The 270,248-nt window shown below is 35.0% G+C and overlaps 14 protein-coding genes, 2 long non-coding RNA genes and 5 other non-coding genes across 40 annotated transcripts; 10 read left to right on the top strand and 11 right to left on the bottom strand.

Moving 5' to 3' along the window:
• Positions 1 to 37,665: 37,665 nt before the first annotated feature.
• LOC148253484 (uncharacterized) lies at positions 37,666 to 39,372 on the bottom strand. Its single transcript, XR_015821234.1, has 2 exons — positions 38,823 to 39,372; positions 37,666 to 38,127 (listed from the first exon to the last, which is right to left on the bottom strand). It is a non-coding gene; the product is annotated as an uncharacterized LOC148253484 (long non-coding RNA).
• Positions 39,373 to 39,428: 56 nt separating this feature from the next.
• Positions 39,429 to 42,005, top strand: LOC110812902 (HAD superfamily, subfamily IIIB acid phosphatase). 4 transcript variants are annotated; one of them, XM_088221710.1, is made up of 4 exons: positions 39,429 to 39,584; positions 40,751 to 41,146; positions 41,416 to 41,628; positions 41,795 to 42,005. In XM_088221710.1, the coding sequence occupies exons 1-4, from the start codon at positions 39,565 to 39,567 to the stop codon at positions 41,970 to 41,972; spliced, it is 807 nt and encodes a 268-aa protein (XP_088077836.1). In that variant the 5' UTR covers positions 39,429 to 39,564; the 3' UTR covers positions 41,973 to 42,005. The 4 variants fall into 4 exon arrangements, with proteins under 4 accessions (XP_088077836.1, XP_021895503.1, XP_088077838.1 ...); XM_022039811.2 differs by having other exon boundaries at positions 39,545 to 39,612; XM_088221712.1 differs by lacking the exon at positions 39,429 to 39,584 and adding an exon at positions 39,998 to 40,222.
• Positions 42,006 to 42,480: 475 nt separating this feature from the next.
• LOC148253483 (V-type proton ATPase subunit E2) lies at positions 42,481 to 44,394 on the top strand. The gene is made up of 6 exons (XM_022039809.2): positions 42,481 to 42,858; positions 42,941 to 43,041; positions 43,130 to 43,286; positions 43,367 to 43,560; positions 43,672 to 43,771; positions 43,984 to 44,394. Exons 1-6 carry the CDS (start codon positions 42,757 to 42,759, stop codon positions 44,017 to 44,019), a joined length of 690 nt encoding a protein of 229 aa, XP_021895501.1. The 5' UTR covers positions 42,481 to 42,756; the 3' UTR covers positions 44,020 to 44,394.
• A 285-nt stretch (positions 44,395 to 44,679) lies between these two features.
• Positions 44,680 to 48,759, bottom strand: LOC110812901 (putative CCR4-associated factor 1 homolog 8). 2 transcript variants are annotated; one of them, XM_088221709.1, is made up of 3 exons: positions 48,260 to 48,759; positions 45,643 to 48,126; positions 44,680 to 45,274 (listed from the first exon to the last, which is right to left on the bottom strand). In XM_088221709.1, exon 2 carries the CDS (start codon positions 47,732 to 47,734, stop codon positions 46,853 to 46,855), a length of 882 nt encoding a protein of 293 aa, XP_088077835.1. In that variant the 5' UTR covers positions 47,735 to 48,126; positions 48,260 to 48,759; the 3' UTR covers positions 44,680 to 45,274; positions 45,643 to 46,852. The 2 variants fall into 2 exon arrangements, with proteins under 2 accessions (XP_088077835.1, XP_088077834.1); XM_088221708.1 differs by having other exon boundaries at positions 45,643 to 48,759.
• A 5,277-nt stretch (positions 48,760 to 54,036) lies between these two features.
• On the top strand, positions 54,037 to 63,862 carry LOC110812900 (TSL-kinase interacting-like protein). The gene is made up of 8 exons (XM_088221706.1): positions 54,037 to 54,266; positions 60,430 to 60,565; positions 60,779 to 60,993; positions 61,404 to 61,636; positions 61,713 to 61,962; positions 62,079 to 62,492; positions 63,310 to 63,426; positions 63,544 to 63,862. The coding sequence occupies exons 2-8, from the start codon at positions 60,445 to 60,447 to the stop codon at positions 63,640 to 63,642; spliced, it is 1,449 nt and encodes a 482-aa protein (XP_088077832.1). The 5' UTR covers positions 54,037 to 54,266; positions 60,430 to 60,444; the 3' UTR covers positions 63,643 to 63,862.
• A 5,078-nt stretch (positions 63,863 to 68,940) lies between these two features.
• LOC110812923 (large ribosomal subunit protein uL30y-like) lies at positions 68,941 to 71,856 on the top strand. Of its 2 annotated transcripts, XM_088206278.1 has the most exons (7): positions 68,941 to 69,094; positions 70,228 to 70,407; positions 70,522 to 70,619; positions 70,703 to 70,760; positions 71,010 to 71,089; positions 71,172 to 71,274; positions 71,358 to 71,856. In XM_088206278.1, exons 2-7 carry the CDS (start codon positions 70,228 to 70,230, stop codon positions 71,571 to 71,573), a joined length of 735 nt encoding a protein of 244 aa, XP_088062404.1. In that variant the 5' UTR covers positions 68,941 to 69,094; the 3' UTR covers positions 71,574 to 71,856. The 2 variants fall into 2 exon arrangements, with proteins under 2 accessions (XP_088062404.1, XP_021895537.1); XM_022039845.2 differs by lacking the exon at positions 68,941 to 69,094 and having other exon boundaries at positions 70,198 to 70,407.
• A 137-nt stretch (positions 71,857 to 71,993) lies between these two features.
• LOC110812920 (putative serine/threonine-protein kinase At1g54610) lies at positions 71,994 to 78,423 on the top strand. The gene is made up of 7 exons (XM_088206276.1): positions 71,994 to 72,969; positions 74,089 to 74,373; positions 74,743 to 75,060; positions 75,281 to 75,502; positions 75,948 to 76,042; positions 76,994 to 77,099; positions 77,882 to 78,423. Exons 1-7 carry the CDS (start codon positions 72,592 to 72,594, stop codon positions 78,212 to 78,214), a joined length of 1,737 nt encoding a protein of 578 aa, XP_088062402.1. The 5' UTR covers positions 71,994 to 72,591; the 3' UTR covers positions 78,215 to 78,423.
• Positions 78,424 to 79,767: 1,344 nt separating this feature from the next.
• On the bottom strand, positions 79,768 to 91,676 carry LOC110812911 (crossover junction endonuclease EME1B-like). 3 transcript variants are annotated; one of them, XM_022039821.2, is made up of 12 exons: positions 91,264 to 91,673; positions 90,630 to 90,764; positions 90,416 to 90,483; positions 89,318 to 89,488; positions 89,079 to 89,232; positions 88,877 to 88,986; positions 87,707 to 87,882; positions 87,430 to 87,493; positions 87,230 to 87,348; positions 81,551 to 81,640; positions 80,611 to 80,725; positions 79,768 to 80,202 (listed from the first exon to the last, which is right to left on the bottom strand). In XM_022039821.2, the coding sequence occupies exons 1-12, from the start codon at positions 91,526 to 91,528 to the stop codon at positions 80,032 to 80,034; spliced, it is 1,638 nt and encodes a 545-aa protein (XP_021895513.1). In that variant the 5' UTR covers positions 91,529 to 91,673; the 3' UTR covers positions 79,768 to 80,031. The 3 variants fall into 3 exon arrangements, with proteins under 3 accessions (XP_021895513.1, XP_021895515.1, XP_021895514.1); XM_022039823.2 differs by lacking the exon at positions 81,551 to 81,640 and having other exon boundaries at positions 91,264 to 91,676; XM_022039822.2 differs by lacking the exon at positions 90,416 to 90,483 and having other exon boundaries at positions 90,634 to 90,764; positions 91,264 to 91,674.
• A 15,816-nt stretch (positions 91,677 to 107,492) lies between these two features.
• Positions 107,493 to 122,000, bottom strand: UBP27 (ubiquitin-specific protease 27). Of its 3 annotated transcripts, none has more exons than XM_022039784.2 (10): positions 121,481 to 121,982; positions 121,153 to 121,279; positions 120,684 to 120,784; positions 120,367 to 120,600; positions 119,535 to 119,603; positions 119,282 to 119,410; positions 118,895 to 119,026; positions 110,009 to 110,071; positions 109,548 to 109,880; positions 107,493 to 108,530 (listed from the first exon to the last, which is right to left on the bottom strand). In XM_022039784.2, exons 1-10 carry the CDS (start codon positions 121,763 to 121,765, stop codon positions 108,258 to 108,260), a joined length of 1,746 nt encoding a protein of 581 aa, XP_021895476.1. In that variant the 5' UTR covers positions 121,766 to 121,982; the 3' UTR covers positions 107,493 to 108,257. The 3 variants fall into 3 exon arrangements, with proteins under 3 accessions (XP_021895476.1, XP_021895475.1, XP_021895477.1); XM_022039783.2 differs by having other exon boundaries at positions 118,895 to 119,032; positions 121,481 to 121,981; XM_022039785.2 differs by lacking the exon at positions 107,493 to 108,530 and having other exon boundaries at positions 109,554 to 109,698; positions 109,785 to 109,880; positions 118,895 to 119,032; positions 121,481 to 122,000.
• A 7,268-nt stretch (positions 122,001 to 129,268) lies between these two features.
• On the bottom strand, positions 129,269 to 131,401 carry LOC148253477 (uncharacterized). The gene is made up of 2 exons (XR_015812782.1): positions 131,155 to 131,401; positions 129,269 to 130,246 (listed from the first exon to the last, which is right to left on the bottom strand). It is a non-coding gene; the product is annotated as an uncharacterized LOC148253477 (long non-coding RNA).
• LOC148253482 (small nucleolar RNA snoR1) lies at positions 129,562 to 129,658 on the bottom strand. Its single transcript, XR_015812973.1, has one exon. It is a non-coding gene; the product is annotated as a small nucleolar RNA snoR1 (small nucleolar RNA).
• Positions 129,908 to 130,027, bottom strand: LOC148253481 (small nucleolar RNA SNORD14). Its single transcript, XR_015812999.1, has one exon. It is a non-coding gene; the product is annotated as a small nucleolar RNA SNORD14 (small nucleolar RNA).
• On the bottom strand, positions 130,484 to 130,606 carry LOC148253480 (small nucleolar RNA SNORD14). The gene has a single exon (XR_015812988.1). It is a non-coding gene; the product is annotated as a small nucleolar RNA SNORD14 (small nucleolar RNA).
• Positions 130,679 to 130,784, bottom strand: LOC148253479 (small nucleolar RNA snoR99). Its single transcript, XR_015812976.1, has one exon. It is a non-coding gene; the product is annotated as a small nucleolar RNA snoR99 (small nucleolar RNA).
• On the bottom strand, positions 130,903 to 131,026 carry LOC148253478 (small nucleolar RNA SNORD14). The gene has a single exon (XR_015813012.1). It is a non-coding gene; the product is annotated as a small nucleolar RNA SNORD14 (small nucleolar RNA).
• Positions 131,402 to 145,838: 14,437 nt separating the features above from the next.
• On the top strand, positions 145,839 to 151,034 carry LOC110812921 (protein S-acyltransferase 8-like). Of its 8 annotated transcripts, XM_088222896.1 has the most exons (6): positions 145,967 to 146,266; positions 148,152 to 148,195; positions 148,297 to 148,337; positions 148,934 to 149,239; positions 149,960 to 150,190; positions 150,414 to 151,034. In XM_088222896.1, the coding sequence occupies exons 2-6, from the start codon at positions 148,189 to 148,191 to the stop codon at positions 150,687 to 150,689; spliced, it is 861 nt and encodes a 286-aa protein (XP_088079022.1). In that variant the 5' UTR covers positions 145,967 to 146,266; positions 148,152 to 148,188; the 3' UTR covers positions 150,690 to 151,034. The 8 variants fall into 8 exon arrangements, with proteins under 8 accessions (XP_088079026.1, XP_088079023.1, XP_088079022.1 ...); XM_088222900.1 differs by lacking the exons at positions 145,967 to 146,266; positions 148,152 to 148,195 and adding an exon at positions 145,839 to 145,940; XM_088222897.1 differs by lacking the exon at positions 145,967 to 146,266 and adding an exon at positions 145,859 to 145,940 and having other exon boundaries at positions 148,152 to 148,337.
• A 5,867-nt stretch (positions 151,035 to 156,901) lies between these two features.
• On the top strand, positions 156,902 to 165,103 carry LOC110812898 (26S proteasome non-ATPase regulatory subunit 12 homolog A). Of its 3 annotated transcripts, none has more exons than XM_022039804.2 (11): positions 156,902 to 157,034; positions 157,187 to 157,384; positions 158,813 to 158,920; positions 159,013 to 159,117; positions 159,194 to 159,250; positions 159,384 to 159,580; positions 163,480 to 163,579; positions 163,662 to 163,774; positions 163,870 to 164,023; positions 164,107 to 164,184; positions 164,604 to 165,103. In XM_022039804.2, the coding sequence occupies exons 1-11, from the start codon at positions 157,032 to 157,034 to the stop codon at positions 164,820 to 164,822; spliced, it is 1,332 nt and encodes a 443-aa protein (XP_021895496.2). In that variant the 5' UTR covers positions 156,902 to 157,031; the 3' UTR covers positions 164,823 to 165,103. The 3 variants fall into 3 exon arrangements, with proteins under 3 accessions (XP_021895496.2, XP_021895495.2, XP_021895494.2); XM_022039803.2 differs by lacking the exon at positions 156,902 to 157,034 and having other exon boundaries at positions 157,181 to 157,384; positions 164,604 to 164,850; positions 164,985 to 165,103; XM_022039802.2 differs by lacking the exon at positions 156,902 to 157,034 and having other exon boundaries at positions 157,181 to 157,384.
• A 3,227-nt stretch (positions 165,104 to 168,330) lies between these two features.
• LOC110812914 (ethylene-responsive transcription factor ABR1-like) lies at positions 168,331 to 169,441 on the bottom strand. The gene is made up of 2 exons (XM_022039828.2): positions 168,993 to 169,441; positions 168,331 to 168,909 (listed from the first exon to the last, which is right to left on the bottom strand). The coding sequence occupies exons 1-2, from the start codon at positions 169,225 to 169,227 to the stop codon at positions 168,518 to 168,520; spliced, it is 627 nt and encodes a 208-aa protein (XP_021895520.1). The 5' UTR covers positions 169,228 to 169,441; the 3' UTR covers positions 168,331 to 168,517.
• Positions 169,442 to 173,723: 4,282 nt separating this feature from the next.
• Positions 173,724 to 179,088, top strand: RNR1 (ribonucleotide reductase 1). Its single transcript, XM_022039841.2, has 17 exons — positions 173,724 to 174,188; positions 174,469 to 174,530; positions 174,619 to 174,706; positions 175,048 to 175,311; positions 175,446 to 175,686; positions 175,766 to 175,842; positions 176,030 to 176,200; positions 176,286 to 176,378; positions 176,473 to 176,622; positions 176,709 to 176,795; positions 176,921 to 177,085; positions 177,159 to 177,278; positions 177,459 to 177,661; positions 177,739 to 177,888; positions 177,971 to 178,118; positions 178,509 to 178,592; positions 178,679 to 179,088. The coding sequence occupies exons 1-17, from the start codon at positions 173,961 to 173,963 to the stop codon at positions 178,775 to 178,777; spliced, it is 2,430 nt and encodes an 809-aa protein (XP_021895533.2). The 5' UTR covers positions 173,724 to 173,960; the 3' UTR covers positions 178,778 to 179,088.
• Positions 179,089 to 189,584: 10,496 nt separating this feature from the next.
• LOC110812906 (protein LIKE COV 2-like) lies at positions 189,585 to 215,640 on the top strand. 2 transcript variants are annotated; one of them, XM_088206375.1, is made up of 7 exons: positions 189,585 to 189,884; positions 191,326 to 191,378; positions 191,474 to 191,583; positions 203,199 to 203,366; positions 207,313 to 207,410; positions 207,718 to 207,927; positions 214,520 to 214,646. In XM_088206375.1, the coding sequence occupies exons 1-6, from the start codon at positions 189,768 to 189,770 to the stop codon at positions 207,910 to 207,912; spliced, it is 741 nt and encodes a 246-aa protein (XP_088062501.1). In that variant the 5' UTR covers positions 189,585 to 189,767; the 3' UTR covers positions 207,913 to 207,927; positions 214,520 to 214,646. The 2 variants fall into 2 exon arrangements, with proteins under 2 accessions (XP_088062501.1, XP_088062500.1); XM_088206374.1 differs by lacking the exon at positions 207,718 to 207,927 and adding an exon at positions 215,152 to 215,640 and having other exon boundaries at positions 189,592 to 189,884.
• A 2,344-nt stretch (positions 215,641 to 217,984) lies between these two features.
• On the top strand, positions 217,985 to 233,398 carry LOC110812892 (Splicing factor, CC1-like protein). The gene is made up of 13 exons (XM_022039782.2): positions 217,985 to 218,822; positions 219,427 to 219,505; positions 219,648 to 219,704; positions 220,303 to 220,358; positions 221,346 to 221,571; positions 222,440 to 222,526; positions 222,604 to 222,681; positions 222,798 to 222,881; positions 228,956 to 229,020; positions 229,101 to 229,299; positions 229,401 to 229,489; positions 232,192 to 232,306; positions 233,076 to 233,398. The coding sequence occupies exons 1-13, from the start codon at positions 218,221 to 218,223 to the stop codon at positions 233,115 to 233,117; spliced, it is 1,779 nt and encodes a 592-aa protein (XP_021895474.2). The 5' UTR covers positions 217,985 to 218,220; the 3' UTR covers positions 233,118 to 233,398.
• The last annotated feature ends 36,850 nt before the right edge of the window (positions 233,399 to 270,248 follow it).

Here is a 270,248-nt window from a genome sequence, read left to right as displayed (position 1 = left end):
TAAGCATGCACAATGTAATGGTAAGCAATTTAAGCAGTACATAAAAATAAACTAGAAATTAGGACAAATGTGTACTAATCGGTTTCGGCTCCACTAGTAACTTGTAATTACTTTTAGAATTTTTTAATTTTTTATAAAAATATAAAATTATACAACGTTAAGCTTCAATTTACCGTAACGGAGAATAGGGTGAGGAATCCTTATCCGGATCGGTATTTTGAAACGTTGCACTACCTACTACGCCTCCTAACGAGTACTGGATTTCATGAATTTTTTCTGCAAAATTCAAAACATTCGTCACGTACATAAAAGTACCATAGAAATTCAAAATCGATATCCAAAACTCATTATGGCCAATTTAGTGTTCCGACACTACAGCGCTAGCTCTGCCACCCACAGCGGTGGTTCTCCTCGGTCTATCCGATTTTTGGTCAGTTTTGACCGATTTTGATCATATCCCTGCAAAAAAACACGTTGGGGGTCTCGGTTGGCCGAAAAATAACAAAAACAAACCTACCTGCGTAGGGGGGAGGGACCTCCGGGTACAGTCGCTCCACCAGTCCTCCTTCACGGTTGAGGTTCTTTCTTCGGCTAATCTGCACAGAAAAGGGTAGTGAACACAATGATAAAAAATCAAGTGAAACGAAAATCGGGAAGGGGCTCATCAGAAGGGTTTTGGAGTTTTGGCCGCGGTGGCTTTGTCGGGATTTGCCTGCAGTTTACGACTCACACACCATCCCTTTTGCTCTGATTTGGAAATAGGAATGCTCAGAATCAAATTTTGAAAGGGTATGGAGAATTTTTACCTTTTTTGGCAGTCGGTGGTGGTTCTGGTGCGGTGGCGGTCGACCTCATTCTCCGGTGTCTAAGTTTTCTTCTCCAGCGGGGGCTAGCGGCTAGGGTTTGGATTCTCGTGTGATGCGAGGTATTTATATCTATCCCGTGTTGATATGAACCGTACATCACGATCGATCTCATTCGTCCGATCACGCCTAAGAGAAAATAAATCTTGACCGTCCATCCTGATTTGATCTCAGCTGTCCGATCACGCTTAAGAGAGAAACTAATCTGGCTATCCACGCGCGTGGGATCAGTCTTGGGCCGTCCGATCACAGGGCACGTGGATTGCCCACGTGGCCTCCCGTGTGACACCGATGTCATCGTGCTTTATTACGTGGCGTGCTCCGATTCATCGGGGCTGCTGACTGGGCGGTCCTATGTGACACAATTTTTTTTATTTGTACTTTAACTCTCTATTTCTAATTTTTTTTTCTAAAAATATCTGCTGAACCCAAATTGTTACCCATTTTGCCTAAAATTATTTTCAATTACATCCCTAAGCTATTTTTTTAATAAATTCAACAAAAATTAGATTAATTTAATTATAAATAGATTTTATTTATTTTTAAATGCTAAAATTGATCCCAAGCCAAATTCTGGGTCCGGATATTAAAAGTCTCCCCATCTTAAGAAGAAATTTAGTTCCTCAAATCTGTCGCTCTCTCACTTAGTCGAACAGTTGGAGATATAGCTCTGAAGTCAGATTTCAGCTCCTATGTAGCCTCTTTCTGCGTGTAATTCTGCCATAGGACCTTGACGAATGGAATTTTTCTATTACGGAGTACTTTACTCTTTCGGTCTACAACGTTCACTAATGGCTCCTCATAGGATAGATCCTCATGGAGTAAAAGGGGCTCATGGGCCAAGATGTATGAGAGGTCTAAGTTGTTCTTACATAGTATGGACACATGAAACACATTATGAACCCTGAATAACTCTAGAGGTAGTGTCAGTCTGTAAGCAGCGACACCAATTCTATCCAAGATCTCAAATGACCCAATGAACCAGAGATTTAGTTTCTCCCTCTTGCCAAACTTATTGATTCCCTTGAAATGGGTGACCTTGAGGAACACTCGATCACATTTCTTAAATTCCAAATCCCTCCTCCAGGTGTCTGCATAACTCTTTTGTTTGGTCTGAGCCACATGGATGTTCTTCCTGATCTTAACTATCTTGGCTGTAGTCTCCTCTACAAGATCTGAGCCAAACAATTTTCTATCACCCTTCTCTTCTCAATAAATAGGCGATCTACATGGGTGGTCATACAATATCTCATACGGAGCCATGCCGATACTTGTATGGTAGTTGTTATTATAGGTGAACTTTATTAAAGGTAAGTGATCATCCCAATGGCCTCCAAAGTCAAGAACACAAGCTCGAAGCATATTCTCTAGTGTGCGAATCGTCCTATCTGATTGTCCATCAGTCTGAGGGTGAAATGCGGTACTAAAAGATAGTTTCATTCTCATGACTTGTTGAAAATTAGACCAAAATCGAGAAGTAAATCTGGGATCTCTGTCGGATACTACTATTACTTGCACTTCATGTAATCTAACTATCTCTCAAATCTACATTCTTGCTAGCTTGTCCAAGAGATTGGTCATCTTGATAGCCAAGAAGTGAGAAGACTTGGTGAGCTAGTCGACAATTATTCAAATGACATCATGTCCTGAGCGTGCCCTAGAAAACCCTATTACGAAATCCATTGTGATATATTCTCACTTTCACTCCAGGATTGGTAATGGCTGAAATAGCCTGCTTGGACGTTGATGCTCTACCTTAACCTGTTGACATACTAGACACTTGGAAACAAAGTCGACTACCTCTCTTTTCATCTCGTTCCACCAAAACTAGGGTCGCATACTTTGATATATTTTAGTACTTCCGAGATGCATGACAAACTTTGAGCTATGGGCCTCTATCATGATGTTTCTTTTCAGTTCACTGTTACCTAGAACACACACCATGTCCTAAAATCTGAGCAACCCATCAGTAGAGACTCAGAATTCTGAATTTACTCAATGTTCTGCGTCCTTCTTGAGCTGCTAGGGTGGAATCGATGGATTGATTTTCCTTTATTCTCTGGATCAATTCAAGTTGAACAGTCAGGTGGGCTAAGCATTTAACTCTCTTCAAGTCCTGAAGTCGTATATGTTGTGTGGCCCCTATTATCCTGCATTTCGAAATCATTAGGTGAACTAACATACCTGCACTTTTTCTATTGATTGTGTCGGCTACTACGTTGCCCTTTCCTGAGTGATATAAAATATTATAATCATAGTCCTTGAGGAGCTCTATCCAACGTCTCTGATGTATGTTGAGATTCTTCTTAGTGAATATGTGCTTCAAGCTCTTATGGTAGGTATAGATCTCAAAAGTCTCTCCATATAAGTAGTGACGCCAGGTCTTCAAGACATGGATAATAATGGCAAGTTCTAAGTTGGGGGTGGGGTAGTTTTTCTCATGACTCTTCAACTGCTTAGATCCATAGGCTATGACTTTCTCATGATGTATCAAAACACAATCGAACATCAGGTAGGAGGCATCACTATAAACTGTATATCCACATGTTCCACTCGGTAAGGCCAATACGAGTGCTGTAGTAAAAAACTATTTAAGTTCTGAAAAGCTCATTTCACAGTCCTCGTTCCACTCAAACTTAACTTTTTTCTTTGTGAGCCGGGTCAAATGAGCGGTTAGGCTAGAAAATCATTCCACAAACCTGTGGTAATAACTTGTTATTCTCAGAAAACTATGAATCTCTTTGATCGAGGTCAATTTCTCTCAACCAAGTACTGCCTCAACTTTTTTGAGATTCACTGACACTCCTCCCCTTGATATTATGTGCTCTAGGAAGGTAGTCTGCTCGAGCCAGAACCCACAATTATTCAACTTTGCGTACAACTTCTTTTCTCTGAGAACCTGCAAAACTTGAGTCAAGTGATGAACGTGTTCCTCCTGCTTTTGAATGGACTAGGATATCATCGATAAATACAATGACGAACTGAAAAAAATTTGTCTGAAAACCTTATTCATCAAGTCCATAAAAATTGCTGGTGCATTGGTTAGTCCAAATAGTATGGCCAGAAACTCATAGTGTCCGTACCTAGTTCTGAAGGCTATCTTAGAAATGTCCTATGCCTTGATCTTTACCTGATGGTAACCTGAATGCAAGTCTATTTTGGGAAAGACTCGACACCCTACAATTGGTCAAAAAGTTCATCTATAATGGGATGGGGTACTTGTTCTTGATCGTGACAATGTTTAACCATCTATAGTCAATACATAACCTTTACGTCCCATCCCATTTCCTTGCAAATGTGACTCTAGCACCCTAAGGGTACACACTATGTCGAATGAACCCACTATCCTGCAATTCGTTTATCTATTTTTTCAGCTCTTCTATTTCAACATGACTCACGTAGTAAGAGGCCACTAAGATAGGCTGGGGTGTCAGGCTGAAGGCTTATGGTGAACTCAACTTCCCCATCCACTGGTAGTTCGGGTAGTTCATAAGGAAACACATTAGGAAAATCTCAGACTATCAGGGTCTCTTAAATGTAAACTTTTTTTTTAAGTTTGTCTATGTAGGAAAAACAACCGAGTTAAAGCGCTATGTAATAAGAAAATTGCTATGATGGAATAATATTCAAAACTTTTATTACTTGTAAATGATTCTTTATTAGGAGGGTTGAATATAAGTTTCTTGTGAAAACAATCTTCATCTCCTTATATTTTTGTACTTGTATTGCATAAGGAATGGTTGGACAATTGTGTGTATTTGACATTTTTAAGTCTGTGTAAAGTGTAGTTTAGAGTAACGCGGCTCTGATACCAACTGTAAAGGCTCAAAAATTAAATGGAAATAAATTCATAAATTAAATGTGGAAGCGATTAATAGAGTCAGAGTTTATATTCTTTACATAATAATTTAGAATGCTAAATAGCATTATGAGAATGTCCCTTCTAAAAGACAAACGGTAATTAAAGAAAAATAAATAAATAAAAATCTTAAGATGACCTTCATTAGCACTTAAAGGGAGTCGGGGTAGTGAACTACTCACAACCTTCTTGTTGATCGGGATCTGGATCCTGATTCTCTTGATCTGAAATAGTTGATGAAAGGGTGAACTACATTATCCTAGTAAGAATATCACACTAATCACATATACGAAAAATTAAAAATTGGTAAAAATCAGAAAATAACTAATAGAACTCTTAATTTAATATAAATTCATTTAATATAAAGAAAGTCATTTATTCTGTATTTACTTAACGGGTTTTTCTAAAAATAATATATGAAAACTCATATTCATAAACTTTTTATTTTCACATATAAGATAATAAGAGACGATCACTTTCTATTTTTTTACCCGCTTACCAGTACCCTTGAGGGTATATAGGGACGCTCTTCTACTCGTGAATTCAATATCCAATTAAATAATTAATCGATCATCCTCATACCCTATTTGGTAATAGGCGTTAAATATTCCATCACCTCGATATTTCGTTCGGTATGAGGGTGAACCATATCTCACAAACCTTATTGGTAAGGGACTTCTCAGCCCTATCCGACTGAGGTAACGTTCACAGTAGGGTTCCCTATGTACTGGGCCCGTCCACCCTTTTCCGGGTACCCAGTAAGTCTTTCACATACAAATTTCTATCACTATAACAATCAACCATGCAATACTAATATCTCATTTTATATTCACATATCAATAAAATGACATTTAAGCAAACAATTAAACTTATCACAACCAATAACTGAGTAATAAGATAACTAGATAAATCATGTAAGAAGGAACTAATTAACCTAGATAATCGAGAAGACTATAAAACTATCAATATAAACACGCACAATGTAATGGTAAGAAATTTAGAAAGTACATAAAAATAAATTGGGAATCAGGATAAATGTGCACTAATCGGTTTCGGCTCTACTATTAACCTGTAATTATTTTAAAGATTTTTTATTTTTTTATGAAAGAATGAAATTATGTAACATTAAGCCTCAATTTATTGTAACAGGGAATAAGGTGAGAGATTATTATCCGGATCAATATTTTGAGACGTCACATTGCTTATTACGCCTCCTAACGAGTACTAAGTTTCCTAAATTTTTTCTACAGAATCTAAAACACTCGTCATGTATCTAAAAATACCCTAAAAATCTAAAATTGGTGTCCAAAACTCATTTCGGCCAATTTTGGTGTTCTAACACGGTGCCACCGTCCACGGTGGCGGTTTACCTCGGCCTAGCCGGTTTTTGGCCGGTTTTGGCCATATCTCTGCAGAAAAATACGTTAGAGGCCTCGGTTGGCCAGAAATCACAAAACACCAACCCTACCGGCTGGGGGGGTGGACCTCCGGGTGCGGCGGCTCCAGCGGTCCTCCTTCGCGGCTAAGGTTTTTTGTTCGGCTAACCTGCACAAAAAAAAACAATAAATACAATGATAAAAAAATTACGTAAAACAGGAATTGAGAAGGGGCTAATCGGAGGGGTTTTGGAGTTTTGACCGCGGTGGCTCCGCCAGGCTTTGCCCGCAGTTTCCGATTCACTCGTCGTACCTTTTGCTCCGATTTGGCTACAAGGGTGCTTAGAATCGAAATCAAAGCGGGTAGAGGAAATTTTTACATTTTTTGGCAGTTGGTGGTGGCTTCGGTGCGGCGACGGTCAACGGTCAGCAGTCAGCCTCCTTCTCTAGCGTCGAGTTTGTCTTCTCCGGCAAGGGCTAATAGCTGGGGTTTGGGTTCCCGTGTGATGTGATGTATTTATATCCATCCTGCATTGATCTGAGCTGTCCATCGCGATCGATCTTATCCGTTCGATCGCACCTAAAGAGAAAATAAATATGTATCGTCCATCATGATTTGATCTCAGTCGTCCGATTGCACTAAAGGAAGAAACAAATCCGGGTCGTCCATGTGCGTGTGATCGCTCCTGGACCATCCGATTGCGGGGCATGCGGATCGCCCCCGTGGCACCGATGTCAGCATGCCTTGCCATAGGTCATGCTCTGGTTTGTCGAATTTGATTACTACGCGGTCCTACGTGGCATAATTTTTTCTATTTACAGTTTGACCGCCTGTTTTCAATTTTTCTTTCAAAAACACCCCCGAACCCAAATTTTCACCATTTTTTTCTAAAATTATTTTTAATTATATCCCTAACCTACTTTTTTCAATAAATTCAACGAAAATTAAATTAAATTAATTTATGAATAGTTTTTTATTTATTTTTAGATGCTAAAATTGATCCCGGGTCAAATTTCGGGCCCCGGTATTACATTAAGAGCCTTTTTGAATAATGGTTCAGTAAGAATTGTATAGTTTTTTCATGACTTTTTTTGTTTGTTTGCATTTCCAAACACATAGTATGGTTTTTTGCTGGTTGAGTCATGGTTCTCAAAACTATTTTTTTTTAATTTTTTTCAAATCACCGATTTGATACTTTTAGGATGGTTTGATAATTTTTTCTCTTTGTACTCTTAATATTTTTTATTATTTACAAAATTATCTTTCATTTTAAATCAATTCTGCCTGATACTTTTTCACTCTTCTTCTTCTTCTTCTCTAGGGTTTCTTTTTCTTCTTCTTCTACCCGACACTGATTCAAGAAGAGTCGCACACCTCTTTTTCTTCTTATTTGATTGTATATATTTCTATATATATATATATATATATATTTAATTATATATATTTTTTATATATAAATATTTATATATTCAATTAAATACATGTACTTATATTTTTAATTATATATATGTATATAATAAATTTAATTATATCGATTTTATTGTATATTTATATATTTAATTATATATATTATTATATATACATAAATTTATATATTTATATATGTATTTATATATTTAATTATATATAAATACATGTATATAATATTTTAATTATAAATATACATGTATGTAATATTTTAATTATATATATATATAATATATTTAATTGTATATATATTTATTTAATTATATAGATTTATATATCTCTATATTTAACACTATATTTTTTTTAATCTTTTCCTTTTTTATTTTTCATTTATTACTATATACAATAAAACATGAGCAAAATAGACAATTTGCTTAAATATACAACCATATTACACTGTCAATCCAAACAAAAATAGCTGTCACTACCAGATATTAATAAATCATCATCCAAACATGGTTAAATTTAAATATTAATGAACCTTGCATGTAACACCCGAATAAAAATAAAGATTTTATTTATTTATTTTTATTCTTATTTATTTATTTGAATTTTTTATTTAATTTAATTTAATTTAATTCAATAAAAATAAAAATAATAATAATGATAAAATTGGGTAAAAATATTATTTGGATTTAATTGAAATTGATTTTGGGAAAAAGGGGTGAAAATTTAGATTCTGTAGGTATTTTTGAAAAGAAAATCGGAAACCGGGAGGTCAAAATACAATTTAAAAAAGTTGTGTCACGTCAGCACCACGTCAGCAGCCACGTCAGCGGCCCGGTCAGCAGCTCCGGCCAACCAGAACGCGCCGTGTGACAATGCAACACTGACCAGAGAACGGGCCACATGGGCGATCCGCGTGCGCGCGATCGGACGGCCCAGATTCGTTCCCGCGCACACGGACGGCCCAGATCAAACGTGCGCACGGACGTCCCAGATTCACGCGCACGGACGACCCAGATTCAATCAGGCACGGACAGTCCAAATTGCATCGCGATGAATGGCCCAGATATAATCCCAATTAAATCGCAATCGAACGGCCCAGATTCAATCTTGATGGACGGTCGAGATTAAAAGGCAAAGGGTATAAATACCCCCACCCACACCTGACCAAAGAAACCCTAGCCGACAGTGCTCGCCGGAGAAGCCGGAGGAGCCGGCCGCCGCCACCCGCCGCCGCACCGGGGAAGTTTCCGACTACCGATCGAGGTAATTTTTCTCCTCCTTGCTCGTTTTTCGACGCTGAGTCCGCCTATGGCCAAACCGGAGCCAAACCACCGGCCAAACGGCCAAAAATGCCAGCCGAAACCCAGCGATACCGCCGCGCCCCTCCTCAGTTTTTGCCTTCGATGAAGCCCTTCCCGACCTCTGTTTGATGCAAATTTTATACCACTGTGATCACCGTTCTGTTCTCTACAGGTTGATCGAGCCAAACATCAAAACGCGACTCACACCGAAGGAGCCGCCGCACCCGAGAGCACCGTCGCCGGTAAGTTTCAGTTTTTCGTGATTTTTCGGCCCACCGAGGGCCCTAGGGTTGTTCTATCGCAGGGACCGATGCAAGCGTGGTCGAAAACGGCCAACCCGAGGCGAATCACCGCCGCGCCGTCGTCGGAGCACGGCGGAGCCGCCGTGCCAGAATTGCGATATTGGCCGAAAGGGGCCCTAGGTCTAATTTGGGATTTTTTTGGGACACGTGCAGGTACCAGTAGTGCGTTTCAGTTCCCCGAAAAAAAATTCATGAAAAATTAGGGACAGCCTGTAGGCGCACTGTAGAGCCGTATTCATACCCCGAAACAAGTAAGGACCTCTCACCCTATTTCCTATCACGGTATTGAAGCTAAATAAATAATTAAACTGTACTGTGTGACTTTATAGATGTATAATTGATTAAGGTTGCCAATGGAGCCCAAGTCTGATACTGCGTTGGTATGTTATTGTTTGATTTAATTTTTTAGTATTAAATGCAGCATGATGTTTGATGTAATTATATTATGGTCTCGTATGCATGAATCATAGTTTCCTTATTATGGTTGGTATTATGCTTAACCCGATACTGTGTTGTCTTGGTTGGTGTCCATTACTGGTTTACATGATGTGTGTGTGGATGATTGAAACCAAGAAAAAGGGCAAAAAGGTTATGTGAATTGATAAGTGGATAATGTGGACTAGCTTGACTAGATATCCTGGGAGATGGTGGACGGACCGGATCTGTAGGGAACCCTATCGGGAACGTGGTCTCTCATACCGGACGGGGTATGGAGACCTTATGTGTTTTGGCGCCTATACCGGATGGGGTATTGAGGTTTATAGTTTTGGTGCCCATACCGGACGGGGTATGGGGACGGCTCTGGAATCTGGATATAAATGTTAAGGGTTCACAGGTAGCGGGACCCCTATGGATCCCCATGAATACTAGTAGGCTGGTAAATGACGAAAATGTGTTGTTCAATGATTGAAATACAAAGGCGTGGTAAGTATTATGTCATACAGTTCATATCTTTTGATGAGATGATGATAATGTTATTGCTTTCATATGTTATTTTATGGATCTCACCGAGGTAAGTGGACAGTAAAGATTTTTATGTTAATAAACGAGTTTATTGTAAATTATGCTCCATTGGTTTTTTTGTGTTTTCTACCCATCTTTACTACCGTGGCGGTGAGATGGTGTGATGTCTTTACTGGGCTGGAGTAGCTCATTCCTTATTTAACCATTTCAGATCAGGAAGACATTGTTCCCGAGCCCGTTCCGCAGGAAGACGGCGAAGGGGACGCCTAAAGACTCCGTAGTTATATTTATAGTTCTTATTTTCGAGTATCTCTCTTTTAGTTAGTTTGTTCTTTTATATTTTGAGCACGTTTTTAGTTTTTGTATAAGGGATGTTAATCAAAATTTTTATTACGCTTCCGCATTTGACATTCTTAATACACATATTTCATTCTAAATTTTCGAGGCCATTACAGTTGGTATCAGAGTCGCGTTCCCCGGACCCATCCCTTACACAATAATGCTTAGAGAAATATTCACCGATAAACCGTTATTCAACCATTCCTTATGAAATACAGGTGCAGAGAGATGAGGAGAGGACGACCTCCATTAAACCAAGCAGCCCAGGATGATTCCCTTCGGGAAGATGTGAACAGAATATTTGAGATACTGGAAAGGATCATGGCCGCCCAGCAAGGTCGAGAGGAGAGAAGGGAGTTACCCGAACCTCCCCCACTACCACGGGTTGAGCCACCGCTATAACAAGCAGATCCCGAGCCACCCCAGCACGAGCCTGCTCTACCACAGTACCACCCGGCACCACCGCCGCAGTATGAACCGGTGCCCCAGTCACCGTACTGCCCGGCACCGCCACAGTACAATCTGTTGCCCCCACCATTTCAGCAGGTGCCACCACAGGGCCCCACAGTCTATCCCCAGCCGGGTCCAGTCCCTCCTCCACGGGACTCCGCTTCTTCCTTGATCGACCCGGGCTACATAGAGAGGTACAGGAGACTGAACCCCTCCACCTTTGCAGGGAGATCCTCTTTTGAAGAGGCGCAGTATTGGCTGGCGGAGACTGAGAGAGCTTTCAGGATCTTGGGAGTAGTCCCTGAGCAGAGAGCTGCCCTTGCTTCCTTCATGCTGGTAGGGAAAGCAGGACGTTGGTGGGAGCTCAAGCATGCCACCCTGCCTACACCAGTCACTTGGGAGTAGTTCCTAACGGCCTTCCATGCGGAATATCTCCTTGAGCACATCCGACACCTAAAGGAAACGGAGTTTGTTCAACTGGTTTAGGAAAACATGACAGTATCAGAGTATGCTGGTAAGTTCCTCAAGCTGGGCCGATACTCCCCGGAGACATTGATGGATGAGGGCCAAAAGCCCAGGAGATTCCAGTTGGGTCTCCGCTCAGAGATCAGGCAACACTTGGTAGTACTGGAGCTCAAGACATATTCAGCAGTCCTAGCAAAGGCACATATCGTGGAAAGAAGCTTTAGCACCCCTCCTCAGCTAGGAGGGAGTTCCCGACCCTTAGCTCCGTTCCGCAGGCCAGCACCCACGGCGCCTGCCCAACCAAATAAGAGGCTCAGACCAGCCATTCAGGCCCCTCCTCAGGCTCCAGGGGCAGCACGTGGGAAGATCTGTCAACACTGTGGCAGAGATCACGGGGACCGACCCTGCTACCGCCTCAACAACACTTGTCGCATTTGTGGCATTGCCCAGCATTATGCCAGAGAATGCCCGAGGAACCAGAATCAAGGGAGGCCTCATATCCAGGGCAGAGCTTACAACCTTACCCAGCAGGATGCCGACGCCGACTCGGATGTGGTACAGGGTATGTATACTATCTGTGACTGTATTGCTTATGTTTTATTTGGTACTGGTGCATCGCACTCTTTTGTTTCACATGTTTTTGCTTCTAAAATTAATGTATCACCTGATAAACTTGAATCACTGTTGTTTGTGTCTACTGCTGGGGGTGAAACACTACTAGGGGAAGCTATCTATAGGGCTTGTGCCGTGGAGATAGCAAATAGGAAACTGAGTGTAGACCGATAGGGTTAGATACGGGGGATTTTGATGTAATCTTAGGAATGGATTGGCTAGCGGCGTATCACGCCACCATAGATTGCTTCAACAAGAAAGTTGTATTTAATCCTCCTAACGAGGAGCCATTTACAAATTAATAAAATTATTCAGTACGTATTCCTTGATTGCAAGTTTTCTTAACTTCTAGTGCCTTAATCTTGTTGTTTTCTCTGACTAGGCAAGCCCAAGAGGAAAATTTGTATTCAAGAGATTCCTGTAGTCCGAGACTTCCCAGATGTGTTTCCGGACGAACTGCCCGGTCTGCCAGTGGACAGAGAAGTCGAGTTTACTATAGACCTACAGCCAGGTACCCAGCCCATTTCGGTTGCTCCTAACTGCATGAGCCGCATTGAGATGGAAGAGCTGAGGAAACATATCACTGAATTGCAAGACAGTAGTTTTATTAGACACAGTGTGTCCCCTTGAGGTGCCGGAGTCACTTTTGCAAGGAAGGGAGATGGAACGTTGAGACTGTGCATTGATTACAGAGGATTGAACAAGGTCATGATCAAAAACAAGTATCCCATTCCCCGGATTGATGACCTCTTTGATCAGCTGCAGGGTGCACAAGTCTTCTCTAAAATAGATCTACGATCAGGTTACCACCAGGTGAAGATAAGGACAGAAGACATCCCCAAGACGGCCTTCTGAACCAGGTACGGACACTATGAGTTCTTGGTCATGCCATTCGGGCTAACCAATGCCCCGTCAATATTTATGGATCTGATGAACAAGGTCTTCAGAGAGTTATTGGATCAATTTGTCATCGTGTTCATCGATGATATCTTAGTCTACTCAAAAAGCAGAGAAGAACATGTTCACCATCTGGCCCAGGTTTTGCAGGTCCTTAGAAACAAGAGGTTATATGCGAAGCTAAGTAAGTGTGGATTCTGGCTTGAGCAGACTACCTTCCTAGGACACATCATATCGAAGGAAGGGGTATCAGTGAATCCCGAAAAGGTTGAAGTGGTACTTGGTTGGGAGAAGCTGACATCAGTTGAGGAAATCCGTAGCTTCCTGTGAATGGCAGGTTATTACCGCAGGTTCGTTGAAGGATTCTATAGTCTAGCAGCTCCTCTAACCCGACTCACAAAGAAGAATGCCAAGTTTGAGTGGAATGAAGACTGCGAAAGAAGTTTCTCAGAATTAAAGAAACGGCTGACCATTGCACCCGTGCTGGCTTTAGCGAGTGGATCGGGAGGATACACAGTTTATAGTGATGCCTCCTATCTGGGCCTGGGTTGTGTCCTGATGCAACATGGAAAGGTTATAGCATACGGGTCCAGACAGTTAAAGAATCATGAGAAGAACTATCCCACCCATGATTTGGAGCTTGCCGCAATCATTCATGCCTTGAAAACCTGACGCCATTATCTGTACGGAGATACCTTTCAGATCTATATCGATCACAAGAGTTTGAAACACATATTCACTCAGAAGGATCTCAACATGCGTCAGAGAAGGTGGATGGAACTCCTTAAGGACTATGATTGTAACATCTTATATCATCCGGGTAAGGGCAACGTGGTAGCAGATGCCCTCAGCAGGAAAAGTACAGGTATCTTAACCCATTTGATGGTTTCAGAATGCAGACCAACTGGGGCCACGCAACAGGTTCGACTTCATGATCTTAAGAGAGTCAAATGTTTGGGCCGCCTGGCAGTCCAGCCCAAGTTAATCCAGAGAATAAGGGAAGCCCAGACAGTTGACCCCGCCCTGGTAGCCCGCAGGAAGGAGGCAGAACAGGGAGGAAGCTCAGAATTCCAAATCTCTGCTGATGGATTACTTCGTTTCCAAGACAAGGTGTGTGTCCTAGATGATAGTGAGTTAAAAAATGACATCATGATGGAGTCCCATAGCTCGAAGTTTATCATGTATCCAGGAAGTACCAAAATGTACCAAAGCATGCGACCCCGGTTTTGGTGGCATGGGATGAAGAGAGACATAACCGACTTTGTATCTAAATGTTTGGTATGTCAACAGGTCAAGGCAGAGCATTAGCGCCCAGGTGGGTTACTTCAGCCTTTACCGATCCCGGAGTGGAAGTGGGAACATATCACCATAGACTTCGTATTGGGGCTACCCAAGGCACGTTCAGGACACGATGCCATATGGGTAATCGTTGACCGACTTACCAAGTCTTCCCACTTCCTAGCCATTAGGATGACCGATTCATTGGACAAGTTGGCAAGGATGTATATCCGGGAGATAGTCAGATTGCATGGGGTTCCAGTGACAGTAGTGTCCGACAGGGATCCCAGGTTCACTTCTCGATTTTGGAGTAGCTTCCAGCAAGCTATGGGAACAAAGCTATCTCTTAGTACTGCTTTCCATTGTAACGACCCCGGAAAATATTAAAATGAAATGAGTATTTAAATATATCGAATGCGGAAGCGAGATCAAAATTTCAGTTAACATCCCTTATACGAAAAACCAAACAAACGTACTTAAAATATAAAAGGTTAAACTAACTAAGAAAGAAAACTCGAAAATAAACTATGCGTATGACTACAGAGTCTCTAGGCATCTCCTTCGTCGTCCTCCTGCGGAACGGGCTCGGGAACCATGTCTTCCTGATCTGAAATGGTTAATTAAGGAGTGAGCTACACTAGCCCAGTAAGAACATCACGATATCTCACCGTCACGGAGATAAAGGTGGGTAGAAAACCACAAAAAGACCAATGGAGCATAATTTACAATAAACTCGTTTATTAACAACAAAACCTTTTATCAATAATAAAACTTTTACCATCCACTTACCTTGGTGGAATTTATGAAAACAATATGAGAAAAACAATAACATTATCATAATCATTGAATAATCTAAGCTGTAAAACATAACACTTATCACGCATCTTGTAATTCAATCATTGTACAACATATCTTTTTTCTCATTTACCAGCCTACTAGTATCCGTGGGGGTCCATAGGGGTTCCGCTACCCGTTAACCTTTAACATTCATAATCAGTTTCCAGGGCCGTCCCCATACCCCGTCCGGTATGGGCGCCAAAACCATGAACCTCAATACCCCGTCCGGTATGAGGGTGAAACGGGCCGTCCCCATACCCCGTCCGGTATGGGCGCCAAAACCATAAACCTCAATACCCCGTCCGGTATGAGGGTGAAACGGGCCGTCCCCATACCCCGTCCGGTATGGGCGCCAAAACCATAAGATCTCCATACCCCGTCCGGCATGTGAGACCACAATCCCGGTAGGGTTCCCTACGGACCCGGTCCGTCCACCATCTCCCAAGATATCTAGTCAGGCTGACCCCCATAATACAATTATCAGTCTACACAATCTTTCATTTTTCCCTTTCCTCAATCAGCATCATCAATTCACATTTAAACAAGCAAATCGTAATTCATACCAAACAGACAACATACAGTATCAGTTTTTCAGTCATTCAACCCATAATTAAAAAAAACGTAGTACATGCACACAAATCTGTAAAATGAACACATCAAACCTCATTTTGCATTTAAAGCTGTAAACAGGCCAAATAACAGTAAATCATCAATCACACTAGACTCGGGCTCCATTAGCAACCTTAAGCAATTTCACACATGCGTTAATTCAAGAAATACTGTTTTATCATTTTGAACTTTAATACCGTGATAGGAAATAGGGTGAGGGGTCCTTACTTGTTTTCGGGATCCGAATACGATTCACAGTGCGCCTGCAGGCTGTCCCTAATTTTCCCTGAATTTTTCCCGGGGAACTGAAACACGCTAACAGTACCTGCACGTGTTCCAAAAAAAATCCAAATTAAGCCCAGGGCCTCTTTCGGCCCAAATCGCAACTCCGGCACGGCGGCTCCGCCGTGCTCCGGCGACGGCGCCGCCGCTGGCGGCGGCGAGTCACCTCGGGTTGACTGTTTTCGGCCGTTTTTGGCCGAATTCGGCCACACTCGCATTGGTCCTTGTCAGAAAACAACCCTAGGGCCCTCGGGGGGCCAAAAAATCACGGAAAAGCGGAGCTTACCGGCGGCGGCGCTCTCGGGTACGGCGACTCTCCGGCGAAGTTCGTGTTTTGGTGATTTGGCTTCGGTCAACCTGTAGAGAAAAGAATGATGATCACGGTGATATAAAAATTGCATCGAACGGAGGCCGGGAAGGACCTCGTCGGAGGTAAAAACCGAGAGGGGGCGCGGCGGCGCCGCTGGGCTTCGGCCGCGTATTCCGGCCGTTTGGCCGGGATTTCGGCTTCGATTTGGCCATAAGAGGAATCAGTGGGGAAAAACGAGTCGGGGGTATGAAATTTACCTCGATCGGCGGTCGGAAATTTCCCCGGTGCGGCGGCGAGTGGCGGCGGGTGGCGGCGGTCGGCCTCTGGTTCGTCTTCTCCGGCGAGCGGCTGGCGGCTAGGGTTTTTGGTCTGGTGTGGGGGTTCTATTTATAACCCCTTGCCTTTTGATCACAGCCGTTCGTTTCGTTTTAATCTGGGCCGTTCGTTTTTGATTGAATCTGGGCCGTCCGTGCGTTTGAATCTGGACCGTCCGATCGCGTGATTGATCTGGGCCGTCGGATCGCACCCACGCGGATCGCCAACGTGGCTCCTTTCGGAGTGACGCAATCTTGCCACGTGGCAGGCCCCGGTTGGCCGGGACTGCTGACCGGGCCTGCTGACGTGGCTGCTGACGTGGGCCCCCCCTTTTTTTTTTTTTTTTTTTCCTCCTCCTTTCCGGGCGCTACATCCATCCCCAGACTGATGGACAATCAGAGACGACAATTCGTACGCTTGAGGATATGCTCTGAGCTTGTGTCCTTGACTCCGGGGGCCATTGGGACGACCATCTGCCCTTGATAGAGTTTGCCTACAACAACAACTACCAAGCAAGTATCGGCATGGCTCCATATGAGGCGTTATATGGGCGCCCGTGCAGATCACCGATTTGCTGGGAGGAGGTAGGCGATAGAAGATTGTTCGGCCCGGAGTTGGTAGAGGAGACCACGTCCAAGATAGTTAAAATCAAGAAGAACATTTAGACAGCTCAGAGTAGGCAGAAGAGTTATGCAGATACCCGGAGGAGAGACCTAGCGTTTGAGAAAGGCGACCGAGTGTTTTTTAAGGTAACTTCTTTCAAGGGAATTAGTAGGTTTGGTAGGAGGAGAAAATTAAACCCCCGGTATATTGGACCCTTCAAAATCTTAGACAGGATTGGTACTGCTGCCTACAGACTAGCACTGCCTCCAGAGCTCTCCAGAGTCCACAACGTGTTCCACGTATCCATGCTACGTAAGTACAACCCGGACCCTTCTCATGTCTTGGCTCATGAACCGCTTCCACTCTAAGAGGACTTGTCTTATGAAGAAGTACCGGTCGGTATCACGAACCGAAAGAGCAGAATACTCCGCAACCAAAAAATATTATTTGTAAAGGTCGTGTGGCATAACCACACGCCCAGGGAGGTTACTTGGGAGCTAGAATCAGAATTTAGAGCCCAGTATCCCCATTTGTTTGACCAAGAGTAAGAGGCAAATTTGGGGGACCAAATTTCTTTAAGGAGGAGAGAGTTGTAACACCCGAATAAAAATAAAGATTTTATTTATTTATTTTTATTCTTATTTATTTATTTGAATTTTTTATTTAATTTAATTTAATTTAATTCAATGAAAATAAAAATAATAATAATGATAAAATTGGGTAAAAATATTATTTGGATTTAATTGAAATTGATTTTGGGAAAAAGGGGTGAAAATTTAGATTATGGGGGTGTTTTTGAAAAGAAAATCAGAAATCGGGGGGTCAAAATGCAATTTAAAAAAGTTGTGCCACGTCAGCACCACTTCAGCAGCCACGTCAGCGGCCCGGTCAGCAGCCCCGGCCAACCAGAATGCGCCGCGTGGCAAGGCAATGCTGAATAGAGAACGGGCCACGTGGGCAATCCGCGTGCGCGCGATCGGACGGCCCAGATCAAACGTGCGCACGGACGGCCCAGATTCACGCGCACGGACGGCTCAGATTCAATCAGGCACGGATGGCCTAGATATAATCCCAATTAAATCGCGATCAAACGGCCTAGATTCAATCTTGATGGACGGTCGAGATTAAAAGGCAAAGGGTATAAATACCCCCACCCACACGTGACCAAAAAAACCCTAGCCGCCAGTGCTCGCCGGAGAAGCCGGAGGAGCCGGCCGCCGCCACCCGCCGCCGCACCGGGGAAGTTTTCGACTGCCGATCGAGGTAATTTTTCTCTCCCTTGCTCGTTTTTCGACACTGAGTCCTCCTATGGCCAAACCAGAGCCAAACCACCGGCCAAACGGCCGGAAATCCCAGCCGAAACCCAGCGACGCCGCCGCGCCCCTCCTCGATTTTTGCCTCAGATGAAGCCCTTCCCGACCTCTGTTTGATGCAAATTTTATACCACTGTGATCACCGTTCTTTTCTCTACAGGTTGATCGAGCCAAACATCAAAAGGCGACTCACGCCGGAGGAGCCGCCGCACCCGAGAGCACCGCCGCCAGTAAGTTTCGGTTTTTCGTGATTTTTTGGCCCACCGAGGGCCCTAGGGTTGTTTTATCGCAGGGATCGATGCAAGTGTGGCCGAATTCGGCCCAAAACGGCCGAAAACGACCAACCCGAGGCGAATCGCCGCCGCGCCGTCGTCGGAGCACGGCAGAGCCGCCGTGCCAGAATTGCGATATTGGCCGAAAGGGGCCCTAGGTCTAATTTGGGATTTTTTTGGGACACGTGCAGGTACCAGTAGTGCGTTTCAGTTCCCCGGAAAAAAATTCATGGAAAATTAGGGACAGCCTGTAGGCGCACTGTAGAGCCGTATTCAGACCCCGAAACAAGTAAGGACCCCTCACCCTATTTCCTATCACGGTATTGAAGCTAAATAAATAATTAAACTGTACTGTGTGACTTTATAGATGTATAATTAATTAAGGTTGCCAATGGAGCCCGAATCTGATACTGCGTTGGTCTGTTATTGTTTGATTTAATTTTCAGTATTAAATGCAGCATGATGTTTGATGTAATTATATTATGGTCTCGTATGCATGAATCATAGTTTCCTTATTATGATTGGTATTATGCTTAACCCGATACTGTGTTGTCTTGGTTGGTGTCCATTACTGGTTTACATGATGTGTGTGTGTGGATGATTGAAACCAAGAAAAAGAGCAAAAAGGTTATGTGAATTGATAAGTGGATAATGTGGACTAGCTTGACTAGATATCCTGGGAGATGGTGGACGGACCGGATCTGTAGGGAACCCTATCGGGAACGTGGTCTCTCATACCGGACGGGGTATGGAGACCTTATGTGTTTTGGCGCCTATACCGGATGGGGTATTGAGGTTTATAGTTTTGGTGCCCATACCGGACGGGGTATGGGGATGGCTCTGGAATCTGGATATAAATGTTAAGGGTTCACGGGTAGCGGGACCCCTATGGATCCCCATGGATACTAGTAGGCTGGTAAATGAGGAAAATGTGTTGTTTAATGATTGAAATACAAAGGCGTGGTAAGTATTATGTCATACAGTTCATATCTTTTGATGAGATGATGATAATGTTATTGCTTTTATAGGTTGTTTTATAGGTCTCACCGAGGTAAGTGGACAGTAAAGGTTTTTATGTTAATAAACGAGTTTATTGTAAATTATGCTCCATTGGTCTTTTTGTGTTTTCTACCCACCTTTATCTCTGTGGCGGTGAGATGGTGTGATGTCTTTACTGGGCTGGAGTAGCTCATTCCTTATTTAACCATTTCAGATCAGGAAGACATTGCTCCCGAGCCCGTTCCGTAGGAAGACGGCGAAGGGGACGCCTAAAGACTCTGTAGTTATATTTATAGTTCTTATTTTCGAGTATCTCTCTTTTAGTTAGTTTGTTCTTTTATATTTTGAGCACGTTTTTGGTTTTTGTGTAAAGGATGTTAATCAAAATTTTCATTACGCTTCCGCATTTGACATTCTTAATACACATATTTCATTCTAAATTTTCGGGGCCGTTACATTGCACATATTGTATCATACCCAATATTAATGAACCATCATGCAGCTTATCCAATCAAGGTCTAAAGGTCCTCTTGAAATACTTCAATTGTTTCATCCAGCAATAAGCATAACAAACTATTTAGTCCCTCAAATATTTAGATGTATTGTCTTTATTCATATACATCATCATTAAAAAGAAAAAATGAATCTCGAACCCTAAAATGTATATTTATGGGGTACTTCTCCACTTAAAAAGTTACAAATGTTACCATCTGCCTACTTAAAAATTCTATGTGTCTGTGTATGTCACATTTATTGAATAAGAATCTTACTTTACTCAACCTTACCTTTAAGGATAACCTATATTTAAAGATAATGATAGAGAATTGATAGTGAATTTTAACCTACTACTATTACCAAATATCTCAAAACCATCATCACAAGAGAATATTCAGAATTCACCAGAAACCATCACCACGAGAAAACTTACAAAATTCATCCTTTTAAAAGATCATATCAGACTCTAGGTTTTATCATGTGCATACAAAGATAAAGAAACTGAATACTAAGGTAAAACGACTCCAAGAATTTGACCCTGATCATGAAACTGAGGTAAGTCCCGAAAAATGTATATAATCCTCTTATAATGATATAATTATTGACTTCATAAAAGTATAAGAGAATGCACTAAAAATCTTCTGTATCTTATCTCAATATTTGTATCATTTGAGAAGTGTTCATCAACTCATAGAAATTTCATCACAAGTTTAAATAATAAGTATATCTCTAACACTATATTTGATGCATTATCTTGAAAAAGTGAAAAAATACTATGAGTATAGAAATATAGGCATTTGAAAAGAATTAGACTTGGGAAATGATATACCTACTAAAAGGCAAGAAATTAGTGGGATGAAAATGAATTTCTTCAATCAAATATAAAACAAATGTCACAATCAAGAGATATGAAGTGAGATAGGTGGCAAAAAACTAGATACAGACATATAAAATAGACTATCAAAAAAGATTTGCACTAATAGATAAGGTGACTGTGTGAATCTTGTTGTTATTAGTTACCCACTTTAACTAATAATTGCAACAATTTGATGTAAAAAAATATCTTTTTTCATGGAGATTTAGAGGAGAGATCTACATGGTCCATCAGGCTTTGACAGAGGAACAAACTTGAATAAAGTATGTAAACTAAAGAAAACTTTCTATGGACTTAAACAATTGTCAAGAGCATGGTTTGGCAGGTTTGCAAGACTGATGATAAATTTGGAATTTAAGTAGGCTCAAGAATCCCACACTCTTTTAATCAAACACTCAGAGGTAGGGAGAGTTACAACTCTTCTAATATATGTTGATAATATTATAGTAACATAAAATGACAAGGAACAACGAATATTAAACCAAATGTCTAGCAAAACAAATCAAAATCAAAGAACTAGGTAAATTAAAATATTTTTGGGAATTGAAGTCGTTTGCTTCAAATTTAGAATTTTTATTTATTGACATAAGTACATTCATGATATGTTAAAAGACACTGACAAGGTTGCATGTAAACCAGTTAGTACTCTCATTAATTCTAATTATAAATTAGGAATAACATAGGAAGATACACTAGTAAAGAAAAAAGTATTTCAAAGACTAGTTAAAAGATTGATCTACCTATCCCATCAAAACCAAACATTGTCTATATGGTAAGTGTTATAAGTTAATTCATGCACAACCTAAAAGAAATGCACATACGATCAGTCCATAGAATACTACAATACTTATGGGTCACCAGGAAAATGAATTATGTTAACAAAGAATGACAAATTGCTCTTAAAAGTCTATATTAATGCAAAATATGCAAGATCAATTATAGATGAAAGAGCTACTGCAGACTACTGTACTTTCTTTGGAGGTTACTTAGTCACTTAGAAAAATAAAAAATAAAATGTAGTTGCGAGATCAAATATGGAATCAAAGTTTCAGGTAATGGCACAAGGGGTATGTGAGCTATTATAGATAAAAATAATTCTAAAAGATCTTAAAATCAAGTGAAAAAATTCTATGAGGTTATACTATAACAACAAGTTGATCATAAGTATCACTCACTGTAACGACCAAAAAAGAAAGAAAAATAAAATAAAATAATAAAGAAACCCTAAGAGAGAGAAGAGAGGGACGGAGAAGAAAAGAAGAAAAAGAAGAAAAAAAAGAATAAGAAGAGGAAAGAGAGTAAGGGAGGCGCAGCAAGTAGCCAATCTGCGTGAAGCAGAGAAGTTGTAGCTGAAGAACGAGACTCGCACACAATCATCGCGCGACAAGCTGGGAAGAAGGAATTGTGTTATAGCGAGAGGGGGAGATATGCTCATGGTGTGCAGCACATCGTAGGGAAGACATATGTGCACAGAAAGACGGATCTACTCTTAGCACGTGACACGACGATGGAGAAGGAAACTAAAAGGTGTTGTGCGCGACTAGGAAGGAGTGGTTGGATTGCGGGGAGGTCAGATCCCGATAGCTTTGGTGAGATCTGTTTCGATTTAGGCATGTCGTGACTTTCTTGATGATTTCTGGTCATTTATGATAGCGTGTGCAAACTCTGAAAGTGGCATGTGCTGACTTTAACAATGGCACGTGCTGACTTTGACAACAGGGTCAGTTTTTAATAGAAAATTTTATCGTTTTCTTAAAATGGTTTATTGCTTCAATATAATTGTTTGAAATTTCACAATTGATTTTTATGTTTTATTTCAATAAATATTTTCTAAAAACGAGCATATATATACTCAATGTGTGTGATTCTTGTAATGGAATTGATATGAATATATATATATATATATAGATCGTTGAAAATGTGCAAGATAATGTATGTAGGTATACAAATGTAAAAGCTGTATATATGCAGATTTAAAGTACCAATATATATATATATATATTCATATATTTTGTATGGATATAAATTGTGGGCATTTTGGGTACTTAAGTATTCAAAGAAATTATATATTTTTAATTATACATATGAATGCATGTTATGTGTTTGCATTTTATATATTTATGAGTATTATGATGCTATAATTAATAGACATGAAATAGTTTGTGTTAAATTGTAATTGTAAGTAATATGTATACAGTAAGAAAGTATATATACATAATTATGGTAAGTTTATGGTTAAATATGGTGGTATTAATATAAATATATATGAGTAATATGTGTAGATATAGATTGTGGTCGCTTATTGTTTATATAATATATTGGGTGTCGATATGCTTGCAAATGTGTATGTAGGTTTACATATGTATGCAAGGTTGTAATGGAAGCTCGGTGTATACACGTAGCATTAGTGTGCATGTTTCCTTTAAGTTCTATTAATGATTCCTTTGGAAATTTCAAAGGTTTTCGGCATGCATTCAAATCTATTCATGGCTTGGCTTTTGTATGTATATAAATGTGTGATTAATGTTTAAAATTAGCAGTGGCATAAATATGTATAAATAATATGAAGTTTGATCTATTCATTAGTACTCATGCCGGACGGCGTATGGGGATGCTAGTAGGGTACTCATATCGATGGGGTATGAGAATGCATAAGTGACCTAACTATTAGTGCTTATACTGAATGGAGTATAGAGACACCCATTTGATACGTTGAGTGAGTTATTTATATCGAACAGGGTATGAGGATGCCCACGTGATATTGATGTAGAACCCAAGATCAATTAATGTGATCATAAACTCATACAATTTCATTCAATGCACCAAAAGAATTTGATCCTATGAAAACTCTCCCTACTTAACCCTCTATCAAGAATGATAGAAACTAATATCACTGAGAAACAAAAAATTAAAAGAAGACTTGAAAAATGCCACAAGAAATTACCTTGATAAGTAGATCCACTCCTTACTCAACTGGAAGAATGAAGACACCTCTCTTGAATAAGATTCACAATATTATTAGTTTTTAATCTTGGATGCTTACAATGAAGACTTGATGGCCTATTTATAGGGTAAGCCATGTGAATAAAATGATAATAAAAATCTTTTAATTAAAATTGTAATTACATAGAAAATTAATTAAAAATAAAGTCTAAATTTCTAACTAGGTGCAATTACATAAGAAATTAGTTAAAATTAAAGTCTAAATTCCTAATTATGATAGATATGGTCTTCCCCCTTTTATTGGCCAATTGCTTCCTTTTTTTACCCATTTCCATCATGTGTTTGAAGACAGTTGATAAGACGGTTGCGTAACTTATTTCCTTGGGCTTCTTTAGTGGACCCAAATCCATCTTCCTCATTAATTCAAACTTGGATGAAGAGTTAGGAAGCTTGTTGTAATCCTTGGGTTTGGCTCTTTGTTATGGGCCCACTTGACATGATGTCTCTTCCATGTGGCCCAAGATGATCCATGCTCACATCAGATATATCTAGTGGTACACATACTAGATGGGGTATGGGGATGCCCATGTGATGTGTTGGTTAGTACTCATACCAGACAAGGTATGGGATGCTCATATGATATGTTGATTGGTACTCACACCAGATTGGGTATGAGGATGCTAATAAAGTTCTCATGCCGAACGGGGTACAAAGATGCCATTGGAAGTGTGAAAATATCTATGTTTGACATGTGTAATGGGAAAACTGTGGTAGGTTCAAGTGTTTGTGAAATCAATGTTACAGATTAGCAATAGTCAAAGTGTAAGTGTATGTGAAATCAACATGTAGTATAAGTGGTAATTCAATTATGTAAGAATTAAAATATATTTTTGGAATGAAAAATGAAAAGGATGATGTTTTTTATTGTGTTTAATTTATACTTGGCGACAATGATGATAAGTATGGTTGTCTTTCAAATTGAATGTTCTTTAAAATGAAATCTATATTGTGTTATCAAATTTGAATGTTTGTTTAGATTTCTCTATCTTAGACACTACTTTATTCTTATTGAGTTCGTGAATATCACTCCAATTCACACCCTTTCTCAGTGCTGATTCATTTAGATTAGGAGTAAGTTCAAGATCAAAGAAGATTTTGAAGAATTGTTTTAGTGATTTTGGAAGTTTGTTGTATGTTAGATCTAAATATATCATAGTGATGTAATTTAATAATTTTTGTGAAACTCATGACTTATAACTCTGTACAATAGATATATTATTGATTTATAAATTTTAGTATAATATTGCGCAAACTTATCAGATTCTATACGTGTAGCAACACTCCTTTTTCTCACGCGAGAATGCAGGTTGTTACACTCACAATCTGGTGTAACATGTTGAAATTGACAAGTATTTCATTAAAGAAAAACACAACAGCTTAATATATATCCCATACATGTCCACCAATTCTCAGCTGGCATATATGTTAACTAAAGGCATAAGTAATTTAGCATTCGAGACTCTTGACAAGGTAGGAATGGACAACATTTATTCTCCAACTTGAGGAGTGTTAATGATGAAACTAAATTAAGGAATTAAAGAGGAAGTAAATTAAGGTGCTAACAAGGACAGAAATCATAGTATTAAAGAGGAAAAAAAATCAAGGTGTTAAAAGATGAGATAAAATAAGGTATTAGAAGAAAAGAAAATCAAATTAAAGGATAAAATTATATCATTTGTAATTAATCGTTTATTTCTTTTTCCATTCTAAAAACTTGTATATATAGAGTTGTGTATTCAATCGAAGACACATCAATTAAAAAAAAAAAATCATTCTTAACAATAAATGTGAAAAATATATAATATTCCTAAATAGTTAAAAATTCGTTGTTAATTTAATAGAGTGACTAACAATTTGAACGAAAGGATATACAACATATTGAAAATCAGATCTCTTATATTTCTTATAGAAGATATATAAATTCATATATATATATATATATATTAAAAGTTTAATATATAATTTATAATAATAATATATGTGAAAAAAATATGGAATAGCAATAAAATAAATCTGTTTGGTTGGCAGGTTGGTCCCATCTCAAAGACTTTGATGGTATGGTTTCACATGAGAAAAAAGGATGCTTCATCCATAAAATTTATGGGCATCCCACCACTCATAACACACAACTACCTTAAACCTTTTCTTTCCCCCTTAGCTGGTTGGTTCTTAATTCAGATGTATTCTAATTCAATTAGTTAGAGAGAACCAAAGAAAAAAATGTGTTCATTAATATTATATAATAAATAATAAGTATGTAATTATTTCTAAATTATTTTTTTTTTATATTTTTATCAGAAATTATTTTATTTTTATAAAACTTTTGTTAATTTAAATAAGCTTTAAAAACATTCAATATGTGAAAATGTAAAGTTGGAATGATAAGAATGTGTGTGTGTGTGTGTGTGTGTGTAAGAAATCCTGAGTGGATGAATGTGTGTGCGTAAGAGATTTGAGTGACTTCATATGAATATGTACGTGTGTATGTAAAACAATATGTAGTATGTATATTTTTTTACAAAATTACAAAAAAAAAAAAAAAGAAAAAATTATAAATTTATATATAAGCAGGGCACAAGCTGAAACTCTAAATAGATACAAATACATATATATATATATATATATATATAAAGAGAGAGTAATTCGAGGCAGATGTATTGAATCTTAATGGGCCATGGTTGAAGAAGAGAGATGTCTATCAGAAAATGACGTCTGGCCCAACACAGACAGCCCAATAACATTGTACTCAAATGAATGCGACGCTTCCTCCGCACAGGATTCTTTTTATTTATAATGGAATAATGAGAGCAACTTTATATAAAACATTTTACTATTTTATAATATTCATCACCAATTTATTATTCAACTAATTATTTTACTACCAATATAAATATCATATCCAAACACAATTATCTTTAAACATTTACGTATATTCTTTAGTCATAATCTTAATATAATTTTAAATATAATTGTTTTTGTTTTTTTTTTTTTTAAATAATAATAATAATAATTTGACAGAGTTTAAAAGAACATATTAGACACGAAAAATATAATTTTCACCAATTTTGATAGGGTATGTACGATTTAGTTTTCAAATTAAAACCAAATCACATAGTTTGTGGTTAAACCAATGGTTGACCAAATTGAATTAATTGTATTTTAATTTATGTAGACAATAAATTATATATTTTTAGATATTCATAATTGTAAAATAAAATTCGTCAAATTAAAAGTATTTTAAAATAAATTAAAATATTAATGAAGCTTAAATTATTTTAAATTTAAAATAAAAAAATATCTTAATTATTATAGAATATTTTATTTAAATATTGCATTAATTACATAAAAGAATACAATTTTAATTTAGCTAAATGTGATTTTCTAAAAGGCCAAAGAGAAAGCCAAGTTATGGTGGTTGGTGGGACAAGCTAAAGGGCAAAAGTTTGTTAATGATTTAGGTGAAGTTTGTTTTTGTGTAAATTAAATCTTGGGCATTTGATAATGCCGTTAGAAAGTGGTGGGATTAATTTTTGCATAACTAACCAAGCAATAGATATTAAATTGATTGTAGAAATCTGTATTATAAGTAAGGAGTCTCATACTTGTAATACTCAAAAAAAAAAAAAAAAAAATTATTCATACCGGCTTCGTACTAGAATTTATTGTGATAATAATTCTATCATCAAACTCTCTAAAAATTATGTTTTCCATGGAAAAAGCAAACATATAAATATGAAGTTTCATTTTTTAAGCAACCTTACGAGTACGAAATAATTGATTTTTTTTCATTACAAAAATAAAAATTAGGTCCCTGACATAATAACCAATGTAATATTCCGGACCGAAAAACGATTCGAGATAAATTTTTTATTCTTTAATTATTAATTTAAAATAATTAATTTATTTATTTTATTTTTATTTAAATGAAATTTTGAGAAAAAATAAACTAGGGACGAAATTGAAAATAATTTTAAAAAAAAATGAGTGAAAATTTGGATTCTATGACTGTCTCTGAAAGAAAAACTAAAAACATGGGTTCAAAGTACAAATAGAAAAAGTTCGACCACGTAGGACCGTTCAATCAGCAGTCTCGACGAACCAGAGCGTGCCGCGTGGCAAGGCGTGCTGACAATGGTGTCACGCTGACAATCTGCGTGCCCCGTGATCGGATGGCCTAGGATCGATCACGTGCACGTGTACGATCCAGATCTGTTTTTTTCTTAGGCATGATCAGACGATCGAGATTAATCTTGATGAACGGTCCAAATTCATTTTTTTTAGGCGCGATCGGACGGATGAGATCGATCGCGATGGACGGTTCAGATCAATACGAGATGGTTATAAATACTTCACATCACATGGGAACCTAAACCCTGGCCACTAGCCCCTGCTAGAGAAAGAAGTCGATCGTCTACCGCCGCCGCGTCGAAGCCGCCACCACCAACCACCAAAAAAAGATAGAAACTCTCCATACCCGCTCGAAATTTGATTCCGAGTATTCATATGGCAAAATCAAAGCAAAAAGAATTACAGGTGAGCCGAAAATCGCGGACAAGCCCAACGGAGCCGCCACGGCTAAAACTACAAAGCCCATCCGATGAGCCACTTTCCGATTCTTGTTTCACATGATTGTTTGATCATTGTATTCATCGTCTTTTTCTATGCATGATAGCCGAAGAAAGAACCTCAGCTGCGAAGGAGGACCAGCAGAGCCGCTGTACCTGGAGGTCCCCTAGCCAATAGGTTCGATATTTTTGTAATTTTTCGGCCAACTGAGACCCCTAACATGTTTTGCTACAGGGATACAGTCAAAACTGGTCAAAATCGATCAAAATCGGTCAGACCAAGGCGAACTGCCGCCTTCGACAGCGAAGCCAGCACTTGAGCACGGCGGTGACACCATGCTAGAATCCTAAAATTGGCCATAATGAGTTTTGAACACCGATTTTAGAATTTTGAGGTATTTTTAGGTATGTGACAAGTGTTTTGAATTCTACATAAAAAATTTAGAAAACTCGATACTCGTTAAGAGGTGTAGTACGTTGTATAATTTTGTATTTTTCTGAAAAATTAGAAAACTTTAAAAATAATTACAAGTTATTAGTGGAGTCGGAATCGGTTAGTTCATAATTGTCTTGATTTCCTATTTATTTCTTATACTATCCTACTTACTTGATTTTCGTATAGTACATGTTCTTAATTTATAGTTCAATAGTCTTATCAACTTATTTGCTTATTTTGGTTATATACCGTCAGCATAAATGTAGTTTAATTGATATATGAATGTGATATGAGATATTTGTATGAGTTTGTTGATTATTTGTTAGTTATTTATTGATAAAAATCTATATGTGAAAGACTTGCTGGTTACCCAGGGAAAGGACAGATGGGCCCGATACGTAGGGAACCCTACCGTGAATCTTACCTCAGTCGGACAGGGTTAGGAAATCCTTTACCGGAAAGGTTTGGGAGATATGGTTCATCCTTATACCAGACGGGGTATCGAAGCAATGGAATGTTTAACGCCTATTACCAGACGGGATATGGGGATGACCAGTTAATTATAAAATTGGATATTGGGTTCATGAGTATGGAGGATACTCCTATGGACCCCTAGGGGTACCAGTAAGTAGGTAATAAAGAAAAGTTATTATTTCTTGTTCTTTTATGTATGAAAGTGAAAAGTCACATGGATATTGGCCTTCATAGGTTGTCTTTGGAAAACTTATTATGGTAAGTATTAAACAAATGTCTTCAAGATTCAAATGTATTTAAATAAAGTAAGAGCTCCATTAGTTATTTTTTTTTTATTTTTTTACTAATCTTCAGTTTTTCGTATATGTTATTAGTATGATATTCTTACTGGGTTAGTGTAGTTCACCCTTTCATAACTATTTTAGATCAAGAGGACAAAGATCTAGACCTCGATTAGTAAGAGAGTTGTGAGTTTCGCTATCTGAACTCCCTTCAAGTGCTAGTAAATGTTGTCCTAGAATGCTTAGTTATTCATTTTTTATTTTATTTCTTTAATTTTTGTTTGTCTTTTATAATGGACATTCTCGTAGCATTATTAGGCATTCAAAATTATTTTGTAAGGAATGCAAACGCTAACTCTATTAATCGCTTCCGCATTTAATTTATGAATTTATTTTTCTTTAAGTTTTGGACCTCTACAGTTGATATCAAAGTCGCGTTCCTCGAAACCATTCATTACACAAAAACTTAAAAATATCGAAAAATAAACTATCGCTCAACCCTTCCTTGTGAAATAAGGCACAAGAAAATGAGGAGAGGAAGACCCCCACTAAACCGAGCAGCCCAAGATGGCTCACTTCGAGAAGATGTTGACCTACTCTTTGAGATACTAAAGAGACTCATATCTACCCAGCAGGCCTAGGAGGAAAGGAGGGAGCTACCTAACCCTCCCCAACTGCCATAATTTGAGCCACCCTTACAGTGGAAAAATCTAGAGCCACCCCAGTACAATCCTACTCCTCCACCGTACCATCCGGCATTGTCACAATACAATCCGGTGCCTCCACCGTATCATCCGGCACCGCCACAGGGCCACTCAATTCCACCACAACATAATCCAATCCCTCTTCCACAGGACCCAGTTCCACCCCTGATGGATGAAAGCAGAAAGGTAAGGAAGTTCGAGTAGAACCTCCGCCCTGAGATCAGACAGTAGCTGTACATATTTGAGCTCAGTACCTACTCACCTATTCTGGCAAAGGCACAGCTAGCAGAGAACAACATTCGCATCTTTTCTCCAGCAGTGGGATATCTTAGACCCTCGATTTCACACCGCATATCAGTACTCACTGCACCGGTTCAGTTGAACAAGATGTCTAGGCTAGTGATTCAGACTCCTCATCAAGCTTTGGTAACAAGATGCGGTAGGACTAGTCATCTCTGTGGTAAGGATCATGCGGATCGACCCTACTATCGTTTCAATAATACTTGTCGCATATGTGAGAGTACCCAACATTACGCGAGAGAGTGCCCACAGAATCAGAACCAGGCCAGACCTCTTATCTAAGGCAGAGCTTACAACCTAACTAAACAGGATGTTGAAGCTAACCCAAATGTGATATAGAGTACGTATACTATCTGCAATCACCTTGCACATGTTTTAATTGATACTGGTACTTCACATTCATTTATCTCACACACTTTTACACAAAACTTAAATGTATCACCGGGAAGACTTGATTTTATGTTGTTTGTATCTATTTTTAGAAGTATGACACTACTAGAGAAAGTTATACACAAAACTTGTATCATAGACATAGCAAGTAGAAAATTAAGTGTGGACATGATAGAGATTGACACGGAAAACTTTGATATAATCTTGGGAATAAATTGGTTAGCAGCGTACCAGACCACCGTAGATTATTTTCGCAATAAACTTGTATTCAACCCTCCTAAGGAAGAGTCATTTATAAGTTAATGAAAATTTTAAAATGTTATTTTCTCATGGTAATTTCCTCATTATATAGTGCTTTAACTCTGTTATCTTTTCTTCATTAGGCAAACTTAAAAAAGAAGTTTGCATTCAAGAGATCTCAGTAGTCTAAGACTTTCCAGATGTATTTTCTGATGAACTACCTACACTGCCAGTAGATAGAGAAGTTGAGTTCACCATAGATCTTCAGTCTGACACCTAATCTATCTCTGTTGTCCCTTACCGCATGAGTCATTTTGAGATGGAAGAACTAAAAAAATATATTAATGAATTACAAGACAGCGAGTTCATCCGACATAGTGTATCTCCTCCGAGTACTGGAGTCACATTTGTAAAAAAAGTGGATGGGACGTTACAATTGTGTATTGACTACAGGGGATTAAATTGAGTTACGATCAAGAACAAGTACCCCATCTCCAAAATTGATGACCTTTTTAACCAGTTGTAGGGTGCCCAGGTCTTCTCCAAAATAGATTTAAGTTCGGGTTACTATTAGGTAAAGATGAATGTAGAAGACATTCCCAAGACAGCTTTCAGAACCAGATACGGACATTATGATTTCTTAGGCATACCCTTTGAATTAACCAATGCACCATCCATTTTTATGGACTTAATAAACAGAGTTTTTAGACAGTTCTTAGATCAGTCCGTCATTGTGTTTATCGATGATATCTTGATCTATTCAAAGAGTAAAGAGGAACACACTCACCACATGACTTAAGTTTTACAGGTTCTCATGGAGAAGAAACTGTATGCAAAATTAAGTAATATGGGTTCTGCCTCGAGCAGACAACCTTTCTAAGACACATTATATCGAGGGATGAAGTATCAGTTAACTTCAAAAAAGTTGAAGCAGTACTTTAATGAGAGAAACTGACCTCAGTTAAGGAGATTCATAGCTTTCTGGGAATGGCAGGTTATAACCGCAAGTTTGTAGAAGGTTTTCCAGCCTAGCCGCTCCTTTGACCTGACTCACAAAGAAGAATGTTAAGTTTGAATAGAACGTGGACTGCGAAAAGAATTTTACAGAACTCAAGAAACAGTTGACTACTGCACCCGTGTTGGCTTTACCGAGTGGGACAAGTGGATATACAATGTACAGTGATGACTCCTACCTGGAGTTGGATTATGTTCTAATGCAGCATGACAAAGTCATAGCCTTTGAATCTAGACAGTTGAAGAGTCATGAAAAAAATTATCTCACCCACGACTTAGAAATTACTGTCATTATCCACGTCTTTAAGATCTAATGTCACTACCTGTATGAGGAGACTTTTAAGATTTTTATTGACCATAAGAGCTTGAAGCACATATTTACTCATAAAAATCTGAACATACCTCAAAGGCATTGAATATAGCTCTTTAAGGATTATGATTGTAATATATTGTATTACCCAAGTAAGGGCAATGTAATAGCTGATGTGCTCAGTAGAAAAAGTGCAGGTATGTTAGCTCATATAATGGTTTCTGAATACAGGATAATAGGGGCTGCACAACAAATTTGACTTCAGGACTTAAAAAGAGTTGGATACTTAGCCCACCTGACTGTCCAACCCGAATTGATCCAAAGAATAAAAGAAGCCCAATTAACCTATTCCACTATAGCTGCCCTCAAGAAAGATAGAGAACAGGAAGTACATCCAGAATTTCGAGTCTCTGCTGATGGCTTGCTCAGGTTTCAGGATAGGGTATGTGCTCCAGATGACAGTGAATTAAAAAGGGACATCATGACAGAGACTCACAGCTTCAAGTTCGCCATACATCCCGAAAGTACTAAAATGTATCAAAATATGCGATTCTGGTTTTAGTGGAGTGGGATAAAAAGAGGTACCCAACTTTATTTTCAAGTACCTAGTATGTCAATAGGTTAAGGCAAAGCATCAACATGCATGCGGGTTATTTCAGTCATTACCGATCCCAGGGTAGAAATGGTAACATATCACAATGAATTTGGTAATAGGGTTGCCTAAGGCACGCTCAGGACATGATGTCATTTGAGTAATTGTTGACTAGCTCACCAAGTCTTTTCACTTCTTAACTATCAAGATGACCGACCCCTTGGACAAGTTAGTAAGAATGTGTATATGATAGATAGTCAAGTTACATAGAGTTTCAGTGTCAGTGACATCTGACAGAGACCCCAAGTTCACTTTTCAATTTTTGTCTAGTTTTCAGCAAACTATTGGAATGAAACTGTCTTTTAGTGCCGCATTCTACCCTTAAACCGATAGACAATCAAAAAAGACGATTCGCACACTAGATGATATACTCCGAACTTATGTTTTAGACTTTGGCAGCCATTGCAATGATCACCTACCTCTGATAGAGTTCGCCTAAAATAACAACTACCAAGCAAGTATTGGCATAGCTTCATACGAGGTATTGTATAACCGTCCATGCATATCGCTGATCTGTTGAGAAGTGGTAGGTGATAAAAAAATTATTCGATCTAGATCTTGTAGAGGAAACTACAACCAAGATAGTTAAAATCATGAATAACATTCAGACAGCTTAGAGTAGGCAGAAAAGTTATGCGGACTCTCGGATGAGGGATTTGAAGTTTAAGAAAGGTGACCGAGTATTTTTTAAGGTCATTCCTTTCAAAGGGATCAGTAGGTTCGGCAAGAGGAAAAACTTAAATTTTCACTACATTGGACCATTTGAGATCTTAGACCGGATTGATACGACTACCTATAGACTAACACTGCCTCTAGAGCTATCCATGATTTATAATGTGTTCCACGTATCTATACTACGCAAGTACAACCTACACCCCTCATACATCATGTACCACGAGCTCTTTTTACTCTAGGAGGATCTATCCTATGAGAAGGTATCGGTAGGCATTGTAGATCGGAAGAGTAGAGTACTTCGCAACTAAAAAATTTTATTCATCAAGATCCTATGGTAGAACCATACGCAGGAAGAGGTCACTTGGAAACTGGAATCAAGCTTCAGGGTCCAGTACCCCCCAGCTGTTCAACTGAGTGAGAGAGTGACTACTTTGATTGACTAAATTTTCTTAAGGGAATGAGAGTTATAATACCCAGACCCCAAAAAAAACTCGAGATAACATTTTTGTGATTTTTCGGTCAACTGAGGCCCTTAACATTTTTTCTGCAGGGATACAGTCAAAACCAGTTAAAATGAGCCAAAATCGGCTAGGCCAAGGCGAACCGCCACCGTGGGGGACGGAGCCGGCATCGGATCACAGTGGCGCCGCAGTTTCGGAACTCCAGAATTGGCCATAATAAGTTTTGGACACCGATTTTAGATTTTTAAGGTATTTTTAAATATGTGACGAATGTTTTGAATTTAACATGAAAAATTCAAGAAATTCGGTACCCGTTAGGAGGTGTAGTAGACAGTTCGACATCTCGAAACACCAATCCGGGTAAGGATCCCTCGCCCTATTCTCCGTTACGGTAAATTGAGGCTTAATATTGTATAATTTTATATTTTTGTAAAAAATTAAAAATCCTAAAAATAATTACAGATTACTAGTGGAGCTGGAATCGATTAGTTCACAATTGTCTTGATTTTTTGTTTATTTTCTGTATTGTCCTACTTATTTAATTTTTGTATAGTACATGTTCTTAATTTATAGTTCAATAGTCTTATCAACTTATTTGGTTATCTTGATTATATACCATTAGCATGAATGTAGTTTAATTGATATATGAATGTGATATGAGATATTGGTATAAGTTTGTTGGTTGTTTGTTGACGAAAATATGTATGTGAAAGACTTGTTGGTTACTAAAGAAATGGTGGACGGGCTCGGTACATAGAAAAATTTACCGTGAACATTACATTGGTCGGACAGGGCTGGAAAGTTCCTTATTGAAAAGGTTTGGGAGATATAGTTCACCCTCATACCAGATGGAGTATCGAGACGATGGAATATTTGACGTCCATTACCGGACGGGGTATGGGGGCGGCCAGTTAATTGTAAAATTGGATATTAGGTTCACGAGTATGGTGGACACCCCTATGAACCCCTAGGGGTACTAGCAAGCAAGTAAGAAAGAAGAGTTATTATTTTTCATTCTTTTATGTGTGAAAGTGAAAAGTGACATGGATATGGGTGTTCATAGGTTGTCTTTGAAAAACTCATTATGATAAATATTAAACAAATATTTTCAAATTTCAAATGTATTTAAATAAAGCAAGGGCTCTATTAGTTATTTTTTTAATTTTTTTTATCAATCTTCAGTTTTTCGTATTTGTGATTAGTGTGATATTCTTACTAGGTTAGTGTAGATTACTCTTTCATTAACTATTTCAGATCAAGAGAACTAAGATCTAGATCTCGATCAGCAAGAGGGTTGTGAGTAGTTCACTATCCGGACTCCCTTCAAATACTAGTGAATGTTGTTGTAGAATGTTTAATTATTCACTTTTCATTTTATTTCTTTAAAATTTTCGTTTGTCTTTTAGAAGGAACATTCTTATAACCATATTGGACATTCAAAATTATTGTGTAAGGAATATAAATTATAAATCTATTAGTCTCTTTTGTATTTAATTTATGAATTTATTTCCCTTTTAAGTTCTGGGTCTTTACAACCAAGCCATTGAAGTTACCCACATTTCATAAGCTACGAAGTTTGCTTGGAGTCTACACACTTGATAAGTTTTATTAAGTTTAAGTGTTCCAAAACTTTCAGTTTTGTTAGATATATCTACTTAATTTCTTACTTAACCATGTCAATTAGGAGTTTGTTTTCAATGGATATAATTTGCTTTTGATTTTATATGGTCTATAGTAGAGGATTTAATTAGGAGATAATGGATGTAATAAAAGTTAAGCTGTTTAATTAAGATAGTTGACTGTATAAAAAATGTTATAAATATATATATATATATATATAAATGTATAGTTTCCTGAGAAGCCGGAATTCTTAAATTGAGCAAAGCCAATGGTTTTTAATTTTTTATTATTATTAATTTTTATTGGAAGGAATTGCCGACACTTGGCCCATCATTTGTATCACTAAGAAGTAAAGAAGGTGGTGTTGGGGATTTGATTGGAAGATGAAGGAGAAGACAATTTTCTATGACGTTCGCAGAATCATCAATTAGTTGCTTAATGGAAATGGGCATGCACCGTCTTCTTATATTATATATATATATATATATATATATATATAAAACGTGCAATAACACGTGCGATCTACATGTACAATAGATTCTGAAATCCATACCAAGTCAAAGTGGGGGAAATACAAATTGAATATCTTATAGAATGATGCGTGTGTTGAGAGGGGAAGAAATTAATTGATCTTAAATCCTACATTTAGATATATGGACATGCAGGTGCATTGCGTGTGTGTGTGAGTGAGTGTGATAAGGCATCCTTCCATTAATAAGGTTTGGCGGTGGTGGGTGGGTGACAAAATTGATGATGCTGGTTTTATCATTAATAGATTGGTTGGTTATGAAATGAAATCTTAAGGTTTTGGAACATTTGGTGAATTTCATTCATTCATCCATGACAATTTAATCACAACCTTACTTATGCAGACACGTTCGATCACAAACACCTATACAAACCAAAGAATAAGCACCAATTATATATATATATATATATATATATTGTGGTTTCCTTTTCTCCTTCTACCTAAAAACAAGGATTTTCTATTTTAGAATTGGAAAGTCAGAGAGAATCTCTCAACTTTTTCTATTCATGTGGCAGCATCTATATACTGAGAAATAAATACTTTATAATAGGTAGACTTAAATACATAATTAATTAATATGTACAATAAAAGAAATGTTCTTTACAATTATAACATCTAATACAATATTAAGATAGTTCATTCCACTAACTTCTTGACTTTAGTTTTTCTTTTTATAAAATTTTTTAATCCAACTAGGTGGATTATAAATTTTTATAATCTTTTACATTCAATTAGGTTACAAAGTTTTCTATTTTACTAATTAAATTATTCCCGTCTATTTAAACCATTTATTGTTATTATACTCGCACGTATGGCTTAATATATAATAAAATATATATATATATATATGTGTGTGTGGAAGCCACAATTGCACATCATCTTGACTATGGTACTAGCGAAACTTAAAAGAAAATCAAATCTATTCCCTCATAATTCTCTAAACTAATGGCATATGCCCTTGTGAACTCCAAATGTATTGATTTGTGAATCCTAAGAGATTTTGAAATGGTACACCGTATTTATGTTTTTGTCAATTATCGTCATTTCTTCCTTTTCTTTCTATCATCACCTCATATCCCTTACTTAACTTCCTCTCATTTTCTCTTTCTTATCTATTCAAAAGCTTGTGTTTTTTTTTTTTTTTTTCTATATCTCATCATTCTTCATTTACCTCATCATCTTGGTTCTTCGCCTCAAGCGCTCGGTCCTTTTTTTTCCCAAGTAAAAAGATCAAAACTATCATCAACATGTTCACGCAAACCTCTCAAGTCTCAGTTCTATCCACCTTCCTTTTTCCAATCACTGGATTTCCCTTACCTCTTGCCACAAAATGAAAAACTGTTCGCCTCAACTTAGATCTTTGTGAATCTGTCCTTCTTTGATCCATGTCCATTTCTCCTCCAAACAATAAATGCTTCCCTCATCTCTTGTACTTATTCGACCTACGAGAATTTCAATGAAGAGGAAACATAAGAGCAACATAAGTTGGAGATAAAACTTTTCCGTAATGGAGAAAACTTGATTCAAACAATAAGAATATGAAGATTAATTTCGTTTAATAATATTTAGATATATTTATTAATTTTAGATAGTTTATTTATACGATGTCCATAAATATATTAATTTTTTCGATGCCACATTAGAATAACATGATATTTATGTGGCTTTCGTATATTACTTACGTCAGTAAATTTTGAACAACACCGAGCAAAATGTCAGCTACATCAACAATCATATTAACAAAAATAAACTACTCAAATAAGTATGAACAATTCAACAAAGGATAACAGTAAACATAGAGTACACTCTGTTAACTTCAAATTTTTACTACTCAAAATGTTTCTACATCAACAATCATATTAACAAAAATAAACGACTTAAAACGAATGTGAAGAATTCAACAAAATATGACGGTGAATATAGAGTATATTGTATTGATTTTAAATTTTTGCTTCTAAAATTCCACATGATAATAGTGATAACTTAAAAGACAATAGATAAAAACTAAAACTAAATCTAAAAGGTAAATAAAATATTAAAAACATAAGTTGAAGAGAGAGTGAGAGTGATAGATGCATGTGATGATGAGAAAGAAAGAAAAGAATGTAGTGAAGTGGAAAAAGAGATAGCAACCAACCAATGGCAATAGGGAATGTTCTTCCACTTTATCACGTAGATGGGCTCTGACTCCATCTCCACTTTTAGACCAAACCTTGGCGGTTGATTCATTCCATCTAAGCTCCTTTTTTTTCTTCTTTCTCATCTTTTCAAATGAAAAAAAAAAACCCCACTTTTATTATATCATACAATTTTCAGTCCTACTTTTTCCACCATCTCTCCTCAGTCCTCGACATACAGACTGTTTTTGCTTTCTGACATAATCACCACTCACTCAAAAATCTGAATTTCCCCAAGTCCCACTCATTATTTTTTTCTTGGAGAAATTTCTTTCTAGTTTTCTTCTAAAATAAATTTCTTGTGGGTTGGGATCTTATATTATGCACTACTTGAAATGGCATGAACAGAAAAAAGCAACATACTTAGAAAAGTTTATTGAGAGCTTTGTAAGGAAGCATTATTATGAAATATACAGAATCAATTTTTTCACATACTAATATATATTAATAATTGATAAGTGATCAAAGAATATGATTTTTAAAGAAGTTTCTTTCTCACATTCTTTTTTTTAAGCAATTAAATAATTTAGCAATATCATCCCATTACTCTCTCTCTCTCTCTCTCTCTCTCTCTCTCTCTCTCTCTATATATATATATATATATGTATATAAAATTCCAAACATACCCCTTGAGCCTCTTTATATACCACTTGGTATCAGTTTGTTGATTGCTCTATGATCTGCTAAGGAAGTTCTTCGGTTATGATATTCATCCAGATGCTGTGAGTACAACCAACACCCTTTATGTAGGTAAATTTTGTAGCCCTAAATTCTGAGAGAGCTCAACCTCATCTACCTTCATCTCCACCTCTATCCCATTCATCCTTTTCCTTCTGGATTTCTTTATTCCATTCTTTTCTTTTTAATTTTTAACCAATTAATAAAGAGTCCTAATTAATTGACTTTTGCCACAGTCAACTTCTTATATGATATTGACCTCACTACTTTTTTTTTTCCAAAAAAAAGGGCACCATGTAAATGTTCTACATCACCCTTGCTCTACTTTTTTTCTCAACACTTCAAAAAATTAAAATAAAATAAAACGTTGTGGTTTCCACCTTCATTATTTGTTCTTCCCCTCTTTCCACAAACACACATTTCCTTTCTTCAAATACCTCTTGCCACTGAGTTTTGCCTATATTCTCCAACTCAACCATACAATCTACTAAACTTTAAACCCAATAAAAGAAAATTTTGGCATTTCCTTCTGACAGTTCTCTTTGGAACTCATCAAAAACCTAGTCAAACTGTATGGAGTACAATCAAAATTTGAAGTTTATTCATCAATCAGAAAAGAAAAAGAAAGTTTTTAGGCCCCCGAAGTCCTAAAGCCATATGAAACGTGGTGACTATGCAAATGGTATGCACTTTATTTTGATTAGTGGTCATCCTAAACAAAATTCTTATCACAAAATGCTCCAACCCAGTACATGCCAAATCCATCCTGACTGCTTTCTTTCTTGTTCCTGAAACATCACTGTCAACCAGCTTTATGCGCTAATCGAGTTCATCTATCAACTCCTTTCATTGTAATTCAATGCAACTTCTGATTACTATAAACTAAATTGCTTCTTACTAGCTCAATTTTTTAAAATCTTTGTAAGCCTAAGTGGACAAACTAAATATGCTTCCACAAGTGTGGCCAAACAAAACATTCAAAGTTTTACTTGCAGGAATAGAATCAATCACCATAGAATTCTATGCAAACCTTCAACTTGTAACAAACCCCTTCTGTTTACTATTGTGCATAATATTTTATAATATCATATACAAACATGTAAACACATTACATACACACACATGCAGATACGGAGAGGGAGAGAGCTCCTCAACATTGTCTTTTTTTTTTTTTTTCATCTGACAATTTTCTGTTGAATGTCTCTTACAGGAGCAAGAAATACATGATTACAGCAATGATGCTGAAAGGAAAGAAGATGCTGATATTCATACTCCTAGTTACCTATTCTAAGACAATGGCTATGAAGCCTTATCCAAGAACTGGCATGCTGTCTGACAGCAACATCAGTTATTGCTTGAGCTGGAGGTTGGCAGTGGAGGCAAACAATTTACGTGCATGGCGCACGGTCCCATCTCAATGCCTACGCTATATCGAAATCTATATGATTGGGGGACAGTATGACAGGGACATTGGACTGATTGTGGAGCAAATAATGAGTTATGTGAATGAGATAACCCTCTCCAATGATGGCATGGATGCTTGGATTTTTGATGTTGATGACACCTGCATTTCTAATGTGTTTTACTACAGGGGAAAGAGATATGGGTATGTGCAGGTTCTGTCATTCTATCAATTGCATATTTCTGAACTAATCCTTTAGACTGAATAGAGCTAATGGCTGTGCAATTTTTCACTTAGATCAAGAGATTTAGCATCTCATTTATAGAGCTACATATCCAACAGTAATGAAATATGCCAGACTAAACTGAAATTGTTGCGTTTAAGAGGTTGTCATATTTTAACTTAGCTATAGATGAAGTTATCTTTCAAAATTTACAGTAAATTAAAGACATGCTTGTGAACTTGACAAATAGGTGTGACCCATATGATCCAAGTGGTTTTACAGCATGGGCGATGAAAGGAGGGTGTCCAGGAATTCCAGCAGTCCTTGAATTATTCAACATGTTAGTTGAAAGTGGCTTCAAAGTATTCCTTATTACTGGCAGGAACCAAGACACCCTTGGCCAGGCCACCATAGATAATTTGCATAATCAAGGTTTCAGAGGCTATGAGCAGCTGATTATGAGGTATGCCTTTTACTGCATCATTATCTAAAGTCCACTCCACAAACATTGTAATCAAGCTCAATCTTCTATCTTCCCAGAAAGCTAAGACATATTTCAAATTACCCTTTGTTTCCTTTTCAACTCCATGTATCTAGAATATAAACATACATATATGTAATACCCACAGGACAGCAGCCAACAAAGGACAAAGTGCAGTGACCTTCAAGTCAGAGATGAGGAGGCAACTAACAGAAGCAGGGTACAGAATATGGGGAAATGTTGGTGACCAGTGGACTGATCTTCAAGGAGAATGTTCGGGAAATAGAAGTTTTAAGCTCCCTAATCCCATGTATTTCGTCCCTTAAAATAAATTCCATGAAATTACCTTTCCTGTCCAATCACGGTCATGATTCTTTCTATTTGTCCTATGTTGTATGAATCAAATGAAAAATTTTATGTACAAGAAGAACAATTTTATGCCAAAAACAATCTTATGTTGTACTAATCTGTACATTAACCAGGCGGGAGATAAAAAAGTAAACCCAACAATGAAGGCCCAAATAGAAGAAGACCCGTGATTACATATAACTTGCCTGCTTGCCGCTGAAAGTAAACCGGAATCTTCTGGTTCAGGAGTATTTATATACTATTTTACTGCCAAGAATGAAATTCGCTGATGAGACATGATTGAAGAAACAAAATCATTAAACTAAACTAGTAATGCATGAAAGGAAAAATAAATTAATAATGCAGATGACCATGTGACTCACCGACTTCCTCATTCATTCCCCCCTTTGCCTATTTTCAGTGAAGGATTCACGTCTGATCAGTCTCTCTCTATTCCTTCGTTTAACTTCAACACACTTTCACTTTCGCCCGCCTGAAAACGGCGTCGTAGAGTCTCGGGTGGGTGGGGCCTGATTGATCCAGAAACGGCGTCGTGTTGTACAAAGTGGCATTTTGGATTTATTCAACGCCCAAACGGAAATTTCGCACAAAGGACGGGATGTTGCTAGCTTTGGACCTACCTTCCTTACCTGCAAAAACTTACAAAACAGAGAAAAATGAAAAGTGCTTGAGAATAGATATATCCTTTGATTTCAATCGCAGGAAGTGAAATTTGATCGAAGAAAATATAAATCCAGAATCATGAATGACGCAGAGGTCTCCAGTCAGATTCAGCAGATGATCAGATTTATCCGACAAGAGGCCGAGGAGAAAGCCAATGAAATTTCTGTTTCTGCTGAGGAGGTTCCTCTCGTTTCTACGTTCTCTCTTCTCCTCTGTGATATCTCTTACATTTTTTCTTTTTTTATTGATTAAAAAAAAACAGGAATTCAACATCGAGAAATTGCAATTAGTTGAAGCTGAAAAGAAGAAGATCAGGCAAGAGTACGAGCGAAAAGAAAAGCAAGTGGATATTCGTAAGAGAATGTCAGTTGAGTTCCATCGTCTTTTCAATTCTTTTTGTTAGCTTTATTCGCAGTCTCAAAAGATCCTATTTATTTTTTGTCCATGCCAGTGAGTATTCTACGCAACTGAATGCTTCTCGAATAAAATTTCTCCAAGCTCAGGATGATGTGGTGAATTCCATGAAGGAATCTACTGTCAATGAACTTGTGCGCGTTTCTGATGACAAAAAAGCCTACAGGAAAATTATCAAAGCACTGATTGTTCAGGTCTGTAGTTATCTGTATAATTTCTTAATTCCTAATACGCCATTGCACTAATTGCTCATTTCGTTTCTTGATATGTACAGAGTTTATTGCGGCTGAAGGAGCCAGCAGTGTTGCTGCGTTGTAGAGAGGTTGACCGTAAGCTTGTAGATTCCATCCTTGATGAAGCTAAGCGAGAATATGCGGAAAAAGCTAAAGTAATGGCCCCAAAAGTCACCATTGATGGAGTATACCTCCCTCCGGCGCCCAAGGCTTTGGATTCACATGAACCTTACTGGTAATAATATTATTTCTACCAAAGCCTCCCCTGTTTCTTACCAAGCTTAATTCACATTGGCATGAACCATGCCTGGCATTTATGCTATGGTTTTTTTTGTTCTGATTCAAGCTCGGGAGGGGTTGTATTGGCTTCTCAAGATGGGAAGATAGTCTGCGAGAATACTCTAGATGCAAGACTTGATGTGGCTTTCAGACAAAAATTACCTGAGGTAATCACTTCATTCATCATTTTCCATTATAAACTTATAAATTTTATTCATTAATTAATTTTTTTCTAAGAATAACACAAAATTCTAAAGTACCGCACAAGTAACACAAACTAAAAATGATGAAAACATGAAACACATTGAAAAAATGATTGGTCATGTGATTTGCTATTTTACTGTATGGCCTGTTTGCTACTCTCTGATGATTCCTTCAGATCCGAAAGCGTCTCCTTGCAAATGCGAGTGCATGATCTGTCTGGTTGTGGTTAAGAGCGGCAGCAGCTTTCTTCTTTCTTTGCCTGAATGGATGTTTCAATAACTTGTTAATTCCATTTTTATTTCATGGGAATCGGGAATTTAACTCTTCTTTCTTCTCTAATAATTTGACCTTGCCGGTGATAATGGACCACACACACACGTGTGTGTGTGTGTGTGTGTGTGTGTCTGTGTACACACACACATATGGAGGGTGAATGCTGGATGAGTGTTGGTATTGAGCTACTAGCTACTCGGATGCTTTAGGACTTCATATGAATAGGGTCTGTTAAATAGGTTTTTTTCTCTACATCCTTCGAGTTCTGAGAAGACAGGATATCATTTATTTCAAAAAAAAATAAGTTCTGTCACGTGCAAATCCCATATAAAAGAATCAAATTGTTTATATATGTATATTTTTTAAAAATAAATTCACAAATTTTGTATTTATAATTTAGTATCTCTAATATTAAAAACATTTTTAAAAATTTTAGTATATGTAAATTTAACTAATTTGTTTTTTTATTTTTTTATATACTCCGAAGTATTTATAGAGAGGAAATGATGATAGAGTAAGGGTTCATTAAACCTTGCTAACTCACTTAACCGTTAGTTATCCAACCCTCTAAACTGGTGACATTAGAAAGATTTCATAATTCATGTAACTAGACCTTAACTCAAATTGCTAACATAAAAGTAAAAGTTGAAACAACATAAAAGATGAAAGAAAAGATCCTACTAACCCTCTCTGTCTTTTTCATCCTCCTTGCCATCAAGAGGAGTGGTCTTTTTCCTAGATTAAGACTCTTAGCCTTCTCACTCGGTTTAGCACCTAAAACCTTTCATTCCATCTTTACAACCATTCTGATCATCAGTCTTCTCCTTTCTTAGATGCCTCTCGTCCTACAAACATCTACCTCCTCCCTAAAGTCTTTCCTAGAAGCCTTCATGTTGATCCATTTTGTCCAACTTTAGCTTCCTTACCTTGAGAACTTCTATTGTCTTCTGTCATACAGTTCAGCTTTCATAATGGGTTTGTCCCTGATATATCATTCAATCCACTATCACCATTATCTGCATCACCTCTGTCTCCAAAAGCCACCTTGGAAGAAGACATGTTCACTCGATTTTTCACCAGTGGGCTCTGTTAAGCTGTTATTATGGTCAAATCAGCATCCACATCACTCTCTGTGCCTCACAATGCTCCAGTAGATGGAAATGTAGAAACATCATAAGAGCTACCTGGAAAGGCTGCAGTAGGATGAAGAACAAAAGATTACTTGGACAACCCATTCAAAGTGTTTTCATGGAAAATCTTTTACCAATTTTTTAATTCAATCGTTTCTTTTTGTTCACATGAATCAAACAAATTGCAATCTATCATGTATTGCCTCCGCTCTGTAGATTTATCATCATCCAAATAAAGCCGGTTTTAACCCCCAGAATTTTCCACTATATTCCACCAGCAGTCTTTCAACAAAGCATCACACCTTACCCAACTCAAATATGCCAAGACAGAATGCTCTACTCGAACAGGATAACTCCTATTGTTCATTCTAGAAAGCATTTATGAATGCTCATGCAGTCAATATTGTGAAGAGTTAGAAGAGAATTAATACCTTTGAGGCTTCTGCCCATGTTCTGTTCCTCTTTCATGCAACCAGAAAAGGCTCGTCATATAACATACTGGACAACATTTCAAGTTGCAGCAGTTTAGCATTCTATCGACCACTCAATTTTTATAACACGCCAATAAACAGTCAGTATATCTTTTGTATCTGGGTAGCTCCCCTTGGTACGTTTAGATCACATTTTATTTTTGTTTCAACAAAGAAAAGAAAAGAAAAGAAAGATAACTCAGCTCAACAACAGAATCTCAATCTGCCATGCCTCTCTTGCTATATGAAAGATAACAAAAACAACAAGCTGCATAGGCGCGTACAAGCAGACTGGATATAGAAAAATCTTTCAAACAGTTCGAGCATGTCTTACACTTCTTTTATGTCCATAATACATGCTCGACCAGCCATTCAATTGGATATTTTTTAAGGGTTAAGCATGAAACATACCAGCCCAACCTTAGAGCGCATGCACAAGTAATTGGTTGTAAATAGATCAAATTTCAGAAAGCTTTTCAGCACATTATCGGAACAACTATAACTAGAACTTCCATAACCAGAACACAAGTGTCATGGCCATCCAAGAACAAAGAAAAATTGAGGCCGTACAAGTCTAGGACTGCAACATTCTGTGAACTTGGGATTCATACAAAACACTGAAAGAAATTAAATAAGAAAAGGGACCCATTTACACAGCAAAATGAATTTGAATAAAACATTTCAACACTCTCAGCTCCAAAATTATTCAGTCAACCTATCTCGGACAAGTTCAATAATCTTCTCAATGAACTTTCAAGAACTAGTAAGCAACACTAATTCGCATTTACAGAATGGAGGCATGAACATTCTACTTCAGCTAAGAATTCTTAATTTGGAAAAAAAGAAAAATCCTCCTTTAATCAAGCCTTGATCAATAAAATACATATTCATTCTTATCACCAGTTTTTACAATTCACATCTCCTCAATCATATTTATTTATATTACCAGTTTTTACAATTGACATTTGATCAATCAGATTTTACATAAAATCGAATTAGATGCTAGCATTTTGTGCCGTAACGGAGAGAAGAGAAGACTGACAAAAAACAAACAGAATAGCAAAAATTTGATCCAGTCAGGACTATATTACCCACAAAATTTACAAGCTAATCCATTTTTTCTTCTATTTCACCTAGTTACAGCTAGTAAGATTCCTTCCCAACAAAAAAACTATATGTGGTAGACCGGATGAGGAGGTGGGGGGTAGACAGGTAGTCTACAGAATTTCAGAGTAGAATTGTAATCGTTGAAACATGGAGGAACAAAAACATGCAGTGTGGGTCTTGGCCTTATGATTCGAATATTGATCCCGTAGAGACATCCACTGTATAATTGATCTTTGATATGAAACTTGTTCTTAATTCTTGCAAAGCAGTTTGCTGTTAACAAACTATCTGAGCCTGCATGATGAGCCAAGCCTGTTCTTCCCACTTCTAGCAATTCTCCCAGCTTCTCTAGTCCAAGCTCACCACTGAGTAGCTGCTTGCAATCTTTGGTCATAATTTTCAAGTCAAAAACTTTACCAAAGACCTTTCCCATCATGTGAGCAAATCCGAGCAGGGAATTGGGCAAGAACCTTCTTGTTGCCAACTTCAAAAGATACCCAAAATCATATAAGCCGTGAAAACTCACCCACTTCAAATTCCTTTGCCGGCTGAAGATACGAATAAATCCTGCTGTAAACTCATAGAGATCGATTCCATCTGCTCTCATTCTTTCAAAATTTAAACCATTTCCCTTCAAGAATTCGATAGACCTGGTATCACAGGCATCTTTGGCTTCATCAAAATTAGAGAAATTGAACTCCCAAGTACCTCCGATTTTGCCCATTTCATCCGAGAGATTGAGACCCAATTGAAGCATCTTGGTGCTGTCAATGTTGTATTTCATGTCACAGTAACGATCTAATTCAGAAGCAAATCTGGGCGTGGGCCGGAGACAACCTGGAAACTCGACATCTATAGAGACGATCGGATATTCAGTGAGTTGCATGGCCAACCGGTTGAATTCTCTTTCCAAATTGTGAGCCCAAACCTCCCGGACCAGAAGCATGATGGAATATTGAAGATTGTTGTTGAAACTAAGGAGAAGATATTAGAATAAAGAAACGGGTTTCTTGTGGGAGAATGAAGAAACAAGTAACTGGGTTCCTCTGTTTCTCGCGGTAGAATGTTGGAGAAGATGGTGGTAAGAGATTGGAGAAAGAAGAAAAGAATAGGGCTTCTCACTTCTCTGTTCCTCGGAAAAGAAGGCTGAAAGAGGTTATAAGGTTTCTTTCTCTGCTACCGCTTGTGAAAGAAATAATGCAGAAAGAACAGAGATCATCGGAGGTTAAACGGAACTGTCCGAATGGCAGAAAACTAGCCGTTACTGATAGGAAGATTTTAGGAAACCAGTATTTCAAGAGTCGATTTTTTGCTTGGAGCGGAAGTTTGACTCTTTGACTAACAAATTTACACGCGCCAGATTAAACCCCGATTGTGTATGTTTAAAACCCAAAAAGAAAAAAAAAAAAAAAAATTGAAGGAGCGGGAAGAAGAAATATCAGAAAATAAAAATTGGAGTTGAATAAGTTACCTGACAACAGCTTCGGCTGAGATGGAGATTACTAAAGCTTGATTGCTCCATCTGCTTCTCTGCCGTCGAAGCCTTCTACTCAAATCTCTATACCCTCTGCTTTTTCCCTCTGGATTATTTTCAATTTCAATGTAAAAGAGATGGCGAAACTGTGATGATCGAGAACCGGAAGAACTTAATGAAGCAAGCTTCTCTTGCGATGATTGTGAAACGAAACGACTATTTCGCTCCATGAGAAAGTAGGGTAGGGTTTCTTTTTCTGGATGGAATGAGGTGGTGGGTTGTGATGGGCTGTTTGCAGTTAATTACTCACGGCAGGTTTAAAGCTCTCTCTTCCTCTTTCACTGTCTCCAAAAATTAATCAAAATTTTTGTCATTCAAATAACACATCAATTGAAGTTTTTCCTCCCTATTTTATTGTTAATGAGATGACTCCTCTACTCTGTCCAAACCGACATGTTCTCTACGAGTGGCTTGTAGAAAAATTTACAAAGAAAAATCATATTATTGCATTCTCCGCTGATATTATTGCTATAGCTTCAAAAGCTACGGTCATCCCTCGTTTAAAATATTTAATAAATCATTAAATTATAATTTTTTAAAAATCAGTTTGGAGGGTCAAAAGTTAAAGTTAATAAAACAAAGTCAAATAATTTACTTGTGTATTTTATTTTAGTTAATTTGGTTTAGACCAAAATTTATAAATAATTATATTTATATTGTCTTTAGCATAGGTCAAATGTCCTTACAATAATTAGTTAAAGTATTTTCTCGTAGTGAATACAATTTGTAAATGATCGGTAAATCATTAGAATTTGCAAATTATGAATTTTTCATATGTGAAAAATATTTTTTAAAAAAAACATTTGGAAAAAACATGTATATCAACTAAAGAATCACAAAATATGACAAGTCTATTAAATTATAGATGAAAATTACATATAGTAGTATATGAAATAAAGTTGAATATCTAAAAATAAATAAAAATAGATATATAAGTTGAGATTGCCGACAAAATTTGTAGTACCGAAGAATGTCTTCGAGGGACAAAGCAAAATAAATAGCAACAATTGTTATTCTTAGTGATGGTCATGCAAAGCATAAACTTTTAATTAAGTTAATTCACTCTAAGGAAAATAATTAGTAAATCATTAGGAATTTATAAATTATGAATTTTTCACACCTCATAAACATTTTTTTAAGAACGAAAATAAATATTTCATTCAACTAAAGATGTAACTATTTTTCACACTTCAAAACTAGGTACATACACTATGAATTTTTCACACCTCATTTTTAGTTTTGAAGGTTGTCTTGAGAATGTCCTTTGTCCTGATCTTTACCTGATGGTAACCCGAGCGTAAGTTTATTTTGGAGAAGATCTAAGCACCTTGCAACTAGTCAAAAAGGTCATCGATCCTGGGGAAGGGAAACTTGTTCTTGATCGTGACCCTATTCAATCCTATGTAGTCAATACATAATCTTAACGTTTCATCCTCTTTCCTTAGAAATATGACTCCAGCACCCCAAGAAGACACATTATGTCGGATGAACCCACTATCCTGTAATTCATTGATATGTTTTCTCAGTCCTTCATCTCAACATGACTCATGCAGTAAGGGGCAACCAAGATAGGCTGAGTGCTAGACTGAAGATCTATGGTGAACTCAACTTCTCTGTCCATTAACAATCTGGGTAGTCATCAGGAAATATATTTGGAAAGTCTCAGATTACCAAGATCTTTTGCATGCAAATTACTTTCTTATGTTTGTGTATTATAGAGAAGACAACCGAGTTAAAGTACTATGTAATAAGAAAATTGCCATTAGAGAATAATATTTAAAAAATTTATTAACTTATAAAGGATTGTTCATTAGAATGGTTGAATATAAATTTCTTGTGAAAATAATATACGGTAGCGTGATACGCTGCTAACTAGCTTATACCTATAATTACATCAAATCTCTCATATCAATCTTTATTAGGTCCATACTTAATTTTCTATCTGTTATATCTTTGATACAAACTTTGTATATAACCTATTCTAGCAGTATCTTACTCCCAGAAGTAGACACAAACAATATAGAATCAAATTTTTCAGGTAATATATTCAAATTTAGTGTAGAAACATATGAGACAATGAATGTGAAGCACTAGAATAGTGTACATATCCTGTATCACGTCTAGGTTGACTTTAGTATTCTACTGAGTGAGGTTGTAAGCTTTGCCCTGAATAGGAGGTCTAGCTTTGTTATGATTTTACGGGCACTCTCTCGTGTAGTGTTGGACACTCCTACATATGTGACGTGTATTGTTGAGATAATAGCATGGTCGGTCCCCATGATCCTTATCACAGTGCTTACAAGTTCTGTTGAAGAGGAACTGGATTATGTTTGGGAGGGACCGGATAACCCTGAAGCGATGCCAGATGATACAGTGGAGGCACCGGATTGTACTGTGGGGGTGCCAGATGATACAACATAAGAACAGGGTTGTATTAGGTTGGCTCCATATCTTCCCGTTGTAAGAATGACTCAAATTATGGTAGCGGGGGAAGGTCAAACATCTCTCTTTTTTCCTCCCGGACTTACTGGGCAAAGATGAGTTTCTCCAGCATCTCAAAGAGTTAGTCAACATCCTCTTAAAATAAAATATTCTGGACTGCTCGATTTAGCGGAGGGTCTTCATCTCTTCATATCTTTGTACCTACATTTCACAAGGAATGGTTGAACGATAGTTTGTATTTGGTGCTTTTAAGTCTTTGTGTAAAGAATAGTTTTGAGGAATACGACTCTGATACCAACTGTATAAGCCCGAAACTTTAAAGAAAATAAATTTATAATTTATATGTAGAAGTGAATAATAATGTTAGGGTTTACATTTAATACACAGTAAATTAGAATGTCCAATAGAGTTAGGAAAAATTTCTTTCTAAACAACAAACAATTAATTAAAGAAAAAACGAATAAATAAACATCCTATGACAACTTTCACTAACACTTGAAGGGAATTCGAAACGTAAATTACTCACAACTCTCTTACTGATCAGAATCTGAATCTTGATTTTCTTGATATGAAATGGTTAATGACAAAGTGAGCTACACTAACCCAGTAAGAATATCACATTGATCATAAATACGGAAAACTAAAGATTGATAAAAATTAAAAAAAATAACTAATTGAGTCCTTACTTTAATTAAATACATTTGTTTGATACATACTATTACGAGTTTTTCAAAAAAACAACTTATGAATACCCATATCCATACCACTTTTTATTTTCACTCATAAGAGAACAAGAGACGACAATTTTTCTTTCTTACTTGCGTACTAGTACCCATGGGGGTTCATAAGAATGTTCTCCTACTCGTGAACACAATATCCAATTTTAACAATTAACCGGCTGTTCTCATACCCTGTCCAGTAATAAGCACCAAATACTATATCGTCTCGATACCTCGTCTGGTATAAGGGTGAATTGTATCTCCTGAACATTTATAATAAGGGACTTCTCAGCTCCTTTCGACTGAGGTAACATTCATGATATGGTTCTCTATGTACTAGACCCGTCCACACTTTTCTTGAATACCCAGTAAGTCTTTCACATAAAGATTCCTATAAAAAAAATAACCAACAAACGAATACCAATATCTCGTATTATATTTATAGATCAAATAGACAATATTTATGCAGATGATATAACTTATCATAACAAGGGATCGAATAACCAGATAATTGAATAAACAAGATAAACCGATAAGACCATAGAAACTATAAATTAAAAATATACAATAGGATAACAAGCAAGTAGGACAGTACAAGAAAATAAATAAGAAATCAGGAAAATTGTGAATTAACTGGTTCCAGCTCCACTAGTAACATGTAATTATTATTATTATTTTTTGAATTTTCTAAATTTTTACAAAACACAAAATTACATCGTTAAGCCTCAATTTATCGTAACGGATAATAGGGTAAAAGATCTTTATCCAGATCGATGTTTCAATATTTCGCATTGTTTACTAGCCTCCTAACGGGTACCAGATTTCTTGAATTTTTTCTGTGAAATTCAAAACACTTGTCACACACCTAAAAATACCAAAAAAATCCAAAATCGGTATCCAAAACTCTTTTCGGCCAATTTTTAGGTTCTGGCACGGCAGCGTCGCCGTGCTTTGGCACTGGCTCCATCGCCTACAACAGTGGTTCACCTCGACTTAGCTTATTTTGGCCAATTTTGGTCCGTTTTACAAATATCATTGTAAAAAAACATATTAAGGGGACTCGATTGGTCGAAAAATCACAAAAAATGGAACTTACCGGCGGGGGGTCCAAGTGCGGTGGCTTTGCTGATCCTCCTTCGTGGTTGGGGTTCCTTCTGCAGCTAAACTGTATAAAAAAGGACGGTGAACACAAAGATCGAAAAATCGCGTAAAAAGGGAAGCGGAAAGGGGCTCATCAGAAAAATTTTTGAATTTTGGCCGTGGCGGCTCCGCCAAGCTTTGGCTGTAGTTTTTGGCTCACCCGTCGTCCTTCTTGCTCCGGTATGGCCACAATGAGCCTCGAAATCGAATTCTAAGCGGGTAAGGAGAAATTTTATATTTTTTGGCGGTCGGTGGTTGGCCTTTATCTCCGACGCTTGATTCTTCTTCTTCGACGGGGGTTAGCGGCTAGGGTTTGGGTTCTCCTGCGATCCGAGGTATTTGTACTCATTTCATGTCGATTTGGACCGTCCATTCGTGTTGACGTGGAGTGAAGGGGGTTGTTTGATCTTTACCTGTTTAGGCCGATTGTGTGAGCGAATCTGAGCCGCTCATTGCGATTGATCTCGTCCATCCGATCGCGCTTAAGCAGAGAACAAATATGAGCCGTTCATGCACGTAGGATCGAACCTGGGTTGTCGGATCGTTGAACATGTGGATCGCATGCGTGGCCTCCCACGTGGTGCCGATGTCAGCGTGCTTTGACACGCGACGTGCTCCGATTCGTCGAGACTGTTGATTGGGCTGTCTCACGTGGGCAAATTTTTTTTTTTGCACTTTGACCTCATATTTCTAATTTTTCTTTAAAAAATACTATCCAAACTCAAATTTTTACCTATTTTTTTCAAAATTATTTTCGATCTTGTCTTTAATTCATTTTTCTCAAAAATTTAATAAAATAAAAAATATAATAAATTAAATAATTATTTTAATAAAAGAATTTAATAAAGAAAAAATTATCCCGAATCGCTTTTTGAGCCCAGGCGCCCTTCTTCCCTTCAACGATTGTGATTTATTTTCAAACATTTTTTTTGTGAATATTAAACTATTTGTATATTTTATCAGTCTATCAATTTAATCGATTCGTTCATATATAATAAAAAAAAATAGAGTGATTCTACATGATATAATTCTCAATAAAAATATAATTGTTATCCTTTTTTAATTCATAAAAAAAAATTACCTTAGTTTTTCATACTTGATTGACCATTTTTATCACTTTGATAGTTTTTCATACTAATAACTTCTCTCTTTACTTTCTCACTCACCTCTCTCAAAATAAGTTAATAAAAAATTCTCTCGAGTTTTCATTAATATTAAACTAAATAAAAACAAACTCTATCTTTGTTAATGATGTTTTATAATCAATTATTCCTCAATATTTGCAAATTTTTGTATAAAAGAAAAATTAAAATGAATGAAACTTGGCCGTGCAAAATGGCGGCTTCATAAAAATAATAATAATAATAAACAAAGAAAGAGAAGTATTGGAATTAAGATAAATTATAATAATTTTCGCTTCCCGCTCCATTTTTGCTCCTTCCCTCTCTCCTGCTCATTTCTCTCTTTCACTCTCCCGCGCTTCTCTCGCCTAATCGATTTTCTTGAGATCTCATCAGTTTGGTTTTTAAACTCAATTGAAGGTTTTCTTCAGGTAACTATCGGTACGGCTCCGATTCGACTCCGGCGGCTGTTTCCGCTGGTGCTCCGGCAACTCCTGTTATCACCGAGACGCTCTCCCTCAGGTAAATTCCTTATAACTGCATTGGAGTTTTTGATTTGGATGAATAAATGCGATATTCCTAATTTGTTACGAACATATGATGATTATTCCCTGTCTTGGTTCAAATTCAATTTTCGTTAATTAGAATATTGAAGTAATGCAACGATAATGATGGAAACAACTTCGTCTGCACTCAAAAATGAGGGAAGCAGTGTTTGTGGTATTTGCATGAATGAAGAATTGTATACGGTTGACACATGCGGTAGAGGGGATTATAGTCGTTGGATAATCTGAAACCAAACAAATGAAAAAACCTGTCGTAGTTTATGACGTGGGAAGTCGTAGATGAGGTAGTTTGTTCGCTTAGTTACAGGCTAGGTCTATAAAAGGGGAACGAACCATCTTATAAGTTTATTGATCTGGCTATCTCCTGTCTCTTGCTCTGTCTCTGAATTCTTCTCTCTTATAAGCTAAGAAAAAGAAGAACAGAGGAGATAACTGATCCCCCTGGATTTTTTTAGCTCTCTAACTCTTTTATAGTCTGCATTGCTTCCCCCAATAGGTAAATAAGTACAGTATGTTAAAAATTTTTAGTTTTTCTCCATTGATTTGTTTTTTAAGGAGAATCTATGTGATCAATATTTGGTATAATTTATAACATCAAGATGAACGGATTTCCAGACAAGTAATTTCTAGATGCATCTTTGAAATTACAGGGATAACTTTGACTTGCATATGTTGTTATTCTCCATTTGGTTTAATTGTAACATCTTAGGCAGCATTTGGTGCTACTTAAACTATAGGGCTGGACAAACACGAGGAAGTCCAGTCCTATGTTTAGTGACATAACAAAAGTTGTTAATTGGAGGAAAATATTAGTTTCTTCAAAATTATGGAACTAAATTGCTCTTGGAATTTCTGAGAATCCTTATTATTTTACCACAAATTTTACCTTGGAATCTCCTAATAGGTTCAGTTCAAGGTTTCGTTATTGCATTTTAGTATCTTCATTCGAGCATATGCACAATCTCAGTGCAAATCCTATGCTTGCAGAATTTTGGCCATCATTTCTCACATATCTGCTACGTGTCAGGCTTGGTTCAACTTAACAACCCTACCTCTTCTAGTTGCTATTGCAACTAGAAACTGTTCTTCAACTTTGATACAATTAATGTAGAGAGAGAGGGTAATTTTCGAAATTAACATTGATAAAAAAGCTTAAATATTAAATGCTCCTTGTACTATTTATTTTTGTTCAAATGAGCCCTTTTATCATATTTGCTTTCAAATTGATCCTGTAAAACTGCATTATTCAAATAAGTTCCTCAGTTAATAGTCCACTTAATTCGTTAGTTAACCAGCTATTCATCATAGTCAAAAATAAATTTTGCCATGCTGGCAGGTGATAAACCAAAAAGTATCCTTAAATTCTTGAGTTCTCTCTTCTCTGTGTTGCTCTTTGCTATCTTCCTCCTCATTCTTATGTCTGCCTCCATGACTTCTGAACAGAAAGTTATACTGTTGAACATCTAAGGTATATATTGAGCATCTAAGGTAGGCTTGGAGGTTTCAGTTCAACATGTGACAGATCTGGGATCATGAGGGTCCCCTATAGAAAGCTTTTTGTGGCATCTTAGAACATATATATGAAGTTGGTGGTGGATCTGTGATAATGGACATTCAGTGCTGGTGACTATCTCATGATCTCGGTGTGTCGCTTCCGTCAAGTCAATCAAAGGAGATGTTCTATCATCACAAAGCTCAAAAGCTTGCATTGACAATGAACAAGGGACAGACTACTTGCTATCTATTTGCCAAGCTTTAGAGGATGCAGCAGGAGTTTGAGGGGGTTATTGGGTGTTGGGAATTTGACGAGAAATAGTTTGTCTCCATAGTTATGTCAGGAGGATTGAAGTCTTTCATCTCTAAAAGCATCTGTTGTTAATGCATCTCGAGCTTGATTTTATATGACGGCGAAGCGACTTCAGATCAAATTGAGAAACTTGTAGATGATGGCTGCACAAGGATATTCATGAGTACTGCTTGAGAGCTTGCAGGTCATGTTACTTGTTATTGGGCTAAGGTCTCCTAGTAACAATTTCTCCTTGTCAGCACCTTTGTCTTTCTCATCAGCTTTCATGTTCAGATCAAGAGTGTTGTTGAAGCTTGATTGCCTTGAGAATTTTTTTTTCTTCTTCCTTGTCAATACAATGTAGTGCGATGATTGGCTTTATAGAATCTTGGACTTTTCTTGGCTCTGTTTGAGGATTCCCACTGTTTTTCTTTTGGCTTCTTGATTGCCAGTGTCGTCTTGATAACCGATCTTTAGTTCCTCTTCATCATTATCTGCTTCTCCCCTACATTGCTTGTAGAATCAGAAATTATTTAAAATAATACTGTTAGGCAAGATTTCGATTCTCTTCTGTCAAATCCCAGAATTCTTCTCTTGAATTCATCAGCAAGCAGTTACAGAATTGGGTATCAGCAAAGTGAACATCTTCCACCAACATTATGTCTTCTCATGGTGGATGTCTACATTTTACATAAGGGTTTTGCTTCAGCACTGTCTATTTTCCTCGTGTTCATCTGCAACAAAAGATCAGCAGACCCAGAAAAAGATTTAGCAATGGCACAAACTAGCCTACTTGTAATTGACTGAGGTGAGACACAGGAAAGAGGAGGAAGGCAAAGGAGAGGAGCTCATGACTTTTGAGTTTTTGCTTTGGTATATCAGCTGCCAACATTGCATCCATGCTGGCAAATTTGCTTTGTCTATGATGATGTAGTGGGTTGACTAACTGTAGATTTTTTGAAAAAAAATGATAATTTTATTTCCTCTCACTTTAGGGTATTACATTGAGTGTGTTTATATAACTCCTAAACTATTAATAGGAAAATTATCCGATAAAACCCCTATTACATAGAATTCCTATATAGAATAATGCTTATTCTAGTAAATAATAATAAAGTATTTTTATTTAACATCCCCCTTCAAGTTGGTGCATGGATATCACACATGTCCAACTTCTAAACTAAGTTTTGAAGTGTTATTTTGCAGTTTACCAGTGTCAATCATCCTTATTTGAAGATTTTAATTTTAATAAATTTGTTGCACCTATAGATGATGAAGAGTTAAATTGAGACAAAATACGATTTAGAGTTTGAATCTCTTTATTTGAAAAGATTCCAATTGTTGATGTGTCAGGTGTTTTATTTGTTTCAACCAAATTTTCTTGAGCTTTCGTAGGTTCACCATTCTTTCTCTCACAACCTTAGTTGGTTTTTTATGTAACTTCTAGTAAGTTTTTTTAGTGTGTTTTACTTTGTCACAATAGTCACACTTCCATAGATTTTTGAACTGGTCAAACTAAACAATTAATTCAGATTTCTCAACTGGTGATATGTATAGCATAATATTCTTTCTACTTTTTTCTTATTGGACATAAGCATAATTTTATTTTAATGAAGGAAAAAGATCTTTACCAAGTACTTGGATCCGTATTTGATCATATTTGGTGTTCAGACCAGTTAAAAAATCATAAATATGCTCTTTTTCTATTAATTTCTAAAATTTGACTGCATGTATAGCATAATTTTTCTGAACATCTTAATAGTAATCTAATTCTTGTTATAATCCACTTAGTTCAGAAAAATATTGTGAAACAGTCATCTCTTATTGTTTTGTACTATCAATTTTATTGCAGAGTTCATAAATTTGAGTATCATTACCCACTTGTGAATATGTAAAAAATGTTATATTTAATATTTTTGTTGTAATATCAAGTAACAAATATGTTCGTGTAATATGAGATTGCATGGAATTGACGAGCCAAACATTACCAAAGAGTTTTCAAAATCTCATCTGTTATATTCCAAATCATCTGCATTTGGTTTCTTCATATCATCTGTAATTTACCCCTGCAATGTTTTGACTTTTATAAATAATAAATAAGATCTTGATCAAACAAGATAATTAGTACCATCAAGTTTTACAGAACTAATTTATAATGAAGGTTATTCGAATAAAACATCATTCTTTGTTTCTGCGATTTTATAGTACTAACGGTAAGAAGAAATTACCCAATAATGGAAAACAAATCCCTTAATCTGCACAAAAATAGCTAAAAAAGGACCAAAAAATATTGAAATCAGATATGTCTGGCTGTTCGGCTTGGCTTGGCTCAGCTCAAATTGAAAATTGGCTCGACTTGGTGCAGTGGCTCAGTTCGGGCTAAAATTGGCTCCGTGCGTGGTTGAAGAAGGAACAAGATTGCGCAGCCAATGGCTCTGTGCAATCGGAGTGAGGCAGATCAAGGTGGATCGTGTAGCTCTTCGCGTGGCGGAAAGAGCTGGGTCGATCAGTCTTTCACGCGCAGTTGAAGGAGAAGCTTGGTTAATCATCTCTTTGCACATCTTTGCGCTCGGTTAAAGAAGAAACTCGAGGTTGGTTGCGCATCTCCGTGCGCGGTTGAAGAAGAAGGACTCCTTGGTGGTCGTGCATCTCTGCATGCAGCTAAAGAAGGACTCCTTAGTGGTTGCGCATCTTTGCGTGCGGCTAATGAAGAAGCATTTCTTGCTACTCACATGGTTCTGCATGCGGTTGAAGACAAAGGAAACCTTTGATGCTCTAATTTCTCTCTTTCTCTTATCTGACCTCCCTTTCAACTCAGCTTGTTTTTGGTATTCTAAGGTTTGAAAAAAACTTTGAAATCAAAACCTTAAAACTATTTAGTTCTGATACAATATAAATTTTTAGAGAAAAAATAATAATTTTATTTTTCTCACTTTAGGGTATTACATTTAATATATTTATAAAACTTCTAAATTATTAATAAGGAAATTATCTATTTTGATAGAATTTTTATTTCATATTTCTATTATAGTATAATATTTATCTTAGTAAATAATAATAAAGTATCTTATATTCAACACTAACGGATATAGGTTGACTGTTAAATGATGAGCTTATTTTAAAGTGAATAGTTTAAGAGATATTACCTATTTAGCCAATAACATTAGAAGTATATACATATATTTTTCTATTTTATAATTTAAGTTTTAAAGAGATTATATACATAGATTTTTTCTTTGAGAAAATTATTATATAAATATATATTTAATTTCTGATTGTGCTTGCTCTATCAGTCAAATCTTTTATTTTATTTTCTGTTAGAGAACAATTTGTCCACACTATAGATCAAATTTAAATAGATGATTATGAATCATCTTATTACTACTTCTTGATTTTTTTTTTTTCATTTTAGTCAATTTAGATGTTTCTCTTAATCCAAATAATGGAATTAAGTATATTTTTGAAACTCTTTTCTTATTCTTTTTACAAATAGAAGGTTTGTAATGACATATTTTTTGTTTCTTTTGAGACTTTTAGAAAAACTTTTGCTCTTTCTTTTAAAACCATATTTACAAGTTTTAATACCATTCTTATTAATAATACGAAATATCAAGGTCAAACAACTCCTAAACTTAAAAAAAAATCCCAAATAATAGGACTGAAAAAGGGTTAAAAACAAGGAAAATTGCATTTTGCTTTTTCTATCTGCTGCCTTACGCAGAAATCATCCAACTTTCCAAAGCTAGCAATAAAACCTAGTTTACAAATTGTTATACACTTTGCCCTTTTGTTATCTAATATGTTAACTGTTGGTACATAAAATTATATTATTACTATTCAAAGGACATCAACTTATCATTTAAAACACCTAAAATATAGACTAATGACCATTAAGGAACAAAAGAAGTGTTCTTTTGTTTTTTTTCACTGACTTTGTTGGGTTTTCTCCATATGTTGTGCGACTTGTTATGTAATTCTCCCTTCAGTCAGTTTTTTTATAACATGAACTGAAGGGAAAAAAGTTAAAGTAGTCTTCAAATAAGTTATATTTGGTCAAGTTTCAACAAGTGCAGTAATTTTTATGTATATAACAATTTGAGGGTACAAATTATAAGTTATCCTAAAAACAATCCTAAATAGTAGAACTACAGTAAGGTTAAATAATTGTACAAACAAGTTCTTCAAATCGAATACTAAGTTAACAAATAAATAAGTAATGAGAAATAAACCTAAGCCCTTCTCTTCAAAAAGAAGAAAAAAAGAAAAAAAGACCAAGCCTTATTATTGTTAAACCTTTTTTGTTAATTCTCATTTCTTTTGGTTTAATTTTCAGGTGAATTTGTTTTCCATGAAAACTGCTAGAAAGCAAGGAGGGAAGGCAGCCAGGGCTCCTGTGGATGGTAAAGAGGGCATAGGTAGTGGTGAAAAGTCCAGGAAACGAATTCGTGGGAAGCTTTTCAAAGCAACAGGTAGGAATTCCTTTTAGCTTCACAGATCAATTTATGTTACCAAACTACTTTATTTACTTTCTTGCGATTAATGGAGTTGCTCTATGTAGCCATAGAACTTCATATTTAGTTTCACGGATCTGTGCAAGTTTTTTTATTTTATCTTTTGTGTCTAAGATGAAATTGTCAATTGGCATAGTCTTTGAACTTTCTTTTTTTTTTTTTCATGGCAAGATGATGGTATTATGGTCCAAAGAGATGAGAACTCTCCACCGAATTCAGCTGAAGCGTTCTGGCCACAGAGTCAAGAAAAAAGTATTAAGTACATGGATACAGCTAATAAATTGCTTCTACAGGACCTGCATTCAGCAAAAATGCTTTCTCCTTCAGGGAAGATGAAATTGCAGCTATTCCCAGTAGATGACAACACACGGGTGGGACTGGAAAAGGTAAAATCATCAAACATTGCACATTTATGTTATGTTTGGAACAATTCAGAAATGCCCTGGAATTCATTTGTAAATTGTTACTTAATCCATCTAGTAGATGTTGTAAATTGTATTAGGATAATAAAAAATTAAGTTCATATGGCTTTCATGTGGAATTGAATAATACAGTTTTAAAAATTTTATGAAAATTGATGAAGTTTGTAATGTACTGTTTCTAATTGCACGTGGAATATCATATAAATTCACTTTTCTTATCAAATTTATGTAAGAATCTCATTATTTTATAGGTAAGATATATGTCGATTTGCAAATGAATTCTACATAAATTTTGGAGTTATCCTAAATATAGCCTTAATAAATCAACTCTGTAAGATAATTTAAACCAAGACTGGTGATTATCTCTTCAATAGGATGGCTTTCATCCATATTTGGAGCTTAGTTTGAGCTCGCGAAAGAGGATTTCTTCTGTGCTTAAGCACTTTAATAGCAAGTGGGGCAGTTCAAGCATTGCTCAAGGGGATCCTATGCTTTTCCCATATGGTAGAGGAGAACATTTGGCAAGCAATAAATGGACTCTGAAGGAAAACATCAGTGTGGGTGATGTTTATGCAACTATCGGAAGCCCACCCAATTTCCGCTTAAGGTCTGAACCTGATCAGTCTCTTTCTTTAAGGCATTTTGCAACTGAATTTAATGTTCTGACTTTATCTTGTTTTAAGGTATGGCTGGTTCTCCAATACAAAAGCTGAACTACATGAACCGCAGTCTGTCTCAGTTTCCTCCAAGGGTGGTTTTCTTCAATTTGAAACCATACAGGGAAGTTGCAGTGCTAAAATGGATAATACTAGTGACAAAGATAAACAAATTGAGGGACGAAATGAGCAAATTGCCAAGCAAGTCATTGTAAGTGAAGCAGCGAGGACTCCTTTCATGGACAAAATGTCTTCTGATGGAGCAGTTCAACTTTTGGTAGGTTTTATTTTTCAAGTGTTCGATCTTTACATAAAAATGCATAGAGTTTATGCAATATGTTTTATGCCCTTTTTTTAGTGTGCTTGTCAATCATGTTTAACTTGATTTGCTAGGCTAATGAAGAGATGAAGAATGGTAACCCTTTTGGATTATCGGGACTGTGGGATGATTCTTTTACTAACATAAGCATTGGAGGCCTCCTTTCTGAAGTATCCTTACAGGGAAAGTTTGACAGTTGTGATAAGAAGAATGGGAACAATAAAGCCTCGCGGCCAACTCTACTAATCTCTGATTCATTTGATGCTTTTCTTGCTGGACGCATAAATCAATCTCAAAGTCCAAGGGCATCCCTTCTTGACACCCGCTCATCTATCTTTGATGCTGAAGAAACATGTCATGGATTTCCTTCTCAAAAGTTCTCTTCTTCAGGGAAAGAGCCTATATCTTCAGGTGGAAGTGTTGGATCTACAACTTCTCGGACAAAGGATGTTGATTATAAGTCATTCAAATTTCCAAAACTGACTGAGGTCTGCTTATATCCTTTTGATTCTTGCATTCTATGTTATTTATTATTAGACACTTTTAATGTCCTGATTGTCTAGTTAAAAAGTTATTTGAAGATTTTCTCTAAGATCTGAAGGACTTGCCATAGCTTTGTTGCATATTGGCACCTGCAGCTCTTGATTTTAGTCTGGGTAACAGGATTTGTTCCTCGACATGAATAAAAAGGAAAGAAAGAGTTTAATGTCTTGCAACTATCTGGTCTAATAGCTTTTTCTATGAAGCCTGAATTAGGATCCATCTATTGGTCTCTTGAGCACTAGATCTAATCTAAAAGAGTTTTGATGTTTTCTTTAAAGTTTGCAAGAGTCTTATACTTAAGGACTTCTGGGAGTTTCTGGATGGACTAAATTAATCAGGATTCTTAGGCTTGATTTAGTGTAAGAACATTTGTCTTTTCGTTGTGTTAAAACATATAAAACATCAAAATAAAAATTTTAAAAAATATATATTTCTTATATGTGCTGCTTTGTGTGTTGTTGAGGATCATCTATGTGAAGAAAAAAAAAAAATCTAATGTGCTGGCTTTGAGCATTGCTGCTAGGTATAGTAGCACATGCACTTCTGCACTGGGATCTGAAATGGATGGACACTCAGTGATTAAGACTATGTTGCAGTTAATATTGTCTGAATGAGAGAAACGTTTTGTACTTTTGTAAAATGTCTTTTTCCTAGTATTTGTTAATAGACTTGAAGCTTTATGTTATGGTTTATGTCTTTGAGTTATCAGGATTTGCTTAAGCCTGAAATGAATTACTCGCATGTCTAATTTGTGTTTTGCAGACCAACCACTCTGGCCGTACAAAAGGGCGAACTTGTGAAGAATCTGAAACAGACCTAATTCTTTGTTCACGAGTATATAATGACGAAAGTAGCCTTGGACTGTCAGGAATCAAGTGGGTGCGTCAATTATTGATTTGCCCTTTTCTAATGAAACTTATTAAATTTCTTTTAGCTTTGCTTATAATTTTCTGTGGCTTATTTGTTTTCCATTCCATGTTTTCAAATTTGATGCAGACAGAGACATTAGGACCCTTTGATCTTGGCTTATCTTCCTCTCAAAAGGTTAGTGGAGATAGTATTGGCATAAAAAACATCACTGCTTTGGCAAGCTAAATGCGCCTAGTGAAATCGAATTTTGTTAGAAGGTTTTGTTGATAGCTCAATTGTAACTTGTAAGTCTGAGATTCATATGTATGTCAATATATATATAGATATATATATATATATATCTATATGTGTGCACATCCACCTTTTCTGCTTCTAAGTCTACAGTTTCCCTTTGTGGTAATTGAAATCGGCAGATTAAATTTGCATTTTGAAAGTTGATAACTAATGTGACGCTCCATAATCTTAGTTAGTTATATCTTAATAATTAATTGGTAAAAATAAATAAAAACAACTGTTAATGTTAAAATATAAATAATTGATTGAATTATTTTTTATTTATTTAACTTTTTCTGTTATTTGGTTTAACCAATCGATTATTCAAGATTGCTAGCTGTGTGCATGGTTCACACATTTAGTTTGGTGGACTTATTTAGGAGAGGGTTGTTAAAATATAAATAATTGATTGAACTACTTTTTATCAATTTAAGTTTATAGGACAATTAATTCAATCAATCATCTAAGAGTAACCTTAGATACCTTAATATAAAAACATGGCTCTTCTTGTGTTAGTTATATACAGTGGAGAATTATTATTTTCAGATTTTTATTTGATTTATAATAAAATTTATATAAAAATCTAAATATTCAAGTTAATATGGTGAGGTTACTTCATATAATAAGCACCTGTATAATTATCACCATATAAAAATGATAATGGACAGATTTTGGGCGTGTTTTATAAAATTAAAATCCAGTTTGCCATTAGAGAAAAAAAAAAAAAAAAAAAAAAAACTTGAAGTCACCTTAAATCTATGACTTGTTCATCAATTTGATTTCATTTCTGGCTCCCCTGAAATTTTTATAAAACTTGAAATGAACAAACTTGCTATTAAAACAATTAAGTTTACATAATTTTACTACGAACCAACTCAAAATAGATACAAACCCAAGATTGATCAAAGATGAAAGTAACAAGATCATCACAAAGCTAAAAAGAAAGAAAAAAAATGGTTGAGCAAAAGATTTCACAAGAATAAATTTTGTGCAAACATATAGTTCTTAGCAACAATTTATCAAAAATAATAGGTATACACAAAGTCGCAAGATCATGTGTAGAGGTTAACCGCCTGTTGATTGCTGGAAGGTAAAAAAATTTGGTGACATGATGATAAGAGAGCCAGACAACCGAAAACCCAATAAACGACTGCCATAACTATAACAATTATAAGGTAGTAAATTTCTTGTCATGTAAATTTTGAACACCCACACGAAATATGTAATGATTTGGGCATTACCTTGGAGAGAGAGGCAGACTACCTTTATCTGAATAGAAATATCTTATGAAACTTCACTATTTGTTGTGATTGGTTTTGAGATTTTCTTGCACAGCTTAGGTGGAAGGAGAAGAAGTCAACTAGAAGCAAAACGTATGATGAAATAATAAAAGTAATCGATGGTGTAGAGAGGAAGAGAAAGATGAAAGCTAGAAGAGGAGACTTGAGAGATGTGAGAGATTATAAATGGAGTGTTTATGTTAAGGTTTTATTTTAAAAATTATGCATGTTTTTATTTTGAAATAAAATATAATCAATATGTTAGGAATTCATATAATTAACATATAATTTACAGACAAACATAATTTTTCAATATCAATATGCGTAACAACATATACAATCATATTAACGAATACTAAAGTATATAAAAATATTCACTACATAAGTATTTTTTGTAGAAACTCAACTTTAGGTAAACGAATTGACAAACTAATCTTTTTTTTTTTTTTTTTCTGTAGGAATCACAATAATAGAACCTTTTTTCAAGAAAGAATGAGAGTATTTTTTTCTGTTTTTTTACTTATCAAATTTTTAAGTGGTAGCTTGTAAAAATCTAGAACATTAAAGGAAATATATTTATAATTTAAATGCGGAAGCAAATAATAGAGTTAAAGTTTACATTACTTATATAATAATTTAGAATGTTTAAGAGGGTTACGAGAATGTACTTTCTAAAAGACAAACGTTAATAAAAAAAACAAATAAATAAGTATTATAGGACGATCTTCACTAGCACTTGAAGGGAGTTTGAGTGGTAAATTACTTACAATCCTTTTGCTGATCAGGATCTGAATCTTGGTCTTCTTGATCTAAAATGGTTAATAAAAGAGTGAGCTACACTACCCCAATAAAAATATCACACTAATTATAGATACAGAAAACTGAAAATTGATAAAAATAAAAATAAAAACTAATAGAGTCATTGTTTTAATTGAATACATTTAACTTAAAAAGTTTGTTTGATACTTATTGTTACGAGTTTTACAAAAAACAACCTATAAAAATTTATATCCATATAACTTTTCATTTTCACGTTTATGAGAACAAGATAAGACAATTTTTTTTTCTTATTTGCTTACTAGTACTTCTAATGATTCATAAGAATGTTCTCTTACTCATGAACTCAATATCCAATTTTAACAATTAACCAACCATCGCCATACCCCGTCCGGTAAAGGGTGTCAAACATTCCATCACTTCGATACCTCGTCTGGTATGAAGATGAATCATATCTCCCAAATTTTTATGGTATGAGACTTCTTAGCCCCGTCCGACTGATGTAACATTCATAGTAGGATTCCCTATGTATTAGGTCCGTCCGTCCTTTCCTAAGATATCCAGTGAGCCTTTCACATAAAGATTCTCATCAACAAGACAACCAATAAACACATACCAATATCTCATATTATATTTACAAATCAATTAGATAATATTTATGCAAACGATATACCTTATCATAATAAGGGATTGAGTAACCAGATAACCAAATAAACCAGATAAATCGCTAAAACCATTGAAACTATAAATCAAGAACATGTACAATACGATAACAAGCAAGTAGGACAATATAAGAAAATAAACAGGAAATCAGAACAATTATGAATTAACCAGTTCCGCCTCCACTAGTGACATGTAATTATTTTTAGGATTTTTTTAAATTTTCACAAAAACACAAAATTATATATCGTTAAACCTCAATTTACTATAATGAGGAATATGGTGAGAGATCCTTACCTAGATTGGTGTTTTGAGACGTCGCACTATCTACCACGACTCTAATAAGTACCAAATTTCTTGAATTTTTCCTACAAAATTTAAAACACTCGTCACCTATCTAAAAATACTAAAAAAGAATTCAAAATTGATGTTCAAAACTTTTTTCGGTCAATTTTGGGGTTGCAGCACAGCGGCACTAGCTTCGCTGCCCATATTGACAGTTCGCCTCGGCCTGCCCAGTTTTGGCTAGTTTTACATGCATTTCTGTAGAAAAATTTGGTTGGCCGGAAAATCATAAAAACCAAACCTACCGGCGGGGGACCTCCGGGTACGACGACTCCGTCGGTCCTCCTTCGCGGTTGGGGTTCCTTTTTTGGCTAACTTATACAAAAAAAGATGATGAACACAATGATTGAAAAATCACGTGAAATGGGAAGGGGGAAAAGGCTCATATGAGGGATTTTTAGTTTTGGCCGCGGCGGTTCCGCCAAGCTTTGACCGCGGTTTCCAACTCACCCGTTGTCACTCTTACTCCGATTTGGCCACAGGGATGCTCGAAATCGAATTCCAAGCAGGTAGAAAATTTTTTTACCTTTTCTGGCAGTCAATGGTGGCTCCGGTGCAGTAGTGGTCGGCGGTCGGCCTCATTCTCCGGCACCTGGTCCTTCTTCTCCGGCGGGGGTTGGCGGCTAGGGTTTGGGTTCCTCTGTGACGCAAGTTATTTATACCCATCCTACGTCGATCTAAGCCATTCATCACAATTGATTTCGTCTGTCCGATCGTATTTAAGGAAGAAATGAATCTGAACCGTTTATCACGATTGATCTCGTTTGTCCTATCGTACCTAAGGAGGGAACAAATCTTAACTTTTCATGCATGTAGGATTGAACTGGAGTCGTTAGATTGCCTGCGTGGCCTCCCACGTGGCACCGATGTTAACGTGTTTTGACACGAGGTGTGCTCCGATTTGTCAGAGCTACTGACTGGGTTGTCCCACGTGGTCGACTTTTTTTTTGTACTTTGATCCCATATTTCTAATTTTTTTTTTCAAAAATACATCCAAACTTAAAATTATTTTCAATCGTCCCCAATTCATTTTTCTCTAAAATTTAATAAAATAATATTAAAATAAATAAATAAATAATTTTAATTAAATAGTTTCATAAAAAATTTATCACAGACCGCTTTTTGGGTCCGGATATTACATAACTATTGATGTGAATTTTATAACTAAATCACATTTTTTTTTAAAAAAAATTTTAAATGATAACTACTCGAGTGGGTTGGGTCCTTTTATGGATAACCCATCCGATTAAATTTAATATCATATTAATATAACTGGGTCAATTTCATATATATATAGATACATATTATTTTTAAAACCAGAAATGACTTAACTTAGATTGAACAAAAAAAAAAAAAAAACTCCACCTATATTGACTCTATTCAATTTTTGTTTTTTCAAAAAATAAAATAAAAAGATTGTGACATATTGATTCAAATATGATAAATCACAATTTCTTTTTGTGGTTCCCATCTTAGTGTCATTTATATTGGTATTTATTCATAATAAATGCATTATAACAATGTGGTATAAGTATTTGAATTTGATTGAGTTTATGTGACATTCTATAGCAATGGACTTCACAATTTATACTCACATAAAATAGACCTACTTATTAGAATTTTATCATATGTATATTTTCATTTGTTTATTCTATAGGAAATTATCATTTATGGATTTAAGTATTCACAATATTCTTATAAAACCATTAAAGAAAAAAAAGTTACTTTTATTATTATTTAAATGGTTATAACAATTTTAGAAATAATCATTATGTGCTTTTGGAGCACATCATAAAAAATATATATTTTAATTTTAAGAGATTAATATCCGAGTAAGAAGAATACTATTATATTTTTTTCTTAAACTTTAATGAGTCTAAAATTATTTAGAAGCAGAGTAAATATTTTATATGTGGAATAAAATTAAAATTAAAATGATACTAAACACTTAAATAAAATTAGAGAAAAATAGAAAATTTTATTTTCAAAAACTATTTTTATTTGAATTTAGTTATGTTTGTATGTGTAGTGTCACATATACATAAGAAATCAAAATGTGAAATATATAGTTTTAAGAAAATAAAAGATCTAAAATATGAAATGTTAATTTCATTGTAAAGGATCAACGGCCTAGAGTAGTGCTGCTACCTCGAAGCAAATCTTCACCGTTTAAATGCTTAACTGGAAATGCGACGGCCCACGGCCCATCGCTGCAAAACCCTAGAACTAGCAATCTGAAGTCTCATTCTCATATTTATAGGGTTGAGTGAAAGAGGTGGAGTAATTGGCTGCCTCGCCGGATCGCTCCCACCACACCGGACCTCAGCCAGACAAATCGAAAAGTGATTACTGCTAGTTTGCTTCCCTTCTCTTTTCTTATGATTTGTGTTGGTTTCATTTCGGATTTATTTTGAGTTTATCTGCGCAACTGTAACTCTTTCAATCCCTCATCTCTATGCCTCTCTTATTTGTAGGAGTGACCTTTTCTTGTTTCTTTTGTTTGATCACTGAGAAATATGGATCACTGTCCATTTTTAAGCTTATATCGAACTGACATTTTCCATTGCATGGTTTTCTAATTTTATGAGAATTCCGGCACATAGACGATTTTATATTCGACAGAGAATGTTTTTCATTACATTAGCAGTTTCTTCTTGACTTGATGGAATTAGGTTGCATCTTTATATCTTTTCTGCATTCTCTATGAGGAATTTGTCTGTTGTCCCTTGTGTTACTGAGAGAGCAGGAATATCTGTTTTACTGGAGTTATATTGTTTGAAATAATGGATCCGATTCTCTACAAACTGTATTTTTTTTCTTTGACAATTTTTAGGGTGAAGATCGGATGTCCCGGGAGGTATTTTATTATGCATTTTCTTCTAAAAAGTTTTGTAACCTGCAAGAAATGTGGATGTTTAGCTGATGGTGTTGCTGAGTGAAGCTTTATCATGTTGATGTAACTATAATAACAACCGTTTTAGTTATTTTGTCAAATGGCACTTGCTTGTGTCAGAGGGTTGGAAGGTAAAATGTTTTGGAGTTTTTTTGTGTGGAAATATGGTGATAATGGGTTTGACAATGATGAGTATGTCCAACTTATAGAAGGTGAAATTTACGTTCCACTTTTTTCCTTCTGACAATTCAAGCCAATTCTATGATAATTTTTTTTATCTTTTTCTCTGCTTCTTGCTTCTTCCAGTTGTTGGTTTCAATTAACTTTTGCTTTTTCCTTTCTCGTGAAGTTTTAAGCTTTTCATTCACCTTACTGAAAGAACTGTGTAGTCATGATCTTTATGATTATATCTTAGGGTTTTCATTTTTTGAGAATGCTTGTTAGTAATCAATAATATTTGTTCTGTTTTTCTTTTTTGGTTTATACTTCTTGTTTGGTGTTTTAGTTTTGAGGTTTTGAAAGTTCTGTGTTCACTTGAATTTTGATTTTGATTTCTTGATATCTGTTATGGTTTGGAAACAGATGGCTGATGTGGAAGCCAAGCTTGTGATTCCAGAGTCAGTGCTGAAGAAGAAGAAGAGAGATGAGCAGTGGGCTCTGGCAAAAAAGCAGGAACTTGAAGCTGCAAAGAAGAAAAGTGCTGAAAATAGGAAGCTAATTTTCAGTAGAGCTAAGCTTTATACAAAAGAGTATGAGGAGCAGGCATGTGTTTTTCCTCTTTCAGATACATAAAAAATTTGAAACCATGTTAATGCATTTGTTTCTCCTTAATTTGATATGGTCCATGAATTAGTGATGTATACTTGGTTTATTCAGGAAAAGGAGCTAATTAGTTTGAAGCGTGAAGCAAAATTGAAAGGAGGATTCTATGTTGATCCGGAAGCTAAACTTTTGTTTATCATTCGTATTCGTGGGTATGTTTGTTGGTCGCTGTAGTTTAATGTTGTTGGGAAAGAAGCTTTTGCTGATTCACTGTATCTTATATTAAAATTATCAGTATCAATGCCATGCACCCAAAGACACGGAAGATTTTGCAGCTATTGCGCCTGAGGCAGGTGATGTATCAAATCTTTTTTAAACATATGATGGATAATAGACTATGATTGTGTGTTTTCATGTGGTTTTAACAAATATTTTTTCTTGGATTGTATTTGTTCATGACAATGAACAACCTTCTTGTAGTGATTTATCTCTCCTTCCATTTTGGTGGTTGTACTTCCGCGGAGTAGATTTTGCAAAATTATGCACCTAGTTCGCAATCTTTTTTTTCTCTTAACATTAAAGTACAATTCTCTTGATTGCAGATCTTCAATGGGGTTTTCCTGAAGGTTAACAAGGCAACAATGAACATGCTTCATAGGGTTGAACCTTATGTTACTTATGGGTTTGTACTCTCTCATGATTGTTTTCTGTTGGTGAGTCCGTGTTTTTATGTTGTGTTAATGACAGAAGGTGGTTGTTTGTAGATACCCAAATTTGAAGAGTGTGAAGGAATTGATCTACAAGAGGGGATACGGGAAGTTAAACAGTCAAAGAATTGCTCTGACTGACAACTCGATTGTTGAACAGGTTTATATTGTTTATTTGCTGGCCATCTAAAGGAAAATATGTGCTGCATTTTGTTGCTTTAAGTTTGAATTTGTCATTGGCAGGGTCTGGGCAAATATGGTATAATTTGCATGGAGGATCTTATCCATGAGATCATGATTGTTGGTCCTCATTTCAAGGAGGCAAATAACTTCCTGTGGCCCTTTCAGCTGAAGGCTCCCTTGGGTGGATTGGAGAAGAAGAGGAATCACTATGTTGAAGGAGGAGATGCAGGAAACCGTGAGAACTACATCAATGAGCTTATAAGAAGAATGAATTAGGTTCTTTTGCGTTATTATTATTTTGAGGTTTTAGGTTTGTTGACAATGCAGATGAATTTTGATCTTTAATTGAATATGTTAAAAAGCCATTCTAATTTTTTTTTCCCTTTCCTGGACTTATTTAGTTGTTTATTGTATGCCCTTAGGAAGTATTTTCCAGCTTGGGTATTAAATAGCAAAATGGTATACCTGAGGCAGGGAAGTATTTTGGCATGAATGGTTTCTCAGTTCAGCATTTTGGCTGGATGGTATTATGGTAGTTCTGAACCGATTCGGATGATCAGCAAGGTGTTTGTTATTTTATAAGTTAGTAGGATGGGAGTTATTCAGATGATCTCTGCACATTGTTTTAATTGAATTTGAAAAAATTTATGTATTTTTTTCAAGCTGATATAATTGCAGAGAAAAATATCAGTCATAATTTTGATCTTAGAATAAGTTCAAAAACGAAAAAGCTTGTGTTTGACCTTTTTTTCTCTTTTAAATAAAACATAATATTAGATGGTGAAAACATTGTTTTATTTAAATTAATATAATTTAATATGTTTTAAAGAAATTCAAAGTTAAAAACTTATTACTACCCTCTTTTAATTTCTTAATGATTAGTTATTAATTTTCTTTAAAAAATATTTTTATTTATTTTTTACTAATTTTTTGAAATAGCTTAAAGTCCGTTGGAGAGAAAATTAAACAGAAAAAATAATTTCTTTTTTTAAAAAAAAAAAAATTATTGCTGACATTCTCTGTAGGAACGACCCGCCAAACCCCGCCGAAAAATAGCTGCTGGTTTCTTCATACATTCCTTGAGAACACAGTTGGAAGCATTGATAATGGAGGAGGATTCTCTAACTTTACACAGCCGACAAAAACACGAAACCTGATCGAAGACTCTCCCTCTTCTTCTTTTCACTTACTGCCAAAGAATGCCGGCTCCATCCTTTTCACACTGTTTGGTCATCCAAAACAACTCCCCAAATCACCATGCTTTGATCCACCTCAAGCACGAGGGATATTGGAGATGGGTTGTGCTTGCGGCAAGACCTCTACATACTCGCCGGGGACTCAGACTCTCGAGCAATTGAAATTCGAAAATGGCTATGTTAAGGGAGTCAATGCGGAGAAATTGGCTGCTGGGAAGGTTTTTAGGCATGGGGTGGAGAACAAGAATGTGATTGTGGTGAATGCGGGAAATGCCAAGGCGGTTGCCATAGAAGCAGAGACGGCTAGGATTAATGGCGGTAATGGGAACGTTTCTCAAAGGACTAATGTTGTGAAGAAGATTGGAGTAGAAGAGCTTGTAGATGGGTGGCCAAAATGGCTTGTTGATAATGTCTCAAAAGAGATTTTGGCTGGTTTGGTTCCAAAGAGTGCGGATTCGTACGACAAGCTATCCAAGGTAAAATTTTCTAGTTTCTATTTCCCGATTCATCTGGAAGTTGATTTACTTCTACCACGAAAACAAGGTCCAAAGTATATCTATCCTTGAAGAGAATGCCAACTTTCTGATCTTCTTGAAGAAAACTAAGAAATGTGAAGATGCTAATCTCTTCTTTTTGACCTCTTTTCCCCAGTTCTAATTATTGTTCTTTGACATTAACTATAGTGTAAAAATATAATCGAGAAAAAAATTAGTTTATGAAAGAACTATAACTTGTTTTTGAAAAGTAACTCAGAGTTAGTATTTAGATTGAGGATATAGAGTTAAGTTTTAGTAGAAGAGTTGAATTGAGCCAGTCTTAGACTGGTCTTGGGTATAGTCCTAGACTGAAGGCAAGCTCAGGCAGGCACCATTTTTGGGAATGGGGGACCTGGCTGGAGTATACGATCATCAATTCTTCATGTTAATCATTGTCTGGATTGGATTTTGTTTAATTAATTTTAAAACTAGAAAACTTTACAGAACTAACAAATTTTGAGAAGTACCTTGATGCTACTTCATAAGGATAAGATGTATGAAACTAAAATATGAAATGTGAATACTGTTATCTCATGAACTATTTAGTATTAAGAATACAACTGAAGTTGGAGACATCGTATAAAGATTGAATTTTGAGGAAGTATAATATTCTTTATTGAAGAGGGTGCAGGACCCCCAAAAGTTTCTGATATTAATTTCAAGCTGGACTGGGCTGTTCTTCATGGTCCAAGACTTGCTGATCTGGACTAGCTTCTCTTATGTATTGTTAAAGAATTCATATCTGATCTCTCTCATGGGGCAAGTTACATTAACCAGCAACAAACTTATCAGTATTTTGTTTTCTTGTTTGTTTGATTATTTTTCTTGCAGAACATTTCTCTCTCTTGTTATTTGGCAGGAGATGTAATAAATTTCAACAAATGCATTACTTGTGATTCAAACCTATTAAAATTTTGAATTAATTTCAAGGGCCTGGTGGGGGAGAATTGAGTGTTGATGAGGCCATGTTGGAGATATGCTCATATTTTTGAATTCTTTTTCCCGAACTGAAGTTGGAACATATAATGTCCTTTTCTATCTGTTTTTTCCTTCCCATAGGTGGGCCAAGGAACCTACAGCAATGTGTACAAAGCTCGGGAAAGGGACACTGGTAAGATTGTTGCTCTGAAGAAGGTCCGCTTTGACACATCAGAGCCTGAGAGTGTCAAGTTCATGGCAAGGGAGATAATGATACTGCAAAAACTAGATCATCCCAATGTCATTAAGCTTAAAGGACTGGCCACATCAAGGATGCAATATAGTCTTTATTTGGTATTTGATTTCATGCAGTCAGACTTAACAAGAGTTATATCCCGTCCAAGGGAAAGGCTCACAGAGTCACAGGTTGGAAATCAACTCCTGAAACTACAAAATCTATCTCATGTAGGGACCCATAGTGCTAAGATTTCAGCATTTTTTGAGTTATTACTTGCTTGCTATTGCTTTGAGATTTGACTCATCAGAAGAAAATGAGTGAAAAATTGTGGATGACATAGTTGCTCTGAGAAATGCATCGCATATTTTATGAATAATATAATATGTTGCATTCTTTCCTTGTTGTTTAAGTACAGATTCCAAATTTAGTGAAGCTTTACTTTGTTGCCACTGAGAAATTGTTTTCTTGGTCTGATAAATTTTTCATTTCTTTTTTTAAGATTGTTTTAATCTGTGCTTGTGAACCCTCACAAAGATGATGAGTGCTTTTCATTATAGGTCAAGTGTTACATGCAGCAGCTGCTTTCAGGTCTCCAGCACTGTCATGAAAGAGGAATTTTACACCGAGATATTAAAGCTTCTAACTTGTTGATAGACAGAAATGGGATGCTGAAAATAGCAGATTTTGGGCTTGCAAACTTTTTCACTCCTAAACAAAAACGCCCCCTGACAAGTCGAGTTGTGACACTTTGGTACAGAGCTCCCGAGCTACTATTAGGTTCTACTGATTATGGAGTAGGAATTGACCTCTGGAGTTCTGGATGCCTATTGGCTGAGATGTTTTTTGGAATGCCATTAATGCCTGGGAGGACAGAGGTAAAACTTTTTTATCATGTAGTCCATCTGAAAAATCATAGAAAGTGCATCAAACTTTTGAAAGAGGAAGAACATGTCAAAGAAAATGTCAATAATAATTATAATTCTATGGATAAAAGTTCTTCCTTTAGCCCCCAGTATATGTTTTCTTCTATGATATGAATGTGATAATCTCACTTCTGGCAGGTTATTCAGTGTATTACGCTTCTTGTGCATTCAGGTTGAACAGCTCCATAGGATTTTTAAACTTTGTGGCTCACCATCAGAGGATTATTGGAAGAAAATGAAGCTACCAACAAGCTTTCGTCCACCACAACATTACAAGCCCAGCTTTCAAGAAGTCTTCAGAGAGTTACCTTTCTCTTCCTTTGGTATCTTGACCACACTTCTTTCTCTGGACCCTGAATATCGTGGCAGTGCTGCTTCTGCACTCCAAAGTGAAGTTAGTGCATTGGACTCTTTCTATCCCTGTTTGTTGGTCTGTCTTTCATAATTTTCACTGAAAAGGGAAACATGATCAAGATTTACTGATTTTTGAGGTGGCAACAGTCCATACTGGAGATTTTCAGTGATGTATAAAGGACATGTTAGGATCATGGAGTGCATTGTGATTTTGCACAATGAATCAATCAGAGTTGCCATGGGCTAGCGACATGTTAGATCTTGGTTTTGCTCCAAGAATGAAAATAAAAGAGAGATATAATGGAACCAGAACTTTTTGTTAATAACTTCAGCTTTTTATGCCTTTCTTTCCCACCTATACATGAATTACTAAGATTAGAACCATAACAACTTCCACTAATGAACTTGCAGTTTTATTCTCTTGTTTCCTTTTCCACATAGCTAACATGTCTTAGGCATGTTAACAAATGTCTTTGTGGTTCCAGTTCTTTTGTTCAAGTCCATTGCCATGTGATCTCTCCGGACTTCCAGTACTCTTCAAGACGGAGGATGATCCAATCAAAATCAATCATCAAAAGAAGTATGGTTTGCTCAAAATAGAGTATTCTTTCTCTGACAAGTAGTTTTGACTTTTACAAATGCTATGACTCTATTTCTGTTACATTAGAAGAGAGGAGAAATTTAATTCTGGTACTTCTTTATTTATTTCAAAAAAAAAATTCTGGTACCTCCTTTTTTTAATAGACATAAAATTCTAACGAAACGTGAAAATCAAATGCACAGTTCTTGGATGTGGTCACCTTTCCTCAATGAAAATCCGATCCTCTATATTAATTCCATTGCCTGTTGCATTTCTAATTTTCTTATCAAATCTGTTAAGCTTTTTGGATGTCTTTTCTTAATGGACAGTTGTTACGGGCCAATGGTGTAAGTAATCATTTTTGCTTCCTAATAAATCGAGATGTACCATTATATTTTCAGCTCAATGTGAATATAGAATTTCTGTTAGAATGAAGCTACTTCACAAATGAAGTGACATGATGGGGCAAAACTAATTCTTTCATCAAGGTATCTGCACAAGTAGAATAAATCATAAAAATAAATCAAATTGCAAGGAGAAGCCGGAAAATGCAACTAAATGCAGCAAATATACAGAGGAAGATCTCCTCCGATCACAAGTTTTTTCCATGCAATTTGATGATTTAATCATTGCATCAAAGTGTCTTTCTGTTGCAAATGGTTTTAAATCTGATTGTTTGGTAGGGCAGAGGAGAGTTTGCTAGTTCATGATACTGTAATTTTGTTAAGGGACAGCAGGATCATGTACCATTTTGTAAATTGTAATGCTTTTGCTCATGCAATGGCAAAGGCAGGTCTTTTTCCTCTTTTGATTGTTCTAAGGGGGTGTATACAACCCAAATGGCTGAGACCATTTATTGTAAATTTTTGGTCTTAAGTCAAGATAGTTGATTTCTTTCTTTAAAAAAAAAAAAGAATCTGGATTACCCGATTGTGCTGTTTCATCTTGTAGGCACAGGTCCAAAGTAAAGCAATCCTCTCGAAGAAAAAGTGAATTTCATCAGAAGAAGGTTTCATTTTTGGAACAGGCAAAAGGAGATGCTGAATCTTCTAAAGAGGTACTGCATCTTATACTCGTATGTCTTTTGGTGCAACATTTTTGATTGAGTTGGCTATGATAAGATGGGTTTTAGTTATTCATTTTATTTCTATTAATTGGATAGGGTAGATTTAGAGTGTACTTGGAGAAACAGTTGAGAAAAATTATTATCGAAAAATTAAAAAGCATTTCTACATCGACAGTTCCTAATAGTTTTATAGTGAAGTTTTTATCATACAGGATGGTGTCTAGTGAAAGCAGAAATTCTTTTTAATTTTCTTTGCATTCAAGAAAAGGCTGATTGCATGTTTTAAGGGTGGAATGGAACTGTTTGTTCTTGTCTGGAATCCTTGGGAGATATAGAACTAAAGCTTTGCAGCCAAATTTCTTAGGTGACTTTATATTTTTAAGGTGGAACCCAGAAATATTTTGTTCTCGTTTGGAACCCTTCAGAAATATAGAACTAAGGCTTGCAGCCAAAATTTTCCAATTACATTCTGTCATATGCTTGGCTCAAAGTTCTTGAAGAAGTTCTGAGCATTTTCTGAAGCAAGTTACAAAGAAGTACGATTTATTTTCCTTCTACTGAGAAATCATTTTTTCTGTTTCCCTTCATAAGTGACATACAAGTCAAATTGGTTTTTTCTTGAAATGCTCCTTTGGCATGCTTTGCAACTGGTGTACGAAAAGTCAGAGGAGATAAAATTTTCATTTTCATTTTATTTTACTAGAGAAAAGTAGTGTATTCCATCATTTTGGAAAATAAAAATTAAGTCAGATCGTTACTCTTTTATTTGTTAGCTGGAGAAGAATGCAGAAGCAAACATGGAAGGCCAGGAAATGGAGGGTAACAGTTCTTCTAGTATGAAGCCAACTGGGCAACAGGCGAGCCTGCAAGTGTCCCTTTCTCCGATTCTTCCTCGTAATCTGCAAAGATCTACGAAAACTGATGCTCATCCTAATGCCCTGAGAAACATCCAGAATTTTACCCTTTTGCAGGCCTCTATTTCAGATCTAATTAACCCCAACCAAGGCAATGCATTTCCCCAATTTCGCAGGTCTCTGTCTACATTGGATTTTCGTGTGCTAGATCCAGAGAAGATATCAAAACTCTTCGATTGGGACAAAGATTAGGTAGTAGAAGGCAATTGCAATTTAGTTCAGATCATCCTTTAGTTTCATGAAAGAATTTTCTTTTGAAGAGATATTGTAGAAGTAAATGAATTATATATATATATATATGTGTGTGTGTGTACTTATTCAGTATCTTGTTTCTTCTTGTTCTAAGGAATTACAGCTTCCGCAGACAAGTGATTCCAAAGATAATTAACTACTTTTTGATCCTTCGTAGGGAACTTTTACATTATGCATGATTGACTCTAGCTTGATGTATGGTTGACATTGAGAATAATAGAATAGGACATTTTTTTTTTCTCCTCTTGCATTAAGCTAGATTGGCGGGTTTTCTGTCACCTTTTGTACTGATATCGAGTTCTTCTCCTCCTACATTGTTGTCAAACCACGCCTTTCTTCTTATTCTTACCTAGCAAATTCATCTTCTCATCCTCCTTTTCATGTTTCAAAAATTAGAAATTCCATTTTTTAAGTGCTTGACTATATAAACTATCTGCTTTATTATATAATTAAATATAAATTTTAAATTTGTTCTTATCTTCTCCGCCCTTTTGAATGCCATTGAAGGAAGATATAGCTCTTGCATGTTTTTCTTGCTTTCTGTACCACAATTTTAAAGCATGTGTGTGTGTGTGTGTGTGTGTAAATATAGCAATGCATCAAATCATTTTACCAAATTGAAATCCCTAGTGTCCTCCTGCCAATCTGCCAGAAGTTTCTTACGAGGCCTTGATTTGGTTGGGTACATTACCTACCCACAGCTGTCCATAGTGGGGGTTAGGGTTCCTCATGGCCCTGTGAGTCAGGTGTGCAGAAGGCCCTTAGTCCAGGCCCTGAACAGCTGGGTTTTAAATGCCCATCATCCAACCACCTTAGCGCGCTTCTCGGTCAAGAGCCCCCGCAATCAGGCTTGGTGGTTCTTACGAGGCCTGACGACAAGGTTTCGGCAACTTTCATATATCGGAGGCCTAGAAATGGCCTGCAATTATTTTAATTAGTTTCAAGAAGTTGAAATTTGGGTGAACTTTGTAATTTACTGGGTTTTTTAAGCGAGTTAAGAGAGAGTTATCCTCCTACTCTTAAATGTTACTATTTTGTAAACCAAACATGCCCTTAAGATAAAATATTTGTAAGTCATTTTTTTATTTATTTATAAATTGTCATATGTAAGATAAAATATATAAATCATATACATAAATATTTTCTTCTCTTTTCTATTCGATGATCAAACAACATTTAATATTTTGTTGGCCCTCTTACCATTATTACTGTTATTACTAATACGCGATACAATAACTGCAAATCATCATTGCTGCTGATATTACTGATGCTCCCATTATTTCTACCCTTATCTATCATTACTATTACTTATTATTAATATATAATAAAGAATTTACATGTATTTTTCTATGCTTTTTTATTTAATTTTTTGCTTTCTAAACAAATAATGAAAAAAATTCTTATCCGAATCAGATAATTTTAGTCAATGTCGGCCCAGACCACTCCAAGGTCATCTCCATTATCAATTTAAAAAAAAAAAAAAATTAAATGTATTATCATCTAAAACAATGCATTATTCATTTTGCAAATAAATTAAATGTAGCTTTTTAGCAACTTAAAGATGATTTGATAAAATTCTATATTTATAGAATTTTTCAATTCATCAGTTACAAGAAGTTAAAGATATATTACAATTACAAGAGGAAAAATAGTGACTGCAAAGAATGCTATCCTCCCCCAGATCAGATTTCCTAAAGGAAGCATATTACAGAAAACTTGATACACTATGAGATGGTTTTGCTCCAAGTCATATTCACTCATGTCTTAAAGAAATCGGCACCAAATTCTACATCATCAGTTTTGATGTTTCCATTTTGAGCCACAAGTATTCTGTACACTCTCTTGGAACAAATTTCACCTAATCTTCTATCACCACCTACTAACCCTTCTGTTGTCAAGTCCTTCAGCAGAAATTCCTTCTCGTGTACCTGCAATTTTACAAAAATTGATCCCAACAATGAGAAAGGATTCAATTTCATATCAATTTGCCAGATTACCACAAGCATTTGTAAACGCGATTTATTCCGTCCATTATATGTAATGTGAGAGAGTTTATTATAATTCTCATGTTTTAATCACTTCTCACTCCTAAGTGGGAAAAAAAAAGTAACAACTAAATATATTAAACCATGCACGTTGGACATCATTTCTGCTCATAACTAAGAAATTGTAGATAATGATGCCCCAATCCCAAACTTTTAAAATAGTATTAAAACTGGCATTATCACATCTAGCAATTGATACAACTCATCTATCAAACATTCTATTCCACCAAGAGTCAAAGTTGGTATCTTATCAACTAGAAAGAAGAAGAGGACTGTTCTACTAATACTTACTGATCTGTTGGGGTCCATGTAAACACTCAAAAGAGATTTCATGGTAGGGTATTTCTTTGATATGGCAAGAGCCATCCGTGGTTGTACCTTCGGGATAGCTACCAAGGCTTTCAACCTGGCAAACAAAGCATAGCAAGAATTAGAGTTTCATTGGCACAGAAAAAAGACATCCTATAAAGAATGAATAAAATGAAAGGTTTCGTCCATGCTATGGTAACAGTTTTGGAAACGACCAATATAACTGACCAGAACTTCAAATTATTGACAGATTTCACAAACCAAGTCCTCAGTTCTCATGGGAGGAGTCAAAATCTACTTCTAAGTGAAATTGACCAAGTAAGAAAAAACACAGATTTTGTACTTTATTACTTGTATCTACTCCAACCAAGTAGTTATTTTAAGACAAGTGCTCTTATCTCGAATATATTTAATGCGCACATGCACTACACCTGAATGCTTCAGAATCATAGTAATGGAACCTCCCTAAGTTCGTAGATGAATTATGACTCAGATCTTTATGGACCCTATGCTCATATTATTTTAACCAAGAAACAATTGATAAACAGTTCAAAAAGCATATTCAGTCAAGCTTCTGGCTTTTGTGTTTCTATTGGGGAAAAGAAAAATAACAGCTTTGCCAAATGCCTAAAACAAAAGTTCTTTCAATCACAATGTCCTTTTTTACTTTTGATAAAAGGTAACATCGAAATCTAAGACTTATGAAGAATCTAAAACAAAAGTTCCAACAATTCCAAATGTTGGAAGACAGAAGTAAAACTGTCTGTTGGATGTTGTATGCTATATCCAAGGTTACTCCTAATTCTCTTACTCGGGTGGTCACATCTTTCATCCCAGCAAGACTCTGCTACTCTACTCAAATCCATCATAAGAAACTTTGTTAAAAAAAAAATATCTAACCAAATAAGAAGATACAACTCACCATGAGCTCTTTTTTATCAAGTCCCTGTCAACTGTATCGTTGGGAATAATAGCCCCATTCGCACTTACAGACAGTCGAGTTAACTTCTTTCTGCATTTCCAAAGCAAAATATCTTCACATCAGCTAAAAGATTGCAACAGAAAGAGGTTAAAAGATTGTTCAAGGAGGTCAATTGTCATTGAAGAAGAGGACAGACAAGCCATTCAAAAGGAAGTGAGTGTAACTCATCTTTCTCCCAGAGTTCTTTGAATGAGCTCTAAAAAGAGAATCAATAGGAACCCTCCTTTAAGAGCAACCATCCTTACTCAATCCCCCTTTTTTTATGCTACCAGTCTTGACACCAGGATGGGGAAGAAAGAGAAAGAGATCCTTCTCTCATTAGGAAAAAAAATCACTATAAGGCACTAAAAGGATAGCAACCCAGTCAAACGTAAAATTTATGATGAAAATGCTCTAATTTTTTCTAACTATCTCCTATATTACTTTCAACTCCAATTTACCTTTCTTGAATAAAAACAACATTGCACCCCTAATCCTTACATCCCAGACAATCTCTATGGACATGCTTTTCGATTCAATACCCTTTTTCCTCCCATTACAGTGTACACTTCCTCAAAAGCCCAAAACTAATTGTCAACTAAAGCAGCCACCATCGTGGAAAGGCCAAATCTAAGAGAGAGCATATCCTAAAGCTTCCTTGTCAAAAGACACCGAAAGAGAAGATGATTAGTAACTAGATATCCCCTTTATAAGGAGAATATTCAATCAAAAACTTTTTTTCCTCACTTTTGGCATGGTGACAAGGAATCTAGAAGAATTGAGCAAAGATGAATACTTAAGCACTCTAGCTCAATTTTGTCAAACATTACAGAGCTTGATTCAAACTTGATTTAGCCTAATGATAACTTTATTTAAAGTAATATGAGGCTCAGGTTCAACTTGACTAAACCATATGAGGTGTAAAATTAAATAGTCTCGGCCAACAAGGTCAACATAGAGATTTACAAACAGCAGAGTAAGAATAATAAGAGTTTGCAGTGTCATTTATAGAAGTAGATCCCAATCTTTATTTATGATAAACAAAAGAACATACAAGGCAAAAGCTTGCAGTATTCCCCTCAAGTCTTCATGGTAGCATCTTAGAAAACTATCATAAAATGTTGGGTGCACTTTCAAACAATCTGGTAGATTCAATTTATAGACCAAGCTCCCCACTTTTCAAGGGACTCCATGGCTTATAAGCCCTCATGCCTCAAGCTACTGTACACTTTCTTCCACATTGGGGTGTATGCTTCAGCAACACTATATCCCCAAATTTGAAATTCAGAGATCTTCCTTTGTCAGAATATTTTTCTATTCTATTAATCTTCTTAAGGGCATCTTTTGCCTCATCAAGCAATTGTTATATTGCTCTAGCAAATTATAGGCTGCTAGGAAACTTCGGCAACCAGATTGTTTTGCTATCTCTTGAGGCATCAGAGGCAGCACAACCATTATTGCTTGAAAGGGACTTGTCCCTGATGATGATGATTTTTGTAGATTGTAGTAAAACTAAGCAGTATCCAGCACTGCTATCCAATTCTTCTGATTTGTTGTCACATAGTGACTCAGGGACTCCTCTAGTGATGCATTCTCCATCTATCTTTTCCCATCTGTTTTTGAATATTATTTATAATAGAAAACTAATTATGAACCCACCATGTTGAATAGGACAATCGAAAACCATTCCGTGATTGTGTATCCTAATCATTCACAATATCTACAAGAATACCAAAGTATTTCACATAATGCTTGAGAAACACCACAACAGCCACTTTAGCCGAACACACATAGGAAACAAAGAACGTCTTTGGACAATCTTTCTACCACAATCAAGATAGATCTCATACCATCTATCTTCAATAGCCATGTAATAAAGTCCATTGAAGCCAATACCAATGGCTTCGTTGGAATTGGCAGTGGCTGAAATAGTCCTACCTCATTAAATCTTTCTAATTTGTCTTGTTGGCAAAACAAGCAAGCCTTCTCATATAGCTCAAAAGTTTTCCATTATCCGTGGCCGATAGTAGCTTTTGGACAAAAATGCCAACATCTACCTTGTTCGTAATTAGTCCATTGTAGGTTATATGTCTCTTTCAGAAGTCATTATCTGATTTGACTAGTAGGGATACATTGTAGGTCATATGTCTCTTTCAATTATCACATATTCCAAATACATTGGTGGCGCTCTAGATTTGCCACAGGTGTGGCTAAATCTGGCTACTTGAAGACTGAAAATTGGTGCACAAGCTATTTTTCTTTATAAAAAAAAAGAAATTTTATTGAGAAAAGAGTGAAAATCTAACCAAATTGTCCAAAAACCTGCAAACAACAGTGGTATGGCCTTCTTTCTAAACCCAAAACCACCAATAATGGTGTTGAGTTCTAAACGAGGAGTAACCCGTGGTAAGTTAAAAGTGTCAAATAGCCAGATCCGTAGCTTCCATGCCATCTCACATTGTAGATGACACATTAGACACATGTCAGGAGACAAAGCTCGGTTTCACCTATGAATTTGCAACAACTCATTGGTGTTTACCCAATTTAGGATTGTTGTCATCATGAAAACCTTCACCTTCAAAGGAATGTGCCAGAAAACCTTGGTAAAAGTGCTTTGGCAACAATAAAAGTTTCTTTGAGAACCGTGACATGTCCACGATGCGCGTTAAGCATCAAACATGTATCTTCTTAGCAATACCAAGATTGTCTCATGTAGACACGGGTATGCACAAAAAAAGATGAGTCCAAGCAACATAAAGACAGAGAGAACACAACACATGAAGAAGATTAAAAATGAAATATAGAGATCTGAAATCTAAATAATCAAATTAATATCTCATGTTGGTATAGTAATCATATAAATAGTCTAAATAACAATTAAGCAAGAGCACCTTATTTACATACACTAAATATAATCAAGTAAGTCAACAGTATATAAATATAACTAATTATTTATAAAAAATTATCATGATTGACAGTAGACAGAATATATAAAAATAGTTATTTTCTTTTTGCTGATAGTAGCACGGTTATAAATTTTTTTTTTGAGATAAAAAATATAATGTGATTCAATCATTCACAAACACTCCATTTATAAAAAATATTTATATATCAATCAAAATATCAATAAAGTTTTCAAAATTCTCTATTACGTAAAGAGGATAACCCATAATAAAAAAACCCAGAGTTTGTAACTATCTATCTCTAATTCTATCAAACCCTCAAAAGCACTCATGTACCTCTTTTTCTAGATTACCCAAAAGATAACAAGGGGGATGAGACTTAGATATTTCTTACCTCCACTAATATCCTTTCAAACCCAAATATCTTCCCTCATTGACCCAACCATCATCCAACTAATCCTTAACCCGCAAACCAAAGTCCATAATTTTTACATAAATGAGCACCAAAGGAGAATATCATTATAGGACTCCACCTCCATTTTACATAAGAAACATTTGTTCACCAATATTTTTCCTTTCCTCATCAACTTGTCAATATAAGGATACACCCACGACTTGCTTCCCACGCAAAGAAAGCAACTTTAGGTGAAGCACTAATCTTCCGAATTTGCCAAAAAGGAAAGCTAGTGTCTGTGGCCTCATTTTCAGTCAAATAATTATAGAAGGACCTAACCGAGAAAAACTATTTAACACTGATTCTCCAAATAGGTGGTTGTTACTCTCGTTGATTGTAGCAATTGAGAGCGTGTAAAGGAGAGTTTCATAATCATTAACTTCTCAGTATTGAAATTTCTCATAACTTCATGTCATTCCCCTTCTTCCCTATTGCCTCTACATGACTCGTGTACCAAGATATTTTTGTGTCATGAAATATCATAGACCTGCAGAAATTATTTTCTGAATGATCCCCCTCTTAACCAAGCATCATGTCAGAAACTAACTCTGTTCTCCATGTGGTGGAGATCACGGTTTGAGTCACATGGGTGGAGATCAGGATCCAATTTAAGATGCACAGAGGCCACATGGAGATGAGCATAAGATGGACACAATTCAAGATGCACTTGGGTCGCATGGGAGGAATATCATTAAGCCAAGTGAACCAATCACAAGATCACGGACCAAGAAACTCAAATAAGCTTTTCAAGATTATATTCAAGAATGGATTAACAAAGAAAGAAGGCTTGGGCTGAATTTGGAGAGCCTTGAGAGATGGAGGCCGAACTCATTAAGCCACTTGGAGAAGTAGTCGATCACTCTCCTACAAGTTATGGACACTCGGCCGACTCTTCTACAGACCAAACATTAAAGAGTCCTTACTCTTGATGGAAGCCGATTATTAAAGAATCCTTAATCTTCATGGAAGTCAATCACTAAAGAGTCATTACTCTTCATGGAAGCCGATCACTAAAAAGTCTTTAATCTTCATGGAAGCCGATCGTTATGAATCCTTATTCTTCTACAAGACATGTTTGGCTTTCCAATCTCAAAAGTGATATAAAGTCCTCATCCTACAAGTCGTGGACGAATGTAGGACTCTTCTACAAACCAATCACTTTTCTTAATTAAGAGTCTTTATCGACTACTCCTCTACAGGTCATAGTCAGTTTTCCACCTCAGTCTCATGAAGAATAAAAAGTTCTTATCATGGGCAATATATCATGTGAAAATTAGTTTTTTATTAAGAGTCTTTATTCTTATCACATAGAAAAATCTTCTTTAAAGAGTTCTTATGCACCTAAGGATAAACATTGTTGTTAATTCGGAGGTCCACATTAAGTACTCTTTTCTTATTAGGAGTTTTCTTGAATTTTTCTATAAATAGACTCTCTTGTACTCAATTTTTAATCAATCATTCAATCAATCAATAAAAGCTATTCAAGCTTAAGGTAGCCGATGGCTAGCTTGCTACTTGTGAGGTTTCTTCAACCTTTTTGTTACATGAAGAATTGATTTCAACTTATCAAGGTAGTTTTATGGCATTTTAATCAATTCATTTTCTTTCATCCCAATTGCCTTAGTTCCAATTACTTATTAATTGTAGTTTAAGTAGGAATGGTCAATTTATGAATTAAGTTTTAATGCTAATTGTGTATGTGTGGATTCAAATTGCATGTTAATTCTAGGTTCCGCATCACATTTCCAACTCTCCACCTGATACAATCTAGGAGCTTGTTCCTACCTATGCATTTTTTTTTTTAAATCCCTTTCCCGTGCGGTCTAGTCGATTATTTGCTGTACCAACCTCTCCATGGTCCCAACCTTCAGCTCAATCACCCTCCACAAAGCAACCATTTTCTTTCATGAATCTCCATAGTCACTTTCCTTGTAAAGCCAAATTCATCTCCATTAAAGATCTTAACCCCAAACCTCCCTAACACAGACTTTTTAATCTCTTCCCATGCCACCAGGCAATACTTCTTCCTATCTGCTGAGTCGCCCCATAGGAATCTACATTATAAATGTTTACATACTTCTGCTGCTTGTTAAATAATTAGGATACAAAAAAATTTGGTACCAACAAGTGCAACAGTTTGAGCTATTGGCCAATAGACTTTCAAAATTATGTTGATAAAGAAAGATGATATAAAAATTATACTAAATCCAAAAAAGAGGTCAAGAATGAAGTTAAATTCAAAAGTTAGTTTCAAGAACATGTTAAAACGTTAAGAATTAGTACCTAAACTGACAGGATGCCAGGCTGCATGTCAAACCAACAACATGTTCAGCCACTTCAGCTTCATCTGCACATAGCCTGGAATGCACGCTAACGTAATGTGTGGTTAATTTTGCAAACACCTGTAAGAAATATCACATTTCATGCCACTTAGAATAATCATGAAAAGAAAAACTAATTCTTTATGCATTTCTGCTACTTACCTCCTCAATTGGTGGTCGTTTCCAGTGATTACTACTTCCTGGCATCTTATATTGCTCTTTTTCTCTAAGTATGAACAATATCCAATAATAAAAAAGTTAAATCATTTTATAGAGAACTGGCACTAACAAATAGCACCTTACGTCATTACCGAGTATTGAGCAAACAAGTAATATGAAACAATAAGAAAGAAAGGAACAAATAGCCATAGATGTAAGTCAACAAAATGTATGTAAAATGATCGCAAAATTATCTAATTTAGCTTCAAAACAGTCTCACCTTTTGTGGATGTATGCCATTAGCCTATTTGTGAGGTAGCAAATTGTATAAGATGGATATTGACTTTGAACTCTTGAAATATTATCCAGAAATATCTCATTTCTAACAAGATTGCAAAATTCATCAGCCTCGTATATAAGTAGTATATATGGAATCCTTATCCCTTGCGGAAACAGCTGCAATTGAATAATGATAATATGGGTCAGGGCGACAAGAGATACAAGGAACTATAGATTACCCCAGAGATGAACCTTAAAGCAAGAGTGTGACCCTTTAGCATAGCATTAAAAGTGTAAAAAGTTGCTAGATAACATTTTTAGTTGAATTCAGCAAGGTATTAGTGGCATCTTGAAAACGAGTGTTTCTGAGAGGATATACTTGTTTGTCTTTTAGTGCTGCAATTTGTGATTCTATTTTGGATTCTTGCAAACAAATATAACAGCAAAAAAAATTTCATATGAGAAATAAGATGGGCCAACATCAGTTTCTCATAAAAGCTTCCGAGAAAATGATGCATCACGACTGAAGCTTTAAATTTAAAGACCAAAAAGGCTAGAGCACTCCATATAAGAAACTACCATATTAGCTGGCAATTGATCTTCCAAGGAAAAAGGATCATTCCCAAATCCCAAGCAAATTTTATGTCAGAGGAATTTTACAGCCAAATTAGTTTTCCAGGTTTGGACCAAATTAGTCCATGAACCTTGAACTACCAAAATTTTAAACAAAAGCTAGAAGCTATAGATAAATAATCTAAGAACAAAGGAGCTTAGTCTACCAAAAGCTTGTTACAATAGTACTGGACATCAAATTCTACTAATAATCATTAAAAAAAAACATACCTAAAGGTCAAGAACAAGAGAGAATATCAAAGATGCAAATAAAAGAAAGTTAAAGCTTCAAGTTCGGAAAAGAAAAAGGGAAAGATGGCAAAACTCCCTTTCTGATATGTTAAATTAATACAATAATAACATGTTCTATGTGACATGAAATGATCTGCATTTTTAATGAATACAGGTGAATATAAATAGATCTCCACTATGTGGTAGATTATTAGCACTGAAATTTATGACATGGCAAAAGCTGCTTTTAGTAAATGCATCAGTGTAAAACCATGGAGGGAAAACATATCAGAGTCTATATCATCTTTATTCACTTCCGAGCTACTACCTGTGAAATATGTTCTGGAACTGTCATGGTCCAGATAATTGATCCTTGAATTGGATTTGATGTTATACGAAATGTAAGGCCCTTCTCGGATAACCTTGAAAGCAGATGTCCTATGCTAATAAAGCAAAGTCACTCAGCAAATAATAAATTATGGAGAGCAAAATGAGTAACTCCAGTGAACAAAAGTGGTGAAAGCCCTTACCTCCAATTGACCCAAGTTCAACTACTTTGGTATCTATTTCAGCTACTATAGATTTTAGTGCAGACTTTCCCTTCTCCCATTTTTGCTTCTCTTTCTCTATTTTTTTACGCTCTGCAGCCTCTGCCTTCAAAGCTGCTTTTTGCATTTTCTCTGCCTAAATAAGGTGCATTAATCAATTATTGATTGGTAGCAAATACTAATAATATAATAAAGCTGAGTCACATCAACAAAGTAATTACTTCCTTCTGCCGCTTTTTTTCTTCTATTGCATGAATTCTCTCCTCCTTTGTCATTTTCTTCTTTCCCATTACTTGACCAGTACTATTTTTAACTTTAGTTCTGATTCCCTGTTTTGGTATATTAGTCATCTCTTGAATGCTAAACATATCAGTCTCTTGTTCATCAGCTACCTGATTGAGTCCAAAAAAACATTAAAATCTATCAGTAAATTGAATGGCTATAATTAACAACATTCAACTGCAGCAATACCCAGATGCTACTACCATAATTTCTGAACAGGGAACATAAAATTCTAAAAACTACTAGTAAAATAGCCCCAAGAAGATTGAATTATTAAAAAAGATCACAATCAAATCTTCATCCAAGTGCTAACAAAAAAACTAGCTCCGACATGCAGTACACGAACAATTCTAAGGAAATAAACTGTCTGATAATAACACTGTTGCAACATAGTAAGACGAGTCAGCCAAGACCATGATGCCAACTCATGACATTAAATAAAAAAATGGGCTGAAATTGAGGACAACAGCAGAATGGTTTCAAACTATTCCCCAGGTTCTGAAATCCCTCTCACACTTGAGCGAAACTGCTATCCATGTTATACTTATTAATAGATGAGAAGAAGCAGAAAACTCTCCCAGTTCACCTGTCACAGAAACAGAAAATTTTGAACATGCACCAGTAATCTGGGGGAGTTGCTTCTTAGGGGAGAGATTTTACAGGCAAGCTGCAGGCCTATGAAAATCATTGACACTGGTACATAGGGAGAATGATTTTACCATGTTAATGGAGGAACTAAAAACGAGTTGTGCCCTAGTTAAACTAGGAGAAGAGAGAACTTATAAATTTATTCTGCAACATTCCCATTGGTTATCACCACCATTTCAATATCAAGGGTGGACTCTATGAAGCAGAGTATCAGAGCATCGCTATCTAGTCCTTTTTCTCGTTGAAAAGAAGCAAACATAGACAAGGTTAACAAAACATAAAATCATTAACTTGCTGCAAAAGCATTTAAACCCTCATAATATAATGATATATTACCTTGAAACAGTTTATTGAAGATAAAATCATAAAAAAATCTCCTTAGAAATTACCTGATCAAAATCATCTGTCCAATAGGTTGGTTTATTAGAACTAGTCTCTGTCATTAGATTCGTAGTCCCTGATTAGAATATTTTCTGATTTCAGTTATTATAAACATAACAAATTTCATTAAGGGACTATCACTTGCATATTCGAAATAAAGGGGAAAGTCAAGCCTCACACAATCACAGAGAAAATGGGACAAGATATAACCTTAAGAAATACCTACAGAAGAAGTGGGTGCAATCAGTGTAGAAGCTGATGAAAATCCAGTAAATACAGCTCCATTCTTCTTCGAGTTTCCTGTTCCAGCTCCATTTTCAGATTCGTCATCAGACTCCAAAGATATCACACGTTTTCCTAGTAATGACAAAAAACAATGCCAACAACATCAAACGAAAGTTAAACTAAGAGTATATCGAATATGTATCAGCAATTGCTATTAAAAACACAAACTTTGGAGCAAAATCAAGAAAATACATTTTATAGATAGAAGGTAAACCAGAAAGAAGATGATAGTATAGCACTGGCCAAATATCTCAACAAAAACAGAAAATTGAAAATCTACAAAAATAAAAGCGAACTTTCTTACTACTGTTCATGCTAACTCAAAGCCGATCAGTTTCAAACGAAATAGAAAATATACAAACATATGAATTTTCCATTAGAGAATATTTTCTGTAATTGGATAAAAGAAAAACCTAACAGAGACCCTTCGCAAAATTTAACACATTTTCAGTTCCCAAAAAGCCAAAGAATTTCATATTACTTCGGTAATCATTCAGATAGAATAAAGTTTAACAAAAAAACCTAAATTCAACAAATCAAGGAATATTAAAGAATCCAGGAAAATAATAACCAGATAACTTGTCATCGTGTTCGGGATTTGAAACCCTCGTTTCGGGATCAAAAGATGATTTGCAGACGGAGACATTATCGGACATTGGAGTATCAGGGACGAAAGAAGGAGTAGAAACGGCGCCCAGCAGTTTCTGAGGGGTCGGGTCACCATCCGAGATCAAAATTGTAGGAACAAGGTCCGCATGGGTCTTAGGTTTCTTGGAACGGGATGGGAGAGGTGTATGCTGGTCTTCTTCATCTGAGATGATGATAGGATTAGACATTCAGGATCAACTTGGAGAGAGAGAGAGAGATGGACAGAGTTTGAATTTCTGAGTGAAGTTCGTGGCGTCTTCGAATAGGCGCGGGATCGGCGAAGAAGACGGCGTGTTTGGATAATGATACTGAGATAACCTTATTCCGTTTAAAAATTAGGCCCGGTGTTTATTGGGATAACCATCCACTACCAAATTCATAATACACAACTTTTAAGTGGCAATGTCTAGTTTTCAATCAAGTTCCAAGTCCCAATATTTTCATAGAATTTTACGAAATTATTTACTCATTATAAAAACATTTTATTTTTAATAATTTTTACCAAATATTTATTTTTTAGAGTAAATAAATTATTAATAATTTTTTTTTTAACTATTAACTTATCTATCATTAATTACACACGAATGTAAGTTTTCTTCTAAAGTTTCTTTTGGTGGAAATTGTAGTCGAGTTTCTACATGAATTTTGGTGCAATATAATTAGGACATGCAAAAAAAATATAATTTTCACAAATCTTTGAACTTTAATTACGTGGTGTTTTTATATTAGATAATTTTATTAACATTGTATACGTTAAATAACTTAATTTTTATAAATTAAATCAAATATTACACATGATTTAACATAAAAATATAATTTGAAATAAAAATTTATGATTATAAATTATAAAATTAATTATTAGACATTAAATAATTAAAATTTAAATACAATAAAAATAAAATAAAATAAAACCAACATGAATATAAGAGTGTGAGAGTTCGATTTGACAGTCATAGAGATATTTTATAGTGTCGATTTGTGTCCAATCGTGGTGGGCTACATGAGGGAGCTTTGATCATGCCACTTATGGCTTTAAAATTAAGTTCTCATTGTTTTGGGTACACCAAAACCCCTCATGACATTTACATTGTCTATCTTTTCACATGCCACTCTCTTTCTTGATTTGCAAATTTGCCTTCAAATCTCCCAACCATACATGTACACTGTATGTGTATGTACATATAATGTAGATTTATTTGTCTATTGAATTTAATTTCATTATTTTTTTTTAGATTTGACAATCTTATTTTCGATGGTTTTCACATAGTCAAATTTAAGAGAAAAAACAGTTCGTTATTTAATCTTTTTGAGATGTCTACATTATAATTGGTATGAAATGTATTTAGTGGTTGATAAATAAATTAATGATAAATTATTAAATTAGTATAAAGAATCTGATATTTGTTATAATTTAATTTTAAATATTTTTTTTGTTAGAAATAGTTTACAATATTTTCTATTTAAAAAAAAAATTTGCAGTTTCTTTTTATTTTTTGTCAAAAAAAAATTAAAATTGTTATATCATATTCAAACATTTTAAAAAATAATTCAAAAAAATAAATTTAATTAATTAATAATAATAAAAACATGTTTAATATTGTTATCAATTTACTAATCTAATCAACTAGTCGAAACTATTCTCTTGAGTTATTTTTAAAAAAATCTAAAAAATATATAATTATTTTAAATTTTTTATCAGAAAAAAAAGAAAGAAATTAATTGAAAATATCATGGTCAAATCATAATGAAAAAATATTAAAAACTAAACTATAATAAGTACCAAATTTTTTGAATTAATTTGATAATTTGTCTATAAAATAATTAGAGACAATATATTTATGTTTAAATTATTATTTAGAATCCAAACTATTTGTTATATTATAATTAGATATATAACTTATTTGTGTTACAATCTACTCCTTAGACTTACAACAATATTTTAATTCATGATATTTCATATAGTTATGAAAATTTTCCTAAATACATGACTCTACTCCAAATGATAGTACTTTAAACTATCATGGTTCACTCCATGACAACCATAAGACGCGTTAATTTTTTTTTTTTTAATTTTATTATATCATACTTTTAGATAAACATGTTAACTCTCTCTTTAATATGACACCAGTAATCGATGACCCATTTGTTCAGCTTACATTGTGAACTCTAATTCCTTTATTTCTATCCAATTCTATTTTTTAACTAAATTAACTTATATAAATTATTTTTGTAGAAGAGTTAATTTCTTCCCCTCATTCGTTATCAGTTTTTTAAGATTTATTGATGTCACAAACCCTACACCTTGATGAACCATTCCATCACCGTCAAATTCGAGACAAAAATTCCAAATCTAGATTTTTGTTAAAGAAATAATCACATACTACACTTTTGGATTTTGTCTCCTCTCACTAAAGATGTTTTCTATTACAATATTAAACTTACTAACTCTAATGAAGTTTTGAATGTTTTAGTTCAAGCTTTGAATATTGATAATTTTAAATTTGTATTGAACTTCATGAACTAAAGAAAAATGACTTATCTAACTTTAAATACCTTCAAAAAGTGAAGTTTTATGTAATGAACTTGTTGCTATATTGCGTCATGTTCATTTGCGTTTAAATCCTATGTTTCTCATCATTTTCTATTACTAGCAAAATGTTTTAATTTAGTTGAGGTGGTGAATATAATTAGAAGAATTTTTCATGCTAATTAGATACTCCACCATCTTAGTTGTCTTTACACTCATGACCAATATAGTGTTGTTCACTTGGGTGTACCTCTAAAATACTAATCTTATGAATTGGTACTGTAGTTTCTCTTATCAATTTGCTTCTAAGTACTCATTCTCCATCACTACTTTAGATTACAAGTCTTTATCCACTACGCATCACAAAATTTTTATGTGTGATTTTCTCTCTTCTATATTCATATACAAATTCATCTATTTACAATAGTGAAATCACTTTAAGAATTTCAAATTATATATGTTTTTTTATGACTTACAATTTTGTTTTGTTAACTTGTATTCATAGAATTTTGAGCAATATTATTAAACAGTGGTAATATAGATTGTAAATTGTCATTGAATGTCATACTACCACCTACTTATGTTTTACTACCATTAGTAGCTATCGTAATATTAAGTGTTTATTGTTGAAATATAGTAATAGAAGCATTATACTGAACTCAAATGATTTTTACTGATGAAATCAATCTGCTTAAATAGGACAAAAATAAATAAACGATACAAAAAATAAATAATCACTAACTCACTAAAAAAACTACTAATCCACTAATTTATAATGACTGAAATTAAGAGATCACTACTCCATGGCCACTATATTAAGATACCAGTACTCCACTACTCCATAACTCCTAAATTAAACAACTATTAATTTATGACTAATAATTCTTAAATATATAATAAAATCTTAATAGTTATATTATTGCCACTAGTGAATATCATGTACTAAAAATATATCAAAACTAATAAATAACAAAGAATTAATTTGCAGTAAAAGGGTTCCCTCTCTTGTAACACCCAAAAATTTTATTTTATTTTATTTTTATTTTTATTTTTATTTTTATTTTTATTTTTATTTTGTTTGATTTTATTCTATTTTAATATTTAATTTATAAAGTTTTAATTTAATTTAATAGAAATAAAAATAAAAATAATAATAAAATAGGATAAAATTATTTTTGAGATTTAATTGAAATTGATTTCGAAAAAAAGATGTGAAAATTTAGATTCTGTGGGTGTTTTTGAAAAAAAAAATCGAAAAACGGGGGTCAAAACGTAATTTAAAAAAATAGTGCAACGTCAGCAGCCATGGTAGCAGCCCGGTCAGCAGCCCCGACCAACCAGGACACGCCGCGTGGCAGGGACGCTGACGCGGGAAGCCACGCGGGACGGAGACACGTGGGCGATCCGCGTGTGCACGATCGGACGGCCCAGATCCGTTCCCGCGCGCACAGACGACCCAGATTAAAGGCGCGCGTGGACGGCCCAGATCTCAAGCGTGCAGACGGTCCAGATTTGATCACGCACGGACGGCCCAGATCGCATCGCGATGGATGGTCCAGATTTATTTCTAATTTAATCGCGATCGGACGGCTCAGATTAAATCATGATGGACGACTCAGATTAAAAGGGGAAGATTATAAATAATCGCATCCACACCCAACCCCAAACCTTAGCCGCCAGAACCCTCGATGGAGAAGACGACCCAGCCACCGGAGGAACCCGCCGCCACCACCCGCCACCGCACCAGAGGACTTTTCGGCCGCCAAACAAGGTAAAATTTCTCTCATTGGCTCGTTTTTCGATGCTGAACCTCCCTGTGGCCAAATTAGAGCCAAACCACCAGCCGATTGGCTGAAAAACATCGCCGAAGTCCAGCGGTGCCGCCGCTGATTTTTTTAGTTTTTATCTCCAATGAGGCCCTTTCCGGTTCCCGTTTGATGTAATTTTTATACCACTGTGACCACGGTCCTTTTCTCTACAGGTTGACCGGAGTAAAACACCGACTCGTAACTTGTGTCGGAGGAGCTGCCGTACCCGAGAGCTTCACCGCCAGTAAGTCTCAGTTTTCTGGAATTTTTTTGGCCCACCGAGGGCCCCCGATGTAAGTGTGGCTGAATTCGGCCAAAAACGGACAACCCGAGACAAATCGCCGCCGTTTGCGGCAGAGCCGCCGTGCCGGAATTGCGATATTGGCCGAAAGGGGCCCTAGGTCTGATTCTGAGATTTTTGGGACACGTGCAGGTACCAGTAGCGTATTTTAGTTCTTTGAAAAAAAATTCAGGAAATTTAGGGATAACCCGCAGGCGCTCGAAAAAGCCTATTTCGGGTCCCGAAAACAAGTAAAAATTCCTCACTCTATTTCCTACCACGGTATTAAAGTGCAATAAATGATAAAATGGTATTTCATGAATCAATAGCTGTGTGAAATTGTTTAAGGTTACTAATGGAGCCCGAATCTAGTATATTTGTCGATCAGTTATTGTTTGTTCTATTTTATAGTTTTAAATGCAGTATGATGTCTGATGTTTTTATTTCATAGTTTCGTGTGCATATATCACTGTTTCATTGATTATGGACTGAATGACTGAGAACCCGATGTTGTGTGTTGTCTTGTTGGCGTGAACTACCGGTTTGCATGTTTGTATGTGACTTGATGATGGTGACTAAAGAAAAAGGGATAAAAGGTTATGTGAATTGGCAAACGGATAATGTGGACAGCTTGACTAGGTATCCTGAGAGATGGTGGACGGACCGGGTCCGTAGAGAACCCTAGTAGGAACGTGGTCTCTTATACCTGACGGGGTATGGAGACCTTATGTGTTTTGGCGCCCATATCGGACGGGGTATGGGGACGGCCCGTTTTACCCTCATACCGGACGGGGTATTGAGGTTCATGGTTTTTGTGCCCATACCGGACGGGATATGGGGACAACCCTGGAATCAGGTTATAAATGTTAAGGGTTCACGGGTAGCGGGACCCCTATGGATCTCCATGGATACTAGTAGGCTGGTAAAGATGAATTATGCTGTTTAAAGATTGAAATGCAAACGCGTGATAAATGTTGTATTATAAAGTCTATGTGATAATGTGATGATGATAATGTGTTACTTGTGTATTGTTTTATGGATCTCACCAGGTAAATGGAAAGTAAACGTTTTTATGAACAAATGGGTTTATTACAAATTATGCTCCATTGGTCGTTTTTGTTTTCTACCCACCTTTACTCCTGTGGCAGTGAGGTAGAGTGATGTCTTTACTGGGCTAGTGTAACTCACTCCTTACTTAACCATTTCAGATCAGGAAGACGTGGTTCCCGAGCCCGTTCCGCAGGAAGACGGCGAAGGGGACGCCTAAAGATCCCATAGTTATAATTGTAGTTCTTACTTTCGAGCATTTATTTTAATTAGTTTATTCCCTCATTTGTTGAACACGTTTTGGTATTGCGTAAGGGATGTTAATTGCAATGTTTAATACGCTTCCGCAAATTCAGATTATTTATCTATATATATGCCTTTCCAATATTAAATTTTTCCAGGACTGTTACAGGAAAGGCCCCATCGGAGGCAGTTTTTGATTTTTCTCCGTGGCAGCACCATCGAGCTTTACCCGTAGTTTCTAGCTCATCTGCCGATCCTTTTGCTCCAATTTGGCCATGGGAGTGTTCAAAATCAAATTTTGAGCGACTGAGAGAATTTTTTATCTTTTTTGGCGGTCGAAGGTGGCTTTGGCTGGGCAGCAGGTGGCGGTCGGCTCCCTTCTCGGCGACTGGTTCATCTTCTCCGGTGGGGGGTTGGTGGCTAGGATTAGAGTTTGGTGTGAAGTGAGATATTTATATCCGTCTCCTTTTAATTTGGGCCGTCCATCGCGTTTGATTTAAACCGTTCGATCGCGTTTAAATAGAAAATGAATCTGGACCGTCCATCGTGATTTGATATGGATCGTATAATCGCATTTAAAGAGGGAACGGATCCAGACCGTCCATACGCGTGGGAACAAATCTGGACCGTCTGATTGCGGGCATGCGGATTGCCAGCGTGGCCTCCCGCATTGCATTGTGTTAGTGTATCTTGCCACGCGGTACGTTCCCCTTTGTCAGGGCTACTGACTGAGCGGTCCTACGTGGCACATTTTTTTTAAATTATGTTTTGATCCTCAGTTTTCGATTTTTCTTTTAATAACACTCTCAGAACCCAAAATTTCACCCCTTCTTTGTATAAATATTTTCAATTTCATCATCTACTTATTTTTCTTAATTTTTACATTAAATAAAAATTATATTTTATACATTAATTTTAAATATTTAAACTTAAGTTCGGATATTACAAGCTCACCCTTTATTATTAATCATTTCAGATCAGCAAGACCCAGATTCTGAACAATAAGAAAACTAGCTAGAAGATTGTCTCTCCACTTCCCCAATTTCGAGCAGAGGTTGATCACATTTGTTTTCTTCATTACTCTTTTTTATTTAGGTCTTTCAAGAGCATTCCCGTAATCCTATTGAGAATTTTAAGAAAACTGTGTAAAAAATGTAATCGTAAACTCTAAATTATTTCCGCTAAACTATAAATTTCAGTATTATTATTACACTATTTCTGGGTTATATTGTAAGAATCTCTAATAGGGGTTCGAGCCTTTACAGAGGTATTAACATCCAACCTAACTGCCCGATGTACGGATAAGAGGAGAGCCTTCAACATGTCCTGTTTGACTGTCTAAAAGCGAGAATGTGTTAGTGTAACGGCCCCGGAATTTTAAAATGAATTGTATATTAAAAATATCAAATGCGGAAGCGAAGTCAAAAATTGGATTAACATCCCTTACACTAAAACCCAAAAACGTGCTTACAAAATATAAAAGATCAACTACCTAAAGGAGAAACTTGAAAGTAAAAACTACGAATATAACTATGGAGTCTTTAGGTGTCCCCTTCGTCGTCCTCCTGCGGAACCGGCTCGGGAACAATGTCTTCATGATATGAAATGATTAAATAAGGAATGAGCTACACTAGCCCAGTAAAGACATCACGATATCTCACCGTCACAGAGGTAAAGGTGGGTAGAAAACACAAAAAGACCAATGGAGCATAATTTACAACAAATCTTTTTATCAATAATAAAACCTTTACCATTCACTTACCTCGGGGAAATTCATAAAATAATATACGAAAGCAATAACATCATCATCATCATGAAATCATATATAAACTGTATAACATAATACTTATCAAGCCTTTCGTAATTCAATCGTTACACAATATATTTTCCTCATTTACCAGCCCACTAGTATCCATGGGGATCCATAGGGGTCCCGCTACCCGTTAAGCCTTAACACTTGAAATCGTATTCCAGAGCCGTCCCCATACCCCGTCCGGTATGGGCGCCAAAACTATAAACCTCATTACCCCGTCTGGTATGAGGGTGAAACGAGCCGTCCCCATACCCCGTCCGATATGGGCGCCAAAACACATAAGATCTCCATACCCCGTCCGGTATGGGAGACCACAATCCCGGTAGGGTTCCCTACGGACCCGGTCCGTCCACCATCTCCCAGGATATCTAGTCAGGCTGACCACATTATACAATTACCCATTTACATAATCTTTCATTCTCCTTTCCCTCAGTCAGCATTATCAATCCACATACAAACAAGCAAAACGGTAATTTATGCCAAACAGACAACATACAGCATCAATACCCCAGTCATTCAATCCATAATCAGTAAAACAGTAAAATATGCACACGAAACTGTAAAATGAAAACATCAAACCTCATACTGCATTTAAAACTGTAAAACATGCCAAATAACAATTAACCGACAAACACACTAAACTCGGGCTCCATTAGCGACCTTAAGCAATTTCACACATTCGTTGATTCATGGAATACCGTTTTATCATTTATTGAACTTTAATACCGTGATAGGAGATAGGGTGAGGGGTCCTTACTAGTTTCGGGGTCCGAACACGGCTTCACAGTGCGCCTACAGGCTGTCCCTAATTTTCTCTGAATTTTTCTCAGGGAACTGAAACGCACTACTGGTACCTGCACGTGTTCCAAAAAATCCCAAATTAGGCCAAGGGCCCATTTCGGCCAAGATCGCAATTCCGGCACGGCGGCTCCGCCGTGCTCCGGCGACGGCGATTCGCCTCGGTTTGGCCATTTTCGGCCGAATTCGGCCACACTTGCATCGATCCTTGCGATTAAACAACTCTAGGGCCCTCGGGGGGCCAAAAAATTACAGAAAACCGAAGCTTACCGGCGGCGATGCTCTCGGGTGCGGCGGCTCTCTGGTGAAGTTCGTGTTTTGGTGATTCAGCTCCGATCAACCTGTAGAGAAAAGAATAGTGATCACGGTGATATAAAAATTGCATTAAACGGAGGCCGGGAAGGGCCTCATCGGAGGCAAAAATCGAGGAGGGACGCGGCGGCGCCGCTGGGTTTCGGCCGTGTTTTCCGACTGTTTGGCCGGGATTTTGGCTCCAATTTGGCCACAGGGGAAATCAGCGTGGAAAAATGAGTCGGGGTATGAAATTTACCTCGATCGGCGGTCGAAAATCCCTCCGGTGCGGCAGCGGGTGGCGGCAGCCGGCTTCTGGTTCGTCTTCTCCAGCGAGGGCAGGCGGCTAGGGTTTTGTGGTCTGGTGTGGGGGTCTTATTTATACCCTTTTGCCTTTTGATCTCAGCCGTCCATTTTGATTTAATCTGGACCGTCCGTTTTTTATTGAATCTGGGCCGTCCGTGCGATTGCATCTGGGCCGTCCGATCGCACGCTTGATCTGGGCTGTCCGATCGCGCATACGCGGATCGCCAACGTGGCCCGTCCCGGATCGAAGTGGTCTTTCCACGTGGCAGGTCCCGGTTGGCCGGGACTGCTGACTGGGTCTACTGACGTGACCCTTTTTTTTTTTTCTTCTTCAATTTCCCGGGCGCTACAGTTAGAGATTCCTTCAACTTGACCCCAGCGCCTTCCACAGAAGGAATGTCTATGACAAAGTTGAGCTGATCATTTAATCCTTGTCGAAAGAGGAGGTAGCACAAAATTTTTGTGGTATGTGGTGGCTTTGGCAAGAGAGAAATGATCTGATATAAAACAGGAAATTTTTTATTGATCAAACATCCATCTATCTCATGCGGAAATATTTGAGTGAGTAGAAGCAGGCGAAAAAAATCTATGACCATGAAATCTACCAGCACATGTCTTGGGCAGTGCCCTAAGAATGGCAGAGATTAGAGCCTGGATTTTGGAAATTCAATGTGGACGATGCGGTGTTTGGGGACGAGGACGGCGCGGGGTTTGGCGTGGTTATCTGAAACTTGGAAGGTCGCATGTTAACGGCAACCTCTCGGCATTTTTCTGAGTGCAAATCTGCCTACCTGGCGGAACTTTTAGGTTGCCATAGAACACTACAGTTCCTTAAAGATCATGTTTCTGGACCCGACATTGTGGAAATTGATGCCCAGCTCGTCCATCAGCTTTGTTTTCTACTATAGTAGACCTTTCTGATACAGGCTTCATTATTCAGGATTATAAGGATTTAATCACTTGCATGATTAATATGTCTGTTAGATGGACTAGTAGATATTGTAATCAGGTGGCTCATAAGTTAGCTAGAGCAGCCCGACATTCTCTCTATTTTTAAATCTGAGAAAGTTTAACCCATTGCTCATTTATTTTAATGAATGTTGATTAGCTACTTCAAAAAAAAAAGAGGTAAAAAAAGATTTAAAAAGTGTTTTATGCTAATAAATTCATTCTATATTTTTTCGATTTTATCATTCTTCTAATTTTTAGTGATAGAAGGTGAATAGATATAATTTATTTTTAATTTTTAACATTATTTAGTTAGTATTCTTACAAAATGTATTTTAAAATTTTAAACTATGATCAAATATGCACATTGTTTTCTTAAAAAAAAAAAAACTAAAATTTGATTAGTGATGTTGAATATCAATTGTCATCGTGCAGTAGAGATCACTACCACTAATATTTATTATAAATTACTCTCTCGTTTTTTTATAATTCAAATTTTCGATATTTTTTTATTTATTTTAAATATTAATTTTTTTTTATTTTTAATAGAAAAAACTAAAATAAATAATATATTTTAAAAAATAAAATTTATTAATGAATGAATAACAATAAAAAATGCACAAAAATATTATTAAATTATTAATTCTTTAAGTTATTTTTAATATTTAAATATAATTTAATTGTTTGAATTTTTTATTATAAAATAGAAAAATTTAACACTTAAAATAAATAAAAATATTAAAAATAAAACTATAACAAATGATAACTTTAAATAATTAATTTAATAATTTGTCGAAAAATAAATTATTTGATAAAATTTCTCTCACTATAAAAAGATGACAGTCATATTTTACAAATGATAATCCGAAGAGCTATATATGGATTGAATTTTTCTAAATATATTATTAAAATTAATGTTTATATCATCTCATATAGTACTCTAATCAAAATAAAATGAAAATCGTAAATAAATTCATATAAATTTTGAATTTTTTTTTTTTTTTTTTTCAAACATAGCTTTCATGTAAGGTACATTTTATGACATGATTTTTATTTTTATTTTTCTAAACAAATATGATAAATTATTAATTGAGATGATGTATGAATATTATTAAAGGCTTCAATAAATCATGTTTTAGCATCCGCATGGATTGATTGAGAAAGAGGAGCGGTTGATGAATTGAATAATCCTTCTTAGCCTTGGATGTTCGTCACGTGATTTTGGTTTAGTAGCCCCACACTGTCTCATTTTCTCCATACCAATACTTTTAATCCTTCCATTATTACTTCCTACACAAACACCACCTTATTTGGTAGCCCATCAATTTGGAATTTGGTTCATATTTGAATGAACTACATCAATTTTCCTCAAATTTATTTTATTTTATTTTTTTTAATGAAATTTTAGTACTTCCGCGCACTTCTATATGTAAGACCGAGAGTGTGAATTTAAGTTTTAGGTTGCGTATCGCGTACGTTTTCATTAGAAGGTATTTTCGTCATAAATTAATAACTTTAGTCAAGCTCAGATTAAGTTATTCCGGCTCATAAATTAGAATACATCTTTAATTACTATTTAAACTTATGTTATAATTTATTTAAACACTTAAATAACCTTAATTTTTAATTCAAATATATCAAAATAATTTCTTAAGAGAAAAGAACAATTCCACTAAGAGTTTCGAAAAAAATATATATATATATCAGATTAATTTATGTGACATGTTAGGTTCAATTATTTATGTAATAGTTGATTAAACAATCAATTTTAGTGAAATTGGCTAAACTTTATTTCTCAATTATATTAAAACCTAACAACATGCTATCACTCCTAGAAAACATGAAAATAATTTCTTAAGAGAAAAAATTATTTTTATCCAAATATTATAAATAGAAATATTCTTTTTATTGATGTCCCGTAAAGATTAAAGGTAGAATAATGTCAAACTATAATTATTCATCATTATGACCCAGTAATATATAGATGGTATTTATTTCTCAGTCTATATTGAATGAATCAAAAGTTTTTTGGTTAAATCATTAATCCAAGTTTAGTCTTGATCCCATTTGATTCGAATCAAATAAAAATATAATATATGTATAATATATATATATATATATATATATAATAGAGACTACACTCATCTTCTCCCACTCCTCTCATTGTCACGTAGCTACATATAGTCTTAGTCACATTCATACAATCGTAGCCACACAACCTCAATTGTGTAACCATTATGAATAATAATTCCATAAAAGTTCTTCATAATACTTAAATATTGATTAGGTGTGGATATAACGTAATTTGATGCACTAGTATTTATGATATAAGATATACTGGTGTGAATTTTGAGTTCTACCGAATAAATAAAGAGACAGAAGTACATACCTAAAGAAAAACTAGAGACACTCAACCCCCAAAGAAAAGTGGTAGATGATTATACCATGTTCACTGATGAATGGTTCTATTACAACAGTGTCATTAGCTGCTCATACTATTCTTATGTGATGGGTGATTACTTTTTTACACTCTTTTTGCTTCTGTGGAGAAAATACCCACACTTAATTGGGAATTAACATATTAATCCTCTCATATAGCTTATGTGCCTTCGGATACTCATTAAATTTATAACATGCATCAATAATATAACCAGGTGCATTCTGATGAGAACAAAACCTGTATATTTAAATTGGCCTTGTAGCATTATTTTACTGTATGGCTTGTAGTCTCATAGTGAAAGCACTCATGACTTGTGCTACTTCATCTAAACACTATATTTGATTCCTTGGCATTGAAGACTAAGTTTCTACTCCCTGTGTTATCTAACAAGATTTTGTTCAATTTTCTTCCTCTTGGACTAGTGAATACATTTCATTTAAACTAAAGAATAATTTAATTAATAGTATTTGTGCCTTAATGGCCTTATATGATTCATCTAACCTCATGAGAAATTTATAACACAATCCTTCTATTAGTACTCAAGTGCTATCTTTAAACCTCTGCATGTACAATTAGGAATGGATTTGTAATTCAATAGTTCATCAAATAAAGCTTTTAGCTTTGAAAAATAAACATTCACACTACCTGATTCTACATGAGTTTAGAAATAGTCTGTCTTAACTCATAAATCCTAGGAGTATTGAGTTGTGCATGTCTCTATTCGAGCTCTACCAAAAATTAGTAGTTCGTTTTTGCATAAAATATACTACATTTGATGTCACTTGAAAAAACATTTTGTATCCATGTAATCACAATATGATTACAATGTAACTAGTGTTCTATCAGCAAACTAGACGGATATGTTTGTTCTTTAAGGTTCCGTTGATAAACTGTAACTTATTTCTAATTCTAAGGGCTTGTCTCATAGACCTGCCCAAGGATGATAATTATTTGCATTCAAAAAATGTGTTACCAAAAAAACACTCGAGCTATCATCTATTTTAGTATAATACGAATCATTTAAGCGGGGTGGATCGAGCAGATATTTATTCAAGAAAGTAGTACCATAAGAGATATTTAAGTTCTCACTACTCATAAGTCAATACAATGATATTATATAAGATCTCTAATAATAAATGATAATATTAAAGATGGTTAAAGGTATCTTACCAACAATGAAGCACACAATAGATCAGTCTTTAGAAAGAAAACATTCTCCAACTCTATAAATCTAGAATAGTAAAACTCTTTCAAGAGAAATTTGAAGATGAATATGAAAAGGAAAAGCAAGAAGACTTAACAAAAAAAAAAAAGCTTCATATATAAAAATTCAAAAAATAAATTAAGAGTCCAATGTTTTTAGCGGCAAGGGTTATAAGTGTTCATGTTATTAAGTAAATGTTAATTTACAGGCTACCTCTCTAAGATTTGATTTATTTTTTTCTTTTTTTGACAAGATTGTTAATTTTAACGTGAATAATTTGCCTTTGACTAAACTTTGAAAAAGAAAAAAGTTTAATATTGGTACAGAAAAGTTAAATCAAACTTATTGTGACCATTAAATTTGAATTAGAAATATAATATATATATATACATATATATATATATATAGAGAGAGAGACAATTAAATAGGTTAGGGCATAACACAACTACCTATCAACTAGAAGTATACCCTACTGACTGTCCTGATGGTCCCACAAATTAAGGAAATTACAATTATAATTACAATATTATAAAAGTGATATATATTTGCAAATGGCAGAGAAAATAAAATTGTTTTATAAAGAAACCTCAAGAAACCTCTAAATATTTTACTTACAAAAATATTAAGTTTGTAAAAGAGTCAAGAGCTTATTTTCCAAAAAAGCATGCGGGAGCTTTCATGCAGAGACAGTATGAAACAATGATGTCGACCCTATCAGATCACGTCCACTTACTACAAAACTCCTTTCCGACATCCATCAATCCATCCATCTATATGATACACAATATATATATATAGACGTATACATACATACTCCCTGACAAATATATATACACACACACACCAAACCTTGTTACCAGAATTATATACATACACTTCTAGTTGAGAGAATGGGTAGACATTCTTATAATTACAACAAGGGTGATCTCCTTCTTATGGTTTTTATACTCGCTTGCTTCATTACAGCAACTGCAACAGGTATAGTTATTGGGTTTTATAAACATATAATATATACATATATATATGTGTATGTACGTGTGTAGATATATATATATATATTTAAGGTTTTATTTACACATGCAGCAAGGAAATTGAGTAATACTTGGGTAGACCATGAGAAGAGGAATCATGTTGAACCAAGAGTAGAGGAGAATATTGTTGATGATGTAGTGGTTATGGATTACACTCCAGCGGAAAAAAAGCCTCCAATCCACAACTAAACCTACTTTTCTTATGGCTACCTACTAATATTTACTTCTCTTTATTCATTTCCAACACAAGATATTTATATCAATCCACATTTTCTATGTAATACATATACATATAGATAGATTCATGAAAAAGCTTCTATATTACAGTTATATTACCTTGGTTTGTCAATGAACGATGAACTATTATAATCTTTCTCTGAATTTGTAGCATATACATGTATTAAAACATAAATTTGATAGAATTTAGCATATGTCTCTGGTTCTAATTTCATATAAGCAACTCTATGTGAGCTTAATTTTTCTCATTCTGAATAAAATTTTTATTATTTTTTTAATTAAAATAAAAAGAAGAATTTACAAATGAATTCCAAATGGCTCAAACTAAATATAGTGTAAACATACAACATTTTTATCTTGGAAAAGCACAAACAAAAGTAGAAAGGAAATATCACATTCGAGAGAATTTAATACAAAATGATATTTCACTAGCTTCATATGAAATAACAATTTTGAAAAATTACTTGAAATGACCACCTTTTTATAAATTAGTTCAATAGAATTTACAATCATTCTAAATTTTAAAAATATGAATTTACAAACAAATCTTCATCATATCAACATACTTTATTGTTTAAGAAAAATTTCACTTACTTATTATTTAATACAAGTAATTATCGGATTTACCATGATTTTTTTTACTATCATCTAACTATTACTGAATCTTTTACATCTATTCAATATATAATGATTTCAGATAATTTTGGTTGGTCAATCTGATCTATTCATCGATGGTCAGTAAATATAATGGTTGTAATGATGATCCTACACTTATTTCGTATTTATCTTATTAGTGGTTTTAAAAAATGAATTGACTTAGGTCAATAGCGTGGTTCAATTTGGACTTGCCTATATTTTACGTATCGAAACTGAAATGTGCTCATGCATATAATGAGCAAACCAAGTCGTATATTTGTTGAATTAGTTTCTTGTTCCAAAATGTAGAATTCTTAAAAGGGGGAGCAAATAATGTATCTAAAGAAAGGGAGTCCCATATACGAGACTTATTGTATTTCTAACATAAAGTTGTTGCAAAATAGTAAAAATTGATTATTAATTTCTAACATAAAGGTGTTGCAAAATAGTAAAAATTGATGATTACAGAAATTAAATGAATCAGTAGGTAGACATTTTGATTGAAGGGTCCTACCAAGGCGAACAAAAGTCAGACAACACTCATCTGCAAAAGCTTCACTTTCTGATTACAAATAAGTGTCCAAATAATTCAGTGTTTGATTTTCTCAAGTCAAAATCAAATCTTGTCAATTGACGACATGAGTCAAAATCATAGACATATCTGTGCTCCCCAACCTTAAAAAAACCAGAACAAACAATGCTTCCTGCTGCTATTTTGTATGGAAGATGAATTTTAAAAGTAGCTATTTGAAAAGTAGCCAATAATGCTCTGACAGATAGCGGAACTGTAATTTTAAACTAAACTACAATTGTTCCACAGCTTGCCCTGTAAAATTCTCAATTTTCTCCGCACAATCTTTTCAGCTGAGATAACTTTTCGACACAAACAAAACACAAAGCACCCCACAAGCATAATATCCACCGTACTTCTCTTTATGACTTTATAACAATCATACTCTGCCTAGATAAATTTTTTACAAATCAGAACATTTGAATTGATTCTCCACAATCGGAGGAATACGTATTTTATGAATTGAGTTGATCAGTTTCGTGTTTGTGCATATAATCGCCATGGTGGAATATGCTCATGCCCTTTTGCCTGCACTTCCCTCCTGTGATTTTTTTTATTTGAGATTTCAAATGGCCAGACTTCCTAACAGACAGAAGTACAAGCTCTAGAAGTTGTGAATGCTTCAAACTATTTTTACCCCATCCCTTAAAGGGTTGATTACTTTGGAGTTGAGGTTGAAGAAGCAGCTTTTGGCAGCGGAAGACATAATTTTCAATAACAAATAAGAAGTGCTGTTTTCAACCTTCTATAACCCTCTCATAGAAAAGCAAGCTAGCCTCTGCTGCAAGAACATCATTTTCAGAAACTACAGATACGTCAGAATCTGATATACAAAACCATCGCAAAGTAGAAGCCTCGGAATCATCCTGAGACTCCATTTTGTGTGCCATGGCTTTCCCACTTCTGTAAACAGTATAATGTCCGCCTCCAGCTCTTCCAAAATGTTCCACGACAGAAACAAGACGATATAAATGAATTTTTGAAACTCCTCTCTCGCAAATCCTATTCACCTGCATTGCAGGGACACCACATAAGACATCATACAAAAGCCACCAACATCTAACTTCTTTCAAAGTCAATTTCATATTATAGCAGCTAGTTCAGTACAAGTGGTAGTTTCAGAAGAGAATATATTAACCACAACTTAAGATCCTAGGTCAAGGAAAAACACATGGAGAGATAAACTCATTGCTTGCCTTCACCATCCTAAGACTGGACAATCACTTCATTATTAGCCAATTGTAAAAATCAATGAGGCCTTTGTCCACCTAGTGCTATGGTATTGTACAACCACCATTTACGCAGAACATCTGCAGTTACAGACAATACAATCGACGAACTGCTTTCCATAAAATTATATTCTTTAATTAACTGAAACTATATAGTTAACAACTGGCCAACAATTCTTAGAATGAAGATCCAAGCAGATACCAAGAGGCTTAAGACAACACAACCATCAACTTGTACCAAGAGGCTTAGGACAACACAACCATCAACTTGAAGGTCAGGAAACAGTAAACAAAAGAAACAAAAGGAGCTAGTTCAAGAAATCATGAAAGTAACAAAAAGGATTTTTTTATTTAGAATTTTCTTTAGACATATGTTTATGTTAGGTTGTCTACATATAGTACTTAAGTATAAATCAAATATTAAAAAAGAAACAGTTTTCTAAAAGTTACTGAAATTTTAATGTTTTTAAACTCGTGCCAAATTTTTACTTCTATTTTTTAAATATTATTTTCATTTTCATCCACTAAAACAGTTTATGTATAAATAAGAGTATAGAAAGCAAAATATTAAAAATGTATTTATGTACCAACATCAGTCTAAGCCTCTACTGCTACATCACATACTTATCCACTCCTTGCCTACATGCTAGTTATAATATATACCCATCACTGTAAAGTCTACATCGCCATAAATTTTAAGAGTGCATGCTTTTGAAGGACAATAACTCTTCTTTGAAAGTCTGCTACTAACAATTTCAAATCCAACCACACACAAATATTAACAGTAATTTGACTAACCTTGTTATATTGCATGTTAATATCTGTATTCACAGTTTTTAAACAGCCTTCAGTTGCAGACAAGCCTTCTACCACAAAAGCTTCCGCAGGTTTAGCGCATCCAAATTCATCTCTAGCCATTTCTTCTAGATGAATATTTTCACCCATAGGCCTAAAAATATGATTTGGCATTCCTGCATCAAATTTCATATTAAAGTGATTGAGATGAAGGCTGGGTTTTCGGTCTTGCTGCTTCACCTGCCCAATTTGTGCCCTTTCTTCCCATTTCTTAATTCCCACTCCAGAAGTCATAAATGGAGACAGGTTCAAAGACAATGGGAAAGGAATATGGCCCTGAAATCATCAACATAGAAATCTGTCATCCACACAAAACCATTGTCCCTCCAGTGCAAAATACAGAAACTTCTGCAATGCAGAGAAAATTGAAAGTTAGAAGTGGAATAACATAGAAATCCAAGTACCTGCAGTTTTACTGGTTCTCCCAACAGATTTATTGAAGCACGTTGTAAATGAATGCACAAAATCTGTAACCACATGATATGAGTATGCTCACTACGGGGTTAGGACCGATAAACAGATTCCAGAGAAATAAAGAAAACATGCATTTTATGTCTTTAAGCAAAAGAAAATAAATAAACAAGATGAATAGATAAAGGAGTGACTTCAGCAAAGTAGTACAATTTTCTGAAGAACAATTAAATCTCAAAACAAAAGCAAATGCAGATTGAAAAAATTCATACCTACGCTTTGACACCTTTTAAGGATAGGTAAGGGTCAAAGGCTAAAATAAAACTTCACTAATGCAGACATACCATAAATACCAAGTCCGTCAAGGTAATGGCAAGGATCTGACTTCCATATGTATTTTTGTGGGTGAAAAATCAATCTCATGGTATAACTTTTAGGATTCAACCACACTGGCCTACTATTACTAAACTTTAGTAGTAATTGATGTAGGACAAGAAAGAATAAAAGATGAATACTGGTGAAATGTAAGGTTGGTGAAAAGCAATTAAAAATGGCTTCTTTCTATGTAGGAATTTCACCTGCTGTCCGATTCCTCAGCATAACCTAGCAAAGAACTCGATTACTGTTTCTTCACCTTATGGAATCAAAAACAATTCCAAGGGTAAATCACATTTATGAGAGATATTGGTGACTGGCAAAAGCACAACCTATTCCATACTTCTTTACACCAATCAAGGTTGGTGGGTGTACAAGTCAGCAATGAGATTCCATGAGATCACATAGGAGACTTAAATAATTTGTGTCCTCATACTGCCTTCAATCAAATTTTGCATCACCAGCCAGAGTGGAGCCGCTAAGAGAATGCACATCTCGATATGTATAGTCCACCACGTGTTACTACACTCAAACAACGGGTAGTTATTTGATGAATGCTCATAATTTGGCATAGATGGAACCGAATCAGTCTCCAACAAAAGTGATGCTTAAAAACCTGGCACTGAATTTTCAGGCTCAGCTGGTTCAAGACTCTATTCAAGCCCGGATCTAAGCCTGTTTCTGCTATTCAGTCCAGCTCAAGCTCGTGAATACACACTCAAAAGCTTGTGAGCATGTTCATTTAAATATAAAAAACTAAATATTTATAAATAATATAAATATATGATCACAAGATCAAGCTCAAGCTCAAGCTCAAGCTCAAGCTCAAGCTCAAGCTCTAATATCTTTGAAACTGAGCTCAAGTTCAAACTCAGCAAGGCTTTGAACCCCAGGAACCAATCATTATCCATCTAGGAGAAAGAACTTTTGGCAATCATTCTGATGCTCACCAAATGGAGACACTACCTAGAGGGCTCCCATTTCATCATTTCAACTTACCAGCTGAGCATCAAATACTTATTGGAAGAAAGAGTCCACACTGTCATCCAGAAAAGGGTGTAGCAAGACTCTTGAGGTTGAGCTATATCATGCAATACAAAAGAGGAAAGGAAAACAGTGGCAGATGGATTATCCAGGAGAGAGCTTCATGTTGAAGGGGAGCTTAACGGGATTACAGCAACCAAAATTTTTTCACGGACGCAAGAAGTAAGCCAGTCATACGAGAAGGTGTAGCAAGACTGTTGAGATTGAGCTATACTAATGTGAGCATGGATATGGACCCTAAAGAGAAGGCCTAATCCAAAGGAAGAGGAAAACAAGTCCAACGATCCAAGAACATAATGGTATTTATATTTCAATCAAGTGGAAGAGGGAATCAAGCAAGAAAAGATAAGACTTTTAAAGAACCAAATCAATTGTATAAATTAAATCTTGCTTTAATTGAAAATTAATAAAAATTAAGATTTTGACTAACTATATTACCCATGTCCTTACTTTATAAATAAGTTTTCAATTTCTAATTGTAACCATTCAAATTTTCATCAATAAAATTAAAGAGTTTATTTTCAACTAAATAAAGTCTCTCAACCTTCTTGTTGAGTAAGGATTAAATCAATTTATCAAGGTATTCTTGTAGCATTTTTCTATTCTTTTAATTTCCTAATAATTTTAGTTTCTATCCCTCTATTTATAGTGGGTTAAGCAGGGAGGGTTTTTGATGGGAAACCCAAGATCAACCAACCTGATCAGGAACTCACACAATTTCATTTAAGGTACCAGAGAAATTTGATCCTATGAAAACCCTCCTTATTTAACTCTTTATCAATAATGATAGAAACTAAGATTACTGAAAAATTGAGAATTAAAAGAAGAATGAAAAAATGCCATAAAAAATTATCTTAATAAATAGATCCATTTTTTACTCAACAAGAAGGATAAATACACTTTTCTTAAATAAAACTCACAATATTATTGATTTTAATCTTAAATGCTTACAATGAAAACTTAATGATCTATTTATAAGGTAAATTATATAACTAAAAAGGTGATAACAATTTCCTAATTAAAATTCCAATTACATAGAAAATTAATTAAAATTAAAGTTTAAATCTCTAACTAGGTGTAATTACATAGGAAATTAATTAAAATTTAAATTTAAATTATTAATTAGGTGCAATTACATAGGAAATTAATTAAAATTAAAGTATAAATTCTTAATTATGATAGATATGATCTTTCCCATTTTCTTGGCCGATTGCTTCCTTCTTTTACCCATTTCTATCATTTGCTTGAAGCAAGTAGATAAAACCATTATGCCATTGGGTTAATTGGTACGTAGCTTATTTCCTTGGGCTTCTTTAGTGAATCCAAACCCATTTTCCTCATTAATCCAAACTTGAATGAAGAGTGGGAAAGCTTGTTGTAATCCTTGGGTCTGGCTCCTTGTTATGGGCCCACTTGACATGATGATATCTCTTTCAAGTGATCCAAAATAATCCATGCTACATACTTTTCTACCCACAAGACACCGCATATGGAATATGTTTTCTCTCTGATCCTCCTCCTTTTTTTGGATGTTGATGGCTCTCCTTATAACCAGGGACTCTCCTTGAGCCGCATACTCATTCTCCTCATCATCATCCTCTAGTGATGACATACTATTGCTTTCAGAGTCACTGTCGATCTCGCCATTGTCTCTTAACAACATCACTCTCTGATTCGGGCATTAGGAAGCAATGTGCCCCGATCCCAAACATCTAAAACATTTAATAGTGCTATATTTCTGAGATGAAATAGGTATTTTACCTTTATAGTTGGGTGTGGCTGCCTTCTCCTTCTTTGCCTCAGCTCCCTTCCTTTCCTCTTTCTTTGGTCATCTTGAGTTAAAAATCGGAATGATATGAAATGTTCCCTTACCTTTACTCTTTAGTTGTCTCTCAATCTTCATGACCATGTGAACTATGTCCTCCACCTCCACATAATGTTGTAATTCCACCATGTTGGCGATGTCCCTGTTGAGACCTCCGAAGAATCTTGTCATGGTTGCTTCGGGATCTTCTTCTATATTGGCTCTGATCATAGCCATCTTCATCTCCTTGTGGTAGTCCTCAATGAACATAGACCTCTACGTTAAACGCTGTAATATTTGATGCATCTCTCTATTGTAGTAAGAGGGTAAAAACCTTTTTCGAATGATTGCTTTCATCTCTCTCTTGGAGGATATTAGTCGCTCTCCATTATGCTATCTAGTGAGGAGTAGTTGATCCCACCACACCAACGCGTAGTCAGTAAACTCTACCGCTACTAGTTTGATTTTCTTTTCTTCGTGGTAGTTATGGCAATCAAAGACTAGTTCTACTTTCCTCTCCCACTTCAAGTATGCTTCCGCATCATTTCTATCCTTAAAAGGTGGTATGTGAGCAAGGAGAGGGAAACTAATTTCTTTAAAGGAAGAATTAACCAAGAGAGAAAACTTATTCCTAAATCTTGTGATATCTTAAAAGAAGAGAAAATCAAATCGTATTTCTTAAATAACTAAATTCCACGTTTAGGAAAGATATGAATTGCCTTTTTGCTCTTTTAATTGTCAGCTTTAATTAACCATATTTACTTCTCCCAAATTCCTCAACAATTAATCAAAATATTCTCATTTAAAAAGAGAATATTCTATTTACTCTATTTTACTCAAAGTCTTCTTAATTTTCATTATTTTCTCATTCAATACAAGATTTAATTATTTTATAATTTCTATTATTAATTTACGATATTTATTTTCTTCCAAAGCATATAACCTACTCTATAAAAAAGTCTTTAATTCACAATTGTAATCATTTAATTTGAGAATAAAAAAACTATAAAGTTTTAATTTTCAACTAGTGTTTCGTCAACCTTCTTTTGTTAAGTGAGAATTGATTTAATTTATCAAGATAAATCCTTACAACATTTTATCAATCTCTCTTGAATTGATTTCACTTATCTAGATTCTGTCTTGTGGCGTTTAATCAATTCAAGTCATTATCTCAATTACTTTGGTTGACATTCACGTGTTGAATGTTGATCAAATAGGGAGGGTTTGTTGAGGATTTTATGATTCTGAACACCAAAGTATATGCAGAGTTTTTGATCACGTGAGTTGATCCTGGATTCCGCATCAGCTTTTATAGGATTTAAGTCTTTGGTGCCCTAATGAGCATTCTGTGAGTTCTGGATTACAACGTTGCTCTTGCATTCCGCATCATATACTATGCAATACAAAAGAGGATGTATTATCCAGGAGAGAGCTTAATGTTGAAGGGGAGCTTGATGGGATTACAGCAACCATAATTTTTTCACGGACGTAAGAAGTAAGCCAGTCATACAGGGAAGGGTGTAGCAAGACTGTTGAGATTGAGCTATGCCATGCAATACAAAAGAGGAAAGGAAAACAGTGTAGCAAATGGATTATCGAGGAGAGAGCTTAATGTTGAAGGGGAGCCTGCTGGGATTACAGCAACTATAATTTCGTCATGGACACAAGAAGTAAGCCAGTCAATATGGGAAGGGATTTTAGGAGGCCACCCAACTTCTCACAATACTTTCCGTATCACCCAAGGACAGGCCACATTACACTTTAGAACATGGTTTACTGAGATATAAATGGAGACTCTTATCGGCCAATGAACCAATTTGACATCATAGTTGATGCATTCCTGCCATAGCTCACCCTTAAGAGGGTACTCAGGGATCCACAGTACTTACATCCGATTGAAGTAGGGATTTCTCTAGCCTAAAATGAAACAATAGGTCGCTGAGTGCCAAAGGCTTTGATGTATGCCAAAGATGCAAGTGGAAACATGTCCCTTATCTCAGGTTGCTTCAACCCTTAAACTATTCCAAAACAAGCTCAGATTCAATTACAATGGACTCCATCAAGCAACTACCAAAATCAAATGGGAAAGACACTATCCTATTTGTGGTTAATACACCAAATATGGATATTTCCTAGCCTTGGCACATCCCTTTTCAGCACGAAAGGTGGGTAGGCTTTTCTTAGATAAAATCTATAAGGTGCATGGCATGCCCAAGTCCATTGTAACAGATAGGGATAAAATTTTCACTAGCATGTTTTGGCAAGAACTAACGAGGCTTATGAGAGTTGATCTATGTTTAAGGACAGCCTAACACCCCAAACTGATAGCCAAACAGAAAGGGTGAATCAATGCATTGAAAATTATCTATGTTGTATGACATTCAAAAAGTCAAGTTCTTGGTCTAAGTGGTTGAGTTTTGTAGAATGATGGTATAGTACCACTACCATCCAAGCTTAAAGATACCCTCATTCTTAACACTTTATGGATATCCTCCTCCCCATATGATAGAGAAAAGAGATTGGAGCATGCCATTAGTGAACTCAGAAGAATGGATAGAGAAGAGCCAAGAAATGACTCGGATAATAAGGGACCAACTTTTGGAATCAAAGAATAGGATGAAGCAAATTGCATACTCAAAGAGGTCTTAGAGATCGTTCCAAGACGGTGACAAAGTCCTACTCAAGCTTAGTGCTATAGATAGCCATATGTGGCAATTCAAAGATGCCTAAAACTGGCTCCCAAGCTCCATGGGCCTTTTGAGATAGAGAAGAAAAATGGAGAAGTACCTTACAAATTAATTGTTCAATCACACTCCCCGATTCATGTTATTTTCACATCTCTATGCTCAAGAAGTATGAAGGTTACTTTCCTGGTTACTGGCAAGCTCCTAGTTGCAAACTCTAAAGGATGAATCAAGGGGAACTTGAACTAGTATTGCAAAAGAGGATCATCCATCGCCACAATAAGCAAGTGAAGCAAGTGCTTGTCAAATTGTTAAACTTAGACCAGAAAGCCAACTGGATAGTAGGAAGAATAACTGAAATTTTCAAATTTTGTAATATGTCATGCCTTATTTTCTATAGTTGGTGATAATATTTCTGTTATCAATAGTATGGTACCAGGAAATATAGGACTGGTGACAGTTGTCACCGTACTATGGCAAAGTAGCTGTTAGCGCTAGCTAATCATCGGCAGCAGTATCTAGGACTATATAACCTAAAAGATACATTGTCCGGATCTAGGAAGACAAGTATTTCGCATTTATGAGAAAAATAGAGAGAGAAAGAGAGAGAGAGAGAGAGAGAGAGAGAGAGAGAGAAGAAGAGAGAAACATATGGGTCTGAGAAAGAAAAATAGACTGCCGAGAGGAAGAGGAAGAGAACCGAGAGAGAGAAAGATATAAAACTTGAGGGAGATGCTGAAAATATACTCAAATAATTCATTCCATGTTTACATCTTCAAAGGTAGGCGACTATATGATACAAGCAAAGGGGGGGCTACTCACATTAAGTTACATGAGTTCCCATGGCCAAGACAAAAGCAAATAAAACTCATGTTAATTCATCCAAAAAGGAGTTCTACAAGCATAAGATGTCTGCCATCAAATATCTTAAAAGGATTACATACAATTGATTATCAGAAGAAGTCTTTAATCCCTTGGACTCTCAAGTATTTCAATTCCTACAATTATGGGAAGTTAATCCCTCACTTTGGAAGAGTCCTATCTGAGGTTGGAGCTTATTTCACATCTGAAATTAAATGATTTTATCCCCTAAAATCTGGTCAGGATTCCTCATTATCCAAGCTGCCCACTTGGATACAATCTTTGCCACACATTCTCTTCATCAAGATGTGGAGTTCAATTTCAAGTCATATTTGGAATTCAAGAGTTCAAATCCAAGTAGGACTCATGGAAATCAAGCTTAAAGAGTCCTATTTCATCATATTAAAAAGGTGTTGGAATCTTATTAGACAAGTGGAAGCTCAAAGGAGATGGAATTCCTACTCATGGCCAAATATCTCCCTTGATTTTCTCAGGAAGAAGAGTTTTTTTTTTTTTAAATAAAAATTTGTTTTATATTCTCATGAAGAAGAGTTATTTTCCCACTTTAATTAGGATACATCCTAATCCATTTTCAACACATATTCCTCATCAAAAATTCATTCAATATTGGGGCACAAAACCAAGCCAAAATCCAAGACACAATCCTTGAAAGAATCCTACACTATTCAAGAGAGAAGAGTTCTAGACTTCAACTTTAATTATGAGTTTTTAATTTAATTTTTTAATTAGAATCCTCGATAATAATGTATTTAAAATTCTCTTAAAATTTCGTTTTTGATTACTACTCGGATTAGTAAACTTTATGCCTATATATCTTATTTCTTTAGTTGTCAACACATCATTTTCAAATTAATAAACTTCAAGATTATTTTGCTTTAACTTTGATTATCGTGAGTGCTCTTTAGGGAAGTTCTTCAACCGTCTCGTTGAGTCAAGAATTGAATCTACTTATTAAGGTAATTTCATGGCATCTTTTCAATTCTATTTTTTTTATTGCCCAATTACCTTAGTTTGCAGCCACAAGTTGTTTGTGGGTTAAATAATACTTAATTGTCTGTGTAGGTTTTGAATTGCATTCGTTGATCCCGGGTTCCGCATCACTATACACAAAGAGGAGAGCCGAAAATGCTTTGAATTTACCCCATTTTGCCCTAAACTTGGGAGTCAGTTTCAGAGGAATCCTGAGCGGTTCCAATGCATCCATCGATTACTAGAAAACCCTAATATTTATTTTTCTTAAATACCCTTGTAGATCGCCATTCACGCGTCTCAAGTTACAGATCTGATGGTCAGGATCTTCTCTTCAAGCAATACATACGCGTGTCGTATTCTCCGGCTCAGAAGTTGCCACATGTCCCACGTTTGCCCCGATCAGACTGCATGTTTAATCTTTTGGAGTACTCCTTCATGTGGTTTGATTCCCTCCGAACACTTTCACCATCTTCCTCCTGCACTCTTCGTGCTCCTCTGTTCTCCTGCTCATTTTCTTGCGTGTGAAACCAGTTCTCAACACTTTTTCAAAGTTCTTCCTTTCTCTTCTTCGACCCCTCCGCCTCCATGTTTCTTTTTTTCTTCTCTTTTCCTACTTCTAGTCCTGTGTTCTTCCCATCTCATTCCTAACAAGCATGGTCTTAAGGACCATGTAAGGAGTCATTACCTAACACTACATAGCAACTTTCTCATCCTAAAATTCAAATGACCATAATGTGATAAGATCCAGGAATATTACTATGCGCCTCGTATGACATAAGTAAACACAATAGATAATTTGATATTTGAACTTAGGCTTTCTTGACACAGTGCATCCATAACTACCCCTAAAACACAAAATATTTTTAACACCGGGTAGGACGAGTGTTAGCCTATTCAACCACATAATTTAAACAACTTATGCTGCTCTTAGAAAAGAAAAGAGTCAGGAATCATACCTTTGGACAACGGGCAATACTTAGTTGTTTTATAGTGTATGAGAAATTATTTGACCAAGGTAGATTTTCAAGATGAAATTTACTTTGAGAAATTATTTAAACAACCACATAATTTAAACAACTTATGCTGCTCTTAGAAAAGAAAAGATTCAGGAGTCATACCTTTGGACAACGGGCAATACTTAGTTGTTTTACAGTGTATGAGAAATTATTTGACCAAGGTAGATTTTCAAGATGAAATTTACTTTGACAATCACAGGAATCTTCTCCAGCACATCTCCTAAGTTTTCCAATCTGTATCTAAGAAAAATCAGGATACAATAAGCACAGAATATCTACTAAATAATTGTTTCAAGGATAAAATCAGAAACCACAATTAAAGCATGTATGAGGAGGAGAAGTTCAACTAAGTCATGGGCAAGAAGATGATAAAAAGACATACTACAAGGAAAAGGAGAAGCAAATATTGGTACCTACCACCTTCTATTGATCAGATAGTATGTGATAATTAAAAATATTGGAAGTTAGATTCTGGACAAAAAAAATTACCTCATCTGCCCCTGTCATGGATAAATACTTCATTGCAGCAATGTGCCAGCAGCGGCTGCAATGGTAATTCTCGACTTGCTCAGCAGTAAAAAACTGCTTCAGGCAATCCTCCAAAGTAATTCCAAACCTCTAGTAGTGCAGAGAAAAATACAGAAGTAATTTAAAAGTTAAAGACAGCAGCATGTTACTGTTATAAGGGAGAAACCAGGAAACTCGTATAAAATCATTCGACAATGAACCTTCATTGACATACAAGGGTGTAACCACTATCATGCAGTAGAGGGATAGGCAAATTGTGGAAAAATTGAAAGTCCAACGAAACCTGAAAAATTTGGAAAAACCAAAAAATGAATATGGTGTTAATAAGTATCATAAAACCAAAACAAGAACTAAATCAAGATAGGTAGATTTTCAAAGATGCAAATGAGGTAGCAGTAAGGATCTATTTTTTCTGCTAGTATTTGTGCTCCGAGCATAAATGCTTTCAATATAAAATTTGATATTATATTCAATGAATTATGTTATAAAATTAGTAATAAATGTTGAAATAAATAAAAGATTATAATACAATTAAAAAGTAATCATTTCAATTACTTAAACAATAACGTAATTAAATAATTGTTCTCGTAATTTAAACTATTTACTTTAATTTAGTTATTAGATTTATTTTTTCAATATAAATATTAATTTCAAATCATCATTATTTAATTTTTAAACAAAAATTATTTAAATAATTTTTTGATTTATTATAAACTATTACTATATTTTAATTTCAAAAATATTAAATCAATAAATTAATAAAACACAAAATTAATAATATTCATCAATATTATTTTTCATCTCCTACAACAGAAACCCTATCTTGAAAGCATCTATTTCTAACTTTTAATTTATTTTTATCAAAAGCCAAAAATAGATTATGTTTTTATTTAGAGAAAATTTTGTTTTTTTTTTCTTTTTAACGTTTGACCAAGCTTCTGGTTTGTTGCAGGAAATGCATAAGCAGAAGGTTGATCAAACAGATACCAACAAGATTAATATGTTAACAATATGGTTAGGAAGAGATTAATGAGTGCTGCATGAACCTGAGATGAACAACTTTCACAAGTTAACACACTACCAAGAATGCCATTAAATGGTCCAAGAAAGTGTTGCTCCCATCTTTCCTGCTCGTTTTGGTCCTCACTTATCACAGAAGTACGAATCCTAGAATTAGGGGAAGCAAAAATATCGGCAAGAGTACTTTGATTTGGGAGATAACAATCTGAAAATTCTTCTCTTAAAGAGGATAAAAGATGTAGAAATGCTTCTGCAGCATCCTGCAATTCACAAGAGTATTAATTACTCATGGAACCATAATGAGCTCAGGTTTTTTTTACCCATGGGGAAGACAAAAATTCACCTGCTGGCTTGTCAGATTAAACTTTCCAATATAAGGAGTCATTGCCAGCATCACCTTATATGGGCTTCTGACGACTCTTGGTTCACCAACTACACATAACTCTGCAAAAAAGAATATGCTCAATAGCAACAGTAAAAATGACCAACCTAGTCCAGTCCACCATTCTACTAATTTCTACTGAAAATTCACTGTCTTCATTAGATCAATCAACCCAGAAATACATTTGGGAGAGTGAAACTTTGACTAGTACTAACTAACGACTTCATACAGGATGTTTTACTTCACAAATTTGCAGATGTTTAGTAGCATCAATTAAATATCCATGTCCTCTTTCTTTTCCTTTTGTTTCTTCTTTTTGTCTGAAGGTGCCTTTGACTCTTCTATTTCTACTCTCATTCTTTCTTAATACAATCTTCTTTCATTAAGCACAACTTAAAATATCCAGATACCGAGGAAACTTTAGAGTTACCTTCCAATAAAGAAGCTAGAGCAAATGCAAGTGGCAGATTTTCCTCCTGTTCCACACCTGCTGATGATTTAGATTCCTCTATAGCGTTTTGAAGAAAAGGTCGAAATTCTGAACAACTAGCCAAAGCCTGTGGAAGATTTCAAATTGGTTTTCCAGTCCATTCGGCTAAATAGAAACTTGTACAGGAAACAAAAATCAAAATCTCGATTCTTGAAAAAATTGACAAGCTAATACTAATTTAATTTACTCGCTCAACGAAACGAAACAGAAAAACGGAAACATAACTTTAAGCAAAATCTAAGTATCCGATTGATAGAAGTTACTATACCTGCAATATGACATTTAGAAAGCAATTATTGCCAAGATTTTGCAGGCCGGGCAAGAAGAATAAATTCTCTGGACGATCCTCCCTGTCGGTTAACAATTTTAAAGAACTAAAATTCTCCAGTTTACCATCTTTTATGGCGAAAAGAAAACCAGCAACTCCCAGTAAACCAGCAACAGACAAGTGAAACCCCGAACTTGAAACCAATTTAAGATGAGACAAAGCTCGGTATCCATTTTTGAGATTGCGGATTAGAAATTTTACACTTGTATCTCCTTCGATTCTCATTCTTTTACAATGAACCAACTCTACTTGGTTTCTGGATGCCGATGGCTCGGAAGTTGGAAACTATGGACGTATGTCTCCGTTCTCCCGTCTGAGTTTTACATATCGGGCTACGCAGGATTGGTTCCGGCCCAATGAAGCTCAACAGATCCGATCCGGCTCAGCAGAGCCTGGATGTTATTTTATTGAGTTCACATTTAGTTTCTAAATTTTAATTTCTTAATCTATAGAGGACGATTTATATGCTGAAAAGAATATGGCTAAAAAGTGTTCTTGTTTTACGAAGAACACAACTTAATAGAATTAAGTTCATATGTATTTCTTTAATGCCATTTGTGATATAGAATATGATAATTAAATATTATATCAAGAACCTTACCTGTACATTTGGCATAAATAACTCAGAATTCTAAACAAATCATTCCTACGAACCCACAACTAACATGTAATTAAGAACTTTGGTGATTTGAATGAATAAACACCATAAAATAACTTGTTAATTCAATTCTTAATGCAACAAGAATAATAAAAACTTTCACTTGTCAAAATTATATCAAAGGCAATGAAATTCATTCAATAATCAAAGTGCATCATATTATATTGAAAATGAGATACTTATACATAAAAACACCTAGATTATACCAAAGATTCGTAGTTAAATAATTTAAAAAAATATGGTATTAAATGACATATGAAAATATGATATTAAATAACTTAGTAAAATATAATATTAAATGATTTAGAAAAATATGGTATTAAATTACCTAAAAAATATGAATATAATTTAAATATCTAGAAAATAACTAAAATGATCCTACACACTCATTCTAAATTATGCCCACATACTTGAACGAAATTAATGATTTTTTTTGCATTTTTAATCCTTCAAATAGTTCACATGTGCTAAATTCTTATTGTATCTATTTTTGTACAAAGTCTTGAAATGTTTGTTTTAGTTTTTTAGCTTAAAATCTTATGATTAGACCAGCTGACATTGTGATCTCTTCTTCATGCTTCTCTTTAATGTCTTTTAAACTCATGCCCACATTATTCATTTATTCTTCAAAAGGATTCATTCTCAAATATACATTCATATCAAATGGAGAAAGATCATAAACGTTAAAAATAACGAACTCAGAATACTCAATAGGGAGATCAATCCAATAAGCATTATCATTGATTTTCTCCAACACTTGAAATGGTCTATCGCCTCTCGAATCCAAATTTGACTTCCTTTGTTTTGGAAATATTTCCTTGTGCATATATACCCAAACTCAATCTTCAAGTTCAAGTACAACTTGTTTTTGCCTTTCATTAGCTTTTTGAACATAAACTTGGTTCTTATTTTTAATTCGTTCACATGTCTTCTCACGGATACCTTTAACCATTTCAACATTTTTTTTTACCATATAGACTAGAAATTTCATTTAAAGATAATGACATTAAATTCAAAATAGTAGATTAAAACCATATACAATTTCAAAATGTAAAAAACCTGTAGAAGAATGAATAGCCCGATTAAATGCAAACTCAATAAATGACAAATAATCTTCTTAAGTTTTCAACTTCTTACCAATAACAACATGCAACAAAGTTTCTGAAGTTCTATTAACAACTTCAGTTTAACCATCAGTTGTGGATGACAAGTAATAGAATATAAAAGTTTAATTCCTAATTACTCTCAACGTTTTCTAAAAATGACTCAAGAATTTAACATCACATTTAGAAACAATAGTCTTAAGTACACTTTGTAACCTTACTACTTCTCTAAAGAACAAATCAGCAATGTTTGTTGTATCATCAATTTTGTGACATGCAATGAAATGTGTCATTTTATTAAACCTGTCAACTACATCCAATATGTTATCTTTACTTCTTATAGTTTTAGGCAAACTTAACACAAAATCTATAGAAATATCAGTCCAAAGTTGAGTAGGAACTAACAATCGTGCCCCATTTAACTTTTCATTGAAGAATGCAATTGGACGTTTATCTTGCATCAAAACAGCTCCAGTACCTATTTCAGAAGCATCACATTCAATTTCAAAAAATTTTAAAAAATTTGGTAAACAAAGAACATATGTAAAACACAATTTATCTTTCAAAATTTTGAATGGATGCTCTTGTTCATCTCCTTATTTGAATTCAACCTCTTTAACTATTGTAGTTAAATAAGCAGTAATAGTTGAGAAATATTTCACAAATCTCTTGTAAAAACTAGCCAACTCATGAAAACTCCTCACATCATACACATTCCTAGGTATTGGTCATTCTTGTATAGCTTTTGCTTTGTCGCTATCAACCTCAACTCCCTTTGCACTAACAACAAATCCTAAAAACACAATTTAATCAAGACAAAAAATACATTTATGTAAGTTAGCAAATAATTGTTCCTTTCTCAAAACTTCTACAACAGTTTTAATATGTATAAGATATCATTCAAAAACTTGTTATAAATAATAATATTATCAAAATAAACCACAACAAACTTTTCAAAAAATTCACATAAGACGTGATTCATTAACCTCATGAATGTACTAGGTGCATTAGTTAAACCAAATGGCATAACCATCCACTCATACAGACCATATTTTGTTTTGAATGCAGTCTTCTATTTATCACCTGATTTCATGCGAATTTGGCGATATCCACTTTTTATATCAATCTTTGTAAAAATGCATGCACCATACAATTCATCTAGCATGTCATCGAATCTAGGAATACGATGGTGATACTTTACAATGATTTTACTAACTACACGACAGTCAACACGCATTCTCCATGATCCATCTTTCTTAAAAACTAACAACACGAGAACTGCACATAGACTCATGCTCTCCCTTATATACCTTTTTGTCAAGAGTGCATCCACTTGCCTTTGGAGTTTTTTTTTTCATCTAGATTACTCCTATAAATTGGTCTATTAGGAATTGTAGAACTAGGAATTAAATCAATTTGATGCTCAATACCCGTTAGAGATGGTAATCTATTTGGTATATTACCAGGAAATACATGTTCAAACTCCTATAACAAAGAGACAAACATACTAGACAGATTAGGATTAAGGTTAGTTTTAGAGAAATAAACATCTAAGACTAAATACTATCAAAGCTCTCTTGCTTGCATAAGCACTCTTTAATTATATTTCATTCGAATACAAACTCAATTTGTTTTCACACTTTTCTTATCTCATTATACTTTTCTCTCTTGCACTTCTCTCTTTTTTTTCTCACTAATGCAATCACTCACCAATGAGCTGTTACTTTTTCTCTATTCTTTTATAACCTTTTTTCCTTCATTTCTTTTGCTTTCCTCACTACCCAAATTCCCATTTGAAGCTTATATCATCTTCAGTTGATCCTTATACATTTCTAAAGGAGATAATGGCGCAAGTGTGAAATCTTTGTCATTCAAAGTAAGTGAGTACCTATTTGTATACCCATCATGTATGACTCGTCTGTCAAACTACCAAGGTCGCCCTAACAACAAATGACCAGCTTACATGGATACTATATCACGTAATACTTCATCAATATATCTCCCAATGGAGAATGGAACTACAACCTACTTAATCACCTTCACTTCTCCACAATCATTCAACCATTGCAGCTTATAGTGTATTGAGTGGTTTTCACATTGCAAACTCAATTTCTCCACCAAAGTAGTACTAGCCACATTTACACAACTTCTTCCATCAATAATCACAACACAAAACTTTCAACTTACTAGGCATCTTATATAGAATAGATTTTCCCTTTGCTATAAACTTTTCTCCTTTACTTGTATATTAAAAGCTCGCCTAATAACCAAGATTCTCCATAAGCAGCATATTAAACATCATCATCACAGTCTTCTATAAATGGCATATTATCATAATCAGAATCAGATTTAACATTGTCCCTAATAAACATAACCTTTTTATTTGGACATTATGAAGTAATATGTTCTACACTCAAACATCTGAAACATTTAATATTTCTATATTTATTAGTAGATGTAGATTCAGAAGTACCTTTAATAGATGATGAGGTACCTTTATATTTGCCTTTGTTGAAATCTGTACCATTCTCTTTGAAACCAAAGCTTTTCTCTATGGCCTTTTTCTCTTTCTTAGGCCACTTTGAATTTCAATTGTTATTAAAACCAGAATATGACCTTGTTGTCCCCTTAGTTTGCAATTGTCTTTCTACTTTTATGATCATATTAATCATCTCCTCCGACTAAACATAGTGATGCAATTCAACTATATCGACAATTTCTCTATTTAAGCCACTTAGAAATCATGACATGGTGGCTTTTCAATCCTATTCGATATTTACTTGAATCATGGTTATCTTCATTTCTTTGTGATAATCTTCAACTGACTTGGACCTTTGAGTGAGCTTTTGCAATTTCTGATGGAGCTCTCTATAGTAAAATGATTGAACAAATATTTTTTTCATGATAACTTTCATTTGAGTACAGGTGGTGATAGGTGCCTCTCTATTACGTCTCCTAAAGATGAGTAATTGATCCCACTAAACCAAAGTATAATTAGTAAATTTAACGATTGCCAACTTCACCTTCTTCTCCTCGGAGTACTTATCACATTCAAATATCAACTCAACTTTTCGCCCTCATTGTAGATAAATTTCAGCATCATTTCTACCTTGAAAATAATGAATCTTCATCTTGATAGAATTAATATTGATGTCCCTCCTTTCGGGTCTTCGTTGTACTGTTAACTCTTCACTATCTTCATCTATTTCCTTTTCTATCTCGTTATCATTCATATATTTCTTATTCTCCTATTCTGCCTCATTTGATTAAGACCACCTTGTCGACCTCGAAGGTTATCTATATCACCTTTCATGTTGTCTATGTCCCTATTATACTTCTCAAATTGCCTTTATATTGCTTCTAACATAAAGGCTATGTCATTCAAGGTTATTTCACACTTTTCACTTTCAGAATTTGACATGATCTAAAACCTGCAAAAAAAAATGTTAAAAAAGAAAATTCCTCACAACACTCCCTTATGTGCTTCACTCTTGAACAAATTTGTTATTCTTCTCGTGTTTTCACTTAGGATTTTAGTTTTTATCCTCTTCTACACTCATACTCTCAAACCTTTTACCACTCTATTCCCTTCTTCAAATTGTATTTCAAAATTAAAAAACAACTGAATCAAGATAAACAAGTAGTTATTTATGTGACACTTTAAGGAATCCTAATGAATGAGAAAGTAAACAATTAACACTAAATGCAAATGAGACAACCAAGAACAGGTCTAAATACACGGACTAAGGTGGGTGGGTTTCTTTAAATTAAATAAACTAACTATGATGCAATTAGTTATTTTTACTGTAATGGAAACAAGAGGTATATGAAGAAACGAAACTAAGAATACAAGAAAATAATCATGGACTAATGATAATAGAATTCAAATCACTCCTAATGAGAAATCTGAATATATAGACCTATAATTTATTTCTAATGTAAGATACGCTCTATACAATAAAAACTATATTATTGTGAGGCAATATGTGTGAAATAGATGCACTTTAACTAAGATTGACATAACTGAAAGTTCAACAAACACAACTGATGCTCAAAAAAATCGTAAGTTTGAATTTGCAATAGCAACTAATTCTAACATTTCTTTTTTTTTTTTAATTCATCTAATAAGACCATAATACGAAAAACTAAAGAATACATAATTAAAGAATAAAAACAAGGTGCAACCAGAAGTAAGAATAACAAAGATAGAAGTTGAAGAGTATAAATAAACAAGAACAATAATATTAAGTTAGATAAATCAAACACAAATGATATCTAGAGATTTATCCAAAGATAAACCTCTGATACCAAACTAATGCAGAACTCGAAGATCAAAGATTACATTAGAACCCCATATATATATTTAGTATAGATAACTCAGAACCCTAAATAAATCCTCCCTACCAAACCCACAACTTACCTGTAACTGAGAATTTGGCTGATTGGGATAAAAGAAACAAGAATAAATAAACGCCACAAGATAACTTGATAAAATAATTCAATTCTTGATGCAACAAGAAGAATAAGAATTCTCACTTGTCAAAGTTATACCTAAGGTAATGAAATTCATTCAATAATCAAAGTGTGTCATATGATATTGAAAATAAGATATTTATAGCCAAAAATACATAAATTCTGCCAAAGATTCATTATTAGATGATCGAGAAAAATATGAACACGATTTAAATGACCTATGTAAATATGATATTAAATGACTTAGAGAAATATTATATTAAATAATATAGAAAAATATAGTATTAAATGACATAAGAACATATAGTATTAAATAATATAGTATTTAAAAAATGACTAAAATGATCCTTGACATTCATTATGAACTATGCCCACGCACTTGGACGAAATTAGTAATTTTCTTTGTTTCCTTTTATTCTCCAAACAGTCCACATGTAGTAAGTTATTATTATCTCCATCTTTGTACAAAGTCTTGAAATGTACATTTTTTAACTTTTTGACTTGAAATTTTGTGATTGGACCAACCGGCATTGTAATATTTTTTTTTATGTTTCTCTTTAATGTCTTCTGAACTTATGTCCGCATCAATTTGTTTTGTATTTTTATTTTATGAGCTTACAAATTGTAAATAATCAAATATCAAAGTTAACAATTTGTACTCTTTATTCGCTATTTTAACATAAAATTCCAAGTTATGAAGAGTATTGATCTTTGTGAGATAATAGTTTTATTACAAAGTTGACAATTTGTATCTCACATTAAAAAGTAAATGACCAAATTTTCAACACAAATAATATACAATCTCTTTGCACAGTTAATTATCTATAACAAATTTCACATGACATCTTATTTTAATTGATACTTCTTTTAACAGAAGCAACATAAAATTATTGAATAATTTAAAGATGACAATGAACCTCCTCCATTATAAATTATTGGCTAATTTTCTAAAAATGAGAAGCTAATTGGTTTTCGAATTCTGAGAGAGAGAGAGAAAAGGGCTTTTAACTTCCAAAGATCAGATTGAAATCACCACAAATACTTACTTCATAACCACAATCAAATTGCAATCCTCTTTTAGTTTAAAAGGGCTTTTAATCTTCCAAAGATGATATCAATACTTTAATTTATAAACCATAAACAAATCCAAATCCTCTTTTAGTTTTTTCTTTTAAAAAAATTTTGATGAATCCATTTTTCTTTTTTTAATTTAGAATCAATTTTTGATATTTGAAATTCTATTTCTTAATGAGAATATATTATACAAAAATTAAAAATACCCCTATAAAATGTACAAATATTATCTTTAATAATTGATTCAAAATAAAATTTACGATAATTAGATTAAATTTTCCGTATCCTTACATAAATCATAATAAATGAACAAACACAATCCTATTTGCACAAAATATTTACTTTATTCCACTATTGAGTTAACTGCAAAATTCAGTTGCAAATTATAAAAATTTAATGCATAAAAATCAATTCCTCTAATTACCAAAGATAATAAATTTATTAGTCATAACTTCATACCTATTTCTTTCAATTTTTTTTACTTTTGTTCTCTTACATTTTTTTTCCCCGTAGGAAGGCAAATTCTACTAGTCTCCCACCTTATTATTAAACGTCTGCATCAGTTAGAATTTCGACAAGACCGGCAGTAGAATAAAACAAAATAACCCTTAATGGCCCCAGATTGAAGGAAGCAATTTTTGGGGTTTCCAAAAATGTATTATGTATACTAAACGTATATGTGTATATGTATCCGAAGTTCATGAACTTGAAAGGGCTCAGAAAGTTGCTGTCTATGCTCAAGGAAGAGCTTTAACAGCTCTTCTCATACAAGAGGTGTCAGAATCTCATAAGCAATCCTTCATCCTCGCCCTGTCCTCAATCATATCTTTCATTAGCACGAAACAGACACAAGACATAAATCTGCAGAGACTAATATGAACTGGAACTCGAATGGAGCCATAAAAAAGCCTTATAAACTAAAACTTACAAATAAGTAATTTCCAAAAATACAAATAAGAGAAAATGACTTGTTATTGAAATCAAAAAAAATTAAATTTTTTTTGAATCAGTTTGAGATGAAATTAAAAAAAGTTTGAAGAAAATGGGAGGAGCATATTAGGTCTCAGACATCCAAGGAAAGAAACAGCACAAGCTCTCAAGCCTGGCGAAAGCGAAAGCTCTTAGGCGGCCACTGCGAATGTTTTGAGAAACAAGCCTTAGGTTCTATCCTCATTAACCTTTTCCCTTTCCCAGATTATATTTTCCTCCGACCACGATAATAGACTGAAATATCTTGTGCAAACTCATCAAAAAGAAAGAATCTTTCACAGAAATGCAAATTGCTAAACAACCCAGAAAATGCACAAAAACACTCACTGCAAATACTTCAAGAATAAGAAGACTCCGATATAGAAATGTAAAGTATGAAACCACACCAGTCATACACTTGAATAGTTTCTGCAATCGTTTCAAGAAGAACAAACTCTTTAGCAGAAATGCAAATTATGAAAACAACCCGCATAGTGTAATTAAATAGTCTCTGCAAACGTATCAATAAAAATAAGAATCTTTTGTAGAAACGTAAATTATCAAATAACCCAGACAATGCACTTAAACAGAATCTGGTAAAAGTTTCAAGACGAAGAAGAATTGTTCATAGAAATGCAAATTATCAAATATATGATAAAAAAGTTGTGTCTCAGACATCCAGGGAAGGATAAAAGCAGCACAAGCTCTCAAGCCCGGCGAAGGCGAAAGCTCTTAGGCGGCCACTGCGAATGTTTGAGAAACAAGCCTTCTGATTTGTCATCATTGACCGTCCACAAATTTCAGTTAAAGCAAGCACGAAACCAAACAATTCACAAAATGGAAATAAATAAAGCTAGCTAAATATAATCCATCCTATAATGCTCAGCAAGAAACCAGTAAGACTGCTGAAACAATGAAAGAAATGGATTATGAATCCTTCTGAGGGACTTCTTCATCCCAAAAGCATTTTCAAGGACTGCTAAAGGGGCAGACGTTTAGTCCCCATCTAATAGCATTTCTAAACCTAACAACATCCTTAACGTTCTACAATGAATCGAGGCATAACGAATCAGTAATTCTACTGAGGCATCAGACATCCAAGGAAGGATAAAAGCAGCACAAGCTCTCAAGCCCGGCGAAAGGCGAAAGCTCTTAGGCGGCCACTGCGAATGTATTGAGAAACAAGCCTTTGGAATTGTCATCACAGCCAGCACAAATTTGACGAACAGATTCAAATACTTGGTAGTTTTTCAAAATGAAACAGACGCAAAAACGAATATAACCTTAAATCATAATTCGAAATCAACAAATCATAAATTAATCCTGGTTTGACTGACCTAGAAAACCAGAAGAAAATACACACACGCTCACCACACCACATCTGAAGGAAGATCAAACCTTCACAAGGAGCAAAAAACCAAACTCTCGAGCGTATTCTCGAAGAAAGATAGTAGACGACACTTGGGTGGGATTTGGAAGTCGCAGAGGAAGAGCGAATTTTATAGAGAGGAAGTTTAGGGTTTAGGGTTTATGGTTTGGGAGCGTGAGATGAACGGTCCTGATTGTTGGTTGAGGGAAGGGAGATGGAAGACTCCAGAATTTCAGACAATAAGAACTTTGGGGGGTGACTGTAGAACCCTACAACCGAATTGGGCCTGCATTGGCCTTCATGGGCTTGTTACATATTTTATTTAAAAAAATGGACCGGGTTTTTTCAGATGCGCAAATTCCTCTTGCCATTATTGATTGAAAATTTGAGAGGAAAATATGACTCGAATTGAAGTTGATGAGTGTTATAGCATTTAGTTTATTTTTTATCTTCTGAAATGCACATAAAAACTTTTAACTATTAAAAGGTATTATTTTTATGGGGGGGAAAACCTCTGTTTGTAACTTCGGAGACAAGAAAAGGGCACTGCATGAGGAGAAACTAATCAGGAACGTCGGCGACAGAATTCCGATAAGGAATCATTGGAGAGGCTTAATAGTGAATATCTATCTCTAAGTCTTGGAACAGGAAAATTTTTTTTTTTTTTTTTTTTTTTTGAAATAGAGGGCCAAAACTTTTTGGTTGAAACAAGGCGACCGGAATTCAAAATTTTTCCATCACCAAATGTCTCAACGAAAACGAAGGAACCAAATATCTGCTTTAAAAGCCACTGACGGAAACTTGATACGCAATGCCTCAGAGTTACAGCTTCATATTGAATCATACTTTACCGGGTTCTTTTCGGCTGCTGAAGTGAGAATGGGAGGGGGTGGTTGTGAAAGTAAATACCACGATCACTAGCCCGGATAATGAGAGACTACTAAGACCCCTTAGCTCCGGAGATATCAAGCTTGTTGCTTTTCAAATGCATCCGGATAAAGCTCCCTTACCGGATGGCTTGAATCCAACATTCTTTCAGAAATTATGGGACACAATAGGAGTTGATGTTGTTGCTAGTTTTCAGATATTGTTTGAGCAAATATCAATCCCGAAAACGGTTAATGCTATAATTATTGTTCTCATACCCAATAAGGATGAGCCGAAGACTGTTATGTTAGGGATTTGCGACCGATGTTGCTTTGTAATGTGGTTTACAAAATCGTTTCCAATACCTTAGCAAACAGATTGAAGGAGGTGTTGCCGATGATTATTTCATAGGAACAATCAGTTTTTGTTCCTGGCCACAACGTGATAGACAATTTTTTGTATTCATAGGATGAAATCATGTGAAATAAAAAAGAAAGTAGAGGTGGTTATGAAGATTGATATTGGTAAAGCATATGATAGGGTTCGTTGGGAACTTCTTGAAACCATGCTGATCAGATTTTTGGTTTTGCACGAAATTGGGTTGACATTATGACGGAGAGTGTGCAGCGAATCACCTATAGAGTTTGTCTGAACGGAAGGGGGACATGGGAAAATTGTCCCTCATCGCCGCTAGCAGCAAGGGGACCCATTATCCCGCTATCTATTTATAATGTGTGCCAAAGGACTCTCTACTCTATTCAAGCAAGCAGAGAAAAACGGGGAGATCCAGGGAATGAGAGTGTGTCCGCGAAGACTATCGATTTCTCACCTCCTCTTTGCTGATGATTCGTTTTTCTTCTTTAGAGCCACGGTGGAGGAACGTAACATAGTGAAGAAGATTCTCTAGTATTATGAATCGGCTTCGGGGCAGGCTATGAATTTCCAAAAATCAGGACTTCATTTCAGCCCCAACTCAACCATTAAATTGAAAAGCCGTCCACGGGGCATTCTGGGAATTTACCATAGCATTAATCACTGCCTGTATTTGGGTCTATCGTCTTTGATTAGCGTAAGAAAGAGGGATGTGTTTGCCTTCATGGTTGAATCTGTTCGCAAGCGGCTCCGTGGCTGGAGTCACAAGTTCCTTTTGAAGGCATGTAAGGAAGTGCTGCTCAAATTAGTCATCCAATCTATTCCAACTTTTTGCATGAGTGTTTTTCTCATTCCTACCTCAATTTGTGATGATCTGAAAAACATGATGAATAGCTTCTAGTGGGGCAAAAAGCGCAAAGAGCACCGAAATATGCATTGGGTGACATGAGAGATGATATGTAAACGAAAGACAAAGAGGGAATTGGGATTTCGCAAACTGCATGACTTAAATGTAGCATGTTAGCTAAGCAACTTTGGAGGTTGTTTCAAGCGCCACATACTCAACTATTGAGGGTCCTTAGGGCCAAATATTGTCTGCATGACGAGGTTGCAAGGGCTAGCCTTGTGAATAATCCTAGTTTCACATGGAGAATGCTGATGGCAGCAAAAGATTTGGTTTTATCCGGAATAAGATAGATTGTTGGTACAGGAGAGAGAATTAGTGTATGGAGAGACCCTTGGATTCTTAGAGAGGGGGATTGTATGGTTAGAAGCACTTTCCTTGAAGGAATGGAGCAGCTGCATGTGTGTGAGTTGCTGAATGAGGATAGAACCAGCTGGAATGAAGGTCTGATAAGAGGTATTTTAGTAGAAGAAGAAGTAGAGTTAGTATTGAGTATTCCTTTCAGCCTTGGAGCAATGAAGGACAGACGAATCTGGGTGCCAGAGAAGACAGGGAAGTATAATGTGAAAACAGCCTATATGCACCTACTTGGAGCAAGGAGGGAATATTAATCACAAGGATGACAGCAGCGACATCTGGAAATATATCTGGCAGGCAGACCTACCCCCCAATATTAAAAATTTCTCATGGAGATTGCTGACGGATACTCTGCCTGTGAAGATGCGCTCGAGCGAGTAGGGTATTGATCTCCCACCATCGTGCCTGCGATGTGACCAAGCTGAGGATGAATGTCATGCCTTCCTCGAATGTCGGAAACCAAGAGGCTGCTGGAGAATACTGAATATTGTTTGTCCAGTGACTCAGGGGCGAACTATCTTGGAGACAGTGAGGCATCTTCTGCAAAACAAGACCAGACAGAAAATCTCTGAGGTTATTTAGTGCATGTGGCATGTCTGGGTTGAGCACAATGAACTGGTATCGAATGGAAAGATTTTCTCTCATCAAACTTCTATTTTTCTCATGAGGAAGTCTCTAGCTGAATGGAAAAAAGCATAGGAGATACAGAATAGAAAGGCTATAGGGCAACCAGTACAGAACATTCATTTGGAGTGGCAGAGAGTAGCACCAGGGACCCAGAAATATAATGTGGATACAGCAGTGTATACGACAGAACCGGAGGCAGGCTTCAGGGTAATTCTTCGGGACGCTAATGGTGGTGTATTGGCTATGTTTTCTGGTAGAATCACGGGTTGTAGATCACCATATCTGGTCGAGGTCCTATGATGTTGCAGGACGTTACTGTACATTCATGATCACGTTCAAGGGTCGGGCACTGTTGAACTAGATGTGCAACTTGTCTATGAGGTTCTCCGGTCCACCGAGGATGACAATTTGAAATTCAGGTTACGTTATCCAAAATTATAGATAGATACTAAGAAATAAATCAAATGTATCTCTCTCTTGGGTCCTTCGGGAATGTAACAAAGCGGCCCATGTAATAGCTAGACAAATAAAGTTTTATTCATCTTTCTACATCTGCGCCGATTTATCTCTAGAGATTGTATGTATGCTATAATTATTGATGGAAGAGACTATTTTAAATATATATATATATATATATTACTATTTTTAAATCTAATAAGATTATATTAGTGCTAACTATTTAAAGTGGGTCATTTTCTAATTAAATTATCAAAAAAATTAAATTATATTTATCATTAATTATAATAAACTAACATATTTACCAGGAAAAAAGTACAATAAAATCAAACTAAAAATATCATATTAAAATAATCAGTATAAAAACTAAATTATATATTTATATTATATTTTAATTTTCTATCATCATATCTTTTTTTAAATAAAATAATGAATAAAGTGAAAGTGAATAAATAAATGACCAAAAATATATATAATATATAATTCTAGAATTTATAGTCAACTAAAAGAACAAATAATATAATAAATATTGATACTTTAATATCTATTTTTATATTTTGAATTTTTAAACAAACAACCATATTATATATATATATATATATTATTACTTTAACTAAAAATATAAATAGATAACTCTGAGATATGTTTGTAGTTATGTAAAAATTTTATTTTATTTTTGTACTAAAAATAAATAAATTGATAACTATTATGTGTTATTAGCTTGAGTATTATAGCAATCCAATAGTGAGGTGAATTATGTAATACCCACAAATTTTTTCTTATGATTAAATAATTAATAAATATAAATTTTATTATTTTATTTTATTTTATTTAGAGTAAAAAATTAAATAAAATTGAAAGAGGATTTAATTAAAAATAATTTGGGAGAAAAATAGTGAAAATTTGGGTTCTGAATGTATTTTTTTTTTAAAAAATCGAAAAATATCGGCCAAAACGTAATTTTGGAAAGTTTCGCCACGTCAAATGTCGAGTCAGCAGCCCTAACCAACCAATATGGCCCGAGTGGCAAAGATGCTGACGTGGGAGGCCACGCGGAGGGGCCATGTGAGCAATTTGCGTGCCCGCTATCGAACGGCTGAGGTCTGTTCTCGCGCGTACGGACGGCTTGGATGCGCTCCCTCCCAAACGCGATCGAACGACCAGATTCAAATGTGAATTTCTTTTACTAACTCATCTGAAAAGAAAAAGAATGTTCTTGAATTAGTTTACTATGATGTGTATGGTCCTATTGATGTAGAAGCCATAAGAGGTTGTAAATATTTTCTTACTTATATTGTGATGTTTCACGAAAGGTTTGAATGTTTGTGTTGAAAACAAAAGACCAAATTCTTCAGTATTTTAAGCAATTTCATACCATGGTAGAAAGAGAAAAAAAAACATCCTTAAAGTGTCTTCGTAATGACAATAATGGTGAATACACTTCAAAAGAGTTTAAGAATTATTACGTACAACATGGAATTAAACATGAGAAGATAATGTCTGTACTCCTCAGCATAAGAGTGTAGCTGAAAGAACAAATAGAACCCTCATTCAAAAGGTTATATGCATGTTGAAAATGGTTAATCTACAAAAGTCATTTTAGGGTGAAACACTCTACACTGTATGTTACTTAATGAATTGATCTCTATAAACTCCTTTAGATTTTGATATTCCATAAAGAGTTTAATTTATAAAGGATGTCAGTTATTCTCATTTAAAGGTATTTGGCTACAAAGGATTTAAGTATGTACCTAAGTAATAGAGATAGAAGTTTAATAACATGATAGTTTCATGTGTTTTTTTAGGTTATGAAGATACAAAGTTTGGATACAGATTATGGGATCCAATGAAGAAGAAAGTCATCAGGTCCACATATATGATTTTTTATTAGTACAAGACTTTATCAGACTTTGAGACATCAGAGAAGATTACAAGTGAAGATATTTCTCTTCCTGCACTAGTTTCTCCTTCAATCAGAAATGCCATAAATGAGGGAGAATTACATGACGATCAAGGGTTCGATGATATGTCAGTAGTAGATGATGTTGAGTAGGGGGAACAACCCATTGCACCTCAGGTTATAAAAGAACCTTAGCTTAAAAGATCAACTAGAACACATCATCCTTCTACCAGATATACCAGTTCTGAATATATTACAGTTATTGAAGAGGGAGAGCCAGAAAGCTTCAAATAAATTCAAAACTATGAAGAAAAGACTTAGTGGTTGAAAGTAATGCAAGAAGATATGAGTTCTTTGAAGAAAAATAATACCAATGAGTTAGTTGAACTTCCAAAAAGTAGAAAAACTTTGAAAAACAAGTAGGTATATAAGTTTAAAATGGATGATGAAAAACTAGTTAAATGTAATGCTCGTTTGGTAGTAAAGGTTTTCAGTAAGAAGAAATGGATTAATTTTGATGAGATATTCTCTCCTATTATGAAGGTGAGCTCCATTCAGGTAATTCTTAGTTTAACCGCTAGTTTGGATCTGGAGCTTTAATAGTTAGATGTGAAGACAACATTTCTTCATGGTGATTTAAAGGAAGCAATCTACATGGATCAACTAGAAGAATTTGAAGTCAAAGGGAAAGAACACACGATTTATAGGTTGAAGAAAAGTTTGTATGGGTTGAAACAGGCTCCGAGACAGTGGTACAAGAAATTTGATTCTTTTGTGGTTACTTATGGTTACACTAAAATAGATACAGATTATTATGTGTACGTCAGGAAATGCCCAGATGGTAAGTTTATCATTGTTTTGCTTTATGTAAATGATATGTTGATAGTAGGACAAGACACCACAGAGATTAGTGGTTTGAAAAAAGAATTATTTGACTCTTTTGATATAAAAGATTTGGGACTAGTACTACAGATTTTGGGTATTTAGATTACTCGTTTCAGAAAAGCTAAAAAATTATGGTTGTCACAAGAGATGTATGTTGAATAGGTTCCAAACAAATTTCATATGAAGAATGTTAAGCTAGTTAATACACCGCTTGCTGATCACTTCATATTTAGTAAGAAATTATGTCATTCTACTCAAAAGGAAAAAGAATAAACGGTAGTTGTTCCTTACTCCTCTACAGTCAAGAGTTTTATGTATGTTATAGTTTGCACCCGACCAAATATTGTTAATGTTATTGGTTTGGTAAGTAGATTTCTTTCTAATCGTGGTAAGAGTCATTAGGAAACAATATAATGGATTCAGATATTTGAGAGGTACTTGTAAGATGTACTTATATTTTTTATGCTCATAACCAATTCTAGAGGGATATACAGATGCAGATATCGCAGGTGACCCTGATTGCAGGAAGTCTACTTTAGGGTATGTGTTTACTTTTGTAGGGGAAGCTGTATCATGGTAGTTTAAATTACAAAAATGTGTTGACTTATCTACAATCGAGGCATAATATACAATTTTGACTGAAATAAGTAAAGAAATATTCTAGATGAAAAGATTTCTCAAATATTTGAGTTTGAAGTAAGATGCGTATGTGATGAATTACGATAGTCTAGATTTGAGTAAAAATGTCACATCACTATCGAATTAAGTATATTGATTTAAAATATCATTGGATATGACATGCTGTGGATAATAAAGAGATGTTATTGAAAAAGGTTCACACTGATAAACTAGCTTACATGTTGACTAAGGTAGTGACTTGTGACAAGCATCAATTTTGCACCAAGAATGCGGAACTAATTAGAAATTGAGCAATGTATGGTGGACATCTCCTCATGAGCTGGAGGAGGAGATTGTTTGTTTTTGATGTCTAGCCCACATGGGCAAATTAGAAAATCTACAAATAAAATAAATAAATAAAAGAAAAAAAGAGATGGGAAGTTTTCGAGAACCAAAAAGTAAAAATGTTGGTTTTCTGGTTTCTCTTATACACAAATAGAAGTGCAGCAGAACAATACCAAAAAAGTAAGGAAAAAAAAACCTTTTTGTTCTCTCACTCTCATACACGCACACTGAGAAGGGGAGAAAGACCAGTAAAGCAAACAATTTTTTTAGAATATTATTTTGTTTTCTTCTTCACACAGAAACCGAGAAAATGAGAAAATTAATCGTTTGATGTATTTTTTGCTCATGGGTTTTGAGGTAAAAATAGAAAATGAATGGATTGTTTCTTTTTTGCACAGAAATCAAGACAGACAAGGAAAAATTGTTGATAAAATTGGTAATTTTTCTTTGGTATTTTTGAATTAATAATTGGAGAATATTTCTAACTATCTTGGTGTGATCATTTAAGAGAATTAAGTCTGGTTAGAGAAAAATTTATGTATTTCTCTAGAATATTGTGTACTTAATTTTTGTGATAGTGGATTTGACTTAAAAATTATTCCGTGATTTTTCTCTCTACACCGGAGAGTTTTTCACGTAAATCTTGTGCTCTTTTATTTATGTGATCATTTATTTGATTGTATTGAAATTGATTTACTGATTAATTGACTTGAAAATATTAAATTAGGATTCTCTGAATTAATTTTGAGATTACCTTAATTTATACAAATAAACTAAAATATTTGGAAGACCCAACAAATTGGAGATCAAGAGCCGGTCATTATTGTTCCTTGGAACAAATTTAGTGTCATGGAGCTCAAAGAAATAACATGTGGGGTCAATATCTAGTATATAATCCAAGTATCGTGTTTTGGCTCATGCCTCTTGTGAAATCACTTTACTGTAATCCTTACTAAAGAAATTATATTTTCCATTATCTGAAGCACCAATTACTTGGTGTGACAATCATAATGTAATTTCATTGGCAAACAATATTGTCTTTCATTCTCTAACCAAACATATAGAGGTAGATGTTCATTTTATAAAAGATAAAATCCTTAAGAATAGGCTAGAGATCACATATGTGGCCTCTGAAGAACAAATTTGCAAACTATTTTACAAAAGCTATTTTTAGAACAAGATCTAATTACCTAAGAGATAAATTTGGAGTTGAAGAAAGACCTTTTACACTTCCAAGTTTGAAGGGGGATGTAAGGATGAACATTGTTGAAAAGGATAATACACCGACAATTGCAGAGGATCATATACCAACAGCTCATTATCTGACATCAACAGCTCAACATTCCTCATTCACCAACCATGGTTGTCGTTACATAAATTTATTATAACAAACTTTGTAATAATTCGTTTTCTCTTTCATAACTCTTGTAAATTTTTCATTTGTATAGATGTAATCTTATCCATAACATGACATTGTAAGTTTTTTTATAAATATAATTGATTTCTCTTAGAAAAATATAGTTGAGATCTATCCAACGATATTCATATAATATAGTATTGAGAAAGAAATGGATTATTTAAACACCATATCATCATAAATTTATCCATGTTGCATCTTTCGTTGATTTGCAAAGTAACAACTCTTACTCTCTAATTCACCAATTGGTTATTGCTTCAAAAGTTTTATAAATATTAATTTTATTACTTCTGTAACGACCCCGGAAATATTAAAATGAAATGAGTATTTAAATATATCAAATGCGGAAGCGAGATCAAAATTTCAGTTAACATCCCTTACACGAAAAAAACCAAAAACGTACTTAAAATACAAAAGATTAAACTAACTAAGAGAGAAACTCGAAAATAAAACTATAAGTATGACTACAGAGTCTCTAGGCATCCCCTTCGTCGTCCTCCTGCGGAACGGGCTCGGGAACCATGTCTTCCTGATCTGAAATGGTTAAATAAGGAGTGAGCTACACTAGCCCAGTAAGAACATCACGATATCTCACCGTCACGGAGGTAAAGGTGGGTAGAAAAACACAAAAGACCAATGGAGCATAATTTACAACAAACTCGTTTATTAACATGAAAACCTTTACCATCCACTTACCTCGGTGGAATTTATGAAAACAATATAAGAAAAACAATAACATTATCATAATCATTGAATAATATAAGCTGTAAAACATAACACTTATCACGCCTCTTGTAATTCAATCATTGTACAACATATCTTTTTCTCATTTACCAGCCTACTAGTATCCGTGGGGGTCCATAGGGGTTCCGCTACCCGTTAACCTTTAACATTCACAACCAGTTTCCAGGGCCGTCCCCATACCCCGTCCGGTATGGGCGCCAAACCATGAACCTCAATACCCCGTCCGATATGAGGGTGAAACGGGCCGTCCCCATACCCCGTCCGGTATGAGCGCCAAAACCATAAACCTCAATACCCCGTCCGGTATGAGGGTGAAACGGGCCGTCCCCATACCCCGTCCGGTATGGGCGCCAAAACCGTAAGATCTCCATACCCCGTCCGGCATGTGAGACCACAATCCCGGTAGGATTCCCTACGGACCCGGTCCGTCCACCATCTCCCAGGATATCTAGTCAGGCTGACCCCCATAATACAATTATCAGTCTACACAATCTTTCATTTTCCTTTTCCTCAGTCAGCATCATCAATTCACATACAAACAAGCAAAACAGTAATTCATGCCAAACAGACAACATACAGTTTCAGTTTTTCAGTCATTCAACCCATGATTAATAAAAACGTAATATATGCACACAAATCTGTAAAATGAACACATCAAACCTCATTTTGCATTTAAAGCTGTAAACAGGCCAAATAACAGTAAATCACCAATCACACTAGACTCGGGCTCCATTAGCCACCTTAAGCAATTTCACACATTCGTTAATTCAAGAAATACCGTTTTATCATTTTGAACTTTAATACCGTGATAGGAAATAGGGTGAGGGGTCCTTACTTGTTTTCGGGATCCGAATACGATTCACAGTGCGCCTGCAGGCCGTCCCTAATTTTCCCTGAATTTTTTTCGGGGAACTGAAACACACTAACAGTACCTGCACGTGTTCCAAAAAAAATCCAAATTAGGCCCAAGGCCTCTTTCGGCCCAAATCGCAACTCCGGCACGGCGGCTCCGCTGTGCTCCGGCGACGGCGCCAGCGGCGAGTCGCCTCGGGTTGGCTGTTTTCGGCCGAATTCGGCCACACTCGCATTGGTCCTTGTCAGAAAACAACCCTAGGGCCCTCGGGGGGCCAAAAAATCACGGAAAAGCGGAGCTTACCGGCGGCGGCGCTCTCGGGTACGGCGGCTCTCCGGCGAGGTTCGTGTTTTGGTGATTCGGCTTCGGTCAACCTGTAGAGAAAAGAATGGTGATCACGGTGATATAAAAATTGCATCGAACGGAGGCCGGGAAGGACCTCGTCGGAGGCAAAAACCGAGAGGGGGCGCGGCGGCGCCGCTGGGTTTCGGCCGCGTATTCCGGCCGTTTGGCCGGGATTTCGGCCTCAATTTGGCCATAGGAGGAATCAGCGGGGAAAAACGAGTCGGGGGTATGAAATTTACCTCGATCGGCGGTCGAAAATTTCCCCGGTGCGGCGGCGGGTGGCGGCGGTCGGCCTCTGGTTCGTCTTCTCCGGCGAGCGGCGGGCGGCTAGGGTTTGTGGTCTGGTGTGGGGGTTCTATTTATAACCCCTTACCTTTTGATCACAGCCGTTCATTTCGTTTTAATCTGGGCCGTTCGTTTTGATTGAATCTGGGCCGTCCGATCGCGCGATTGATCTGGGCCGTCGGATCGCACCCATGCGGATCGCCAACGTGGCTCCTTTCGGAGTGACGCGGTCTTGCCACGTGGCAGGCCCCGGTTGGCCGGGACTGCTGACCGGGCCTGCTGACGTGGCCCCCCCCCCCCCCCCCCCCTTTTTTTTTTTTTTTTTTTCCTCCTTTCCGGGTGCTACAACTTCATTAATGTTACTCAAGAAATTTGAAAAAGAAAAAATAGAGGTGGTGAGGCTATCTATCAATATTCATTGATCAATAACTTGATGCTAAGTAAGAGTCAAGTTCGGCCAGATTTTAGAAGGTTAAACCTAAATTCATCTTACCTACCTCTTTTTTTTTCTGTCAATCCACACTCAGTCTAACTCAAACCTACATTTTGATGAAAAAATATAACATTAATTTGTATTTAAACGAGTCAAATTGTATGAATTGAGGTACAAAATAGTTATTCAAATCTATAAAATATGTCAAATTTGTTGAAAAAAAAATTCATTCAAAGTCTATAAATATATGAATTTTAGCAAATTTTTTTAAAATTTTTACCCCGCATCAATTCGTAAATCCATAAGGAGAAAAAGTGCATAATTTTATAACAAAGGTTCACAAAATCACCAATGACCTCAACTTGTTTCCATCCTTAAAATTACCAAATTGTTAACATAAAAGTTTAGTGTCACCTTAACAAACTTGCAATGTGAAGCAAAATATCAGTACGTTATTTGAAAATGTCTTACAAGTTGGAGCATCTTTTTTATGATAATAAATTTTATAATTTAATAAGCCGTAGATTTTCCAGCTACCGCGTTGAATAAAAAAGCACATAAAAAGAACAAGGGTGGAATAGAAGAAAGTATTTTTACCAAGTTGATGCCAAGCCTTGCCCGTACATTGGGACCAGTGTGTCCATAATGCATTGAAATTTATAATATAATAAAATACTTTTTATGTATAAAACAAAAAATAAATATATGCCTATACATATACCTATATATATATATATATATATACACACACACATATGTATATGTGTATGTATGCTTTTAGATGATTGCTAAATGCACGGCTTGACACGAGAAGCATAAGGTGGCAAGACATGCACTCGTCATTAATAATGACGGATGTACTTGTGAACAGAAAAAAAAGAAAAAAAAAAAAAAAAGAGTTTTAAATTTGATCAACTCCATTTTAGTGTACATGTTCTTTTTAAAAGTACCTAAAATAACATTCTCGTGTATATATATATATGTGTGTGTGTATTACATTATTGATATTAATTAATACATAAGTGTATTTATTAAAATTATATATAAGGAATTGTATTACCTTATGTGTATAGAGATTTTTATAACTTTGCTTAAATAAGTGTATTAAACATTGTTTTCCATTTAATATCAAAATTTAACAAAAATTTTCTATTAAGAACGTATAAAAGAGAATTTATCGATTAAAGAAAAATTACTTCTTATGAAGATATAATTTTCTTTTTATCCTTTTTTTTTTACATTTTAAATATATTTTTTACTAATTTTATTTAACTAAATAAAGAACAAAAAACAAAATGTATGAAAGTTCCAGAATACGATATTTTATAGGAAATAAAATAAATTTAAAAATTGAATCTTAATAAAATTAACATACTCATATTAAATTAAAAGAATTTAAAACTGAATTGAAAATGTATCTGAATTCACAGTAGAAGAAAAATACATGTCATGCGATAGATATTTTATATTATCACGTAGTTATTTTGAATTCTTTACTCTCTCTATTTCTAACTATGAGATATCATAATAATAAAATTTTATGTGTAATGTGAAAATTATAACCGCATATTTATAAGTAAATATATCTGTCAATTTTTTTATTTCTATTTTAACCCATCAATTATAAATTTAATCTCTATATAAAAAAAAAATCATTTTAATTTGATACATTAAAGTCTCTTAATCGTATTAGATCATTTTTAATCGAACCCAATTAATTTGATAATTTTTTATGCATAGTAATTTACACATACGGTAAATTAAAACTCAACATATTTATTATATTTGTGTTCCATTTCAACAAGTGAAATTATTTATATGGTACAATGAATTTCACATACATAATTTTTGCTTTTCAAATAATTATGTAATAATATATAAATTTTGTTTTTATATATGTATTTAATAGATTTTTTTTGAACAAATCAAATAAAAAGTTATATTACAATTTAATTATAACCCATGATACTACTAAACTAAACATTGTTATGCAATTCTCATAAATTATTACTGAACCATTAAAATATGATTTTGATAAGTTTTAAATACAAAAAATAGAAATATTAGATTTAAAAAATAATTTCTACTTTCAATATTTTTTTCTAATATCACCATTAATTAAATTAAAAAAAAAATGACATATTTTTAGTTCTTTCCCTTCGTCCAGCAATTGCGGCTGCCATTTTTCATCTGTCGCTACCGTAACTGTCGTCCGCCGCTTGCCACTGTTGTCCGTTGTCGCCTCCATTGTTATTCAGTGCTACCTTCATACAGTGTTCGTACGGTAACATATTAATTAACCCTTTTTACTGAGTATATATGTCAAGTATATTGTGTGTATATATATATATATATATATATAAAAAGTATAATATAATAGTAGGTACGGTATTTATAATATGACTATAAAATTAATAATTTAAATTAAATTTGTCCGTCCTTTATGTTATTTTAATATTCACAATTATTTTAACAAAATATACAACTTTTATTTTATAAATTAACATTTCTTATGATTATTTGTATTAAATAAATAATAACTTTTTATCTAAAATATTTTACTAAAAATATTATATTTGGAGATTGCTCTGTAGTTGGTAGGCACATGGCACTATAGTAGCCATGAGATCTGCGGGCACTGATGAGCCTGAAGAGAGAGAGAGAGAGAGAGAGAGAGACCGAAGGGGAAGACGCCCAATACAATCATTAACTTATCAACAAACTTCTCGTATTCGTGCGTTTATTTTTACTCAGTTAAATTCTACCGTAAGAATTAGGATGAAAACATGGTGGTGTTTGGGGATTGAGAGAAACAAATAGAGAAGGAAGAGACACTGTAGGAAATTCGTAGGAAGAGATAAATAGAATTTTGTTATCACTAATTAATGAGTCTTTTTTTTAATAATTTGTATTATTCAATTTGTACGAATCAATCAAAATGTAATCACATATGTATAAATTTAACACTGATATTTAATTTAACCGTATTAATAATTTGTAATTTGGGAAGATTAAGTTAAATTTTTTTTATTAATTTAAATAAAAATAAATAGTATAAAAAAATTAAATTATTATTTTAGTTATTTAAAAAGTTTAAATTTTTGTTTATTTTATAAAATTTACTTAAAAAGTATTAATTTTCATTATTTAAATAAAAAAAAAAAAAAAAAAAGAGAGACAGAGAAAAAGAAGAAAGGAAGGAAAATATAGGATTAACAGAGCATCTTTGGCTTATTGGGAATATCTAGACGAGAGAGATAAAGCAAAGCAAAACTGTTTACTGTTATAATTTTGTAATAAAGAAAAGCAGTCAGTGACTTAACAGAGACGAAGCGGAGATTTTCAGGTAAGCAAAACATTCTTTGAATTGAATAGCTTTTCTTGTGGGTCATCTCTGCATGCTCTTGACCATCCAAAGATCCCAAACTTGTCTCTCTTTACTCTTCACACTCCATTAAAGCAAACCCAAAAAAGAAAAGCATTCTCTCCACCCAAACCTGCAAACCCATCATTTCATCTCTTATTTTTTTTTAAACCCAAAACCGCCTTTCACTCCTATTTTTTTTCACAAATGCACCAAACTAAATTTCAAGTATTCACTTCTTTACCTTCTCAACATACAAACGATTTCTAATGGCTAAGCGTGTTTTCCAAGTTTGGAAGGGACGCAATGTATGCTGCTGTGCTGCTAGCTTCTATTATCTATCTGTTCTTTTTTTTTTTTTTTTAATATTGATGAAGTTTCTTTACTTAATAGAATTTGATCTGGTTCTCATTGAGGATGTTGTATGATATTATATTGGCATAGTTGCATTTTGTCTTCTTTTAGTTGTTGCTTGCCTGATAATCTTAGTATTTTTGGTAGGCTTCTGTGGAATTGTGTAAGGTATGATTTGCTGGTCTTTCCCATCTTGGTTTTCTTAACTCTGTGAAATTTGATCCGGGTTCTCTTTTATTTCTATAATCTGCTCCAGTGAAGCGACTTTCTCCGTCGCCCTTTATTGAGAGATAACTGAGAGAAATTTCTGTGTCATTGTTGAAGAGATTGATAGAAACGAAATTACATTTCTATCCTAATTAGTCATGTTAATTTGGTTTTGGCAAGTAGAAATGAAGTTTAAGAAAGCTAATGGCTGTGCGGGGGATGATTCTTGCTTATTTAACAGTTTAAAGCCAATAAACTTTTCTCTTTTTCATTTTTTTGTCCCCAGTTAATAGGGTTAGCAGACTGGAAGACTGTTAGGGTAGACACTGATGCTTCTATTTTTACATAAAGCATGATATGTTACCTGTTATATTGTAGTAGCATGCAGCCCTTCATAAATCTACATTGCCATTTTCATGTTTTAAGTTATATTTCATTGCAATTATTTTGATTAGAGGAGGGCTTTGGCTTGGGAAATTTTAGCCCTTTTTCTGTTCCTCTTAGTCCTAATTTTGAGAAATAAGCATCTCTATTTTTCTGTTAGTCTCAAACAATATCTTTTTTCTCTGCTTCCATTACAAAAAGCTTTTTTATAAAATATAAAGTTTCAAGCTATCAGTTTGATATTGTAGTACTCAATGTTAATAAAAATTTGATAAACTTCTAAATAGAAGCTAGAACAATAAAGTCACAAAAGAAACTTCGTAATAAGTTTGGTTAGGAAATAACTTGTTCAGAACTACATTTATGAAATGCAACACGAGCACTGCAAGGCATTACAGAAATGCATTTTTTTTTTATGATGACTTATTATTATGACTGAAATTGTATCCTCGGTGTTCACTTGTTATTAATGTTTTAATGGTACGGATTCCTATATTGTTTATCTAGCACTCAGATTAATACAGTTTTCTGATATTTATTCATCGCATTAATATGGCATTTATTAATTCAGTGGATTTTATGGAATGGGGATTAGAATTTTAATGGATCAGCACAAGGAATGTACTTAATAGCATCCTGAGTTTAAATAGAGTACCAATGTTTCTAAAGTCTTATTTCAATTCAATTCAATAAAAGAAGTATCTTTATTTGGATTGCTTCTTCCTCTCATTAATCAGTATGAAGGGTAGGAAAATAATTATAATGCGTATACCACTTCCAATATGTTTTTTCTTCTTTGAAAGAAAAGTATACCACTTCAAATTGGTACATACTGACATTGAAGACATGAGGCCTCAATGATGAAATATAACTTTTCAAGTACAATAAACAATTTCCAGGTAGGCGCAAGTGCATGATTACACTGAAATTGTAGTGGATTAAATGAGTATTTGTTTGGAATAGTGGAAGCATGACATTTGATCATTTTCAACAGGCTTTTTAAGTGTTAAGAGGAATATATATAAATATGGTCTTTTTATGGTCCAAGTGTTAATTATCTTTGAAGTTCTAACTATGAATATCATGAAGAAATACAGAAGGATGATCTTTTATTCCGTTGCAATGGCTCTTAATGTTTTTTATAGTTGGAAAACCCCATTTCTCTTGCTTCTGTGGTCACTGTTTTTTCAATTTTACTTTGATCTCCATCTACTGTTTTCTCAATTATCCACTGGCATCACTATGCAGAAATTCATCTGTGGTGGAAGGCTTATTTTTGGTCCAGATGCTAGGTCACTGGTTGTTACTTTTCTTCTTATCGTAGTTCCTATTATTATCTTTTGTGCACATGTTGCAAAGAACCTTCTCGGTGAATTTTCATCATATAATGCAGGCTATGCAGTCATGCTGGTGGCGATTATCTTCACAATCTATGTGAGTTCTCATTGTTCTTCTTGTTGCCTTTGTTTTCCTTCTTTAGCATTATGAAAACTTAGGATCGTTTATCAAGGAGTTATATCTGTTTGGATAGCTGTTCCCAGCTTACCCTAAAAGGAGCAAATATGAAATCATAAGTACACTAAAATGGTTTTAAGATGGAAGGATAAACTTTTTAACATCTGACCTTGCTACCTTTCACTTTCAAGAAACCTAAGTTAGTCTCCTGATTTATAGGACCTTTAGTTTATTAACTTATTCCGTTGTCATTTCTTCTCTTGTTTGTTGAATGCAAGAATTAGTGCTCTGCTTTTTTATTATTTATTTGATTTGGTTGTTTCCCGGTGACTATTTAAGTGAAACCCTGGATTGTTTCCCCTTGCTGCTTCTCTAGCTTGTTCATTTTTTGACACAACACGCTCCCTCCTCCCTTCCCCACCTCCCCCCAACCCAGGCCCCCGCCCCCCACCAAGGGAACCTGCAATCAAGCTATGAGAGGGACTATCATATTCTCTGCTCTCGTTTGTTTATTTGTTTATTTTGGTTGTTTCTTTGCGACCTTTTAAATGTAAGGCCTGAATTGTTTATGATAGGTGTTGGTGTTGCTTCTTCTTACTTCAACTCGAGATCCAGGAATTGTTCCACGTAATTCACATCCACCTGAGGAAGCTATTTGTTATGACTCCTCAGCCTCAATTGATAGTGGTGGGAGACAAACACCAATGACACGAATACTCCGAACAAAAGAGGTCTTCGTCAATAACATGTCTGTGAAGGTGAAATATTGTGACACATGCATGTTATATCGTCCACCACGTTGCTCACATTGCTCTGTATGTGATAATTGCGTGGAGCGGTTTGATCATCATTGTCCTTGGGTAGGCCAGTGCATTGGGTTGGTAAGTGATCTTGTGATGCTACTGTAACTTGGTCATAAATGCGATGCATATACAAATTTTTCTCGTCTTCAGACTTAATCTTACACAAACCTAAATATGCTTTCATGAATCTTTTTTTTTTTCTTAAGAATGATTTCTAATCATCATTTTATGAAAATTAAGTAGGTAAATTATTTTTTGTATTATGGTAATTCGTATTAACCAAATACCAAAAGAGATAATGTTAGGAGGATCCAGTTCAAACAACCATATACGACCATGATATTTTCATTTGTTTCCTTTTTTACATAAACATTGGAACTGTAGAATTTATTGTCTATGATAAAGTTGCCAGATGTTTATCCAAAATTGAGACTTTCTTGTTTTCCTGTTGAATACCAGCTCAATTTGAAAAAAAAAAAGGAATTGGAATTTGTTTTCACTAATCTACCTCTACTAAAGAATTCAAAAAAAAAAAAAAGAAACAAAACTGTCATATGATAGCCATAGGTGCCTCTATGAGCTCATCATTTTCACGTTGAACAATGAAGACTAAGATTCTCTTATAAGTTGTATAAAATCTAGAAAGCACACTAGAAAAATAGAATTGCCAGAAGGAAACAAAAGTCTTATCTCCCTGTAAAAATTCTCTCCCCTTGTCCTCTATATTCCGGTATAGTAATCCTTTTTCGGTATATAATTTACAAGTGCAACTTTTAAAGTACTTATATCCATGTGCAGCGCAACTACCGTTACTTCTTTATGTTTGTTTCTTCTTCTGCCATGCTGTGCATCTTCATATTTGCAATGTCGGCTTGGTATATAAAATTTCTTATGGATGATCATGGAAGTGTCTGGAAAGCAATGAAAGAGTCTCCTGCATCGGTTATACTAATGGCCTACTGCTTTGTTTTCTTTTGGTTCGTTGGAGGTCTCACTTGCTTCCATTTATATCTTATAGGCACAAACCAGGTTAGTTTCTTTTTTATTTGTGGTCAACATTCTTTGCTTCTATGCTTTGTGTAAATCCATTATGACTAGCTATTGGGAGAGCCATTATTATCTGCTACCATTTCTAATGGAAACCATGTTATAACTTTTACCTGCTGGAAAAAATATTCAGTTTTAATTGTATTTTGAAGTAATGTATTGGTTGTTAGAGTGTTAATTTCATAGCTTCGTAATGGCTTTTCAGACCACATATGAGAACTTTCGAAATAGTGGAGCACGTCTTGTTTATGACCATGGTTGCTTGAAGAACTTCACTGAAATATTTTGCACGAGGATAAAACCTTCAAGAAACAATTTCCGTGCATATGTTGCAGAAAATGCACGAAGGCTTGCCAGGGCCACAACTCGAGAAGTGGAGATAAATGATTCAGATGGGGGCCAAAGAGAAAAGGTTGAAAATGACCAAGAAATTGATGGTGATCTCCTCAAGATATCCCAACGCCGTGAGATTGAGAACTAAGTTAGGGGATTGAACAAAAACTACATTGTTCCAGTTGTAGGGTATTGATTTTACTTGTTTATAATGAGCAATTTTTGTTACCACCAAATACGCCTTTCTGGGTTATTACCGAGGTTATGCCCACAAGGTTTCTGTAATTTTCATTTATATATCACCTCAAAAGGGTTTAGTTGTTTTATGGAGGCACCCAAGAAAGCAAGAGAGACTATGGCAGTATCAAAGAAAGAATAGGTTTGCTTCTCTCTGTAAGACTAGGGTCTGGGTTGTATGGATTTTCAGTCATTGCAGCACTTGTTTGCCCTTGTCAAGAATAGTTACAAATTAAAGTTTATTTTTATATACGTACACTTTGGCTTATACATAATGTAGCTATACATACTTATTTTATGCTAGTACTTATTTAATATTGTTCAAATTGACATGGTATTCAAATTAAACTCAAATTCTAGAAAGGTGCTTAAATGAGCTCCCCTCGTCAATATTAAAGCACTATTTATGTTTAGTTCACCAACATGTGGCTGAGTTTTTAGCTCATATAACTACCACTTTGGTATTGAAGATGACAAATATAATGATATCGGTGCAAATTTAACCAAATCCGAATCCGTCCTATTCATAATATACACAGATTCAAACTCGAACGAGTTTAAAAAATTATAATTTTTTTTAGTTGCGTTAGATTTATATGTTATTCGACTCGCCAAATTCAGTCAATCAAAATAAATTTATTATACACACAATTTGAAAAAACTAAAAAAAAAAAAAATGGAAAAAACTGTAGAAAATTAATAGACAATATAAAAATCTTCATCACACTTCAAGGTCCAAAAGAAGAGAAATAATATGCATATATCTCGGGTTGCTCGTTATTGCCGGTGGAGAGTTGAAGCAGTCAAGCAGACGTGTTGGGCACGGCTGGAGCTGTGGAGGAGCAGACAATGGAAGGGCGCTGGAACGGAAGCAACGGTGTGAAATAGGATAGTTTAAACTGCTTATCATATTATTCTGGAAGGAGGAAATCCCTAATCTCTAATGTTATTTTTAATAGTAATCAATTGCGATTCATAATTCTTCAAAATTAAAATCATATTTTAGAACAAGTCTTATAATCTTGCGTCGTTCCCAATGTGAAAATAGTTATTAAGGATAAAAAGAGTGAGAGAGTAAAACTATACAGTGTTTGATTGAGACGGAGAGGAAACCGTAAAGAGGAAATATTAGGATGGCAAACCCGGATCCGAATTCCCTTTTATAATTTTTCATCTTTATATTATGTTAAGTTTGAAAGTTATTGTATTCCAATTTGACTTGATCATTTTATTATGTTAATAATAATTAAACAAATAAAATTAAAATATATTTATTATAACATATGTCAATTATATTTATTAATATTATTATAACTATATATATTAATATTTATAATTATAATAATGAATATCATATGTACACACAGTAGATTGAGTTCGAACATTTTAGAAACTCAAATCAAAACCCAACTCAACCTGTCCCTATTTTCTCAATAACTTGAATCAAATCCAAACAAAATTAGAAAAGAAAAAAAAAACATGAAATTACTTTAGTAAGTTATATTGAGCAAATTTTGAGGTGAGCAGTGAAGATAATAAATTATAAGCGATGACTGATTTTTTGGGGTGTCAAAATAAAACATTAACAGTGTATTTGAATGATAGATAATTAATGTATGATTTTGTTTTATTTGGATCTATTTTCAAACATATGGTATGGTTTATTGATGAGTTTTCATGGTATTCAAAATCATCATTTTGACAAATTATGCAAACCGTGGAATTTGTAGTTTTTAATGATAAGATATTTTTCTTTCATTTATATCGTCATCATATTTTGTTATTTTTATTTATGCTCTGAATTCAAATTCAATATCTGAATATCTTCACTGAAGTAAAGGAGTGAGAATGTTGGTTTCGTCTTCTCCTCGTGACCTCTCTTTCTTTCACTTCCTCTTCCGTCGCATCTCATTCCCTCTATTTTTTCCCTTCGTGCGGTTGTCGGGTCATGCAACATGACGCAACTCTCTGCAATCGGTCGTCAATGTCGTTCGGCCTCTCTCTCTCTTCCTTTCACAATCATGTCTCTCTCTCCTCCCTTTCTCCTCTTTTTCTTTTTATGTTATTTAATTACATATATATATATAACTAAAATAAATAAATAAATAAATAAATAAAAAGGACGCAGAGAGCAGGAGAATAAGACCCCTTTGCTCTATATATGTTGATCGTTCTGCATGCCTCGCCCTTAACTGACCTCGCAGGTATTGCCAATCTCATTCTGTCTTGTTCATCTTCCTCTCTAATTCTTAATGGTTTTGAAGTATGCTGTTAAGGTTGTTTGGCTATGTGGAAATGGTGGAAAGGGATAAGAGTTTTTATTTTAGAGCTGGTTTAGGTTTTGATGCAGAGAAGAACTCGATTTATGAATACTCTTATGTTTAGAACTAAAATACTTAGTTTCGTTTATATTAATAATGAGTTAAAAATAAGTGAAAGAAGAAGACAACGTTTTAATTATGGGATTCCATTTCATTTTCTTCTTATTACTCTTTCCCTCATTCATAATGATGGATTATTCTTTCTTCATACTGAAGTGTGTAGAGGTTCTACTTCCTTAATTTGAACGTCTTTTTAAAAAAAAATTAGTCTTCTAAATAATTTAGTCTCGTTTAATAGCCATTTACAAGTTTTTTTTTTCGATTTTTAAATTTTTTGTAAAACTCATATTCTAAATAAATAAGAATTTTTTGCTTATTCTGGGATATCATAGTAATTCTTTTAACATCTTAAAATGATGGGAGGTGTTATGGAGTTTTTGTGTCAATTGTAAGCTGAATTTTGGTAATCTTACTAGATAGATCTTTTCTTAGTGCTTCATTTCCAACGAGATTATTACTCTTTTCATGCTAACAAGTTATTATATCTATGCCACATCGAAGTTATTCTTAAATAGATCCTTTCTTTATGCTTAATTTTTGCTGAAATTGTAACGGCCCCGAAAATTTAAATGAAATATATGTATTAAAAATGTCAAATGCGAGAGCGTAATAAAAATTTTGATTAACATCCCTTACACAATAACCAAAACGTACTCAAAACATGAAATAACAAACTAACTAAAAGAGATACTCGAGATAATAAGTATAAATATAGCTATGGAGTCTTTAGGCGTCCCCTTCGCCGTCTTCCTGCGGAACGGGTTCGGGAACAATGTCTTCCTGATCTGAAATGGTTAAATAAGGAATGAGCTACACCAACTCAGTAAAGACATCACACTATCTCACTGCCACAGAAGTAAAGATGGGTAGAAAACAAAAATGATCAATGGCGCATAATTTATAACAAACTCGTTTATTAATATAAAAACTTTTACTGTCCACTTACCTCGGTGAGATCCATGAAAACAACATGTGAAAGCAATAACATTATCATTATCATGAAATCATATAAACTTTATAACATAACACTTATCATGCATTTGCATTTCAATCATTAAACAACATATTTTCCTCTTTAACCAGCCTACTAGTATCCACAGGGATCCATAGGGGTCCCGCTACCCGTGAACCCTTAACATTTATAACCTGATTCCAGAGCCGTCCCCATACCCCGTCTGGTATGGGCGCCAAAACACATAAGGTCTCTATAACCTGTCCGGTATGAAAGACCACCTTCCCGGTAGGGTTCCCTACGGACCCGGTCCGTCCACCATCTCTCAAGATATCTAGTCAGGTTGTCCACATTATCCACTTATCAATTCACATAACCTTTTTACCTTTTTCCTTAATCTCAATCATTCAATCATACAAAACATGTAAACCAGTAATTGACATCAAATAAAACAATACATTACCAGGTTCACCATAATACAAACCATAATAAAAGGAACCACACAGTTCATGCATACGAGACCATAACATAATTACATCAAACATCATACTGTATTTAATACTGGAAATTAAATCAAATAATAACATACCAACACTGTATCAGACTCGGGCTCCATTAGCAACTTTAATCAATTATACATCTGTAAAGTCACACAGTACAGTTTAATTATTTATTTATCTTTAATACCGTGATAGGAAATAGGGTGAGGGGTCCTTACTTGTTTCGGGGTCTGAATACGGCTCTATAGTGCGCCTACAAACTGTTCTTAATTTCCATGAATTTTTTTCGAAAAAACTGAAATACACTACCGGTACCTGCACGTGTCCCAAAAAATCTCAAATCAGACCTAGGGCCCCTTTCAGCCAATATCGCAATTCCGGCACGGCGGCTCCGCCGTGCTCCGGCGACGGCGCTGCCGCAAGCGACGGCGATTCGCCTTGGGTTGGCCGTTTTCGACCGAATTCGGCCACACTTGCATCAGTCCCTGCGATAAAACAACCCTAGAGCCCTCGGTGGGCAAAAAAATCACGAAAAACTGAAATTTACCGGCGGCGGTGCTCTCGGGGGCGGCAACTCCTCCGGCGTGAGTCGCGTTTTGATGTTTGGCTCCGATCAACCTATAGAGAAAAGAACGGTGATCACAGTGGTATAAAATTTGCATCGAACGGAGGCAAAAACCGAGGAGGGGCGCGGCGGCGCCGCTGGACTTCGGCTGGATTTTTCGGCCGTTTGATTGGTGGTTTGGCTCCGGTTTGGCCATAGGCGGACTCAGCATCGAAAAACGAGCAAGGGGGAGAAAATTTACCTCGATCGGCGGTCGGAAACTTCCCCGGTGCGGCAGCGGGTGGCGGCGGCCGGCTCCTCCGGCGAGGCACTGGCGGCTAGGGTTTTTGTGGTCAGGTGTGGGTGGGATTATTTATACCCTTTGCCTTTTAATCTCAACCGTCCATCAATATTAAATCTGTACCATTCGATCGCGATTTAATTGGGATTAAATCTGGGCCGTCCATCGCGATGCAATCTGGGCCGTCCGTGCCTGATTGAATCTAGACCGTCCGTGCGCGTGAATCTGGACTGTCCGTACACACGTTTGATCTGGGCTGTCCGTGCGCGCGGGAACGGATCTGGGCCGTCCGATCGCACGCACGCGGATCGCCCACGTGGCTCGTCCCCTGGTCAGCGTTTCCTTGCCACGCGACGCGTCCTGGTTGGCCGAGGCTGCTGACCGGGCCGCTGACGTGGTGCCACTTTTTTAAATTGCGTTTTGACCCTCGATTTCCGATTTTCTTTTCAAAAACACCCCAATAATCTAAATTTTCACCCATTTTTCTCAAAATCAATTTCAATTAAATTCAAATAATTTTTTTATCCAATTTTATCATTATTTTTTTTTCATAAAATTAAATTAAATCAAATTAATTAAAAATAATAAAAAAATTCAAATAATTACAAAATAAAAATAATAACATTTGGGTGTTACAGAAATTATCATTATCTTCATGCTATCACGTTCAATTTATGTTATATGCTAATTGTTAGGAATGAGATTTGGATCTCACATTAAAAGGCATTTGATAATAATAAATATTATGTAATAGTTAATTTTATATTTTTTTAAAATTTATAATCATAAATAAAAATTAAAGTTTTAAAATAATTTTTTATATTCGTTATCAAAAAATTAAATTTTAATTCTATATAGTAATTTATTTTTATTTTTTTTAAGAACAAAATCATCAAAAATTGTAATTTAAATAATTTTAAAAATTAAACGAGTAAATTATAAATTAAATAAGTATTTTCTCTTATTTTTTTAATATTTAATATTATATATAATAAAATAAAAATAATTTAATTAAATATACAATCATATCATTCTATCAATACAAATAAAAATATTTATTATTATCATATATTAATATATAATTTTTTTAAATATTATATAATTATATCATTATCATATAATATCATACATTAATAAATCACCATAAAATTTATCCAAACAAAATATAAATATTTTTTATTTTTTTTATTTAACATTAAACAAGTTAAAATTTTGGGCACTAAATTTAATTAACAACATTTTTGAAATTAAATTATACTATGAATGCAAATTCCATGACCAAATACTAATTTATCCTTTAAAATATGAACAATAAAAATCTCTTTTATAATTAAGCCTTTAAACATTTGATAAGTACTAAAAATCTCCTAAAGAGAATATTATATAACTTGTGGGGTGGATTCGTAAAATCATAACATCTGAGCCCTTTTCGTGCCCAAGGGGTTTAATTTGCTGATTCCCAAAACTTCTCCAGATATTCCTCTCACCGTCTCTCTGCTTCGTTCTAGGGTTCCAAGTTCACTTATTAATTATTTGGATTGTCCGTTTTCTATTAAGGCTTCACGTCAATTCGTAATGGTGAGCTCCCATAACCTCGTTGTTATCAGATCTAGATATATTCACTTTGTTTTTTAATTTCTTCATTTCCTGATTCGTTTTCTCTACCTTCGTCTTCGATCAATTTATGACTTCTTTTTTGGGGATTTTTACGTAATTACGGGGAAATGCAGGAAGGAAATAGAGGAAACTTGGAGACGGAAATAGATAAGCTGTTGAATGTAGAGAAACAGATGAGGTTGGCCGGTGATGTGGCCGGCACCAGGAAGGCAGTCACTGAAATTCTGCAGCTCTGTTTTGAAGCTAAGGACTGGAAACTACTGAATGAACAGATTGTTAACCTGTCGAAAAAAAGAGGCCAACTTAAGCAGGTGATAATGCAGTATGCATGTATGAATTTGTGCTATATGACCTGCATGTAGTGAATACAAATATTTGTTCATAGAAGTGATCTAGTACTACTAGATCGCGTTTGTTTGTCCTGTGGGTGAGTTTTTATGGTTCAATTTGAGGCGTCGCTAGGAGTGTTATCTTAAGGAAGTTTATTATGTCCTTAATGATTATTTGTTGTTTTAGCTAGACGCAATTTGATGTGTTCTCTGTAAGTGATACTATTTTATAGAATTCCGCAGTTGGATATAAATAAGATGATTCAATTATTTGGCTGTTTTAAGCTGTGGAATCCTGTCCTTGTTATCATTTTTTCTTTACTGATTGCAGTTCTGGGAAGCTATAAAGAGCATATGTTGAACCTTGCTGTTTAGCAAGCTGTAATCAGTGTCTTCTGTTTGCATTTCTTAGGACTTCTATGTAACTTGGGAGACTGTTAAATACTAGACCAGAGACCAAGGATAGGAGGTAGAAACAGGGAAGGATTCATACTGGAGTTCTCTTTTTCTGCAGAAGGATATGGAACCAAAAATGTTTATGCAATTCTGCAGAGGGTAATTGATGTAGATCATAATGAGATCAGTTCACTTATTGCAAAGTTGGTTTTCAGATTTGAGTTACTAGAGAAATAATTAAGAAGAAAAATAACCCGGTTCAGATAGATAACCTAAGCAAAGAGGATGCCAGCAACAAAAACTATAGTCTGTATAATGTTCTGAGCCCAAGCACCACTAACCAACAGCTTTTCAGATAGTCCTCCAAAACTCAAATTACTAGTAGCATATGACTTGAAAGCTTATATGGAGCTTAACAATCACATATTTTTCTGATGTGTGATTGGGATATCACAGCTGCTAATATGGAATGTCAGAACTGGCATTAGGTAATAAACTTTGGCACATACACTACACTAAAAATTATCATCTTGGAATTTGGATGTCTGTTGCTTTATGGTATTGACCCTGGATCCTTTGTGGCAATTGCTCCACTGCACCTTATGGCTTAGGGTTAAATGAATTCATTCACCCAAGAGAGAAATGCAGTCTTTGTACTATTTAGAGTTCTATTTTAGTATCTGATACAAGATTCATACTTTTTTATTTTCTGTTTGAATGATATTAAAATTCAGATACACTTGTTTGTTGCTTTCTTTCACCTATGTTTGTCCAAGCATGTATCTAACTGTGACTGAGTATGCTTCAATTTTAAGCTTCTTGTGCTTACTGCTTGGCTATATTCATTTTGTTGTGGTTCTTTTTTTATTGCATATTTCTAGGTAGATTGCCTTGAGAATTTATTAAATTTATCTGTATGATGAATCTAAAATTTTATGGTTATCATGCAAACAGTATACTTAGAAAAATGAACTGTGTATGTTGTTGGTTATTGGGCTAAATATTTATACACAGGCTGTAACTGCGATGGTCCAACAAGCAATGCAATACATTGATGAGACTCCAGATATTGAAACTCGGATAGAGCTTATCAAAACACTAAACAATGTGTCTGCTGGCAAGGTGAGTATATGAGAATAGCCTTTCATGACTTAATTTGACTAGATTATTTCCATATTAATACTGAGTCTTAGTAACCCTTGTCTTTATTGCAGATATACGTTGAAATTGAGAGAGCACGGTTGATCAAGAAACTTGCTAAGATTAAGGAAGAACAAGGCCTTATAGCTGAGGCTGCAGATCTGATGCAAGAAGTTGCGGTGAGTGCTTATGTCTATACCATGGCACATTATTTAGTTTGTCTAGGGCATGCCTTATAATGAATTTGAATTACAGGTTGAAACATTTGGTGCTATGGCAAAAACTGAGAAAATTGCATTCATACTTGAACAAGTAAGCACTTCTTTCTCTGTGATCATTGAGGTTATCTTTACTTCATACAGATTGGAGCTAGGTTACATTGTATATTATGTTTTTGATGCTACTAGTGTCTTTTTTTTTTTCTGATTAGAGTTAAACTTTGCAGGTGCGATTATGCCTGGATCGCCAAGATTATGTCCGTGCGCAGATCCTGTCAAGAAAGATCAGTCCAAGAGTTTTTGATGCTGACACTACCAAAGAGAAGAAAAAACCCAAAGAAGGTGACAATGTTGTTGAAGAGGCTCCTGCTGATATACCCTCATTGTTGGAGTTAAAGCGGATTTACTATGAGCTTATGATACGGTACTTGCTAAGATTTTTTTGCTCTGTACTCACTTCAAATCTCATGGAGGGTTCACCAGTGGTGCCAAGATCTTTTATTTGATCATGACATTCTATATATGTGCATACTTTTTAGTTGGTTTTTCATCATTTTAATGTTTTTTTTCGCCATCATGAGCCTATGCATGTTATAGCAGCCTGTGACTTTTCCTGTTTGATAGATCGATAAAAGAAACCAAGTTACTTTTTACTATTTCGCTAAAACATGGGGGGAAACAGGATCTTCTAATTTTGAACTCATGGTCTTGCACCCTTTGCTCAGCTGTATTTTCTTACTTTCTCATATTTATGTTGATGTTGCAATATTTAATCCTAACAAGCTTATCAGCACTCAGAAAGTATTTGGTCTAGGACGTCATAATATCATTCAAAATTTCTGTATGCAGAATAAAGCAAATGGTGTAAAAAATGAGAGGAAAAGGTTTAGGTCTAAATTTAGGTTTTGTATCTAGCGACAGCAAGAGGGATGAAAGTGCGAAAGTAAAGTTGATGGGGATGGATGAAGTTACGACAATGCCCATAAATCATGTTTGATGCATGTGACTTAAAATTAATGGCACCCTCTTAATTAAAGGCGCAATTGCAGAGAGTGAAAATTGAAGGTGCAAAGTTCCTTGTGTGAATTTTGAAACTATAGGATGTAAAAAGAGGTGCATGTAAGAATAATGGGTATCTTTTGTTAATTTTCCTTGATAATTATTATTAAAATCATATATACATGCCTTTATATATATGCTTTTATACTTTCTGTCTGCATGCAGTCTCATTTCCTGTCTCTTTGTGATACTTTTTGAATTATAATTTGGTCTTCGGAATGCTATTTTAGGTGTAAAAATTGAATGTTTAGACATGTTTGTCACATCATCCTCTCCAGGGATTCGCATAGTTAAGTAGTGGAGGACCACAAACTGTATAATTTAGAGGTCTCTTGAACTACTCTTGCAATATTGTAAACAATTGACATCTTATCTGATCTTAGACCTACCTGTACTTTTCGGAAATTGCATGTACATTTATTTTACTTTATAAAAGCAAAATATGTAGATTGGTCTATTTATCTACCTTATCATGCTAAAAATGTTCCAATTTTTAAACCATAAATAAAATGTATATTGTCTTTTTCTACTTGCTGGTTATATATTACTTGACTCTTTCTCTGTAGTTGGGCTGTATGGTGGTTTATTTCTGACTCTCTGTCTCCTTTGTATTTCCTTTCTGAAAAGAATCTTTTTTTGTCTTCACCTATAAACTTTTATGACTATGTAGAAGGAATTTGGAAATGCATATAGCAGTAGTTTCTTAGCTGCAGTTGTTTGTTCTTTTACTCTTGGAGATTATTCTCTAGATTCAGAGAACTAAGCTCTTATCACTTATCTCCTTGTCTATCTTCCGGGTGATTTGGGAAGTGGGGGATTAAAAGGGCATTTGAGGGCACTGAGTCTACTTTTAGTAGAGTTAGGGCTTTATGGTTCTAGACCTTCTATTTTTTTTATTTAGAGTCATCCTCTTATTTCCTCTGAAGATTTAGGGGACCTCATCATATTTTGGTTGATTTGCAAAGCTCTTTATACATGGGTGGCACCGTTTTGATGTTGCTGTTAATTTGTCTTCTCTTTTTTTCCCTTTTGGAAAATCATTGCTTGGATCCTCTTTAATAGAATAGTTATTTCCATTTCTCATTTCGGTTTCAGTTCTTTAGCTACTTCATTTGTTAAAACAACAATTGCAAGCAGTTTTCTGATCCTTTGGTGCAGGTTGCAACTGAAGTGAAGTTTGATTGTCCTCCTTGTTTGACTGATGTTACTGCAGTCTTTTGTTTGTTTTGAATGTTTAATGTGATGAATCACATTGTTGGCATGCTTATCTTTAGTTACCCTTGCGAGAAGTGATATGTTTTGGTTCACAGGTTTGGATGTCCTGGATTTTGGATTGGATAACCACTAAGTTGTATTATTCTTTTCCAAAAAAAAATGCAGAGTGAGCTCATAAATTACTGATTTTAAAGAAATTGGTCTTGTCCTGTAAAGGTGGATTGGAAGATTTAAGTTTGCAATCAGTATCAGTCATGAAATGCAGCTAAGATAATTGTAACTTTGCTAGGAAACACATTTTGGAAAAGAAAAACGTCAAAAATGAGTATTGAAAATGCAGTTGCAATGACATTATGGTAGTTGTTCTGGCTGGTTAAATGCATTGGCTGTTAGCTTTTATGTTTTGTACCTTCGAAATACCAACATCTCATTCTCAGTGTCTTAGCATGCTTGCATAGGGATGTCTGATTCACCTTACTTCATAGAGCTTACAAGCTCTCTAACAAATGTATGCTTATATTTTTAAAAAATAAGTTGTTGTAATGTTTGGGTGATATGATGTTAAAAGCTTCATTAGTTTCACTTGCGTATTTGGTAAAAATGTAGCTTATAAGCTTTCAGTTTTGTCAAAATAAAATATGATGCCATTATTTTTAGTAAGGGTAGATTATATGGGAATTCCTTCTTTATCGGCCTAATTGCAACTGAATGGATTAGTTCAAAAAAATTACAACCTAGTTCTTGTGTTTTAACCAAACATTGCTACTCAGTCCAATGGACTAATAGAGGTTGAAGTCACTATTAAAATTCAATTCAATTTTTTTCCCTCAAGAGAAAACATATGAAACATTCATTTGGAAATTAAAACACGAAATCTTGAAAACACTGAAAAATTTCAACCAAAATTTGGGAGAGCTCGGGGGAATTGATATTAGAAAAGCTTGATCTTTCAAACTTTCTCCTTATTTTGGTCAAGATTCTTCATTTCTTCAGGATTTTTGTGCTTTATCTTTTAAAGGAGTAGATTATGTCTCCATGGAAAAAGAAATTAGTTTATTTGATTGAGTTGTAATGTTATTTAAATCACAAAAGTTGCTTGTAATTTTTTCAAATTAATGGACGGTATTGTAATTAGCTCCTTGTGATTTGTATGAACCTCCTTGTGATTTACGATTTCAATAATGCAACAGTCAGAATATAGTTTCTTTGAGAAATTCAATCATCTACACTTTTTAAATAAATTAATGAAATGTAAAAGTGAGATATTACTTGCTAATTTCTAGATTAATTTTTATTTTTACATTAGTACATAATTATTTAGTAATACTTAATTATTATATTAATAATAATTTGAAATATATATTATTTGACTGTATGAAATTATAAAATTGTAGTTGGTCATTATTTAGTAATTATTTCTAATGTCCTTAGCTGCAGTATTATTATTATTAATTTTTTAAATGTATCTGGTACAATGACCATGTTTCCATTCTTGGAAAACAAACAAAATTTGATAAAACAAACTTTACTTTTGATTGTCAAACCAAGTGTTAGAATTGAGAGAGAGCTCCATATAGTGGAGTAGGAAGAATGACAGAGAGAAGAGACTAGGAGATGTCTTTAAAAGGATATAGGTTAGATTTTTACAATTTAGAGGGTAATTTGGTTTCATTGGTCAACAACAATGTTTTCAAGTGCTTATAGATTGTGTAATATAAAATTGAAAGGCCAGCAGCTTTCTAAAAATGCTTCTGCGAGACTTGTCAGCTGTCTAATAAACTCTTGTTTTTTACCAAATGCGTAAAAAAAATTTTAAACATTGTTAGAGAGTGTATAAGCTTCTATTAACAAAAAAGTAAGCTATGGAACACTCTGTTGATGATTTGTCTTGATCTCGTACTTGTTAACCCATTAGAATTTTCTCTACCATTAGCTTCTTTATGAGCTATTCATTAAGCACGTGTCTGTGTATATATATGTATATATGTATAAGGGTAGCACTGTATAACATCGGTAGCAGATATTTCACTAAAATTGTCATTTTTGTAGGTATTATTCTCATAACAGCGATTACCTTGAAATATGCCGATGCTATAAGGCAATTTATGGGATTCCATCTGTGAAAGAAACTCCCGCACACTGGATTCCAGTAAAGTTCATTCCTCGATTAATATCCCTGCATGTCTTAATATGCTATTTGGTTAATTTCATAAGGTGTATTCTGAGTGCAGGTTCTGAGAAAAATCTGTTGGTATTTAGTATTGTCACCACATGATCCTATGCAGTCGAGCCTTTTGAATTCAACTTTGGAGGATAAGAATCTTTCCGAAATTCCACATTTCAGGTGTTTCTTATTGTTTGAAACAGCTCTAGTCCTTGCAGAGTTGATGCTCCATTTTAACTTGAAATTGATCATTTTTTCTTACTTATCTGTCGTAGGTTGCTGTTGAAACAGTTGGTGACAATGGAGGTCATCCAATGGACATCACTTTGGACTGCATATAGAGATGAGTTTGAGAATGAGAAGAACATGCTTGGAGGCTCCTTGGTTGACAAAGCTGCAGAGGATCTGAGACAAAGGATAATTGAACATGTACAATGCTTCCAGTCATGTGCCTTAATTTTTTTCTCCCTACTTGTGATCCTATTATTCATTCACATGATTAATTTTTCCAGAATATCCTTGTTGTTTCCAAGTATTACGCAAGGATTACCTTGAAGAGACTTGCTGAATTGCTGTGCCTTAGCATCCAGGTTGGCTACTGCTATTTTGGATTTTGTTATTGGAAGTTTTAATGGTTACTGGGTGCACCAAGAATGCTTTGACCAGTGAGAAAGAGGTGTTTTTGGATGCTATTTTTGGTCATCCTACTAACGTTGAGCTTTTGAAGTGTATCAGCTTGGGTTTTGTTTTAGTTCTTTGTTAAACCCTAACCACTTTGTTTCCATGTATTGTAATCTGTAAATAATCCAGCCTATTTGAGGGGGACAGGATTCTCTTAGTTTAACTGGTCCAGTCAAGGTAGTTTCTCTCATTGGTAGTGCAGGATCTTTTTCCTTTTCTTCAAGCAAACATTCATTTTACTTTTGGTAGGATGCACAAATTTATTAGTTCCTGCTGTTCAGTGCTGCTACAAGGAAAAGTGTTAATTCTTATTCTTTCCATGATTCAGGAAACTGAGAAACATCTTTCGGATATGGTTGTCTCCAAAGCACTGGTTGCAAAGATTGATCGGCCAATGGGAATAGTCTGTTTCCAAGTTGCTAAGGATAGCAATGACATCCTCAACTCGTGGTCAATGAACTTGGAGAAACTCCTTGACCTTGTTGAGAAGAGTTGCCATCAAATACACAAGGAAACCATGGTCCACAAAGCTGCTTTAAAAGTTTGAGAAAGGATGCCTTCATCGCTAATGGCAGGTTGAACTCTCATCTTTCCCACTGGTCTTCTCCGTACTGCTCATGTCCAATGATTATATTATTGTAGAGGGGGGCCAAAGGCAGAAGTCAAGTGTCCATTTGATGACTGTACTTTTGTTCTTTGATCTTTTCAGGTTCCGTTCAAGTTGAAACTTTCTATGAGTATTAGCAGGATCATTCAAATATTTGCTTATTGAGATGTTCAGGCATGTGTTTGTCAGGTTCTTTTCCAAATAGAATTTCCTTAATCTTATTAGTGATGAGAGGTAGATAATTTCAATGGGGTTGCTAGAACTGATATTAAGATCTACTGGAATATAACACAGACTATGGCGGGAACCTAGAAGGGCTTGTTTTACAGCAGTGGAAAGAAATTAAATTTGCTTGCTTTATTCTTATTGGTTGGATTGCTTAAAATTTTTTCCTTGGAAAATAAATCTTCCCATTTGGCCGGATAATACACTTTTGAGTACATAATTTCTTTAGAAACTTGATTTAGACTAGTCATAGTTGTTTAAAATTGCAAGCTGAAATTAATTGAAAAAACTTGAATCACATTTTCTTTTAATTTACACGAATTTACTTTGATTTTATAATTTTTTTACTTCAATGTGAATAGAAGTCGGAACCTCCTATAATCACCCAATTGTTATTTTCAGATCTTTATGCAATAACCGACTAAAATTAAGTAAAAATATATACAATTAAGAGCATCTTTTTTACCATAAAAGTAAATAGAGACCATAAACAAGGAGTGTATAGAATAATGAGACTATCCAAAGGAAATAGTCATGGTTGATTAAACAAGGGAATTAATCTTAGGAATTTTTTTGAAATCTAGTAAGAGGAAAAAAATGTGTTCTAATAATTAAGAAATATATATTTACAAAAGAGAGACTGACAATTATATGATAGTGTACAGTGAATAAGAAAAGTATAATTTCTCAGTTGGTGGAGGCAACCACTTTTTGAAGCGTTTAGAAGGCTTCCCGATTGACTCACGGCAATAGATTCATTAGGAACAGTGAAGTAACATCCTATCATCTACAAGATTCTAGATGGGCATATAGTTGACCAAACAGATAAGGCAAAATCTAATTTAACGTAGCCAAACACGTCCTTTCTAATCCATTGACACTAGACTCAACCCCACTCTGGCTTTGCCCCACTCCTCCACTCCCACCCTATTCATCTACACAAACCCCACCCTCTTTATCTACAGTAGACACTACTAATCTATGTAAATAATACAATATGAAGAGTTACTTACAAGCGTATTTGGTGGGATAAGAAAATTGTAAATAAATTTTGATTCTGTTATTTGATCACTCAAAGAAGTTTTCTAGCAAAAATTTATAAATTAATCATGATTATATTAGAAGTAAATGTAATTACAATTTAACTCATGGAACCAATAATTACATTAGAATTTACAATCATGGTGTTTACATGCGTTGTGATGTCTCTAAGAAATGTTTCCAACTAAAGAAATGTCTCACTCAATGTACATGGAATTTTCAAAATTATTATCATATAATTGAAACATTTAGAAATTCTAACCTCTGCCCACAACTCCTCAAAAGTTGAAAATTTCTGTGGTTACTACTTGTAATGCCCTAAAATATTACATGTACTAATAATGTCAAGAAACAATTTTAAACATTAGCAATGTAAAACAATAACTTTGGAATTTCAAAATATACATAAATGACTACAAGTATTAAAATTTTCAAAAATACTCTTCTTAACAACGATCTAAAATGTTTGAAGCATTTGACAAAGTACTCAAAATATAAAAATATCTAAAAAAATTTATAATCGTTTAAAATACTCAAAAATATCTCAAAATATTTGAAAAAAACTCAAAAAAAAATGGTAATAATTATTAATAATGTTAAAAGATTTATCTAAATTTTCAAAATGGTTAAAAATATTTTTAATTATTTAAATTTTCTAAAAAAATATTTACATACTTAGAATACCTAAAAATATATTTAAATAATTCGAAAACTCATAATTGATTTTGAATGTCTAAAATATCCTGAGTATTTGAATTAATTAAACATAATTTTAATTTCTCAAAATGCATAAATATCAACAAGTATGTAATATAGAAAAAATATTCACTAGTACCAAGAAAAATCACAAAACTTTTTAAGTAACTTGAATGTATTGAATACTTAAAATATAAAAAAAATTTCAAGTGCGTAGATGCCAAAAACCGATCATAAATACCAAAAATAATGTGAGAAAACCCAAGAAAATGAATGTCTAGTAGTGCTTAAGTGCCCAAAATATCCCCGCATTTGAGTGCATTCCACGTAGTGTAATGTATTATTAGATATTCTAAATGTTTAGACATTTTTTTGTCTTTTAAATATCAAATGTACTTCTAAAATTTTTTAATACTTAGAGATTATTTAGGATTTCTAGATCATTTGAGTTTATTTTTAAGCATTCTAGATACTTAAAGATAATTACATGCATTTATGATAATTTTGAATATTCTAAGTACCTATAGACGATTTTGGTTGTTAGTAGTCGGAGATATTTTTGGATATTAAGGGCATTGTTTGGTGTTTCAAATACTAATAGACATTCTTAAGTGTTTCATATACTTGGAGATATTACTACCATATTGTTCAATTGAGAGGAAGTTTAAAAGGATAAAATATTTCCAACATGAGATAACTGAGTGCATTATTTATATATTAATTTGGAAACTAGAATGCTTAATGAATATTACTTCTTTATATAACTCTCGTATTACATTACGATAATATTTTCACCGATAACTTTTATCTCAAGTGTTAATATAACACCCAAAAAAGTTGCAATTGCAAATGCTGCAAACTCAACATTATAGGTTATTATCAACAATCTCACGAATTGTCATATTACTCAAACTATTCATTTGAAGTTTTGTATAATAATTTTTAAATCGCAAATTTAATTAGTAATTGACTCTAAAACAATAATTACATTTAACTCTTAAATTTATGATAAGGTTAAGTTGTCTCTTATCTTTATTTTAATATTATATTAAATTGCATGAAATAAAATTATCCTTTCACATAACAAAATCTACCCTCTTTATAACTTGTTTACTCTAAACTCTACTCAATTAAAAAGTACTTAAATGATAACTAGCGGGCTCATCTTCTCCATATTTTATTACATCAAATGTCTCAACTATACAAATTAATTTGGAGATTACAAAAGAAAGTGGCTTAAAGGCTTCCACCATAAAATAATTCGGGCACAATACCATGCATGTAGAGATTATCAAAATGAAAAAAGGACGTCGATACTAATCAAATATATCGCATTAAAAGATATGAAAATGTAATATGTTTGCTATTAAGTTTACTTGATTGATTGATTATTATTTTTTATTTAGCTTAATTAATTATTTACCCTACTCTTATGCATGAAAATTTCAAGATTAAATTGATGACAATCACACAATAATATCAACAATAAGTGAACAGTGGTCAACCGAATCCAGAACGTAAACTGTTGACTTTCAAATTATTTAGTTGAGAACTTGTAATACACATCTGACAAAGCGGGGCGGTGGCTGGAACCATCCAAATTATACTTTCTTCTTTAAGTTTAATAATCAACAACAAAAAAAAAAAAAAAAAATCTCCAAATTAAACTGGAATCATCCAGAGGAAGAAGAAGGGTATGGAGGCTGCGACGGAAACTGTGCACCGGTGCTTTGCATGGGTGCAGAGAACATGGGAACCAACCCCGACGGCGACGGCGATGGTGAAGGCGATGATCGTAGCTTGACGTTCTCCGGGAAGTTGAGTTTAGCTTTGCTTCCTCTGAAACTGAGAGCGGCCTGATCGTAGGCTCTGGCTGCGGCCTCCGCCGTATCAAAAGTTCCCAGCCAAACTCGAGTCGCCTTGAATGGATCTCTTATCTCCGCTGCCCACTTCCCCCATGGCCTCTGTCTCACTCCTCTGTATTTTCTTCTACCTTCTTCTCTACCGCTACTGCTACTGCTACTGTATTCGTACGTTACAACCGTCTGATTTTGATCTCCTCTAACTTCACATTTCATGTAAATTAATTACGTTATGATCGTGTATAATTAATTAATTTACATTTGAATTAAACAGACAAGTAAATACCTGGTATGGAAGAAGATGAGTCTACTGCATGTGGGATCACATAAGATGGGCCACCATCTCTGTGTTCTTCTTCTCCTTCTTCTTCTTCTTCTTTTCTTGCTCCGTTCTGAACCTCAGATCCCGAAGACCACCAATCTTCAAACCCATCATTAACAGTGGGCATCTCTCCAGCCACCACGTGGGTCAGAGCAGAAACCATGGCCGACATTTCCCTCTCCCTACGCCCACTCATCATCAATGCCTCGTATTCATCATACGCCCACGCATCATCTTCAACCTTCCGCCGGTTCGCCACCTTTGCAGAAACCACGAAGTTTACGTCGCTGATTCTTTTTTATTTTTCTTTCCTGGGAAGCAAATCTAGCAACCTAAGCGATCTTCTTAAACTTGGACAACTACATATATATACATATATATGTATCCAGTAGGCAAGTTGTGTAGGTGTGTGTGAAGATTATTTCAAATCTTAGGCGCCGCCATAGAAGAGTCGGTTGGGTAGCTATTGTATTTGTAACCAAAATTTTTATTTTGGCTTCTTCTCTCATTAAATGAACATAATTGTTAAATGGGTAATGGGAAAAGAATATATATACACGTATATGTATAAGAATTAATTAAGAGCAAAAGTGGGGTGTCGGGTGGGGTAGCAATTAGCCAAATGGAGCAATTTATGAGGTTAAAATTAAATGTTAACAAGAGAAAGAGAGAGTCAAATTGGTGTGAATGTTTCCAAAACAATAAAAAAGAAGAGGCACCAGCCACGGAGGTTGAGTCGGTGGTGAATACGAAGTCTACATGTAAAACATATGGCAGAGCCGACAAAGGACCCTTTTTGTCATGTCGTGTATGAAGCAAAAGCCCATTTTACTTTTTTATATCCACTATCAGATCCGGGTTCAAACCCGACCCACAGCTCCACCGGGTAATCCAGCGGATTGCCCATTTACCTACTTATATGGGCTTCTTGCTCTAAGCTCTAAAATTTTCAAATATATTTTCACAAATAATATTTAATTACATTTTTATGGGTTGGCTTCTAACACCCACAAATTTTCTGTTTTAATTAAATAATTAATGAATATAATTTTTATTATTTTATTTTATTTCGTTTTATTTAATTTAGAGTAAAAAAAATGAAATAAATTGATGGAGAATTTAATTGAAAATAATTTTAAAAAAAATGAGTGAAAATTTGAGTTCTGTGAGTATTTTTTTTAAAAAAAATAAAAAAACAGAGGCCAAAACGTAATTTTGAGAAGTTTCGCCACGTCAGACGTCCGGTCAGCAGCCCTGACCAACCAAGACGCGCCAAGTGGCAGAGACACTGATGCGGGAGGCCACACGGGGGGTCACGTGAGCGATCTGCGTGCCCGCGATCGAACGATTGATGTCAGTTCCCGCGCGCACAGATAGCCTGGATGCACTCCCTCCCAAACGTGATCGAACGGCCTGATTCAAATACGATCGGATGGTCCAAAGTGAATCGCGATGGATGATCCATAGTCACTCCCTATTTAATCGCGATCGAATGGTTCATATCAAACGCGATGGAAGCGGATGGATATAAATAACTCTCATCCGCACTAAACCCTAACCCTAGCCGCTAGAATCCATCGCCAGAGAAGATGACCCAGTTGCCGGAGAGCCGATCGCCACCATCCGCCGCTGCACCAGAACCCTTTCTGACCGCTAAAAAAGGAAAAAAACTTTCTCTTTTATATGAAATTCAATTTTAAGCTCACCCATGGCCAAATCAGAGTGGAAAGACCGTCAATTGACCAAAAAACACAGGTAAAGCCCGATGACGCTGCCGCATGAAATTTCACAAAATGTCTCCGACGATGCCCTTTCCGATTCCCGTTTCGCATAATTCTTTCACCGTTGTGATTATTATTTTTTTCTCTACAGGTTGACCGAAGCAAAATACCCAATCGCAACATGAGCTGGAGGAGCCGCTGCACCGGAGAGCCCCGCCACCGGTGAGTTTCAGTTTTTCGTATTTTTTCGACCAACTAAGACCCTTTAACGTATTTTTTCGCAGGGATCGATGCAAAACTGACTGAAAACGGCCTATCTGAGGCGGATCGCCGCCGGGTTGGAATTTCAAAATTGGCTGACTGGGCCCTGGGATTGATTTTAGATTTATTTAAAATATTTGTAGATACTATTACCACATTTCAGTTCCCGGATAAAAATCCAGGGAACACATGGACCGCCCATAGGCGCAGTTAACAATTTAGCTTTTCGGGCGTCAAATCGAATAAGGATCCCTCATCCTATTCTCTATCATATAACTAAAATTTAAATAAATAATAATGTGGCATTTTGTGCGATTTTAGTAAACATGCATAATTAATTACGATTTGCTAATGGAGCCAGAATCGGAAATTATCTACTGTTGTTGTTAATTATTTTTACAATTTACCTACATGATAGTATCTTATTTATTTAGTTTATAGTTTGAACACATGTATGGTTTTTTTTACGTATTTACTGCTGAATCGAAAAAAAATGAAATTTAAACGATATATAAATTATGTGATTAAATGATTAGATAAAACGACAGTCTTAGTGGATATCCTGGGAGATGGTGGACGGACTGGGTACATAGGGAACCCTACTGTGAACGTTGTCTTATACCGGATGAGGTATGAAAACTTGATAATTTGGTGCTCATACCAGACGAAGTATGAGAACGACCCACTTCACCCTCATACCGGACGGAGTATTGGGGTTTGGTAAATTGGCACTCATACCGAACGAGTTATGAGGACGACCCATGATTGAGAATGATAAATAAAAGGGTTCACGTATAACGGGAACATCCCTATGAACTCCCATGGATACCAACAGCCTAGTGAAAAAAGTGGTAGTTATTGTTTGGTTTATTGATATTGTATATGGATTTATAACATGTACTATGATGACTGATTATGCATGAGATACTGATCTATACGATATTGTTGTTCTTACAGGTTATTTTCATAAATTCTACGATAGTAAGTGAACGAGAAATAATTTTATGATCGATAAATTAATTTACTAAATTTAATGCTCTATTAGTAGTTTTCGATTTTATACCAACTTTTACTTATGTGTCGATTATATAGTGTGATATCCTTATTAGGGTAGTGTAACTCATCATTTATTTAACAATTTCATATCAAGATAACCAGGTTCCAGAGCTCGATCCACAAGAAGATTTTAAGTAGATGCTATATATTTTATATTTTTCAGTTGTTTCCTTATTTATTGTATTTATTTCAAAGAATAAATTTCATAATACTATTTAGTATTTTTAAGTTATTGTTTAAGGAATGTAAAATTTAATGTTTATTTCGCTTCCATACTTAAGTTATTATATGTTTCCTTTAGCTATTTCCGGGACCGTTACATGGCTAATGAAAAATAGAAACATGATCCAAAGCTTAAATTCACATTTTTTAAGGATATTTTTGGCGACAGTCGTAGTTTTTATTGTAAGGTTATAAGTGTTTAAAAATAATTGTTGAGAAAAAAACATTTTAATGAGAAGCTATTAGGTGTTTAATGAAAATAACTCTATAGGTTGAGTGTTTAATTATAATTAGTTGTTTGTAAAACAGTCATGGATACAACAAAAATATAAGTTAAATTAATTACGATATAAAGAGAGAGAGAGAGAGAGTATAGCAAATTAATTAAATTAATATATAATATGAATTATATATTTTTATAAAAATGTTAGAAGCCACATAATTCAATTTACTTATTAAACCATTCATAATTTTTGATTTCATCGTATCCATAAAGATAAAAACTTATTTATCTTTTTTAAAAACTATATGTTATTTTCTTTTTTTTAAAAAAAAAATTAATGAATTTGAAATCATTAAATAACTATGAAAATATATAAACAAATAATAGTCCCATATACAGACAGTGGAGTTGAATTGACAAAGGAGAAAGATTAATGGTTGTTGTGAAAAAATTTTGTCTTCATCTCCTCCATGCTTCATTTTGTGTATATCCACATTCTTTGGAGTTCCCCTAAAAGAGCTTTCTCCAATTTTTTTTTTTTTTTTTTTATATTTCGCTTTAGTCACAAGCTTCTTTGTGAATCTTTCTTAAAGCTTCTTATGGAAGTCTTTGAATATACACATTATACAGTACGTATATAAATGTTTTGTTAATTAAAAAAAGTAAATCATATAATTGTTATCATGTATTACATGTCACATAACATTAACATTTATTAATATCTATATAAATATTTTATTAATAAAAAATTAAGCCACATGATAAAAATAAAGGGTGTCCAATGCCATTTGACCAAAGGGGTGGAGTTGAAACAAATTTAAAACTTCATGTTCTATTCAAATAAAAAAAATAAAAATGTTATTTAAATAAAGTAATACAATACAACAATTAAATTTATATTTAGGTAAAACAAAAAAATTTAATTTTTTATTAACTTCACCTACTTAAAAATTAATAATCTAAACTACCTCTAACTAAATTTATATTTAAATAAAATTTTTTATTAATTATATAATAATTAAAAATAAAAGTTTATTTAAATTTAAATTAATAAATAAAATAAATTATAATCAATTTATTTTTAATAATTAATTATCTAAGTCACTTAAAAAGGTCATCTACAATTAAAGCGATTAATGCGGGGCGGACCCCACCACCAACCCCTTCAAAGTTTCCAATTCAAATTTACCCGCCATTCTCCACTCAGACATCTTCTTGTGTCGCGGACGCTTCCTTCCCCGATTTGGCGGGAAGTTTTCAAAATAGTCTAAAAGCATCTTCCCGCATAATTAATTACAGGACACTATAAAACGACAAATGAACAAACCCTAGAACCCCCAGAATTCAAAGTCCCCGCCTCCATTTCTCTATCTATCGCTCTTATCTACAACCTGCTCGACGAAATTCCTAGCAGAATCTAAACTTCTGCGCCGGATTTTAATTGCCAAAATGTATGTCGTCAAAAGAGATGGGAGACAAGAAGCGGTGCACTTCGACAAGATTACTGCCAGGCTGAAGAAACTGAGCTATGGTCTGAGCAGCGAACACTGTGATCCGGTGCTTGTGGCTCAGAAGGTTTGTGCTGGGGTTTATAAGGGAGTTACTACTAGTCAACTCGATGAATTGGCCGCCGAGACTGCTGCTGCTATGACCGCTAATCACCCTGATTATGCCTCTGTGAGTTCTTTTGTTTTTTCTCCCTGTTTTCCTCCCGCGGACTTTATTTTTTATTTTTCCTGGCGTTTGATTTTGTTTATGTGTTTTGTTCTTTTTAGACCGTTTTGTCGGATATTTTAATTTTGAAATATGGATTTTTGTTTTTTAGATTCTAGGAAATTTTGATTATTTCGTTTGGAGTCTATGCTTTTATTTCCTTAAGCTCGTTGTATTGAGAAATTTTTGTTGATTAAATAAAAATTGACTGATCTAGTTTGCTCTTGTGAGTTTCTTGTTGCAGCTGGCAGCGAGGATTGTTGTTTCTAATCTGCACAAAAACACTAAGAAGTCATTTTCTGAAACGTAAGTGACTTCCACAATGTTGGACGTTGGATTCCTGTTTGAAATAATTGCTGGAATCTTAGATACTTGAGTTTTCTTCGTCTTGTAGGATAAAAGACATGTATAATCATTTCAACGAGAGATCTGGACAAAAAGCTCCTCTAATTGCCGATGATGTTTACGAGATAATCATGAAGGTAAAGTGTATGTTTGAAGTTCTAACCTCAATTTCAAATTTTGCTTTATTGAGCTTTTTGTCTGGTTGGAAATTTTCATAGTTGTAAAGGCTCCAATTGCTCATGCTTGATTGCTTGGTTTTTCCATGATGTAATGACCTGATATTTCCAAATGATCAATTGTGTTGCTCCCTTTTGCACACAATCACAAAATGGAGCATTTAAATGACTCTAATAATAGAAGAAAATCAACATATGGTTACCTCACCATTTTTGTTCCCTGCTTCTGAATTGTGATATAATATCCATTTTTCTAATTGGTTGAAATTGTGATTTACATTTTGGTCAATTTTTCTTTTCAGAATGCAGCTCGTTTAGACAGTGAGATCATTTATGATCGGGATTTTGACTATGATTATTTTGGATTCAAAACCCTTGAGAGGTCCTACCTCTTAAAGGTTCAAGGGAAGGTTGTTGAAAGGCCACAGCACATGCTGATGAGAGTCGCTGTTGGAATTCACAAGAATGATATTGAATCTGTTATTAAAACGTACCATATGATGTCTCAACGATGGTTCACTCATGCTTCTCCTACCCTGTTCAATGCTGGCACACCAAGGCCTCAAGTATGTTCTCTCCATATACATGTGTTCTCATTTTCCAAAAGTTTTATTTTTAAATCTTGATACTGTCCATATTTATTATGGATAGGGGTCTATTGTTTACTTATTACTGAAAGTAGTTTACTTGTGTATTGCAGTTGAGCAGTTGCTTCTTGATATGCATGAAAGATGATAGCATTGAGGGCATATATGATACTTTGAAGGAGTGTGCTGTTATCAGCAAATCAGCTGGAGGGATTGGTGTCTCAGTTCACAACATCCGTGCAACAGGGAGCTATATTCGTGGGACAAATGGTACTTCTAATGGTATTGTTCCAATGCTGCGGGTATTCAATGATACTGCACGTTATGTTGATCAAGGAGGAGGCAAGAGGAAGGGTATGTTTATTTTACCTAGTTTACTTAATGTCTAGTGCTGTCTGGTTTCGTATTAAAATATTATCTGTGATATATGAAGGTGCTTTTGCTGTGTATTTGGAGCCATGGCATGCTGACATTTTTGAGTTTCTGGACCTTCGGAAAAACCATGGGAAGGTGAGATATTCTAATTGGATCCAAGTAATATATATGCTGAAAAAAGTATACGTTTATGAGTTATTAAGTGCCTTCAACTTATTCTTACAAAAAGAAGTGATATAGCTTACCTCCAAAATTTATTGGACTGCATAAATATATGCACCAATGGATGTCAATAGCTTACAATATCTTTTAACCATTGCAGGAAGAGCACAGGGCTCGTGATCTATTTTATGCTCTTTGGGTACCTGATCTTTTTATGGAAAGAGTTCAGAGCAATGAGTCATGGTCGCTATTTTGTCCTAATGAAGCTCCAGGGCTGGCAGACTGTTGGGGTGCTGAATTTGAGAAGCTTTACATACAATATGAGAGACAGGTGAGTTTGGTTCTATCTTCTTGGCCTTGTTTATTATACAAAGTTTTCCATATAGGAAATCTTACAGATGCCATTCTGCATTCAGGGTAAGGCAAAGAAGGTTGTCCAGGCACAGAACCTTTGGTTTGAAATTCTGAAATCTCAAATTGAAACTGGGACCCCTTATATGCTTTTCAAGGTGATTTATGTGAATATTGATCTCGTTTTCTGTCAGTAATCATGAATTAGGAATATGATTCAATTCTGCCCCTTTTGTTGTATCTTCCTTTCAGGATACTTGCAATAGAAAAAGCAACCAGCAGAATCTGGGTACTATTAAATCTTCAAACTTGTGCACTGAGATAATTGAGTATACTAGTCCAACTGAAACTGCTGTTTGCAATCTGGCATCTATTGCTTTACCTAGATTTGTTAGAGAGAAGGTGGGCAACGTATATATTGCACGGCAAGTTATTTGTTTATATTTATTTTCTACTCATGATTAAGCAATTGTACGTTGTCCCACCAGGGGGTTCCACTTGAGTCTCATCCATCTAAACTTGTTGGCAGTAAGGGCTCCAAGAATCGATATTTTGACTTTGACAAATTAGCAGAGGTTTGACTTGTGCTAGTTTTCTTGAGCTTTTGCTCACAATGTTATTTATATTGAGTCTTGATTAATTGGAGAGTAACTTTTGATTGCAAATTGTAATGTGTTATGTTATCTTTGTGGTTGGGCAGGTCACAGCAATTGTTACTGCCAATCTTAATAAGATAATTGATGTTAATTATTACCCCGTTGAAAATGCAAAAAGATCAAATTTTCGGCATAGACCCATTGGTATTGGGGTTCAGGGTCTTGCAGATACATTCATCTTACTTGGCATGCCTTTTGACTCTTTGGAGGTAAAATTAACCCCTAGAAGGTTCATTTAAACTTTTGACTTGTATCTGAGAGTTAGGTTTATGTAATTATCAGGCGCAGCAGCTGAACAAAGACATATTTGAGACTATATATTATCATGCTCTGAAGGCTTCTACTGAGATAGCTGCAAAAGATGGACCTTATGAAACATACCATGGGAGTCCTGTGAGCAAGGTATGAACTGATGGTTGGAGTTCCATTTAAAATATGGCAAGTATTGTATTTGTATAAATTGTGTTTTCAGATTCCATTCTTACAACTTAGCAGGGCATGGAAGCTAACAACACTTGAGCATCTATGAAGATAATTAGAGTTACTCTGTTGCTAACAGCTCCTTTGGCTATTGTTATACAGGGAATTCTTCAGCCTGACATGTGGGGTGTTACTTCATCAAATCGATGGAATTGGAGTACTCTTAGGGACATGATATCAAACCATGGGGTGAGAAATTCTCTTCTTGTAGCACCAATGCCAACTGCCTCGACCAGCCAAATTCTTGGAAATAATGAATGTTTTGAGCCGTATACTTCCAATATCTACAGTCGCAGAGTTCTAAGGTTTGTCCATATTATCCTACAATGTACGGTTCTTTAAAGTTGTAATATTGGCCTCTATAACTCTTTCCCTTTTGCAGTGGTGAATTTGTAGTGGTGAACAAACATCTTCTCCATGACTTAACTGAGATGGGCTTTTGGTCTCCTGCTGTCAAGAACAAGATCATATATGAGAATGGCTCTATCCAGAATATTCCGGAAATCCCTGATGAGTTGAAAGTAATATACAGGTAGGATTTTCTTTCTTTTCAGTCTTTGCTACTCTTATGTATATATCACGTTGAGACCTTATTTTCTTAAATTTACAATCAGGACTGTTTGGGAGATCAAGCAGAAGACTTTGGTTGACATGGCTGTTGATCGTGGATGCTATATAGATCAGAGTCAGAGCTTGAATATACATATGGATCAACCCAATTTTGGCAAATTAACTTCCTTGCACTTCTATGCTTGGTCGAAGGTATATTCTTTGCTGAATGTTCCAATAAGATAAATCTCCATCATGGAGTAAGATTTAATGGATGCAAGAAAGATGCTTTATTTATGGTGCTTGTGCTCTGGCTTCCGTTCTCTTTGTTCTGTGATGCTTATACGTAAATATGTTTGTTGATCTAACCAATGTTGAGTTTATCTCCAAAGTGGTAGTGTTGGATTACAATTTAAAAGTTCCTGTCTTCTGGTGAGAAGCAGATGTGATGTTTTTGTGTTTTTGTATAGATGATAGATTATGTTATATCCAATAACAAGCTAAATTTGTTGCTTTATTTGCTGTATCAATCCAGTGCTTTGTTCTTAAAATGGTAGCATGCATGGTCTTTTCTGATTCTTTTCATGTTCTTGGCAATGAAAGGGCTTGAAAACTGGAATGTATTATCTGCGGTCCCGTGCTGCAGCTGATGCCATCAAATTCACTGTTGATACTTCTATGCTTAAGGTAATGTTGTTAAAGTGTGATGTATGGATATGGTATAGAAATCTGTTGTGTGCTTTACTGAAACAAATTTGTTGGGTGGAATGCAGGATACTGCTAAGAAGGCAGATGAGGATATTGATACCAACATGGCACAGATGGTTTGCTCTCTAACAAACCGCGAAGAATGCTTGGCTTGTGGAAGTTGAGGAGTTTTTTATAACATTGGCACCAGGTGTTCTTTATCTGTAAATTATTGTGTATGATTAGGGGCAACAAAAACAGCTTGACTGCCCTTACAAGTGGCTATCTGGTTGGGAGATAAAAGGTTCATGGGTTTAGAAGGCCTTATAAAAGGGAACCCTAAATATGGCTTCAAAATCTTTTGTATAGTTAAGTTATTTGCGGCTGGGAGTATTTTACTTCTCTGTTAAGATGCATTAGATTCATCATTAAGGTTTGAAGACTAGAAGCTTCAACTATAAGTGCCAATTACTATATGACAATTATCAAAGACAAATGATAAGTGTTTCTCTAAGCTTTAACAAGATCTTTAAACGCAACTTTGTCAAGTGGGTTCAGCTCATACTAAAAACAAAAATAAATAATGTACATATATATATATATATACACACACACACACACACACATGTGAGCATGCATAAAAGTTGGTTTCTTTTTAGAATTTGGTATATTTGCTTGGGTAGGATAAAAAAATCATACACCAAGTAGAAAAAGAGAAAATTACTATAAAAAGAGACCTTGTGGCTGATGAAATGACCTTATTGAAAACACATAATAAAGAAAAAAGAAAAGGAGGATTGTGGCATTTGGACAAAAAAAAAAAAGAACAAAAAAATTATTTTTGGGGCGTGAAAATTTAACAAAAATGTATGGATTCTTTTATTTTTTATTAAATTTTTTATATGCATTGTTATTAATTAGCGGATATTTATTGTTTAAGAATATTTAAAAATAATTTCTCTAGTATTTACATACAAATATGGAGGTTTGTAAAGTATTGATTATGGAGATAATTTGATATTCTTTTTTATTATAGAATACAAGTTTGTGATTACCTTATAATTATTTATATTCATTAATTTTTTGATAATGAATTTAATTTAGAGTTTGACTTATAAATTTTTCCTTATACACTTAAGGTTTTCAATGTAAAATCTATGTTCTTGTATTGCGGTCTGCATTTATTTATTTCCTACAATGTAATTAATTTTTTTAATGGATTAGTTAATTAAGTTTACACAATTAATATTATCCAAAACATAACAAGGGGAATAACAATCAAGTTATAACTATTAATTGTGTTAAGTAATGGATAACCTGACATGATTAATCATTAAATTTTAGGGTATATCATTAGATTTGAAAATTGATGGTAAAAAATAATTTATAGGTAAAGATTTGTTTGATTCTGAAAAAATAAATCAAATAAAAAATCTGATAATGACTAGAAAAAATTACACATGAATATTATAGAAAATGTTAGATAATGGGTTGAGTACAATATTTATGCTTATATTGTAAAAAACTTTTATGCGGAAGTCATTTATTATTGAATTCAACACATCTTAAGGAAAAAAAATAATAAAAAATTAGAACTACATATCATTCTAAGATGATGCATCCATAAGGTGATTGAGAGACCATTTGAAAAAAATTTTAATTATCTGACTCACTTCTTATCTCTATCTAACTATTATGCACAAGAACTTTGTAATTTTCGGTTGATGAAAGATACTTTGAAAGAGTAATTTGTGCTCATTTTATAGATAAGAGGAGATGCCAAAGTACATTCAAGGTAATTGAATATGTTGAAAACTATTTCTATTATTGTAGTTTAATACCTATAAAATATAATAATTATATAATTTATTCCATCAATGTACCTTTTTCTTTGTAACGCTTATTTATTATTTTATGTGTCATTTAAGTTGGCTTTAACTCTTATAGATGGATGGAAAAATAAAATATTAGATTAGTGAGTCATCCACTTAATTGTTGAAATTAACATTCTCCCATTTGACCCACAAAACCAATTATGAAAATTATAATATATATTTTATACTAAAATATATTTATTGGTAAAATAATTTTGATACGTAATTATGATAAAATCAGCCGAGAAGTTCAAAATTACTACACCATAATACTAAAATAATATAGATTACAAATGTAAATTATAATGGTCATACGACTTCAATGTTACATTTCCTTCTATGCACCACACATCAATAACCTTTACTAATTTAGTTCATAATACCAAAACAGTCTCTATAATTTGTCTTGTACATCCATAATTAAAAATAAGAAATAACGTAAATAAATTTTAATGCTCAAAATGTCAATTATTCAACCATCAAAACATCAATCGTAATAGTACGGATTACTCAAAAGACCTAACCTTACAACATGGTCTAGATATGTCTTTGGAGGTAATCCTTTAGTTAATGGATTAACAATCATAAGTATGGTACTAATATTTTCAATCGACACTTGTTGTTTTTGAACTCTTTCTCTAACAACTAAATACTTTAAATCTATGTAATTAGATCCACTATAATATTTGTCATTCTTAAAAAAGAAAATAGTTGCGATACTATCACAAAATATTCTTAGCGGTTTGACAATAGAGTCAACAACACCAGACCCTAAAATGAAATTTCACAACCACAAAGCATGACTTGAGGCTTCAAAACACGCTATAAACCCAACCTCCATTATGGATGAGGCAATAACGGACTATTTTACACTATTCCACAAAATTACCTCATTTGCTAGCATAAAGACAAAACCTGAAGTAGACTTTAAGTTATCACGACAACCACCATAGTATGAGTTCGAGTATCCAATCACTTCTAATTGTTATGATCTTTTATATGTAAGCATATAACCTTTTATCCCTTGAAAATACTTCATAACCCTATTTGTAGTTTTACAGTGTTCAATTTTTAAATCACTTTGACTTCTTCCCAACATACCAATAACATAATTGATATCTGATCTAATACAGGTTTGAACATACATCAAACTTTCTATAGCAGATGCATAAAGAATATTCTTCATCCACTTCCTTTCTAAGTCATTCATTAGGCAATAACTTTTACTTAATTTGTTACCTTTAAGAATGGGTGCAACACTGGCTAAACACAACCGCATACTGAATCTCTTTAAAACTTGGTTAATATATTATTTATGAGAGAACTTGAGAACTATATTTGAAGATTTCTATTCCAATTACATAAGTTGCCTTACCCATATCAACCATCTAAAAGTTTTTAGAGAGATATTTTTTAATTTCGTATAACAAACCAATATCACTACTATCTAGCAAAATATCATCCACATATAGTATTAGAAATATAAACTTACTCCCACTAATTTTCACATATATGCATTGATCAACAAAGTTTTCCTTAAATCTAAAAGATGTAATGGTATCATTAAACTTTATACACCATTTTCTGAAAACTTGTTTAAGACCATAAATGGATTTCTTTAATTTGAAAGCTAAATGTTCTTTTTCTTTTTTTGTGAACTCTTCATGTTATTCCATATAAATATCTTCATCCAAATTTTCATTCAAGAAAGCAGTTTTTACATTCATTTGATATAACTCTAAATCAAAATATGCTATAAGTGCCATAATGATTCGTAGGGAGTCATTTTTAAAAATTAGAGAGAATATATCTCTATAATCTATACTTTCCTTTTAAATAAAACATTTGGCTACTAGTCTGCCATTAAATAGTTCGATAATGCCATTAACATCGCGTTTGGTCTTGAAGACCCATTTACAATCGACACTTTTACAATTATTAGATAATTCGATAATATCACAGAAATCATTATGGTCCATAGACTTCAACTCTTCTTTCATATACTATATCCATTTATTAAAATTATCATTTTCCATAGCTTGTGAAAATGTAACCGGATCTGTTCTTATTCTAATATCAAAATAAGATTTTTATAGATATATCACATAAATATAACTGATTTTTTCCCTATTTAGGTCGTTTTATAATATTTTCAATGACGATATCTTCTTGTGGATAATGAATCATTTCTATTATGTAGCTCACTTTCTATAACTTGCTGAAAAGGTTGAGTAACACTTGTTTATTGAACCAAAAAGGGTGGCGGGATATCCACTCTTATTTCTTTAAGGTCTATATTTCTTGGTTCTTCACTCCCATTGATTTCATCATTTTCTAAAAATCTGGCATTGTCGGTTTCAACTATTCTCTTATCATGGTTAGGATAGTAAAATTTATACCATTTAGACTTATTTGGATAACCAATAAAATATCCAGATATTGTCCTTAAGTCTAGCTTTTTCTTATGAGAATTAAATATTTTTTCATTCGCTAAACAACCCCATATATATAAATGTCTTAAACTTGGTTTTCTACCAGTCCATAACTTGAAAAGTGTTGTAGATATTGCCTTACTAGGAACTCTGTTCAAGATATATATTACGGTCTTTAAGGCTCACCCCATAAAGAAATAAGAAAAAAAGAGTAACTCATCGTACTACTAACAATTTATATTAAAGTACGATTACGCCTTTCAACAACACCATTCTAATTGTCTCTCAACCTCTGTGATGTACACCTCAAAGATGTCAATGGTTTAAGACTTATCATGTATTAGATATACATAACTATACCGAGATATATCATCTATAAAAGTGATAAAATATCTCTCTTCAGTGAAACAAGGAATGAAGAGTGGTCCGTAATTGTCCGTATGAATTATCTCAAGAAGCTCATTATCTCTTATAACATATTTCTTTGTATGTTTAGTTTGCTTTCATTTTATGCAATCTATATATACTTAAAAATCAGTAAGGTCAAGATTTTATAAAATTCTATCATTCACTAATCTCTCAATACTTTCCTTAAAGATATGTCCTAGACTTTTATGCCACATGAATAAAGGATTTTCATTAATTAAGCAATGTGTTGAGCTAATATTTGAATCTAAGGTAACTAAAGTTTGTGCAAATTCATGATTCAGACAAATTTTATATAAATCATCATATAAAATGCTAGAACCAATTGTCATTAAATTAAATACTAAACTTGATTTTTCACAACTAAAATAAATTGAATATCCAACAATATCTAATTTGGATAATGAAATTAAATTCTTAGAAATCGAAGGAACATAAAAAGTGTTTAAAAGATCCATCTGATGATCAGTCTCTAATAGCAAGCGATATATACCTACAGCTACCACTTTTACTTTGAGATGGTTTCCCATATAGATGAACTTTTCACTTTTTTTTTGGTTTTCAGATTGTAAGGAATCCTTGCGTTGAATTAGTAACATGAGTTGTGGCTCCAGAATCAATTCACCAAGTATTAGAAGGAATCTCAGCAAGATTTAATTCATAACATACAAATGAAATATTCATATATCTCTTTTTGAACAAAGCTTTACACTTATTACATTCATTTTTCACATGACCTTTCTTGCTACAAAAGTAGCAATTCATAGTAAATTTTCATCATGATTATGGTTATTTTTTCCATATTTATTATGTTTCTTTTGTGGATTGTTCTTTACTTTTGTGGATTTGCCTTTATTTTTCATAGCTCCATGAGTAATCACAAGGGAAAAATTATGTCCATCTTGCTTTAATCTCATATCCTCCTGAATACACTTGATAGTAAGCTTATTCATATTTCACTTTTCCTTATTAGTATTATAGTGAATTTTGAATAAAGCAAACTACGGAAGAAAGTGAGTTAATGACAAATTGAACTAAGAATAACTCATCCATGTTTATGCCCAATGCCTTAAGTTTTGTAGCCTTTTTAGCCATGTTAATAAATGTGTTGCTGAACTCTTTTCTGACTATCATATTTCATGATGATCAATTCAACCATTAATGTATTTTTAAGAGATTTATCGGCGCTTTTGAAACACTCCTTTACATATTTCATAAATTTTGAGGCTATCTTGGTTTGAGGGAGAGAAATTTTGATGTTAGTGGCAATGATCATTCTTATAAACATAAGACTGAGTTTGTTTGACCTTGTCCAGACTTTCAATTATTCTTTCTGCTCTAGAGTACTATCATCGATAGCTTCATAAGGTTTTTTAATTTTTAAAGTGAGGTCGAGTTTTGATAAACCCAATAAGAATGAGACCCTTTCATACCACTCTGTAAAATTCGATCCATCAAAAGTTGTTATTCCAGATGCAAGAGAATATAGTGAAGTAGAAACTGTAAAAATAGAACAATACTTACACTAAGGCCTCAAGTATATTTATAATATAAAATTTATAAACGATGCACTATTGATATCACTATAGTTTTTATTTTGGGTAGAATGTTAGCATATCTAATGTTCACTCAAATGTACTTAAAATACTTAATATTTTGCGTCACTTATATGTTACCTTTTGGTACCTATCCAAACAATATAAAATAAACTATCAATTCATAATTAGTAGAAAATGACTCTCATTTGGGTTAGTTTTAATCTTGTACTTATAAAAAAAAATATTATTCCTTTATAAGTTTCTCTTAATTCTTTAATGTAGTTTAATTAATGCAATACTCATCAACCTGGGTTACTTTAGTAATTTGCTACGTTAATAAATTTTAAGTAATAAAACTACGAAATCATAATTTGTATAAAATATACATATATATTTACAAATATAAAATTAACTATAATTTAAAAAACATAAATGTATATACATATATACAAGCTGTTAGGATAATAATATATATAAACTGTTAGTGTAATAATATATATAAATTGTTAATATAAAATTATATACATGTATATAAACTGTTAGTATAAAATTATATACGTATATATAAACTGTTTGAATAAAATTATATACATATATGTAAACTGTTAGTGAATTAATATATATATATATAAACTGTTAGTATAAAAATATATACATCTATATAAACTCTTAGTGTACTTATATATATAATAATTGTTAGTGCAATGATATATATATAAACTGTTAGTGTAATATATATATAAACTGTTCGTATAATATATATATAAATTGTTAATAATATATAAATATATATAAACTGCTAGTATAATTTATATGTATATATAAACTGGCAATAATATATAAGTATATATATATATAAAATTATTAGTATAATATATGTATATAAATTGTTAATATAAAAAATATATATATGAGTTGTTAGTATAATAATATAAAAATATATATAAACTATTAGTATAATATATATATATATATATAAACTACTAGAATATATATAAGCTGTTAGTAGAATTCTAATGTGTGTGAATTCAATCTCGCTCAAATACTAAACGAATGAAACTTTTATGCTGAAGTAATTTATTATTGAATTCAACACATTTTATGAAAAGAAAAATAATAGAAAGTTATAGTTATATACCATTATGAGATGATACAACCATAACGTGATAGAGAGACCTATTGAAAAAATCTTTAATTCTTTGACTCACTTCTTATCTCTATTTAACTATTATGGACAATAACTTTATAACTTTTAGTTGATGGAAGACACATTGAAAGGAGAATTTGTGCTCATTTAATAGATGAGATGAGAGATCAAAATACATTTAAAGTAATTGAATGTATTGATAATCGTTTCTACTATTATAGTTTAATACCCATAAAATACAATAATTCTATAATTTATTTTAAAGTTACCAATTCCATCAAGATACTTTTTCCTTTACAACGATTATCTATTATTTTAGATGTCCTTTAAGTTAACTTCAACCGTTATAAGTGGATAGAAAAATAAAATACTAGATTAGTGGGTCATTCACTTAATTGCTGAAATTAACATATGTTCGTAATGAAATTGATGCTAAGGTATTGTGAAAAAAAATTGAGAATATGTATGAGATGAAAAATATCAGAATAAACCTTTTACAATAGGAGGCTAGTAAACTTGAAGTTTAAATAAAGAAAATCTATATCATAATATCTGAGTTACTTTTAAGATTTAATAAATCAGTTATGCAACGTGAAGATATAACTCGATGATGTATTGCAAACTTTTCTTTTATTAAGTTTTTTACCAAACAATTGGGAAATATTGATAATGTCTTTTAACTACTTTGCTCATAATGGAGTTATTATTTTACATATGGTAAAAGACTATATGCAAAATGAAGAAATTAGATGTAAGAATGTGGGTGCATATTCTTCATAGATTCTTGTCACAAAAAACAAGGATAGAAGTAAGAGTATAGATTATAAGGGGCATGGTAAATCTAGAAGAAAGTCTAGGCAAAGAGGATGTTCAAATGTTATCACAGTAGTAAAGATAATCATATTAAAAGAAACTATAATTTGTTTAAGAGATAATAGAATTATGAGAAGACTAAAAAAATGCAGATAATGATAACATAAATGATACTGCATTTGAAGAATGCAAAAAACTAATAGGACTAACCTTGTAAGTGGATTAGTGTAATGTTGTCATAGATCTTTATCTTGAGTAGATCATTAATTAATGAGCATGTTATCCTGCTATAATTAGGAGGGATATTTTGTTCTGAGTGCAACTCATGAAAATTTGCATATTGAAGATAGATAATACTAGTTATATAAATATAGTGGGTATTGGTGGAATTCATGTACAAACTAATTTTAGTTGTACATTTAAAACTAAAAAATGAGTGAGATGTACTAAGTCTATGCTTGAATTTGTTGTCTACTCATTCATTAAATTTAGACAGTTACCGCAACTACATTGGTGATTAGAAATAGAAGTTGATTAAGAGTTTTATGGTGGTTAAAAGTAACACTTAGTGTTAATTTAAAGTTAACATTTAGTGAGTTTATACAAAAATTGATTAATTAATTAACACAACTACACTTGTTTTAATTTTTTTTACTCATCATATTCTTATTTACTATAACACTACCTATTTGTCGTACTTCAAACAATCTTAGAATATGCATCTCAAATGAGAAAAAAAATATTTTTTACTTTTATGGTACAATGTATGAATGTGCGACATATATTGTCTCCTCTACTTTTATGGAAGAGCTAAGTCTAAAAAGGGCTCTCCAAAGTCAATTATCAAGCTTTTGAACTCGCCTTGAAGTCGATGAATGATTGCAAGACATTCTCGCCAATCTTCTTTACCCTCTTCAGTAGTTATCATGTTAACTGATTCTGCTTGGGTTATTTCGCGGAGGGGTTGACATGACCCTTCGTTACCTAACTATGATAATCGTAGTCTTTTCAGATGGGAGAATCAAAGAAGCTACCAAGCTTTCAAGCGAGTTTGCTTGAGTATTCACCCCTCTCTAAACGTGGAATATATTAACCCTCATGAATTGGAACATTAAGTAGTCTACCCTTTTATGGTGGGGTATTAGACTGGCTTTGATCACCACATATTCTCCTATCCTTCTTTATTTTTATTTAGGGCTTAGGATAAACAGATAGCTCAACTCCTTACAGAGGATGACACTGGAGATCTTAGCAGAAGAGATCCAAGACTGAGAATGTCCTAAATAAGACAGTGAATAAAGATTTTTCCTTTCATATACAAAAGATCGATAAAGAGAATGCGAGTAGGTAGGAAATCAATAGATACATAAATAGAAAACCAAAAGGAGTTGAATGCGCTCAGTTATTTATGTGAAATAAAGAGGCAATAGGTTACACTTTTACACTTTCCCGAAAGAAAGTGTATTCCATTACCACTGAAAATTTCACCCATAATATGAGGCCAAAAATTTTAAAGGAGTAGGATTCGAATTAGTGACTGTTACAAGAATGGAATACTCTAAAACATTTGCTTTTGAAAGAATAATCGTAAGGGGAGCTGCCCCATCGATGTGACTAAGCTCTTATTATCCTTTTACAAGGCCTTAAGGGGCCTTTGATTAGCGAGTGGAGAGCGATTGAATGTTCTGCACGAGTTTTGAGTGAGAACACGCTTGAAAGTTTAGACAAATTAATTATCTCTATTGTGCATGACTCATATTTATTACAATTTAAGTTCAAGTTTGGCATATGAATCTAACTAAAAACTATTACACTATTTTTATTGTTTGATATATTTTCCTTCTAAATTCAAAATAGGTATCTTGAATATTCATTTCAAAATTTTATTTATCTAAACACTTTTTCTTCATTATTTTTTGAATTTAAGAAAAAATTACTCTATATTATCAAAACATAATACTATCAATTTATTATTGTACTTTGCAATCATTAAATGAATATTTATTGAGGTTCATAGTTGACATGAGAATCATAAGTAATTAATCAATATCTCTTGTTTTTTTTTTACTTAAAAGCTAGAAAAATAAATCATCAAGTAGCCAATTTGAAATTCCTTTCTCATTTTAAACATTTTTATACAAAATACAACCAGCTAATAAAAATGTCATGCTACCCTCAATTCACTAAAGTAATAATTCACCGCATACAGAATTTTAAATTTGATATTATGATATATTACTACTAAAATATTAATATCATAAAAATATACTATTATAAATATATTCCAAGGCTATGTTATCTTAAGTTCATCAATTTCTCTATTTCAGAAAAACAAAAAAACCTTTAGTAGAGAGAAATTCTAAAAAAAATGAATTTAGTCAAGTAGAAAAATAACGGAAAGTGTAGTGTTTTTGTCTTCATAAGTGTTTTTAAAATTATTTACTGCATGCAGAATAAATGGTGTGAGGAGCATAGGATATATATATTTGTCTTTTTTTAAAAAATTAATATTTAAAGAAAAATTATTTAAAAATTTGGGCTGATATAGAAATAAAAATAAAATTTAAAATAATAAAATCAAAATTTCCGTTTTAAGATATAACGCCTAACACCCTAAGCTCGCCTGTCACGTTGCTTCAAGGAGCATTGCCATTATTATTATTATTATTATTATTTTTTTAAATTATTATCTAATCCTTACTTTCAAAGTTTCTACTGTATAACACCGCCAGCTAATTTCAAAAATAAATATTATTTATTAATTCTCCAAACAAATAAAAAAAAGCAAGCTTCCTGCCTCTTTAGCCTTCCTGCCTCCTTACCCTCTTCACCGTTTCCAATTTTCAGAAAGTTAGGGGAACTTCTAGTCAAAGTCTTCTCCTCGTCCCTCTCGCCTCGCCTCGATAATTATCTCCTGCAACTAAGAGGTAAAGGAAACAAAGAAAATGGCTCAAGAGAAGGAATCAACTTCTATTCCACTCAGTCAAGCTGAAAATGGCGGCCTAGATCCCGAGGATCATGCCAAGTCTCCACCTACCTCCGCTAATTCTTCTACTCGCGAGGTCCGCCATTTTAATCCCCGCCGTCCGTTTGTCTTCTTTTTTTCACACTTTTTTTTTTTTCAATCATTAAATTGCTGCTTATGAAAATTCATGGATCCACTATATTTATATATATTTTTTTCTGATTAAATTCAAAATTTCGCTTATATTAAGATTGCGCAACAATTTGATGACACAAGTAATGCGGGTATTTGGTTAATCTATCACCGACTATGATGACATTTATTGAAGCTGTTATGAACAATTGATAATCATATTATTGTTGTATGATGCATGTTTTCTTTTTAATTTTGATTTGTTGAAAAAGGTGAGGTTTGGTTTGAAATTTAGGTAATATGTGACTGATATCAAAGTAATTATGGAATTCTCGTGAACTAATAGGTATTTGACAACTTATTTTGCTGTTGGCTTGGAAAGTTGTTGGGTGCATTGCAGAAGTTGAAATTCAGAAGTTATTTACTAAGAATCGTCACAAATGAGTATAGATTAAAATTTTAAGGTGAGGAGAAGTTGACAAAGGCTTATTTTGATAATAGAAAGAGTCTTTGGAGGAACAGTTGTCAAGAGTAACTTGCAAGTTTTAAGTAGTTCAAAAGCATTGCTTTGTGCAAATATTAGGATTGAACTAATACTAAAAAATTATATGACCAACCATCAACAGAAAAAAAAATCACTATGATGGATGTTGCTGTCATAATCCACTTAAAATTCATGTCGCACACAATTTATATCTAGGTCTATCATTTTTCTTGACCATATCCTCTTAAAAGGCACAGATTACAATAGGTACCATTGCTGCACTCAAGAATTCAAACAATTATATTATTCAGTGGGAAAGTAGTTACTTCTGTCCTCAGCTTACATGCATAAAAGAGATGCTGGCATTTCTATTGTACAAATGTCTCGTGTTTGAATTAATCTGCCCTCATATATTATATCATGTTGGGTTTGATAAGATGTGAATGGTTGAGATAAATGCAGTGGTTTGGAATTTGAAATGCAATCATGAATGACTGGGAAAACAGTCCTCCTCCTCTCTAATGGGCCCAGTTTTAAAGTGGCTACATGACACCGATTTGGTAATATATACAGCAATCAACTTGTGAATGTATCCTTGTTGACCTATCTCATATCCATGATTGCATGCTGAATTGCGGTCTTTCTTGATTTTGTTCTGTGATTGAGAACTTCAACAACTTTTAATCTCTTGCTTCTCTTTCTCTTTTCTCTTCTTAACACAAACACATACATAATTTACCATAAGTTAGTGCAAACAGAGACACTATGATCATATACCTTTCCTAAAACGTTGCTTGTTTCTGTAGTAACCCACAGACTTATTATAGATAATTATGTTAGATACGTCGAAATTACATTTAAAAAAGGGGCAAACACTTTTATATCTGCACATCTCATTTTTATTTCATATTAATCTTTTCAGGCTTGCTGTTTTGTTCTTCAGAGTTGGGTCTCAAAGAAATTTATGACTGGATGGTAATTATTTAGATATTGCATGACATGAGCTAAGAGTTATCTCACTTTCTTTTGATCTCTGGATTCTGACATTATGATGACTTCCTAAAATGCAGTGTAGTTCTGTTTCCTGTAGCAGTTACATTTTTTATCACATGGTGGTTTATCCAGTTTGTTGATGGTTTCTTCAGTCCATTATATGAACAGCTTGGAATTGACATATTTGGTAAGGGTTAAATACAGTACTAGAGTCTTCTTGTGTATACTTGAAGTATATTTGTTCTTTAATGTTGTGTAATTTCGACATCTGCTGGACTTTTCGCTTCAATATGTAAACAAGTTTGTTAATGGTCGGTAAAACAATAACAAATGAAGAAGTTACTATTTGCAAACTTTTATTTTTTTTGGAGAAGAGACCATCTTGTTGCCTTTTCTGCAAAAGGTTTGTTTCTATGAAGAATTCAAGGAGAGAAAGATAACTCTTTACAAGGGAGATTACAATGTTTTGTTATTCCACCCTTTTGGCTTTTTTTGCTTTGGTTCAAGAATGGTGAACGCAAGCGTTCATGGATTTTCGTACATTTAGTTTTAGAGGCTGATTCACTTGTTCACTTCTTCATTTTTTTTTTTCAAATTGTGATATTCCTATCTACACCCTTGACCAACTTAGCCTTTAAGCTTTTTGTGTATTAGCTAGTGATCCGCAACACCTCATGTATCTTAGCCACTCTAGGATAAGAAGCCAGCCAAGTGGATGTGCTAGGGTTGGATAAAATTGGATTCCAAAAAATACTGCTGCTTATTATGTGAATTGTATTTTTAGGAACTGCAGTGAAGGTATCTTGGACTTGAGAAGGTTTTACGTTTGTGACTTAATTCAGAAATTTTTAATAAATCTTTAAGGCACCTTGTCTACTATTGCAAACATATTTTCTTAATTTTTATTTTTATTTTTATAGTAGGCTTATTTATTTTTTGTTGATGACTTCTATTTTGTCAATTAGAAGATGGCTGTCTTTAAATTGACAAGATTTTCAGTAAATATGGATGCATCTCTTTTCTCTCTTTTACTTTTATTAAATGAACACATATTAAAGAGGACTCTGTTTTCTACCTTCTGAAGGGATGATGAGTTTTATGAATAAACATTACATGTTTCTGTCAGGCCTGAACTAATAGTGGTTAGAATTTATTAAAAATAATTAGTTAGATCGTTTTAATTTGTTAAAGATCAGTTTCAATTAGTTACTTTTTTGCTATAAAAGGTTGTGTCGGAATGTGTTTTGTATCCAGAAAATATATAATTGAAATTTCAAACTTCTCTTTACAGTAGTTCCTCTTCGCTCTTTGTCTTCTTACTCTTTCTTCTTCCTAAATTCTAATTCTTCTCTCATCTTCTAAATTCTTTAATATTTTTTCATATATGAACTAAGTTCTTTTATGTTTCTGCTACTTTTTTTTGAGATAGAAAATGCATAGTATTATAAACAAGGATACCAAGGTAAATTCACAGTTAATTCTCTCTACAATATTCTGGCCGACAACACCACCTCTAGCACCAGATTGTTCCATCCAAAATTATTTAAAAATCAGGGGCATCTCCCGGAATATCTTTCTTTGCATGGGAAGCTGCCAAAGGTTGTATACTCACTATAGATAACCTTATGAAGAGAGGCATCATCTCTGTTAACAGATGCTACCTTTGCAAAACAGCTTGGAAACTTGTAATCATTTCCTTTTTGAATGCTCTGTCTCTCACAGGTTGTGGTCCACTGCACTTGCCCTGATTAGTTTATCTTGGGTTAGGAATGACTATGTACTTACAAAAATTTTTGCTCGGGAGGTCTTTGGTAACAACAGGAAGAATTTCAAACTCATTCCCATCACTATTTTTTGGGTCATTTGGAAAGAAAGAAACAACCACCTTTCCAAGGAAAAGAAGAAGATTTTTGGGTCATTTTAGACAGTTAGTTTCATTATTTTGGATCAATTATTTTGGGACATACCATTAAATGTCTAGATGACTTAGGCTACATTGTTGATATGTTAATCAACTTGTAAATTTTTTGTACACGGACGGTGCCCCTTTGGCACCACTAATCAATACAAACTCTTACACTTTTATTTCAAAAAAAAAAAAAAAAAAAAAAAAACAAGGATACCAAAGGGGTTACACCCATGTACAAAAAACTGTACAAAGTCAATTAAGAGATCAATGACATACCTAAAATCTTCTATCCTATAAATGTCATGACCCAATATTATCGAACAAAAAGTATTAAATTATCTATCCCTAATATTTACATATTCACCCTCCATCCCATCAAAAGCCCTAGCGTTCCTCTTTTTCCATATGACCCAAAAGAATAAATAAAGGAACAAGCTTTAGATAATTTTTCTTTTTACATATTTTCGCCCACGTCCACAGCCCATCCCTTACCATACTTGCCATAACTCATCCTTTACCGAACCTGCCATAACCCAATTAATCCAAAGAAGACAATACACCAAGCGCCATAAGTTGTACACAAATCGGCACCAGAGGAGAATATGACTGCAGGGTTCTGCAGTCATCTTGCATAAATAGCAGCGGTTTACCAATATCTTCCCCCTTTTTATGAGCTTGTCGATAGTCAAAATGCAACCTCTAGCAGTTTCCCATGCAAAGAAGACTATTCTTGGTGGGAACTTAGTGTTCCAAATCTGTTTAACCAGAAAAAGAGTAATACCAACTCCACCCCTCCTGGAAAGGTTATAGTATGACTTCACCATGAACTCCCCATTTTTCCTCAATTTCCAAATTGAACGATTGCTATTGCCATTTAGCTGAAATTGGGATAACAAATAAAGTAGAGACTCGTATTCTTCAATCTCCCAAATATTTAGATTCCTTGTGACACTCACGAACCAACTCCTACTCCCATTACCTTCAATACAGGCCTCCTCAACCTTCATGTTTTTCGACATAGCAATAGTAAAGATTCTTGGAAATGGAGTTTCAAGTTTACCGCTTATGGGCCACTTGTCTTTCCAAAATTTTATTTTATCATCTCTCTCCAACTTCCGCTCAATACAATCAATGAAATTATTTTTTCCCATATTTATCTTTTTTTATAACCCCAAACCATGCGGCCTAGACACAACACGAGAATCCCTAGCCAATATATCTGTATCCCACCGAGCCGCCACAATGCGCTTCCACATCCTCCGCTCCCTCATAAATCTCCATGACCATTTACCATGAAGTGCCGTGTTCATTTCAACTATGGATCTTATGTGTGTATATATATATATATCATCTATAAGTATTTTTTTTGTTATATGTGTAATATATTTTTAAAACAATTAAAATATTTTACACAATTTAATGCTAGTGTTATTTTTTCCTTCAAACAACTCTAAAAACCTACGAAAAGTTTTGAACCCAGGCCACACCCTCCCTAGTAGACATCTTCACATCCTCCCACCTCATAAGATGGTATTTTTTGCTGCCTTCTTCATCCTCCCAAAGAAATCTGCATTGAATATTCTCAAGTATTCTAGCAATTTTTGTAGGTACCATCAACGCAGACATGTAATAGATAGGAAAATAAGTCAACATACTTTTTATTAGAGTCAATCTACCACCCTTCAATAAATAATTCTTCTTTCATACTGTAAGTCTCCTCTTAGATAAATTGACCACAGGCTCCCAAGTTGTAGAGTCCTTTGATGTTAACCAAATCACTTAGAAAAAATCTTCTTTCTCTCTCTCTCTCTCTTTCTCTCTCTCCTCCCTCCCTCCATTGAACTCAAAACAAAACCAAATCTAAACTTTCTTCACAAATCCCCCTCTCTCTATCAAAACCCTCACCAATTCTGCAGATAAGGAAGCCTCAAAGCTCGGCCGACCCAAAAACCCTATGGGCATATCAAACAGTCTGAATAAGAAGTTCATTCTCATCGACAGCAAATCTTTTGACATTGCATGGGCAGGAAAGACAATGGACAAACTAAGAATCAACGAAAACGGGCACGGATTTAGGATCTCAATTCATCTGAATGTAGAGGAAGTTCATTGGCTTGTCGAAATTCTGAGAGATTAAATCTGGAATAAGGGGGGCTCAACTTGGGGCAAAAATCTCAACGGTAATAACCATTCTCTCAATTTGGCATTTGGAAGGAACAAGAAGGGTTGCTTCCTTGTTTTATTCGAGATATGGGGCAAGAAACACAAGAGAATATTTGTCCCGGAAGGAATCAAAGCAGGAGGGTGGTGGCGCATCATGAAATTGTTCTTCGAACTTGCCGAAGTCCCAATTGTAAACCCTTTCTTGGAGGAGACCAAGCAAACGTTGACTCTGCCTCCTTTTTTTGTGATACCACGCTAGACAGGATCCCCCATCCTGTCTCAAGCGATCATTCATGGGACCCTTTCTCAGTTAAGTGCCCACACTGCCATATGGAGCTCATCTTGAGTCCTAAAGTTACAACTGGGCGAAGAAGACTGTACCCACCCCACCCCAATGTCAGAATTCGTTTGAATTTCAAATGAGGTTCAGTAATCAAGAATCTCTGACACGCACAAAGAATTGTTTCCAAATTTTGGCTCAAACCTATTCTGTTGCGAATCCGGCTAGACCGGAATTCATGGTGAATAACTCTAATATGTCAAAGCCCAAATCCTCGAGGGCAGAAAAGGGCAAGAGAACTAATTACAATGGGCCTAGCAACGACACAAAGAAATTTAGAAAGCCCGGTGTCAAAGTCCCAAAGTTCAAACGGGTCTGGAGGCCAAAGCACCTGAACCGCATCAACCCCTCTCTAACAGGTAAAATCCCAATTACTATTTTTCGTTTGGGGGGCATTGACAGGGAAAAAGGAACTCAATCTGAACAGACCATTCCCAAAAAATCCTTGTGGGTACCACGCTTGACAATTTTTTACCCGATGAGTTCATTATTCTACCCAATGAGACCGAGGATGATTGCGACAAAAACATGTCATCAGGTGATTTTTCACCAATCTCCTCATCTCCTTCGTTGTCTGGCCTTGAAATGGTTCTTCTTCCTGAACCAGTGCCCTATATATCTCCTATCTTGACAGTTGAACCATGCATGGAAATGATAGAGTTGATAGAAGCTGTGAACCACTACGACGAGAAATTTCTCAACATGGGTTAGAAGAAATATTCTCAGAATTAGTAAACTCTTGGGGGTCACTTTCGAAGGCCGCGAAGAGCAAGTGATGACATTATTTGCCATGTTGGAAACAAAAACCCTTGAAAAAAAGAAATGCGAGGAGACAACCAACAGGGAAAAGAAAAAACCGATCGAGGGAGGATCCCACAAGTTGAAAAGATTGCATTTTTCTATCAATTATGAAGGGAGAAACAAAATAGGATCAAAAAATGGGACAAAGACCAAGGAAAATCGATGATCAACAAAATCATATTTTAGAATGTTCGAGGTTTAAATGATTTAAAGAAGAGAAATATCATCAAGGGGTGCATGAATCGATGGAAACCAGATTTGATTTGTCTACAAGAAACCAAAATACCAGTCATTGACAAGATTACGGTCAATAGTGTGTGGCGCTCACAAGATACTGACTGGCTCTATCTTCCGGTTGACAACATTGCTGGTGGTATCCTCATTTGTTGGAGATTAGACATAGTAGCATCTACTGGCTATATAAAAGGTGAAATATCTATCTTTTACTTATTTCTCAACAAGAAAAACTAAGAAAAATGGTCTTTCTCTGGAATCTACTGCTGGGGGAATACATCGGACAGAGAAAAATTATGTAATGAGCTGCTCCAATGTCAAGTTAGATGGGGGTAAATAGAGTGGTGGGTGGTGATTTCAACATGGTCATGCATCGAAACGAACGATCAGAGGAAAATTTCTCCGCTTCTGTGGCCCAAAATTTCAAAGATAATATCGACAATCTTGGGCCTGAAGACGTTCCTCTCAAAGGTGGAAAATGGAAATGGGGCAACCAGAGAGACAAACTTTCTTTCTCCAGAATCAACAGATTCTTGATTTCCACCAATTTTCTTCTGTCTATTCCAGGTCTCAATCAAAAGTTACTTTCTCGTCCCATTTCTGATCATTTTCGTATATGCCTAACTTCTGATGGTATCAAATGGGGACCCACCCCATTTCGTTTTGACAATAAATGGCTACTAATGAATAACTTTAAGTCTATGATCAGTATGACATCGAATCATCAATTTGAAAGAGGCACGACAAGTTTCAAACTATCTAAAAAGTTGATCAGACTCAAATAGAATATAAAATCTTGGACCAAAAGAAGAAAACGGTTCAAAAGAAGAAAACAGAACAAACGACTTGTTGAACGAATTGGCTGAAATGGATTTTCTGGCAAGTGAATCCGAGCTCCTCCCTGAACAAAACAAGAAAAGGAATAGCTTGCGTGAGGAACTCACTAATAGACTTCATATGGAAGCAGTATCCTGGAAACAGAAAGCTCGAGAAAAATGGATTAGGGATGGACACAATAACACAAAGTTCTTTCATTGTTTGGTGAACCATAGAAGAAGATTAAATTATCTGGAGGAATTTTCTGTAAACGGTCGCTAGGTTAGCAGTAATGAGGCCATAAGGGAAGTTGCAAAAACCACTTCAAATCCTTATATGTAGAATTTGTTGAACAAAGACTGAAACTCGACAACATCCATTTCAACAAGATAAACGATGCTGATAGATCAATCCTATTATCTGAATTCTTGGAAAAAGAAATTTTTGAACCTGACGGTTTTAACCTAAACTTCTTCCAAGAATTATGGTATGTGCTAAAAAATGATGTTCTTGATTTCTTCAATGATTTTCACAAGACTGACTCTTTTGTTAAATCGATCAACTCCAACTTCCTTGTCCTAATCCCTAAATAAGAAGGGGCTAGCTGTTTTGCCGATTTTAGAACAATAAGTCTAGTGGGCAGCGTCTACAAATTGCTTTCAAAGGTGTTGGCTAGAAGACTTTCTAAAGTTTTAAAGTCTATCATCAGGGATTGTCAACATGCTTTCGTTGAAGAGAGGCAAATTTAATGCCATTTTGATTGCAAATGAAGTGGTTGACGATCTTAACAGAAATAAAAGAAGAGGGCTGTTGTGTAAATTGGATATGAAGAAGGCGTTCGACAATGTTAGTTGGGAATTTATTGACTATAGGCTAAAGCGTTTTGGATTCGGTTTAAAATGGTGCAAATAGATTAAAACTTGCATCTCCACAACTAGTTTTGATGTCATGGTCAATGGTGGCCCTTCCTCATTTTTTAATGCTTTAAGAGGGTTGCGCCAAGGCGACTCGTTGTCTCCGTTACTCTTCATCATAGTTATGGAAGCTTTAAACAAGCTTATTGAGCAGGCAAGAAACTTGAATCTTATAAGAGGAATCAACATGGGTAAAGAGGAAAACATTGAGATCACTCATCTCTTTTTTGCTGATGATACCCTAATTTTCTGTTAGCCTGAGATTAACATGTTGCTTAATCTTAGATGCATTCTTCTGTGCTTTCAAGCTGTTTTGGGTTTAAAAATCAATATGTCAAAATTTGAGATGGTGGGTTTTGGGATCAACAATTATGTGGATCCTCTGGCTTTGGTTTTGAAATGCAAAACAACTTTGCTTCTCATAAAATACCTTGGGATCCCCCTTAGTGCGAAACATAAAGATCCTAAAAGTTGGGAGCCAATTATGGATATCTTTGATAAAAGCTTACTGGTTGGAAGAGAAATTTTTTGTCAAAGGGAGGGAGATTGACATTGATTAAAAGTACCTTATCAAACCTCCCAACATACTATCTTTCTGTCCTAACTATCTCTACAAAAGTTGCCAAAATTCTCGAAGGAACACAATGTAGATTCCTATGGGGAGATGAGGAAAACAAGAAAAAATTCAATCTTGTAAATTGGGAGGATGTGAAGACCCCCATCAGTTTTGGAGGCCTCGGGTTGAGATCCATAAGGACTTTAAATAAAGTCTTGCATGGAAAATGGGCATGGAGATATTGGAATGATTTTAATAGCTTGTGGGAAAAAGTTGTGGACTGCAAATGGAATATGAAGGGTTGTCTAAACCAGAATCTGTTGAACTGCAGCAATCATGGACTGAGCTTATGGAAGAGTATCTATAGTATGGAAAAAGCTGTTATGAAATGCTCTAAATGGGCAGTGGGCAGAGGAAATAAAATCCAATTTTGGTCGGACATCTGGTGTGTGAACAATAATCTACTATCCTGTTTCCCTCTCATTTATGCTTTGGCCAAGGAAAAACTTATGCTCATTGAGCATGCAGTTGACAATAGCACGGACAACTGTTGGAATATTGTGCTGAACAGGAATTTAAACGATTGGGAAATTGAGGAATTTGATAACTTGATGGCTATGCTGGAATTTATAAGAATTAGTGATAAAGACAACAAGCTGATATGGTCTTTGAACAAAAGTGGCTCTTTTAGCATCAAATCTTTCTATAACCATATTGCCGGCCAAAACAGCAGGTTCAAACAGGTTTTCCCAGAAAAAAATGATTTGGAAGGCTAGTGCACCCCGAAGAATCTCCTTTGCTTGGGAAGTCTCTAAAAACCATATCCTTACCATCGATAATCTCATGAAAAGAGGCATTGCTCTAATAAACATATGCTACTTGTGCAAGAGAAATTCAGAATCATGTAACCATCTGTTGCTTTGGTGCCCTATCACTTCTTCTCTATGGATCACAGTCTACGGTCTTCTTGGCATTCTTTGGGTTGCGGCTGGTATTGTCAAAGATAAATTACTTGCTTGGGAAATGATAAACAGAAAGAACAAAAAATTTAGACTCATCCCTCTTACTATTTTCTGGGTAATTTGGAAAGAAGGGAACAACAGAGCTTTTAAAGAAAAGGAAAACACCTTTAGCAATATTTTGAGCAAATGACTCCATATCTTTGGTTCCATTGTGTTAGATCATAGTATTACCCATTCCGATGATTTAAGGTCAATTGTAAATATGTTAATTGACTTGTAAATTCTTTTGTACATGAGTTTGACGCTCCCTTGGCGCCCCATATTAATATATTTTACACTTTTATCTCGAAAAAAATATTTAGATCCTAAAGGAATTCCAAGACATTTGTGTACCCTAAGAAGACATTTGCCAGTGTACCATCATCCACATGGTCCCCTAGCCTTACTAATTCGGACTTTCGCAAATTGATATTCAGCCCATATACCACTTGAAAACATAAAAGAATGCATCTTAAATGAAGTATCATCCTCTCCTCTGGTTGACATAAAATGAGAGTGTCATCGACAAAGAATAAATGTGACAATTCAACCCGTTGATCACCTCTGCCTACCTCCACCCCCTTAAATAGGTTCACCTCCCTATCTCTCTCCATTAGTCTACTGAAGACTTCCATGACAATAATAACTAGTAGCAGAGAGAGGGGATCCCCTTGTCTCAAGTCTCTGTTTGCTGTGAGAAAAGAAGAGGGACCACCATTTACCGTTATAGCGAAAGAAGTTGTGGTAATGCAAGACTTTATCCATTTTTTTCATCTATTCCTGAAGCCAAGCCTCCCCAACAATATAGTCTACAAACTCCCAACTCACATGGTCATAAACTTTCTTCATGTTGAGCTTGCATAGAACCCTCTCTCTCTTATCACACACGAGATCATCAACCACTTCATTAACCACCAAGAAACTGCATCTAAAATTAGTCTGCTCTTCACAAAGGCATGTTGACTCTCTCCAAGCACCTCACCAATCACCTTATATAATCTCTTAGCCTGAACTTTAGATACGATTTTGTAGAAGCTACCCACAAGGCTGATAGGCCAGAAGTCCTTTATATTTTTCGCACCCTCCACCTTAGTAATAAATACAATAAAAGTTGAATTGAGAGACTTTACGAAAGATCCCGACTCGTGTAGCTCGCTGAACACATCTAACAAATCACCTTTGATCACATGCCAGAACTCCCGTAGGGATTTCATATTAAAACCATTAGGCCATTAAATATCTCCTCTTCCGTGAATTCCTGATGAAATCACCTCTTATATTTCCGCTACAATATTTCCTTCTTTATTTCTTCACGAAGCAGGACAGGTTCCTGAAAAATTGGTGTCAGAACCATTCAAACCTCAGTGATCATGATTTCTTTTTCTACGTGTTCCTTCTCTTTGCTCTTCTTTCCTTCCCCATTTTTTTCTCCTCCCTCTGTTTCTTATATAATAGACTTCAAAACACATATAAAAGTGTTATCATGAATGTAAAATCAAACTCCCAAAATGATTGGCAAACAAAGTTTCAATTATGAAGAGAGCTAATGCTAGTGGGAGCACCTAATTGAGGAATTGAAGAGGACGTCGCAAACTAGCTGCAGTTTTCCCTTCCATCTGCATCAGCTTCGCTCTTTGGGAGTTCCTGAAGCTGGACAGAGCTTTGATTGGAGCAGGAAGCTGCTCTAGAAAAGACTAAATGTCCATTAGATTGCAAAGCTGAAGAGATGAAGATGATGTTGCAGTCAAGTTGTTGTTGCGAACGTTTGTTGGACTGCAAAGTTGAAGAGATGAAGACGATGTTGCAATTGAGCCATCATTTTTCGCTCAACCAATATCAGCTTCGTCGACTGTGAGTTCCCTGACAACATACTCTACCATTATTTCATCTTTAACTTTGCTTAAAAGATTTCACCCATAAAGAGTTCTGATATATCTTCTTTTGAAGAGAACTATGACGCGGAACAGGTGATTTCTTCTTCTCAAAGACGAAAGCAAAATCGCTCAGCTGTTACTGCTTCATCAGTCGTGAGTCTACTGTTATCATCCTCCATCGCTGGCTCTTCTCCATCCTTGCTAGGACAAACTTCATCTAGAGAGAGCTATGGTATATGCTCTTTTGGAGTACCCTCAAATTCAACCTTTTTAACATTCTCCAAAAAGAGAGAAACAGATGGAGTTCCTCCACATAAAGAAAAGCACAAGGAGCAATTGATCTCTCTTTGGAATAGGTATACTCTCAAAAACGAGACCCAACAGCTATAATCCCATTCTGTTTTTACCAAAATCTGGTCAAGCTTCCCTTCAGGGTCCTTTTCTACCTCCATTTAAAGAAGTGGTGGTGGGCTACACGTAAGTTGAGAGAGAAGGCCGGCTTGCTGAAATTCCACTTAGTGAGGTCACTGCATATAAGATGTTTGCGAAAGTTCAAGAAGAAAGAATTGGTCTGAAATTCAGGTTGAGGTGAAAATTTTTGTTGTGGAGGATGGTCGTTTTTCTGGAATCAAATTGCCTTTTCTGAAAGTAATAAAACCTTCCAAAATACTAGTTAGGTTGTTTTAATTAGTTTCTATTAGTTACTTTTTCTGCTAAAAAGATGTTGGAATGGATATTGTATCTAGAAAATATATAACTGAAATTTCATACTTCTCTCTACAGTAGTTCCTCTTTTCTCTGTCTTCCTTACTCTTTCTTCTCCCTAAATTCTAATTCTGCTCTCATATTCTTGTAAGTTCTTTTCTGTTTCTGCTGCAATTCTTCTTCCTTTATTTCTTCAGAACTTAGGACAGGTTCCTGACAGCTTCTAAGAGCAGAGAGAAACTGTCACTATGTGTTCTTCAGTCAGTTCTCTTTTCTGTATCCTCAATTTGAGTCTCTTAACCTATTAAATTTGCGAATTGGAATGAATACGAAATGATAACATTTTAGTATGTTTGTTGCATTGTTGCATTTTATTTTTGTCTTACTTGCTTATCTGTTTATTTATCTTCTGGATCTACTTGGTCATTTTCACGGGGTTTTGACAAATTTCCGCTGTTGCTGACTACTCAAATGTGGTCTATGGTGCAGGACTCGGATTTATCACATCTCTTCTTTTTGTACTTTTTGTTGGTATTTTTGTGTCATCGTGGATGGGTGCAACTGTCTTCTCAGTAGGGGAATGGTTTATAAAGCGAATGCCATTTGTTAAGCATATCTACTCAGCATCCAAACAAATTAGTGCAGCAATTTCCCCAGGTTATGGCTTATTAATGATGTTAGTTCATGAATGATTTTTTTTCTAATTTTAAAAAAATTAATGGTTTTAATTCATGAATTTCATTCTAGTTTTCCTGATTCCTATTGTAATAGTAAATACATAAATCCTTGTGGATATTCTTGGTCGGCCTTTATACTCAGCCTCCAAGCAATTTAGTTCTGCAAATTCTTTAGGTTATTGCATAACAAGTATTTCTTTTCTTGAACACCATTCTAACGTTCCTAGTGGATCAGTAAGGTGCCTGAATACTTGTGCACGCATCTTATGCTTGAAAGCTCTGAGTCATTGCAATACGCATGTTCAGTCATGGTTATTGCAGGCTGCCATACTACATATGCTGTTTCTAAATTTGTCGTTGGGGCAAATATAATATGCAAGTGCAACTTGATTTACTTTTTGGATTCTTAAAGTAAATGAAATATTAATATAACTAATGTTCAATTTAAAACCTATGGCAGTTATTGATGTTGGACAAAGGGAGCATGAACACAATACTCAGAGAAAATTAACAAAGAAAAAAAAGTAGAGGTCTTATATCCCAATGATTAATCAGTTTCTCAATAATTTTTATGTAATAATTACGAATTTGAATCTCACCTAGTATGGAATTTTCCTATTTATGGAGATCAAACATAATTGAAAATAGGAAAACTTAAGCTTTCCTAGGTGATCTATCTAATAGAAAAAATAAACTAATAAATTGAAGAATCTATAATAGAAAGTAATTAAGGTACTAACAAAAAAAATTATGAAAGACTCATACCAATTATGAGCCTATACTTAATAGTTCCTATAGCTAAATGCTCTAAGAAATATATGAAGATTTTAGAAATATAAATATGTTAAGAAATATTTATAAGCTTTCTCATGGTTGTTGCCTTGTTATATTTTTTATGTAAGACTAAGAGAGCTTGAGCACAATGGTTAGGAAAATTTATTAAGAATCACGGTTGGAGATCTCAAATCTCAATAATCAAATTATTATTTTTATAATAATCATATGAATAGTCTGACAAATAACTATGTTGTGGTATCATATTTATAGGTCCTAGATTACAACCAAAATATAAATTCTTAAGTGTACCTAAGCATTCTACTAATAGGAAAATAAACTAATTAATTGGGAGAACCGACAATTGATCATAGCTAAATAAGTTCATAACTAAATATGAACTAAGAAACTTAATGCCACTAATTAACTTATAGATACTAGTTCCTAGATAAACTAAATACCTTAACAATACATAAACATTAAGATTACTTTATTTAAAAAAAAAACATTAATATTACATAAATATATCTCATTGTCATATCAAAATATGCCTACTTTAAAATCTTCTTGTTCTGCATAATTCTTCCTTGATAAAAGCTCGAGCTCGAGTTTTTGAAGTAGAAAGAATATCAAGGTTGGAACTTGTCTTTTTAACAATTAAAGCTTTCGAAACTTGAGATTATTGTGAGACAACAAAAACGCTTCCAAGTCAAGGTTTTGAAGACAAAATTCACAAGAGGAAAAAATAACCAGACTTTCCTTATTGCTTTTAGGAGCCAAAGGAACTTTTTGAGTAGTATCTTCAGGTGAAGCCTCTTGCTTCTTAAAAGTAACAGGTATATTATCATTTTCAATCATATCACTGCTTGCAACTAAATCGAGATATCTACAGGTGACTCAACTTGTGTAATAGATATTACAATATCTTTCATAGTCTCCTTAGTTGTTTATCTATCAACTTGTTATCATTAGTTGGATGGTCAATGGTGATTTCCTCGGTTACCATTTATTAACTTGTTCTCACAAGCTAGATCAAAAGTGGGGGTGATATCATCTTGCACCCCCCTTTTTTTGAAAGCGATCAACTTGCATCCCCTTGGTGCTTTTGTCTAGACAGCCCCTTGATGCAAACAATTTTATTGCCTATATCAAAAGCAATTGAATCTTATTAGCACAATTTTTGAGAACTAACCCATGTCTCCTATGTATGAGAACGGGGGAAACCTTTATGTTATCTCTTCAACATTACGCAGGATTGGAGAGAGCAACTCTATTGAGATGTGCTTTCTTCTAAAAGAGTGATATAATCTCTTCTATGTATGAGAGAACAGTTTTCCATTGAGGTCAGATAGATCTCGAGGAGTACTTAACATTTCTAAAACTAATTCGTCACTGCTAAGATCCATTATCACCAGATATAGTCTAATTCTTACAACTATTTCAATAATTAAGATTTCTTCTATGCCTCATCCAGTAACTCAATAATTTAAATGTACAAACAATTAGCTTAAGAACATTTTTTTTATCTGTGAAATTGTAAAGAATATCTGGTGCCGTCTTTCTAGTTAGCTTCCATATGCAGTAAGCAACTTCAAGTTTCAAATGAATATCAGAATGCTTGTGAAGTTGATCACCATCCAAGGCTTTTACTAATGGAGTAAAGTTCATCTCACATTGGCTCTTGATAAACTTTGAGAGACAATACTAAACTTGGTTCTAAAGATGGAGCCCACTAATTGAACAAGGAGCATTAATAAGCATACAACCAATTTCTATAAGCCATCATTCAAGCCCTTTATTGCATGATGCTATAACATCACCAGCACTATCTTCATTTTCTCTTCCATTAATCCAATTGGAAGACTTAACATGCATTTTAAGTAAAATAACTTCGGTGGAATACATGAATAGACATCAATTCATTTGAACAAATTATCAACCTGCCAAAAACTGAGTCTAGAATGGTAATTCAGCAAACTAACCTCAAGAGGTGAAACAGCACACCCAAGAACCTTGAGAATCAGTCTGAAAGTGTTGAGCATGAGCCTAGCGATAGCTGAACAGGATAAATCGAAGGATTGGGTCAAATTGAGTGGAACTAGTCAATAGAAGTCTTCAAACTTCCGCAACCCACACATATTGGTCAGCACTTGTTAGTCAGACGTTGGCTCCTAGCGAACTTTCAATGTTGGTTTTCTAGCAGATGATTCATTTAGAGGTGTTGGGTTGCATCTGGTGTCAATGTTACTCCTGACAGTTGGGGAGGATGAGTTCTTGCAAAGCAACTGTGAGAACAAGTGCTAGCCCCAGAATGCTCTAGTTTTTGGAGACTGGGAGCACTCAAACTTGGTGGAGGAGCCAATTGGACCCCTTCGAAGCCAATGGAAGGGGTAGTGATGACCACCTCATGCTAGTGGCCGGGATTGTGTTGAGCCGACAGTTAATATGATGCTCCTCTGATTGTTGGAGACTGATTTATGGTGTATTATTTATTTATTTTTGGCAATAGGGTGGTTTTGTGAAGTTGGGATTAGAAAATCAGGTTTGTGTATTAAATCGAGTTTAGACTCCCATACCAATTGATGTAGGACAAAGAGAGCTCGAGTATAATCTGTAGAGAAATTAAGATCTAAAGTTGGAGTTCTCAAATATCAAAAATCAAATTAGTAACTCATTATTTGTATAGTAATTATATGAATAGTCTACCAACTACCTAAGTTAGGATACCCTATTTGTAGGTTTTAGATTACAATTAAAGTAAAAGTTCTTAAATCTCTTTAGGAATTCTACAAATTGGAAAATAAGCTAATTAACTGGAATAACACCATCAATAAACCTATAGATACTTTTTTTTTTTTTTGGGGAAATGAATAAGTCTGTAGATATTAGTTTCTAAAAAAGCTAAATAACTCGATACATAAACATTACAACTGCATAAATATATTTTATCATCAAAATTTGTCCGCTCTATTCTACATCAATTTTCTTCTTGAATATTTCATAAATGCCGTAGAATTGGAGTTAGTTTCATAATTTAGTGCTAATTGTTATGAAAACCCGTGGCATCTGAGTACACTCTCTTTTTCCGTTTGATATAAAAAGTAGAGTACACTGGCTTTTAGACTAATATGATTTCTATATCTTCTTTACAGATCAGAATACCACAGCTTTTAAAGAGGTAGCAATTATACGTCATCCACGTGTTGGTGAATATGCTTTTGGTTTCATCACATCCACTGTCACTCTTCAGGTACTTAATATATGTGGATATATCTATGTATATATTTATATATGGACAATGTGTATGCATATCTTTTCATAGGAAAAGAAGATATATATTACCTTCAGGTACTTACAGTTTTTCCACTATATCTTCTCTTGCAAGTTAAATTGGTTAACTTCTTGTGAAGCAACTGTCAAATAATTTCTTTCAGCAAAACAAAAATGTCAAAGAATGTAGATTATACTCTTATTACTGCTTAATTGGTTAAAAGAAATAGATGCATATAAACATTATCAAAAGCAGAAACAGTCTCACAAACATCTATTTGACACAGGTGTGCATACACAAGAACTGCTATTCCACATCACTACATCCATATACGTCATACCATGGACTGCAGTGTTATTTTTTCTTTCGGAAAATTAACTCACACTTCCCTAGGAGATTGATTGTTGGACCTCAATCTACAACCCACTTTATTATGAAGTGTTACGGTTCCGGGTCTGGGATCTGGTTTTGGGTCTGTTAACCATAAAATCTTGCAGTAAGTGAGAAGCTTGTTTATTTGATTTACGGCTTTGATAATTTATATTTAGTGCTTGTTAAGCAAGATCCTCGATCTGTAGTGAATAACTGTAATAAGACGGTGAGCTTTTTACTTTTCTAAGGATCTAAATTGATGATTTCCTAGCCAAAACCAAATACAACCCAATGTGAAAGGCTAAGCCAAGGATAATCGAAAAGTCAAAGCCAAAAGAGAATTATATCTTAACATCCAGCTAAACCAAAAAGTCACAGGAAGAAGCTACAGTTGCTTTAGATTGCTGTTTCTCATGGATCCTGTAGTGATACGCAAGACCAGTGAGCCAGTTGGGCTTTATGTTCTTGAGCTTAACATGACTTTCCTCCTTCGAAGGTGATTCTCCTCAAGAGCACCAACTACATATACCCTTGTATACAGATTGGAGTTGCTTCAAAGGAAGCTTCTTTGGAAAGAAGATTGTCTCAGTGAGTATGAATTTCAGGTTTATGTGTCTAGAGTTGCTGGTCTAGTACAACCTGAGGAGCAGAATATTTTGCTAAAATGGACAATGGTTAGGTAGGTATAAGGAAGCCATAAAAAGTTACCAAAGGAAGAAGGGCAAAATGGGAAATAAGTGTGAGGAAAGGGGATAGTTTTGTACTTCAACGAAACTCTTTTTTCATTTTGTTTCATTCCTTTGTAACCAAAGGACGCGCCTAACAGAAAGGGGTGCCTTCTTACCTATATAAACAGCTCTCCCAAGGGTAGAGCGCGTAAGAAAATTCAAATAAAATTTCCGTTCAAATTTCTCTTGCACTCTCTTGACTCTTTCTCTCTCTATTTTCTCTTTTGTGTAGCCGGAAGTCCCGAACCATGAGTAAAATTCCTAACAAGTTGGTGTCAGAGTCGTTAGAATCTAGTGAAACCTATGCTTCCGTAGCATCGCAAACTCGGTCTAAAGGAAAGTCAGTTGTGATGGAGCAACAAAAGATGCAGCAGGTGGAGGACTTTGTGAAGGAGGTCGATCAACAACTTATGAAATTCATGACTGAGGTTTACGAATCGCAATGCAAAACCAACCAACAATTCAACCAACAATTGTAGAAATGTTACACGGTGATGCGTGAATCAACGAGTCGAACAACCAAGCTGATCACTCAAGCTGGTTGCTATGGCGAAATGAGGAATCCCTTGTTCTCCGGCAATGCATGACACTGAGAAAATACCTTAACCGACCCGCAATCGGGCGATTGTGAGCCCGCCGATGTCCTTACCCAAGGTGGAAATCTATCGGTTTAGCGGAATTAATCTGAGGCTGTAGATACTGCGGTGTGACAAATATTTCTTGGTGTGTGGCACACCAGACAGATAAAAGGTTGAGGCTGCTTCCCTGTTTTTAAAAGAAGGCACAGATGTGTGGTACCTAAGTTGGCTGGCCAAGAATGAAGACTTGGAACGAGAAGGGTTGTGGAAGAGCTTTATCACAAGCTTGGTGGAGCGGCTATGAAGTTGAAGAGTTTAACAAGCTCGTAAAAATCTGGATTTTTTTTGGAGTATTAGGAACAGTTCAAGCACTTCAGGGTTTTGATGATCTTGGATAACTCAACCCTATCGGAAAGATTCTTTATATCGAGTTTCATCAATGGCTTGAAGCTAGAATTGCAGCCTATAATACGGTTGCTTAAGCCACGAACACTCAACTAGCATTGGAGCAATCTCTGCTTGAGAAACAATCCATCATTGAGATGTTTGGAAGTGCTTCTTTCACGAGAAATAGAGAATTGGAACATTTCTAGAACTCTACCCTCAAGAACTCACTAAAGGAGAATGAAGTAAAGAGAGCAACCACCTTCTATTACAAATGCGTTGAGTGCTACTCTCCTGGACAATGATTCAGACCCAAAATTGTGATAGCTGTGGAAGGGTTTATTCCACTAACGGGAGGATAGGTTTTGACCGAGTATATGGCTATAAGAAAATAGAATCACAGAGGAACGCTCTCCATTCAGAACATTGAAGGAATAACCGCCAGTAACACACTGAAAGGAAGGGGAACATTGGAATGATATGGTGTTTTGGTCCTTTTAGGCAGCGGCAAGTCACAGTTGTTCCTTGACGAGAATGCTGCGAGATGATTAGAATAAGATAGTAGGAGTGGAAACCATTGACAGTGATGATGGTTAATGACCAAAAGATCTCCAGTATTATCGAGTCTCTTGATGTTTCATGGATAATGCAGGGATACAAATTTTACTATAATTTTTATGTAATTGAGTTAGACGGATATGACATGATTTGGGGGTTGATTGGATGAAGTAATTCAGTCCATGGTTTTTAATTTTGTCCATGCCACTATTAAGTTCCATTGTGGTGACTTGTTAATAGTTGTCGAAGGAGGAGACAAACGTGAAAGTATGTCCAATTTAGAAGGGCCAATAGTACAAAATGGTTGAAGCAGAAGCGATCTATTGGAGGAGGGATGGTCTTTCTGGTAATGGTTATGGAATCAAAGGAAACGACAACTAAAGGGTCGAATGAAGCGCTGGAGGTCGAATGAAGCATTAGGAACCTTGTTGGAACACTACAAGGATTCGAAGAGTCCCGAGGCCTACCTCCACCCAGGGTCTTTGACCACGTCATATCATTGAACTCAGAAAAGGTCAACCGTGAGCATACATCCCTACATATATTCCTTTCATTAGAAGAATGAGGTAAAGACAGATTTAGAAGATGTTGAAACGTTTCATCATCCGCCCCAGTCACAATCCTTTTTCATCTCTGGTTCTACTAGTAAAAAAGAAAGATGGATCTTGGCGGCTTTGTGTCAATTACAAGGAGCCCAATTCCTTCAATGTGAAAGATAAGTTCCCTATACCAATCATTGATTATTTACTGGACGAACTCCATAGAGCTATAATTTTCTCAAAGTTAGACCTTAGATCAGACTTGTACTAGATAAGGGTAGGGGAGGAGGACATTCATAAAACAACCTTTAAAACACACCAAAGCCCCTTTGAATTTAAGGTGATGCCTTTTGGCCTCATCAATGAACCGACAACTTTCCAGGCCCTCATGAACCATGTCTTCAAGGCATTCTTCCATAAATTTATCCTAGTTTTCTTTGATAATATTTTGGTCTACAGCTCAAATGAACAAGAGCATTACAAGCAATTGGAAGAGGTATTTAAACTATTAAAGGTCCATAAATTATATGCCAAGCAATGCAAATACTGATTCGTCCAAACGGAAGTGGAATTTTTGGGTCATATCATCTCCCAATAATGAGTGAAGACAGGCCTGAGGAAGATCAAAGCTATGGCAAATTGGTCCCCACCAAAAACTTTGATGGAACTCAAAAGGATTTTTGGGTTGGACAGGTTACTAATTCATTCAACATTATGAAATCATCATAAAGCTACTCACTGATTTACCGAAAAAGGGTGCATCTTAGTGGAATATGGATGCCAGCAAAGCTTTCCAACAACTAAAGATGCCATGACCTCTAGTCCACCGTTGCACCTGTGAAAATTGGAGATCCTTTTACAGTGGAGACTGATGCCAATTACAAGAGTATTGAAGATGTTATAATGCAAGAAAAAAGACCCCATAGCCTTCATTAGTAAGGCATTGAGTTTCCGGAGTCAATCAAAATTTGTATATGAGAATGAGCTCCTGGCAGTGTTATATGCAGTGAGTCAATGGCATCATCATTTGGAGGGGACTCAATTGGTCATCAGAACAGACTAAAGAAGCCTCAGGTATCCCCTAGATCAGGGAGCATCCTCCATGGTCCAATAGAAAGGAATAGTGAAGTTGGTAGGATTGAACTACACCATTTAGTATTAGCAGGGATCGACCAATTACGCGATATATGCCTTTCAAAAAAAAAAAAAAGAGGGATGACTGAAGCATAGGCCCTGTACAATGTCACCAAAAGGACTCTGACATGGATTTCCTAAGTACTCAACAACTACATCAGTTTCTCCTTTCTTTAGCCACTACTTGAGGAACTACTAATATCCCCTGGTAGCAGACCTATATTTAGTCTACATCAAGGGATTTTCTGTTACAAAGGCAGGTTGGTGATTGGAGATAATGACGAGCTGAAAGCCAGACTGTTGTATCAAATGCCACAATTCAGCTGTAGGAGATTACTTGGGAATTAAGGCACCTATTAATGTGCAAAGCAACACTTCAACTGGTTGGGTATGAAACACCAGATTAGTAAATGGATTCAACATTGTGACATGTGCCAATATTGTAAAACATGGAAGGTTTTTGCTACTCTGTCTCCTGCAACCTTTATTTAGTCTATGTCAAGGGCAGGTTGGTGATTGGAGATAACAACGAATTGAAAGCCAGATTGTTGTACCAATGCCATAATTTAGCTTTAGGAGGCCACTTGGGAGTTAAGGCACCTACGAATGTGCAAAGCAACACTTCTACTACTTGGGTATGAAACACCAGATTATTAAATGGATTCAACATTGTGACATGCCAATATTGTAAAACAGGGAAGGTTTTTCTACCCAGTCTCCTGTAACCTCTACTAGTTGCATCTCAAGCATAGAGATTCATGTGTCTCTGCATTTCATCGAGTAACTTCCAAGGTCAGAAGCCAAGGATAACATACTGGTGGTAGTAGACAGCTTCACTAAATGCGGTAATTTCATATTACTGCACCACCCTTTTATAGCTCAAGGGATTGCTCGACTATACATGAATACCATCCACCAGTTCTATGGAGTTCCACAGATCTTGGTCTCTAATAGGGATAAAGTATTCACCAGCCCTTTTTGGAGAGAGTTGACGAAAGTCGTGGGTACAATCTTGCATCTCAGTTCCATTTACCATCCACAGACGGAGAGCCAAACGGAGAGACTAAACCGATGTCTAGAAATGTATCTTAGGTATATGGTCCATCAACAACCTAAAAAATGGACAAAATGGCTGGTGGCTATTGGATGGTGATATAACACTTTCTATAGTTTGAAAATGACTCCCTTTCAAGCTTTATACAGTTATACTCTTCCCTATTTCTAGGACATCATTGATCCACACTCACCCGCGCAATCAAGTGAAAGATTCATATCAGAAAGAGATAAAACTAATTGGGTAATTAAACAACACCTGTTTAGTCCACAACTCTGTATCAAACATTTTTTCGATGCTCATATAGTGAAAGGAGTTTTGAAGACCACGATCTTATGCTACTCAAGCTCCAACTTCAGGCAATGGTCGATCCAAAAGGGTGAAAGTTCCAAACTGTCCCCAAGGTTCTGTGGTCCTCTTGAAGTTGTGCAAAAGGTAGGACTAGTAGCATATAGGCTCAAATTGCTCACATCCTCGTGTATCCACGCACACGTCTCTCAGTTAAAGAAGTACATTACTGGTGACGACGTTAGGGTGGAAGATATACTAAGAAACAGTTGGGATGGTGTAATTAGTGTCCAACTTGAGAAAGTGCTCTAACACAGAACCATTCTTCTTCCCAGTGATCACAAAATTGGAATGAGTCCTCATATCATGGGAGGAACTTCACAGGATGTCTGCACTTGGAAAGACTGAATATATTTGTAAATAATTTCCAGATCTCAACATTGAGGATGAGATTGCCATTCTAGGGGCAGGTACAATGAGGAAGGCGTTGAAAATGTATTAAAGGAAGAAGGGAAAAATGGGAAATAAGTGTGAGGGAATTGGGGGGGGGGGGAGGGGGAGGGGTGGTTTTGTATTTCAAAAAACTCTTTTTTCTTTCTGTTTTATTCTGTTGTACCCGAAAGACATGCCTAATAGAATGACGCATCCTCTTGCCTACATAAACAGCTCTCTCAAGGGTAGAGTGCATCAGAAAATTGTTAGTAACTTAACATAATATAAATATATTCTGTAAGATGAAAGTCTTTTACAGAATGATGAAAATCTTTTAGGTGGAAATCATTTTAAAATAAAATTGAAAATTTTTAGAAATTAACATAATATAAGATTCTATATGTAAACGGCTTACATCCCCATGGTGTTTTTTTTATATATTAACTTTTTTCATCTTAAAAAAATGTATTCTATATGATGAAAGTCTTTTCCAGAATAATGAAAATTGAGCTACTAGAGAAATTTATGTGAAATTAAAATAGTACCATTTCGAATTCCATCGAATCAGTAGAATTTGAAATATATTGTTTTAGTTCTACTTAAAATTTCACAAAAGTTTTCTTTATCATTATTCACGAAAGTTCATGATCTTCTAATTGAAATATTGATTTCTAAATAGATATTTTTTCTTGAAGTTGTTCATTTTTATCCAAACTTATCATGAGGATCATGCCTTTTATTTTAGCCCTATTGCTTGTTGATACTAGCATGTTTTCTTGCTTTCTAGTGTTTGAGGCTGGTAGTATAAACTTTATAGTGTAAGAAACTCTTGGTTGTGATCGTTCAGAATAAGTAAGTATGGTTCGTCTGGGATGACCACAATAGTTACTTGTTGTTTGGCTCCTATATGGATTCCATTTTGTCCTTTATTCTTATGGATAGAACTAGGGCAGTTGTTTCTCACTTTTTCCCTTTTTCTCTTGTATCTCTGACTTTTCTTTAACTATTTTGTCTACTGCAGAAAGATGACGAAGATGAAGAGCTATGTAGTATATTTGTACCAACAAACCATCTGTATATTGGTGATATATTCCTTGTTAATTCCAAAGATATTATAAGGCCAAATTTGTCAATTCGAGAAGGCATAGGTATGTTCTATCTTATTGCTAAGAATATTTTTGCTTTGCTAATTGATATTATTGCTTTAATATTGCAAAAAGGAAACTTGTCTCTAGAGAGAGAGACAGAGAAAAAAGTAAACTTTATTCCCAATTTAGGTTTTTGAATTCCTCATATATATATATACACATACTCTTCATACATATATACATATATATACCGTGTGTGTTTGTAAATTCTTTCTTCTGATAAAGGTGAAATATATGCCAGTAAAAACCAATAAAATATCTGGGCTAGGAAAACTACATTAATTTCTCCTGATTTGTCATCAACCTAGCTGATTGTGGTTTATCAAATATAGAAACTTTTGATGTTGTTCTCAAAATATGATAAAATTGCTTAATAATATGTATTTGCGTCTAGCAGTGATGAAATATATATTGTAAAATGCTTTGATATGGAATATATATTGTAAAATGCTTTGATATGGCTTTTTACCTTTCTTTGTACTCGTGCTGTTTGGCAATGACGCAGAGATCATTGTTTCTGGAGGAATGACAATGCCTCAAATCATTTCTCCTATTGAAAGAGTTGCTCGGCAAGGGGAAAGAATCCCAATGAACAGAATGACATAATTCATCATCAAATAGGCATATATGCCAGGCATCGGTAATTACTTGAATTGCAATTGCACAATTCATTCACATAGGAAGGTTTGTTCTGGTCGTGGGTTGCTCGAAATAGAAAGATAAAACTACCATGTTGAGTTAGATTTTGTAAGTAACAGCAATCTAGTCTATTTTAATTTCGATGCGGCATACCTTCCGCAAGTTTGTATTCTATCATAAGAAACAACTTTTTCAGTCTAAAGAGAGAGGAACTCTCTCTCTCTCTCTCTCTGACTCTATGAGAAAAGATTCATTAAAATTTATTTGTAGTGATTAAAATTTTATTATTCTCAAGAATGGATGTAGTGTTGATGATTCTTCTTTCGTAATATTATAAAGGATATATTACACAGTATTTGTATTGGTAACAATACTTTTAAATACATTGTGATGATGAAAAGTAATTAATAGGATCCAATTGCATTTGAGGAATTTGTTTAAAATATAGAATACATTTACATATTTATGTAGCCTTTTTGGGAACCCTTAGTATGTTTGATGAATAAAAAGTTCATTGATGTTTTTATTTTTGTAGAAAACAAAGTTTTATAATGTTTGAGGTATCTATAAACCTGTTCGGTATTGTGAGTCATGAAAAGTACCCAGCTAGGAACCTACTCTCAAGTTGGATTTTCTTGTTGCCAATATAACATATAAGCATTTCAAAATTCGGGGCAAAGCTTGGTGACTTTTTAAATTAAGAGAGTGGGAATAAAGAGAAGAGTGTATGCTATATATGGGTAAAAATTAGGAAACAAAAGGAAAGAGATCTATTTGCCAAATTTAAAAATAAATGAGTAAAAGAAAAAATAATATTCTTGTAATCTTTTATTTAGTTTATTTTCATAAACGAAAAAATAATTTATTATAAAAAAAAGATCAATAATGTCATTTATTCATAAAATAATAAGTAGTACATACACAATATAAGTTTAAACTCTTTTTCCCACATTTTTCCCACTTTGGACGAATAGAAAAATTATGGTCTTCCTTCAACAATAATTTATCCAAAGACAAAAAAAAAAAAATTGAATATGAAGAGCCTTTCATTTCTTTCCTTTTCCCTCCAATTTCCTAAGTCTAAACACCGTGTTAGGATTTTAAGGGAGAAAGAATTACATGAGTTAAGAAAAAAGCTTTGCAATGAGAAAAATAAGCATGAGTTGAGAGGCAAATTGATAGAAACAGAAAGGCATTTATCGAGATCTTTGTATTAGAAGGAGATGAGAGGGAAATCGACATAATGGTAAAAGGAAGTGTATTTCCCCTTGTTTTGATACTAGTTCATTGTGTTGTTCACTTTGTATTATAGTTACGAAAAAATGTGTTCAAATTATATTTTAGAAACCCCCTCTCATAAAAGATGGTGACTTAAGGGACAAACATTTTGGTTTTTGGCTCCTCCTAAAATAAATATATTGATTTTGATTATAATAATACTTAATTTACGCTAGTGATAATTCTTCTCAAACCCTTGTAAGTTGAAATAAGTAGTAAATGAAAAAAAAAGCAATCAAAGAGCCTATGCATTTGAAGAATACTGAGAAAAATAATGAATAAATAAATATCGTGAAGATTAGAAATAGTAACCTCATTGTTTATTTATATAATTAGAATTGAGTCTCATAGTTAAAGAAGTAAGGATAAGATAATTATTATTTTTCTAAATAGCATTTTAAAAATGATTTTTAAATATAGTCACAAAAACATGTTCAATAAGTAAGGATAAAATGATTATTTTCAGTCACTTTTGTACTACTAGTTGTTTGTCGTTCGACCTTTTGTTACCAATCACCTGTCACACTTTATCAGTTGGTCATTCCATGCTGCCAATCGGTCATTGTTACCAACTTTGTGTCCTCTACCACTAGCTGTTGTTTACCAGTCGCTTGTTGCCCATCCGTTACTAACTCTGGCCCTTGTCCTTCGGCAACCGTCACTTGTTGCCTATCACCTACCATTTGTCATTCCTTAACCTATTAATTACTTTTTACCACTTATTGGTCACATATAGCCGCTTTCTATCTTCATTAGCCGTCTTCTATTGTCTGTCACTCGTCTCCATCTACCATCCACCACTTTTTGTTACCCACCAGTTATTGCTTATAGGTTGCCTCCATATGTTTCTAGCAGCTTTCTTTAATCATTTGTTATCCACTACTTATTATTTTGTTACGTAAATAGTTATAATTGTTATTAAAAAATTAAAATTAAAAAATGTATTAATTTTTATTTTTAAGGTCATTATATAAATAAATTGAAAATTTTTAATTAACACTAATATATAATTGGTATTATATATACTTATTATATGCACAAATATATTGATATATATGTAGTATATAAATGTTATATATATAATATGCAAAATTATGTATATATATTATAATATATAATATTATTTATATAGGTATTAATATTATTGTATAAATAATTATTTAAATAAAATTTATATTTTAGTATATTTTATGTTATTCAGTATTTATAACAATTTTAGTAAATTTATACTTATTTTAACTAAATACTTACGTTCTGTTTTTTTTTTTTAAGTACAATTCTTTTTAAATAAATATGACTAAAAATATTTTTATTTAGTAATTATTTTAATAATACTTTTAAACTCGATCAGCTGCGAAACACACCCAACTATCATAATTATGCAGACTTAATTTATATTCTTGGGTAAGAAAACTGAGTCATGATCCCGGGTTTCAGCCCTAAGCCCATCGCTTAAAGAAAAAAAGAACTGCTTTCGATGAAACCCCAACAAAACCCCACACCGAAAAAACGAATCCTAGGGTTTGGTTGTTCGCCCCTAGAATAAGTAGAATTTTCCCAAGCTACTTCTCCTTCAAATCCAGAGCTTCGATAACTACTTCAAGGTTATTCAATTAGGAGATAGCCCTGAAATCGCGCTAATTTGTAGCAAACACAAATGGAATTCGACGAGTACGAATATCTGGAGAAAGCTGTGGAGGAGCAAGAAGATCGAGACACTTCGAAGAAGAACAAGAAGGAGAGTGCCACCGAGAAGAGCGAAAGGAGTTACAGAAAGAGAGATGGGGAGAGAGAGGAAGACGAGGAAGACGAACGAAGCAGGAGCAAGAAATCTAGGGGTGACGAGGACGAGAATGGAGGGAGGAGGGATCGGGATAGGGATCGTCATCGAAGTAGCAGAGAGAAAGACCGCGAAAGGGAGAGGGATAGGGATAGGGACAAGGATAGAGATAGGGAATCTGAGAGGGAGAAGGATAGAGATAGGGATCGGGAAAGGAGTAGCAGGGAGAGAGAGAAGGAGAGGGACAGAAGGGAGAGGGATAAGGAGAAAGATAAGGATAGGAGGGAGAGGGAGAGGGATAGAGAGAAGGAGAGGGAGAAGGAAAGGAGAGATAAGGAGAGAGAAAGGGAGAGGGAGAGGGAGAGGGAGAGAGAGAGGGAGAGAAGAAGCAGCAGTCGGTCTAGACGGGAAGAGAAGGAACGTGAGAGAGAGAGAGAAATGAAAGAGAGAGAGCGTGACATCGAGATGAGAGAAAGCAGGTAAAAATTGGAACATTTTCCCTGTTTGTTTTGGGATTTTGAGATTCATCAGTGCTTGTTGATACGGTTCCACTTATTTTAGTTTGACATTTCTTTCGTAGAAACTGTAAAATTCTGCAATACACTATTAGTAACCATACGAACTTTACCACAAAAATTCTGCAGATTCCCCACCTAATTCTACGTCATTAGCATTGGCGTACTTGACAACAAAAAAGTGTGAATCTAGGTCTACCCTGTTTATTGGTGTGTGCTCTTTTGATGTTTACTAGTATTACTTGGCTATTAACTCAGAATTAGAAGTTAGTTGACACATTTTCTTTATAACTTATGGCTCCTCTATCCTTCGTGTCATCTGTGTCTGGCATTAGGCCATTGTTCTCTTTGCTTTTCCATTATTGAGAACTTATTTCCTGGTAGCAACCTTTTTTTTTTTTTTTAAATTTTGTAGTCTTGTATCATCTGTCACAGCTTGTAATTTGACGTGGTAACTTGCGAGCAATGGTTCAGGTTCTATATGGAAATCTTTTTACGTTTGATTTAAAGTTTAAATGCTATGAGGATCTGCGTATCTTTGTTAATTGGAAGCCTTTTTTGGTGGCAGGCGATTTAAGGACAAGAAAGAAACAGTGGAGCCTGAAGCTGATCCTGAGAGGGACCAGAGAACTGTTTTTGCTTACCAGGTGAATCATGAATGGTTTATAGATTTCTAATTTTATGTTGGGCATTCAGGCATATGATGTGTGTTTGCTCTCTTGCAAACAGATACGCTATATGTTGCATTCTACTAATTGTTTTTATTTACTTCTCATTTTTCAATGACAGATGCCTCTAAAGGCGACCGAGAGAGATGTTTATGAATTCTTCTCTAAAGCGGGCAAGGTTAGTGCAATTTCATTTGGTCATACCATGTACAATGTTAGAGCATTGGGATTTCTAAGTTTATAATGCATTACACTATGTTACCTGGACGTGGGAAAAGTGTGGGATATGGAATTCGAGTTTCAGTTCATTTATTTTTTGGTAGATGGTCCATTTGTCGAAGAGTCTGGAAGAGTTTGTGTAACATGGGCATTATTGTGTAATGATATTGAGATAGTCTTTTTCTTCATCGCAGTATTATCTTAACTCTGCTTTGATAGGTGTGTTATGCCTCTGATTTGGTTCATTTCTTCACCCTTGTCGAAAAATAACTACAATTGTTCCTTTAGATGATTTGGAATGATATGAGTGCACATTATTGAGATACTCTACTTCCTGTTGCAGTATATGCTCCTGCCCTCAGTTACGAGTCTAAAAATGAGTTTCATGTGTCTCAACATTCTATATATGTGGGGTGAGTTAAAACTGTAGATATGGGCTTAACGATACAATCTTGCAAACGAACCCATTAGGTGAACATGCGTAAATGTTGAATTACAAGTAAGCTTTGTCTTTTCTGCTGTTTGATTTTACAATATCTTCTTTGTTCCATTTTCAGGTGAGGGATGTGCGATTGATTATGGACAGGAATTCAAGACGATCAAAAGGAGTTGGGTATGCATCTTTTATTAAATAATAATATTACTGTTACATGCATGTACTCTATAAAGTAACTGTTAGCATATTTGATTTCAAGAATTAAGTTTAACTGTATTCTTAAATTCACTAGCAATGCGATAATGATGAGGGATGATGGGAATACCTTGCACTCATGTTTAATCAATTCATGCTGCGTACTCAAGGTAGATGACATAATCCTGGTTATTTTTCCTTTTCCCATGTTTCTTCTGCTGTGATCTTTTAAGGTGACAGTCTTTAAGCGTGTGCATCTTATTCTGGTTCTTCATTTAATACAGGCTCCTGCTTTTATCAGATTTATTCTTTTTGAGAGAATAAGATTTTATTAACCCATTAGGAGCTTGGTGGGGTTTGAACTATCACCCACACAGGTGAACCAGAGTGCTTTAGCCACTCTGCTCATACCTCATTTCCTCTGTCTGGTTTCTTCTTCATAGCAACTTTTTCTTCAGACGAATAAGTATAGCCCTTCTGTTTTTCTTTCCCCTCCCCTTCATATCCTCCTATCTGTTGTAAGGATGGGGTGTATATGGAAGACGTCATATTTGACATTCTTAGTGCTTTTAGTTTCTTCTGTTAAGGTTTTGGGTGCTAATTTTATATGTTCTGATCTTGATGAATTGTAGAGATGACTGAGCTTTGACTAGGTTCTTTTCTCAACCATTTGTGTGCCATAGTAATTTTTGTTGCCAACACTCAAAATTTCAGCTCCTATAGTATCTCGTTGATCATCTTTCTGTCCATTATTCATCCACATCCTATATATTTTTTTTGTTTTTTATTATTATGATCTAACATCTTCTATTACATTAGTTATCAGATCCACCAAAGAAAGTCAACTTGAGCTCTCTGCACTAGAGTTTTTGTTTCGTACATGTCTTGCTACGTACTTTGTAAGTGTATGATGGTTATTTTGCATGACATGTTCTGAAAATCTAATTATGTGATCTTCTTCAATTGCAGGTATATTGAATTTTATGATGTTATGTCTGTTCCAATGGCAATAGCTCTGTCTGGCCAACTGCTGCTTGGACAACCTGTAATGGTTAAACCTTCTGAAGCTGAAAAGAATCTAGTTCAATCTAATACCACTGCTGGGGCAGGTGCTGCTGGACCATATGGAGCTGTTGATAGAAAACTCTATGTTGGGAATCTACATTTCAACATGACAGAAATTCAACTTAGACAGGTAATGTGACTGGCATCATATTTAGGACCAATGAGTTCCGCAAACTTTTCTTTTTCTGAAATTCATTTAGAAAATTCTGACATTTATGTTTTGTATTCTTTCAAATGAAAATGACTTTTGACTAGAAATGAACAAAGCACATTTCAAATTTTATCAATTTTGATAGGCTTTAGAACGAACTAAGAATATGGAGGGAAACATTTGAAATGATCTCTATATCATTATTCAGGTATCCTCGAAAATAGCAAATGAATCGATTCCACAAAATATTTATTTAGAAATTATTCGTTTCAGACATACCAGTTTGCTTGCAAGTAAATTTCTTATTCAATTTATTTAGAAATGAAATAAGCTTCATTATATTTTGTTCCAAACAATGGCTAAACTTTTCATTTGGTTTAACTTGAATGCAAATTCTTTTTTTAAGGCTTGGATTCTTTGTAACCCTGTGGATAGTTGTGTCTTTTCAACTTTGTAAATTAGGAGGACTGACCTTGGAAAGTTTTTCTGTACTTCCAAGATTTGCTTACCAAATCAAACATAGAGTTAGATGTTAGAAGCAAGTATGCAGGTTTGTTACATTATTACATTAATATAATGTAATAAACCAATTGAGTCATCTCACAGCATTTATCCTCTATGTGTTTGGGTTTGTCCTGAGCTCAAATACTGGTAAAAGGAAAAAGAAACTCTCCAAGTCTTGAGAAGGAGAGAAGAAAGAAATGAGAAGTAAATAAGAAGAAAGTAATGTTTTGATTATGCATGTTATCTTTCTCCATGTTTGTTTTTTCTGTTATTATTTCATATAGACATTGATGATTTCTGAGCATATGGATCATAAAATCTTTAACACTTTTTTCGTGCTCAGATTTTTGAGCCATTTGGTCACGTGGAGCTTGTTCAACTGCCTCTTGACCTCGAGACAGGACAGTGTAAAGGTTTTGGGTTTGTCCAGGTCTGTTATAACCTACAGTTGGTGGTTTAAAAATCTTGTTAATTTGTTATTTATATCTTTTCCCCCTTCCTTCGCAGTTTGCACAGCTTGAACACGCGAAAGCAGCACAAAGTGCTTTAAATGGAAAGCTGGAGATTGCTGGTCGAACCATCAAGGTAGATAATGGCTATGTTGAGCTTAGTTATAGAATATAATGCATTTTTAATTGACGACCTTGTTTTAGGAATTAATTAATCACTTTTCTGAATTAAATATGTTTGTGCCTGTGTAGGTGTCATCTGTTACAGATCATGTTGGGGCACAAGATACTGCAGCAAAGTCTGCAGATTTTGATGACGATGACGGGGGTGGCTTGGTGAGTTAAGAGTATCGTTTTGATGTATTCCATATTTTGAGTTTTTGCAGAATTTTACAAGCTTATTATATGTCAATGGAATTTGTTTACTTTTAACTGTTACCAGTACATCACAATACAAGCAGCAGATCGGGAAACTTTAATTATTTCCATAACATTAGTCAGCATAATCCCTATTTCCTTGGCAATACTTGTGCTTCGATTAAATGATAACAATTTGCATGATGGGAAGTTGAATCACTCTGGAGATACGGCAAATAATTGCCTAGATGACTTTTTTACTTCAGCTTTTGGTATATTTGGAATATGCTGTAGATAGACCTCTCTGAAAGTGCTGGTTAACTTTGCTTTTGATGAAATTTGATTTGCAATAAAATTTGAGCGATTGCTTGGTTCTGAACTGAAGAAGTTTTGCAACTTCAGTATTTGTGGGACAGCAATAGTAGAAGGCAGAGTAGCTTCATTTTTTTTATTTAAATATGAATTTCTTACCAAGGCCCAAAGATATTTTTTGCCATGTGGCTAATGGCAAAATATGCAGTTTGGGAGAATGGGTACTTATGGTGGCAGTGACGAGTTCATGCAACATCAATATTCTTAAACAGATTTTCTTTTCGAAATAAAAATATCTTTTCACAGGCACCAAAGGGTGCAAATCCGTGAGGAAAATGTATTCACGTATCTAACAAAATATCATAGGTTCCCAGATGCTCACAAGAATAGAGAGGACGGCCCTTATAAAAGCCTAGAGGTTGGAGCCATGTATCCTTGAGACTGTCAAAATTAGCTTCTGACATTCTTAAACAGAATGTTGCTGTTGTAAATAGCTTTTAATGTTATCCAAATTACTAATCTTGTTAGAATGTGTAAGATTGAGGGCTGGAGGCAGAAGAATCCTTAAATTTTTTTGGGGTGTATGATATAATGATTGGAAATATAATGAATTAGCAAATACCAGGATGTTGGGGGATATTGAAACAAGTTCTTAAAAATGTAAATGTCAGTCAGCATATCTATCGTGAGAAGTGAATATCTGATTGTGCAAGATAAGTTCTTTCTGTTAGATTATTAAGAATCAGTTAAAATTTATTCTTAACAGCTTGAATTTGAATTTTAAATTTCAGTTTTGAATTTAATTGTAATCGGATAGGGTAGGATTTGAACTCAATTGCAAGCCCATCACTTGCACGAGAAAATGGGATTTATGGTTGTAAACTGGCTTATTTAAGCCATGCAAATATAAATGAAAAGTGCACACCTTTTCATTCATTGCCTCCTTCTCAAATCAACTAAGCACCGAAATAGAGGCGTTTGTAGGGTTGCACTCTATTTCGGTGCCCTCTCTCTCGCTTACTTTCTCTCTCTACAAAAGCTACGTAAAAAGCTTTTGCATATAGCAATTTACTACCTAAAAATACTACATGGTATCAGAGCTACTTGTCTTGAGAGATGTGTGAGAAGAGTACAACTTACCCACCAAATCCAAAAATCCCAAAATCCGTTACAAAAATGTTAACCTGTTCTGGTTCATCTGCACCTCCACACTTCAATGGTGAAAATTACCATGTTTGGGCACTGAAAATGGAGATTCATTTGCAATCTCTGAATCTCTGGGATGTTGTTCTCAACGACACTGAGCCACCTCCATTACGGGACACTATGTCCCTAACTTAGATCAAAAAGCATGAAGAGGAACTTATGAAGAAACCTCTTGCACTTGCTTGCATTCACTCAGCTATCTCAGACACGGTTTTCAGTAGGATCATGCCCTACAAAACTCCCAAGCTGGCTTGGGACAAAATCAGAGAAGAATTTGAAGGTGGTACCAGAAGCAGGAGAACGAAGCTACTGAAACTAAAAGCAGAGTTTGTGATGTTACGGATGAGAGAAGTTGAGATGGTGAGACAGTACGCGTCTAAGTTGATGGATGTTGTGAACAAAATAAGGCTGCTGGGAGAGAACTTTCTTGACTCACGGGTGGTAGAACAGATTATAATTAGTTTACCAGCTCAGTTTGAGTCCAAAATCTCTGTGTTGTAGGAGCTGAATGATACTGATACCATCACTGCAGCTGAGCTTATTAATAAGCTGGAGTCGCAGGAGCAGCGAGCCAACATAAGGGAAACTAATTACACAGAAGGAGCCTTGTTCATAAAAGCCAAAGCAGGAATTGAGAACAAAGGAAAGCAGATTGGAGAGAAGAGCTCAATTGAGAAGCAATCTGGAGACCAAAACCGTGGTAAGCAATCAAAATTTCCTCCTTGTAAAATTTGCACCTTGACCAACCATCTAGTAAAGAATTGTTGGTACAAGGACAAGAATGTAGGTTGAAACAGAAGCAAGGCCAACCTAAAGGAGAAACTCAGCAAGCAAACATCATCGAAGCAACTGGTTAAGCTTTCAACAAATTTGTATGTGGCCTCAAATGAAGTTATGGATGAGGATGACACAAAATGGATTGTTGATAGTGGATGCACATCCCACATGTGCAAGAACAAGTCCATGTTTACCTACTTAAATAAAGCTCTGAAAGTTAAAGTGAGGTTGGGAAATGGCAAGTTTGAGAATGTAGAAGGTAAGGGCACTGTCTTTGTAAATACCCATCTAGGTACACGGTATATTACAAATGTATTTTTTGTACCTACATTAAAACAAAATTTGTTAAGTGTGAATCAGATGACAAATAATGGGTATAAGGTTCTTTTTGAGAGCAAATGTTGCAGGATTTATGATTCTGGTGGGAAACAGATCGAGACAGCACCAAAGATTAATCAGAATTACCTGCTGTACATGAAGAAGCCAGCACACATGGCCTGTTATGCTAATGTAAATGACGAAGAAATTTGGCATAGAAGGTTTGGACATTATCACATGTCTGGCTTGAAGAAGTTGCAAATTGAGAACCTGAGTCTCAATCCCCCTACACTTAGTGAAACCAATATTGTCTGTAGTGTATGTCAAATGAGCAAGATGCACAGAACAACATTCCCTGCGCAAGCTAGCACATGAGCAACAGAAAAGCTTCAACTTGTTCACTCTGATATCTGTGGGCTAATGAGCCAAGATTCCTTGAATGGGAGCAGGTATTTCTCCCTTTTTATTGATGATCAGTCTCGGATGGCCTGGGTCTACTTCCTCAAAAACAAAGTTGAAGTCAAAAACAAAGTTGAAGTGCTTAGTAAGTTTAAGGAGTTCAAATCGATTGCAGAAAGGGAAAGTGGGTGTTCGCTTAAAATGCTAAGAGCTGATAATGCCCTTGAGTATAATTCACAGGAATTCAGAGATTTTTATACCTCTCAAGGGATCAAAAGGCAACTTGCTGCCCCCTACTCACCGTAGCAAAATGGTGTTGCAGAAAGGAAGAACAGAACTGTGGTGGAAATGGGAAGATGTCTGATGAATGACAAATACTTGCCCAAGCAGTTATGGGCTGAAGCAGTAAACACATCTGTTTACTTGCTTAATCAGCTGCCCACTCAAGCCTTGGAGAAGATTACGCCATTTGAAGCTTGGCATGGCAAGAAGCCCTGGACTACTCTCATCAGGATCTTTGGCTCTATTTGCTACAGCCTAGTTCCTGATGAAAGAAGAAGAAAGTTAGATGACAAGGGAGAGCCTGTAATTTTTCTAGGCTATAGTACAGAGACAAATGGGTACCAGGTGTATATGCTGAGCTCCAGAAAACTTATGATTAGGAGAGATGTTGTGATAGATGAAGGCTCACACTGGAATTGGGCAGAAGAAAAAATAGAACGTGATGAGGTAGGAAAACTGGTGACAGGAGGAGATGAACCTGTACCTATTCCATTCCCTCTCTGAGTTGGAAAATGATGAGGAAGTTGGAAATGATGGAAGTGCTAATGGAGTTAGGATGAGAAGTTTCTCTGAGATATAGCAATCATGCAATTTTACCTTCAAAGAACCTGCAACCTTTTAAGAGACAGTCACATATTCCTCTTGGAAGGATGCTATGACGGAGGAAATTGCTATGATCACAAAGAACAAAACCTGGACTTTGGTCCCTAAGTCTGAAGGCAAGAAGATAATTGGTGTCAAGTGGATTTACAGACTCAAGTTGAACTCCGATGACTTTGTAAATCGGTACAAAGCTAGGCTGGTGGTGAAGGGATATGCTCAGACTGCAGGAATTGACTTTGGGGACACCTTCGCTCCAGTTGCAGGACACAAAACCATCAGAATGATACTGGCAGTAGCAGCGCATTCCCAGTGGCAGGTTATGCACTCGGACGTCAAGTCTGCCTTCCTAAACGATGATCTCCAAGAAGAGATTTATGTTGATCAATCGGAAAAATTCACAGTTGAAGGAAAAGAGGACCACGTTTATCTACTACATAAGGCTTTGTATGGCCTTAAGCAAGCTCTACGAGCTTGGTACCAGAAGCTGGACGAATACCTACTGTGTTGTGGATTTAAAAAGAGTAAGGCAGAAGCAACCTATATGCAAAACACGATGAAAATAACAGGAGGCCGATCACTGCCATTTATGTGGATGATATACTGGTGACAGGAAACGATCGATGCAAAATCGAAGAATTCAAAGGACAGCTTGAGGAGATGTTTGAGATGTCCAACCTAGGTGAAGTAACATACTTCGTGGGGATGGAAATAAAGCAAGCTCAGAACGGGATTTTTCTGTCACAAGCAAAGTATGCACGTGAAATCCTTAAAAGATTTAATTTGATGGAGTGTAAAGCTGTATCTATTCCGTTAATTCCAAACCTGAAGTTAACTAAAGATGAAATAGGTGATAATGTGGATGAGAGAAGGTACAAGAGCTTAATTGGGAGCTTGCTGTATCTCACAATTTCAAGGCCGGATATGTTATTTGCTGTGAGTTTGCTGTCACAGTTTATGTTATCTCCAAAATAATCTTACATGGCAGCAGCAAAGCATGTATTGAGGTATCTAAAGGGTACCCAAAATTATGGAATTTTATACAAGGCAAAGGGAGAAGGAAGGCTGCTCGGGTATACTGATAGCAACTAGGCAGAGAGTCTCGATGATGCACGCAGCACTTATGGCTATCTATTTTCGTTTGGCTTTGGTGCTTTTTCCTGGGCATCTAAAAAGCAAGTAGTGGTTGCACAATCTACAGCTGAAGCTGAGTATATTACTGCTGCAGGTGCTGCAAATCAGGCGGTATGGCTAAAGAAAGTAATGCGGGACCTGAAGCTTGATGTGTCTCTTCCAACCTAAATTCAGGTGGATAATAAGTCGGTCATAACAATCGCTAAGAACCTAGTGATGCATGGTCGAACCAAACACATTAATATAAAGTTCCATGCAATTAGAGATGCTAAAAAGAGTGGAGAAATCAAATTTACACATTGCTCATCTGATGAGCAACTTGCGGATATTCTGACAAAGCCGCTTGGAAAAGGGAAGTTTGAAAATATGAGAGAGAAGTTAGGAATTGTATGGACTGATTCTTAAGGAAGAGTGTTAGATTATTAAGAATCAGTTAAAATTTATTCTTATTAGCTTGAATTTGAATTTTAAATTTCAACTTTGAATTTATTTGTAATCGGATAGGGTAGGATTTGAACTCAATTGCAAGCGTATCACTTGCACAAGAAAATGGGATTTATGGTTGTAAACTGGCTTATTTAAGCCATGCAAATATAAATGAAAAGTGCAGACCTTTTCATTCATTGCCTCCTTCACAAATCAACTAAGCACTGAAATAGAGGCGTTTGCAGGGTTGCACTCTGTTTCAGTGCCCTTTCTCTCTCTTACTTTTTCTCTCCATAAAAGCTACGTAAAAAGCTTTTGCATACAGCAATTTACTACGTAAAAATACTACACTTTCTGTTGACTTACTTTTCTCTCCATCCTCGTCCTATTTTTTTTTTTTTAAAAGAAAATCCAAGGGAAGTCTCCTACCATCTCCCTTTCTCCTTTTCCATCTGACGACTTTAATGTTAAAATGAATTTGATGTAGATTGTGCTTTAGAAACTTAAATTACTCTCTCAGGAAACTTATCTTCTTGCTGCTGTCAAGTTTCATCATTATTTACATCTGGGCTGATTATAGTTTGTTTGTCATCATGCAGTCTTTAAATGCTCAATCAAGAGCACTGCTTATGGCAAAGCTGGATCGTTCGGGTTTTGCCACGAGGTTTGTATGTGATCCTGTGTTTCTTAAGAATTAAATTGATTACAATATCATAAATTTAAGTTGAGTTACTTTTCGAGCAGCATTGCTGGCTCCCTTGGAGCGCCAGTGCTTAATGGGTCAGCTGTAAATCAACCAGCCATGAGCTTGCCTATTAATGGACAAGCTGCATTTCCTGCACCAATGCTTCCTACATCCATTATCCCTGGTCCAGCCTCAGAACCTGTTGGACAGCCTAGTGAGTGTCTACTGTTGAAGAATATGTTTGATCCTGCCACTGAGGTGTGTGACTTATTTTTTTTATGTACTATTTCTTTCCTTATTGTGTTTGGATCTGATGTGAATTTGCCATATAGTATTGAAGTTTTTGAGTTATATTTCAGACGGAACCAGATTTTGACCTTGACATTAAAGAGGATGTGGAAGAAGAATGTTCAAAGTATGGCCGTGTAAAACATATATATGTAGACAAGTAAGTATGCTGGCAGCTTTTGCAATTGAGGCAATTTCTATATCTCTTGCGTGAACTGGTCTTGTATGTGGCTTTTCTAATGCTATATCTGCCCTGGATCCATGCACTTTGACTATTAAGTGACTTATTGTGATGCATACATTTGGATTTTGACTTAGTAATCGTGTAGTATCTTCTTGCAAGGTTGATGCAGCCACTCCCATAGGGTGCTAGGCACTCCATTGAATGAGAGAATATTGACAATTTATATTTTAAGCAGTTTGTCAGATTGTGATGATTCACCCATGTTTATATAGGGTGCATTCGCTTCCTAATATTGTTAGAATCCTTAAAATGGATAACAATAACAAAAAGGGCTTGACATATGATATAGTCCAGGTCTTGCAATCCTTTTAAGAATTAATATATCCTTGATATGTGATGGCTTGTTAGGTAACATTTTAGAAGTTAAAAATACTCAACTCAGGCCCTTTTTCATTTTTATCAAAAGTAGGAATATCTTCTGTAGTTACCCTATTTAACTTGCATATGCCCTAAGCAACTTCAAGTTTCACATTTTCACGAGTGTTTAAGAAATTGATCAACAAAAATGCCTCTAATGATGGAGTTGTTGCATCTCATTTGACTTAATGACCCTTGATATACCTTTGATAAAAAATATTTAGCTCGGTCAAGAAGTTTATGTCTATCTAATAAGGGTCAGCAAGCATGTAACCAATGTCCACATGGACCAGGGACAATACTCCTTGCCCCGACCTTGTCCTTCCTCCCTCCTCCTTGACCCTGAATTCCTGATTGGGATTTTCCCTGGCCTTATCTCTATTCTCGTGGGAGATGAGGATTCCCTGCTGAGTAAATGTTGTTTTCTCCCTAACCTAAACATCATAAAAAACCTTTTAGCCCATATAAACTTGTAGCTTTCTCTTTTTGTTCAAGTGTAAACTGAAATTTATACTACGATGGATAGAATCCGAACTCATTACAGGATATGACTATTGAAGCCATGAAACATTAACCCACCAAAATAAGGCTTTAAAAACTAACAAGAGGAAAATTTCAAGACTTGTGAGTTTGATAATTGATTGAGCAGCCCAACCTGAAATGAGAGCTTAGCTTGAGAAGAGCTGAAACAAGAAATCCCAGAGTACAGAAGACAAATCAGACAATTTCAAGTCTAGAAAAAATGAAATCTACCCTGCCAGGAGACTTAAACCAGACAACTCAAGAATACTTCATAAAACAATGCAATAAACAATGATCTTTGCTGTTAAGGAACCTAGAGAGGACTTCTTTTTAACCCAGAACATTTACAAATGCTAAACAACTCATTGACAGAAACAAGAAGCAGCTTTTGTTGGAAAGACAAAAGTATCAATACAGAGCTGGTGGGTATTTGGCATTTGATGGGAGGATTTGTTGTATGGACTGCTAGAATGATAATGACAGCAATGGAGATAATAGTTTTTCAGTGAGAGATTGATAGAGGAGATGAGAGGCTGCGATAATGAGACTAATAAATGTGAGAATGAGAGGTTAACGTTAATCTCTTTGTTAAGTATGGAATAAATTGGTAAGTTAAAAATATAAAAATAATTTACATACAATATTGTGCATGAATACTAAAATTATCTATTTATATAATTACAATCATTGGGTTCAAGAATGCGGCAAGGCAAGGAGTGCTGCCCCTGTTCCTGACTGAAGATGATAATAAATGTCAACAAATAGTGCAAGTGTAACTACTAATTATGTTTGTAATTTCAGATAAGGGGTCTAAAAACATTATAACAGTGGGGTATTGACACCCTACTAAAAACATTATCCAAATGAAAACTGCTAAAATAGGCTTTTGACACCCTAGCTTATAAGTGGTGAGATTAAGGAGACCTAGTGGCTTAAAGTTTTGGACTTATAAGCCTTGGCTTATATGTAATTAGAGTATGACAGACATTTGTTTGGGTTTTTTCTGGGGTAAGCTAGCTTATTAGCTTGTTTGACTCAAAAAGCCAAACCAAACACCCACTAGATATTTTCATTTTGCTGATTGCTTAGTTTGGTTATATGTAACTATTTGTATTTTTCATTTTCTAGATTCATATTTATTTATATGTAAACACATGTTATTGTTGAAAAAGGATTTGGGGAATTACAGTTAAAATAAGGAGTGAGTTTAAGAACAACTTTTCACTCTCTCATATTATATTAAAAAAACTATCATTTTTTGAAAGTTGAAAAATCATAGTGAAAATGTCATTTCTTCATTCAAAAAGGTTTTTCGCAATGTCTTAACCTTTCGTTCCTTCAAAATTTTTGGTGTCAAGGTGAACCATTTATTCTCTTCGATTGAGATAAATGTGTTATTCTAGAATTGTTTGGGAATAACTTATGGAATTCTTTCAATTTTCTGTTTGGGCTATGTAGCACAAAAGTGCAGTCTCAAGTGTTGAGATCTACTATTTCATGCAGGTTCAAGTCTCTTCTAAGAGTAACCCTCTTCTGCATAACTATATTATATGACTTGTGCCCATGGTCCTTTTTCTGCGCTCCAGTAGGGAGTAGTTTATTCTATTAACATTGAAGCGTTGACTCTGCATTCTGCTCATATGAGGATATTGATCAAAATGTCATTATTCTTTTAAGTCTCAAACAATATTCTATTCTTTTCTTTCTAAGGCTTTTCTTTTTCCTAATATTTGCCACAGAAATAGTGCTGGATATGTGTATTTACGGTTTGAGTCTGTGGAAGCATCTGCGGCTGCTCAACGTGCAATGCATATGAGATGGTTTGCACGTAGGTCGATCTCAGCCATATTTCTGGTAATATCTTTTCCTTGGCCATATTTTCCTATTATCTTGTTGTATGGATGTATGCTACAATAATGCATTAATTGATTATATGATATGCTTCAGTATTTCTACTGTCTTTCTACAAGAATGTCCATGGATTTTAGTTTCGTAAAAGATTCTTAAACTCATCCAAGGTATCTGCAATGGCATCAACTATGTTGTTATTTGAATTTTCTGAACTAATTCTTTTGATTTTAAGTAACCATAGCTTTATGAATGGATACAATAAGAGACTTTTGTTTCAAAATATAGAGGTTAAGTACTCAAACCGGGTTTTCAGTACTTTATTGGCTAGCATCTCTCCATCTCTCCCCACAGTGGTTGTGCTGGTAACAGTATGTTGTGGTGTATCATCTTGGTTACCACTATTGTAATTTTTTGTATAATAAATTTATACAAGCCTATAAAAATCTATTGTATATAAAAAGTACATGAAAATCTATTGTCTAATTAAATGAAGTAAAAAAAAATGAATTAGAGTAAAAGAATTAAAGAGTACAAATAATGAAGTAAAAGTTACGTGAATAATGAAAAACAACGAATTATGGAAAAAGTAAGAATTTGCTCATTTAGCCCGAGATTCGTCCTGGCTGAGATGGTTGTCTTGACTGTTTTCCGGTGTTTACTTAGTGGCCATAACTATGCTTCAAACGTTATTCCTAACCCTTGATGTGTGCTGTGCCATTCCTGTGTTCTCTGAGAATCCTGTTTCTCATGTAATTTTTTATTTTTCTTGCAGCAACCCCGCGATTATGAAGCCAAGTTCAAGGGTGGCAGTTGAGATAGTGGTAGGCTGCTAGCTTAGCTTGACTCAGCATTAAACTCCAGTACTTGTGGAGGATGTCTTGGCCGGTAGCTTTTGTTTTTGTTTTTTAAAATTGTGGTAGAAATTGTTTTTCTTATAGTGCACATTGTGCAATATGTATTATGACAGCATATTTGTGTACCCTTTGCAGAATTCTTATGTATAATCAACCTTGAAATCCAGCTACTTTTTCTTTTGTAAGTTCGGTTTTGAATTGTTATATCTACATGGTATAAAATGCACTTTCGACCTCTTAACTGGAACTGTTATCTTCATTTGGATCAGACTGTCGTACAGAGGAATTTTTGAAAATCACTAAGTAGGTTGGTCAAGAATGTATATAGCGGCAGGGGGTGAACGTTGTCTCAATTGACGGGTAGGTGATGGTTAGGAAGTAGATTGATTAAATGTAACAGTTTAAATGTTTGATGACCTTCTGATGATTGGTACCATTAAAAATGTCATTTGTTTAAGGATTTTATTTATATTTTTGGGGTTAATAGTGTTGCCAATAATAAGTAGGATTGAAGAAAACGAGAACTCTAAAAATTGGCATGACTATTTTCTGCCTTTATACCGCGGACGGGAGAATTTCTGACTTGAGAACAGATTTCAGTCGTCGTACCGTGTGAAGTGAAAATTAGTTGAATTGCAATGCTAAAACTTGGTCAAAAGCTTTTAGTATATGATTAATTTTGTCTCGGGGTATCTCATGACTCTAAAAAGTGTAGTTTGCCGCGTTGAAATTTACCTTCCGATTGAATTTTGCCGTCGTCGATGGAATTTGGTCAAAGGCTCAATATGTTGATTTTATTTTATTTTTTGAATGTTTTATTATTTATTTCAAAGGGGTTTGATCATGTCAGAGTCCCATATATTGACTTAAATCTGATTAAATTCCTTAGCATGCTTATTAGAATAAAACAAATATATATATATATATGAGATCAACTGCCATACTCAGAAATTAGTGTTTTTGAGTACGTTCATTCATTCAATTGGAATTCTTCAAGTTCTTATTTAAAATCTATATTATATGCTCCATTCTTTCTCAGTAGGTACGGATCAAATTAAAAATTTTGAAATAAACTATGAGGTGAAACAGTAGATTAGGGATGACAACTAGGTGAATTTATTGTGTATTTTTATTTAACTCCAACATCACCTACTCATGTAATATATATATATATATATGCATGCATATACACACTTGTGCTTGGGTTCAAGTAAGTTTTAATAGGTCAAATCCAAATATATCCTCCATCAGTGCAGTTTTTCTCTCAACCTACTACTATTCATTAGGAAAAAAAACCTGTTGCGAGTCAGGTACGGAGAAAACATGGATGGAGAGAAAGAAGAAGATTTTGCAGGTTTAGGGATTTTTCCCATTCAACCTTTAAATCGAACAGGATTTTTAAGATAAAATTAAAGCAGGAACTGTTGAAAATCCTTTTTGACTGAACTTGATTTATGAAATACAAATTGTTGTTAAGAGAAAACAACATCTAACGTTTATTCTCTACAGATTTAAGATCTGAGTCTAGTTTCCACAAATTTGCTGGTTTTAAGATGACTTACGTCTTGCAAAATCTCCTGTTGCCATTTTTACTCATTAACTTTGATGCTTTCTATTCCAACTAAATTAGATGGAAACTAGTAAAGTAAAATCGCAATACAATTCCAACAAGCTTATACCTTCCAAATTAGAGCATGAAGCAGTTGACTTATTTATTTATTTATTTATTTTTTTTTTATGAAAGTATATCATGAATTACTTCAGCTCTTTAGCATTTAATACCCGAACATTGGCTCACAACAAATAAATATAATATGGTTCACTGATTAATTTATAAATTTTAGTGAATTCAACAAAACAATAACAGTTAAATTAGAAAGCGACATGGTAAAAAATTTAATTGATTTTTAGGATTGAGAGTTAAAGAAAAGTTCCCGAGTATCAAATCAAAGTTTCTCAAAATTTAGAGATGATTAATTGCTCAAAGCTTCCCATCTATTGGTGGTGATATAATTTGTGTATATATATAATGTATATGAATCACACATGAGAACTAGTTGGTGGTGGGGTTATATAGATTTGTCGTAGACTGCAAACTATCTGTATAAGTTACGGCTTTGAATTGGCAATATATCCTGCCATGTCTACTCTTTTATATAGTTTATATATATATATATATATATTATAAACTATTAATAAATTTCAAACTCTCAACGACACGCTTTGTCCATTTCATTATTCTCACCTCTTTTTATATATATATATATATATATATATCGTTTTTACTGAGTACTTATTTTTTTTTTTATCAAGAATAGGTGAAATTTTGATCTAATTTAACCACTTAGTTTAAATATTTTTTTTAGAATAAGAAAAGACTAAAAGAAATATGTACACACACACACACATATACATATATATATATATATATATATATATGAATCAATTGAGATGAAACTAATCTCTGAACCTTTTATAATTACTTTTGAACTATTTTTGTAATACACAGTTTAATCTGTGTGTATTGGCTGGTGTAAATATGCTTCAAGTTCATAAGTTTTGTGATGAAGTAAATAAACATTAACGAAATATCTATATTTAAAATCCTTTATAAATTTGAAGTAATTTCGAAAAAAAAAAATGTATTATTAATTAGTTAATTAGAAATAATTCTTTACTAAATAAATGCATAATGAGAGTAATTTGCAAAGAAATTATTAGTGGAAGTAAGTTTTCTGTGAACACTTTTGGAATTCTCCATTTACTACGTGGTCATTAATTTCCTTTCCCTGAAAATTACATTTTGTTTTTCCTGAATGACCTCATATTTAGCATGCATGGAAGATTATATTTACATATACATATATATATATATATACTTGCACAAAAATAAGTTTCATCCCAGAAATTGTTAGTACAACGGAAGATTTCTCCCAAAGCTGAATTAATTCAATTGTTTATTCTTGAATAGTTAAGGTTTTTCTTTAGTGTAAAGACCTTGTGGCGGATATTAGCAGCTTGAGTCTTCCACCTATCTTCAAACCATGAATTTAGCCAACGACAGCGCTAATTTTTTTTTTTTTTTGATTCGACAGTATGATTTATGATTTTGATAAGCAGCACGTTAAGATGGTATATCCTTAAAAGTTAAGCATGAGATTCAAACGGGGGTAAAGACTTATAATAGATATATATTTTAGGCACCCAGAGATGAAGAAGGGTATAGCAAGGGACGAAATGCTCCGGAACTATGGTAGTAAACTGACAGAAAGGATCTGAAAGAATGAAAACCTAGAACTGAAGAGTAATACTTCTCCTGCAATCAGGTTAATAAAAGAAACGCATACCAGAAAGTGGAAAACCAAGAAGACCCGCGTCAAAACGTCAGAACAAAAGATATACAATTAAGTCAACCGAAGATAACAGCATTTGATTCTTTTGATGCTATTAATGTATATATCCATGCAGATTTTGAAAATTAAGGAAAAGAGATATTAAACCATAAAATTTAGCTTGAGTGGAAAAGAGTGATGATGATGAGTAGATTTTTTTGGGGGTAGAGGAAGAGAGATGTCTGGAAGCTACACAAGTAGGAATCTATGCGGCTTGCTGTGAAGGGGCTGGGAGATCAGTCTGATAAATTTCAAAATAAATTTGAGAATGTATATGTATATATATATACGTATATTTCTGTAAAGAATCACATTATCATACAACTATTATGTATGTATATATATATATTCCTGTTGCGCCGGCAAACTGAACATTTAAAATGTATGTGCATATATTATATAACCTCCAGTATCTAAACAGCTGAATCTAAAACAGAATATGAGGAAAACATGAACATGAAATAATAGATATATAGTACCAAATAATGAGTTGATGTGTAAGGCCATGCTATTTAAGTCATTTGCATAATCTTGATTCAGTAAGTCTATATATATATATATATATATACGGATTGAACCTTGATAAATCATTCACTAAATCTAAGAATATGAAGTCTATATATATATGATATATAGTAAGATATAGTATTTCTTGATGATATAACTTTAAAACTAATTCCACTGCTGCTTCATGGAAAAAAAATATCGAAGCAGCATTATGTTGACCAATTACAAAATTCTCAGTATCATATATATGCATATAGAACCTCGTTATTACAAGAACTTTATTTCGCTGCAGATTTCAACAGTGTATATACACACTGATATACATGCATTTGTAAATTTGGGACTTGAAGATTTATATAAGCTTTCTTTTATATCAAATTCTATTAAAATAAAGAAAAATAAAACATAATACCCTTTAATCTTAATATAAAAAAAAAAAAAAATCAGTATTTAGCTCAATACTTTGTTACATACTTTTACTCAACAAGAGGCTATAGAGTGAGAGAAATTATATTTCTGTAATTGAGTTAATTGTTATATGTATGATTTACGAGTATGTATCATGTAAACTAAAAAGATAATAAAGAAAAGGAGTAAGCAAGAATTCGTTGATGCTCGTCAACATGCCAAAACACGGACACACACACACACACACACGAAAGCTGGATTAATTACAGTACTTTCCGTCATCATTCTAATTCCTCCACCCTAAAAGAACCTAGACATGAATGATTATTAATCTCTCGACTAAAACCCACATTAGGGTTATAATCAATTAATTACTTCTTCCAAAACTCAATTCATCGCTATATCTAACCTGCTTGATGGGTTTCGTTGCCCTGTAAATGCTCTCTAGAGACCGATACTTCCGCTTCTTGTGCTTCTGAGAAATCTCCTTTACCTTCGCAGTAGCGATCTCATTTGAGTGGATTAATCTCTCAGATTGATCGGTATTAATCTTTTTCTTGTTGTTGCTTCTGTTGTTTTCGCTGCAGGAATTGGCGTTATCTTCATCGCTTAGCTGCATGAGTTGCTGAGCCGCGGCAGCCATATCCGGTTCTAACCAGAAAGGCTTCTGGGTTTTACGTAAAATTACTGATTCCGCCATTAAAACCATCAATAAGTTACAGAGACTCAGGATGAATTAGCGAGTACTGATTTCTTCGTTGTGGTTTTTCGCTTTACGGGTTTGGCGTATGAGCGCGTTTTGAGGGTACGTGTTGTGTGAGGTTTGGAGAAGAAGAAACTGCAGGGTTGGTGCTGTGAAGAATGCTCGAAGATGTGACTTTCAATTTATATTCTATATTTACATTAATTTATCTTCTATACCCATTTGTATTTTAATTACTCTGCTACCACCGTTGATTTTGATTACTAAGCCAATGATCCAATGGTTCAAAACATTTTGTGTTGGTTTTCTTAATCACAAAGTTTTAATTAGGAAAGGATTACGTACGGTTGTGATCCATGGAGACACTTCATTTTGTTTTTCTTTCCATTTAAATCCAAATTTATCCTGTGTGGGAACCAATCAAAATTGTGATGAATCAGACATGACTCCGACGCTCATTCAAACATGATGTGGGCCCCCCACGAGTTTCTCTCTCTTTGGTGGTCTGCGAGCCGTTGGATGCACTCCGTTGCGAGTATTTTGACTAAAAATTTTTAATAGATAATATTTTTATGTTCGATTTTTTTTTTTTTTTTTAATTTAAAAAATTGGAATTTCTCATGCACACACTATATATTTTTAAAATAAAATATCAATTCTTCACCAGACTAACAAAAATAATAACTATTATTATAAAAATATCAAATTAATATTAAAAAATTGATGGTGCTTGGGTTTCAAGTATCTTTATATTTTTATTCGAATTAAAAAAATAATTAAGAATTTATTAATAATATTTCACTGAGTATAAGAGATCACATTAGACAACTCATTCTGTTGATTAAGGAAGTTTATTTTGTATTTTATGATGATAAATTTAAAGAAATAAGAAGAAGATTAACCAAAAACACTTTTGACTTTCAAATGGAGTTTTGAGATTATTTTTGCTTCTTAACCCCCAAAAAAAAAAAAAAAAAAACTGTAATGTTTTTCTGTTAGAAAAGTAATAAAAATAATTGTCAAGTGTTTTTAATTTTGTGTAGCGGATGGATGGATAGATATTGTATCTGTCAAGCTAAATACACCTAAGAATTTTGACACCCCAAAGCAAACAATCTTAGTTGGGAATAAGCTGACACTCTATTTCTATTTTAACACCAATTTTTTTTTTTTTTTAAAAAAACATGCAATCATTTAATTTAATTTATTAAAAATAAAAATTATAAAAATAAGGAGAAATACTAAATTAATTTTGAAAATTTGGTATTTGTTATAATTATTTGATTATTGACTAATCTTTTATTTTTTAAAAGCAAAAATTAAAATAACTAGATCATATTTGAATTTTGGATGTTTTAAGAAAATTGTTGGGTTTTTGAGTCCAGCCCAGGCGTCAGTTGATAAAGAAAAGATAAGAAAACATATCTCAACTCTCACTCACTCACTCACTCACGTAGACCGAGAAGGAGGGAAAGGAATTTTACTGAAAAATAGAAAATGTAATTGTCTGCTTTGTTTCTCACACATACCGAAAAACAAGACAATCAAAAATAGAGGGCTCTGTTTTGGTTTCTCTCTCTCTCTCACGAGATTAGAGGAAATAAAAAGTGCTATTAGTAATTTTCTATGGATTATCAAAGATTGCAAGAAGATTTTACGAGATTTGTCTCGTAGGATTCTTGGTGTGATAATTGAAGAAGAATTGAATTTGTCCAGAGAAGCATTGAAGTATTTTCTCCATTATCAGCGATCTCAAATGTGAATTACTTAAGAATATCTTCTAATTGGTTCTTTGATAATGGATTTTGATTCAAAATTTAGTCCGTAATTTTTTCCTCCACATTGAAGGGTTTTCCACATAAATCTTATGTCGTTTTGTTTTTGTGGTTGTTTCTTTCTTTGTATTAAAATTGATTTACATATTGATTGACTTAGAAATATTAATTATGATTCGTGGATTAATTTTATGATTGTCTTAAATTGCACAAATAAGATTACAATATTTTAGAAAGACCTAACAAGTGGTATCATATATAGGTTGAGTGGTTTTTGGGCTGATTTGTGGTATGAGATTAATTGTGTGAATTAAGATGAAGAAATTTACTGGTATAATGATTCAATTGTCGTTATTAAATTATTTATTTTGGAAATCAAAGATTGAAGATCTTCTTTATTGTAAGGATTAAGTTAGGAACTGCTAAGCCAATGAGAAAATCAAATGACGATTGAGAGAAAATGTATAAAAAGACTATAAGAACTATTTGATGGTGGGTGGATAATAGTTTCTATCATCATATAAATAAAGAAATGAATGCACAAGTTTTGTATAAGAAATTAGAAAATATATATGAGAGAAAAAAAGTGCCCGATATAAAACTTGTCATTAGAAAGCTTGTCAATTTGAAGTTGAGAGATGGACAATCAATTGTAGAACACTTGAGTAAATTTTGAGAGTTGATATTTTGTCTTTATATGTGGTAATAGATAGTCTATACAATGAAGAGACTAGAAGAAAAGATATGAGCATTGATACTTCATAGGTCCTTATCATAGAGAACTAGGGTAGAAATAAAAACAGATATATAAAAGGACGCAATAATAAAAAATTCAGTCGTTATAATTCCAACAAGGAAAGACATATGAAACGAAACTATAAAGCTTGGAAAAAAGAAAAAATAATGAAAAAAATCAGAGAAAGACATGATCATAATACCACAACAATTGTAACTGATGATGAAGAGCTGGTTGTACTTTCATTTATTAGGAATCATAATCATGTTACTGATTTTGATACTGAGTAGGTTATTGATTCTACAACATCATATCATGTGACACTCAGGAGAGATGTCTTTACTATGTACAAAGTAGAGAATTTTGGCAGAGTGAAGATAGATAATACCAGCTACATAGATATTATGGGTATTGGTGATGTTTGTGTGTAAATAAATGTCGATTGCACGTTGATTTTGAAGAATGTGTGACATGTGACAGATTTGTGTTTAAATTTGATTTCTACTCATGTGTTGAATCTAAATGGTTATTACAACTCTTTTGGTGGTAAAAAATTAAAACTTACTAAAAGTTCAATTTTGGTTGCTAGGAGTAGACTGTCATACACTCTACAAGACTCAAGTGGAGCAACTAAGAGGTACACTAAATGCAACTGAAGATGATGATTCACTAGGCAAAAAATGTTACCTCATATGAGTGGGAAATAGTAACAAATTTTGGCAAAGAAGTCTTTTATTTTCTTTATTAAAGGTATGAGTTTAAACCTTTGTGATGGTTATTTCTATGATAAACAAGATATCATTTCTTTTAGTAGTTCATTTAAAAGAAAAAAAAAATTCTTGAATTGGTTTACTTTGATGTATATGGTCCTATTGATGTAAAAATTGTAGAAGGTAGTAAATATTTTGTTATTTTTATTGATAATGCTTCATGAAAGGTTTTGATGTTTGTTTTGAAAAGAAAAGATCAAGTTCTACAATGCTTCAAGTAGTTTCATGTTATAGAAGAAAGAGAAAAAAGAACATCATTTAAATGTCTTTGCAGTGACAATGGTGGTGAATATACTTCAAAAGAATTTGAGAATTATTATTGTTTACAACATAAAATCAGACATGAGAAGATCGTTCTAGGTACTCCTTAACATAATGGTATTGCTGAAAGAACAAACAAAACCATTCTAAAAAAGGTAAGATGTATGTTGCAAATGGTTAATCTACTAAAGTTATTTTGGGTGAGTCACTCTATATTGCCTGCTAGTTAATGAATCTGTAACACCCAACATTTATTATTTTTATTTTTATTTTATTTTATTTTATTTATAAATATAATTATTTATTAATTGAATTGAATTTATTTTATTTTAATTTGATTTAATGAAATAATAATAATAATAATAATAATAAAAAGGGTGAAAAATTAGTTAAGGATTTAATTGAAAATAATTTTGGAAAAAATGGGTGAAATTTTGGGTTTTGAGGATATTTTTGAAAAAAAAATTAGAAATCGGAGGTCAAAACATGATTTAGAAAAGTTACACCACGTCAGGTGCCTGGTCAGCAACCTCGACCAACCAGGACGCGTCAGGTGGCAGAGGCACTGACGCGGGATGCCACGCGAGGGGAGCCATGTGGGTGATTCGCGTGCGCGCGATCAAATGGCTGAGATCCGTTCCCGTGTGCACGGATGGCCCAGATTGAAAATACGCACGGATGGCCCAGATTGCATCGCGCACGGACGGTCGAGATTGAATCGCGCACGGACAGATCAGATTGAATCGCGATGAACGATCTAGATTCACTCCCTATTTAATCGTGATCGGACGGTCCAGATTAAAAGCAATGGACGACCTAGATCAAAAGTGGATGGGTATAAATAACCCCATCTGCACCAAAATCCTAACCCTAGCTGCCAGAGCCCCTTGCTGGAGAAGACAAACCTAGATGCCGGGGAGCTGACCGCCGCCACCCGCCGCCGCACTGGAGCAATTTTCGACCGCCAAACGAGGTAAAAATTTTTTTCCCTCTTGCACGAAATTCAATTTTAAATCCACACATGACCAAATCGAAGTGAAAGAACCGGCCAATTGGCTAAAAAATGCCGCCGCGGGGTGTTTCAAAGAATGCATCTGATGAGGCCCTTCCCGATTCTCGTTCGATGTGATTTTTTCACAGTTTTGATCACCATTTCCTTATCTACAAGTTGACCGGAGCAAAACATCCAACCGCAATGTGAGCCGGATGAGCCGCCGCACCGGAGAGCCCCACCGCCGGTGAGTTTTGGTTTTTTACATTTTTTCAGCCAACCGAGGGCCCTAAGTGTATTTTCTCATAGGAACCGATGCAAGTTTGGTTGAATTCAGCCAAAAATGGCCGAAAACAGCCAATCCGAGGCGGGTCGCCGCCGCCCACGGCGGCACCGTCGCCGGAACACGGCGGAGCCGCCGTGCCAGATTTCCAAAATTGGCCAAGTACGCTCTAAGACTGATTTTTGGGTTTATTTGGGACATTTGTAGGTACCGTAAGCGCGTTTCAATTCCCGAAGAAAAATTCAGGGAACCTAGGGACTGCCCCTAGGTGCAATAACTATTTAGTTTTCGGCGTCGAATTAGGTAAGGACCGTTCACCCTTTTTTCCTATCATAGATGTAAAGTTTGAATAAATAATAATACGGTCTTTTGTACAAGTTAGATAAATATGCATAATTAATTATGGATTGCTAATGGAGCCCGAAATCGGACATTGTTCTCTATTGATTCATGTTGATTTATTTTACAGTTTAAGGGCATGATGGTATCTGGTTTAGGATTTTAAATGCATGTATTACTGTCTTACTTGACCATTGTGTGATTTTGAAATTTAAGATATGATTGTATTATCGGGTGCATGTTCATTGTTTATATGATTTTGTTTAATTTGGTAACAGAGATTAAGGAGAAACAGGAAATGAATGTGATCTAATAAACAGATAAGGTGACAGCCTCACTAGATATCCTGGGAGATGGTGGACGGACCGGATTCATAGAGAACCCTACCGTGAACGTTGTCTCATACCGGATGGGGTATGGAGACTTGGTCATTTGGCGCTCATACTGGACGGGGTATGGGGACGACCCGCTTCACCCTCATACTAGACGAGGTATTGAGATTTAATGTCTTGGCGCTCATACCAGACGGGTTATGGGGACGACCCTGGGATTAAGATTGTTAAGAAAAAAGGTTCACGTGTAATGGAGACACCCCTATGGATCCCCACGGATACTAGCTGGCTGGTGAAACGAGAGACGGTGATGATTAGTTATTGTTAATGAATATAAATTTATGATATATTCTATGTTACTGATTGTGCATGAAGTTATGATCTGTATGATGTTATTGTCTTTATAGGTTATTTTCACAAATTTTCCAATGGTAAGAAAAAGGGTAAATGGTTTTACTTTTAATGAATATATTGGTTTAAATTTAATACTCCATTGGTTGTTTTTGGTTTTCTACAAACCTTTGCTTCTGTGCCGGCGATATAATGTGATGTTCTTACTGGGCTAGTGTAGCTCACCCTTTATTTAACCATTTCAGATTAGGAGGACCTAGTTCCTGAGTCCGATCCGTAAGAAAACTGCGAGTAGATGCTAAATACTTTATAGTTTTCTTTATTTTTTTCATTTCTTGTATTTCTTTCAGAGAATTTATTCCGTGATGTTTGTTTAGTACTTTTAAGTTATCGTATAAGGGATGTTAATCTTAACCTTTATTTCGCTTTCGTACTCAAATTATTATATGCATTTCCTTTTAAATTTTCGGGGCCATTACAGTTGGTATCAGAGCCGCATTCCTCGAACTCATCCCTTACATAATAATACTTAGATAAACACCAAACAATGAATTATCACTCAACTCTTCCTTTTGAAATGCAGGTACAGAGAGATGAGGAGAGGAAGACTCCCACTAAACTGAGCAGCTCCGGATGGTTCACTCAGGGAAGACATGGACAGGATATTTGACATGTTAGAGAGACTCATTACTGCCCAGTAGGGCCGAGAGGAGAGGAGGGAGCTACCTGACCCTCCCCCACTGCCACAGATTGAGCCACCACTGTAGCGAAAGAATCCCGAGCCACCTCAGTACGACCCTACTCCTCTATAGTACCACTCGGCACCACCGCACTATGATCCGGTGCCTTAGCAACAGTACCACCTGGCACCACCACAGTACAATCTGGTGCCCCCACCGTATCAGCAAGTACCACCACAAGGCCCTTCATTCTACCCTCAGCTTGGACTAGTCCCTTTTTCACGGGCTAGTTCCTCCCACGATTGACCCGGGCTACATAGAGAGGTACAAGAGACTAAATCCATCCACTTTTGCAGGGGGATCATCTTTTGAAGATGCTGAGTACTAGTTGGCAGAGACAGAGAAGGCCTTCAAGACCTTAGGGGTGACTTCTGAGCAGAAGGTCTTGAAGTAGACCTTCATGCTAGTGGGAGAAGTAGACCACTGGTGGGAACTCAAATAGACCACCCTGTCTGTTCCAGTTACTTGGAAACAGTTTCTAGCAGCCTTTCATGAAGAGTATCTCCCAGAGCATCTCCGACATCTGAAGGAGATGAAGTTCGTCCACTTGGTCCAAGGGAATATGATTTTGTCAGAATTTGCTCGTAAGTTCCTGGAGTTGGGCCGATACTCCCCTAAGACGCTGTTGGATGAGGGTAGGAAGGTTAGGAGGTTCCAGTGGGGCCTCCGCCTAGAGATTAGGCAACATTTGTTCGTACTGGAGCTCAGGACGTATTCGGCCGTTCTGGCCAAGGCACAACTGGTGGAGAGGAGTTTCCACACCCTCCCTCAGGCAGCAGGGAACCTCAGACCCGCAGACCAGCACCTACTGTGTCTGTCCAACAGAATAAGAGGCCCAGGCCGGTGATCCAGGCTCTCTTTTAGGCTCCGGTGGTAGGACGTGGTAAGATCTGTCAGCATTGCGACAGGGATCACGGGGACCAACCCTACTACCGCCTCAACAACACTTGTCGCATATGTGGTAGTGCTCAGCATTATGTGAGAGAGTGCCCAAGGAACCAGAATCAGGGCAGACCTCCTATCCAAGGCAGGGCTTACAACCTCACCCAGCAGGATGCCGAAGCCGACCCGAACGTAATATAGGGTATGTACACTATCTATAACTATCTTGTTCATGTTTTGATTGACACTGGTGCATCGCATTCATTTGTTTCACATGTTTTTGCATCCAAATTTAATGCATTACCTGATAAACTTAATTCTATGTTGTTTGTGTCTACTGCTGGGAGTATGACACTATTAGGAGAAGTTGTCTATAGGGCTTGTGTCGTAGAGATAGCAGATAAAAAATGGAGTGTGGACTTAATAGAATTAGACACGAGAGATTTCGATGTAATTTTAGGAATGAATTGGCTAGCGGCGTATCACGCCACTGTAGATTATTTTAGCAAGAAGATTGTATTCAATTCTTCTAATGAGGAGCCATTTACAAATTAATAAAATCATTTAGTACTTATTCCTTGATGGCAAATTTTCTTATTCGTCGAGTACTTTAACCCTACTGTTTTTTCTAACTAGGCAAACCCAAGAAAGAGAATTGTATTCAAGAGATTTCGGTAGTCCGAGACTTTTCAGATGTATTTCTGGATGAACTACCTGAACTGGCAGTGGACAGAGAAGTCAAATTTACCATAGACCTACAGCCAGACACCCAGCTTATTTTGGTTGCTCCTTACCGCATGAGCCGCGTCAAGATGGAGGAACTAAGGAAACAAATCACTGAATTGCAGGACAGTGGTTTTATCAAGCATAGTGTGTCCCATTGGGGTGCCGTAGTCACTTTTTCCAGAAATAGAGATGGAACGTTGAGACTATGTATTGATTATAGAGGATTGAACAGAGTCACAATTAAGAACAAGTATCTCCTTCCCAGAATTAATGACCTCTTCGTTCAGTTGCAGGGTGCGCAGGTCTTCTCCAAAATAAACCTACGTTCAGGTTATCATCAGGTGAAAATCAGGACAAAAGACATCCCCAAGACAACTTTTCGAATCAGGTACGGACACTATAAGTTCATAGTCATGCCATTTGGGCTAACCAACGCCCCAGTCATCTTCATGGATCTAATGAACAGGGTCTTCAGACAATTTTTAGACCAATTTGTTATCGTGTTCATCGATGACATCCTGGTGTATTCAAAAAGCAGAGAGGAACATGTTCACCATCTAGCTCAGGTTTTGCAGGTTCTTAAAAGAAAGAAATTGTATGCAAAGTTGAGTAAGTGTGAATTTTGGCTTGAGCATACCACCTTCCTGGGGCACATCATATCTAAGGATGGAGTATCAGTGAACCCTGAAAAGGTTGAAGCGGTGCTCGACTGGTAAAAATTGACATCAATTAAAGAGATTCGCAGCGTTCTGAAAATGACATGCTATTATCGAAGGTTTGTTGAAGGATTTTCTAGTCTAGCTGCTCCCCTGACCCGGCTCACAAAGAAGAATGTCAAGTTTGAGTGGAATGAGGACTGTGAAAGAAGTTTTTCAGAACTAAAGAAGCGACTGACTACTGCATATGTGCTGGCCTTACTGAGTGGATCGAGGGGATATACAGTTTACAGTGATACCTCATATCTAGGCCTCGGTTGTGTTTTAATGCAGCATGGGAATGTCATAGCCTATGGGCCCATACAGTTAAAGAGTCATGAGAAAAACTATCACATCCATGACTTAGAGCTTGCCGCAATCATACACACCTTGAAGACTTGACGCCATTATTTATATAGAGAGGCCTTTAAGATCTATACCGATCATAAGAGTTTGAAATACGTATTCACTTAAAAGGATCTCAACATGCATAAGAGAAGTGGATAGAATTTCTTAAGGACTATGATTGTGACATCTTGTACCATCCAAGTAAGGGCAATGTGATAGTCAATGCACTCAGCAGAAAAAATGTAGGTACATTAGCCCATTTGATGGTTTCAAAATGCAGGAAAATTGGGGCCACATAACAGGTTCGACTTCACTACTTGAGGAGAGTCACATGTTTGGGTCATCTGACCGTTCAGCTTGAGTTACTCCAGAGAATAAGGGAAACTCAGTCAGCTGATCCCGCCCTAGTAGCCCTAAAAAATGATGCAGAACAGGGAGTTAGCTCAGAATTTCGAGTCTCCGCCGATGGATTACTCCGATTCCAGGATAGAGTGTGTGTTCCAAGTGACAGTGAGTTAAAGAGAGACATCGTGACAGAGACTCATAGCTTAAAGTTTTCTATGCATCCCGGAAGCAGTAAAATGTACCAAAGTATGCGACCCCGATTTTGGTAGAACGGGATGAAAAGAGACATAACTGACTTTGTATCTAAGTGGTTGGTATGTCAGCAGGTCAAGGTAAAGCATTAGCGCCTAGACGGGTTACTTCAGCCATTACCGATCCCAGAATGGAAGTGAGAACATATCACCATGGACTTCTTGACAAGGTTACCTAAGACACGCTCAAGACATGATGCCATCTGAGTAATTGTTGACCGGCTTACCAAGTCTTCTCACTTCTTAGCCATCAGGATGACCGATCCCTTGAATAAGTTAGCAAGAATGTATATCCAGAAAATAGTCTGATTTTATGGAGTCCTAGTGATTGTGGTGTCCGACAGGGACCCCAGGTTCACTTCTCGATTTTGGAGTAGTTTTCAGCAAGCCATGTGAATGAAGCTGTCCCTCAGTACTGCCTTCCACCCTCAGACTGATGGACAGTCAGAAAGGACAATCTGTACACTTAAGGATATGCTCCAAGCTTGTGTCCTTGACTCCGGGGGGCCATTGGGACGACCATCTATCCCTGATAGAGTTCGCCTACAATAACAGCTACTAAGCGAGTATTGGCATGACTCCGTATGAGGCGTTATATGGGCGCCCATGCAGATCGCTGATTTGTTGGGAAGAAGTGTGCGATAGAAAACTGTTCGGCCTAGAGCTGGTAGAGAAGACTACATCCAAAATAGTTAAGATCAGGAAGAACATTCAGACGGCTCAGAGCTGACAGAAGAGTAATGCGGACACCCGAAGGAGCGATTTAGAATTTGAGGAAGGCGACTGGGTGTTCCTCAAAGTCACTCCCTTCAAGGGAATCAGTAGGTTCGACATGAGGGAAAAACTGAACCCCCGATTTATTGGACTATTTGAAGTATTAGACAAGATTGGTACTGCCGCCTACAGACTAGTACTGCCTTCAGAACTTTCTAAGATCCACAATGTGTTTCATGTGTCCATACTACGCAAGTACAACCCGGACCCCTCTCATGTCTTGGCCCACGAACCTCTTCCATTCCAGGAGGATTTATCCTACGAGCAAGTACCAGCCGGCATTGCAGATCGAAAGAGCAGGTTACTCCGCAACTAGGAAATATCCTTTGTAAAGATCATATGACAGAATCACAAACCAAGGGAGGCTACATGGGAGCTAGAATCAGACTTTAGAGCTCAGTATCCCCAACTGTTTGATCGAGAGTAGGAGACAAATTTGAGGAACTAAATTTCTTTTAAGGGGAGGAGAGTTGTAACACCCAACATTTATTTATTTATTTTTATTTTATTTTTTTATAAATATAATTATTAATTAATTAAATTAAATTGAATTAATTTTATTTTAATTTGATCTAATGAAAATAATAATAATAATAATAATAAAAGGGTGAAAAATTAGTTAAGGATTTAATTGAAAATAATTTTGGAAAAAAATGGTGAAAATTTGGGTTTTGGGGGTATTTTTGAGAGAAAATTAGAAATCGGGGGTCAAAACATAATTTAAAAAAGTTATACCACGTCAGATGCCCGGTCAGCAGCCCCGACCAACCAGGACGCGCCAGGTGGCAGAGGCATTAACACGGGAGGCCATGCGGGGGAGCCATGTGGGCGGTCCGCGTGCGCGCGATCGAATGGCTGAGATCCATTCCCGCGCGCACGGACGACCCAGATTGAAAATGTGCACGGATGGCCTAGATTGCATCGCGCACAGACAACTCAGATTGAATCGTACACAGACGGCTCAGATTGAATTGCGATGAACGATCCAGATTCACTCCCTATTTAATCGCGATCGGATGGTCCAGATTAAAAGGGATAGATGGCCCAGATTAAAAGCGGATGGGTATAAATAACCTCATCCGCACCCAAACCCTAACCTTAGCCGCCAGAGCCCCTTGTTGGAGAAGTCAACCTAGCCGCCGGGGAGCCAACCACTGCCACCCGCCGCCGCACTGGAGCAATTTTTGATTGCCAAACGAGATAAAAAATTTCCCTTCTTGCATGAAATTCAATTTTAAACCCACTCATGGTCAAATCGAAGTGAAAGAACTGGGCAATTGGCCGAAAAATGCTGCCGAAGTTCAGTGGCACCGCCGCGGAGTGTTTTGAAAAATGCCTCCGATGAGGCACTTCCCAATTCTCGTTCGATCTAATTTTTTCACTGTTGTGATCACCGTTTCCTTCTCTACAAGTTGACCGCAGCAAAACACCCAATTGCAATGTGAGCCAGAGGAGCCGCCGCATCGGATAGCCCCACCGCCGGTGAGTTTTGGTTTTCTACGTTTTTTCGATCAACTGAGGCCCTAAGTGTATTTTCTCACAGGAACCGATGCAAGTTTGGCTGAATTCGATCGAAAACGGTCGAAATTAGCCCCCGAGGAGGGTTACCGCCGCGGGCGGCGGCGCCGTCGCCAGAGCATGGCGGAGCCACCGTGCCAAATTTTCAAAATTGGTCGAGTAGGCCCTGTGACTGATTTTGAATTTATTTGGGACATTTGTAGGTACCGTAAGCGCATTTCAGTTCCCGAAAAAAAATTCAGGAAACTCTGGGATTGCCTGTAGGTGCAGTAACCATTTAGTTTTTGGCGTCGAATCAGGTAAGGACCCCTTACCCTATTCCTTATCATAGATGTGATGTTTGAATAAATAGTAATACGGTCTTTTGTACAAGTTAGATAAATATGCATAATTAAGTACTCTATTGGTTGTTTTTGGTTTTCTAACAATCTTTGTTTCTGTGCCAGCGATATAGTGTGATGTCCTTACTGGGCTAGTATAGCTCACCTCTTATTTAATCATTTCAGATCAAGAAGACCTAGTTCCCGAACACGATCCGCAAGAAGACTGCGAGTAGATGCTAGATCTTTATAGTTTCCTTTATTTTTTCTATTTCTCGTATTTCTTTCAGAGAATTTATTCCGTGATGTTTGTTTAGTACTTTTAAGTTATCGTGTAAGAGATGTTAACCTTAACCTTTATTTCACTTCCGCACTCAAATTATTATATGCATTTCCTTTTAAATTTTTGGGGCCGTTACAGAATCAATTACCATAAGCTTCTTTAAATTTTGATATTCCTTAGAGAGTATGGTCTCGGAAGGATGCCACTTATTCTCACTTGAAGGTATTTAGGTGTTAGATATTTGTGCTTGTACCTAAGGAACAGAGGCAGAAGATTGATAACATGACTGTTTCTTATATTCTTCTAGGTTATAGAGATGCAGAGTTTGGGTATAAATTGTGGGATCCAGTGAAAAAGAAAATCATCAAGTCTAGAGATGTAACCTTTAATGAACACAAGATGTTGTTAAATTTTAAGATATCATAGAAGACTACAAGAAGTGAAGGTATTCCACCTCTTGCAGTAGTTTCTCTTTCAATTAGAGATGCTAAAGATGAGGGAGAGTTATATGATGAACATGAGATTAATGATATATTAGCACCAAATAATGTTAGGTAAGGGAAGCAGCCCCTTGCACTTTCGGTTATAGAAGAACCTCAAGTTAGAAGGTTTAGTAGAACACATCATCCATATACTAAATATCCCAGTTCTAAGTATGTTACGATTACTGAAGATGGGAGAGCCAAAGAGCTTTTAAGATGTGCAGAATCATAAGGGAAAAGCTTAGTGAATAAACACAATGCATAACAAGATGAGTGTTTTGAAGAAGATTCACAATGATCAAGTTTACATGTTGATCAAGGTGGCAACTAGTGACAAACATTAGTCTTACACCAAGATGGTAGGACTAAGTGACAGTTGAGAAATGGATGTGTGGATATCTCTCCATGGGTTGAAGGAAGAGATTATTGGGTTTTGTCCAGCCTATGTGGCAACTAATAGAGAAAAGAGAAAAATAAAGCATTAGATTTAGGTTCTCTCTCACTCTCACGCACATAGACCGAGAATGAAAGAAAGTGTTTGTCTTCAGAAAAGAAAAAGAAAAATAAATCAATTTCAAACTCAATTTTCTTCTTCTTCGCGTCTAGGTATTAAGGAAAGTATAAAAGTAGTTATTTGCTTTGTTTCTCACACACACCGAAAACGAGACAGAAAAAAAAAAAGTAGAGGGCTCTTATTTGGTTTCTCCTCTCTCTCACTGGTATTAAGGAAAGTATAAAAGTAGTAATTTGCTTTTTTTCTTACACACACACCGAAAATGATATAGAAAAAAGAAAAAAAAGTAGAGGACTCTTATTTGGTTTCTCTTATCTCTCACACATGGGACCAGAGGAAAGCAAAAGTGCTACAAAGTTTGATAATTTTATTTTGCTCAATTTTTTGTATATTATCAAAAATTACAAGTAAAGATTGGAACAGTTTTGGAGATTTATTTTCTAAGATTCTTGGTGTGATCATTAAAGAGGAATTGAATTTGTCTATGGAAGCATTTATGTATTTTTTTTTCATTATTGGTGAGCTCAAGTATGAATTACTTGAGAATATATTGTACTTGGTTCTTTGATAGTAGATTTGATTCGAAATTTGGTTCGTGGTTTTTCTCTTTATATTGAAGGATTTTTCACTTAAATCTTGTATCGTTTTATTTTTGTGATTGTTTCTTTGTTTGCATTGGAATTGATTTACAAATTGATTGGCTTAAAAGTATTAATTGAAATTTGTGGATTAATTTTGTAATTGCCTTAATTTGCGCAAGTAAGATTATAATATTTTGGAAAGACCCAACAAAAATAACTTAAGAAAATAATTTTTACTAATTAATTAAATTAAGAAAAATTAATAAGAATAAATAATATACTTGATATTATTATTAATCTATTAATCTATTAGTTTTGTTAATTAGTTAAACTCATTTTCTTGAAATATTTTTTCGAAACATTCTTAATACCCAGAATTAATTTTAACATATTTAAAATTAATGTATAAAATATAATTTTTAAATTTTTGAATTTTATTTAATGTAAAAATGAAAAAAAATAGGTGGAGGATAAAATTGAAAACAGTTTTGAGGAAAAAAGGAGTGAAAATTTGGGTTATGGGGGTGTTTTTGAAAGAAAAATCAGAAACTGGAGGTCAAAATATAATTCAAGAAAAATGTGCCACGTAGGACCGCCCAGTCAGCAGCCCTGACGAACCGGAGCGTGCCGTGTAGTAAGGCACGCTGGCGCAGTGCCATGCGGGAGGCCACACTGGCAACCCACGTGCCCGAGATCGGACAGTCCGAATTTGTTTCTGTACGTGTGGACGGTCCGAATCCGTTCCCTCTTTAAATGCGATCGTACTGTGCAGATCAAATCGCGATGAACGGTCCAAATTCATTTCCTATTTAAACGTGATCGGACGGTTCAGATCAAATGCGATGAATAGTTTAGATTAAAAGAAGATGGATATAAATACCTCACTTCACACTAAACCCTACTCCTAGCTGCTAGACCCCCCCGTTGGAGAAGAAGACCCAATCGCCGGGAAAGGAGCCGACCGTCGCCCGCCGCCGTGCCGGAGCCACTTATGACTTCCAAAAGAGGTAAAAAAATTTCATTCACTTGAAATTTGATTTTGAACACCCCTATGGCCAAATCAGAGCAAAAAGACTGACGGATGAGCCGAAAATTGCGGGTAAAGTCCGGTGGCGGCACCGCGAGAAAAATAAAAAACTGCCTCCGATGAGGTCCTTCTTGATTCTTGTTTTGTGTAATTTTTCCATCATTGTATTCACCATTTTGTTTCCCACAGGTTGACCGAAGAAAAATGATCAACTGCGAAAGTGAGCCGACGGAGCCGCCGCACCGGAAACCCCGTCGCTGGTAAGCTTCTGTTTTTCGACTTTTTTCGGCCAACCGAGCCCCCTTAATGTGTTTTCTCACAGGAATGAGTATAAAACCAGCCAAAAATGGCAAACTCGAGACAAACTATCGTCATAGACGGCGGTGCTGTCATCGGAGCACAGCAGCAGTGCCGTGCCAGAATCTTTAAATTGGCTGAAAAGGATTTCTAACACCAATTTTTGGATTTTTGGGGTATTTCTAAGTACTTGAAGTATGTTTTAATCTCCAAAGAAAAGTTTAGAGAACCCGGAGACCGCTAGTAGGCGCAACTCAAAACTTAGTATTTTGGACATCGATTCTAGTAAGAATCGCTCAACTTACTCCCTGTTATGGAATTGAAGTTTCATTATAAATAATGTGATATTTTGTACAATTTAATAATTAATCACATGTTACTAATGGAGCCGAAACTGGTTATTATTCACTGTTGATCCTGTTTGATTGATTTTACTGTTTTAAATGCATAATATTATACTGGAGTTGGTATGATGATGTAGTGGTGTCTTCTTGATGAATGCATTGCTTGTTTTGCATAATTTGCAGTAAAATTATGAAACTGAAAATTAAATGTAAACAGAGAATTGTTTGATTAAGTGAATGAATGAATGGTAGTCTTACTGGATATCTTGAAAGATGGTGGACAGACCGGGTACATAGGGAACCCTACTATGAATGTTGCCTCATACTGGACGGGGTATGGAGGATTGGTACTTTGGCGCTCATACCGGACGGGGTATGGGTACGACTTATTTCACCCTCATACCGGATGGGGTATTAAGGGATGATATTTTTGGCGCGCATACCAGACGAGGTATAGGGATGGTCAATTAATTAAAAATATTGAATAAGGGTTCACGTATAATGGGGACATTCTTATGAACCCCTATAGATACCAGTAGACAGATAAAAAGAAAAGGTTGTTGTTATGGTTAATTGTACATGAGATTATGATATTATTTGTGCTATTGTCTCTATAGGTCAATTTTAAAAATTTCACTACGGTAAGTGTACAATAAATGATTATACTTATGATAAATGAATTTACCTAAAATAAGAGCTCTATTAGTTGTTTTCATGATTTTTATCAATCTTCATTTTTGTATCGGTGAGTAATGTGATATTCTTGCTGAGCTAGTGTAGCTCACTCTTTTATTAACGATTTCAGATCAAGAGGACCAATATCCAGATCCCGATCTACAAGAGGGTTGCGAGAATGATGTTCAGTTTATCTACTTTTCATTTATTTCTTTAATTATTAGTTGTTCTTTTAGAAGTAGTCATTTCCATAACCTTATTAGGTATTCTGAATTATTGCGTAAAGAATGTAAATTTTAGCGCCATTATTTCGCTTCCGCACTTAATTTATAATTTACTTCCTTTCAAGTTCCGTGTCGTTACACATTCAAACATAATAAAACTATTTTAGTTTTTTGTCATTAAGAAATGGAAGAAAATTGCACGTTTAAAATAAATAAAAAATATTATGAACTAAATTGCAGTTAAAAAATATTAAAAATTAAATTACAGCAAATACTCCTAAAAATTAAATAAATTGTTTTTACTTTTCCATGCTTTACTGAATTCAAAAACAAAACCTTACATATTAGTAGATATATGAATAGTAGTTTGGTAAACTCAATCACAACAATTTTTATAAACTAATAGAGGCACCATTAATTTTATCATATGAGATTATTCAATCGGACAGAACAAAATAAAAAGCTATTTTATAATATTTTGATGGATATAAATCAAAATATGTAATTTAATATTAAAATTTTAATAAATAAATATGATTAAAGGGAATTGGGAAAAATGAAACTTCATTTTAATATGGAAAAACATCTCTTATACCAAAATTTGTTGAAATTACTATGAAAAATCACTATCATAAAGGAATGGGAAGTAAAAAAGTGTAAGTAAGTTCATTTATGGGAATTGGAAACACTAACAAAACCATTAAGATTTTATGGGTAAATCACAATCTATTATTAATATTAATATTTAAGTGAATTTTAAAAATTGATGATAAATTGCATTATTTGGTTTAATTTTTGAAATTCATTTGAATTTAATCAAAACTAAATCTAATCAAACATTTTAGGCTTCCTTTTTATTTTTTCTCTCCTTTTTCATCTCTCTCTCTCTTCATTTTTCTCTTTTTTTTATTATTTTTTTTTATTTTCATTTCTCCCCTTTTCCTCTTTTTTTTTTGCCTCCAAATTTTGTCTTCTTTTCCTATCATCATATATGATAAATGATAATAAATCAAGTAGTAGCAATACTAATAATAATAGTATAAATTGTGAGTAAATTTGATTTTCTTTATTTAATAATTTACATTCATCACTAAAATTTTTATTATCATTGTTATTGCTATTATTATATTGAACAAATGATTAATATTATACCTAACAATATTATTGTAATATCTGGGCTCAGAATTTAGCTTGGGATTAATTTAAAAATTTTAAAAATATATAAAAATATAATTTTAAAATTAATAAATTTTTATTTAATGTAAAATTAGGGAAAAAATAGGTTGAGTATGAAATTGAAAATAATTTTTGAAAAAAGGATAAATATTTGGGTTCCGATGGTGTTTTTGAAAGAAAAATCGGAAACTGGGAGTCAAAATGCAATTAAAAAAAATTACGCCACGCGGGATCGTCCAGTTAGAAGCCCCGACAAATTGGAGCGTGCCGCGTGGAAAGACACGCTTACTCGGTGCCACACGAGTGATCCGCGTGTCCCGCGATCGAACAGCCCGAAAGCGTTCCCGTGCGCATGGACGGTTCAGATCCGTTCCCTCTTCAGGTGCGATTAGACGGTCACGATTAAATGCGATGAACGACCCAGATTTATTTTTTCTTTAAACGCAATCGTACAGTCGAAATTAAATCGCGACGAACGGTCCAAATTTATTTCCTCTTTAAAAGCGATCAGATGATCGATATTAAACACGATGAACGGTCCAGATTAACGCGAGACAGGTATGATTATCTCGCATCACATCGAACCCAAACTCTAGCCACCAACCTCCTGCCAGAGAAGAAGAACCAACCGCTGGAGAAGGGAGCCGACCACCGCCCGCCACCGTGTCAGAGCCACCTCCGACTGCCAAAAAAGTAAAAAATTTTCTATTCGCTCGAAATTTGATTTCGAGCACCTCCATGGGCAAATTAGAGCAAAAAGAATGACAGATGAGCTGAAAACTATGGGCAAAACTCGGTGGCATTGCCGCGGGTAAAATCGAAACTGCCTCCGATGAGACCCTTTCCGTTTTTTATTTTGTGTGCTTTTTCTACCATTGTGTTCAATGTACCATTTTCTACAAGTTGACCAAAGAAAAATACTCAGCCGCAAAGGTGAGCCGGTGGAGCTGTCACATCGAAAAATTTCACCGCTTGTAGGTTTTTATTTTTTGATATTTTCGGCCAACCGAGACCCCCTAACGTGTTTTCTTGCAGAGATGAGTATAAAACTGGCTGAAAGTGGCTAAAACTGTCCGAAAATAGCTAGGCTATGGCAAACTGCCATCGCAGGTGACGGTGCCGTCTACGGTAGTGTTGCCATGCTAGAATTTTGAAATTGGTCAAAAAAGGTTTTTAACAGCGATTTTTAGTTTTTTGATGTATTTTTAGGTACGTGAAACATGTTTTAATCTCCGCAGAAAAATGTAAAAAACCCAGGAACCACTAGTAGGCGTAATAGAAAGTTTGATATTTCGGACACTGATTCGGGTAAGAATCTATCACCTTATTCTCTGTTATAGAATTGAAGCTTAATAATTGATAATATGGTATTTTGTATAAATTAGAAAACTTTGAGAATAATTATAGGTTATTAATAGAGCCAAAATCGGTTAGTCATTTTTTTGTTGTCCTGTGTAACTGATTGTTAAATATTTCGCAGTTTTTAGCTAATCTACTATTCATTTTACTCTGATTTGACCATGGGGGTGTAAGGAATCAAATTCCAAGAGGATATGAGAATTTTTTACCTTTTTTGGCGGTCGGAGGTGGCTCCGGCGCAGTGGCAGGTGGCGGTCGACTCCCTTCTCCGATGACTGGTTCTTCTTTTCTGGCGGGAGGCTAGTGACTAGGGTTTGAGTTCGGTGTGATGCGAGATATTTATACCCGTCTTCCTTAAATCTAGATTGTTTATCGCCTTTAATCTCGACCATCCGATCGTGTTTAAAGAGAAAATGAATATGAATCGTTCATTATAATTTGATCTCAATCGTACGATTGCGTTTAAAGAAGAAATGAATCTGGACTGTTCATCGTATTTAATCACGACTGTCTGATCGCGCCTGATGAGGGAATGGATCCGGATCGTCCACGCTTGCAGGAATGCATCCGGGCCGTCCAATCGCGGGCATACAGATTGCCAACGTGGCCTCCCGCGTGGCACCGAGTCAGCGTGCCTTGCCATGCGGTGCGCTCTGGTTCGTCGGGGTTGCTGACTGGGCGGTCCTACGTGGCATAATTTTCTTTAATTATGTTTTGACCCCCAATTTCTGATTTTTTTTTTCAAAAATATCATATAAACCTAAATTTTCACCCATTTTTTCTAAAATTATTTTTAATTTCATCCTCAACCTATTTTTTTTCATAATTTTATAGTAAACAAAATTTATAAATTTAAAAATTATATTTTTATATATTTTTTTAAACTTTAAAATTAATTATAGGTTAAATTATGGGCCCGGGTATAACAACTCTCCCCCTTCCTTGAAAGAAATTTTGTTCCTCAAATTTGTCTCCCTTTCACTCAATCAAACAATTGGGATATTGAGCTCTGAAGTCTTATTCTAGTTCACATGTGGCCTCTCTCTGTGTATGATTCGGCCATAGGACCTTAACGAAGAAAATTTTCCAATTGCGGAGTACCCTGCTCTTTCGATCCACAATACCCACTAATACTTCCTCATAAGACAGATTCTCTTAGAGTGAAAGGGACTCGTGGGCCAAGATGTGAGAGGGGTCCAGGTTGTATTTACATAATATGGACACATGAAACACATTATGGACCCTAGATAATTTTGGAGGTAGTGCCAGTTTGTAGGTGGCGGTACCAATTCTGTTTAAGATTTCAAATGACCCAATAAACCGAGGATTTAGTTTTTTTCTCTTGCCAAACCTACTGATTTTCTTAAAAGGAGTGACTTTAAAGAACACTTGATCACCTTTCTCAAATTCCAAATCATTCTTCCGGGTGTCCACATAACTCTTCTGCCTGCTCTGAGCCGTCTGGATATTCTTTCTGATTTTAACTATTTTGGCTGTAGTCTCATCCAAAATATCTGGGCCGAACAATTTTCTATTACCCACCTCTTCCCAACAGATCGGTGATCTGTATGGGCAGTTATATAACGTCTTGTACAGAACCATGCTGATACTTGCTTGGTAGCTGTTATTGTAGATGAACTCTATTAAGGATAAATGATCATCCCAATGGCTCTTGAAGTCAAGAACACAAGCTTAGAGCATATCCTCCAGTATGCGGATCGTCATTTCTTATTATCCATCAGTTTGAGAGTGGACTACGGTACTAAGAGATAGTTTTGTTCCCATGGCTTGCTAAAAACTAGACCAGAACTGAGAAGTGAACCTGGAGTCCCTATTGGATACTACTGTCACTAGCATTCTATGTAACTTGACTATCTCCCGAATATACATTCTTGCTACCTTGTTCAAGAGGTCGATCATCTTGATGACTAAGAAGTGGGAAGACTTAGTAAGTTAGTCAACAATTACCTAAATAACATCATGTCCCGAGTGTATCTTAGGCAATCCTGTTACGAAATCTATTGTGATGTTTTCCCATTTCCACTCCGGAATCGGTAATGGCTGAAGTAGCCCACCTGGGTGTTGATGCTCCGTCTTGACTTGTTGACACACCAGACACTTGGAAACAAAGTCGGCCACCTCTCTTTTCATTATGTTCCACCAAAATCGAGATTGTATACTTTGATACATTTTAGTACTTTCAGGATGCATGACAAACTTTGAACTATGAGCCTCTATCATGATGTCAATTTTTAGCTCACTATCACGTGGAAAACACACCCTGTCCTGAAATCTGAACAACCTATCGACAGAGACTCAAAATTCTGAATTTACTCCCTATTCTGTATCTTTCTTGAGGGCTGCTAGGGTGGAATCGGCGGATTGAGTTTTCTTTATTCTCTGGATCAACTCAGGTTGAATAATCAGGTGGACCAAACATGTAACTCTCATTAGGTCCTGAAGACATCCCTATTGTGTGACCCCTATTACCATGCAGTATGAAACCATTATGTGAGCTAATATACCAGTAATTTTTTTGCTGAGTGCGCCAGCTACCACGTTGCCCTTTCCCGAGTGATACAAAATATTACAATCGTAGTTCTTGAGGAGTTCTATCCATCATCTCTAACGTATGGTATGATCCTTTTAAGTGAACATGTGTTTCAAGCTCTTATGGTTGGTATAGATTTGAAAAGTATTCTCATACAAGTAATAACACCAAATCTTTAAGGCGTGGATAATCGCAGCAAGTTCTACATCATGGGTGGAGAAATTTTTCTCATGACTCTTCAACTGTCTGGACCCTTAGGCTATGATCTTCCCATGCTGCATCAGAACATAACCCAACTCCAGGTAAGAGGCATCACTATAACCTATATATCGACTTATCCCGTTTGGCAAGACCAACACAAGTGCAGTAGTCAACTGCTTCTTTAGTTCTGAAAAGCTCATTTTACAGTTCTCTTCCACTCAAACTTGACATTCTTATTTGTGAGCCGAGTAAAAGGAGCAGCTATGCTAGAAAATCCTTTCACAAACCTGCAGTAATAACCTGTCATCTCTAAAAAGTTACGAATTTTCTTGTCCGAGGTCAACTTTTCCCAACCGAGCACTGCCTCAACTTTTTCGTGGTTCACTGACGCTCCATCCCTTTATATAATGTGCCCTAGGAAGGTAATCTGCTCGAGTCAGAATCCACACTTACTCAACTTTGCATACAACTTATTTTCTCTAAGAATCCGCAAAACCTGAGTCAGATGGTGAGCGTGTTCCTCTATACTTTTTGAATAGACCAAGATATTATCGATTAATATAATGATGAACTGATCCAAGAATTGTCTGAAAATTCTGTTCATCAAATCTATAAAGATGGTTGGTGCATTGGTTAGTCCAAATGGCATGACCAGGAACTCATAGTGTCCGTACCTAGTTCGAAAAGCTGTTTTAGGAACGTCTTCTGCCTTGATCTTTACCTGATGATAACCTGAGCTAGGTCTATTTTGGAGAAGACCTGGGCACCTTGCAACTGATCAAAAAAGTCATCGATCTTAGAGGGGGTACTTGTTCTTGATCGTGACCCTGTTCAGGTCCATGTATTCAATACATAACCTTAACGTCCCATCTCCCATTTTCTTGTAAATGGGACTCCAGCACTCTAAGGAAAAACACTGTGTCGGATGAACCCACTATCCTGTAATATCTTGATCTATTTCCTTAACTCTTCTATTTCTACATGACTCCTGCGGTAAGAGAAAATTGAGATAGGCTGCATGCCAGGTTAAAGGTCTATGATGAACTCAACTTTCCTGTCTATTGGTGGTCTGGGAAGTTCATCATGAAACACATTCGGGAAGTCTCAGATTACTGGAATCTTTGAATACAAATTTATTTCTTAAGTTTGCCCAGTGTAGAGAAAACAAATGAGTTAAAGTGCTATGTAATAAGGAAATTGCTATGAGGGAATAATATTTAAAACTTTTATTAGCTTGTAAATGACTCTTTGTTAGGAGGCTTAAGTACAATTTTTCTCGTGGAACAATCCACAGTGGCGTGATACGCTGCTAACCAGTTCATTATTAAAAATACATCAGGGTCCTTTGTGTTAATCTCTATTCGGCCCATTATGGGTGAAACCGAGTCCCGTGGAAGAGGGGGAAGCTGTTGCTAGGGAGGGACCGAGTGGCCCTGTAACAGTTTCAGATAATACGGTAGGGGTTTTGAATTATCTTGTGACGGTATCGAATGACACGACGGAGGAGCAGGGTTGCATCGAGGTGACATTAGATCTTCTCGTTGTAGGGGTGGCTCATATTATTGAAGTGGTGGAGGGTCAGAAAACTCCTTCCTCCCTTCCTTGGCTTGCTAGGCAGAGATGAGTCTCACTTATATCTCGAAGAGTCGATCGACATCCTCTCGAAGCGACCTGTCTTGGGCTGATCTGTTCAGTAGGGGCCCTCATCTCCTCATGTCCTTATACCTATTTTTCTCCATAAAGAAGGGTTGGGCGATGGTTCATATTGGGTATTTTTTTTAAGTCTTTGTTTAAGGAATGATTTTGAGGAATGCGGGTATGATACCAACTATAGAGGTCTAGAATTTAAAAGAAAATAAAGACATAAATTAAATGCGGAAGCAAAATAATAGAGTTAGAATTTACTTTCCTTACATAATAATTTAAAATATTCAATTCGGCTACAGAAATGTCCATTCTAAAAAAACAAACGAGTATGGGTGATGAACTATTCACATCTCTCTTGTTGATCGGGATTTGGGTCTTGGTCCTCTTAATCTGAAATAGTTAATGAAAGGGTGAATTACACTAGCTTAGTAAGAATATCACACTACTCACCGATACAAAAGCTGAAGGTTGGTAAAAATCATAAAAATAACCAATGAAGTTCTTGATTTAAGTAAATTTATTTATCATAAGAAAAATCATTTATTGCATGTATTTACCACTGCGATATTTTCAAAATCGACCTATAGAGACAATAACTCACATAATATTCTAATCTCATATTCAAGTGAGCAAGAACAATAAATTTTCCTTTTTATTTACCTACTGGTATTCCTAGAGACCCATAAGGATGTCCCACTACGCGTGAACCATTATTCAATATTGTCAACTAACTGGTCGTCCCCATAATCCATCCAGTATGAGCGTCAAGAATACCATCCCTCAATATCTCGTCTGGTATAAGGATGAAACGGGCCGTCTCCATACCCCTTCCGATATGAGTGCCAAAAATATCAATCCTCGATACTCCATTCGGTATGAGGTGACGTTCACGGTACAGTTTTCTATGTACCTGGTCCGTCCACCATCTCTCAGGATATTCAGTAAGGCTAACATTCATTCATTCACTTAACCAATCAATTTTTCGTTTACATTTAATTTTCAGTTTCATAATTTAACCGTGAATCAACGCAAGAAAAAAAATACATGCATCAAGGAAACACAACTGAATTATTTTATCAATTCTAGTATATTATCATGCATTTAAAGCTGTAAAATCAAATAATCAGTTAAACAGGACAAACAGTAATAAATAATCAGTTTTGACTCCATTAGTAACTTGTAATTAATTCTTAAAAATTTTTAAATTACGCATAATATCGTATTATTGATAATTAAACTTCAATTCGATAACAGAGAATAAGGTGATAGATTCTTACTCGAATTAGTGTTCAAAACACTGAACTTTTTACTGTGCCTACTGGTGGTCATCAGATTTCCTAAATTTTTCTGTGGAGATTAAAACACATTTCACGTACCTAAATTTTGGCATTCCGACACTACCATACTTCGATAATGGCGTCGCCTGTGGCAATGGTTTGCCTCGGCCTGGTCGTTTTTAGCTAGTTTTAATCGGTTTCTGCCAGTTTTATATCCATTCATGCAAGAAAACACGTTAAGGGACTCGATTGGTAGAAAAAAGTCAAAAAATAAAAACTTATTGACGGCAGAATTTTTCTATACAGTGGCTCCGCCGGCTCACCTTTGTAGCTGTGCATTTTTCTTCACTCAACCTGTAGAAAATAGAATGGTGAACACAATAGTGAAAAAATCGCACAAAACGGGAGACGGGAAGGGGCTCATCGGAGGTGATTTTGTGTTTTGCCCGCGGTGGCGCCACCGGACTTTACCCGTGGTTTCCGGCTTATCCACCATTTTGCTCCGATTTGGCCATGGGGGTGTTCGAAATTAAATTCTGAGTGGATATGAGAATTTTTTTATCTTTTTTGGTGGTCGGAGGTGGCTCCAGCGCGGCGGTGGGCCGTGGGCGATGGTCGGCTCCCTTCTCCTGTGATTGGTTCTTCTTCTCCGGGGAGAGGTTGGCAGTTAGGGTTTAGGTTCGATATGATGCGAGATATTTATGCTCGTCTCCATTAAATCTGAGTCGTTAATCGCGTTTGATCTCGACCGTATGATCACATTTAAAAAGGAAATGAATATGAACTATTCATCATGATTTGATCTCGACCGTACAATCGCATTTAAAGAGAAAACGAATCTGAACCATTCATCGTATTTAATCGCAACCATCTAATCGCGCTTGAGGAGGAAAAGGATTCAGACCCTCCACACGCGCGAGAACGCATCCGGGCCGTCCGATCCCGTGCACGAAGATTACTAGCATGGCCTCTCGCGTGGGACCGAGTCAGTGTGCCTTGCCATGCGGCGCACTCCGTTTCGTGGGGGTTGCTTACTGGGCGGTCCCATGTGGCGTAATTTTCCTTAATTGCGTTTTGTCCCTCCAATTTCTAATTTTTTTTTCAAAAATACCATCCGAACCCAAATTTTTACCCATTTTTCATAAAATTGTTTTCATCCTCAACCTATTTTTTTTTCTAATTTTATATTAAATAAAATTTATAAATTTAAAAATTATATTTTTATATATTTTTTTAAACTTTAAAATTAATTCCAGGCCAAATTCTGGGCCTGGGTATTACAAGTTCTATCGCCTTCGTTTATTGCTCGTAAAAGCCATGATCCGTACTGATTTGTGAAGTTGCAATGGAAAGCTGTAAAGGCGAAGATGAAAATGCTAGATGAAAAAGACGAAATCTAAAGATATGAAGAAATTCGAAGAAGAAGATAAATGATAAAGGAGGTGGCAATTGTAAAAGAAAGTGGAGTATGAGTTTTGTGTTTTAGGATTTAACTCTATATATATTTTTAAATTTTTATTCTTTTATTAAAACCTTAAAGCACATAATAGTTTATGTATAAATACGTATTGGATGGTGTTCAAGTGACTTTTTAAAACTCAAATCTGAACTTTCCCTGCCCCAGTTCAACATATTCAGAAAACATAATCCAACACGACCTACTTCCTCTTTGGCTCGGTTAAAGCATGCAACAATCTCTAATAGTTTTTCTCATCCATAGTTTAACATAAATATATTGTACACCAAGTATCAACATAACTCTGTAAGTCACTCATCTACTACAGTATAATACCAAGAATTGCATGTAAAAATGAATGAAATTTACATGAAAACATAATAACCTTAACTAAACAACCATCTATTGGTTTAAAGTATAGGACAATCCAAAGGAGAGGGAGTGGAATTGGGTATAAATTTTTCAAGATTTTAAGCACACTTTCTAAGTCTTTTTCTTTCTTAACTTTTTCGGATTAAGATAGTTTAACTAACTAAAAAAATGTACAAGTCTTTATTAATTAATTATATAAGAAGTTTAAGACCTAATGAATCTTTGTTAAGCTTTTAAGCACACTTTCCAAATCTTTTTAAACTTTTCAAAGTAGGAAATATCAACTATTTAAAAAATGTATTAATCTTTACTATTTAATTGTATGGGAAAGTTTAAGACCTAGTAATGTAAAACCTGAGACCACTACTTGTAGTCCAGAACCCCATATCTAATATTAGCATGCAGAAACTTAAATCTCTAAATAAACCCTTCCTATTTAACACACATTCAATTTGTGAATGCAAACTAAGATAAGTGGGATAAATTAAATTGACTAAAACACTACAAAATATATCTTGATAAGTTAAAATCAACTCAAGAAAGAAATTGATAAAAACACCACAAGTTACCTTGATAAGTATACATAAATTCTTCACTCAATAAGAAGGTTGAAGATACCTCCCTAAAGAGCAACTTAGCCAATAGCTAACCCAAGTTAAAAGCTTAATTTTATTAATTTCAAACTTTAATGTTTACAACCAAAAGAGTAAAAAATAATTTCTCTTCCATGAGAATATCTAGGAAAAAAATCTAGGATAAAATATAGTATTATCCATGAGAAAATTAAGGATAGAACTAGGCTAGGAATACAAATTCTTCTTCCTTTGGGTTTCCTTCCTCTTTTATGATTCGAACTCTCTTTAATTAATTAATTTCCTAAAATAGAAAATCCTACTAGACTCTAAAATGCCAATCCGAATTTAACATCCATGTTATCGCAATTCCTAATCCTAAAACAATTTCCGAAAAGATAAAATTGGATTACTTATGGTTGATTCCCGTGAGTTGCCCTGCCCCCCCACACCCCACACACCCCGCCCCGCCCCTCCTCTTTGCTTGTATCACCTAGTGATATGAGTGTGGATGTAACAGCCCCAGAAATTAGAAGGAAATATATATAAAAATTCTAAGTGCGGAAGCGAAATAAAATAGATTATGGTTAACATCCCTTACACAATAACCAAAATGTATTAAAGATATGAAAGAATAAGCTAACTAAAGGAAATACTAGAAATGAATGCTATAAGGAAAACTATAAAATCTTTAGGCTTCTACTCGCCGTTTTCCTGCGGAAGGGTCTCGGTAACCAAGTCCTCCTTATCTGAAATGGTTAAGTAAGGAATGAGCTACACTAGCCCAGTAAAGACGTCACACTATCTCACTGTCACAGAAGTAAAGGCTGGTAGAAAACAAAAACAACTAATGGAGCACAATTTGTAACAAATTCATTTATCAATAATAATACCCTTTACTGTCCACTTACCTCGGTGAGATTCATGAAAACAACTTATGAAAATAAAAACATTATAAATATCATGAAATCATACGCACTTTGTAACATAACACGTGTCATACTTTTATATTTCAATCATCAGGCAACAAACTTCCTCTTTTATCAGCTTACCAGTATCCATGGGGATCCATAGGGGTCCCCACTACACGTGAACCATTTATCTTAACAACTTAATTCCAGGGCCGTCCCCATACCCCGTCCGGTATGGGCGCCAAAACAATAAACCTCAATACCCCGTCCAGTATGAGGGTGAAGCGAGCCGTCCCCATACCCCATCCGGTATGAGCACTAAAATATTTAAAGTCTCTATACCCCATCCGGTATGAGACAACGTTCTCAGTAGGATTCCCTATGGACCCGGTCCATCCACCATCTCCTAGGATATCTAGTGAGGCTGTCAACTTACCCAATTATCAATTCAATCCCATTCCTTTTTATCCTTATTCTTCGTTACCCATTCAAACATAACTATTTAAGCAAGCAACGTGCATACACAAGGTAAGCATATATTAAATTCACAAAATCAAGCAGCAGTGAAGCAAACAGTGATTCATGTATTCAAAATTATAGAATAAATAAGCCACATACCATAACACATTTAAAATTGTAAAATAAATAAAACAGGAACTGACCAAAAAATTATATCAGATTCGGGCTCCATTAGCAACCTTAATTAATTATACATATCTATTAATTCATAAAATATTATTTTATCATTTATTAACCTTTAATTCCGTGATAGGAAATAGGGTGAGAGATCCTTACTTGATTTGGAGTCTAAAACTGGTTTTTCACTGCGCCTACGGGCAATTCCTAAATTCCCTGAATTTCTCTCCGGGAACTGAAACACACTTCCGGTACCTACACATGTCCCCAAATAACTCAAAATCAGACCCAGGGTCTATTTGGCCAATTTCAGAATTCTGCCACAGCGACGGCGCTGACACCCGCGGCGGCCATCCGCCTCGGGTTGGCTGTTTTCGGCCGTTTCTTGCCGAATTCAGCCAAACTACCACCAGTTCCTGTGAGAAAACAAACGTAAGGCCCTCAGTGGGCCAAAAAAATACAAAAAACTGAGACTTACTGGTGGTGGAGCTCTCCGGTGCGGCGGCTCCTCGTGCGCGAGTCGTGATTTGGTGTTTTGCGCTGGCCAATCTGTAGAGGAAGGAACGGTGGTCATAATGGTGGAAAAATTACATTGAACAGGAATCGGGAAGGGCCTCATCGGAGGCAAAAATTGAGGAAACCCGCGGCGATGCTGTTGGGTTCAGCGGCGTTTTTCGGCCAATTGGCCGGTGATTTGGCTCTGATTTGGCCACAGGTGGGTTTATAATCGAAATCCGAGCCAAGGGGAAAATTTTTACCTTGTTTGGCGGCTGAAAATTGCTCTAGTGCGGCGGCAGGTGGCAGCGGTCGGTTCCCCGGTGGCTGGGTGGTCTTCTCCGGCGAGGGCTCTGGCGGCTAGGGTTTGGGTTTGGGTGTGGATGAGATTATTTATAACATTCCACTTTTAATCTGAGCCGTCCATCGCGATTTAATCTAGACAGTCCGATCGCGATTAAATTAGAAATAAATTTGGGCCGTCCATCGCGATGGGATTTGGGTCGTCCGTGCGTGATTCAATATGGGCCGTCTGCACACGTGCAATCTGGGCCGTCCACACATGCTTTTGATTTAGGCTGTCCGTGCGCGCGGGGACGGATTTCAGCCATCCGATCGCGCACACACGGATCACCCACGTGGCTCCGTTCCGCGTGGTCTCCTGCGTCAGCGTCTCTGCCACGCGGCGTGTCCTGGTTGGCCGGGGCTACTGACGGGGCTGCTGACGTGGCGCACTTTTTCTAAATTGCGTTTTAACCCCCGATTTTCGATTTTCTTTTTAAAAACACCACCAGAATCTGAATTTTCACCACTTTTTCTCAAAATTATTTTCAATTAAGTTCTAAAAATAATTTTACCCCTTTTATCATTATTATTATTTTTATTTCTATTTAATTAAATTAAACTAAATTAAAACCATATATTATTACATAAATAATGATTTAATTCATATAAAATTTACAAAAAATTAAAATAAAACAAAATAATATTCATAAAAATAATAATAAATTTGGGGTGTTACAATGGACATGGATCAAGTTGGTCGAAAGGATATCTCAATGCTAAGTGGGCCCATTACAAAGGGGAGAACTAAAAGATTACAATAAGTCTTTCAACTTTTTAATCCAAGCGTGGATCAATGAGAAAGATGGGATTTGACCTATTAAAGAAACCTAAGGAAAGAAGACAATAAGGCCATTAATCTAAGGATATAATAGTATATGCCATTCACCCCAAATGTGAGAGGGGAATAAGCAAGAAAATGAAAAAATTCGGTAAAATATGAAAAAAGAAAGCTACCATGGGATTTTATTTCTTAATTAAGTGAGAAATCTTCACAATTAAAGATCAACCAAGAAGAAAAATTGTTCTTAAATTGCGAACTATCTTGAGAAAGAGAAAACTCCTTAAATGCCAAATCTCATAGAAAAAGAAAACACTTGAGAAAGAGGAAAACATCTTGGCATAATTTATTCCCTTAAATCAGCCACAGTTAATTAAGATATTCCCTATTCAAAAAGTTTTTATCATAGAAAAATTATATCTATTTTATTTTAGTTGTAATCTTCTTAATTTTTACAAATTTTTTAGTCTACTTTAGATTTAATTTCTTATGTAATTTCTATCATTAATTAAGATATTATTTTTTTCCTTTTTATTCCCATAGTCTACACTATAAATAGGCTTTCAATTCAAAGTTGTAATTTGTTCACAATTTTTAGCTTATTAATAAAATTCAAGTATTTTTATTTTAAACGTCCAAGCTTGCAAGAGCGAGTAATTGGGTCTTCGACCGACTTGTTGTGCTATGAATTAGAATCACTTATCAAGGTAAGTCTCGTGGTGTCTTTTTAATTCTAATTCTTTATTTCTTTCTTAGTCACCTTGGCTTTCACTTCCCTATTGAGTGCAGGTCAAGTAGGAAGGGTTTACTTAGGGTTTTGAGTTTCTGGTTGTTGATGTTTTGAATTTTGTTGTTGATCCTAGGTTCCGCATCAGTTGGTATCAGAGCTTAGTTTCGGTAAATCTATTATCTATCCGATTTATTGTTTGCATTTATTTTCTTGTATAAAATTAGCACTCATTACATAAAGTGCTAATTCATTTAGTTTCTTTTCAAGAAATTTTTTTTTTGACGTTGTTATTATAATAAAAAAAGAGAGAGAGAGAATCTGTAAGAAAAAAAATAGAATCTGTGAGGAAAAAAGAGAGAGAGAGAGGTGTATGACTCACTTGTTTTTTTTTTTACAATATTATATTCAATATTTTGTATTAGCGTCTACATCACAGAAGCTCAAGTGAGTCATAGAGTGCAGCCATCATTTGAGTAAAATAATTAGGTATAACATTTTGGTTATATCCATAGGGATTTATCGAATCCTTGATGCTTTAAGTCCCTGATTATCTTTTTCAACTCCTAGTTTCATTCTTTCTTAAGTATTTTAGTTTTATTATACATCTAAGTGGTTAATTACATCCTAACTACTTAGCTATAAGTATAAAAGCATCACATATTCTTTTTCTGTGTGTTGCTTATCAAAATCACAAAGTGCATCACATATTGC

This window comes from Carica papaya, chromosome 6, assembly GCF_054855325.1.
Source record: "Carica papaya isolate Zhongbai chromosome 6, ASM5485532v1, whole genome shotgun sequence".
Taxonomy (NCBI): domain Eukaryota; kingdom Viridiplantae; phylum Streptophyta; class Magnoliopsida; order Brassicales; family Caricaceae; genus Carica; species Carica papaya.
The sequence above is the reverse complement of the archived record's forward strand: the minus strand, read 5'-3'. Positions and strand labels throughout refer to the sequence as shown.

Bases quoted from the DNA above. Each gene is read 5' to 3' on its own strand.
- LOC110812914 (XM_022039828.2), bottom strand. From the start codon at position 169,227: ATGATGAGTGGGCGTAGGGAGAGGGAAATGTCGGCCATGGTTTCTGCT. The intron at 168,910-168,992 runs GTATTTACTTGT...TGAAATGTGAAG, and splicing joins CTCATCTTCTTCCATACCAG to TTAGAGGAGATCAAAATCAG.
- LOC110812892 (XM_022039782.2), top strand. From the start codon at position 218,221: ATGGAATTCGACGAGTACGAATATCTGGAGAAAGCTGTGGAGGAGCAA. The intron at 219,506-219,647 runs GTGAATCATGAA...TTTCAATGACAG, and splicing joins GAACTGTTTTTGCTTACCAG to ATGCCTCTAAAGGCGACCGA. The intron at 222,682-222,797 runs GTAGATAATGGC...GTGCCTGTGTAG, and splicing joins TTGCTGGTCGAACCATCAAG to GTGTCATCTGTTACAGATCA.
- LOC110812900 (XM_088221706.1), top strand. From the start codon at position 60,445: ATGAAAACTGCTAGAAAGCAAGGAGGGAAGGCAGCCAGGGCTCCTGTG. The intron at 60,566-60,778 runs GTAGGAATTCCT...TTTCATGGCAAG, and splicing joins GAAGCTTTTCAAAGCAACAG to ATGATGGTATTATGGTCCAA. The intron at 61,963-62,078 runs GTAGGTTTTATT...TTGATTTGCTAG, and splicing joins ATGGAGCAGTTCAACTTTTG to GCTAATGAAGAGATGAAGAA.
- LOC110812898 (XM_022039803.2), top strand. From the start codon at position 157,181: ATGCAGGAAGGAAATAGAGGAAACTTGGAGACGGAAATAGATAAGCTG. The intron at 157,385-158,812 runs GTGATAATGCAG...ATTTATACACAG, and splicing joins AAAGAGGCCAACTTAAGCAG to GCTGTAACTGCGATGGTCCA. The intron at 163,580-163,661 runs GTAAAGTTCATT...TTCTGAGTGCAG, and splicing joins CTCCCGCACACTGGATTCCA to GTTCTGAGAAAAATCTGTTG.
- LOC110812901 (XM_088221708.1), bottom strand. From the start codon at position 47,734: ATGCTTCTGGTCCGGGAGGTTTGGGCTCACAATTTGGAAAGAGAATTC.
- LOC110812920 (XM_088206276.1), top strand. From the start codon at position 72,592: ATGGGTTGTGCTTGCGGCAAGACCTCTACATACTCGCCGGGGACTCAG. The intron at 72,970-74,088 runs GTAAAATTTTCT...TCCTTCCCATAG, and splicing joins CGTACGACAAGCTATCCAAG to GTGGGCCAAGGAACCTACAG. The intron at 77,100-77,881 runs GTACTGCATCTT...TTTATTTGTTAG, and splicing joins ATGCTGAATCTTCTAAAGAG to CTGGAGAAGAATGCAGAAGC.
- LOC110812923 (XM_022039845.2), top strand. From the start codon at position 70,213: ATGGTTTGGAAACAGATGGCTGATGTGGAAGCCAAGCTTGTGATTCCA. The intron at 70,761-71,009 runs GTGATGTATCAA...TCTTGATTGCAG, and splicing joins AGCTATTGCGCCTGAGGCAG to ATCTTCAATGGGGTTTTCCT. The intron at 71,275-71,357 runs GTTTATATTGTT...TGTCATTGGCAG, and splicing joins ACAACTCGATTGTTGAACAG to GGTCTGGGCAAATATGGTAT.
- LOC110812921 (XM_088222893.1), top strand. From the start codon at position 147,942: ATGGTCCAAGTGTTAATTATCTTTGAAGTTCTAACTATGAATATCATG. The intron at 148,338-148,933 runs GTGAGTTCTCAT...TGTTTATGATAG, and splicing joins CGATTATCTTCACAATCTAT to GTGTTGGTGTTGCTTCTTCT. The intron at 150,191-150,413 runs GTTAGTTTCTTT...ATGGCTTTTCAG, and splicing joins ATCTTATAGGCACAAACCAG to ACCACATATGAGAACTTTCG.
- LOC110812906 (XM_088206374.1), top strand. From the start codon at position 189,768: ATGGCTCAAGAGAAGGAATCAACTTCTATTCCACTCAGTCAAGCTGAA. The intron at 189,885-191,325 runs GTCCGCCATTTT...TAATCTTTTCAG, and splicing joins CTAATTCTTCTACTCGCGAG to GCTTGCTGTTTTGTTCTTCA. The intron at 191,379-191,473 runs GTAATTATTTAG...CCTAAAATGCAG, and splicing joins AAGAAATTTATGACTGGATG to TGTAGTTCTGTTTCCTGTAG.
- LOC110812902 (XM_088221710.1), top strand. From the start codon at position 39,565: ATGATATTCATCCAGATGCT. The intron at 41,147-41,415 runs GTATGTGCAGGT...CTTGACAAATAG, and splicing joins TACAGGGGAAAGAGATATGG to GTGTGACCCATATGATCCAA. The intron at 41,629-41,794 runs GTATGCCTTTTA...TAATACCCACAG, and splicing joins TATGAGCAGCTGATTATGAG to GACAGCAGCCAACAAAGGAC.
- RNR1 (XM_022039841.2), top strand. From the start codon at position 173,961: ATGTATGTCGTCAAAAGAGATGGGAGACAAGAAGCGGTGCACTTCGAC. The intron at 174,707-175,047 runs GTAAAGTGTATG...TTTTCTTTTCAG, and splicing joins TTTACGAGATAATCATGAAG to AATGCAGCTCGTTTAGACAG. The intron at 175,687-175,765 runs GTATGTTTATTT...TGATATATGAAG, and splicing joins AGGAGGAGGCAAGAGGAAGG to GTGCTTTTGCTGTGTATTTG.
- LOC148253483 (XM_022039809.2), top strand. From the start codon at position 42,757: ATGAATGACGCAGAGGTCTCCAGTCAGATTCAGCAGATGATCAGATTT. The intron at 43,042-43,129 runs GTCAGTTGAGTT...TGTCCATGCCAG, and splicing joins GTGGATATTCGTAAGAGAAT to TGAGTATTCTACGCAACTGA. The intron at 43,561-43,671 runs GTAATAATATTA...TTCTGATTCAAG, and splicing joins GATTCACATGAACCTTACTG to CTCGGGAGGGGTTGTATTGG.
- UBP27 (XM_022039783.2), bottom strand. From the start codon at position 121,765: ATGAGAATCGAAGGAGATACAAGTGTAAAATTTCTAATCCGCAATCTC. The intron at 119,033-119,281 runs GTAATTTTTTTT...GATTTTTCTTAG, and splicing joins CCATGACAGGGGCAGATGAG to ATACAGATTGGAAAACTTAG. The intron at 108,531-109,547 runs GTTAGTCAAATT...CCTGCAATGCAG, and splicing joins TTAACATGCAATATAACAAG to GTGAATAGGATTTGCGAGAG.
- LOC110812911 (XM_022039821.2), bottom strand. From the start codon at position 91,528: ATGTCTAATCCTATCATCATCTCAGATGAAGAAGACCAGCATACACCT. The intron at 87,494-87,706 runs GTGAGACTGTTT...GTTCATACTTAG, and splicing joins ATGGCATACATCCACAAAAG to AGAAAAAGAGCAATATAAGA. The intron at 81,641-87,229 runs GTACTAATTCTT...TTGGAAATGCAG, and splicing joins CTGGCATCCTGTCAGTTTAG to AAAGAAGTTAACTCGACTGT.